The sequence below is a fragment of the Triturus cristatus genome, chromosome 5_1, assembly GCF_964204655.1.
Source record: "Triturus cristatus chromosome 5_1, aTriCri1.1, whole genome shotgun sequence".
Classification (NCBI taxonomy): Eukaryota; Metazoa; Chordata; class Amphibia; order Caudata; family Salamandridae; genus Triturus; species Triturus cristatus.
The window spans coordinates 761372700-761661057 of record NC_140587.1 but is presented as its reverse complement, the minus strand read 5'-3'; the positions used below and the strand labels follow the sequence as shown (position 1 = coordinate 761661057).

At 43.8% G+C, this 288358-nt stretch overlaps 1 protein-coding gene across 10 annotated transcripts; it reads left to right on the top strand.

Moving 5' to 3' along the window:
• Positions 1-92864: 92864 nt before the first annotated feature.
• LOC146831437 (histamine H3 receptor-like) lies at positions 92865-241792 on the top strand. Of its 10 annotated transcripts, none has more exons than XR_014961574.1 (9): positions 92865-92978; positions 147508-147591; positions 147784-147828; positions 172166-172332; positions 212574-212610; positions 220799-221387; positions 224761-224844; positions 239879-239938; positions 241041-241792. XR_014961574.1 is itself a non-coding variant. In XM_085605743.1 (6 exons), exons 1-6 carry the CDS (start codon positions 92909-92911, stop codon positions 241583-241585), a joined length of 924 nt encoding a protein of 307 aa, XP_085461869.1. In that variant the 5' UTR covers positions 92903-92908; the 3' UTR covers positions 241586-241792. The 10 variants fall into 10 exon arrangements, 4 of the variants coding, with proteins under 4 accessions (XP_085461868.1, XP_085461869.1, XP_085461870.1 ...); XR_014961575.1 differs by having other exon boundaries at positions 147784-147851; XR_014961576.1 differs by lacking the exon at positions 147508-147591 and having other exon boundaries at positions 92893-92978; positions 147784-147851.
• The last annotated feature ends 46566 nt before the right edge of the window (positions 241793-288358 follow it).

Here is a 288358-nt window from a genome sequence, read left to right as displayed (position 1 = left end):
CAACTAGGTTTGGTGCAGTTTGTGACTCGCCAGTGTGCCCTGCTCTCTGCCCGCTTCCCCCTGTGGTCCTCCCTCCCGCGCCCTCCCACCAAGTCTAGCCCAGCCCTACTTAGCTTGTGAGACTGGCAGTGTCAGACCCGTGCACCCTGCATTAGAACACCGGAGCAAGAGCAAGTGCAGCGCAGGGTGCAGGGTGCAGGGCCAGGGTCAGGGCTCGAAGAGGGTGACTTGAGGAGGCCTTGCTTCCCTCCCTTGGGCTTGTTCCCTCCACTGGTAAACCGCTCACAGTGAAAAGGAGCTCCAAAGCAACAGAAGGTAGATAGATAGCAAGGCCAGGTACAAGCACAGGCGGCGCCGTATTCCCCTGGCAACAGGGCGGGAAGAAGGATCTGGAATCAGGGATCTGGAATCAGAGTGGGGCCACCCGTTCACCTTAGTATGTTAGTATCAACACCAGCACTCGTACCTGCACCTGCAGTGGACTTGGAAACATTCCCACCAAGGGAGGAAAAAGGTCCAGCCCTCAGCACCAGCATGCAGAACCAAATGCAATGGGAACTCGAGGCCAAGCATCATAGATCTGGCAGCTCCCTCTGAGGACGTAGTAGGTCCCTCTGGCCCAGCGCAGCAGCCATCTGGGCTCCCCAAGGACGGGAGACCACCTGGGGGGGCCCATTACATCTCTGTCAACCAAAAATGTCTTCAGAATTTCACTTTTTAAAATATGCAGCATCATTCATATTCTCTTCCAGCGGTAAAATTCAACATCTACAAGATCCTCTTCTCCCCCTTCAACCAACTACTGTACCTGTTATGGTATAAGCCAGTGCAGAAACTTCAGCAGATCAACAAGTGGTCTCCCTACAAACAAAAGAAAAAACCTCTGAATCTATCAAACTTAGCCACACTGACTCACAAATAAGGGTGGAGGTGGAGGAAGCAGCAATGAAAGTGGAGCAGCATGCCAAAATTCAAACCTGGGCCGTCTGCACTTTTCCTCCCTCACTTCTTTGGCCACAGGAAATCATAACAAAAAACAAGTTTAACCAATGCAAGTGCCACTTGTAATCGACAGCAATGGTATAAGCCCAGTGCATGATGACAAAGGCAAACTCCAGCTGAATCAATCTCCTGTACGCTGTACGACAACTCCAAAAACACCTTCCAATATCTCCACTAGACCCGCCTTTACAGTCAAAGGCCATCAAGGTTGCAAGGGCTCTCCTGCCACCGGTAGTTGAAATGGGGGGCACGGCAGGGATCTCAAAAATGACCTCTGAATTTTCCCTGGAATCCAGTGGAGGCGGGCAGGACGCCCTTTCTTACCTAGGATCGCAGGAGTGGGCTGACTTAGTCGTTTCTTATACTTTGGACACTCCTGAAAACCCCCCATTGTCTATGGCCAGTAATGGCATTGATCAAGGCAGGGATCATGGAGCCGTAAAAAACACACCAACTATACACCATAGTCCCTCAAGCCCCACTCGGGACTCTACAACTCAAACCGGAAGACAAGCACAGAACACATGGGAGATTCTACTAAATACTATGCAATGGACTGTCGACGTGCTACACTATCAGTATGACAAAATGGATTTCCAATTGACATTACTTGACACCCTGGCTCTCTTTGTAGGTGGGATAGATGAAAAACTAGGGCAACTAAACCTGCTAATCAGTAGAGCCCAGCAGAAGGCCAAACTGAATTGCAGCTGCGGTCCTATTATTGACAAACTGTTGTTGCTTCCCTCAATGGTATCCACATTCATAGAGGGGCTGCCAAAGGGCCCAATTCAAGAAAAACCCATAGCGATTCAAAACAAAGCAGCGGCCAATGGATCATTCAAAAAGGATTCTGTTGTCAAAAACGCTGCTGCCCCAAACCATCTGAGCTGCCCAGGGGGCAGTCCGATCTCAGGGACACATTTGCTACATAAAGTACAAACTACAACTCAGAACGCAAAGCAACGTCGCCAACTTTGGAGAAAAGGCTGCAACAAAATAACACTCCAGAGTCAAACAAAAGTATATCCCCTCTTTGTCACTAAAAAACAACAGCAGATGACACACACACCCGATACTTCAGCACAAGTTACAATAGCTCATGAAAGAACCAGTTAGCCAAAGGATAATTACCCCACGGCGAACACGAATGTGGTACAAGTGTCAACGACTCCATTTGGGGCTGCTTTGGCTTCATCAAGCAGCCTAACTGGCACTCCATGTTTCAGAACAACTAAAGTCAAACAGAATCAAAAGCTGCTGACTCTCATTATCAACAGAGGAAAGGGGGTCTCCTAACACACCCGGACCAAATCAGGCGCTGGCACAAACTTCAAATCCACCTCAAACTTAACTACAGGGTCACAATCATAATACTGCAAGCTTCCACCTCACAGTACTACCTACGTTCCATCCCTAGTGCCAGGAGTAGAGAAACGAAAATACGTTAACACTAGTAATGCACACACGGGGGCAAGGAGCATCGCAGGGGTCAACAATACCAACAACAGGGTTCCAGAGTCTTTCTGTAACACAAAATCAAAATAAAAATACAGATCATGGCTCAGAAGCCTTCTCTGGTCCTAGGTGTCAAGAAACCCCAAATTCTGATAAATCAAGCAGGCTAACCCAGCAGCCCATCTGCACCTTTGGAGAAAAAGACCCTGGAGAGAACTCACTAAGAGCACGCCCAGGCAATTTAAACAACAAATTCCACCATTACACTTTTCACTCCAGAATATGACTCGAAGGGGCCTTTTGACACCCTGAGCAGAGGGAATATTCTCCAACTATTAGGAGCAATACCTAAATTAAAAGGCATTCACACAACCAATCTTTTATCAATAGAATTTATAAAGCCGGCAAGCTCAAGGCAAGGAATCCACCAAGGCAACCGGGGGTTCCATTCAAATTGCAAATAAGGTCCTGAAAGGAAGGGAATCTTTCAATGCTTGGGGCATATGAATTTCCGCGCATTACAACATTGGATATCCTCTCCCAATACTTGCCAGGACATGTGAAGGAACGATCAGTAACAGAGATGAAATATCCTCGGTACTTAGAGGAGCTCGAGGATGGTCAACCTATAGAGAACAGGTGCTGGACTTACAAACAGGCACCAATTACCATCATCCCTCTAATTCTGAACATACTCAGATCATTAGAACCATCAACACAGCTAGACCGGCACAATGACAAATTATCCCAAATAACAACCGGGGAAACCACAACAAAACTACCCCGAGGCTATGTTCATGGGCTGAACAGTAATCAAATTTCTAGATTATCTCAAAACCTTTGATATTGTCCTTTTGCAGGAAACCTGGTTAGCAGACCCCTTGCATCTAGACGGGTACACTTGATTCCATACCTCAGCTGTAAGGAAATCAAAATATGGTCACCTATCAGGGGGTCTAGCCACCTATATTAACATAACAAAATTCAACAGAGCACAGGAATCTCCTTCCTCTTTACCATCTGTAAATACTATTAAGTTTCACCTAAACCTTAGTGGCAAAAATGAGGAGGTGCTACCAATCAACACATACCTAAACCCGAAATGGAAAAACAGGAGTCAAAAACTTTAATCGAACACCTGCTTCAAATAATGAGTTTGCACAACACACTGAACCTCATCTTGTCTGGCTATCTAAATCAACAAATCTTAGGCACAACATCAAATGAAGATTTACAGGTCCAGTCCTTCTATTGGAACATACCAACTCAAACCAAAATCAGCCACGGAGGATCCCCTAAGAGCGGTTGAGAGGTGTTAGAAGTCGTGGAGCATATCGGCCGAAGGGTACCAAATGGAAGATTTGCCAACAACTCTCCCCTGGCCGCCTCATTTCACACAGAACTTGCAAATTCTACAATAAACTATACACTAGCTTCTCTTTCCTGTAACATGTAACAGGCTTCTGTCTTGGAGACCAAGGGGACAGTGATCATCGGCCCCAGAAAATCTTAATTCAAGCTCACTCACACAAACCGATACTTAAACCAGTCAGTAGGCATGCCTGCCACACCATACACCTAAAAAGAATCAAGTCATCCATAGCAAGCCCCAGGGAGGTGCTCTTGGCAGCGAAATTACAGTTAACTGAGCTTAATTATTCCATCGGAAACACATTATTTCACCAATCTACAAGGCAGGTGACAAAACTTTACCAAAAAATTATCGCCTGATTGCATTATTAGATGTAGAGGCTAACTATTTCACAAGCAATCTACTTGTAGAGCTACAGGATTGGGCAAAAGGGAACAACATAATCCCTCATTACCAAACAGGGTTCTGCAGTGATACTGGTACAACAAATAACCTACTAGCAATGTCACTACTCATCAACAAGGTATAAATATCTAAACAAACTCTTCACTTTTGCTTTGTGGAGTTTAAGGCAGCGTTCGATAATGTCAACTGATCAATACTGTGGAAGAAATTGGTTTGCTGGGGGATCCCCCTATCTCTACTGACCCTCCTGATACAACTACACTCCAACACTTGGATACAGGTCAAGCTCGACAATGGCTCCCATATCTTGAGGTGCATACCAACAGCTAAAGGCCTCAAACAGGGCTGTGTACTTGCACCAACTCTTTTTAACCTTTATACAGTAGACATGGCACCAGCCCTCACTCAGTGCTTTCAATGTGCACGCTCCTCGATTAGGTGGCAAAGCCATTTCCAGTATGTCATACGCGGATGACGTTATTTAGCAAGCCATAATCAAGTTGGTTCTACAATGGATACTCAATAAGTTGCATGAGTACGCAGCCGAACACAATCTAGAAGTTACTGTTAATAAAACCAAAACTCTGACAATTAAAATGGTCTAATTCCTGGTTTTTGGGAAAAATTTCAATTGAGTATTCCACCGAGTATAAATATCTAGGGGTAATAATTGACAAGGGTGGCCATTTCGTCAAACAACTCGAGGCTATCAAGAGGAAAGGGATGGCGATAACATCACTACTAAGGCAACTCAAAACAAAATTGACAGGACCAATTTTTTTCACCTTTGCGTCAGGTAACACAAGCAAAAATTCCTCTCGCGATCACTCATGGCAGCGAAGTCCTGAGGAGTAGTGATGTAATGCTGCTGGACACCACCCCGGCGAAAGCATACAGAGTCATGATAAACCTCCAGTCTTATACTTTCGCCTGCACAGATTCGACTCGAGTTTGGCCTAACCAAACAACTCCTTACAAGGCGAGGTTCTTACATCAAGTGATGGCACAAAACTAAGAACTCCCCCAGGAACACATTGAACCACCATCTCTGGCAAGAATTGTGCAGCACACCTACCTCACCGGCCAAAAAATACTTGGAGGAATCCTTGGCCATTACTGGATTAGCTGACCTGTGGGAAACTCCAACCACCCTCTTGCACTTTAAGCACTTAGTAAATAAGGCCATCAAGAAGCTCTCTCTCATAGAAGACAAAGCAGCCTTTGCGCGTAGGAGCCACGCATGGATGACGCTGAGTAGTTACAAATCCCTCGGGCCGCAGGCATATTTTAAACTAGGGTACTCAAGTAAAACCAAAGAAACCTTTTTAAAATATAGGTTAGGTATCCTCCCAGCTATTCCACATCTTCCACCCTGGCTAAGAGAGAATTATGGGAACTCATGCAGGCTATGTGGGGTGGGAACTGAGGACATAGAACATCTTATATGCTCTTGTACTAAGTTAAAAGAGGAGAGGGTAAGCCTATTAAAACCCCACTTCAACAAACGAGGTATACAAACCTGGAGACAGATGGTACTCGCTTGTTTCGATCCTAAGGACCTGCAATTAAATGGGAAGTTAGTGAAGTTCCTGTCATTAGCTTTGCCTTTAGTATTTTAAACTGTGTATAGACCCTGGACTGTTCTAAGCATAAAAGGCCACTCTTATACGGGAGATTCCTCAGCTTCAGAAATGTATTTTTACTTTTTTAATATACAAGATCTTTTTTAACAATGTGCATTTTTGCAATGGTTTTAATTATTCAAAAACTATAAAATGTTTACTACTTAAACCCATAGTGAGGCATGTAGGCATTTACTCACACCTGTGTAAGGAAACACAGATAAAAACCTGTACCTCTACTATAATTCACTTACACCATTGCAAGTCCCCTAGAAATTAGCTAGATAGAGAAGTAGTTATTCTCCCGAAGAGGGGTGCACTTGTGGTGCACTGCCAACCTCTGAGCACTGCTCTGTGGTCTCATTGCATTCAAACATGCATAAAACGCTCCAGTCTGATTCACAAATATAAACCTACACTTTTGTGCACATGTTCGATACTTTGTCGTTCACAAAGCTATTAAAAGAGTAGTATATCTAAGATTGTGGACTCTCTACAAATAAAAAAAATAGGACTGCCTAAGTTTACCTTTGTGAATCAGGCCCTCAGTGAGCTTGAATGATTTTTGGTGTAACTGGGGCAAAAATGAAAAATACAGAGACTGGATAGGAAGACAGATCATGACAGAGAAGTATGCTCTCTGGATCCAATTGAAGAGAAAGAAAGCACCAGACTGTTGTACCTACTATTTGATAGATTACTGACACAATATTGTCGTAAACAACACAGTTGACAAAAATATTGTGTCAAAATATAATTTACCACAGTATAGTGGAACCAATAATTCAGTAATGTAAAATTGAAATCAAAATTTTGGCCATTTCTACCTTCAAGCAACAATTTTCATTAATGAAATGGTGGTTGCTTATTTGGATAAATAAAAAAATAACAAATAGAAGACGAGATTACAAAAGAAATTTAAGCATAAAGGAAAGAGATGCATTAAGGAATCTGGCTGCAAAAAGTGATCAAACCATCAGACAAAGAAGGTAATACTGTGCTTATGAATACAGATGATTATATAAGAGAACTGGTGCGCCAACTGAACAACAAAGAGAACCATGTTAGATTAAATGCTAATCCTATGAATAAAATGAAGATTATATTGGACCAAAATTTAAAGACATGGCATAGTGATCTATTGATCAAAGATGATAAAAATCAATATATACTAACCTCTAGTCCAATGACACCTACAATCTCCTTTATGACAAAAATCTAGACGACTTTGAACAGCCCACCAGGGAGCTCAATAGTATATGCTTATGTGTCCCTATATGAAAAGATCTCTATCTATGTGTAGTACTATTTAGATCCAATAGTTTAGACTCTGAGGGGCACATGCATCAAGGTATGGTTTTACGAGTCCTTAATTGCGATTATTAAGGAATAGTAATTAAGATCTCGCAAAAAGCCTATGCATGTAGGAATCACAATAAAAATAGTGATTCCTAAACATTCCTTAATTGCTATTCACAAATTTCGAGTCGCAATTAAGGAATGGCTTCCCATTCATTCCTATGGGCCTACAGACACATAGGAATGAATGGGAAATTGCATGCGCAATTTGAGAGTACCAATTGGTACTTGCAAATTGTGCATGCAATTTCAAGGGTGCAAGGGTGTCAAAAGGACACCCTGTTGCACCTCTGAAATTGTGGTGCACACCCATGTTGCGCACACACATGCCCCAAGGGCATGGGTGTGTGTAACCTGATACTATGAAAAATACACTTTAGTGAATTTTTCAGAGTTTTTGCAAATTAACAACCAGTTTACTTGCTCAGTAATTTGCGGTCTCATTTAGCGAAATCGCTATTTCAAAGTGTTTCTTGCAGTGCATTTAGGGAATCGCAAAGAAATTGCGATTACCTAAATTGCACTTCCCCAACACTTAGATGCATCGCAAAATGGCTTTTTGCAATCGCAAACGGATGATTTTTGCGAATCGCTCCATTTGTGCTTGTAAAAACCTATGATGCATGTGCCCCTGAGTTCTTACCAAAAGGATATGGGTGATTTCCTCAGGATCTTAGAAAACACTACGCAGCACAAGGAATACCTTCTAGTAACAATTAATGGAGTTTCACTTTACACATCTAGCCAACAATAAATTGGTTTACAAGCTAGCACATACTTTCTCAGGTTCGGATAATGAAAAATATCTGAACAAATTCCTCTTATGGTCAAGAAGTATTGATGATCTATTTCTAATTTAGCATGGTAATGAAGATGAGTTTATGGAATACTTTAAGTATGATAACTAATATGGTCTAAAATTCACATGTAATAACAAAATTACTGTACACTTAAAACTCATGTTTTTCTAGTGTTTTTCTAGAACAACCATCTCGAAGACATCTTTTCCTTTTTCGCAGTGAGACCAGCGATCGTGGTGACATCATTAATCGCGATCCCCCAGACAGGTCGTGAAAGCAGAAAGCAAAAGGAGGAATTCAATAACCGCCACCTCATTAAAAATCTATAACTATATAATTAATTGTAACCATCACAGTAGATAACTCACTATATAAATAACTCTATAAAATCATTTATCACAATCTCAATATGGCACTTCCTTGAACTGACATCTACCTCTCTGCCAAATTTGATGTAAGTCCATTCAGCGGTTCGGGCTATAGGTGTGGCTAAAAGTTCCTATGGGAATTAACATTACAAAAGCACCCTTATTTCGTACCCCAAATTCTCAGTTCCCACTGCACAGATCATCCCTAAACTTTCCAAAACAATAGTACCCACCGTGACATTCTTTTGGGAAAATTTCATGCAGATTGGTCAAACAACGCCAAAGTTATGGCCAAGTCAAACAAATGCTTTTCCTATGGAAACTAGGTCCTAACTATAACTACCTACTGGTGATCGCTAGTAGGTTTTATATATATATATATATATATATATATATATATATATATATATATATATATATATATGTATGAGGTAAAGTCGTCCAGCAGACACAATCTCGCTCTGACCAAAAGACAAAGCGAACCCGTTGAATGGTGCAAAGTGATTTATTAGATGCCCGATACCATCACCACCATGACGCATTTCAGCCCACGTGGGGCCTTGATCACATGACACGAAAGAGGAAGTACAATGTTATTTAAAGTGCAAAGTGCATGACGCACTGCCTAAGATTCAATAGACATGGAAAACATCTTGATCTAATGCCAATGGAGGATCAGATTTTAAATACTCAGAATATATGTAAAATACAATGATTGGAAACAGTCACCTATAAATTTCTTATGTTGCATAATCTCACTAGACAAACAGTACAGAGATTAATTAGAATACATATCTGAAAATCTAAAATCGCATCAATATTTAAATTATTTAAATATATAAATATATTTATAAATATATAAATTCTTAAATACATAAATAGCTGCATTATAATACAGTACTGATGTAAACCCATTGTATGAAAGGTGACTGGTATTGTGGCATAAATTAATATTAGTCTTACTCACACCTTAATGGAGAGTTCTAAATAAAAGAATGTGTGTGAATACAATCATTCTATAAGGACATCTCTTAGCCATATCCTAGACATGTGCAGTTCACAGGATGCCATCTGACCTTTCCATGTTGATTTGAGGGGAAGACATTAAAGCTCATGTGGGCCTTCTAATGTTCGACCCCAGAATGAATTCAAATTTCTATGTGCAAATATACGCAGAAAGATAAAAAAGGTGCAAACCCAGTGCGAAAGTCGATCTGATTTTTATTACATAAATATAATTAAAACATGTTGAAAGGAGATAAGAGGCAGTCACAATATGTTGATGGTTCTGAATCATCTAGTGGAGATAGGTGTAAAAATCTTCACTAGCATTAAGTCCATTAGGGGCTTTGCAATCCAAAAGGATAATGTGCCTTGTCTCAAGTTTACACAATAGTGACTCACGATCCCCACCCCTTCTCTGCGGTGGGACTGAGTCAATTACAAAATATTTAAGGCCTGTGGGGTTTTTAGCATGTGTTTCCTCAAAATGTCTGGCCATAGGATACGTGGTGTCGCCGTTGGTAATGGCGCGTATGTGCTGGAGTATTCTCTTGTGGACCTGAAGCTTGGTACTTCCCACATACCGCAGGCCACAAGGACACACCAGCACATACACCACGTATTCAGTTTTACAAGTCAATTTGTTTGGTATGCGAGTAGGTGTGCTGCCAAGGGGAGTCGAATAGTCAGTTTTACTTACCCCATATCTACAAGCCTTGCACACTGAGCATTTGAGGAAACTCTTGCTACTATTCAGCCATGAGCTGTTGATTCTAACCTCTGGGCTGCTTGAGACTAAAAAGTTACTCATAGATTTGGCCTTCCTGTACGTAATACTGGGGGAATGGGCCAAGTGTTTACCCAACACAAGATCACTAGCAATCAGGGCTCAGTTCTTGTTTATATATATATATATATAATCACCTACCAATGGTATATATGAGCTCTGTCAATCCATCAGACCATCCCATTGTGTCCTCGATTAATAGCCTCCTGGAGAACACCTCAATCTATATTGATTCCTTTTTATCCCAATTCATGAGAAATCTTAGTTACTATGTTAATGATACCCAAGAAGTCATCAGAATTATTGAGGGATATAGTGCGAAGACAAAATGCTGTTAATAGCATTGGACATTACAAGTCTTTATACTTGTATCTCTCACGATAAAAGCTTACATGCAATAAGATTGTTTTTGAATGGTAGAGCCCTGAAATATCAAGAGCACAATCAGATGTTTTAAGAGCTGACATCTTTTTGTTTGAATAATAAAAGAAAAAATATTTGCATGGCAACTACATCAACAAGGCAGGGGACTACCATGGGCACTTGCTTCACCCCCAGCTCCATAAATGGATTTCTGGGCTCTTGGGAGAATCAAGTTGCCTGGGTGGAAGGGCATAAACACAGGGTGGATAGTGTGGCCTCTATAGGCTAGCTATATCAAAGTTTATTCATCATTTTAAGGGGGACACAAACAGCGGCTGAATAATACATTTCTGCATTGAGCTGTAATGACCTCAATCTGCAATTCACAGGGTGTATCAGTAACACCAGGGTAGCCTATTTGGACCTGATGGTATACATTGAAAATAAAAGATTGCAGGCTAAATTGTATAGTAAACCTACAGAGAGTAATTCTATATTAAGTGTGTGTAGCAATGACCCATGTATTCTTATAAGGAACATCACTTATGGAGAACTCTTGTGCATTGAATGCAATGGTTCAACCAAAGCAGAATATGATAAGGCCAAGAGATCAGATTTTGACAGGTTTGAAAATAGAGGCTTTACACATGGGGTACTTAATGAAACAGTTAGAAAGTCAGGTTAGATAATTAGACAGCATCTGCTCATTGTTAAAAATCAAAAGAGACGGGACAAAGGGGAACGGGATGGTCAACAGGCAAGAATGATTACTGAGTTCTCTGCAAGCTCCTTCAAAGTGTATCAGATATTGAAAAGAAATTTGGCACATCCTGAAACTGACAACGTAATTGGAACACAGTTGACATCATTTCCACAGATCACATACAGGAAATGTTCCTCAGTGAAAGACCATCTAGTACACAGGCACTTTAGGGCAGGAACAAGGGTGAAGGATCCCATACCAGGATTCTTCCAATGTCTGAAATGCAAGACCTGTAAAAATAGCAGTAAGCTGCGAGACTTTGAGGTTCCTGGGATGCACAGACATAGCAAAATCCTGAAGTTGCTTAGTTACTGTTATGACTTTGGTGATGTTGCCCTGGGTCTGTGCGACCGCTGCACCACCAAAGCCGTGCTTATTCTACCCAGCAGATTAGGAATTTACTCTTGTATGGTGGGCTTCGTTTTGGCATTCCCACAGCAGTGCCCCTAAAAATGGGCATTGCATTGGGACCACCAAAATCAGTTCCTGCATGGCAGGGACTGAAAAGTCCATGCTGTGCAGGAACTGGTGTGCATGCACACAGGGTGGCACATGTGGTGCCCTCCTGCTTGCATCCACAGGTTATAGGGATGTTATAGTTAGGCTCAGGTTTCAGTCATAGAAAAACAGTGATATTCAGCAGTTATAGTTACCTGGGCTAACTATTACTCATGCCCCCGTAATGCATTGATTATGATCTCACCTTTTATATCACTGATGACAAGGTCAGTGACATTCCTGATGACATCTTAAATTACATAATTGATGGCATCATTGATGACATCATCCAGTGACTGTGAGTGTTTTAAAAAAGATTTTGAGTGTTAAATATATATACCAAGGTGAACTGGTGAATCAGTGGGTGTATGAGCGCCTGTATGGATGATTTAGTTGGCGCGTGACTGACTGTGTAAGTGAGTGATTAGGTGTCTCAATGATTGTATGGGAGAGTTACTCATTTTGTGAATTTTGGAACCAGTCTGTCAGTTGGTGTCTAAGTGGCTGTATGAGTGTGTGAGTGGGTATGTGACTGGCATCATGGGTGAGTGATTAGCTGTATGAGTACCTGTATGGTTGACTGAGTGTCTGTGTGGGTAGATGAGGGGGCGTGTGACTGCCTGAATGGATGAGTGAGTGGGTGAGTCAGTGACTGTATGGGTGAGTGAGTATGTGTGTGAGGGGCCGTATGGGTAAGTGAGTGTGTGTATGGCTGTGCGATTGAGTGAGTGGAAGCATCAGTGGTATATGGGTGAGTAACTGGTATGTGAAAGGTAGTATAGTTGACTGATGGGGTATATGAGTGACTGTATGGGTAAGTGAGTGAAATTAAGAATGGCTGTATGGTAAGTGTGTGTTTGTGTCAGTTACTGTATAGGTGAGGGAGTATGTGTTAGTATCTTTATGAGTAAGTGTGTGTGTATGTATCTGTATGTGTAAGTTAATAGCTGTGTGATTGACTGTATGGGTGAATGACTAAGTATGTGAGTAGCTCTATAGGTGACTGACTCAGAGTGTGAGTGGCTGATAATCAATCATTGAAGGGTTTTCTGCAGAGCACACTACTCGCCCATGAGAGTCCCAAGGCGCTGAAATAGGAGGGTATGAGCCACTCTGTTGGGGTCTTTTGAAGAGCCAGGTCCCGAGGTCCTTTCTGAATTGATGCAGTGTCAGGCTTCGTCAGAGGTGAAGGGAGAGTTTGTTCCAGTTGTTGGCTGTGAGGTGGGAGAAGGTTCTTACACCTGCTCTGGTCCTGTAAAAACGAGGGACGGTGGCTAAGGGAAGGTCGGCTGAGCAGAGGTTTCTCTTGGGACTGTACAGGTGTATGAGTGGATATGTCAGTGGCTGTATTAGCGAGTGAGTGTATGTATGAGTGGCTATATGGGTAAGTGAATGAATGTGTGTGTAGATCTTTGAGTCTGTGAATGGGTGTATAAGTAATGGTATGTGTCTGTGAATGGTTGTGTGGGAGTGGGTGTATGAAAGGTTCTATGTAGTGCAAGTGGGTGTGTGAGTGATTCTGTGGATGATGTCATCAGTGATTTCATTTGAGATGTCATCGGTGATTTCATGAGTGATGTCATACAATGAGTGATGTAATATTTGAGGTCAGACGCAGTGCATTGCAGAGGCGTGAAATATAGTTAGCTCAGATCACTATGACTGCTGAATTTCACTGGTTTTGTACAAGGGAAACCTGACCCTAACTATAACGTCCCTGTAACCTTTGGTTTTTTCAATCAATTTCAAAGGTTTTTTTAATTGCATTTCCTAACTATAAAGTCCCTGTAACCTTTGCTTTTTTCAGTGAATTTCTAAGGTTTTTAAATGCAAATTCTTAACGATAACATCCCTGTAACCTATTGGTTTTTCAGTGAATTTCTATGTTTTTTAAATTGGTAGTCACGTTTGCAGAATAGTGGAGAAAGGGGGTGTGGCCTCCAAAGTGCTCTCAGCAATTCCACTGTGTGGTTTACTGGAGGTAACAGGAGAGGTAGTTGGAGTCAAGGGGACTTCATTCCCCAAATAGCAGTGCACCAGGAGTCGCAGAATATTGGAGAAAGGGGGCATGGCCTCAGAAGTCCTATCAGCCTCCAACCAGCTGTCAGCAATCCCACCGTCTGAAACTTACTGGAGGCAACAGAAGGGGATCCTAGCCCCCAAGGACCCTCAGCATCCAAGCGGACTTCATCCCCCAACCAGCAGTGTGCCAGGAGGCACATTTGCAAAGGGGTGGAGAAAGGGTGTGTGGCCTCCAACAACTCCTTAGCAATCCTGTTCTGTGGGACTTACTGGAGGTAACAGGAAGGGTAGTTGGCCCCAAAGGACCCTCAGCAGCCAAGGGGGCTTCACCCCCAACCAGCAGCATGCCAGGAGGCATATTTGCAAAGCGGTGGAGAAAGGGTGTGTGGCCTCCAAAGTGCTCTCAGCAATCCCACTGTGTGGTTTACTGGAGGTAACAGAAGAGGTAGTTGGAGTCAAGGGACTTCATTCCCCAACTAGCAGTGCACCAGGAGTCGCATTTGCAGAATAATCGAGAAAGGGGGCATGACCTCAGAAGTCCTATCAGCAATCCCGCTGTTTGAGACTTCATGGCGGTAACAGGAGGACTTGCTGGCCCCCACGGACCCTCAGCTTTAAAGGGCACTTCCTCCCCCACACTAGTAGTGTGCCTGAGGGTGAGTTTGTAGATTGGTAGTAAAAGGGGGCGCAGCCTCCATCCACCTCTTAGCAATCCCACCTTGTGGGGCTTACCGGAGGTAACATAAGTGGTTTCTGGCCTCCAAGGACCTTTAGGAGGCAAGGGGACTTCATCCACATCATAAACAAACAAAAAGTGTGCCAGGAGGTGTGTTTGCAGAGTGGTGGAGAAAGGGGTTGTGGCCTCCAAAGACCTCTCAGCAATCCCACTGGATTGGACTTACTGGAGGTAACAGGAGGTCTTGTTGGCCCCCAAGGACCCTCAGCAGTCAAGAGGTTTTCATTCCCCCAACAAACAGTGGGGGTGGGGCCTCTGGCGACCTGTCGGTCTTTTGTCATTTTTCCGGGTGCGGGCTGTGTGGCCTCACTTCCCTGGGCCATATATGGCCCTGTGGAACCCATCCCCCGGGCCTGGACTATTTTGAATAGGACAGGGGGCCACATGGCCCCCCTCCTGGGGCCAAATTCATCCCCCGGGATCCCAACCCCAGGACCAGCCTTTTTCATGAAAATGTTTTTAACTAAATGGTAGGAGGGCTGAGCGGCCCCCCTCTCAAGCCAATGTCAGCTCCCAGAGTCCCTTTGGCCCCTCTGTGTCAAAACAATTGAGCTACACTTGCTCAAAGCAGGTAAGCACAGCTTGCTATGGCTTGGTGGAGTGGTAAAGCTCCTACTTTGATTGTTTACATTGGCCCCGCGGAGGTGGTGGTCCCTGGGGCAGTGGGGGGGCTTGCCCTCCAGATTAATATTACATTTAGCCCTGGGGAGGTGGTGACCACTGGGGCTGTGGGGGGGGGGGCGCTTTCTCTCCGCATTTATATCTTCTTTTGCCCTGGGGAGGTGACAGTCCCCGGGCTGCAGGGGGGCCTAGCAGGCCCCTCCAAAACAATACATTTGCACTGGGCAGGTGGTGGTCCCCAGGACACAGGGGTTGCAGGCAACCCCTAAATAAATTATAAAGAATGCCCCTGGGAGGAGTGGTCCACGGGGCAGCGGGGGAGGACCATGTGGCCCCCCAAATCATTTTATTGTTTGTCCCAGGGAGGTGGCGGTCTGTGGAGCATTGGGGTGCCATGTGGGCACCCCAGCAGAATTAACCCCTTCGCTGCCAGGCATTCCAAGGTTTGTGGTTTTCCCTGGAAGGGACCGAGAAATTAGGCAAAATACAGCAACATTTTTGGTTTTTGGGGGAAGAATGGGAAAAAAGTGCTTCGGAATACAGTGTCTGTTTTTTTCCCTGAAAATTGTATCAACAAAGGGATTGTGGTGCTTAAAATCACCATCTTCCCACCTTTCAGGAACAGGCAGCCTATTGTCAGAAAACCTACATTTTCCACACAGTTTTGGCATTTTACTAGGACATAGCCTATTTTTCCTATTTTTGTGCTTTTAACCTCCTTGCAATTAGTGTTAGAAATGGGTATGCAACCAATAATGGATCCTGGACAGGTATACATTTCTGAAAATAAGACATTCAGAATTCAGCAAGGGGTCATTTTGGGGATCCTTCCTATGCAAAATAACAGTTGAAATAAAAAACATTGCAATTGAGTAAAAAAAACAGCCATTTGTGCCTACACTTTCACCTGCAACTTCTTCTAACTATGCTAGATTTTTTTGTTTGTTGTACTGTTCTGATTCAGGTGATATGCCAGGCTTTAAAGTTCACAAAGAACCTGAAGTACCCAGAGTCAATAACTGAGCTGCACCTTGCAATGATTTTTCATTGTGTACAGGGTATACAGTAATTATTTGGTAAAATATAAAGAGTGAAAAATAGATATCAAGGAAACCTATGTATTTCCAAAATGGGAACAAGATATGGAGTTTAGAAGCAGTGGTTATCCGCACATCTATGTGTATGTGGGTAGCCATACTAGCATGTGAATTAGGGGGCATTTTTCAAAATGTCTTCTTTTTTACACACTGTCTTACATTTGTAAAGCAGAAATGCGCGGAAAGAAAACTTCTACTATCCTGTGTTCCACAAAGTTTTCCAACAAAAAAGGTACCTCACTCGTGTGGGTAGGCCAAGTACCCGTGACAGGAAACGGATCAAAACGCAACATGGACACATCAAATTTTTCCAATGAAAACTGAACTTTTTGAAATGTGCCTAGCTGCGTATTTTGAGCCGTAGCTCAGCTGGCATCTAGGAAACCTAGCAAAACTGTACATTTTTACAAACTGGACACCCAAGGGCATCCAGGATGTGGTGACTTGTGTGGCGCTCACCAAGTTCTAAAACCTGGAATCACTTGCAAACCTTATACATTTTAGAAAAGTATACAAAATTCTGAATTCAGCAAGGGGTCATTTGTGTAGATCCTTCAAGGTTTCTTTATAGAAACTAACAGTTGAAAATAGGAAAAATTGCAAATGAGTTGAAAGAAGGAGCCCTTTGTGCCAACATTTTCAGCTGTAACGTCTTCGAATTATGACAGATGTTTGCAATATACCGTTACATCTGCTGGACCTTTCTGGTTGTGGGGATATATAAGACTTGTAGGTTCACCAAGAACCCAACGAACCCAGAGGCAATAACTGAGCAGCGTCTTGCAATGGTTTTTTAATATATACCAGGTATATAGCATTTCATTTGGGAAAATATATACAGTGAAAAATGGGGATGAAAGACACCTATGTATTTCTGAAATTGGAACAAAATATAGAGTATAGAAACAGTAGCTATTTGCACATTTCCGAAACTGTAAGTACCCATACTACCATGAGAATTATAGGACATTTTGCAAAGTGACTACTTTTTTACACATTGTCTTTCATTTGGAAGGCAGAAATGCATGGAAAGTCAATAGGTAATAACAGTTGCTCTAAAATTCTGTGTTACCCTAAGTCTTCCAATAAAAATGATACCTCACTTGTGTGTGTAGGCCAAGTGCCTGCAACAGGAAATGGCTCAAAACGCAATGTGGACACACTTCATTTTTACAGTGAAAAGTGACCCTTTTTTTGCAAAGTGCCTAGCTGTAGATTTTGAACCCTAGCTCTGCCGGCACCTAGGGAAACCTAGCAAACCTATACATTTTTTAAATCTTGACACCCAGGGGAATACAGGATGTGGTGACTTGTCTGGCTCTCACCAGGTTCTGTTACCCAGAATCCCTTGCAAATCTAAAACTTTGTCCAAAAAATAATTTTGCTCACATTTCTGTGATGGAAAGGTCTGGAATCTGCGTGGATCCACAAAATTCCAGCCACCCCCTCTCCCCAAAGTCTCCTGAGAAAAGTGATATCTCACTTGTGTGGGTAGGCCTTGTGCCCGCAACAGGAAATGGCCCAAAATGCAAGAAGAACACACCACATTTTCACAGTGAAGTATCATTTTACTCTGGAGACTGATGGGAATGCTGAGGGGTAAGACATTTATGCCTGCACAGTGATTCCACATATAAATATTTGTTTTTTTCAGCTACATTTGAGGTGTGCAGGGGATTCTGGGTAGGAAAACTTTAGGGGATCCATGCAAGCCATACCCGGCTGGACTTCCCCGGGTGTCTAGTTTTCAGAAATATGTGGGTTTGCTAGTTTCCCAAGATGGCCACCAAGCCCTGGGCAGAAAACCCAGGTGACCCCCCTTGCATAACCAGGTTTTGTTGTGATAGGTAATTTTGATGTCTCCTCAATACATTTTGGGCCATTGCCTGCCACGGGTACTTGACCCACCCACGCGAGTGAGGTACCATTTTTATCTGGAGACCTGGGGGAATGCTAGTTGGTATGACATTTGTGGATTCATGCAGATTCCAGAACTGTCCCACACAGAAATTTGAGAAAAATTAGATTTTTTTCAGCTAAATTTGAGGTTTGCAGGGAATTCTGGGTAGGAAAACGTTGGGGGATCCACGCACGCCATCCCTCGATGGACTCCCCCGGGTGTCTAGTTTTCAGAAATGTGTGGGTTTGCTAGTTTCCCAAGATGGCCACCAAGCCCTGGGCCGAAAACCCAGGTGACCCCCCTTGCAAAACCAGGTTGTGTTGTGATAGGTAATTCTGATGTCTCCTCAATACATTTTGGGCCATTGCCTGCCACGGGTACTTGACCCACCCACGCGAGTGAGGTACCATTTTTATCTGGAGACCTGGGGGAATGCTAGGTGGTATGACATTTGTGGATTCATGCAGATTCCAGAACTGTCCCACACAGACATTTGAGAAAAATTAGATTTTTTTCAGCTAAATTTGAGGTTTGCAGGGAATTCTGGGTAGGAAAACATTGGGGGATCCACGCACGCCATCCCTCGATGGACTCCCCCGGGTGTGTCGTTTTCAGAAATGTGTGGGTTTGGTAGTTAGCCAAGATCGCCGCCAAGCCGGGAGCCAAAAACCCAGCTGACACCATTTGCAAAACCAGGTTGTTTTGTGATAGATAATTTTGATATCTCCTCAATACGTTTTGGGCCCTTGTCGCGGGTACTTGACCCACCCACGTGAGTGAGGTACCATTTTTATCGGGAGACATGGGGAAACACTGGGTGGTACGAAATTTGTGGACCCATGCAGATTCCAGTACTTTCCCACACAGAAAGTTGAGAAAAATTTGAGGTTTGCAGAAGATTCTGGGTAGGGAAACGTTGGGGGATCCACAAAATCCATACCTCTCTGAACTCCCTCGGGTCTCTAGTTTTCAGAAATTTGTGGGTTTGGTAAATTTCCCTAGATGCCACCCAAGCCTGGGGTGAAAAACTCATGTGACCCCCCTTGCAAAAGCAAATCGTTTTGTGATAGATAATTTTGATGTCTCCACAATACGTTTCGGGCCCTTGCCTGGCGTGGGTACTTGACCCACCCACAGAGTGAGATACCATTTTTATCGGTATACCTGGGGGAATACTGGGTGGTAGGAAATTTGTGTCAGCCCGGTGATCCAACAACTTTCCCACACAAAAATGTGAGAAAAAGTTGTTTTTTTTCATCAAAAGTTGAGGGTTGCAGGGGATTCTGGGCAGGGAAAAGTTGGGTGATCCACGCAAGCCATACCTTCCCGGACTCCCCCGGGTCTCCAGACTTCATAAATGTGTGGGTTTGATAGGTTTCCCTAGATGGCTGCCAAGCCCTGGCCAAACTCATGTGACCCCCCTTGCAAAAGCAGATTGTTTTGTGATAGGTAATGTTGATGTCTCCACAATACGTTTTGGGCCCTTGCCTGTCGTGGGTACTAGACCCACCCACAGAGTGAGGTACCATTTATATCAAGAGACCTGGGGGAACGCTGGGTGGTAGGAAATTTGTGTCAGCCCGGTGATCTAACACTTTTCCCACACAGAAATGTGAGAAAAAGTTGATTTTTTCATCAAAATTGAAGGGTTGCAGGGGATTCTGGGTAGGACACCGTTGGGGGATCCACGAAAGCCATACTTCCCTGCACTCCCCCGGGTGTCTAGTTTCCAGAAATGTGTGGGTTTGGTAGGTTTCCCTAGATGGCTGCCAAGCCCCGGGCCAAAAACTGATGGGACCCACCTTGCAAAACCAGGTTGGTTTGTGATAGGTAATTTTGATGTCGCCTCAATAGGTTTTGGGCCCTTGCCTGCAGTTGGTACTTGACCCGCCCACGCAAGTGAGGTACCATTTTTATCAGGAGACCTGGGGAAATGCTGGGTGGGAGAAAATTTGTGGATCCACGCAGATTCCAGAACTTTCCCACACAGAAACTTGAGAAAAAAGTGATTTTTTCAATGAAATTTGAGGTTAGCAGGGGATTCTGGGTAGGAGAATGTTGGGGGACCCACACACGCTATAACTCGCTAGACTCTTCCGGGTGTCTAGTTTCCAGAAATGTGTGGGTTTGGTAGGTTTCCCTAGATGGCCGCAAAGCCCTGGACCAAAAACTCATGTGACCCTCCCTTGCAAAAGCAGATCATTTTGTGATAGGTAATTTTGATGTCTCAACAATACTTTTTGGGCCCTTGCCTGTCACAGGTTCTTTACCCACCCACAAGTGTGAGGTATCATTTTTATCAGGAGACCTGGGGAACGCTGGATAGTAGGACATTTGTATCAGCCCGGTGATCCTGCAACTTTCCCACATAGAAATTTAAGAAAATGGTTTCCCTAGGTGGCCGCCAAGCCTGGTGATCCAGCGAAAGGCCAGGATAAACTTTTTGCACATCAACGTATCATTCACAATGGGCCCATATACATATTCAGATTTTCTGACTGTTTCGCTGGGGTCAAGTTTTATTTTCTTTGATCTGAATTAGTAAATAACTAACTAATCTTCACAGATCAACACTCTTCCTTTGGTCAATGGACCATTAGTCGAGGAGTTGATGGTGATATTAACAAATTCATTAATTTATCTTATATCTTTCAATAAATGATCACAGACTCCAAGTAAGATTCAATAGATTTTATCCAATAATTCAATCAAAATGAATGCTCATTTATACAGATTTACAGTGCAAACTCCATCAACTTTCATGGGAGAGAAAATTCATTTATCAAATAACATACACAAATTCATTCAACAATCTCAACGCATTAGGAGTGATAGATGAAGAGACAAAAGGACATAATATCTCAGAGAAATATGCAAATTTAAGATGGAAATTTTAGTTACCTAATGGTGAATTGAGAAATCCGACTCCTGGCCAGAAGGGTTAGCAGAGGTCACCCGATAAAGTCAGGAGACAAAGACTGTAGGACAGGTGCAGGATAGATTTATACTTACTATACTTCTTCTAGAACCCGACTCACAGGAGCGCACCCCTCTCCTACACTCTCTCCCTCCTCGATATTCTTCTGCAAAATCTTCAATCTAATCAGGCTGTCTTAAGTAGTGAATCTTCTCAGTCTGTTCTTCCCAGCAGCATTTCTCGCCTGCTCCGCTCTCAGCATCAACGTCTCTTCGTAGCAGCAGCTCAATCCAGCTCTTAATCTTAAATTCCTCAAATTATACCCTTTAATTTTGCATGTCCCACCCTCAAAGGTTGCAAATGTCTGTGAATTCTGAGCTGTGATTGGGCCGGGGCAGGGGAGTTGTCATCACCTCATGCGGTCATCCCAAAATTCTTAACTAATTCTATGTTTAGTAAACCCTTCCCACTTAATGAATTCAGTTCTTATAACACTTCCTTTTCGCATACATCACACACAATAGATAGATTATATAATTTCTTCAGTTGAGGATCTTTTCCCAAGCACTCGTCCTTGGGACTTGGCAGCCGATCAATACCTGGTCAACAGGTCATTCTCAGGCCTTAGTGTGCAGATTCAACTTGCGTTACGTTTCACCAGCAATCTTTACCTTTGGCTTAGAACATCAGGCCCAAAATGCTCACTATTGATGAAAGAATCCTAAACAGATGTTAATTCCTCAAATATGTTATTATCACTGTTTACCTCCCCCTTCTACTCAATTCCATGTTATTTTCTTCTTTGTTAAGCAAAGCGTTAATAGCGAAAAACATCTTTTAAAATCCAGGCGAGCATATGCCAGGCATGCGGTACTATAAGACCTACAATTAGCAACTCCTTGCGCATGTGTGAGACTTTTCTTCTCACATGGGTTAAACACGTCGTTATATATGCGGGCATATGCGCAAGGCATTTTTCAGTTTCAAACAGGATTTCAGTTAAGTAGCACAGTATTTTTTTCTTATTTAAGCAAGCAGAAAGCCTTTTCCCCTTATATGAATGTCGTGTGTAAGTTAATTTTGTTTCAAGTCTCTATTCCTACTTGTTAATACTTGTTAACGAGAGGTTGATTTGAGCAAGTTTCTTTTCTTGGAATACTTGCTCCATCACTGGGACCAAAAACTCATGTGATCTCCCTTGCAAAACCAGGTCATTTTTGTATACATAGGGGGCATCTGCGTTTTTGGTCCTGGGGTCGGCAGCCATCTAGGGAAACCTACCAATCCCACACATTTCTGAAAACTAGAGACCCAGGGGAGTCCGGGAAGGTGTAGCTTGAGTGGATACCCCAACGTTTCCCTACCCAGAATCCCCTGCAAACCTCACATTTTGATGAAAAAATCAACTTTTTCTCAAATGTCTGTGTGGCAAAGATAAAGGATCACCGGGCTGACACAAATTTGCTACCACCCAGCGCTCCCCCAGGTATACTGATAAAAATGGTACCTCACTCTTGTGGGTGGATCAAGTACCCGCGACAGGCAAGGGCCCAAAACATATTGTGGAGACATCAAAATGATCTGCTTTTGCAAGGGGGGTCACATGAGTTTTTGGTCCAGGGCTTGGCGGCGATCTAGGGAAACCTACTAAACCCACACATTTATGAAAACTAGAGACCTGGGGAAGTCCAGGGAGGTATGGCTTGCGTGGGTCCCCCAACGTTTCATCACCCAGAATCCCCTGCAAACCTCAAATTTCGATGAAAAAATCAAATTTTTTTCGAATTTCTGTGTGGGAAAGTTGTAGGATCACTGGACTGACACAACTTTTCTACCATGCAGCGTTCGCCCAGGTCTCTCAATAAAAATGGTACCTCAGTCTTGTGGGTGGATCAAGTACCCGCGACAGGCAAGGGCCCAAAACATATTGTGGAGACATCAAAATTACCTATCACAAAACGATCTGCTTTTGCAAGGGGGGTCATATGAGTTTTTGGTCCCAGGCTTCACGGCCATCTAGGGAAACCTACCAATCCCACACATTTCATAAAACAAGAGACCCACGGGTACTTGATCCAGCCACGTGAGTGAGGTACTATTTTTTATCGAGAGACCAGAGGGAACGCTAGGTGGTAAGAAATGTATTGATCCAAGCAGATTCCAGAACTTTCCACCACAGAAATTTGAGGAAAATGTGTTTTTTTTTTTACAAAGTTGAAGGTTTGCACAGGATTCTGGGTAACAGAACCTGGTGGGAGCCAGACAAGTCACCCCATCCTGGGTTCCCCTGGGTGTCTAGTTTTCAAAAAAGTCTAGGTTTGCTAAGTTTCTCTAGGTGCCGGCAGAGCTAGGTTTCAAAATCTAAAGTTCGGCAATTTGCAAAAAAAGGGGTCAGTTTTAACTGTAAAAATGTGGTGTGTCCATGTTGCGTTTTTGGTCATTTTCTCTGAGGGCACTAGGCCTAACCACACAAGTGAGGTACCATTTTTCTCGGAGGACTTTGGGGAATGCGTGGTGGGTGGAATTTTGTGGATCCACGCAGATCCCGGAACTTTCCATAACAGAAATGTGAGGAACAGTTTTTTTTAACTGAGTTTGAGGTTTGCAAGGGATTCTGGGTAACGTAACCTAGATTGAGCCACACAAGTCACCCCATCCTGTATTCCCTTTAGTGTCTAGTTTTAAAAAATATACAGGTTTGCTATGTTTCTCTAGGTGCCAGCTGTGCTAGGACCCAAAATCCTCAAGTAGGCACTTTCCGAAAAAAGGTCAGTGCTCTGTGGACTTTCTGCCACCCTGGGGAGGGGGAAAATCGGGGACTATTGCCCTGATATGCCCCCAGGTATAAAGACTGTGGCTATTCTTTTGGGGGGGGGGGGGGTTGGGGCATTGGGACGCCCATTCTGGTCAGCCCCCACCCGTGGGTATAAAAAACCCAGCATAATCACTGGTGCATAGGGGCTGCTGCCCCATCTGCCTCCTGAGAGGACAGAACAACTGTGGCATCTTGTTGGGGGTGAATGGGGGCATTGGCCTGCCCATTGTGGGCAGCCCCCACCCCAAACTTTAGAAAGAAATACCTCGTGGTTGGTGGGCTTTCTGCCCCCCCCCCCGGGGAGAGCAGATAAGGTGCTATTGCCCCATCTTCATCCCAGGGGGCTGAAAGACTGTAGCATCTTCTTTTGGTGTGGGGACATGACATGCCTATTCTGGGCAGCTCCCACCCCTACCTATATATAAAAAAAACTCCCTGGCGCTTAGTGTGCTTCCTGTCCCCGGGGGCCAGATCAGGGGCTATTGCACCCATCTGCCTCCTGGGAGGGCAGAAAGTCTTTTGTTTTCTTTTGTGGGTAGGGTGGGGCATTTGCATGCCCATTCTTGGCAGCCCCCGCCCCTATAAAAAAAAATATTCCCTGGCATCTAGGGTGCTTTCTATTGGTTGCTACTGCCCCATCTGCCCCCGGGGGGACAGAAAGACTGGAATTTTATGGGGGTTAGTGGTGGGGGCATTTGCATGCCCATCTTGGGCAACCTCCACACCTAAATTCATCGGGGAAAAAAACCCTGGTGTCTAGTGGGCTTTCTGCCCCAGAGGAGACATATTGGGGGCTACTGCCCCATCTGCCCCCCAGGGGGGCATAAAGATTCTAATTCTGCGAGGTGGGGGGTATGAAAACCCTGGTTTCTAGTGGGCTTTCCGTCCCCCGGGGGGGCGGATTGGGGCTGCTGCCCCACCTGCCCCCCGGGGGGCAGAAAGACTGTAATTGGTGGGATGGTGGCATTGGCATGCCCATATTGGGCAGCCCCCACCCCTAATTCCAAGTAAAACAATAATCCCTGGTGTCTAGTGGGCTTTCTGTCCCCCAGAGGGCAGATTGGGGCTACTGCCCCATCTGCTCTCTAGGGGGGCAGAAAGACTTTGCTTTTGCAGTGAGGGTGTAGGGGAATTGGCATGCCCATATTGGGCAGCCCCACACCTAATTATAATAATACCAAAATCCCTTTTGAGGCGTGGTTGGGGGCATTGGCATGCCTATATTGGGCTACTGCCCCCATGTGCCCCCCAGGGGGTGCAGAAAGACTGAATGTGTCCAACATATATGGGGGAGCAAAGGCACTTGCACAAGGGGCTGCTACCCCCTCCCTGGTGCTAGTGGGTAGATCCCTGCTTGGGGATCGTCCACCTGGGGTGATCTCCAAGCAGGGATCCACTGGAGAGGGCTACCATTGAAGAGGGGAGATTCTCTCCTTTCTAATGATATCTCTCCCATCTTTCTATGTGCTCAGGGGGCTGTTATAGTCCCTTGAGCACGTAGAAATCGAAACTGAAATGAGCTCTTGGCTCATTTCAGTTTCAGTTTCACTGAAATGACGTCAGCTTGACATGCGCGCTGATCATCATTTCAGGGAAACCAGGGTAGCAGCCTCAGGGTCTGGGGAAGCTCTTCCCCGGCTCCCGAGGCTGTTGGGGGTAAAGGGGAGCCCTCTGGTGCCCGCAACAGAGGGATTCCCTGTGCCATGTGCAAGGACGGCTGGGAGCTGTCCGACGTATGTGAGCACTGGTGTGTCGGATGGCCCCTATACACATATTATCTACTGGCGGTCGCCAGTAGATAGTTATAGTTAGGACCTATTTTCCATAGGAAATCCGCAACATTCTATTTAGAATAACGTTGGCGCCGGTTGACGAATCCTAGCAAAATTTTCCAAACTTTTGGCCAGCTCCGCTCCTACCCTGAAAGTTTTGCGGTGATCCATCAAGCGGGGGCCGAGAAAAAAGGGGGGTCCCAAAACGCGTTTTCCCCATTCAATTTCCCATAGGATCTGTTGTCACAGCTACAGCCCGAACCGCTGAACGGAATGACACCAAATTTGGCAAAGAGGTAGTCCTCAGTTCGGACTCGTACCTTTTGCACATATGGTGTGAATCTGTTCAGTAGTTCCTGAGAAAATTAGGGTAAAAAAGTTAGTGATATCTATGGCCGCGGAGGATCCGCGGACCGTACCCGCACCGTAAGCGCACCCTCCGCGAACCGAGCGCGCACCCTCCCGATCGCGCGCTGAATGCTAATTGGCTGTCGAGTGTCTCTCTACATTCGAAACCAGGAACTGTTGGTGGCCATTTTCTGCCTTGGTAGAAGCGAGGCTGAAGATGCAAGGGGAATAAGTGTGTAAAACATATAAAGGGGGCAGAGTGGAAATACTCTGACCCTCTAGAGGTGCTTAGGGGGTCCCAGAAGGACCCCCTGGGGCCCCATTTAAAAAAAAAAAAAACACGGGGAAATGCACGCACGGTGTGCGCATCCTATCGCGTTGGATGCACGGGTTCTCTTGCGGTGGGTGCGCGGATCCACGGCAACGTTTTTTGAAAAATGACAAGAAATCATTGGTTATATGACAACTTTCTACACTGAAAGGTAGGGTGTATATTTCTGTTTTTTAAAGGTTTGATTGTTATTGGTTAACAAAAACAGATTGTGAGGAACATTATATATGATAAGCTGATATGTTGAAAAGTCAAGCACACTTCCTGTCTTGTGTAGGAACATTGTGTGCTGAACTTGTGACATGTGAGCTCAGTGTAGTGTTCCATGACCGGTTTCTATGGTAACAGGCAGAAGGCAGATTGGGGGAAGGGTTGAAATGTATTTCAGTTGGAAAGGGTTGAAATATTTAACCAATAGAAATGTGTGTTTGCTTTTGAGTTTATGTGCGAAGGATTGTGATTTGATGTTTACATGTATATGTGTGGAAAATGAAAAGGAAACTTTTTCATTCTTTGCTTTTGCTGAGAGGTGCACAGTGCAGAGATTCTGTAAAAGAAAATATGGTGAGTGATTGATATACTTCTTAATCTACAAAAGAACTTGAAAGATGAGTTATTTAATTGTGAGGGGATGTATGTAGACTATTTTGATTTTAATCAGACTAATGTATATTTCCTGCTAAAGTCTAGGGAGTACTTTTTTTCTCTACAATGTGTGTGCATGTAGAAACCATTCTGTGATAAGCATTTGTGTTTTTCATTTGTTTGTAGACAGATAACTGTGCTGTTTTTATATTTTGGTAGAATTAGAAACCTGTCATTGTTTATGAATTTGTGAAATGAGTTATGTTATGTTTCTATACTAAAATGTAGTACTACTTCTAGATAAAATGTGTTTTGGTATAGTGCAAGGGATAGTGTTGTTTGTCTAGAATCCCACAGTGAGTCTTTGTGCATTTGGGAACCACTGTGAGAGAAGCATTTGGTAACATCGTGTATTTGCTGACAGATAACTGTTTTAACTTGTCATGTTGTGAAGTTTTAGTAGCATTAGAAGACCGTTATGGCTTATGATTTGATTAAATGAGTCAGGCTTTGACAGAAAAGTGCAGTCCTGAAATATGTAGATTGTGTGCAGTTCCCTTACCAGTTGCACTGTTGTGAATGAGTTTTGGTAAACTCCTAGGGATAGTGGTGCATGTCTAGAATCACAGTGTGAGTTAGTGTGTATTTGGGATCAGTGTGAGAGAAGCATTTGGTGATATCATGTATTTGCTTAGAGATAACTTTTTTAAAACCTGTCATGTTGTGAAGTTTTAATAGCATTAGAATCCAGTCTTTGCCTTTGATGCGTTGATTAAATGAGTCATGCTTTGACACTGATGTGCTGTACTTAAATATGTAGATTGTGTTCAGTACCATTAACTCTTCCAGACTAGTGAATGAGTTTTGGTAAACTCCTAGGATAGTGTTGATTGTCTAAAATCACACTGTGAGTCTTTGTGCATTTGGGAACCACTGTGAGAGAAGCATTTGGTAACATCGTGTATTTGCTGACAGATAACTGTTTTAACTTGTCATGTTGTGAAGTTTTAGTAGCATTAGAAGACCGTTATGGCTTATGCTTTCATTAAATGAGTCAAGCATTGACAGTAAATTGCAGTCGTGAAATATGTAGATTGTGTGCAGTTCCCTTACCACTTGCACTGTAGTGAATGAGTTTTGGTAAACTCATAGGGATAGTGGTGCTTGTCTAGAATCACACTGTGAGTTAGTGTGTATTTGGGATCAGTGTGAGAGAATCATTTGGTAACATCATGTATTTGCTGACAGATAACTGTCATGTTGTGAAGTTTTATTAGCATTAGAATCCAGTCTTTGCTTATATGTTGATTAAATGAGTCATGCTTTGACACTGATATGCTCTACTTAAATATGTAGATTGTGTGCAGTCCCCTTGCCCCTTCCACAGTAGTGAATGAGTTCTGGTATAGTCCTAGGATAGTGTTGATTGTCTAAAATCACACTGTGAGTCTGTGTGTATTTGGGTAAGGATTGTGAGAGAAGCATTTGGTAACATTGTGTATTTACTGACAGATAACTGTTTTAAAACCTGTCATGTTGTCAAGTTTTAGTAGCATTAGAAGCCAGTCTTTGCTTATGCGTTGATTAAATTAGTCAGGCATTGACATTAAAGTGTAGATGTGAAATATGTAGATTGTGTGCAGTTCCTTTACCACTTCCACTGTAGTGAATGAGTTTTGGTAAACTCCTAGGGATAGTGTTGTTTGTCTAGAATCACACTGTGAGTCTGTGTGCATTTGGGAACCACTGTGAGAGAAGCATTTGGTAACATCATGTATTTGCTGACAGATAACTGTTTTAAAACCTGTCATATTGTGAAGTTTTAGTAGGATTAGAATCCTTCTTTGCTTATGCGTTTGGTAACATTGTGTATTTGCTGACAGATAAGTGTTGTAAAACATGTCATGTTGTCAAGTTTTAGTAGCATTAGAAGACAGTTATGGCTTATGCTTTCACTATATGAGTCAGGCATTGACAGTAAATTGCAGTTCTGAAATATGTAGATTGTGTGCAGTTCCCTTACCGCTTGCACTGTAGTGAATGAGTTTTGGTAAACTCATAGGGATAGTGGTGCTTGTCTAGAATCACACTGTGAGTTAGTGTGTATTTGGGATCACTGTGAGAGAAGCATTTGGTAATATCATGTATTTGCTCACAGATAACTGTTTTAAAACATGTCATGTTGTGAAGTTTTAGTAGGATTAGAATCCTTCTTTGCTTATGCGTTGATTAAATGAGTCATGCTTTGACACTGATGTGGTGTACTTAAATATGTAGATTGTGTGCAGTACCATTAACTCTTCCAGAGTAGTGAATGAGTTTTGGTAAACTCCTAGGATAGTGTTGCTAGTCTAAAATCACACTGTGAGTCTGTGTGCATTTGGGTAAGGATTGTGAGAGAAGCATTTGGTAACATCGTGTATTTGCTGACATATACCTGTTTTAAAACCGGTCATGTTGTGAAGTTTTAGTAGCATTAGAAGCCAGTCTTTGCTTATGCTTTGATTATATGAGTCAGGCTTTGACATAAAAGTGCAGTACTGAAATATGAAGATTGTGTGCAGTTCGCTTACCACTTCCACAGTAGTGAATGATTTTTGGTAAACTCCTAGGTATAGTGGTTGTTGTCTAGAATCACACTGTGAGTCTGTGCGCATTTGAGAACCACTGTGAGAGAAGCATTTGGTAACATCGTGGATTTGCTGACAGATAACTAATTTAAAACCTCTCATGTTGTCAAGTTTTAGTAGCTTCAGAAGCTAGTCTTTGGTTATGCATTGATAAAATGAGTCAGGGTTTGACACTAAGGTGCAGTACCATGTACTATTCTGTTCACTGTGGCAGAACTGAAAATGTAAAAGTTTTACCTAAGCACTGTCCTAGAAGTAGTCTGATTATTTAGTCAGTTTCTAAGTACCAAATAGACTGCTGCAAATGTCTATGCAGTATGCATGTAGTGTTCTAACATACTATACACTTGTCTTTCACACCTTCAATTCCCTAGTCAGTATCCATACACTTCCAGAAAACATCCTGTCACTTCCTTTGCAGTCCTCTAGAGACCCATTCAACAGCATGTACTAATCCATTCACTGTGCCAAAATCCAAACACTTATACATTCACCAAGACACTCTCTTTCCATTACTCTAATGATTCAGTCACTGCCTAAGTATTCATGCACTGAGCCAGGTCTTAGCACATGGACTTCTTCAAACCCCTATCCACTATGCATGCAGTCCTCTAAGCACCTACACACTTGTCTTTCACACCTTCAATTCCCCAGTCAGTATCCGTTCACTTCCAGCAAACACCCTGTCACTCCATTTGCACTCCTCTAGTGACCCATTCAGCATCATGTACTAATCCATTCACTGTGCCAAACCCTAATAAATTCACCCAGGCACTCTCCTTGCAGTACTCTAATCATTCAGTCAGTACCCAAGTACTCATCCAGTGACCCAGGCCTTAGTATATGGACTGCTTCAAACCCTTATCCACTATGCATGCAGTCCTCTAACCACCTACACAATTGTCTTTCTCACCTTCAATTCCCTAGTCAGTATCCATACACTTCCAGGAAATACCCTGTCACTCCCTTTGCACTCCTCTAGTGACCCATTCAGCACCATGTACTAATCCATTCACTGTGCTAAAACCCAAGCATTTATAAATTCACCAAGATACTATCTTTGCAGTACTCTAATCCTTCAGTCAGTGCCTAAGTATTCATACACTGAGCCAGGCCGTAGCACATGGACTGCTTCAAACCCCGATGGACTATGCATGCAGCCTTCTAACCACCTAGACACTTGTCTTTCACACTTTCAATTTCCTAGTCAGTATCCATACAGTCCAGCACTTGTGACTGCCTTTGCACTCCTCTAGTGACCTATTCAGTACCAAGTACTAATCCATTCCCTGTGCGAAAAGCCTAGCACTTATAAATTCACCTATGCACTCTCCTTGCTGTACTCTAATCATTCAGTCAGTACCCAAGTAGTCATGCAGTGAGCCAGGCCTTAGCACATGGGCTGCTTTAAATGCCTATGCAGTATGGATGCGGTCCTCTAATCACTTACACAGTTGTGTTTCACACCTTCAATTCCCTAGTTAGTATTCATACTCTTCTAGCAAACACCCTGTCACTCACCCAGCGTGTCTCCTTATAGTACTGTAATCATGTAGTCAGTTAGCATGTAGTCTTTTAGTGAGGTAGGCTTTAGGGCATGAACTGCTTCAAAGTAGTATGCACTATGCATGTAGTGTTTTAACGATCGTCACACTTGTGGTGCAGGGCTATAGTTTTTAAGTCAGTTTTTATGTAAAATGTGTTTGTACAGTAATGGAATAGTATAAATTTGAAAGTTATTAATATACATTTATTTGTGATTCTTTTTTACAGATACAGAACAGGAGTGTTTCTCATCTGTTTGCACTCTTCTCGTGCAAGATTGTTTGGATGAAGGGTCCTTAGGTGTTTCATCATAATTGCTGTGCCGCATGAGTATTTTTTGTTAGGATCCCCTCGTAACAGAACTCTTTGGCAAATCTTGCGAATGAAGAAGGTGGCATTGGTCTTTGTTTGCCCCTTGGAAAAAGTAAAACATTTCTTCACCACTGAAGAAACACTTTGTGGGCGTGGTGTCTTCTGCAAAAAGTTTTCCTCAGATTCGGTAAATATTTTAAAGTGGCAACATTTACAGTTTTTGTAAGTTAAACTTATAGAATTTTGTTAACTGTATGCATTTTATATATCTGTGATTTGTTTCTTGTGGTATTTTGTTGAGAATACCATGTTTTTTTTTTTTAACAATCTTTCTGATTTTCCAGGTCTGTCGTCGACATCCGTGATTCCCACAGGAGTGTTCTGCCTTGTTGTTTTGTGTTATTGTTGTTACATTTTGTTTATTAGTTTATTGTTTATATTTATGTTAATAAAAAACATAAAGCTTGAAAATAGTTTATTGTTTATATATTTATTATTATAAAAAATAAAGTTTTTGGTTGTTCTCTTCACTGCTGTGTGACTCTTCCTTGTTCTTATTACTGTTATTTGATGGAGTCCACCATGGTGTTAAATTTTGGGGCACTTATCGCTGGAATACTGGTGATATCTGCAGTTTGCACCAACTTCTGAATAGTGTGTTAGATTTATCTCAACTTTACTTCCGTTAAAGTGCTGATAATGAAATGGAGAGTAGCCGTTCCCGTGCAAAAAGACACGAGGTGCACCTTTGCGATTTATTCTAAATACTAAAATCCTGTATTGTATTGCACTGAGGTATTGGCTGCACTTACAGTGTACACAAAAAAACTATTAAGAAATCTCATTGTATTTATATTGATTGGGAATAGTGCGTCAGGTGCTGGATCTTGACGAGATACACTGCTCAGTTCGTATATTGTTGTGCACACGAAAAAAATCACTGATGACATATGTGTCTTTCTGAAAAAAAAATATTTGTAATATATGTATAGCTAAAGATTAATGGAAGAAGACATGGGTAAATAGGTGTCTAAATACAGTGATGTAATATCTGACGTCATCAGCAGAGGATTGCGGTCGCGTGAGATATAGTTGCCTGCAATAACTATAACGGGGGAATTTCAATGGTTTTTCACGAGTGAAATGTCCAGCTAACTATAACATGTGTGAAACCTATGGTTTTTTAAGTGAATTTGCAAGGTTTTTTAAATGCTAATTCCTAACTATAACGTGTGTGAAACCTATGGTTTTTTAAGTGAATATATATATATATATATCTATATATATATATATAACCTACTGGCGATCACCAGTAGGTAGTTATAGTTAGGACCTATTATCCATAGGAAAATCGTAACATTCTTTTCCCAATAACTTTGGCGTTGGTTGACGAATCTTCGCAAAATTTTCAAAACCCTTGGGGTGCTCCAGTCAGCTCCTATCTTAAAAGTTTCTCCATGCTAATTCCCATAGGAAACTTTAAAAACGGCTACAGCCCAAACTGCTGAACGGAATTACACCAGATTTGGCGAAAAGGTAGCCCTTGGTTCAGAAAGATCCCTTTTTGTTAACTGGTGTAAATCCGTTCAGTAGTTCATGAGAAATTAGAAAAAGAAAAAGTTTCAATATCTGGGTGGAGCCTAACGACACATGTCATTGTGAGATCTGATTGGCTGTCAGCACTTCATCCTGGAATTGCTGGCCGCCATCTTGGGACAAATATACAGAATAGTACCCCATTGAAATGCATTGTAGTGAATCGAAGATTTTGAGGGTTAGGAAAAGGAGAACTATAAAGGGTGATAACAGACTTTAGTTACATTAGAATTAATTTGTTGATGGCACCGTACTAATTTCAGGAATTGTGGTTTGTTCTAAAGTGATTTTACCCTGTGAAAAACCTTCTGCTGGGATATCATGTTTGAGAGAAAACTGAAGCTAAAATGAGAGCATATTTTCTGTAAATTCACATTATCTTTCTCAGTCATGTGAGAAGGTAGTCTGTCATTCTCAGTAAATCATGTACATCCAACAAGAGCAGAGACTGTCAGTTGATTCCTTTGTGTTCTACTGCAGCTTCCCAGAGTGTTCTAAAGAACAACTAGAGCGCTAACAGCCTTACTTATGACAAAAGTATGGCACACCTGAAGCCATCTTGATTAGAGTAAACTGGTAACAATTAAAACATTTAAGTTAAAAAGGAACAAAATGGTGGGGTTCATTTTGTCATAGAAATTATGGTTAGTGCTGTAGAAAGACAAATTAGGACATGTTTCAAGTGTGATCTCAAATATCTTCCTGTTATATTTCAACAAGAGCAGCCTGTCAGTTGATGCCTTTGTGTTCTACTGCAGCTTCCCAGAATGTTCTAAAGAACAACTAGAACGCTAACAGTCTTACTTATGACAAAATTATGGCACACCTGAAGCCATCTTGATTGGAATAAACTGGTAACTCTTAAAACATTTAATTTAAAAAGGAACACAATGAGGGGGTTCATTTTGTCATAGAAATTATGGTTAGTGCTGTAGAAAGAAAAATTAGGGCATGTTTCAAGTGTGATCTCAAATATCTTCCTGTTATATTTCAACAGGAGCAGCCTGTCAGTTGATGCCTTTGTGTTCTACTGCAGCTTCCCAGAGTGTTCTAAAGAACAACTAGAGCGCTAACAGTCTTACTTATGACAAAATTATGGCACACCTGAAGCCATCTTAATTGGAATAGACTGGTAACACTTCAAACGTTTAATTTAAAAAGGAACACAATGGGGGGTTTATTTTGCCATAGAAATTATGGTTAGTGCTGCAGAAAGAAAATTTAGGGCATGTTTTAAGTGAGATCTTAAATCCTCTTCTATTTCATTAGAAAATTCTGACATGCAGACTGAAACAATCACTTTCAATACCAGCAGTAGACTTCCAGTTAACTCCCTGGTGAGCAGTAGCTTTACTACAGTGATCGAATGAACAACTATAGTGCTAACCTTCTGAATTTATGGCAAATGTGTGACACATCTGAATGCCTTCTTGATGGAATCAAAGTAAAAAACTGAAAGCATTTCATACTGAGGAGACTGCAGTAAATGAGGAAATTAGGAAACTTCATAACAAATGAGTCTCCCAAGATGGCCACCAGAGAAAAAAGAGCCCAAATGTAGCACAAATATCACCCAGATGTAGCCCATATATAGCCCAATGACAGAAGTGTGCAAAACACTTTTTATTTTTCATTTTTCTGCAGTTTTATATGGTGCAGACTGGTCAGGTATTGGAGCGTTACATCTTACTTGGACCCCTTATTGCGTATTTTGCACGGAGTACATGAGATTTATCTTGCGACACATTGAACTTTACGATTCTGTTAACCTGATGTTGCTCTGAACCGGGCTTTGTAACACCCGTTTTTTCCTACTTGTTTTAATTAATTCTCACTGCACTGTATTAGGAAAGAGGATTTACTGTTTTTATGTACACTTTTATGATCTATGTTTCTAAATCAGATCTAATAAAGTTTAATGAATTCTATGGCAGGACAGAGGCGAGGATTATGCATATCTTTCCTCACTTTATTTGCATAGCATCTTAAAGAAAACGTAACACAACAATCATTAAACAAAAGACTACACAACCCATGAACCATTAGTGGGGTAGTGTACAAGGCAAATATAGTCCAATCATATCACAGTCCATCGTATATAATATCGTGACGTCCCTTCCGCTTCCTCTTTCTTCACTGCTCATCAGTTAAGTGCATTCCTTACATTCTTGGCTTAATCTGACGTAGTTGCTGTTTGTATAGCGGTTTCTTGTGCACGTTATTAGCATTATTGCCTTGGTATTGTTTCATATTCCCTGCACAGCAGGCTCTTGCCCGAGAGCGTTCTCCCCCTCGCAGTTTCTCCCGCTGTGCATTCTGCGCGCGGTGAGATCCTGTCAGGTGCGTCTGGTCTGAGCGAGGCAGCTCCGTTGAGCGCTCCCCCTGGTCTTTACACGCGTTTGGGAATCCGGTCACTCCTTTAGTGTCTGCTTGATTCCCGACCAACCCTCGCCTAATTTTGACACCGCTTCGCAGTGATTTCCCCACACGGCCACGTTAGGGACCAGCGCCACCTGGTAGCGGTAATTGGTATGGCGTCTCAGTCTATTCTTATAACAGCTTCGGGGGAAAGACCAGCTGTTGGAACACCGGCGAGCGGGCTGCCTTAAGGATTTTAAGGGCATTTGTTCTGTGCTCACACCCTCTGCTATCATATCTTCTCCAGAAGACACTTTTTACTCTTACCTACCAGGAAGTGGAGGAGGAATGGCCCCCCAACTTCTACCTCCAGCAATGGACCAAGCCCTCTCTCAGGCTATTTCTAGGGCGCTGGCTCCTCTTAGGGATCAGGTTGATAAGCTGGCAAAAAGCATCCCTGGGGTGTTCAGTGACCCAGATCTGGTGGTGGTGGATCCCACTAGCTCCCAGATGGGGAATAAAAGGGCCGTTAAGCATAACGCAGGGCACTTGGAAGGATTTGATAAACTTACAGAGACATTCCTCAAGAATGCGCGAATGCTAAAACAGGCACCCTGCCAGAAGGAGGAGGAGTCCGGAGAAAATTGCGACGCTGTCACCACTATTGTAGACCCTGACGGCGGGTTTCCATTAGAGGGAGAGGGTGTATCGGAGGACGATTTCTCCCCCGATGAGGATAAGGACTCGGGGCGTCCCTGGCATCCAGAGTCCCACTCCTCTCAGTCCCGAGTTGGGGACGGGGTCCACTCAGACATGTACGAGCCTACCCAAATTTACCATCCTAGGTCGGCGGAGTGGACCCTTGACACCAAAGTGGCAGAGTATGTGGTGGGGAAAATCCATCAACCCCTTGAAATAGAGGTCAGGAATAGGATGAGAGGAGAGTGCGCAAGGCCCTCACTGAAGGGGAATGTGGCACACATGCCTGAAATTGATGAGAAACTATGTACCTTTTTCTCCAAGTATATGAGGGATCCTAAGAAAGGAATTGATAGGCATTGGATGTGGTAGGGCCCTTGACCCAAATTATTCAAATGGTGGAGCTTTCAAAAGAGTCAGGATCCCCTTTGTACATGGATACTGTGGCTGGTTGGGCGCACTACCCTAAACCCTAAAAAACTACCCACCTCCACTACCCAAACACCACTGCACTACCCTAAACCCTAAAACACTACCCCCAGCACAACCCCTACACTACACAAACACCACTGCACTGCCCTAAACCCTAAAACACTACTCCCAGCATGACTCCCTACACTACCCAAACACCACTGCACTACCCTAAACCCTAAATCTACCCCAGCACGACCCCCTACACAACCCAAACACCACTGCACTGCCCTAAACCATAAAACACTACCCCAGCACGACTCTCTACACTACACAAACACCACTGCACTACCCTAAAACACTATCACCAGCATGACCCCCTACACTACTCAAACACCACTGCACTACTCTAAACCCTAAAACACTACCCCAGCATGACCCCCTACACTACCCACACACCACTGCACTACCCTAAACCCTAAAACACTACCCCCAGCATGACCCCCACACTACTGCACTACCTAAACTCTAAAACACTACCCCAGCACGACACCCTACACTACCCAAACACCACTGCACTACCCTAAACCCTAAAACACTACCCCCAGCACGACCCCCTACACTACCCATACACCACTGCACTACCCTAAACCCTAGACAAAAAACACCCCATGCCCAATCCCCTTTACCTCTCACTCCTCGTGGTTCCTCTCTCCTCGTGGTTCCTGCTTCACGTCGTCTCTGAGGGGCAGTGCACATCCTTGTGAGGAAACGGAACAGCCTCTGTTTCCTTACAACAACGTGAATTGTCTACATGTTTTTTAGAATGCATGTTCATTTACCATACATACCTTTACAACAAAATTTGTTGTAAAGGCATGTGTCGTAAATGACCATGTGTTCTAAAAAGATGTGTAGTAATGACTTCGCGATGTAAAACTCATGCGTGGCAATGCATGCGTTGTAATGGTATCGTGAAGTAAAAAAGTCTTTTTAACAGCTGTTTACCGATTGAAGCTGGCCCCTGTTCTTCAGTGAGATGTTTATTTGATGAATTAGGAGGAAGGAATGTGTTTTTTTTACCGAAAAGTGCATTCCCAGTTGTTGTATTGTGAAAGTGTCCGCGTGGCCTGGTTTCACTTCCGGTGAGAACGTGGAAGAGACTGTTTGGATCTAAAGGAGTTCTGTTGTTGGACGGGGCCGGCGGGACACGTCATCAGAAAACATAGCTAATGGAAAGTGTCCTCCCTGAAGTGTGGAGCAGTGCCATGAGAGGTCAAAGAGTGTGCGTCCCACCGCAGTATGACTGTACCACGTAACCCATGTGCCGCCTCCAGGGTACGGGAGGCAGAAGCGGCATCGCAGGTCCTCTTGAAGACCGTTGTAGCACTAATTCTACATTTTGTTACTAGGGCATTTTAACTTTGTTGTTCCTGCCAGACACAAAGAGTAATATTACAGTACTTCATAGATACATATGTTCTCAAGATGAGGACTTCTATTTGGATAGTATGTATCCAACATGTTTGTTTTGACTATATCTGTGTTTTCCAGTTCATTTAATGCTAAATATTCAATTTCCTGTATAGATTTAAGTACTCGATTTCACGTTGCAGCAAGACCTAGACTAACCCAAATAATTCCTCTTGACTTTGAATATAAACTTGCCGACGATAACCGATCAGAACATTCGTACAATCCAATTTCTCGATGTGACAGCATCTTCAAACTAAAGCTGTACAATTTCTTACTAAGAGTCTTCTCGTGGGAAATTTCTTCCCACATTTCTTCAACTCCGTCTTTTCTGATTTTATTTTGTATGATGTTACATACCGAGCCACAGCAATTGAATTATCCGCATCATACTGGATATCCATATTAGCATTCCACATTGACAGAATAACTGGATTATAATCATTTATATACTTCGATTCTTCACTTCTTCTCAAATTGTACGTATTTTTTGGAGATTTTCTAGTGATGGTATGTCTCACCGCTGGCATGAAACTGTTCACTCTTCCTTTGGATATTACTGGACGTGGAAATCCAAAACGACATTTGGTATAAAACTTTTCCTTCGACTTGTATTTCCGTCGACAGTATTTCGCACATCGATGACTTTGGAATCGTAACACTTGTTGCCTTAAGGTATTTTCTTCTATTCTTTTAGGTAAGGCACATGTAACATAATCTTCAATAAAAGATAAAACAGGGTCATCTGAATCAGTTCCAAATTTGAATGCATCCTTGATCCATAGAAGCATATGTATATGAGGAGCACCTCTAGCTTGATACTCCTTTCTCCAAAAGAATTCAATAACTTCTCCAAGAGAAGGATTCTTTTTGTTGCAGATAAAATACATCATAGCTTCAAACCTATGATTGAAATATCTGCATACATTTGCAGGATCCAAAGAACACAATTCTCCAGGAGTCTTGAATGTTTTTAATGTTTGAATTTGTTTCTCGAAGAAATTGAAGTAAATCATTCCATGCGTATTCAGCACAGCTTAGTGTGGAGTTCCTAAATTTCTTAGCATACGTTTAAGTTCTCCATGATGACAACACCAATACTCATTAGTACCATGCTGACATGCCATCAAATTAATCAGTTGAGATTCCAAATGATCATCTCTCTGATGTACTTTTTCTATAAATTCCTTTGCAGAAACATTTCAAAGATGTACTCCTGTTTTTAATATATGGTTGACTGCATATGAAAGTCCAGACAAGTCACTCTCAAACAAAAGATGAAATATATATGGGATACATTGTCGAAATCTAGGATCTTCTGCATACAATCTTGCTGTCCGATATTCTGATGCAGAAATCTGTATTGATCGTTCGTCATATCGTCCACCTTTTCCAGTTGGAAACAGCTGGAGAAAACAACGAGCTTCCAAACTCTTTTCCCAAACACTCAAGGGATTCCCCTTCGCTTTCTTCATTTGGAATAATTCAATAGTTTTCCCCAACACTTCTTTAGAATGTAAAGCATGTACACTATAATGTTCATACATTTCTTCACTTTTGGATATGTCCATTTTCTCAATTTGACCACTTGGCATTTCACTATCATCCCCTAAAAGTATTTCTTCTTCTTCCACATACACATTTTTGTAGTATTCATTATTCTTTATAAGATACAATGTTGCCTTTTGCACTTTCCTGACATCCACTAATTCCTCTTGGTAGGAACACCATTCACAAGAATATTTAAGGGTTCACTTTCTTCTTTATCTACACCAATAGTTTCAATATTTGTCTTTATATCTAGAAGTAAATATACAACTCTTCCTTTTAATCCTCTCTGTAAATCTGTGGGAGGCAATTTACCTGTTTTAGGCTCCATACGAACAATAGCCTGAAACGGGTGCACAGATTGAATTAGAATACATCATACGTGTTTAAATCCATCAGTTCTTGAGGAATAGGTACCAACTCCAGATCATTATGGACAGCTCTTCCTGGCATTTTATTATCCTCTAATTTATTATAAAAATATTTACAAATACGTTGATTAGTACCCAAATCAAAGCAATCCTCTACCAACAAATAAGTTGCAAATTTCTTCCACTTATCATTATTTTCTTTTTCACTTTTTAAATACAGATCAACAGTCCTAGTCTGATTCTTATAGTGAGTTCGTCGACAACAAATACAAGTATAATTTGGCCTTTCACACGAATTTACCTTAAACTTTGTATTACTTCTTCAAATTTCTCTGTACTTATCTTTTCCACGTTTTCTTCAATGTCTACTTCTATCAATGTCTCACTTTGTCTACTCTTTTCTTCAGGACAAAAGTAACAAAACTATTTCATCACAAACTTTTTTTACATCTGATACTGACCCTTGCACAAGCGCACTGTTTAATTCATTTAAAAATATTGCTGGACTGTTTGCGTAATACAGTCTTCTGACTAACTTCCACATTTGAGAATGATGTACTGTTAACATTCTAAAATGAGGAAAAACACTTTGACATACATTTCTAGAAAGACAAGCCGGAGAATGACCTTGCTAACCAGTATTTTTTCTCACTCTGCAAGGATCTAGTCCGTGCAACATCTTAATCTTTTGTTTAAGACTTTTTTTTACTATACTCTCGTAAGAAATTCCGAAAAATATCAATAGATTCCTGAAATATACTGCATATACTACTGCAATCCCAAGAATACACTGGGGCTTTAGTACGCCTCCCTAGAACTTCATCAGCTACCACTTCTTCAACATTTCTAGGAACCATTTTTAAATTTTTAATTGGGCAACCGTTTTTAACCTCATAAGCACGATCAGAGGTATCAAATGCATGCAATAAACTATTGGTTTGAAAAAGCTTTCTTCATTAAAGAAAGACTCTGAACTTGAACTGTGTTTCCATTCACCCAAAAAAATATCACAAAAGTTAGTTCTGTTAATTATACTCTTTTTTTAACTTTTAGCTTTTATAAAATGTATTGGTTTATCCAGTGTTCGAATCCTGTTTAATACTAAAATGAATAATTTCCTTTTTAACTCAAAAGCCTTTTGAACAATAGTTTCAATCTCTTTCTTTTTTTTATAAAATGCTGCTCTTCTTTCATATTTCTTCACATCTTTCAACAAATTAAAGATAACTCTATTGTAAAACATTCTCTATCTAATTTCTTCATACTGATTCTTTCTTCTTTTACCATACATTTTATTCTTGTTAGTTATTGAGGCATTCTTTCTACTTTTCACATTATGCACACTGTTTACAGCCTTTGAAAGTTTTGTAATAAATTCTTTGGTTCTCTTACCAGAAAACTTTTACTTTTTTTCAACATGTTGTAGTTCCTCTATTTTATTCTGTTGTGTTTCCTTCAAATAATATTCCTTTCTTAGTTGCTTCTTCTTTTGTGTTATTCTAGTCATAGTAAGTTTTTTTATTGAAGATGAGCAATATCTGTTTAAAAAAATATGTATAATTTTATTAAAATACATTTATAAAATATACTATTGTATTACTAAACAAAGACATTATATCTAAAAATCATGACAGTTTTTTTTTTAAATCACTATCAATTTATTACAAGCCACAGGTACTAACTGGGTAATTGCAGAACTGAATAACTAGTATTAGCGTGTTTAGAGGAGTGTAGCAACACTGTATAGATGATTGTAATACTACATGTATTAGTTTCTGGGTTATTATATGAGTGCATACGTACTGACTGGATCATTTGACTTCTGAAATGAAAGAGAATGGTGAATTTTTAAATATTTGTGTTTCTGCACAGTGATTAGTTAAGGTCATAATTCTGTGTGGATGATTGCAGGAGTGGACAAAGAGTAACAGTCTGATTGCAGCACTAAATAAATACTACCTGGCTTATTGTAAGGGTGAATCAGAAGTCTGCTGGGGGTTAGAGGCCTGCATACATTGTGCACATTTGACTGTACCACCCCTTGTCTTAATGCCAGAGTCATTCTACAAAATACATGGATAGTGACTGGATAGTTACACTGCTGGTAGTAGACAGCAGAGAGACTTTCTAAGTGCCTGTGTGTTGGCACAGAGATTAGATAAGGACATGCTTCTGTCAGGATAATTGCAGGAGTGGACAGAGACTGATAGGCTGATTGGGGCACTGCATGAATACTACCTGGCGTATTACAAGGGTGAATCAGTAGTCTGCTGGAGGTTACAGGCCTGCATATATTGCGCACATTTCACTGTATCATTATGTGTCTTAATGCCTGAGGCATTCTACAGGTGTATGGACAGTGACTGGATAGTTACACTGCTGGTAGTTGACAGCAGAGAGACTTTCTAAGTGCCTGTGTGTTGGCACAGCAATTAGATAAGGACATGCTTCTGTCAGGATAATTGCAGAAGTGGACAGAGACTGATAGGCTGATTGGGGCACTACATGAATACTACGTAGCTTATTGCAAGGGTGAATCAGTAGTCTGCTGGGGGTTACAGGTATGCATACATTGCACATATTTCACTGGACACTATGTGTCTTAATGCCTGAAGCATTCTATAGGTGTATGCACAGTGACTAGATAGTAAGAGTGGTGATAGTTGACAGGAGGGTGAGTTTTTAAGTGCTTGTGTGTTGGCACAGAAATTAGATAAGGTCATGCTTCTGTCAAGATGATTGCAGGTGTGGGCAGAGAGTGACAGTCTGATTGGGGCACAGCATGAATACTACCTGGCTTATTCCATGGGTGAATCAGTAGTCTGCTGGTGGTTAGAGGACTGCATATATTGTGCACATTTCACTGTACCACTGCTTGTCTTAATGCCTGAGTCGTTCTACAAGTGCATGAATATGGAGAGGATAGTTAAAGTGGTGGTAGTTGACAGAAGGGAGAGTGTATACGTGCTTGTATGTTGGCTCAGCGATTAGATAAGGACATGCTTCTGTCAGGATAATTGCAGGAGTGGACATAGTCTGATAGGCTGATTGGGGTACTGCATGAATACTACCTGGCTTATTGCAAGGATGAATCAGTAGTCTGCTGGGGATTACAGGCCTGCATACATTGTGCATATTTCACTGTACACTATGTGTCTTAATGCCTGAAGCATTCTACAGGTGTATGAACAGTGACTAGATAGTAAGAGTGGTGGTAGTTGACAGGAGGGTGAGTTTTTAAGTGCTTGTGTGTTGGCACAGAAATTAGATACGGACATGTTACTGTCAGCATTATTGCAGGAGTGGACAGAGAGTGACAATCTAATTGGGGCACTGCATGAATACTACCTGGCTTATACCAAGGGTGCATCAGTAGTCTGCTGGTGGTTTGAGACTAGGCCTGGGCTAAAATTCCGTTCCGCTTGCGGAAATTGCGATAATTTGACATTTTCGCGTTCCGCAGAGAGCGCGAAACTGTCAAAATTTCCGCAATCCGCATTTTACCGAAAACTTTTTGCTTGCTCGCGCTATAAAATAATACATTCTCGCGTGCGCGCGATTGCCTTAACTGAATCCCCGTGTTCGCTGACAAGTTTTCCCGGTCCGGTCGCGTTCTCCACAAGATGTTGGATTGTTGGTAGCCATTTGCGCTGTCTCGCGACAGTTCGTGCCCTCAGTAACGTCATTCGTCGCGTGATCACGTCTTTCTTCTCGCGATCATGCACCTCGAGACAAGAGAAAACAAGATGGCCGCGCCCGTGAGCAACCGCATGGGTAAGTTGGCGAGCTGCGACCACGCAGAAAATACCGCGAACGGCCGGGAAAAAAACTTCTGCATCTTTGCGATATTTCCGCGTGTTTGCGGAGATTTTTAACATTTTCGCGATAATTTGCGAAAGTGAATTTCGCAAATTCCACCCACCCCTATTTGAGACCTGCCTAGATTGCGCACATTTGACTGTAGCACTGCTTGTCTTAATGCCTGAGTCACTCTACAAGTGCATGGATAGTGACTGGAAAGTTACACTGCTTGTCATTCACTTCAGGAAGAGTTTATAAGTGCTTGTATGATGGACCAGACATTAGATAAGGATATGGTTCTGTCAGCATGATTGCAGGAGTGGACAAAGAGAGACAGCCTGATTGTGGTACTACATAAATACTACCTGGATTATTGCAAGGGTGAATCAGTAGTCTGCTGGCGGTTACAGGCCTGAATACATTGCGCACATTTCACAGTAGCACTATGTGTCCTAATGCCTGAAGCATTCTATAGGTGTATGCACGGTAACTAGTTAGTAAGAGTGGTGGTAGTTGACAGAAGGGTGAGTTTTTAAGTGCTTGTGTTTCAGCACAGAGTGTAGACACAGACATGGTGCTGTCAGGATGATAGGAGGATTGGACAGGGGATGACAATGTGATTTCTTATCTGCATGACTACTGTATGGATTTTTGCAGGAGTAAATCGGTAGTGTGCAGGGGATTAAAGCACCGCATAGATTGTGCACATTTACTTATATACTAACTATGAAATTACACATTATAGAACCACAAAATCACTTCTCATACACTTATAAAATCACATTTTCACCACCTTTGCAGTCCTCTAGTATATTAGATACCTATTGTTAATTCAGACAAATATAAATATAATGTAAACAAAAACCTGACTCATGACATACTAACTACTACATACCAGAAAGAATAAAATGTACTGACTTTCTTTTCAGCTACATATTGTCCTTTAAATCTACAAATATTCAACTTCATCCAACTGTACGATTTGTTCGGTGTGTCCGGGCGAGAGTATGAATTTTTGGTTGATTAGGATAAAATATCCAATTGATGCAAGTATATCAGATGATGATGGTGAGAAGTTTGTGCTTTTATTTGTCTGTAAGAAAAGAACAGGGATGGCACAGCCAACACGTGTTTCGCCCTCTAACTGGCCATCAGGCCTAGGGCTTCCTCAGGGCTGTACATAGGCAGTATTACAGCAAGAGTTCATAACACCGAGTCAAGTAGGTCATGTGTACAGTATATATAAGGGTGTGGTAGGTGGGAACAGAAGAGGAAGTGTGAGTCTTTGCAGCTACATATTGTCCTTTAAATCTACAAATATTCAACTTCATCCAACTGTACCTCTCAACAGACTTAATGAAGAGGAGTAATAAAGAACACTTTTTTAAAAGGATTTTTAAAACTGCAGGAACTGGACCAATTAATAGCAGATTCATAATTATTAACACCTTATATGATCATCTTGCAAACAGAACAATTTTACCTCATTTTACCACACTAACCCTGGGCGTAGCTTGCGAAGTAGCGCTACGCGAGGCTACGCGAAGTGCACTTCGTACTACGCGAGGTACCCGTAGCTTCGCAAACTGCGTAGTGCACTGTGCAAAATGCTGTTCGCACTGATTGCACAGTGCTGGATGCTTGTCCGCACTGTGCAATCAGTGCAAACTGCATCTTGCACAGTGCAAGCGGTCATTTTCTGCCACTCGAGTAGATTTCTACTCGAGTGGCAGATTTCTCAACGCGGACTGGTAGTTTCTCATCGCAAGCGGTCGCGAGCATAGGCGACCACCCGCAATAAGAAACCTGACCTCCCCGCGTTGAGAAGCTCGCCGAGAGGTTTATTTTCAATGCTCGCGATTGGCAACTTGATGTTACTGATCGCGAACGAGGAAAAAGTCTCGCCGGGATGTCATTTTGCTTGCTTGCGGTCGCCAACTTGACATTGAGGACCGCGAGCAAGCAAAAAATGACCGCTGCACTACGCTACGCGTGTTTGCACTGTGCTACGTGCAATTCACGTAGTGCGAAGTAGCGCAAACTTCACAAACTACGCAAGCATTGCATAGTGCTTTGCCCAGGCTTACACACTATCTATAATAATGCAATATTTTTAAACTATACCTTTTTACACAGAAGAAATAATCATGCCTAATAAACTACACCTTATCTGAAAATTTCAGAAAATACACCTTCTTAGTACATATTTAACCAATTATTAGTAAATAAAAGCCTTCATTCAACTATATCTTCCAACACACTTAAATAAATATATTACTGTACATACTGCTTTTTAAGCAAACTTCAACTACAATAAAAAATAATCCCAATATACATCTGTGCATTTTATAATATATTTCAAACAACACAGTTTCATAAAAATGTCAAATCTTTTTTAAATTAACCTCAAAAATATGTAACTCACCTTTAAATAAATCTGTTGAATGAAAAATATCACACACTTACTCAGGATTTTCATTTTCACATAGAGAATGTAGATCAACACACTTTGCAAGGGTGAACCAGTATTGGCAAATTTTCCCTCTATTTTTCCATACATATAGACATAAACAACAAATGGCATTGCTTCCCAGTGTTTTTCAAATTGAAAAACGAATTTCCATTGCTCATAGTGAATAATGCTTTTGAACTGACATCTTGACCCCTTATCCTTAATGTCAGTTTCCATAGTAACAGCTCATGCAACATTCAACTTAGCTGCCAGGTTCACCACACAATGTTACAAATGACAACAGCAGGTGTGGTTGGCTTTGCAATGCTTGCCCTTATCCTCTCTGCTGTACTTTCCCAACATTTGTTAATAACCAATAAGAAACATGCTTTCTAAACCAAGTGAAATGCACCCTATTTTGGAATGTAGAGTGTTGTTAAACAGCCAATCAAATCTCTACTTTCTTAAAAACAGCATCTTGTCCACCATTTTAGATAGATTTTATTCTTCCACCTGACTACCTCAGCTGCAGACATTTTCTGATTAATTGCAGAAATCCCTTCAAGATGCTTTCTGTGTGGATTATTGGACACAGCTATACTTTCTGGTGCAAAAGGTATGCTGAAAGCAGAGGTATTGACAAAGACCTAGCTTTGCAAAATGTAGACATTAAATGGATTGGACAGAGAGGATTAAAGTGGCACCAATTGATGCCATTGGTTAAATCTTTTTTGCATCTCCAACCACCTGACTTCATGACTGTGCACTGTGGTGGCAATGACCTAGGCACATTGACTGGGTTAGCTCTGGAATTGCTAATGAAGGACACCTTTGCAGAATTGATGTTGCTTTTTCCCCAAACTGCCTTTGTGTACTCTAACATATGCCAAAGACAGAAATGGAACAGGTCCAATCAATTTTGTCCACAGATTGAGAAAGCTAGAAAAAATGTCAATAAAGCTGTTTCTGTTTATCTCAGAGACCATAGTATGGGGTCCATATACAACAACAATCTGCGTTTTAATATGGATGACACCTACGGGACTGATGGTGTACATTTCACAGATAAGGGAAACAGAGTCCTTCTCAACAACAGACTCTGCATTGGCACTTACATGTAGCTACAAAAATCTCCCAATAAACACAAGGGCTCTTTTTAGAGCCACCCAATATCCTAACATATAACCTATGTTTTTATTAAAAAAATATAAATATTTTTGCTTGGAGTCGCGCACCCAGTGCGAATTGGAGTCACGTACCCCTTGCGTGCACACTAGGGGGCCGCGCTGAGCGCCGCGCTAGGTACGCGACTCCTTATTTTTCCGTAAAAAACCCGTCTCCTACCATTAATTTCTATTCGCCTCGGGAACCCCATCCCCCGGGGCCTATCTGATATGTTGGGGACTGTGGGGGGAGCCCCAATGCCCCCATGGTCCCATCGGCTCCCCGTGACCTTTGGGAGCCGGCATAGCTTTTCACGCTAGGAGTCGAGTACCCCTCGAGTGCACACTAGGGTCCGCGTTGAGTGCCGCGCTAGGTACGTGACTCCTTATTTTTCCGTAAAAAAAATTTGCTCCTAATATTAAATTCTATTCACCCCGGGGACCCCATCCCGTGGGGCCTATCTGATACTTTGGGGACCGTGGGGGAGCCCCAATGCCCACACGGTCCCACCGGCCCCCTGCGACTTTCGAGAGCCGGCATAGCTTTTCTCGATATGAGTCGCGTATCCCTCACGTTCACACTAAGGGCCGTGCTGAGCACCGCGCTAGGTACGCGACTTCTTATTTTTCTGTAAAAAAAAATGGCTCCTACCATTAATTACTATTTGCCCCTTGGACCCCATCCCCCAGGGCCTATCTGATACGTTGGGAACCGTGGGGGGAGCCCCAATGCCCCCACGGTCCCGCCGGCTCCCCGCGACCTTCGGGAGCCGGCATAGCTTTTCACGCTATGAATCGCGTACCCCTTGCGTGCACACTAAGAGCCACGCTGAGCTGCACGCTAGGTACGCGACTCCTTATTTTTCCGTAAAAAAATGGCTTCTACCATTAATTACTATTCGCCCCGGGGACCCCATCCCCCGGGGCCTATCTGATACATTGGGGACCGTGAGGGGAGCCCCAATGCCCCCACGGTCCCTGGCCCACCATAAGGGCTAATTAATAACAAAGCGCGGGAGCCCGCGCTTCGTTTAAAAAAATTTTTTTGCCGGATCCACAGATCCTCCACGCATCCCTCGATTTTTTTAAAGCAGGTCTCGGGGGTCAGGGTGTTTCTACCCTGCCCCCTTTTCCTGTTTTGCACATTTGTTTTTCTGTTTTCTTGTGCCTTGGTTCTACTGAGGCACAAGATGGCTGGCAACACTTCCTGGTTTAGCATGAAGCTTGTGATCGGGAGGGTGCGCGGATCCTCCGCATCCATTGATATCACTATCTTTATTTCTTCATTACTCAAAAACTACTGAACAGATTTACACCATGTTTTAAAAGGTCGCTTTCTGAGCCAACCAGTTCCTTTTTGCCAAATATGGTGTAATTCCGTTCAGCAGTTTTTGCCTTAATCGTGTCTAAACTTTCCAATGGGAAATTGATTTTTTTACCTCTATTTTTTGATTTTCTCAGGAACTACTGAACGGATTTACACCATTTAAAAAAAAAGGTCTCTTTCTGAGCCAGGAGCTACCTTTTTGCAAACATTTGTATAATTCCGTTCAGCAGTTCGGGCTGTAGCCTGTTCCAAAATTTCCTATGGGAAATAACATGGAAAAAACACGTTTTGGAACCCCCCTTTTGCCTCGACTCCCGCTTGACGAATCACCCCCAAACTTTCAGGATAGGAGCTGACCCAGCTGTTTTGAAAATTTTGCGAAGATTCATCATCCGGCGCCATTGAGAAAAGAATGTTACGAAGTTCCTATGGATAATATTTCGACCAAAACCAAAACTATGCAAGAAACCCCCCTCGGTTTATAAAACACACATTCACCGCCTGATGTATAATACTTTTTATTTTACTCTCTGGAAAGGAGACAAACCTCACTTGAAAGTCACAGCATGCTCCTGGCTGAGCCCAATGCTGTGTTGCACCCACCAGTGCCCACCGAGTGCTACACACCTCTGTTTTGTATTCCACTAGCTAGTGCGTATGCTATGACACTCTCTAGCCCATGTGCACTGTAACACCACCCCGTGAATATGTCATGCCACACTTGCCTTCGCACGGGTTATATTGCCCCATCTAACGTGCCTTCCTCGATGCCTATGTTATAACGCACAGCACTATGCCATACATATTACAATCTGGGATCCATATCTTTGTCACAGTGCATATGCAACGTTACACTCCCCAGCACATATTTTATATTACAACTTTAGAGACTAGTTAGGTTACACAACACTGCCCTGTGCATATTACACTCCAAGGCGCATGTCGCATAGCACGCGCTAGTGCCTGTGCTATTTCGCGCTCTCCAATGAATCTGTAATTGTGAAAATGTATTGCATAATATATTTCATGCCCCAGTTCATCTTATGTCACACTTTTTGGTGCATAGTTTATAATATACACTATATCTAGTTTTTATTTTCAATCGTGCTCTCATGACTATGTTCTATATAACACTGCGTTCACCGATCCTTTTCACGGGCATTACATTTTGCGATGAGGGGTGGAAGGTCAGGGGGTGTTTCTGTCAAGTGAGCCCGGAGTCACAGTCACAAACGTCCTCTTCTTCCTGAATAAAAGTGAGATTATGCTGCATACTTGTTCATATTTGAAGTAGTTTGCACAGACACACATTTTAAAAACAATAAAGTTCCTAATACCCACCTTCTCTGAACAGTTAGCTTGCAGCCCCATCCACCACCTCCCTATACTCTGTTGTCTGAATCCATGGACTAGCCTCCTCCCTCCTGCCATGCATGGTCTGATGTGCTGCCACTGCCCTCCATTTAGCATGATGTACCAGTCCACTCCTCCTGCCCTCCATTGCCCAATTCTGTGCCCCATCATTGACCTCCTGCTTAGCCTCTGTGCTTAGCTTGCTGCCCCTATTCTCCTTCCCCCTGCCCTCCGATGTCTTTGTGCATGCCCCTGCTCCATCTTTTTTGCCCACTATGTTCCATGGACCTGCCACTCCTATCTACTCTGAGTGTTCTGTTGAGCTGCCACTCCCCTCCCACCTGCCTAGCATTGTCAGATGACTGCAACCTGTCCCTGCCACCTCCACCCTGCCTGTCCACATGCCATACCCCTATCCCCTTCCTCCTGTCCTCCATGGTCCATTTTACTGCCACACCCTTCTGCCCTCCCTGGTCTGTTGTGCTGCAACTGCTTCTCCTGCCTGCCCCGCGTGGTCTGTTGTGAGGCCCCTTCCCCTGAACTCTCTTGTCTGTGCCCAGGTCCTGACCCTCCCTTCTATCCTCCATGGTCCATTGTGCATGCCCCAGCACCCTCCTTCTTGCCCATCATAGCCATTGTGCTGCCACTAACCCTCCCGCTTGCCATGCATGGTCTTCTGTGCTGCCACGGCCCCTCCCACCTTACCTGTGTAGTCAGCTAGCTGCCCCTGACCCCCTCCCACCTTCCCTGTATGGTCTGTGTGTATGCCATCATAGTCTCACTGTTGCTGTCCATGGTGTGTCTTGTTTCTAGTGCCCATCCTGCCTGACCTCCATGGCCATCTTGCTGCTCCTGCCCTGCCCCCTTGCCCCCAGCCCTCTGTTTCCATGTGCAGACCCCTATTCCCTCCCTCTTGGCTTGTCTGTTCCATTGTAATGCCCCTGATCCGTCCCTCCTGCCCTTTATGGTGTGTTATGCTGCAGCTTTCTCTCCTGTCTGTCCATTATGGTCAGCTAGCTACCATTGCCTCTTTCCCCTCTGTTCTCTGTTGTCCATGTGCATGGTCCTGTCCCCTCCCTATTGCTTTCTATGGATTGTTGTGCTGCACTCCCGTCCTGCATGCCCTGTGTGGTGTATTGTGCTGCTGCAAACCCTGATGCCTGCCCTGTAGGGTCAGTTTTGTGCACCTCTCCATGTCCCTCCTGTCCTCTGTTATCCGAGTCCATGTCCCTACCCCAATTCCTCCTGCCTTCTATGATCCAATGTACCATACTTGCGAACATTTTGAACTTGGTAAGAGGGAGATTTTGAAAAAAAACTGGGGTATTGGTTTTCCCCTTTGAGTTACATTGAAAAAGAGGAGATTGTAGACAGGAGACAGATCAAATAAAGCCCTTTTTAGCCTAAAACCATTGGACGTTTCCTGGCTGAATCGGGTCTGTTGGCATGTATGGTTGTACTACCACTGCCTCTTCCTTCTACCCACAATGGTCTATTATATTGCCACAGCCTCTCTGGCCAGTCCTGTATTGTTGGTTTGTTGCCCCTGCCCCCCTTTCCACTGCCCTCCATAGTCTGTTGTGTTGCCACTGCCTTTCCTGCCTGCCCAGTGTGGTCAAATTGTTGCCTCTGCACCCTTCTACCTGCGTTCAATTTTCAGAGTCCGTTCCCCTGGCCTCTGCCTCCCAACAGTATCCTAATGAACAACTAGATTGCTAACATTCTGTATTTATTACAAAAGTGTGGAACGCCTGACGTCATCTTGATGTAATCAAAACTGTAATACCTAGAGCATTTCCTTTAGAAATTACGTATATGAGAGGGTCTTATTTGCATCTAAAGTATGGTTAGTGCTCTAAAATACTAAAATGAGGACATATTTTCTGAGTTTTCAAATAGCGACAAAGCACTTTTAAATTATTTGTTATCTTTATGTTTTTTTTATCCAGTTGACCACTTGATTAAATGTTGCACTTAGGGGAGAGGATGTGGTGTTACTTCCAGAGCTGCAGACTTTGCAACTGGGGAACAAAGTTGGAGCTTCTGCTTCAGCTCGACATTCTGTGATTCTGGTCAAATCACTTAATCTCCCCATGTCTACAACCAAAATGAATTTGTTCTTGTGTGATGTAACCAATGCTCATGTAAAGCACTCCAATACCTGACAAGTCTGCACTATATAAAACTGCAAAAACACAAAAAATAAAAAGTGTTTTGCACACTTCTGTCATTGGGCTATATGTGGGCTACATCTGGGTGATATTTGTGCTGCATTTGGGCTTTTTTGTCTCTGGTGGCCATCTTGGGAGATTTATTTGTTATGAAGTTTCCTAATTTCCTCATTTACTGCAGTCTCCTCAGTAGGAAATGCTTTCAGTTTTTTACTTTGATTCCATCAAGAAGGTATTCAGATATGTCACACATTTGCCATAAATTCTGAATGTTAGCACTCTAGTTGCTCATTAGATCACTGTAGTAAAGCTACTGCTCACCACAGCAGTCTGCTGCTGGTATTAAAAGTGCATGTTTTAGTCTGCATGTCAGAATTTTTTAATGAAATAGAAGAGGATTTGAGAAGTCACTCAAAATGTGCCCTAATTTTTCTTTCTTCAGCACTAATCATAATTTCTATGGCAAAATGAACCCCCTCAATGTGTTCCTTTTTAAATTAAATGTTTCAAGTGTTACCAGTTTATTCCAATCAAGATGGCTTCAGGTGTGCCATACTTTTGTCATAAGTAAGACAGTAAGTGCTCTAGTTGTTCGTAAGAACACTCTGGGACATTCTGTCATTGGGCTGTACTTGGGCTACATCTGGGTGATATTTGTGCTACATTTGGGCTCTTTTGTCTCTGGTGGCCATCTTGGGAGACTTATTTGTTATGAAGTTTCCTAATTTCCTCATTTACTGCGGTCTCCTCAGTAGGAAATACGTTCAGTTTTTTACTTTGGTTCCATCAAGAAGGCATTCAGATTAGGCCTGGGTGAAAATTCCGTTCGGCTCACGGAAACTGCGATAATTTGACATTTTCGCGTTCCACGGAGAGCGCGAAAATGTCAAAATTTCCGCAATCCACATCTTACTGGAAATTTTTTGCTTGCTCGCACTGTAAAAAAATACATTCTCGCGTGCGCGTGATCGCCTTACCTGAATCCCCGCGTTCGCCGACAAGTTTTCCCGATCCGGTCGCGTTCTCCACGAGATGTTGGATTGTTGGTAGCCATTTGCGCTGTCTCGCGACAGTTCACGCCTGCAGTAACGTCATTTGTCTCGCGATCACGTCTTTCTTCTCGCGATCAAGCACCGCGAGACAAGTGAAAACAAGATGGCCACGCCCGTGAGCAACCGCATGAGTAAGTTGGTGAGCCGCGACCATGCAGAAAATACCGGGAACGGGCGGAAATTTTAAACATTTTCGTGATTGTTTGCGAAAGTGAATTTCGCAAATTCCACCCACCCCTATTTCAGTTGTGTCACACATTTGTCATAAATGCTGAATGTTAGCACTCTAGTTGCTCATTAGATCACTATAGTAAAGCTACTGCTCACCAGGGAAGTCTGCTGCTGGTATTCAAAGTGCATGTTTCAGTCTGCATGTCAGAATTTTTTAATGAAATAGAAGAGGATTTGAGAATTCAAAATGTACCCTAATGTTTCTTTCAGCAGCACTAATCATAATTTCTATGGCAAAATGAACCCCCTCATTTTGTTCCTTTGCAAATTAAATGTTTTAAGTGTTACCACGTTATTCCAATCAAGATGGCTTCAGGTGTGCCATACTTTTGTCATAAGTAAGACTGTTAGCGCTCTAGTTGTTATTTAGAACACTCTGGGACATTCTGTCATTCGGCTATACTTGGGCTATATCTGGGTGATATTTGGGCTACATTTGGGCTCTTTTGTCTCTAGTGGCCATCTTGGGAGACTTATTTGTTATGAAGTTTCCTAATTTCCCCATTTACTACAGTCTCCTCAGTTGGAAATACTTTCAGTTTTTTACTTTGATTCCATCAAGAAGGCATTCAGATGTGTCACACATTTGCCATAAATTCAGAATGTTAGCACTCTAGTTGCTCATTAGATCACTGTAGTAAAGCTGCTGCTCACCATGGAAGTCTGCTGCTGGTATTGAAAGTGCATGTTTCAATCTGCATGTCAGAATTTTTTAATGAAATAGAAGAGGATTTGAGAAGTTACTCAAAATGTGCCCTAATTTTTCTTTCTGCAGCGCTAATCATACTTTCTATGGCAAAATTAACCCCCTCATTTTGTTCCTTTTTAAATTAAATATTTTAAGAGTTACCACTTTATTCCATCAAGATGGCTTCAGGTGTGCAATACGTTTTTCATAAGTAGGACTGTTAGCGGTGAGCGCTCTAGTTGTTCTTTAGAACACTCTGGGAGGCTGCAGTAGAACACAAAGGAATCAACTGACAGTCTCTGCCCTTGTTGGATGTACATGTTTTACTGAGAATGTCAGACTTCATTCTCACATAACTGAGAAAGATAATGTGAATTTTCAGAAAATATGCTCTCAGTTTAACTTATAGATCACCTTCCAAACCTCTGTGGGAAAAGCATGAGAAAATAGTTTTCTCTCAAACATGATTCATGATATCCCAGCAGAAGGCTTTTTCACATGGTAAAATCACCTTAGAGCACTCCACAATTCCTAAAATGCGTATGGTACCATCAACAAATGATTTATAATGTAACTAAAGTCTTAAAACCTCCTATTAACTGCAATGCTTTGAAGTACTCCATAAAAATCCCAAGGGCCACACTTACCAGTGGCCCGCAATATATTTCAAATAATAGTCAGTCGGCAACGGAGAAGGTTCAGAAGCTTTATCGGCCAAAGCAAAACTCTATATAGAGGAGCCTCATCGATCCTCACCCATCAGGTGCGCTGAGGAAGACTGCTGGCCCCTTGACAAAACCACACTTATATACATAACAGATTCAGCATACAAAGCCTTACAAGTGGAAATATACCAGTTAGTCCATGGGCTCCTGGATGAGCTCATACAGTGTTCAGTTTCAGTCTCACATAAAACGGTGCTATCTATACAGAGGAGGTCGGCAGGGTGACTCCCTTTTCGTCCCAGGGCCTGAAGGAATTTGCTTAATACTCCCTACAGCAGATGTGACCTTGGGCCTTGGCCATAAATACAATTAACCTGTCTCCGGGCTGGTACGAACTAAATCATGAAGATGGGAGGCAAAGGAAAGCAAGTGATCTGACACGTGGTCTATCACAAACCAAGATGGCTACAGCATGATTTTCGGCCCTTTTTGTTGTGCAGTAAGAAACAAGAAGAAATGCTTCTTCTAGAACATATCAATAGGTGTTTATGTGATCAGAATACCGTCATAGATACATTGTGCTAACTTTACATGGTGCGAATAAACAGAACAAATGATTTTTATCCTTCAGATCGGCCCTTTTAGCATAATGTAGCTAACATACCAACTTAATCTTCAAAGATGCCTTCATCTATCTGCATCATGTCGTATATCTCCTTCTGTACTAACTGAGTGCCTATCTTAGCTGGGCCTGGTTTAGATTCAGGAAGGGCAAGAAGGAGTCGATTAGTGCAATAAGAACAGCAAGCAGGTCCACATTGTATGCAGACACAACAGGTGAAAAGGAAACCTGCTATACCCAAAAGGATCATGAGTAATTTCCATCCCCAAGTGGCAAAGAGGCCCCAGAACCAGCTAGAAAGAGACCAGGTACCGGTATCTGTATGAATTTCAGATGCTAAACGGTGCAGTTTTTGGATGGTTAAATGCACAGAGGGGGCGGTGTCAGGTATATACACACAGCGAGATCTGCCAATCACTCTGTATGCTCCTCCACGATCAGCTAAGATAACGTCTAAAACCATATGATTTTGAAGCGTTACAAGCCTGGTCGCCTGAAGCTCAACAGTTATGTTAGTTAGTATTCCGGCAGTGATATTCACTACTCCCTCTACCACTCTAGATAACCTTCTGATTTCTTTACTGGTCAAAATGGGTCCCCATATGGGCAGGACTCCTTTCATTATGTCCACAAAGTGTTGTGCAGGAGTATCGGTCTGATCAGTGGCATCCCCCGTAGTAGCTCGTTTTCCTAAACTCCGCCGGTTCAGTGAATGGGTCTTATGATAGTCAGAAGGGGCAATATAGACTGGTCGGTATAGGAAAGACAAATACCATCTACCTGACCATCCTCTGGGGAGCCATGTGTATGCATTTTCCCCACATACAAAATACACATTCGGAGGAGTAAGCATTGGTGGGCTGCTGAATGTTCGTAATCTGTACGTATAATTGCATTTACTAAATCCAACTGCTAAGTGACCAGTGCCATGTACACAAAAGGAAGATGACGCATTCAATACCGGGACCGGAATAACCTTATCATCTGATACATTTCGTTCCTGAAAATATTTGAAATACTCAGTGAAATTGAAAGACATAAAATCCAATACTTCATCCCTTAACCAAGTGTCATTTGCATATTCAGTATACTCATTCATGCAAGCAGTTGGGTCTAGTGTACCATCTGTACCATCTTCATTCGGAGTGAATCCCTGATGTACTTCTATATAAGCTAGAATCATTTCGTAGTCTTTTTCAGAAAATCGGTGTTCATCGACAGTATAGTGCGTATATATCATTGACAGCAATTTAAACCATGCTCCACAACTGCCTAGATATGACAAGGGCATCGAAATAAAAAGGTCATGTTTGTGCATAACCGAGGGGAGGAGGCCACAGACCCAGCACTCTGTAGCATTAGTCAAACTATGGGTCTGATGCAGTATTTCGATAAAAGCATTCTTTACGTATGTCTGACGATGTCTTTCCTTATGCTGGGCGAAAGTATGGAAATTATGCTCTTCAGGGACAGGAGTAGAGGGTACCAGGGTGTGCACAGGGGTGTGCACAGGGTGACGACATTCTAAATAAATGAATACACCTAAACATGTTACTAGTGATATAGTTATTATAGCTATGAATACTATCTTAATACGCATGCTCCAAGTAGAAAACATAGGCATATATGGGTGCAGAGGACGTGGGGCTATAGGTCGCTCCTCTTCGGGAACAAAGCGAGCAAAGGGATGCATTCTTGCTAAAAGTCCAGATATAATCTAATGGGAATGAGCCTACTTGCAGTCCAACCTGCCAGAGGGTGCTTCTTTCCTGTGTCCGTTCTGAGCCTCACAGGCAGACTCCTATACCTAACCCACAATGGTCTATTATATTGCCACAGCCTCTCTGGCCAGTCCTGTATTGTTGGTTTGTTGCCCCTGCCCCCCTTTCCACTGCCCTCCATAGTCTGTTGTGTTGCCACTGCCCTTCCTGCCTGCCCAGTGTGGTCAAATTGTTGCCTCTGCACCCTTCTACCTGCGTTCAATTTTCAGAGTCCGTTCCCCTGGCCTCTGCCTCCCAACAGTATCCTAATGAACAACTAGATTGCTAACATTCTGTATTTATTACAAAAGTGTGGAACGCCTGACGTCATCTTGATGTAATCAAAACTGTAATACCTAGAGCATTTCCTTTAGAAATTACGTATATGAGAGGGTCTTATTTGCATCTAAAGTATGGTTAGTGCTCTAAAATACTAAAATGAGGACATATTTTCTGAGTTTTCAAATAGCGACAAAGCACTTTTAAATTATTTGTTATCTTTATGTTTTTTTTATCCAGTTGACCACTTGATTAAATGTTGCACTTAGGGGAGAGGATGTGGTGTTACTTCCAGAGCTGCAGACTTTGCAACTGGGGAACAAGGTTGGAGCTTCTGCTTCAGCTCGACATTCTGTGATTCTGGTAAAATCACTTAATCTCCCCATGTCTACAACCAAAATGAATTTGTTCTTGTGTGATGTAACCAATGCTCATGTAAAGCACTCCAATACCTGACAAGTCTGCACTATATAAAACTGCAAAAACACAAAAAATAAAAAGTGTTTTGCACACTTCTGTCATTGGGCTATATGTGGGCTACATCTGGGTGATATTTGTGCTGCATTTGGGCTTTTTTGTCTCTGGTGGCCATCTTGGGAGATTTATTTGTTATGAAGTTTCCTAATTTCCTCATTTACTGCAGTCTCCTCAGTAGGAAATGCTTTCAGTTTTTTACTTTGATTCCATCAAGAAGGTATTCAGATATGTCACACATTTGCCATAAATTCTGAATGTTAGCACTCTAGTTGCTCATTAGATCAATGTAGTAAAGCTACTGCTCACCACAGCAGTCTGCTGCTGGTATTAAAAGTGCATGTTTTAGTCTGCATGTCAGAATTTTTTAATGAAATAGAAGAGGATTTGAGAAGTCACTCAAAATGTGCCCTAATTTTTCTTTCTTCAGCACTAATCATAATTTCTATGGCAAAATGAACCCCCTCAATGTGTTCCTTTTTAAATTAAATGTTTCAAGTGTTACCAGTTTATTCCAATCAAGATGGCTTCAGGTATGCCATACTTTTGTCATAAGTAAGACAGTAAGTGCTCTAGTTGTTCGTAAGAACACTCTGGGACATTCTGTCATTGGGCTGTACTTGGGCTACATCTGGGTGATATTTGTGCTACATTTGGGCTCTTTTGTCTCTGGTGGCCATCTTGGGAGACTTATTTGTTATGAAGTTTCCTAATTTCCTCATTTACTGCGGTCTCCTCAGTAGGAAATACGTTCAGTTTTTTACTTTGGTTCCATCAAGAAGGCATTCAGATTAGGCCTGGGTGAAAATTCCGTTCGGCTCACGGAAACTGCGATAATTTGACATTTTCGCGTTCCACGGAGAGCGCGAAAATGTCAAAATTTCCGCAATCCACATCTTACTGGAAATTTTTTGCTTGCTCGCACTGTAAAAAAATACATTCTCGCGTGCGCGTGATCGCCTTACCTGAATCCCCGCGTTCGCCGACAAGTTTTCCCGATCCGGTCGCGTTCTCCACGAGATGTTGGATTGTTGGTAGCCATTTGCGCTGTCTCGCGACAGTTCACGCCTGCAGTAACGTCATTTATCGCGCGATCACGTCTTTCTTCTCGCGATCAAGCACCACGAGACAAGTGAAAACAAGATGGCCAAGCCCGTGAGCAACCGCATGAGTAAGTTGGTGAGCCGCGACCACGCAGAAAATACCGGGAACGGGCGGAAATTTTATACATTTTCGTGATTGTTTGCGAAAGTGAATTTCGCAAATTCCACCCACCCCTATTTCAGTTGTGTCACACATTTGTCATAAATGCTGAATGTTAGCACTCTAGTTGCTCATTAGATCACTATAGTAAAGCTACTGCTCACCAGGGAAGTCTGCTGCTGGTATTCAAAGTGCATGTTTCAGTCTGCATGTCAGAATTTTTTAATGAAATAGAAGAGGATTTGAGAATTCAAAATGTACCCTAATGTTTCCTTCAGCAGCACTAATCATAATTTCTATGGCAAAATGAACCCCCTCATTTTGTTCCTTTGCAAATTAAATGTTTTAAGTGTTACCACGTTATTCCAATCAAGATGGCTTCAGGTGTGCCATACCTTTGTCATAAGTAAGACTGTTAGCGCTCTAGTTGTTCTTTAGAACACTCTGGGACATTCTGTCATTCGGCTATACTTGGGCTATATCTGGGTGATATTTGGGCTACATTTGGGCTCTTTTGTCTCTAGTGGCCATCTTGGGAGACTTATTTGTTATGAAGTTTCCTAATTTCCCCATTTACTACAGTCTCCTCAGTTGGAAATACTTTCAGTTTTTTACTTTGATTCCATCAAGAAGGCATTCAGATGTGTCACACATTTGCCATAAATTCAGAATGTTAGCACTCTAGTTGCTCATTAGATCACTGTAGTAAAGCTGCTGCTCACCATGGAAGTCTGCTGCTGGTATTGAAAGTGCATGTTTCAATCTGCATGTCAGAATTTTTTAATGAAATAGAAGAGGATTTGAGAAGTTACTCAAAATGTGCCCTAATTTTTCTTTCTGCAGCGCTAATCATACTTTCTATGGCAAAATTAACCCCCTCATTTTGTTCCTTTTTAAATTAAATATTTTAAGAGTTACCACTTTATTCCATCAAGATGGCTTCAGGTGTGCAATACGTTTTTCATAAGTAGGACTGTTAGCGGTGAGCGCTCTAGTTGTTCTTTAGAACACTCTGGGAGGCTGCAGTAGAACACAAAGGAATCAACTGACAGTCTCTGCCCTTGTTGGATGTACATGTTTTACTGAGAATGTCAGACTTCATTCTCACATAACTGAGAAAGATAATGTGAATTTTCAGAAAATATGCTCTCAGTTTAACTTATAGATCACCTTCCAAACCTCTGTGGGAAAAGCATGAGAAAATAGTTTTCTCTCAAACATGATTCATGATATCCCAGCAGAAGGCTTTTTCACATGGTAAAATCACCTTAGAGCACTCCACAATTCCTAAAATGAGTATGGTACCATCAACAAATGATTTATAATGTAACTAAAGTCTTAAAACCTCCTATTAACTGCAATGCTTTGAAGTACTCCATAAAAATCCCAAGGGCCACACTTACCAGTGGCCCGCAATATATTTCAAATAATAGTCAGTCGGCAACGGAGAAGGTTCAGAAGCTTTATCGGCCAAAGCAAAACTCTATATAGAGGAGCCTCATCGATCCTCACCCATCAGGTGCGCTGAGGAAGACTGCTGGCCCCTTGACAAAACCACACTTATATACATAACAGATTCAGCATACAAAGCCTTACAAGTGGAAATATACCAGTTAGTCCATGGGCTCCTGGATGAGCTCATACAGTGTTCAGTTTCAGTCTCACATAAAACGGTGCTATCTATACAGAGGAGGTCGGCAGGGTGACTCTCTTTTCGTCCCAGGGCCTGAAGGAATTTGCTTAATACTCCCTACAGCAGATGTGACCTTGGGCCTTGGCCATAAATACAATTAACCTGTCTCTGGGCTGGTACGAACTAAATCATGAAGATGGGAGGCAAAGGAAAGCAAGTGATCTGACACGTGGTCTATCACAAACCAAGATGGCTACAGCATGATTTTCGGCCCTTTTTGTTGTGCAGTAAGAAACAAGAAGAAATGCTTCTTCTAGAACATATCAATAGGTGTTTATGTGATCAGAATACCGTCATAGATACATTGTGCTAACTTTACATGGTGCGAATAAACAGAACAAATGATTTTTATCCTTCAGATCGGCCCTTTTAGCATAATGTAGCTAACATACCAACTTAATCTTCAAAGATGCCTTCATCTATCTGCATCATGTCGTATATCTCCTTCTGTACTAACTGAGTGCCTATCTTAGCTGGGCCTGGTTTAGATTCAGGAAGGGCAAGAAGGAGTCGATTAGTGCAATAAGAACAGCAAGCAGGTCCACATTGTATGCAGACACAACAGGTGAAAAGGAAACCTGCTATACCCAAAAGGATCATGAGTAATTTCCATCCCCAAGTGGCAAAGAGGCCCCAGAACCAGCTAGAAAGAGACCAGGTACCGGTATCTGTATGAATTTCAGATGCTAAACGGTGCAGTTTTTGGATGGCTAAATGCACAGAGGGGGCGGTGTCAGGTATATACACACAGCAAGAACTGCCAATCACTCTGCATGCTCCTCCACGATCAGCTAAGATAACGTCTAAAACCATATGATTTTGAAGCGTTACAAGCCTGGTCGCCTGAAGCTCAACAGTTATGTTAGTTAGTATTCCGGCAGTGATATTCACTACTCCCTCTACCACTCTAGATAACCTTCTGATTTCTTTACTGGTCAAAATGGGTCCCCATATGGGCAGGACTCCTTTCATTATGTCCACAAAGTGTTGTGCAGGAGTATCGGTCTGATCAGTGGCATCCCCCGTAGTAGCTCGTTTTCCTAAACTCCGCCGGTTCAGTGAATGGGTCTTATGATAGTCAGAAGGGGCAATATAGACTGGTCGGTATAGGAAAGACAAATAACATCTACCTGACCATCCTCTGGGGAGCCATGTGTATGCATTTTCCCCACATACAAAATACACATTCGGAGGAGTAAGCATTGGTGGGCTGCTGAATGTTCGTAATCTGTACGTATAATTGCATTTACTAAATCCAACTGCTAAGTGACCAGTGCCATGTACACAAAAGGAAGATGACGCATTCAATACCGGGACCGGAATAACCTTATCATCTGATACATTTCGTTCCTGAAAATATTTGAAATACTCAGTGAAATTGAAAGACATAAAATCCAATACTTCATCCCTTAACCAAGTGTCATTTGCATATTCAGTATACTCATTCATGCAAGCAGTTGGGTCTAGTGTACCATCTGTACCATCTTCATTCGGAGTGAATCCCTGATGTACTTCTATATAAGCTAGAATCATTTCGTAGTCTTTTTCAGAAAATCGGTGTTCATCGACAGTATAGTGCGTATATATCATTGACAGCAATTTAAACCATGCTCCACAACTGCCTAGATATGACAAGGGCATCGAAATAAAAAGGTCATGTTTGTGCATAACCGAGGGGAGGAGGCCACAGACCCAGCACTCTGTAGCATTAGTCGAACTATGGGTCTGGTGCAGTATTTCGATAAAAGCATTCTTTACGTATGTCTGACGATGTCTTTCCTTATGCGGGGCGAAAGTATGGAAATTATGCTCTTCAGGGACAGGAGTAGAGGGTACCAGGGTGTGCACAGGGTGACGACATTCTAAATAAATGAATACACCTAAACATGTTACTAGTGATATAGTTATTATAGCTATGAATACTATCTTAATACGCATGCTCCAAGTAGAAAACATAGGCATATATGGGTGCAGAGGACGTGGGGCTATAGGTCGCTCCTCTTCGGGAACAAAGCGAGCAAAGGGATGCATTCTTGCTAAAAGTCCAGATATAATCTAATGGGAATGAGCCTACTTGCAGTCCAACCTGCCAGAGGGTGCTTCTTTCCTGTGTCCGTTCTGAGCCTCACAGGCAGACTCCTATTGTTCGTCAAAAAAAAGAAAATATCAAAACAGAAAAATTGCAAAAACTTCTCGCGTTGGGGCTGCACTTGACGCAGCTGTTACTGAAAAAACTCCACCTGGCCCCACTAATCAATCAATATCTCTATTTTCTTTCTGAACAGAGCTTTACTGAAGGTTCCGAGCTCTCAACTGGTTCAGTCCAGTGTTCTTTGATTATACCAGGATCTACTCAAGTCTCTCTTCTCTTTCTCTAGACTGAACCTGGTATCTTTGCTTTTTGTCGGGCCGCAGGTTATAGCGAACATGACCAGGTGTTCGGGGATCAGGAAAAAGAATGGGCACAGTTGGATCAAATGAAGTACTGGAGGTGTGATCTTTCGGATCAGATGCAGCATTACCGGGAGCAGAGCTGCTAGTTGAGCCAGCTGCTGTAGGCGTTTCTGAACTCACAGCGCCTCCCTCTCGCCCGTTCACATCTCCTCGGGCTTCAGAGAGAGATGAATCTTCAACGAGCTGCTCATCGTCATGCACCAACCCTTCACTCTGATCCTGCAGGTCACCCGGCAACGGGAGAGAAACTCTTTTTAAATGTGACAAGTGAATCCAGTGCCGCTTCCCTTCAACCTTAACAGCCGTTCTTGTAGAAAGGAGTATCTGATGGGGTTTGGTCCATCGTGGATCCAAACTCTATTTTCGCTGGTAGTTCCGGATCAAAACCCACTGTCCAGGTTCAAGACGATGTCCAGGACCCTCCGGCAGGGGCTGCAATACCGCTGATATCTGTTGATGAATGGAACGAAGATCTTTAGTTAATGCGTAAAGATAATCTGTCAACATCGGATACTCAATGTCCCTAAAGGATTTCGGTCTCGGTACACCCCAGATATTAGCAGGCCTACCAAATATCACCTTATCTGATATTCCAGAACGAGAGTGAGGAGTGGTTCTCACAGACAACAAGGCTAAGGGTAAGAGGTCAGGCCATTTCAACCCTGTGGTGTCTTGCAGTTTAGCCAATTTCAACTTTAGAATCCCATTATATTTTTCTACCATCCCCGCTGATTGAGGGTGACGGGCAGCGTGAAATTTCTGCCTAATGGATAAACCGCTACAAATGTGCTCGATAAGGTTGGCATTAAAATGTTTTCCATTGTCACTCCAAATTATACGTGGCAAAACATACCGAGGGAAAAACTCCTTTACTAAAGCTTTGGCTGTGGCTAGAGCGGTATTTTCCTTGTTGGGGTATGCCTCCACCCATTTACTGAATGCGCAAACCCCTACTAGAACATACTTGAGATTATTTACCCGCTCTAATTGAATAAAGTCCATTTGTAACACCTCAAAGGGTAAGGTAGGGGGCACAAAATTACCTTTCAGTACGGGGACACTACCTCCTGGATTATGCTGTAAACAGATCATACAGTTCTGGACCAAATGTGTTGCAGTTTTATTAATATTGATGTTATACCACACGGAATCTAATACTGCACAAATACCTTTAACATCTATATGCGCAGGGCCGTGTGCCATGGATACTATCACATTCACAAATGCATTTGGCAGTAACCACCTGCATTTGTCTGACAGGTCGATCCAACATCCATTTTCGTCTAGTTTCCCTATCTGCTCTTGCCAATGCACTAGTTCTTCAGGGGTCGCTTCTTGTTGTATTTCTCTAACACTATCCATAGTGCTATTGAATATTTCTGTTTCTACCATTCCTCTCGGTGAACTGGCTACAAACATAGAGGTGGTGTTTGACTGTGCAGTTACTTTAGCGATTCTCTCAGCAAATTAATTTCCTTTGCCTACATCATCGATCACAGCTTTATGGGTGCTACATTTGACAACAGCAATTTCCTTTGGTAAAGTCAGGGCAGTCAACAGTCTCAAGACCAACGGGCCATTCCTTATCTTCTGGCCATGCGAAGTAAGGAAACCCCTTTCTGCCCATAACCTACCAAAGTTATGCGCTACACCGAAAGCGTATTGGCTATCGGTGTAGACATTCACTCTCAAACCTTCACTTAACTCACAAGCTCGAAGCAAGGCTACTAATTCGGCAGCCTGGGCAGATTGATAAGACACTTTAGCCGTTTCAACTACAGTTTGGAGAGTGGTAATCGCATAGGCGGATGTGGTACTGTCATTCGGTAACTTAAAACATGAGCCATCGACATATAACTCCCCTTGTGGGTCAGATAAGGGAGTGTCTGTCAGGTCTATCCGTCCCTTCGTTTCTTCTTCTGTCTGAAATAGACAGTCATGTATGTCCTGATCTTGTTCTTCCGAAGGGAGGGGTAGTAACGTGGCAGGGTTCAGAGTGGCACATCTTTTGATAGTGATGTGGGCTGCAAACAGGGTCAATTCATACCCTGTAAGAAGCGCACTAGTTAAGTGCTGCGTCTTGGTCCTGTGTAATAATACATCCACAGCGGGAGGCACCATCACCGTGAGGTCAGTATTCAGGATGAGCCCTTCTGATTGTCGAATTGCCACCGCAACAACCGCCGTGGCCCTTAGACAACTGGTAAGTGCTCTGGTGACATTATCCAATTCCGCCGAAAAATATGCACAAGGTTTTTGCTTACCACCAAAACCCTGTGTTAACACAGAAAGCGAGCAACCGTCCACCAGATCGGATCAGATCCTGAATAATGGACAACAAGTCTCGTTCACCTGCAGGGGCAATGTTATATTGCGGTATTTTCGGTAACCGAGCATTTTGCTTCAAGGTAATTGAAATTGGGGGTATCCTCAACAAACCCACATCAGTGTCTCCGGTAGCCCAAAGGGTTTTTGGAATCTTTGCGAATTCAGGGGGCAAGGTGTCCGTCTTAGAGAAGTACTGCACCGAAGGGGCTTGGACAGTCAAATAGACACCGTCTGGGGAACAATATATACGAGCATATAACCTTTCCAGTAAGTCTATGCCTAATAAATTCTCCCCACATTGCGATGTTAGAAGGAATGGCGAATCAATAGAAATAGGGCCCAGAGCGAAAGAAAGAGGTCGGGAAATGGGGCTCACCACCTGAGTTCCAGAGAAACCTACGGACACATTATCCTGGCCAGACAGAGCAGCCCCAGGGACAAGGGCATGTGAAACAGAACTGTTCATAGCTCCTGTGTCAACTAGAAACTTACCCGATGCGCCCATTGAATGTGCATTAACATACGGTCCGTTCTGATCTATAGGAATTGACACACGTCCCCCACTCTGCCTTTGGCTGTCCTATGCACGAGGATAGCCTGCCAATGCATCACTGCCACATTCTTCATTGAAGTACTGCTTTCCCTGACCATGATCAAAATAGTTCTGACTATTCCCACCTTGTCCAGACTCCTCCTGTCGTGTATGTCCAACTCGACTACCACCACCGCGTCCTCTCCCTTGGCCTCGTGTATTGTTGTTTTGTGCATATAACAACGGACACTGGGAACGCCAATGCCCTTCCTGTTTACAAAATGCGCATTGGTTTATTCCTAAATCAGTTCGTCCTCCACCCGGTACTTGGCCCACCCCTCGTGGAGCAGAGGTCGGCCCTCCCCGACCCCTTCCACGGCCTCTCTCAACCTGCTGCAATAGGACCCGTGTTTTTAAATCCTTTGCTTTCTTTTCGGTCTTATCCTTACTTTTATTCTCTCGGTGCTCATAATATTGAGCCATGCTTAATATAATCGAGGGAGTAGACGTCGTCCAAGTACTTTCTGCGGCCTGGAGTCGGGCCGAGATTTCGGGCAGTAAATTTGTTACAAACCTATTGACAAACAAGTGTATACCACCCTCCTTGGATAAGTCCTGGCCACTGAAGTCAATAAAAACACCTTCAAATCTAGTGAAAAAATCCGACACACTCGCATCTTTCTTTTGTCGGCACGCTGTCAATTTATCCCAATCCACTTTTCTAGGCGGGATTAACGAATGCATGTATGTAATTATTTTGTCAGGTAGCGTTAATATTTCAGCCCTGGGCTTATCTCCGGGTTTTCGATCTTCATCCCAATCTTTCAATTGATCCCATGTTCCCCCAAATTCAGTCACATGGTCTTGGTCATGTACCTGACGCCATATATCCACTGGTACTAATAGAGCAAAGAATAATTCTATATCGGCCAATGTCATTACCGCCGATGAGGCGGCTTCAGTAAGTTCTTTATAATATGCTGTAGCATTTTTCCTAGGGTCGGGCAAATGAGCTTTTAATGCTTAATGACAGCACTTCACTGCGTTTCCATGGGGTGTATACCCACTGCTCCTGAAAACGGGCATCTGCTCGCGGGCGGGTAACCGTCCCTGTTGCATCTATTATTTCAATGATTTCTGGATGATAAATAGGGTGGACCTCACGTATTGGGAAATGCACGGAACCCGCAGGACCGGTAGATTGAATTCGGGTTCTATAACCAATCAACGTTCCAACATTTTTGTACACCTCCTCCGGGGTTAATTGAAATTTATGCGCATGGTCATGAATAGTATACAATATTATCGGAGCCTTCCCCCCTGTATGAACCTGTTCTCATAATGATATCAGGCATGCAGCTATATGGTCTAACGCATGCTGTTGCATCACGGGCTCATAGTCTTTCATAGTGCTCCATATGTCGGACAAAGTGTAAATAGGCTGTTGCATCCATTGTGATGCTTGTAGCGCAATAACCTCCCTTTCCTCCAATTTTAAGGCTGACCGGGTAAACAGTTTCTTGCCTTCAAGAGAACCGGGCGAATGTACCGGAGTGGAAACAGCTGGTAAGGGAGTTGCGCTCGCCGAGGAAGAGGTCATCACATGGGGAGAATGGGCTGACCCGGGTGACAGCTGAAGATTCCCAGCTGTCGCAGATGACAATAAATTGGGCAATAGAGTCATAATCTCTGTAACAGACGAGGACAACCGGGACAAATTGGTTTGAGGCGCAAGGAGGGGAGGGGCTAAAGGTGCTGACGCAGCAGGAGCTTCCGTCATCACAGCTGAAACTTGCGCAGGGGCGACTGGACCTGCAACGGCTAATACCGGGGCATCTGGTACCGCCGGGTATAACCGTTTCGGGACATATGGGGGTGGTGGACGCAGGTCCAATAAATCTCCAATTTCATCTTCGGCGTCGGGCCGAGTCACATAACTTTTATCGACCTGTAATCGGCACTCACGATTCACACATTCAATCCCTTCTTCTGTTCGGGCTCTGTCGTAGGCAACAGCCTTCTGAGTAACTGTTTGCCCTGCTTTAACTCTAGCTAATTTCTCTTCTCTCATTCGCCTCCGCTTAGATTCCTTCTGCCAGGTGTTTAATGCATCAAACATAGACTGCCTACTGCGTCTAGAAAATAACTGATCCTGCAAAAAGGCAATTTTCTTCTCATCGAAGGAACCCGTTTGAGGCCATTGCAATTCTTCATTACCTCTGGTATACTTATGCCACAAAGTATTAAACAATAGAGGAGTTAATCCGTGTTTTATGTACATGAAATGGTTGGGACTGCCCTCCGGTGGGGCAGGCTGGCTTTCGGCCAGACGAGAGCCACCAGTCCGACAACAACAACCAAAACAATTCAATTTACTGAAGCACGGCATTGTTAGTTAACAGACAAACACCAATAACGTACAAACAAATTCTTGTATCACATATAACACATATTGATTTTCTATATGACGTTTTCTGCAGTTCAGCCTCAACCTACTTATTCAAACTTGATGCATCCAAACAAACGAACCGAGCCCGTCAACTCCTGTTCGTGGAGAATTATTCAAAACACCGGGCCGACAGAATCACAACGAGCAGTCTTTCCAAAAAGGACTGGCAAGAGGCAGTCAGACAGGTACGACCACGGACTGGACTACAGACCATCCTATGACCTCCTTGGTTTACCACTGAGACCGTTCTGATGTGGTGCAAGCATCACCTCAGGTATGTCTCACGGCTACCCAATTACAGTCACAGGCTTTTCCGAATATAATCCGGCCATGTGTTACACACAGGTAACAACTAGGCATCTGAGCAGTGTCTCCAAATCCCAAAAGATCCGTGGAGTCTCTACAGTCAGTCCCTACCGGACCACCCTGCAAGACCTCCGTAATTCTCCTAGGGTACTCATGACCCCCAAATCAAAATACAGTTAACTGTTCCAAATACACCGCTCAAAAGCGAGCGTCAAACAAACAAATTACTCACCGGGTGCACCCAGGTACGGACGTTCGTTCTCCGCTGCCAACTTCTTGGGACCAACACGGTCAGCTCCTGGGTTAAGCCCGTAGGACCCCGGTGAAGGGCTACTAGCAGCAGAGGACACCCTGATCGGGAGTGCGGAGTGGACGTGCCCAAAGAAAAATATCGATCAGGGAGAAGGAAAAAATAAAATCCCTCTCCCCCGCCTGCCCGACCAGAACGCCCTCAATCCTACCACCCGAATACGGGGGAGGAAAAGACCCTATCACGGGGTCCCACCAGAGTCGCCAACTGAAGTACTCAATAAAAATCCCAAGGGCCACACTTACCAGTGGCCCGCAATATATTTCAAATAATAGTCAGTCGGCAACGGAGAAGGTTCAGAAGCTTTATTGGCCAAAGCAAAACTCTATATAGAGGAGCCTCATCGATCCTCACCCATCAGGTGCGCCGAGGAAGACTGCTGGCCCCTTGACAAAACCACACTTAAATACATAACAGATTCAGCATACACAGCCTTACAAGTGGAAACATACCAGTTAGTCCATGGGCTCCTGGATGAGCTCATACAGTGTTCAGTTTCAGTCTCACATAAAAGGGTGCTATCTATACAGAGGAGGTCGGCAGGGTGACTCCCTTTTCGTCCCAGGGCCTGAAGGAATTTGCTTAATACTCCCTACAGCAGATGTGACCTTGGGCCTTGGCCATAAATACAATTAACCTGTCTCTGGGCTGGTATGAACTAAATCATGAAGATGGGAGGCAAAGGAAAGCACGTGATCAGACACATGGTCTATCACAAACCAAGATGGCTACAGCATGGTTTTCGGCCCTTTTTGTCGTGCAGTAAGAAACGAGAAGAAATGCTTCTTCTAGAACATATCAATAGGTGTTTATGTGATCAGAATACCATCATAGATACATTGAGCTAACTTTACATGGTGCGAATAAACAGAACGAATAATTTTTATCCTTCAGCTTTTTAATGAGGTGCCATCATGTATATTGGTCCCAAGATGGGTGCCAACACTTCTTGGATGAAGTGCTGACAGCCAATCAGATCTCATGATGATGTGGTTAGGCTCCGCCCAGATATATATGTGATTTTACTTTTGATCTTCTCAGGATCTACTGAACGGATTTACACCATTTAGTCATGACTCGGAACCAAGGTCTACCTTTCTGCCAAATGTGGTGTAATTCCGTTCAGCAGTTCGGGCTGTAGCTGCGACTAAAGGTCCCTATGGAAAATTGCATGGGGAAAACATGTTTTGAGACCCCCCTTTTTTCACAGCCCCCGCTTGACGAATCATCCGAGACATTCAGGGTAGGAGCGGACCGGAGCGGGCCACGAGTTTTGAAAATTTCACGAAGATTCGGCAACTGGCGCCAAAGTTATTCCAAATAGAATGTTGCAGATTTCCTACCGCCAGTAGGTAATATATATCTAAATCTGTATATATCTATATATATCTATATATATATATATATATATATATTCACTGAAAAAACCATAGGTTTCAGGGGCGTTGTAGTTAGGAATTGGCATTTAAAAAACCTTAGAAATTCACTGAAAAAACCATAGGTTTCAGGGGAGTTATAGTTAGCTGGACATTTTCCTTGTACAAAACCCTAGAAATTCCCCTGTTATAGTTAGTTCAGCTAACTATAACTCGCGCCCCCGCAATGCACTGCTGATGACGTCACATATTACATCACTTATGACATGGTCAGTGACATCACTGATGACATCACTGATGACATCTCAAATGACATCACTGATGACATCACTGATGACGTCATCCAAGTGATAAATTACCGCATCTTCTCACACCCTAATATGACCTTTGATACATCATCGACTCAAAATTGCAGACTTCCATTCTCAAAACCATAGATACTCCAATACCAATATCTACATACCCACTCATTAACTCTTAGGTCTACATACACCTCCACTCATTCACCTGTACAGTCACTCATACTTACAGTCACTCCATACAAGACTATCATATGCATTTATACACCTATATAGACACTCACATAGAGTCAGTTACGCACCTAGAAAATCATCCATTCACACACTTGTACACCCACTTATTCTTCAACAGGCCTTTCCCTATATATATTAAACATATTAAAATTGTTCAGAAACACATACTCAAATGGATGACGTCATCAGTGATGTCATCAGTGATGTCATTTGAGATGTCATCAGTGATGTCATCAGTGATGTCATCAGTGATGTCACTGACCATGTCATGAGTGAAGTAATATGTGACGACGTCATCAGCGATGCATTGCGGGGGCGCGAGTTATAGTTAGCTGAACTAACTATAACAGGGGAATTTCTAGGGTTTTGTACGAGGGAAATGTCCAGCTAACTATAACACCCCTGAAACCTATGGTTTTTTCAGTGAATATATATATATATATATATAAATACAAATAATCTTTCAGGCATAGAGTGACGAATAAATTATGCAAAAAAGAAGCGGAGAACTCTGGGTAGTTCTCAAGTTTAGGTGGAAAGCAGCTCCTGTATAGAGCACTCTCAACACCAGCGACACCCTAGATCTGCTCACCTCAAATGTCTGTTTTTCTATCAAAGTCTTTAAGCATAGGATTAGCACAGTGCCATCCACGTCGAGATTGAAAAGGACAAAGTATTTTGCCATTTCTACAGCAAAGTCTTTAAGCATAGGACTAGCACAGTACTGTCCTTGCTGAGCTGTAAAATGACAACAGCCATTTACCACTCCAGGCACAGTATTACAGCTTTGAATTGGTAAAATACCAACCAAGCCAACCTGAAATGAGCAAAAGCAACCCCATACACAGTGTTTTGCTCTAATTAGAGCTCTTCAGAGAGGTATAGCTTTGTTCAGACACAAGGGAGCACCCAGTATAAGTCAAAAAAATACCCTTTCAGGCATAGAGTGACAAATAAATTATGCAAAAAAGAAGCAGAGACCTCTGGGTAGTTCTCAAGTTTAGGTGGAAAGCTTATATATTCCAGCTCCAACTTGTGCATCTCCTCTGTGCACTCGCAACGGGTGCTCTTGCGCAGATGGTGCACCCGCTAAACATCAGATTCCAAACTCGCACTGCTTCAAACGCAAGAACAGAGCACTCATGGGGGTGAGTCCAAAGTAATTTATTAACGGACTCTCGCTGCAACCAAACTCGTTTCGGCAGTCGCCTTTTTCGATGGTAATCAGGCGCACCGGAAATGGCTACAGTTTGTATCATTCACTTTCCAACTGCAATCATTAGAGAGAAGGGACTAAGGGGCATATGTATCAACATCACCATTTGCGATTCTCAAATAGCGATTTTTAAAGAATCGCTATTTGAGAATTGCAAAACGGGATGTATTTAAAAAATCGCAAACTTTTTGCGATTTCTTAAAATTCCTTAATTGCGATTAGCAAATTGCGAAATCGCAATTAAGGAATACCTGCCCATTCATTTCTATGGGCCAGGAGACCCATAGGAATGAATGGGAAGTAATTCTCAAATAGCGAATTCGCAATTTGCTAATCGCTATTTGAGAATAATTTCAAAGGTGCAAGGGTGTCATGATGACACCCTGATGCACCCCTGAAATGAGCATGTGTGTGCATATGGCGCACATACATGCCCTAAGGGCATGTATGAGCGTCACGTGGCACTTTGCAAAATTAAAAATAGTGCATTTTGAAAGGAAATCGCAAATTACCACCAACTGGAAGTTGGTGGTAATTTGCGATTTCTTAAGGATAATTCGCACAACTTGGGTGCTTTTTACATATCATTTAAGAAATCGCAATTTGCGATTTCTTAAATGCTTACGCAAAATTAAGAAATCGCTAAATTAGCAATTCCTTAATTTTGCGATGGGATTTTGCCTTATACATCCCGTTTTGCGAATTTTTAATCGCAAACGCTGTATTTTGTGAATCGCAGCGTTTGCGATTAAAAATTTGCTTGATACATATGCCCCCATTTTACATAAAATGGCATTGCCATCTTCAAACATGCAAAATGCAGTCCATGCAGTTGAAAAATGTGAATAGTAATCATTATACATACAGTCATACAAGTGTAAATACACAGTATCTATTTTATATTGTGGTGTCACGTTTATACGTAAATACAACCCTTTTCCAAATATATTATGCCCACAGATGCGCTCGCAGTGCACTGTGTTACACGTAAGATAACATTGATGAAAAAGTGGAAATACACAGAGCCAATATTGTATGGTGTCATTGTGCTCCTAGGGAGATTTGTTGTATCAATAAACACATAATGCTCACAGATGGGCTCAAAGTGCACATGCAAATCTCTGCGTGTACCAACCATTAAAATCAAAGTTAAAGAATGATCCTCAATTCAATTAGTCCAACGAACATTGCATTGTTCTGTCTCCGGTCTATATAGTCGATTACGGAGGCAATGTCCAAAGATCTCGCCCTGTATTGGCTCTAAAACTTCGAGATAAAAGCATGAGAAAAATATATTTCACAGTACCTCTAGTCCCTTCCCACCATGATCCTTCAAACAAAATATATATAAGGTTGCAAAATGATATGGGTGACAATCCTGCCATATCCAAAATTTCATGAAAGACATTAGACAACAATAACAATTATACAGTGAAGCAATTATGCGAAGAAAATAATTAATTACACAGAGAAACATTTGCACCATTATATAGAAAGTAATCAGCCTCGTCATATCCATTTAAGGCAACAACTTTTCTAATCCCCTAGATGTGTTGCAAGCTCCTCATTAATGTTCAAGCCATATATATATATTATCTACTGGCGGTCGCCAGTAGATAGTTATAGTTAGGGCCGTGTTTCCATAGGAAATCCGCAACATTCTATTTGGAATAACTTTGGCGCCGGTTGACGAATCCTCGCAAAATTTTTAAAATAGGTGGGGCGCTCCGCTCCGCTCCTACCCTGAAAGTCTCGGGGTGATCCGTCAAGCGGGGGCCGAGAAAAAGGGGGGTCCCAAAACGTGTTTTCCCCATGCATTTTTCCATAGGACCTTTAGTCGAAGGTACAGCCCGAACAGCTGAACAGAATTACTTGAAATTTGGCAGAGAGGTAGTCCTCAGGTCAGGGAAGTGCCTTTTGCAGGTCTGGTGTCAATCTGTTCAGTAGTTCCTGAGAAAATCAAAAGTAAAATCATATACATATGTGGGCGGAGCCTAACCACACATCTCATCCTGAGATCTGATTGGCTGTCAGTACTTCATCCAAGAAGTGTTGGCAGCCATCTTGGGACCAATATACATGATAGCACCTCATTAAAAAGCATTGCAGTTAATAGAAGGTTTTAATACTTTACTTACATTATAAATCATTTGTTGATGGTACCATACTCATTTTAGGAACTGTGGTATGTTCTAAGGTGATTTCACCATGTGAAAAAGCCTTCTGCTGGGATATCATGATTGAGAGAAAAATATTTTCTCATGCTTTTCCCACAGAGGTTTGGAAGGTGATCTATACGCTAAACTGAGAGCTTATTTTCTGTAAATTCACATTATCTTTCTCAGTCATGTGAGAATGAAGTCTGACATTTTCAGTAAAACATGTACATCCAACAATGGCAGAGACTGTCAGTTGATTCCTTTGTGTTCTACTGCAGCTTCCCAGAGTGTTCCAAAGAACAACTAGAGCGCTAACAGTCCTACTTATGATAAACGTATGGCACACCTGAAGCCATCTTGCTTGGATTAAAGTGGTAACTCTTAAAACATTTAATTTAAAAGGGAACAAAATGAGGGGGTTCATTTTTCCAAAAAAAGTATGATTAGTGCTGCAGAAAGAAAAATTAGGGCACATTTTGAGTGACTTCTCAAATCCTCTTCTATTTCATTAAAAAATTCTGACATGCAGACTGAAACATGCACTTTCAATACCAGCAGCAGTTTTCCCTGGTGAGCAGTAGCTTTACTACAGTGATCTAATGAGCAAAACGATTGCTAACATTCTGAATTTATGGCAAATGTGTGACACATCTGAATGCCTTCTTGATGGAATCAAAGTAAAAAACTGAAAGTATATCCTACTGAGGAGACTGCAGTAAATGAGGAAATTAGGAAACTTCATAACAAATAAGTCTCCCAAGATGGCCACCAGAGACAAAAGAGCCCAAATGTAGCCCAAATATCACCCAGATGTAGCCCAAGTATAGCCCAATGACAGAATGTCCCAGAATGTTCTTAAAAACAACTAGAGCGCTTACTGTCTTCATTATGACAAAAGTATGGCACACCTGAAGCCATCTTGATTGGAATAAACTGGTAACACTCAAAACATTTAAATTAAAAAGGAACACAATGAGGGGGTTCATTTTGCCAAAGAAATTATGATTAATGCTGAAGAAAGAAAATGAGGGCACATTTTGAGTGACTTCTCAAATCCTCTTCTATTTCATTAAAAAATTCTGACATGCAGACTGAAACATGCACTTTTAATACCAGGAGCAGACTTCCATGGTGAACAGTAGTTTTACTACAGTGATCTAATGAGCAACTAGAGTGCCAACATTCAGAATTTATGGCAAATGTGTGACATATCTGAATACCTTCATGATGGAATCAAGGTAAAAAACTGAAAGCATTTCCTACTGAGGAGACTGCAGTACATGAGGGAATTAGGAAACTTCATAACAAATAAATCTCCCAAGATGGCCACAGGAGACAAAAGAGCCCAAATGTAGCCCAAAATCACCCAGATGTAGCCCAAATATAGCCCAATGACAGAAGTGTGCAAAACACTTAGTATTTTGTATTTTTGCAGTGTTATATAGTGCAGACTTGTCAGGTATTGGAGTGCTTTACATGAGCATTGGTTACATCACACAAGAACAAATTCATTTTGGTTGTAGACATGGGGAGACTAAGTGATTTGACCAGAATCACAGAATGTCGAGCTGAAGCAGAAACTCCAACCTGGTTCACCAGTTGCAAAGTCTGCAGTTCTGGAAGTAACACCACATCCTCTCCCCTAAGTGCAACATTTAATCAAGTGGTCAACTGGATAAAAAAACATAAAGATAACAAATAATTTAAAAGTGCTTTGCCGCTATTTGAAAACTCAGAAAAGATGTCCTTATTTTAGTCTTTTAGAGCACTAACCATAATTTTGATGCCAATAAGACCCTCTCATATATTTAATTTCTAAAGGAAATGCTCTAGGTATTACAGTTTTGATTACATCAAGATGACGTCAGGCGTTCCACACTTTTGTAATAAATATAGAATGTTAGCAATCTAGTTGTTCATTAGGATACTGTTGAGAGGCAGAGGCCAGGGGCACGGACTCTGAAAATTGAAGGCAGGTAGGAGGGTTCAAAGGCCACAATTTAACCACACTGAGCAGGCAGGAAGGGCTGTGGCAGCACAACAGACTATGGAGGGCAGTGGAAAGGGGGGCAGGGGCAACACACCAACAATACAGGACTTGCAAGAGAGGCTGTGGCAATGTAATAGACCATTGTGGGCAGAAGGAAGAGGCAATGGTAGTACAACCATACATGCCAACAGACCCGATTCAGCCAGGAAACGTCCAATGTTTTTAAGCTCAAATGGGCTTTATTTGATCTGTCTCCTGTCTACAATCTCCTCTTTTTCAATGTAGCTCAAAGGGGAAAATCAATACCCCAGTTTTTTTTCAAAATCTCCCTCTTACCAAGTTCAAAATGTTCGCAAGTATGGTACATTGGATCATGGAAGGAAATGGGGTAGGGACATGGACTTGGATAACAGAGGACAGGAGGGACATGGAGAGGTGCACCAAACTGACCCTGCAGGGCAGGCATCAGGGTTTGCAGCAGCACAATACACCACACAGGGCATGCGGGACGGGAGTGCAGCACAACAATCCATAGAAAGCAAGAGGGAGGGGAAAGGACCATGCACATGGACAACAGAGAACAGAGGGGCAAGTGGCAATGGTAGCTAGCTGACCATAATGGATAGACAGGAGAGAAAGATGCAGCATAACAGACCATAAAGGGCAGGAGGGACGGATCAGGGGCATTACAATGGAACAGACAAGCCAGGAGGGAGGGAGTAGGGGTCTGCACATGTAAACAGAGGGCTGGGGGCAAGGGGGCAGGGCAGGAGCAGCAAGATAGCCATGGAGGTCAGGCAGGATGGGCACTAGAAGCAAGACACACCATGAGGAGCAACAGTGAGACTGTGATGGCATACACACAGACCATGGAGGGAAGGTGGGAGGGGGTCATGGGCAGCTAACTGACCACACAGGGAAGGTGGGAGGGGCCATGGCAGCACAGAAGACCATGCATGGCAAGTGGGAGGGTTAGTGGCAGCACAATGGCTATGATGGGCCAGAAGGAGGGTGCAGGGGCATGCACAAAGGACGATGGAGGATAGAAGGGAGGGTCAGGACCTGTGCACAGACAAGAAAGTTCAGGGGAAGGGGCCTCACAACAGACCGCACGGGACAGGCAGGAGATGCAGTTGCAGCACAACAGACCAGGGAGGGCAGTAGGGTGTGGCAGTACAATGGACCATGTAGGACAGGAGGAAGAGGATAGGGGCATGGCATGTGGACAGGCAGGGTGGAGGTGGCAGGGGCAGGTTACAGTCATCTGACTATGCTAGGCAGGTGGGAGGGGAGTGGCAGCTCAACAGAACACTCAGAGTAGATAGGAGTGGCAGGTCCATGGAACATGGTGGGCAAAAAGGATGGAGCAGGGGCATGCACAAAGACATCGGAGGGCAGGGGGAAGGAGAATAGGGGCAGCAAGCTAAGCACAGAGTTTAAGCAGGAGGTCAATGATGGGGCATAGAATTGGGCAATGGAGGGCAGGAGGAGTGGACTGGTACATCATACTAAATTGAGGGCAGTGGCTGCACATCAGACCATGCATGGCAGGAGGGAGGAGGCTAGTCCATGGATTCACACAACAGAGGATAGGGAGGAGGGGGATGGGGCAGCAAGCTAACTGTTCAGAGAAGGCGGGTATTAGGAACTTTATTGTTTTTAAAACGTGTGTCTGTGCGAACTACTTCAAATATGAACAAGTATGCAGCATAATCTCACTTTTATTCAGGAAGAAGAGGACGTTTGTGACTGTGACTCCGGGCTCACTTAGAACTTAGAACAGCCACAGGGCGCGTTTACACAGTGGTGAAGGGAGGGGACGGGGCCTGAGGTGACGTGTGCAAACACGCACTATGGCACGTTTTAAATTGGGGATATAATTTCCCTTCAATACTGAGGGCCCCTGGGGGCTAACTAGCCCACCAAGTGGTTCCAGTAAGCGCCACTGAGCTGCATTGCAGAGAGGTGGTCCAGGCCATGCCACTTTTTACACCTCTCTGCAACGCAGCTCTGTGGCACTTACTGGAGGTACCTAGTGGGCTAGTTGGACCCTAGGGACCCTTAGGATTCAAATGAACTTAATCTCCCAACTAAAAACGGACACAGGGCGTGGTGAAGGGAGGGGACGGGGCCTGAGTTAACGTGTGCAAAAACGCCCTGTGGCCTGTTTTAAGAGGTAGTTTTAACCCCCCTGCCCTATTATATACTAGGGGCTTACAGAGGAGGTCATGCTAATCACAGGGAGACCCCAACGCATAATGTTCTCTAGTGTATGTAGGTGTTTTCACTGTATTCTAAGTGTCTGTTAACATAGCACTGGCTCTAGGACTGGTTAGTCAGACTCAGTTACCACCAGTATCTGTCTGAAAAAGTTGAGGGTACAGGATGATTTTGCAACAAGGCTTCTTTCTGCTCTTCTTTTTGTTCTTTCTGCACGTTATCCTTCTTCCTGCACTTTTCTTTGTCTTTGAGGACTTTTGTTGCTTCTTTCTGCACTTCTTTTTTTTCTTTCTGTGCATTTTTTCTTCTTTCTTCACATGTCCTATCTCTGTAGGCATAGTTAGAAATTAGCATTTAAAAAACCTTCGAAATTCACAGAAAAAACCATAGGTTTCAGGCACGTTATAGTTAGGAATTAGCATTTAAAAAACCTCAGAAATTCACTGAAAAAACCATAGGTTTCAGGGGTGTTATAGTTAGCTGGACTTTTCACTTGTACAAAACCATTGAAATTCCCCCGTTATAGTTAGTTCAGCTAACTATAACTCGCGCGCGCGCAATGCACTGCTGATGACGTCACATATTACATCACTCATGACATGGTCAGTGACATCACTCATGACATCACTGATGACATCTCAAATGACATCACTGATGTCAGTAACCTCTACACGTCCATCCATCACTCAGACGGAATACAAGCTTTGGAACATTTCTTAGGAAAAAGATCTATAGAGTACCACACCCATAACAAAATGTTAGTGGACCTGACAAAGTTTTGTTTAAATAACAATTACTTTCTATTCCAGCAACAGGTCTATCATCAAGTGAGAGGCGTGGCAATGAGTGCAAGTTTTTCACCCAGCTACGCCTGTCTACACATGGGTAGATGGGAAGAAGTAATAGTAAGAACAGAACATCCGGAAATTTGGTCCAAAAATATAATCAAGTGGATCAGATTTATAGATGACTTGTTTGTGATATGGCAGGGTGATATAGAAAGCGCTGAGGAGTTTATAAGATGTCTAAATTCCAACAATGTCAATATCCAGCTCACCTACACCATGAGCAAGAGTACCATCTGCTTTTTGGATGTAGAAGTGTATGTCTCCAACAACATTTTGGAGACTCGCCTACATCGAAAACCAACAGCAGGAAATACCATACTGCATTCAAATAGTTTCCATCCTAAGCATACAATTCTCAGCACCCCCTACGGGGAGATGCTAAGAATTCGTAGAATATGCAGTAATGAAACTGATCTACAAAAAGCACAGGAAGAGTGTAAAATCCGTTTCCTTGAGAGAGGATACAAAGAGAAGGTAATTGATGATGCCATAAAACAAACTAGGGCCAAAACAAGGGAAGATTTACTCTTCAAACCATCAGCTGGCAAGATTAAAAGAATGAAAATTTCTGCCACAGAGAGTAGCCCCCGCCTAATACTCACGTACAATAAACAAAAAGACAGCCTAAGAAAAATAATTAAGGACAACTGGCATTTAGTGCAAAGTGATCCAGTCATAGGGAGTCAAATGCCAGCACTACCCATGATAACATACAGAAAGGCACAAAGCACAGGGGACCATCTAGTCAGCAGTAGTCCAGAGGTTACCACGAGCAGCAATTGGTTGACCAATCGAAAAGGATTTGTCCGGTGTTTGGTATGCAAAGCATGCAAACACGGTGAAAATAAAACATCCTTTTCAACAGCTTTCAAAGGCAAGCCCTCTGTAATCAACAAATTTTTAACCTGTAAATCAGACTTTGCTGTGTATGTGCTGGAGTGCTCTTGTGGACTGCGATATGTGGGAAGCACAAAGTTGCAGGTCCACAAGAGAATACTCCAGCACATGCGGCCCATCACAAACAAAGATATCACTTATCCGGTGGCCCGCCACTTTGAGGAGGTCCATTCCAGTAATATGGACCACTTAAAGTACTATGTAATCGACAGCGTGCCGCCTCCAAGAAGAGGAGGAAACAGGGAAGCCATGTTGAGGCGTCTAGAAACCAAATATATCTTAGAACTAGACAGCAAAAGCCCACATGGTTTAAACACAATAGAGGATTTACATACGTGGTTATAACATCATTGATTGTGATACAAGGTTGGCATCTCAATTAAGAACCAAAATGCCCCTCCCCCCTCCCAGAGTCGTTTTCCTCAGTCTAGGAGTTTATGGTAAGCACATGGGCTCATGTGCACTGAATAATATATCTCCAGACAAAATTAATTACAGGCACAGTTAAAATGTAAGCACTAGCACTTTTTTTGCCAATTTGCACAAACATTAGAGTTTACATATCAGTATGACAATGGGGTTGTTTACAACAAGTTGGGAATGTTTACATTTACAAGCGTATTTTGCACAGTTATTATGTTATGTTGTACTTAGAATTTGTATTTATATTGTTATAAAAATTAATAGGTATATTAGATAACAATATACTGTGTTTTGAACGCATTTTTGCATTATGCATCTAGAGAAAATGTCATCCCAGGGATGTTCACAATAACGTCCAAAAGAAATGTTACTGAGTAACTGACAACAGGTATCAAAATGTAAATAACATTTCTACTTTCCAAGAATGTTGGGCATTTATGCAAACACAAAGTAAACACAATTGTCATGAATTTATCACTGTTGTGTGCAACATGGCAGAAACTGCACGAATAGTATGTTTTCTAGTTCCATTATTTTTGTGAAAAGGCAACAAAGAAAAAAACTATGCACTTGTCACTTTAAAAGCCGGGGGAATTGACGTGGTGTGTCATGTGATCAAGAACCCTTGGAGGTTCGAAACGCGTCATGGCGGCCATGCACCGAAAGAAATAACAATAAAAATTATACCTGCACTGCAAAAAGTGGAGTTTGCGCCTTTCTTGGTTCTGAGGACTGGATCGATGAGAGACTGTTGTCAGAAAGGATTATGAAATATATATATATATATATATATCACTTCAAAAACCATAGGTTTCACACATGTTCTAGTTAGGTGGACATTTCACTCGTAAAAAACCAATGAAATTCCACCGTTATAGTTAGTTCAGATAACTATAACTCGCGCGCCCGCAATCCAGTGCTCATGACGTCACATATTTCATCACTCATGACATGGTCAGTGGCATCACTCATGACATCACTGATGACATCATCCTTGTGATAGAGTGGCGGTCCCACGAGTTATAGTTATCTGAACTAACTATAACGGTGGAATTTCATTGGTTTTTTACGAGTGAAATGTCTACCTAACTATAACATGTGTGAAACCTATGGTTTTTTAAGTGAATTTGCAAGGTTTTTTAAATGCTAATTCCTAACTATAACGTGTGTGAAACCTATGGTTTTTTAAGTGAATTTGTACGGTTTTTTAACTGCTAGTTTTTTGTAATTTTTTTTTTTTTTATGGTTTATCACCGTGCGCGCACGGTGCGCGCACCGTGCGTGCACCCCGCGATTTTTTCCCCCCAAAAAATAAAATGTTTTTTCACCCTTCGGGGTCCTTTAGGGACCCCCTGACAAAGGCTAGGGGTCAGGAACTCTTTACCCTGCCCCCTTTTCACGTTCGCCACCTCTCTTTTTCCCTCTCGCACCCACAACAAACAAAATGGCGGCCGACACTTCCGGATTTCGACCGATTCGAATGTTGACTGACCACCAATCAGAATTACGCTTGCGCACGTTAGGGTGCGCGCACCGTGCGTGCAAGGTGCGCACACGGTGCGCGGCTATAGATATTTATGTGCTTTAACTGCAATTTTCTCAGGAACTACTGAACAGATTGACTCCATATATGCAAAAGGCACTTCCCTGACCTGAGGACTACCTCTCTGTCTAAAGGTCCTATGGGAAAATGCGTTTTGGGGCCCCCCTTTTTTTTATCGGCCCCCGCTTGACAAATCACCCCGAGACTTTCAGGGTAGGAGCTGAACGGAGCGCCCCATTAGTTTTGAAAATTTCGCGAGGATGTGTCAACCGGCGCCAAAGTTATTCAAAATAGAATTTTCAGATTTCCTATGGAAACACGGTCCTAACTATAACTATCTACTGGCGACCGCCAGTAGATTATATATATATATATTACCTACTGGCGGTCGCCAGTAGGTAGTTATAGTTAGGACCACGTTTCCATAGGAAATCCGCAACATTCTATTTTGAATAACTTTGGCGCCGGTCGACGAATCCTCGCGAATTTTTCAAAATAGGTGGGGTGCTACGCTCCGCTCCTACCCTGAAAGTCTCGGGGGGATTCGTCAAGCGGGGGCTGAGATAAAAGGGGGGTCCCAAACCGCGTTTTTCCCATGCATTTTTCCATAGGACCTTTAGACAGGGCTACAGCCCGAACGGCTGAACAGAATTACTAGAAATTTGGCAGAGAGGTAGTCCACCGTGCGTGCATGGCACTAACTGGGCGCGCACGCCACGAATGGCGTAAAGTAACTTAGCATTTAAAAAACCGTACAAATTCACTGAAAAAACCATAGGTTTCACACACGTTATAGTTAGGAATTAGCATTTAAAAAACCTTGCAAATTCACTGAAAAAACCATAGGTTTCACACATGTTATAGTTAGCGGAAATTTTACTGATAAAAAACCAATGAAATTCCCCCGTTATAGTTAGTGCAGGCAACTATAACTCACGCGACCGCAATCTTCTGCTGATAACATATGTGTCTTTATGAAAAAAAAATATTTGTAATATATGTATAGCTAAAAATTTATGGAAGAAGACATGGGTAAATAAGTGTCTAAATACAGTATTAGCATCAGCAGAGGATTGCGGTCGCGTGAGTTATAGTTGCCTGCACTAACTATAACGGGGGAATTTCATTGGTTTTTTATCAGTAAAATTTCCGCTAACTATAACATGTGTGAAACCTATGGTTTTTTCAGTGAATATATATATATATAGACATATTACCGCTCCTTATCCTCTCTCACTCCCAGAAAAGACACAGCACTCGTGGGGGAGAGTCTCCAGCTTTATTGAGACTCTTCAACACACCAGACGTGTTTTGGCAGTCGCCTTTCTTGATGGTACGAGGGCGTGCCAGAAACAGCCATTTTTTATACTTTATTTACAAACCACATTTCCTGTTCCCATACAGCAACAACATGGAAGAGGGACCAACATTCATGTTACAATGTGAGCGCCATCTTAACCTAGCGTGATATTATACAGCTTATGGCACACTCAGAAGAACATTGCTGATATCGCCACATTAATCGCTCCCAGTTCACTAAATCACATTCAATAATGAACTGTCAAGAGCAAATCAGCAGAATCTAGCCCTGAATGTGCCAATGCATTGCCATTTCTATAACATCATAGATAAGACGATCCTTTCTGTGCCACACTTTCATAATCAAGCCCTGAATGGGCAAGCTCAGACATAATGATTTTAATCAACCGCCCTCACATTCCTAGTGATCCCTCCCATATAATTTCCCCCCCACGTCACCCAATGACATTTCCAATTCAATCTACGTATTCAGGATGATTACCATGATAATCACAATTCTAACGTAAGCAGAAAACTCAATTAATCCATTATCTAAAATATTAAATTATACATTTCTTCAAACAATTCATTTTCCAGAGTACTTCACATATCCATTAATTAATTGATTATTCAATTTTCATTCGTAATTCTAATCAAATTGAAAATAGAACAACTCCTAGGAAGAGATCCCTCTATCCTAGGTGTACTGCAAGCTCCTCACTACTGTTCAGTCCCCCGTGGGCCTTTGTATCTAGATCTATATTGTACCTTGACTCCAGCCTTCTTAATTTCATCACTCTATCTCCTCTTCGCAGATTGGCTGGAACATGGTGTAGTACAAAGTAGGTGAGTAAATCTCTATTGCAATTATGTGCAGCTTGGTAATGTCTCGCTACCGGGTATGTTATATCTCGATTTTTTCTTGCCGGCAGATGTTCTAAGATTCTCACCTTAGTTTGGTGGATCGTACTGCCCACATATCTTAACCCGCAGGGGCATGTCAAACAATATACAGTGTAGGGGGTACTACAATTTAAAAACGTCCTGAGCCAGCGTGGTTTCACACTACCATTCACTAAGTATGACAACACCTTTTTGCTTGTACTACAGGCTTTGCATCTTCCACAGGGGAAAAACCCAAGTGGAGCCTCGGCAAATGGTTTTGGCACTGCTCGTACAAAGTAACTCCTCGTAAGCGAGTCCCTAAGTGCCCTCGCACTTTTAAAGGTAAGTATTGGACGCACTGGGATGTCATTACCAATCTGATCTCAACAGATTCCAGTTTTTTCTCAATATGGTTCTCAACTCTACCACCCCACTGGAGAAAGTCGTAATCATTCTAAAGTGTCCCTTTTCCTTGGTGATATTCTTAAGTTTCAATAAATACTGCCTCGATTTGGCTTGTACTCTGGTAAGTGAGTCTCTTAATGACTGCTCTCCATAGCCTCTAGATTTGAATTTTTTTATACTTGCTTCTGCATGTTTCTGAAAGTCTTCATTAGTAGTACAATTTATTTTTATCCTTAGTAACTCCCCGTAGGGGATACTTGAGATCAATCTGGGAGGATGATTGCTATCAAAGTGTAAAATAGAGTTCCCAGCCTTCGGTTTATGGTACAACTGAGTGCACATTTTTCCCTTTGTAATAAACACTTCCAAATCAAGAAAAGTCACCTCTGTCATGCTCATCTCTGCTGTAAACCGTAAATTGTTAACGTTTTGATTTAAGATCTTAACAAACATGGATGCCGTTTCCATTGATCCCCTCCATATCAGGAAGAGATCTTCTATGTACCGGTACCAGGCCACTATTCTCTCCGTCCATTCCACTTTAGCAGACGACCAGGCCACCTGCTCCTCCCACCAGCCCATGAAAAGGTTTACGTAGCTGGGGGTGAAGCAGGTGCCCATGGCCATGCACGTTAGCTATTTATCGTGCTGGTCCTGGTACAGGAAGATGTTATTCTGTAAACAAAACGTTAGAAGTTCTAACAACATAGGATTATGGTCCACAAATTTCACAGATTGTGTATCCGAAAATCATATAATATATATATATATATATATATATATATATATATATATATATATATATATATATCCAAGAAAGAAGTGACACAAACAGATAGATTCACCAGTGTTTTTTGTTTTGCTAATAACTTTAGCGCCGTTGGATGAATCATCATGAAATTTTCAAAATTTGTGTGATGCTCAGTTCAGCTGCTGTGTTGAAAGTTCTGCGGTGATTTGTCAAGCATGGGCTGAGAGAAAGGGAGGTCCCAAAACAAATTTTCCCCATGCAATTTTCCATAGGGATTTTAGACATGACTACAGCCCGAACCACTGAATGGAATTACAGCAAATTTGGCAGAAACCTAGCTCCTGGTACATAAAGCGTGCTTTTTGTGCTTTGGACTAAATCTGTTCAGTAGTTTTAGAGATGGATCCTCGGCAGATCATCCAAGGATCCTCTGAGGATCTGCAAGGTGGGTTTACGGATCCACATGCCAAATGCAATGCTGTGAATGACTGGCCACAACCTGACTGGGAAGTTGCAGTTGCTACTTTATGTACCGGGACCTGTCCCCAGGCTGTAACCTTCTGTGAACAATGAATAAAAGGGTCAAGGTAGAGCTACCTTGACCCTACAGGTGAGTTAGAGGGGTCCCAAAAGGACACATTAAGGTCAATAAATTGTCTTATAATGTTTTCTTCTCAATGTGTGTGGCTATAGGGATCCTCTGTGGTGCTTATGACCCCTGTGGTACGAAGACCTGCTACAGCTCATCAGAGGCCCATTCCCATTTCTCAACCACTCTGCAAATGTACCCCCTGCCACACAGCTGTTTGGGGGTTGAAGTCCCCTTGGATGCCGAGTGTTGTTGGGGGCAAAGGACCCTTCCGGTCCCACAAAGCATGATTGATGAGAGCTCATCAGAGGCCCCATCACATTTCTCAGCCACTCTGCAAATGTACCCCCTGAGTCATAACTTATTGGGGGTTGAAGTCCCCTAGGAGTTCAGTGTTGTTGGGGGCTAAGAACCTCTCCTGTTACCACCAGTATGTCCCACAAAGAGGGGATTGCCAAGAGATCATTATAGGCCCATCCCCTATCTCATTCCCTTTGCAAAAGCAACTCATGGTGCACTACTCACTGGGGGATGAAATCCCCTTGGATTCTGAGGTTTGTTGGGGGCCAAGAGCCCCTCCTGTTGCCACCTGTAAGTCCCACACGGCAGGACTGCTGAGAGCTCATCGTAGGTCCCGCCCCCTTTCTCCACCACTCTGAAAACATGCCTCCTGAAACACTACTGGTTGGGGTATGAAGTCCTCTTGACAGCTAGGGGTCACTGGGTGCCAAGAACCCCTCCTGTTACCACAAGTAAATCCCATATAGCCTGATTGCTTCAAATTCTTGGGAGTCCCTGCCCATTCTCCACTACTCTGCAAACACATCACCTGGTGCACTACTGGTTGGGGAGTAAAGTCCCCTTGGCTGAGAGTCATTGGGGGCTAGGAACCTGTCCTGTTACCACCAGTAAGTTACAATCATCTGGATTGATGAGAGCTCATCGGAAGTCTCACCCCCTTTCTCCACCACTCTGCAACCATGGCTCCTGGTGCACCACTGGTTAGTGGATGAAGTCCTCTTGGCTACAGAGGGTCTTTGGGGGCTGACAACCCATCCTGTTACCATTAGTAAGTCCAACCAGCAGGATTGCTGAGGGCTCATTGGAGGGGCACCCCCTTTCTCTACCTCTCTGCAAATGTGCCTCCTGGTGCACTACTGATTAGGGGATGAAGTACCCTTGGCTACTGAGAGTCATTGCGGGTCAAGAACCCCTCCTGTTACTACAAGTCCCACACAGCGGGATTGCTGAGAGCTTTTTGGGGGGCAGCCCCCTTTCTCCACCAATCTGCAAATGCAGCTTCTGACACCACCAGAAAGTACCACACACAGTATTTCAGAGAGCCTGTCAGAGGCCTGCCCCTTTTCCCCCACAGTACAGACCCATACAGCCACTCACACACCTACTCACATACCCATACAGCCACTCACAAACCCACTCACACACCCAGACAGTTACTCACAAACTCACTCACAAACCCATATATCCATCTACATACCCATACACTCAAAGACCCATACAGCCACTCACAAATCCACTCATCAACCTTTCCTGCCACTCACACAACCACTCTGATAGGAAATAAAATGTAAAAAACTCCTTAAAATTCACTAAAAAACAAAGGTTACAGGGACGTTATAGTTAGGAAATAGAATTTAAAAAACTACAAATTCACTGAAAAGAAAATAAAGGTGACATGGATGCTATAGTTTGAAACAGTATTAAAAAACCTTACAAATTCACAGAGAAAAACAAAGGTTACAGGGACATTATAGTTAGGGTTGGATTATACACACACAGAATCATAGAAATTCAACAGTTATAGTTATCTGAGCTAACTGCAACGTATGTTCCTGCAATGTACTGCTTATTACCTCACATTTTACATCAGTTATGACATGGTCAGTGACATCACTGATGACATCTCAAATTACATCACTGATGACATCATCCACAGAACCACTCACAAATGCATTCACAAACCCACACAACCACTCATAAAACTACTCACACACCCATACAACCACTCATATATCCACTCACTCATTAATAGAGCCACTCACACACCCACATACTCACCCATATAGCCACTCACACAGCTACTTGCTTTCCCCATATACCGACTCAAGCAGCCACTTTCTCACCCACACAGTCAATCACACTGCCACTCACTCATCCATACAGCTACTCACACACCTATTCACTCATCCCTCTAGCCTCTCAACAGAACCACTCACACACCCACACAGTGACTTACATACACATTCACACATCCATACAAGCACTCACATGTCTACTCACTCACCCATTCAGTCATTGACACAGATACTCACTCTCAAATACAGGTATTCACACACACAGTAATGTACCCAGACAGCCACACACATCCACTCATACAGCCACTCACCAATATAGCCACTCATACTGCCACCCACTCATCCATCCAGCTACTCACACACCCATGTATTCAACCACACAGCTACTCACTCACACACCCACTCACACATCCATGCAAACACTCAGACACCCACTCATGCACAGATATGCACAGTCCCACAGCCTCTCAAATAATATATGTTAGAAATGGTATCGCTCATTAGTGGTACACAAAGTATAATAATTTTACTTTTGTAGTACTTTAGTATATATGTTTAACAGTCAAAAACTTTTAGAAACCACTCAAATCACTGGATGATGTCATCATTGATGTAATTTGAGATCTCAACAGTGTTGGATGCCTGTCTTGTTGGGTGAAACTGATAATAGGTGAAAGAAATTCTTTTCGGGTGGGTTGAAATATGATGGTTGACAGAGTGAATGGATGAAGGGATGCGTGGGTGGGTAAATGGATGTTTTGGGGAAAGGATGGTTGAGAGCAGTGAATATGTGAATGAATGGATGGATGATGTTTTTCAATAGTTAAAGACTGGATAAGAGAATGTAAAGATTAAATGGTGGGTACCAAAGGGTGACGAATACTTGAACAATGAAATGATGAATGGATAATTGCATGGATAAAGAAACAAGGGAGTTCTTCTGGAGAAGTGCATGCACATCTACTTTGCACATTTGGAATGGATTTATCTAAGCTTTGGTTCAAAGTGGGAGGTTTTTTCTGTCTACTTCCTTGACTCACTGTATTTGTTAAGCGAGGCATATACGTATCTCACCCATCATATCCCATTTTGCCTGTGCCACCCATAACCTAACTGCTGCACGGTTCAATTTGTTTAGAAAAACAATGGATCTGATGTAGCCAAAAGGTCCAAACTGAAGTGACCCTGTTGGGGGGCACTAGGATTAAGAGTAGAAACTTAATTCTTAGAAGAGAGCAGCAAGTAATATAAGCAGGGACATGTAAGTCAGTGTATGACAGATATTTATTCCACAACAATAGTATTCAGGTAATCACACATTAAGTGACAATAAGCGTGACGTGAAAAGTGAGGGTGAAATTAAAATAAAGACATCGCATTGACAATAATAATAGAACCTCCTTTAGAAGATTTTCACCGAGTAAAAGGCGTTCATGTTGTAAACGTGCCTCCTGGTGCACTACTGATTAAGGGATAAAGTACCCTTGGCTACTGAGAGTCATTGCGGGCCAAGAACCCCTCCTGTTACTACAAGTCCCACACAGTGGGATTGCTGAGAGCTCATTGGGGGGCAGCCCCCTTTCTCCACCAATCTGCAAATGCAGTTTCTGACAGCACCAGAAAGTACCACACACAGTATTGCAGAGAGCCTGTCAGAGGCCTGCCCCTTTTCCCCCACAAAAGTGTTTGTTTGCGGTATAGTCTGCTATGAATAAGGTTGTCCCTGATGTAAAATTGGACATCTAAGAAGGGGATCTCAATCTTGCTATGTTGGAAAGTAAAGGCAATATTGTAACTGTTACAGTTTAGATGCTGTAAGAAAGCAGTCAGTTTCTCAGAGGAGCCTGTCCAGATCATAAGGCAATCGTCTATGTACCTCCCCCAGAATAGTATGGAGTCGTTCCACTCAGATCCCACATGCTCCAGATCCTCATCTCTTCGAACCAACCCATGAAAAGGTTGGCATACGAAGGAGAGAATCTGGAGCCCATGGCAACTCCCTGCTTTTGTCTGTACCACCTGTCTTTGAATAGAAAAACATTATTATCTAGGATAAGCTCTATCATCTCGATAAGCATCTCCGTATGGTCCCAAGCACTTGCTGATCTAGTGTTTAGTATCTTTCTAATGGCCATAAGGCCGTCATCCCTCCTGATGCTGGTATACAAAGAGGTCACGTCCAAAGTCACCTGGTCATGTTATCATCCCAATTGAGATCCGACATTATCCCTAGGATGTGTTTTGTGTCACGAATGTAAGAGGGTAATTGAACTACTATAGGTTTCAAGAAATTATCTACATATTCTGAAATCCTTTCTGTGGGTCCATCATTGCCTGAAATAATATGTCGTCCTGGTGGAAAAGGGAGTTTTTGGGGAATTTTAGACCCACAGAAAGGATTTCTGAATATGTAGATAATTTCTTGAAACCTATGGTAGTTCAATTACCCTCTTACATTCGTGACACAAAACACATCCTAGAGATAATGTCGGGTCTCAATTGGGATGATAACATGACAATAGTGACTTTGAACATGACCTCTTTGTATACCAGCATCAGGAGGGATGACGGTCTTATGGCCATTAGAAAGATACTAAACACTAGATCAGCAAGTGCTTGGGACCATACGGAGATGCTTATCGAGATGATAGAGCTTATCCTAGATAATAATGTTTTTCTATTCAAAGACAAGTGATTTAGACAAAAGCAGGGAGTTGCCATGTGCTCCAGATTCTCTCCTTCGTATGCCAACCTTTTCATGGGTTGGTTCGAAGAGATGAGGATCTGGAGCCATGTGGGATCTGAGTGGAACGACTCCATACTATTCTGGGGGAGGTACATAGACGATTGCCTTATGATCTGGACAGGCTCCTCTGAGAAACTGACTGCTTTCTTACAGCATCTAAACTGTAACAGTTACAATATTGCCTTTACTTTCCAACATAGCAAGATTGAGATCCCCTTCTTAGATGTCCAATTTTACATCAGGGACATCCTTATTCATAGCAGACTATACCGCAAACAAACAGCGTGCAATGCACTTTTGCATGCCTCCAGTGCACATCCCACACACGAGATTAAATCGATTCCTTTTGGTGTACTGGTCAGGATAAGGCGGAATTGCAGCTTTGATCCGGAATATGAGGAATGCAAACAAGGGGTCATGACCAGATTTCAAAATAAGTGTTATGATATTCACACCCTTAGGAAAGCAGACCAACAAATAAGCAGATTGAAGAGAACTGACACCCTGAGAGAACGCACAAAGTTTACCGACACAGACACTAAAGTAAGGATTGTCACAGGTTATAACAACTGGTCCAGCGTATTATTGCGGAGTCTTTATAGACACTGGCATTTATTAAGAGCTGATAAATCCATAAGCAACTACATAACTGAGAAACCCAATATCACATACAGACGTGGGAAATCCCTTAGGAACATACTAAGTCCCAGTTATCCGAGGGAGTCTCAGAAGGAAAAATGGCTCACTCAACGCACTAGAGGCTTTTATGGGTGCGGACATTGCTCAGCCTGTAAATGGGCGTGCAAGAAGAAGACCCACTTTGATGGACCTGGCAACAGGACTTATGATATTAAAACTAATATCAACTGCCTGACTAAATATGTTGTGTACATCATACAATGTAAATGTAAGAGAAAATATGTAGGCAGCACTATAAGAACACTGAGAGAGAGGATAAATGAACACATTTGAGCTGTCAAACATGAGCATGTGAGATATCCTATTTCAGCACATATTGCGAAATGTCCTGCACAACACACCCATAAATCCTTTCAGTACTTTGGCATTGAACAAAATTCACGTAACCCTAGAGGTGGGAACAGGGAAGTAGCTCTGCGTAAGAGAGTCGCACTATGGATACTTAGACTTCGTAGCACTGACATAGGGCTCAACATTGACCAGGAGTTACATTACGTCTTGGGTAAATAGCTGCGTTGGACTAGCCACACTCCATACGAGCTCTCATGCATGACATCTATGACTGAAATGTGTGCAAATATGTCTGGCATTGTCTTATTCCAGCTATCTGTTTTCTATTCCATCAGACATATTGTGCCTTTTATGTTCTCGGCCTTTGCAGATGCTTACTACATAGTACTGTCTGTTTTGTGTGAAGATAAGACTATTGCTTCTGTACCTGTTTGAATTGATTTTTCTATGTACTGTATTTAGAATTTTCTAAAAACTCAGGAGAGAAGGAGCGCATTTATAGACTATTACTTATTTGATCCGTTACACTTCAATTTTGATGCATGCCCCACTATTTCACTCATAGCCATGCACTGGCGAATGGAATAGACATTTTCTACCCTACTTTACTCTTTACACACACAAGATGGCTGCCAACGTTCTCATTTACCAGGTAGTCCTTCTTCTAATCATGTGATCCGGCAATTTTGCCGTGACGTCTTAGAAAGAGGCGTGTAGTCTATTTTAAGCGCCGGTGAGTCAGCATGACTTGTTGCGGACTCGTACACATACTGATGCCGCCTGGGATCCGTCACTCTGGATTTCGTCACTCAGGTAAGCGAGACCTCCGATTAATTGTTGCTCGCTGTTAATATTTTAAGATGGGACATTTCCATCATTTATGAACGTTATTTCGGACCTGGGCACGTTTTTCAATACTGGTAGCAAGTTCTTTGCTTGGTGTCGTAGTAGTTTAGAACAGTTTGGGCTACACACATGATATGGACCGTTATTTTTACCCTTCCCTCATGTTTATATTAGTCTCACCGGTAGGCGAATTATACACTTTGACGAGTTATTACCATCCAGGAAGCGGATTGTATTTTCGGTCTCTTCCCTAATTGAATACATGCTTTGCATATTTGATACATTTTGGGGCCTTTTTATGTTCTGAACCTGCATAATTTGTGTAGAGGTTTTACGCACGGTATGACTGCCATTGTCAGTGATAAGTCTTTGTACGAGCACACAGGGAGCAGGTTTTTTATCGTTCTTTTCACTTCACTTTACAATAGGGGCTTATGTTTATTTGGCCCACTCTTAGGATTTAGGATGTAATTGTGACTTGGTTTGTGATATGGATATCATTTGTCCTAGATTTTACTTGAATTAGGACTGGCTAGTTTGGACCTGCTTACCATTACTATTGGTTATGAACATTTAGAATCCCTCGTGGGATGGAATTACAACCACAAATTATGTAGGTATTGGAGCCTTATCTTGGTTGGGATCTTCTTAATTTGAATTGACTACTTCTCTCCTGCCATTACTTATTATTTTCTTGTCGGTTATATTGTTTGTTTCAGCTACTTTATACGTAAAAGGATTGAGGTTTTTATCAGACACCCTCAACACCTGTCTTTGACTCTTTGGGACATATTTGGTGCTCTCTCATATTTAGATCACTTTGAATGTCCTATGAAGACACTTAGCATGTTTGAGTTTGTAGCTCTCACTGTTTTCTCTGCTCAGGGTTTGTTTGCAAACACCTTTTCCCCTCACAGGTGTCGTTTTTCCTCTTTACATCACCTGGACTGTTTTTCAAGTCAGATTGCAAATTCACTCTCTTAATTCGTGATGTTCACAAGCATTTTTGCGGATCTCACTTTCACCGAGTCTCCTTCTCTACTCTTTGGTTTTTTACACTTATGATACTCCTTTTATTATTTTGTGTCTCTCCGGGATTGGCATCTTGTGCATGCTGGCCTCTCTTTTGGAATTATTTGTTCAGCTTAACCAATTGTAAATCTACTCTCCTGTGTTTGTAAAGAAATACATTGTTTTGTTTTGTATGTTACTGCCTTGAAAAAGTCACGGGTAATTGTCCCTAGGCGACGAAACACGTGTCGGCTGTATCTGTCTGGAGAAGTCTTCCAGTCCGAAGACATACAAGAATAAATAACAAGATAAAACCTACATATGTCTTGAAGATATTTGATGCTAAAAATTTACGTAGATATGATTTTCTGTTAATTACTGTTGGACGTGTGCTGGGGATTTGTTTAATGACAATCAACATGCATATGACAAATACATTTATACACCTAGTTATTTTTCCCGCTAAACAAATGAAAAAATGAAATGCAAATGTAATGGGTGCACCAGGCACCCATGTTGTAGACAGAACAGCAAAAGAGTCAATGAAAGATGACAAGAGAGAAAAACCATGAGTGAGCAATCATGCAAACATGGTGTAAGAAAGTGGACTAGTATTTTAGAAGTATTTAGAGAACAAAACAGTGCATTTCAATGTCACCAGAGAATAGAAAGGATGAAAAAATTTGTAAGAACATTGACGTTGACTTAGCACACGAAGAACAGGAAGCCACAGGAAGACACAAAGGAATGCCATCAGGCAGGAAGAGGTACTGAAGGGGAATCTCCAGCCGCCGCCACAGGGGAAATATTTCCTTGTCTTGCAGCCTGGAAAGTCTGTAGGCACAGCCTTAGTGATCGACAGCTTTTGTAGGGTATTTTTTTAGGGTGCACTACACCAGATTAATTTGAGCAGGGGTTGCTCTATCTAAAATAAGGAAACACACGTGTGAGATGCAGGAACTGAGTCAGAGTGGCACTTTATTCGAACAATTTGAACAATGAATGTCAAAGGCACATTGTTAATCAAAAATAGCATTGTGTAATCTAGAAGATAACAAGTTTCAGAGACACCTCCCTAGATGGAAAAGTAAATCATGCAATTTTGTAAGTTAAAAAATCACGGCAATGCAGAGGAGAGAGAAAGAGACAATCTAAAAAAATAATAAGCATTATAGCCAAAGCCAAAGATGCTAGAGAAGATGGATGAGGGGGCACACACACATGTCATGACCAAAGGGATTAATTGTGCGAGTTAGTCCGTTGAATGAACTGAAGAGCAGATCATTTATACTCTTTTAATGAGGAACCATTGATCACAGAATCACAACATTAGCAGGTACTTTGACCGCAGAACATGATGCACTTGGTCACTTCTCGGAAATATTAGGAACACAGAAGTGACACTTACATTACAAAAGTTTACCAAAAGGTCACTTGACATGTGACCGTAAATCATAATGAAATTGAAATTGAAAGCAGAAGAATACAAAAGGTTTGAGGTCACTTGTGATTTCTAAAGCTGTGGAAAGTCCCAGTTGGCCCAGTTGGCCCCCACTCCTACTCTTGGACAATTTTGTTCTTCTAAATGACAGACACATCCTATTATTGCTACATCTTGACGTTCAGAAAGATTTACATCTGAGTATACTGGAGGGCAAGGGGCCTACTGCCACCTAGACGCTCAATGCAGTATGGACAATTTTAACACAACCATTTCTGAAGGCTGGCAGGGATAATTGAGACTCTTATGCTTTAGATGTGGACAGAATAGGCCTGGGGCACTATATGGGAAAAACTAGATCCTGCTTCAAAGTGCATATCTTTATGAATTCACCCTCAGTGCATTCTTAAGACCATTTAGTAATGAGAAATCTACATGTTTCATTGCCTAATATGTAATTTCTTTAGGACAACGAGACAGTTCAGAAAGGAAGTGTCTCTACTAGTCAATGCGCCTGGACTGAAACGACATCATGCATGGAAGTTCTACCTAAAGTTTGAAGATCTGCTTCTGATAAAGCATGCGTGGATGCTTTATTCCTTTTTGGGCATGTCTGTCCTTTTTATGGGCTCTTCCAGGACAATATGAACCTTTGCCTTCTTCCTTTATGGATCAGACAGATTAGATTCCTCTCCATGACACTATTTTGACTGGAAGTAGATATTATTAGGCTTTCTGCTGTTTCATTAGTTGGTGCCCCTTTCCAAGCTTTGAGTAGGCCCAGTATGCATGACGTCCTTCACTAGTGGAAACACTTTCTAAAATGTCATCCTGTCCGAAATAAATAGTTCACCCCTATTAGATGTGTGATTAGCCAATAGTCAGTGTATAAAACCAACACCAACTGGTCCCAGACCCAGTCAGTGTACTGGGCTAAGGGGCCCCTGGAGCACCGCGGAGTCTAATGTTACAACACTGCCCGAGGCTTTTAGTACTAAAAACTCAGTGGAGTGCGCGTCGCAACAAGCTTTACTTGAGTGTTATTGCTGTCTGTAGAGCCAAGCTTGTAATCCAGTTTGAAGAACTGGCTCTTTCCATTAAGTAACGAATTATAGGCTCTCGTGTACAGTAAAGCATGCTTTCTAAAATACATTCAGAATCTCTTTTCATAAGCGACAGACCTTGACTCTGCCTCTGTCCGGGAGAGAGGCAGGAAGTCAGATGGAGCCACCGCCTCTGATGCCTCACCCTGCCCGCTGGTTGGAGAGTCAGGAGTGTAATGTGGTGGGGTCCTAGGCCCCCATGCATTAGGAATCACGACACGGTAATGTAGTTGGTAGAACTGGCCCTGGGTATGTGCGCCTGGCCCCCTTTATTATCAGGGTCACATGTCCAGTGACGCCTGTGTTAGATGGGTGTGGGGTGGAGTGTAAGCTAGCCCTCGGCGAGTGGCTGGTTTAAGGAAAGACTAGAACAGTGACCAGCAGGTCACTACAAGGAGGAGGCAGCCCTACCATAGCTGACCTTGTGGCATACAAGATGTTCCGCTCCAGAAGACTGCCTCACACTCCACTCAATCCATTCTGGAGCCAATGACTGACTGGAGTGAGACACCTCAATGGCCTCCTGTTAAACAACACAAAAGCATGCGGGGGAAGGCGACCCAGGCCCCTAAAAAGCCCTGCATCTCTACAAGGCTTGCAGAAGGCTATAAAGCATTCAGTAAAAAATGAAGAAATGTGTATTTCTAATAAAGAAGCCCAGCTTGATAAGAACCAACTAGCAGAAAAAAGAATTTGTAGCTAGAACTGTGAACCTGGCTGAAGCGCTTGTCAGCAGGGATACACGATAATCGGGGCATGCTTGGAGACTTCCCCTCCCGTTATGGCTCCAATCCGGAAGTCGGGCTGTGGGAAGAGGGACACAAGAGAGGGAGGAGGGTCCGTTTTTAAAAAAAACCTAGGTCACTTGGTGCCTGAGAGCGAGTTGGAATTGTCCCATGGTTGAAGGCATTGGGGTGAGAGGAGGGTTGAATAACCCACCAAGAATCACTAGAAATCCTAGTATACGGTTCACCCACCTCACGCATCTGCCTGTGATGATAAACAGTGTAAATCGTTGACTCTGGTTTCTATTATGTAATGCCTACTGGCAGAAACCAACAAATTGTATGAAACGTTTCACTGATTTTCCTTGTTTGCGCTAATATTTACTTTCTACAGAAGGGTGATTGTTCTGGGCTGTCTGGGAATAATTTAGTTAAATTATTTACTTCGGAAAACCAACCTATAATGAGGATGGGAAACGATGAAGCGGAAATGTAGGCTGATTGTAATTAAAATATACAGGCAATAGCATCACTGACGGATGAGGGAGTTGAGAATTTATAAAAGCAGAGTAAACATTGAAAGGAGCAATTTCAAATTGACAGACAAACCCGACCACATCAACGATTGTGACATGTGACATGTGACTCATTTCCCTGAGAGTTGCTTTTGCCTCGTACCAACAGCTACGGGGCACGCGTTTTTTTTAGTTCAGCCTTGCCATGAGACTGTTCGCAAACACATCTCTTTCCGACCAAAATGGAACTCTCGCGGCCACCACTAATCAGTTTTTATTTCCCTTCAGCTATGTTATAGTGTTCGGTGTATTGATGTCATTACTGAGTTTAACCACAGTGCTTGGAAATACCCTGGTCATCGTGGCTTTCATCGTAGACAAAAGGCTGAGAAATCACAGCTGTTATTTTCTTGTTAATTTAGCAGTGTGCGACTTTTTTGTTGGTAAGTTGTGGCTGAGCTTTCTTTTTTGCCCGCAAAACCGTCATACCCATATTAAGGTGTTTACTTGTGCTTTGGGGAGTGTTTTGTTTTCTTAATTGCTTTATTTGTAAAACCGTCAGTTACTACAACAATGTTATTATTTTTGTTCACGCTCAACATTGCAACCATAAATAAAAAACAAGAATTTGCAGTGCAATAGGTCTCGCATTTACGCGAGTTTGAGCTATTGACATTGCAAATAACAATGCCTTTTTTTCCGTTGTTGAAACATAAATAAAAGGCATTGTCATTTACAATGCCAATTGCTTAAACTCGCGTAAATGCGAGACCTATTGCATTGCAAATGCTTGTCATTTCTGATTCTTGATGTACTGTGTCTCCTGTGGAGCTTAGTGGACGGGTTGTGCGGTTTTAGCTTTTGTATTTGGGGCACAGCATTCCAGGCACGCTTAAATGATGCACAAGGCCTCGGTTCCCCTTGATGGAACAGGTGTGCAGGTCACCCCAATATCCACCCCATTCCGCTTCAACCCGTAGAACTCCAAAGGAGAGAACCCTAACATCTCTAGTTCTGCAAAGGTGATGCGAGCGACTCCCCATAGATCAGATGTGGAGGAGGCTCGTGATAGCAGCTAGACGGTCAGCAGCCGTGCTCAAAGCCCGTTAGCAGTTTGAGGTATCTAGCCCCCCTCCTCCCGCGTCTGCATTGTCACACTTTATGGGCACAGAAAAACTTCAAGTCCTAGAATTCACAGTGCCACTGGCTAAAGATGTAAACGCCTGGCCGAAGTCGTCTGTGAATGGCATCTATAGGTTTGCCCAGCTGTCAAAAAAGTTTCAACCCCCAAACAACTGGAGGCCTTGAGCTGATTAAGTAGATGTTATGAGATGATGACGAACGAACAGGTGGAGACGTGCACTCGGTCATTTAAACGCCCAAAGTGGGGCAGGGGTAACAAGCTAGCGTGCATGCCCCCATGGCGGAACAGGTGCACTGGTCACCCCAATATCCACCCCACCCCCCTTCAACCCGGAGCAGGGCTGGCTCCAGGGCGGTGCGATCGGTGTGACCACACCGGGCTTTGACTTGGGGTGGGGGCATCATTTTTGAAAATGTATACTATCATTTTAAAAGAACCTGTTGCCGTGATCCTGGCCTCCTGTAATTTTCAGACATTAATTAAAACGTCAAGAAAACTCCAGTAATTTATTGTCTTCCTGGAAAGAGACCGGAGGTTTGTCTAGTGGAAGTTTTGACTCATCCTAAGGTAGTGCAGAGGGTTAAGATGCCTTCTGCTAAGAACGTGTACCAGGCAGATAACAAAGTGCATTTAATGTAAATAAGTCAGTAGGTTACTGCTTCTGTAAGAGAGCTCCTTTTGTTACTTGTCATTTCTATGTCAAAATTGTAATAAAGAACATTGAACTATTAACTGTCATCCTAGAGCTGCATGCAAACTGCAAGGTATATGTTAGAGCTAAAGGTTGTTTGCCCAGTCTTTAGTAAACCTAATCTTCTGAAAAGGGTTCGTTTGGGTAGAAAACAATTCTTATTATGAAAGAGAACCCCTAACAATGATGTTCTGTTTTAAATTCAGAATTTGTGTTTTTCCAGAATAAGCACTCAAACTATGTTGCCTACCAGTATCTATGACATGTCACTCCTACACTACGCCTTGTAGTCCTATATGATGTAACATTTCCCTTACACTCATTTACACACATATGATTGTCTCTGTGCAATGTGTGTGTGGTGTAAATTTCTCTGACACCTTACACTGGTATGAGTGGTGTTATAAAACTAAATGGCACTGTTAAAGGGTGTTAGTGAGGGAAAACATGGCAGAGGTGGTCATGGGGGGGGCGCCAAACGATATTGTCGCACAGGGCGCCACCAGAGCTAAAGCTGGCGCTGACCCGTAGAACAACAAAAGGAAGAGCCCTAACATCTCTAGTACTGCAAAGTGCGATCGCTTCACCAGAGGTGATGCGAGCGACTCCCCATAGACAGATGTGGAGGAGGCTCGTGATAGAAGCCAGACGGTCAGCATCCGCGCTCACAGCCCGCTAGCGGTTTGAGATATCTAGACCTCCCTCCTCCCACATCTGCATCATCGCACTTTATGGGCACAGCAAATGATCAACCACGGCCAAAACCTACATTTAAGTTTCATCAGAACAACACATTTCCCTTAAAAATCGCTTTGTTTGTAATCCGTAGTGACCTCGGTGAACAACGGACTGCAGGGGGGGTGAGAAGGCACAAACTGCAGGAGGGCGGGGAGGCACGGGAAAAAAATAGTGCTCACAATCTTCATAAAACATACTGTGCAACACCCGAAGTTAAGGGGCCAGTAGCCATGGAAGGATACAAATGACGGCATGGCCACCGTAAAGAGGGACTAACAAGCCTAAAACCAATTGGAAGGCAGCATTTAGGAATGACAAAGACACACGCGATTGAAAAAGATGGGCAGAGAGTCGGCGGAGAGTGGGCGGAGCTTTCACAGATCTTCCAGTCCATATTGAACACTGCATGCCTCGCAAAGCTGCCGCTATAGGCTCGACCTAATTAAGGTTGCACACATTTTAAAATCAGTTTATTTTAGTTGAATCAGATTGTTCTCCATATCAAATTACCAATCAAAGATCTGCCTGTCTTTTTTCAGAGTTTATATAAATATTCAATATAATATATGGAATTTATATATAGAATACATAGTGGTGGTCTTTGGGTCAGTCCCCTTCAATCATTTGATGTTTGGGGTGTCAGTCACATAGAAGGACAACAATTTACCTTTTACAGCAGTTTACATTTGATTAGGTACTATTAGTATGAGATTGCCTAGGGAGTGGCAATCTCTTTTTAAGTCTTGCATTAGCCACTACCTTTTGGTTTACTAAAGTTATATTCATAAAATACTTACTTATAGAGGCTTTCATTCCGCCCTCCTCGTCCATTGGCCTGCTGCTGTGCCATTCACATTTTCCTTCCATGCACTACAGCATACTGCATAGAGCAGTGTTTCATACCACTTCAGACACTCTTAACCTCACAGTAAGCACATCTGTACCAAAAGTAGTTCCAAAATTGTTTTGCTTTTAGAACATGTTTTGTTTGAATGGGTGAGGTCCTCAAAGTTTCCACAACAATCATGTTTTACTAAAACCACTGACAAAGCCAAAATGCTGACAGCAATGTCAAACCTCTTGCTGTTGCCAACGTTTGTTTCATCATTTGTCATGGAAAGTATATGGTGCTCTCTAGAGGCCAGTTTTTGTCTCAGAAGGATCTCTATATTCAAGCTTACTATAAATAAGCTCTCATAATAAACAGTTAAAACACAAGGAATATTTGCCACAGGAGGATGGCATCTTCACAGACTGCTTGCTCACTGAGCTATGATACAGTAGAGAGCGGCACCACTTTAAACAACTCACAAACCAAGGAGTGGTGGACACAGGTGTCTTTAACATTAAATGATTGTACGTGGCATTTGATTTGTGATTCCTATTAGTATCGCATTACAGTGGAGACTTAGGGGCATATGTATCAACATCACCATTTGCGATTCTCAAATAGCGATTTTTAAGGAATCGCTATTTGAGAATTGCAAAACGGGATGTATTAAAAAAATTGCAAACTTTTAGCGATTTCTTAAAATTCCTTAATTGCGATTAGCAAATTGCGAAATCGCAATTAAGGAATACCTGCCCATTCATTCCTATGGGCCAGGAGACCCATGGGAATGTATGGGAAGTAATTCTCAGATTGCGAATCGCAATTTGCTAATCGCAATTTGAGAATAATTTCAAAGGTGCAAGGGTGTCAAGATGACACCCTGATACACCCCTGAAATTAGCATGTGTGGTCATATGGCGCACATACATGCCCTAAGGGCATGTATGTGCGTCACGTGGCACTTTGTAAAATTACAAAACGTGCATTTTTAAAAGAAATCGCAAATTAACACCAACTAGTAGTTGGTGGTAATTTGCGATTTCTTAAGGATTAATCGCAATCCTTTGGTGAGTGTTACATTTCATTTAAGAAATCGCAATTTGCGATTTCTTAAATGCTTACGCAAACTTAAGAAATCGCTAAATTAGCGATTCCTTCAATTTGCATTGGGAATTTGCCTAATACATCCCGTTTTGCGAATTTTTAATCGCAAACGCTGTATTTTGCGAATCGCAGCGTTTGCGACTAAAAATTCGCTTGATACATATGCCCCTTAAACAACAAGTACTTCATCATGTTCCCCCGCAACTCCAGGGTAGGTATCATTACAGAGCGCTCATAAATTACCCAATCCTTTTCTCACACGCAAGTCATATATTGCTACACCTTTTACTTTTAATCAATACAGCAAGTAACATAAAACATTTAGACCATCCTCTAGAATGCGTATGACAGGTAACAGCCAGTTTAGTGCAGCTCTGACTGCCCTTTGTCCCATTGAAGGTAAACGTTCATGTCTGCTTTCTCCTGTCCTCATTTTTCATATACACATACATGTATACTGTACTTAATTTAAGCAGTGGTTGCTGGTGAGCCCATCAGCACTCATTATTGGAGACCGAATAGCACTTTTCCCCCCTCATCAAACTTTCTCCTAAAGCAAGAGAGAAAAATACCAAAGGATGATAGAAAGAGAACCTTGGGCTGTTTCAAGCTGCGCTTTTCCTACCGCCTCTGATTTCCTGGGACTTGGTAACTTTTTCACCTTTAAGAACATCATAGGACTGGGACAAAGCTGCCACGCTGATCCAACCGAGGTGCATTGCCATGGCCCAAAGATTCAGTGGGAAATCTCTGAGAAGGTATTTGACATTGTGGAGCCTTTTTTGGCACCATATTTATTTCAAAGTGTTCAAATTCATGTCTCTTGTTCCTCTTATTTCATTTTCGTCATGTTGGTGTCATTTTATTTACTAAGATGTTATCTTTTTTCCTAATTCGGTTTGGAATTTGTATCATGTTGTGTTTTGGATTTATTACTGTTTTGGTACTGCATTAATACTTTGCACAATGCATATTTAGCCCTTCTGCTCTGTGCTATAGTTACCAGAGTGTTGACCTCAGGGTAATTTTGTGACTTTGAGTGTCCACCCTGACAAGGAAGGAGAATATAATTCTAGGTCCGTAGTCACCCTTCTTGTTTAATTACCAACTTCTTACCCTTGGTATCCAGCAACCGGACGTTTGTTAGCACCAGACATGGAATTCTGAGCAAAACATTTGGCCCAACCACTTACTCTTTAGAAAATTAAGCAGTCCACAGATATATATTAGCAGTCCACAGATATATATTGAATTCCCTGTCATCATTTAACATAAGGAAAGGGTTAACACTCAGGATACCTATTCAAACTCATGTTATTTCTTGAGAAAGGCTCCATGCTTTACAGAAACCTGTTGACCTCATAAGCTGTTAATGAAGAGGGTCATGAAATAACAGAACACAACACATCACCATTTAGTGGCAAAGGGAGAGAGACATAAATATTTGTTCCATGTATGAAATGTATCTTGTGTTGGCAGGAAACCTGTGTTCAATTCGCAGTATACCCACTTCATCAAATCGACTGATCCTATAGAAATCACTTAATTTTACTGAGCCTCATATTGATCTAATATCAAATCAGAGAGAAAAGCTAGACGGTCAGCATTCAGTTTAAGATGTGTGCTATACAAAAACCTATAATGTTCATGGTTTGATAAACAAAAAGTTTGCTCCACATGCAGTAACCATAACCATATTGGCACTTAAATCTACATTGCATATGGCAAGCTGACAACTCTTAGTTTACTTGTGACAGAGTGGAAGCAGGAAAAGTTTACATTTAGAAAGGTGCAGAGACAGAATATCAATGTAAAAATAGTGATTGTGTACAAATATCATGGTAAAAATATTGTTGGTCACGAATATAGAAAGAAAAAATATCGTGGTGCAGAATATCGATTTTGGGTAATTAACGTAGATGTTAAAAATATTGAATTGTTTAATATTGTTTGCAAAAATATAGATGTAAAAAACAACAAAGTGTTTAATATAATTTGCAAAAAAAATATAGATGTTAAAAATATCAAATTTTTATTAATGTTATGTATTTTAGTATATTTTATATGTTTGTGATGCATGTATTTTTTGTATAAGAATTGTTTGTATTTTTATTGTCTGTGTTAAAATTTTAGTAGTTATTTGATTTGTTTTGTTTGAATTTGGCATTTTTTGTTCTGTAGCGGGTTGTGCATTTTTAGGGGAATAGGGTGGGAAGTAATTTAATTATATAAGATTGATTGATTATTTTTAATAGTCATTATTTTTTGTGTACTGTAGCGGGTTGTGGGTTTGTAGGGGAATAGGATGGAAAGTAATTTATAGTAAATGTATTGATTAATTGTTATTTATTAATATTTGTTGAATTGAGATGTGTTAAATGTGTAATTTTTTTATTTTATTAATTATTTAATAATTCCTTCTTAATTAATTTTATTAATTAATTGGCAATTAATTATGTTAATTGTGTAATTATTTTTAGGTGTGTGTAGTGGTGTTTATTGGTGAAAATGGTGAGAAGGGTGGGAAGTAGTTTATTTTTAATTGATAAATTAATAATTAGATGTTAAATATTTTGAATTAATGAATAAGTATTCAATGATGGTAATTGTGCAATTTATTTTAGGTGTGTGTTGTGGTGTTTATAGGTGTATATGATGGGAAGGGTGGGAAGTAATTTATTTTTAATTAATGAATTAATAATTAGTCATTAATTTTGGTAATTGTGTAATTTATTTTAAGTGTGTGATGTGCATATTATAGTGTTAAAGAATGCATGTTAAATGAATGTGTATACATCTTTGTTATAAATTATCATTTGTAAAATCCTTATTAATTATGTTAATTACGAAAATAAATAGAAATAAAAAAGTTGAATTTTTTATGATTTGGTGTTATAGGGTAGGAAATAAAATAAAGACATTTATTTTTAAATGTTTTTTTGTTTGTTAATATTTGCTTATTTTAAATACATAGGGCATCATTATGAAAGTCCGCCCTCCATCCTGACGTAAAAAGCGACCGCCCGCCATAAGTGCGGCGGTCCCGTGGGGGTGATTAGGATGCACCCGCCACATTGGCGGGGGCACCCTCCATTTTTAACAAGGCAGCGGGCAGTGCCTTCAGCATCACCCGCCGCAATGCCAAAAATGCATGTTGTGTATATTCATGCACAACATGGCAGGCACCGTGCAGTGCCTGCCATGTTGTGCATGCACATGCAGGGGGAAACCATAGGTACCTCCCATGTGCCCCCCCACCCAACAACATCCTGGGGGCCTGCAACAGGCCCCCAACTTCAAAATCTGCATGCCTTTCCGTGGTGCAACGCCGCCATAGAAATGCTGCCCCCGCCTGCATCCTGATATGGATGGCGATGTCTAGCAGACACCGCCACCATATTAAACCCTTTTCCGCCCGGTCGACTCGTCAACCAGGCGGAACAGCGGTGGACGTTCTTCCCGTCTGCCGCGGTACCCCCCGCCATGCTAATATGGCAGGGGGAAATGGGTGGCGGGCGGGGAAGGATGTAGGGCGGATCACCAATGCCATGCGGGCGGTGACGATGCGCCCTACATCCTAATGGACCCCATATTGTTTATAAATGTATTTCTTAATTTATTTTACATAATAGTTGTACCTTTTTGTTATATCTAATTAATATATTTAATGTTAATGTTTAATATATTTTATCTTATGTTTTAAAAATATTGTTTATTTCTTTTTATGAGTGATTACATTTTTCAATTGTTTAAATGTTATTATCAATTTTTGTTTATCTGCTATCTAACACTTTCCTTACTGTTGCACTCACTGGAGTGGTAATAGGAATTTTTACCCCTCCGCTATCCAGCACTTTCTTTACTGTTGCACTCACTGGAGTGGGAATAGTAACTTTTACTCCACCACTATCAAACATTTTCCCTACTGTTGCACTCACTGGAGTGGGAATAGTAACTTTTACTCCACCACTATCGAACACTTTCCCTACTGTTGCACTCACTGGAGTGGGAATCATAATTTTTACCCCTCCACTATCCAACATTTTCCCACTGTTGCACTCTTTGGAGTTGTAATAGTAATTTTTATTCCTCCGCTATCCAATACTTTCCCTACTGTTGCACTCACTGGAGTGGGAATAGTACGTTTTACCCCTCCGCTATCAAACACTTTCCCTACTGTTGCACTCACTGGAGTGGGAATAGTAACTTTTACCCCTCCGCTATCAAACACTTTCCCTACTGTTGCGCTTTTTGGAGTTCGAATAGTAATTTTTACCCCTTGGCTATCCAAAATTTCCCCTACTGTTGTATTTACTGTACTGTGAAATGTACGTTGTAATTTCTTTCTTTATTTATTTATTTTTAATTTTTTTTTATTGAGATCAGGACAAGAGGTCAGAACAACAAAATATTTGAAATAACAAGGCATATTATAAATTAGGATAACAAATAAATCGAGCAGAGCAAAGGTATATAAATCAGAATTAGAGATCGAAGATATATTACTTATAAAAGAGCAGGTATGAAGAGCATTAATCCAAATAATAGAAAAAAAAAAAAAGGGGGGGGAAACAGAGTGGAGGAGAATTTCATGCCTTCACATATCTCCCTGATCTGCCACCTCTCAAACGATTATAGGTTCCCCAATCCAAGCCCTCTGCCAATCTACGAGGCCTTCATATAAATGAGGAGCCCCAGATTCTATCTATCTTTTGAAGGGATTTAACACCTCTGATCTTAGCAAGAGAAGATTCCATAATGTAAATTTCTTTAACAAGAAGCCACCACTCCATCACGTGTGGTGGGTTTCTTGAGATCCATGACCGTGCAATGATCAATCTAGCACATCCAATCAAAATATTAATGAGATCCATTTGTGGGACTACTGATGGATTATTTAACAACGGGGTGCCAAGAAGTACATTCGTTAGACTAAGTGTTATTGGTTGTGACAGGATCTGAGCCATACCCTGGCTGGTTTTAAGCCAAAATTCCGTAAGTCGAGGGCACGTGAACATCATATGTTCTAAGCTAGCGGCTAAAAGATCACATTTGGGACACCTTGTCCGCTCGCTATTAGGGCTGTTGCTGGACCATTTTGAGATTTTTTCTGGAGTGTAATATAGCTGGCATATCGTTTTATATTGCTGTAATCTCAGACTAGAAGACTGAACCGATCGGTTTATACTGCAGAGCGTAGAGGTGATCTGATTAGCAGTGATATTTAAACCCAATCGAGAGCTCCATTTTTCTGCAATTTTCCCACAGTCGTCTAGTTTGAGCGAGGTTAAGGCTCTATACCTGAGACTGATAAGTGATCTAACCTTATTAGAATAAAAACATTTCCAAATGTATGAATCTGAAATGTTTAGTAGCTTCATTTTACGAATTAAATAGTCATGTATTTGAATGTATTTAAACTGTGAAGTTATAGGTAGTTTATAAAGTGTTCTTAGTGTCTCGAAGGCCAAAAGGCCGTCATTGCCGTATAAGTCACCAAGGGTTTCTATTCCAGCAGCTTTCCACATTAAACATGTCCCATCATGAAATATCCCTGGAAGACCGGGATTGGCCCATAGGGATAATTGAGGATGAAAAAAAGACGTGTTGCACTTAGTCAGAATGAGTTGCCAGATTTTAGCGCTGTCTCTGATGGTCTTAAATTTTACCCGTTTGAAGTAGTTTGGGTCGTTGACTTTTGCTAAGAACATATTAGATTCCTCTCCCAAGGCGAATTGGTAACAGTAATACAATTTCTTGTCGGTTATATTGTTTGTTTCAGCTACTTTATACGTAAAAGGATTGAGGTATTTATCAGACACCCTCAACACCTGTCTTTGACTCTTTAGGGACATATTTGGTGCTCTCTCGTATTTAGATCACTTTGAATGTCCTATGAAGACACTTAGCATGTTTGAGTTTGTAGCTCTCACTGTTTGCTCTGCTCAGGGTTTGTTTGCAAACACCTTTTCCCCTCACAGGTGTCGTTTTTCCTCTTTACATCACCTGGACTGTTTTTCAAGTCAGATTGCAAATTCACTCTCTTAATTCGTGATGTTCACACGCATTTTTGCGGATCTCACTTTCACCGAGTCTCCTTCTCTACTCTTTGGTTTTTTACACTTATGGTACTCCTTTTATTATTTTGTGTCTCTCCGGGATTGGCATCTTGTGCATGCTGGCCTCTCTTTTGGAATTATTTGTTCAGCTTAACCAATTGTAAATCTACTCTCCTGTGTTTGTAAAGAAATACATTGGTTTGTTTTGTATGTTACTGCCTTGAAAAAGTCACGGGTAATTGTCCCTAGGCGACGAAACACGTGTCGGCTGTATCTGTCCGGAGAAGTCTTCCAGTCCGAAGACATACAAGAATAAATAACAAGAGAAAACCTACATATGTCTTGAAGATATTTGATGCTAAACATTTACGTATATATGATTTTCTGTAAATTACTGTTGGACGTGTGCTGGGGATTTGTTTAATGACAATCAACATGCATATGACAAATACATTTATACACCTAGGTATTTTTCCCGCTAAACAAATGAAAAAATGAAATGCAATTGTAATGGGTGCACCAGGCACCCATGTTGTAGACAGAACAGCAAAAGAGTCAATGAAAGATGACAAGAGAGAAAAACCATGAGTGAGCAATCATGCAAACATGGTGTAAGAAAGTGGACTAGTATTTTAGAAGTATTTAGAGAACAAAACAGTGCATTTCAATGTCACCAGAGAATAGAAAGGATGAAAGAATTAGTAAGAACATTGATGTTGACTTCGCACACGAAGAACAGGAAGCCACAGGAAGACACAAAGGAATGCCGTCAGGCAGGAAGAGGTACTGAAGGGGAATCTCCAGCCGCCGCCACAGGGGAAATATTTCCTTGTCTTGCAGCCTGGAAAGTCTGTAGGCACAGCCTTAGTGATCGACAGCTTTTGTAGGGTGTTTTTTTAGGGTGCACTACACCAGATTAATTTGAGCAGGGGTTGCTCTATCTAAAATAAGGAAACACACATGTGAGATGCAGGAACTGAGTCAGAGTGGCACTTTATTCGAACAATTTGAACAATGAACGTCAAAGGCACATTGTGAATCAAAAATAGCATTGTGTAATCTAGAAGATAACAAGTTTCAGAGACACCTCCCTAGATGGAAAAGTAAATCATGCAATTTTGTAAGTTAAAAAATCACGGCAATGCAGAGGAGAGAGAAAGATACAATCTAAAAAAATAATAAGCATTATAGCCAAAGCCAAAGAAGCTAGAGAAGATGGATGAGGGGGCACACACACATGTCATGACCAAAGGGATTAATTGTGCGAGTTAGTCCGTTGAATGAACTGAAGAGCAGATCATTTATACTCTTTTAATGAAGAACCATTGATCACAGAATCACAACATTAGCAGGTACTTTGACCGCAGAACATGATTCACTTGGTCACTTCTCGGAAATATTAGGAACACAGAAGTGACACTTACATTACAAAAGTTTACCAAAAGGTCACTTGACATGTGACAGTAAATCATAATGAAATTGAAATTGAAAGAAGAAGAATACAAAAGGTGTAAGGTCACTTGTAATTTCTAAAGCTGTGGAAAGTCCCAATTGGCCCAGTTGGCCCCCACTCCTACTCTTGGCCAATTTGTTCTTCTAAATGACAGACACATCCTATTATTGCTACATCTTGACGTTCAGAAAGATTTACATCTGAGTATACTGGAGGGCAAGGGGCCTACTGCCACCTAGACGCTCAATGCAGTGTGGACAATTTTAACACAACCATGTCTGAAGGCTGGCAGGGATAATTGAGACGCTTATGCTTTAGATGTGGACAGAATGGGCCTGGGGCACTATATGGGAAAAACTAGATCCTACTTCAAAGTGCATATCTTTATGAATTCACCCTCAGTGCATTCTTAAGACCATTTAGTAATGAGAAGTCTACATGTTTCATTGCCTAATATGTAATTTCTTTAGGACAAGGAGACAGTTCAGAAAGGAAGTGTCTCTACTAGTCAATGCGCCTGGACTGAAACGACATCCTGCATGGAAGGTCTACCTAAAGTTTGAAGATCTGCTTCTGATAAAGCATGCATGGATGCTTTATTCCTTTTTGGGCATGTCTGTCCTTTTTATGGGCTCTTCCAGGACAATATGAACCTTTGCCTTCTTCCTTTATGGATCAGACAGATTAGATTCCTCTCCATGACACTATTTTGACTGGAAGTAGATATTATTAGGCTTTCTGCTGTTTCATTAGTTGGTGCCCCTTTCCAAGCTTTGAGTAGGCCCAGTATGCATGACGTCCTTCACTAGTGGAAACACTTTCTAAAATGTCATCCTGTCCGAAATAAATAGTTCACCCCTATTAGATGTGTGATTAGCCAATAGTCAGTGTATAAAACCAACACCAACTGGTCCCAGACCCAGTCAGTGTACTGGGCTAAGGGGCCCCTGGAGCACCGCGGAGTCTAATGTTACAACACTGCCCGAGGCTTTTAGTACTAAAAACTCAGTGGAGTGCGCGTCGCAACAAGTAAGTAACAAATTATAGGCTCTCGTGTACAGTAAAGCATGCTTTCTAAAATACATTCAGAATCTCTTTTCATAAGCGACAGACCTTGACTCTGCCTCTGTCCGGGAGAGAGGCAGGAAGTCAGATGGAGCACCCGCCTCTGATGCCTCACCCTGCCCGCTGGTTGGAGAGTCAGGAGTGTAATGTGGTGGGGCCCTAGGCCCCCATGCATTAGGAATCACGACACGGTAATGTAGTTGGTAGAACTGGCCCTGGGTATGTGCGCCTGGCCCCCTTTATTATCAGGGTCACATGTCCAGTGACGCCTGTGCTAGATGGGTGTGGGGTGGAGTGTAAGCTAGCCCTCGGCGAGTGGCTGGTTTAAGGAAAGACTAGAACAGTGACCAGCAGGTCACAACAAGGAGGAGGCAGCCCTACCATAGCTGACCTTGTGGCATACAAGATGTTCCGCTCCAGAAGACTGCCTCACACTCCACTCAATCCATTCTGGAGCCAATGACTGACTGGAGTGAGACACCTCAATGGCCTCCTGTTAAACAACACAAAAGCATGCGGGGGAAGGCGACCCAGGCCCCTAAAAAGCCCTGCATCTCTACAAGGCTTGCAGAAGGCTATAAAGCATTCAGTAAAAAAGGAAGAAATGTGTATTTCTAATAAAGAAGCCCAGCTTGATAAGAACCAACTAGCAGAAAAAAGAATTTGTAGCTAGAACTGTGAACCTGGCTGAAGCGCTTGTTAGCAGGGATACACGATAATCGGGGCATGCTTGGAGACTTCCCCTCCCGTTATGGCTCCAATCCGGAAGTCGGGCTGTGGGAAGAGGGACACAAGAGAGGGAGGAGGGTCCGTTTTTAAAAAAAACCTAGGTCACTTGGTGCCTGAGAGCGAGTTGGAATTGCCCCATGGTTGAAGGTATTGGGGTGAGAGGAGGGTTGAATAACCCACCAAGAATCACTAGAAATCCTACTATACGGTTCACCCACCTCACGCATCTGCCTGTGATGATAAACAGTGTAAATCGTTGACTCTGGTTTCTATTATGTAAGGCCTACTGGCAGAAACCAACAAATTGTATGAAACGTTTCACTGATTTTCCTTGTTTGCACTAATATTTACTTTCTAATGAAGGGTGATTGTTCTGGGCTGTCTGGGAATAATTTAGTTAAATTATTCACTTCGGAAAACCAACCTATAATGAGGATGGGAAACGATAAAGCTGAAATGTAGGCTGATTGTAATTAAAGTATACAGGCAATAGCATCACTGACGGATGAGGGAGTTGAGAGTTTATAAAAGCAGAGCAAACATTGAAAGGAGCAATTTCAAATTGACAGACAAACCCGACCACATCAACGATTGTGACATGTGACTCATTTCCCTGAGAGTTGCTTTTGCCTCGTACCAACAGCTACGGGGCACGCGTTTTTTTGAGTTCAGCCTTGCCATGAGACCGTTCGCAAACACATCTCTTTCCGACCAAAATGGAACTCTCGCGGCCACCACTAATCAGTTTTTATTTCCCTTCAGCTATGTTATAGTGCTCGCTGTATTGATGTCATTACTGAGTTTAACCACAGTGCTTGGAAATACTTTGGTCATCGTGGCTTTCGTCGTAGACAAAAGGCTGAGAAATCACAGCTGTTATTTTCTTGTTAATTTAGCAGTGTGCGACTTTTTTGTTGGTAAGTTGTGGCTGAGCTTTCTTTTTTGCCCGCAAAACTGTCATACCCATATTACGGTGTTTACTTGTGCTTTGGGGAGTGTTTTGTTTTCTTAATTGCTTTATTTGTAAAAATGTCAGTTACTACAACAATGTTATTACTTTCGTTCACGCTCAACATTGCAACCATAATTAAAAAACAAGAATTTGCAGTGCAATAGGTCTCGCATTTACGCGAGTTTGAGCTATTGACATTGCAAATAACAATGCCTTTTTTCCGTTGTTGAAACATAAATAAAAGGCATTGTCATTTACAATGCCAATTGCTTAAACTCGCGTAAATGCGAGACCTATTGCATTGCAAATGCTTGTCATTTCTGATTCTTGATGTACTGTGTCTCCTGTGGAGCTTAGTGGACGGGTTGTGCGGTTTTAGCTTTTGTATTTGGGGCACAGCATTCCAGGCACGCTTAAATGATGCACAAGGCCTCGGTTCCCCTTGATGGAACAGGTGTGCAGGTCACCCCAATATCCACCCCGTTCCGCTTCAACCCGTAGAACTACAAAGGAGAGAACCCTAACATCTCTAGTTCTGCGAAGTGCGACCGCTTCACCCAAGGTGATGCGAGCGACTCCCCATAGATCAGATGTGGAGAAGGCTCGTGATAGCAGCTAGACGGTCAGCAGCCGTGCTCACAGCCCGTTAGCAGTTTGAGGTATCTAGCCCCCCTCCTCCCGCATCTGCATTGTCACACTTTATGGGCACAGAAAAACTTCAAGTCCTAGAATTCACAGTGCCACTGGCTAAAGATGTAAAGCCTGGCCGAAGTCGTCTGTGAATGGCATCTATAGGTTTGCCCAGCTGTCAAAAAAGTTTCAACCCCCAAACAACTGGAGGCCTCGAGCTGATTAAGTAGATGTTATGAGATGATGGCGAACGAACAGGTGGAGACGTGCACTCGGTCATTTAAGCGCCCAAAGTGGGGCAGGGGTAACAAGCTTGCGTGCATGCCCCCATGACGGAACAGGTGCACTGGTCACCCCAATATCCACCCCACCCCCCTTCAACCCGGAGCAGGGCTGGCTCCAGGGCGGAGCGATCGGTGTGACCACACCGGGCTTTGACTTGGGGTGGGGGCATCATTTTTGAAAATGTATACTATCATTTTAAAAGAACCTGTTGCCGTGATCCTGGCCTCCTGTAATTTTCAGACATTAATTAAAACGTCAAGAAAACTCCAGTAATTTATTGTCTTCCTGGAAAGAGACCGGAGGTTTGTCTAGTGGAAGTTTTGACTCATCCTAAGGTAGTGCAGAGGGTTAAGATGCCTTCTGCTAAGAACGTGTACCAGGCAGATAACAAAGTGCATTTAATGTAAATAAGTCAGTAGGTTACTGCTTCTGTAAGAGAGCTCCTTTTGTTACTTGTCATTTCTAAGTCAAAATTGTAATACAGAACATTGAACTATTAACTGTCATCCTAGAGCTGCATGCAAACTGCAAGGTATTTGTTAGAGCTAAAGGTTGTTTGCCCAGTCTTTAGTAATCCTAATCTTCTGAAAAGGGTTCATATGGGTAGAAAACAATTCTTATTATGAAAGAGAACCCCTAACAATGATGTTCTGTTTTAAATTCAGAATTTGTGTTTTTCCAGAATCAGGACTCAAACTATGTTGCCTATCAGTATCTATGACATGTCAGTCCTACACTACGCCTTGTAGTCCTATATGATGTAACATTTCCCTTACACTGATTTACACACATATGATTGTCTCTGTGCAATGTGTGTGTGGTGTAAAGTTCTCTGACACCTTACACTGGTATGAGTGGTGTTATAAAACTAAATGGCACTGTTAAAGGGTGTTAGTGAGGGAAAACATGGCAGAGGTGGTCATGGGGGGGGGGCGCCAAAAGATATTGTCGCACAGGGCGCCACCAGAGCTAAAGCTGGCCCTGACCCGTAGAACAACAAAAGGAAGAGCCCTAACATCTCTAGTACTGCAAAGTGCGATCGCTTCACCAGAGGTGATGCGAGCGACTCCCCATAGACCGATGTGGAGGAGGCTCGTGATAGAAGCCAGACGGTCAGCATCCGCGCTCACAGCCCGCTAGCGGTTTGAGATATCTAGACCTCCCTCCTCCCACATCTGCATCATCGCACTTTATGGGCACAGCAAATGATCAACCACGGCCAAAACCTACATTTAAGTTTCATCAGAACAACACATTTCCCTTAAAAATCGCTTTGTTTGTAATCCGCAGTGACCTCGGTGAACAACGGACTGCAGGGGGGGTGAGAAGGCACAAACTGCAGGAGGGCGGGGAGGCACGGGAAAAAAATAGTGCTCACAATCTTCATAAAACCTACTGTGCAACACCCGAAGTCGAGGGGCCAGTAGCCATGGAAGGATACAAATGACGGCATGGCCACCGTAAAGAGGGACTAACAAGCCTAAAACCAATTGGAAGGCAGCATTTAGGAATGACAAAGACACACGCGATTGAAAAAGATGGGCAGAGAGTGGGCGGAGAGTGGGCGGAGCTTTCACAGATCTTCCAGTCCATATTGAACACTGCATGCCTCGCAAAGCTGCCGCTATAGGCTCGACCTATTTAAGGTTGCACACATTTTAAAATCAGTTTATTTTAGTTGAATCAGATTGTTCTCCTTATCAAATTACCAATCAAAGATCTGCCTGTCTTTTTTTCAGAGTTTATATAAATATTCAATATAATATATGGAATTTATATATAGAATACATAGTGGTGGTCTTTGGGTCAGTCCCCTTCAATCATTTGATGTTTGGGGTGTCAGTCATATAGAAGGACAACAATTTACCTTTTACAGCAGTTTATATTTGATTAGGTACTATTAGTATGAGATTGCCTAGGGAGTGGCAATCTCTTTTTAAGTCTTGCATTAGCCACAACCTTTTGGTTTACTAAAGTTATATTCATAAAATACTTACTTATAAAGGCTTTCATTCCGCCCTCCTCGTACATTGGCCTGCTGCTGTGCCATTCACATTTTCCTTCCATGCACTACAGCATACTGCAAAGAGCAGTGTTTCATACCACTTCAGACACTCTTAACCTCACAGTAAGCACATCTGTACCAAAAGTAGTTCCAAAATTGTTTTGCTTTTAGAACATGTTTTGTTTGAATGGGTGAGGTCCTCAAAGTTTCCCCAACAATCATGTTTTACTAAAACCACTGACAAAGCCAAAATGCTGACAGCAATGTCAAACCTCTTGCTGTTGCCAACGTTTGTTTCATCATTTGGCATGGAAAGTATATGGTGCTCTCTAGAGGCCAGTTTTTGTCTCAGAAGGATCTCTATATTCAAGCTTACTATAAATAAGCTCTCATAATAAACAGTTAAAACACAAGGAATATTTGCCACAGGAGGATGGCATCTTCACAGACTGCTTGCTCACTGAGCTATGATACAGTAGAGAGCGGCACCACTTTAAACAACTCACAAACCAAGGAGTGGTGGACACAGGTGTCTTTAACATTAAATGATTGTACGTGGCATTTGATTTGTGATTCCTATTAGTATCGCATTACAGTGGAGACTTAGGGGCATATGTATCAACATCACCATTTGCGATTCTCAAATAACGATTTTTAAGGAATCGCTATTTGAGAATTGCAAAACGGGATGTATTAAAAAAATTGCAAACTTTTAGCGATTTCTTAAAATTCCTTAATTGCGATTGGCAAATTGCGAAATCGCAATTAAGGAATACCTGCCCATTCATTCCTATGGGCCAGGAGACCCATAGGAATGTATGGGAAGTAATTCTCAGCTTGCGAATCGCAATTTGCTAATCGCAATTTGAGAATAATTTCAAAGGTGCAAGGGTGTCAAGATGACACCCTGATACACCCCTGAAATTAGCATGTGTGGTCATATGGCGCACATACATGCCCTAAGGGCATGTACGTGCGTCACGTGGCACTTTGTAAAATTACAAAACGTGCATTTTTAAAAGAAATCGCAAATTAACACCAACTAGTAGTTGGTGGTAATTTGCGATTTCTTAAGGATTAATCGCAATCCTTTGGTGAGTGTTACATTTCATTTAAGAAATCGCAATTTGCGATTTCTTAAATGCTTACGCAAACTTAAGAAATCGCTAAATTAGCGATTCCTTCAATTTGCATTGGGAATTTGCCTAATACATCCCGTTTTGCGAATTTTTAATCGCAAACGCTGTATTTTGCGAATCGCAGCGTTTGCGACTAAAAATTCGCTTGATACATATGCCCCTTAAACAACAAGTACTTCATCATGTTCCCCCGCAACTCCAGGGTAGGTATCATTACAGAGCGCTCATAAATTACCCAATCCTTTTCTCACACGCAAGTCATATATTGCTACACCTTTTACTTTTAATCAATACAGCAAGTAACATAAAACATTTAGACCATCCTCTAGATTGCGTATGACAGGTAACAGCCAGTTTAGTGCAGCTCTGAGTGCCCTTTGTCCCATTGAAGGTAAACGTTCATGTCTGCTTTCTCCTGTCCTCATTTTTCATATACACATACATGTATACTGTACTTAATTTAAGCAGTGGTTGCTGGTGAGCCCACCAGCACTCATTATTGGAGACCGAATAGCACTTTTTCCCCCCTCATCAAACTTTCTCCTAAAGCAAGATAGAGAAATACCAAAGGATGATAGAAAGAGAACCTTGGGCTGTTTCAAGCTTCGCTTTTCCTACCGCCTCTGATTTCCTGGGACTTGGTAACTTTTTCACCTTTAAGAACATCATAGGACTGGGACAAAGCTGCCACGCTGATCCAACTGAGGTGCATTGCCATGGCCCAAAGATTCAGTGGGAAATCTCTGAGAAGGTATTTGACATTGTGGAGCCTTTTTTGGCACCATATTTATTTCAAAGTGTTCAAATTCATGTCTCTTGTTCCTCTTATTTCATTTTCGTCATGTTGGTGTCATTTTATTTACTAAGATGTTATCTTTTTTCCTAATTCGGTTTGGAATTTGTATCATGTTGTGTTTTGGATGTATTACTGTTTTGGTACTGCATAAATACTTTGCACAATGCATATTTAGCCCTTCTGCTCTGTGCTATAGTTACCAGAGTGTTGACCTCAGGGTAATTTTGTGACTTTGAGTGTCCACCCTGACAAGGAAGGAGAATATAATTCTAGGTCCGTAGTCACCCTTCTTGATTAATTACCAACTTCTTACCCTTGGTATCCAGCACCCGGACGTTTGTTAGCACCAGACATGGAATTCATTTGGCCCAACCACTTACTCTTTAGCAAATTAAGCAGTCCACAGATATATATTAGCAGTCCACAGATATATATTGCATTGAATTCCCTGTCATCATTTAACATAAGGAAAGGGTTAACACTCAGGATACCAATTCACACTCATGTTATTTCTTGAGAAAGGCTCCATGCTTTACAGAAACCTGTTGACCTCAGAAGCTGTTAATGAAGAGGGTCATGAAATAACAGAACACAACACATCACCCTTTAGTGGCAAAGGGAGAGAGCCATAAATATTTGTTCCATGTATGAAATGTATCTTGTGTTGGCAGGAAACCTGTGTTCAATTCGCAGTATCCCCACTTCATCAAATCGACTGATCCTATAGAAATCACTTAATTTTACTGAGCCTCATATTGATCTAATATCAAATCAGAGAGAACAGAGCATTCAGTTTAAGATGTGTGCTATACAAAAACCTATAATGTTCATGGTTTGATAAACAAAAATGTTGCTCCACATGCAGTAACCATAACCATATTGGCACTTAAATCTACATTGCATATGGCAAGCTGACAACTCTTAGTTTACTTGTGACAGAGTGGAAGCAGGAAAAGTTTACATTTAGAAAGGTGCAGAGACAGAATATCAATGTAAAAATAGTGATTGTGTACAAATATCATGGTAAAAATATTGTTGGTCACGAATATCGAAAGAAAAAATATCGTGGTGCAGAATATCGATTTTGGGTAATTAATGTAGATGTTAAAAATATTGAATTGTTTAATATTGTTTGCAAAAATATAGATGTAAAAAACATCGAAGTGTTTAATATAATTTGCACAAAAAAATATAGATGTTAAAAATATCGAATTTTTATTAATGTTATGTATTTTAGTATATTTTATATGTTTGTGATGCATGTATTTTTTGTATAAGAATTGTTTGTATTTTTATTGTATGTGTTAAAATTTTATTAGTTATTTGATTTGTTTTGTTTGAATTTGGCATTTTTTGTTCTGTAGCGGGTTGTGCATTTTTAGGGGAATAGGGTGGGAAGTAATTTACTTATATAAGATTGATTGATTATTTTTAATAGTCATTATTTTTTGTGTATTGTAGCGGGTTGTGGGTTTGTAGGGGAATAGGATGGAAAGTAATTTATAGTAAATGCATTGATTAATTGTTATTTATTAATATTTGTTGAATTGAGATGTGTTAAATGTGTAAATTATTTTTTTTAATAATTATTTAATAATTCCTTCCTAATTAATTTTATTAATTAATTGGCAATTAATTATGTTAATTGTGTAATTATTTTTAGGTGTGTGTAGTGGTGTTTATTGGTGAAAATGGTGAGAAGGGTGGAAAGTAGTTTATTTTTAATTGATAAATTAATAATTAGATGTTAAATATTTTGAATTAATGAATAAGTATTCAATGATGGTAATTGTGCAATTTATTTTAGGTGTGTGTTGTGGTGTTTATAGGTGTATATGAGGGGAAAGGTGGGAAGTAATTTATTTTTAATTAATGAATTAATAATTAGTCATTAATTTTGGTAATTGTGTAATTTATTTTAAGTGTGTGATGTGCATATTATAGTGTTAAAGAATGCATGTTCAATGAATGTGTATAAATCTTTGTTATTAATTATCATTTGTAAAATCCTTATTAATTATGTTAATTACGAAAATAAATAGAAATAAAAAAGTTGAATTTTTTATGATTTGGTGTTATAGGGTAGGAAATAAAATAAAGACATTTATTTTTAAATGTTTTTTTGTTTGTTAATATTTGCTTATTTTAAATACATAGGGCATCATTATGAAAGTCCGCCCGCCATCCTGACGTAAAAAGCGACCGCCCGCCATAAGTGCCGCGGTCCCGTGGGGGTGATTAGGATTCACCCGCCACATTGGCGGGGGCATCCTCCATTTTTAACAAGGCAGCGGGCAGTGCCTTCAGCATCACCCGCTGCAATGCCAAAAATGCATGTTGTGTATATTCATGCACAACATGGCAGGCACCGTGCAGTGCCTGCCATGTTGTGCATGCACATGCAGGGGGAATCCATAGGTACCTCCCATGTGCCCCCCACCCCACAACATCCTGGGGGCCTGCAACAGGCCCCCAACTTCAAAATCTGCATGCCTTTCCGTGGTGCAACGCCACCATGGAAATGCTGCCCCTGCCTGCATCCTGATATGGATGGCGATGTCTAGCAGACACCGCCACCATATTAAACCCTTTTCCGCCCGGTCGACTCGTCAACCAGGCGGAACAGCGGTGGACGTTCTTCCCGTCTGCCGCGGTACCCCCGCCATGCTAATATGGCGGGGGGAAATGGGTGGCGGGCGGGGAAGGATGTAGGGCGGATCACCAATGCCATGCGGGCGGTGGCGATGCGCCCTACATCCTAATGGACCCCATATTGTTTATAAATGTATTTCTTAATTTATTTTACATAATAGTTGTACCTTTTTGTTATATCTAATTAATATATTTAATGTTAATGTTTAATATATTTTATCTTATGTTTTAAAAATATTGTTTATTTCTTTTTATGAGTGATTACATTTTTCAATTGTTTAAATGTTATTATCAATTTTTGTTTATCTGCTATCTAACACTTTCCTTACTGTTGCACTCACTGGAGTGGTAATAGGAATTTTTACCCCTCCGCTATCCAGCACTTTCTTTACTGTTGCACTCACTGGAGTGGGAATAGTAACTTTTACTCCACCACTATCAAACATTTTCCCTACTGGTGCACTCACTGGAGTGGGAATAGTAACTTTTACTCCACCACTATCGAACACTTTCCCTACTGTTGCACTCACTGGAGTGGGAATCATAATTTTTACCCCTCCACTATCCAACATTTTCCCACTGTTGCACTCTTTGGAGTTGTAATAGTAATTTTTATTCCTCCGCTATCCAATACTTTCCCTACTGTTGCACTCACTGTAGTGGGAATAGTACGTTTTACCCCTCCGCTATCAAACACTTTCCCTATTGTTGCACTCACTGGAGTGGGAATAGTAACTTTTACCCCTCCGCTATCAAACACTTTCCCTACTGTTGCGCTTTTTGGAGTTCGAATAGTAATTTTTACCCCTTGGCTATCCAAAATTTCCCCTACTGTTGTATTTATTGTACTGTGAAATGTACGTTGTAATTTCTTTATTTCTTTATTTATTTTTTAATCTTTCTTTATTGAGATCAGGACAAGAGGTCAGAACAACAAAATATTTGAAATAACAAGGCATATTATAAATTAGGATAACAAATAAATCGAGCAGAGCAAAGGTATATAAATCAGAATTAGAGATCGAAGATATATTACTTATAAAAGAGCAGGTATGAAGAGCATTCGTCCAAAAAATAGAAGAAAAAAAAATGGGGGGGGGGGGACAGAGTGGAGGAGAATTTCATGCCTTCACATATCTCCCTGATCTGCCACCTCTCAAACGATTATAGGTTCCCCAATCCAAGCCCTCTGCCAATCTACGAGGCCTTCATATAAATGAGGAGCCCCAGATTCTATCTATCTTTTGAAGGGATTTAACACCTCTGATCTTAGCAAGAGAAGATTCCATAATGTAAATTTCTTTAACAAGAAGCCACCACTCCATCATGTGTGGTGGGTTTCTTGAGATCCATGACCGTGCAATGATCAATCTAGCACATCCAATCAAAATATTAATGAGATCCATTTGTGGGGCTACTGATGGATTATTTAACAACGGGGTGCCAAGAAGTACATTCGTTAGACTAAGTGTTACTGGTTGTGACAGGATCTGAGCCATACCCTGGCTGGTTTTAAGCCAAAATTCCGTAAGTCGCGGGCACGTGAATATCATATGTTCTAAGCTAGCGGCTAAAAGATCACATTTGGGACACCTTGTCCGCTCGCTATTAGGGCTGTTGCTGGACCATTTTGGGATTTTTTCTGGAGTGTAATATAGCTGGCATATCGTTTTATATTGCTGTAGTCTCAGACTAGAAGACTGAACCGATCGGTTTATACTGCAGAGCGTAGAGGTGATCTGATTAGCAGTGATATTTAAACCCAATCGAGAGCTCCATTTTTTCGCAATTTTCCCACAGTCGTCTAGTTTGAGCGAGGTTAAGGCTCTATACCTGAGACTGATAAGTGATCTAACCTTATTAGAATAAAAACATTTCCAAATGTCTGAATCTGAAATGTTTAGTAGCTTCATTTTACGTATTAAATAGTCATGTATTTGAATGTATTTAAACTGTGAAGTTATAGGTAGTTTATAAAGTGTTCTTAGTGTCTCGAAGGCCAAAAGGCCGTCATTGCCGTATAAGTCACCAAGTGTTTCTATTCCAGCAGCTTTCCACATTAAACATGTCCCATCATGAAATATCCCTGGAAGACCGGGATTGGCCCATAGGGATAATTGAGGATGAAAAAAAGACGTGTTGCACTTAGTCAGAATGAGTTGCCAGATTTTAGCGCTGTCTCTGATGGGCTAAAATTTTACCCGTTTGAAGTAGTTTGGGTCGTTGACTTTTGCTAAGAACATATTAGATTCCTCTCCCAAGGCGAATTGGTAACAGTAATACAATTGTTTGTCACAAATGAACAGGCTGCGGAGACGGCTGAGAAAAGCTGAAAAAAAATATAGTCTAAAATCGGGGAAGTTCAAACTGCCTTGATTGAGAGGTAATTTAAGCAGAGTGATTGATCTGCGAGCCTTCTTGTAACCCCATATATAGCTACTAAAAATCCCATCTAACCGTTTAAAGTACATGTTATTGACGAGAAGAGGTATGGACCTAAATAAGTATGAGAATTTAGGTAATATACTCATTTTAATTAAATTGATCCTACCGATAATACTAAGAGGGACCTTATGCCACTTTTTTAAAGTTGTAACAGATTCTTTAATAAGAGCCTCATAGTTGAGTTTAATTATCTCATTAATATCAGAAGAGATTTTGATTCCAAGATAAATGGCTGTTTTACAAATACCTGCAATCGGAACCGGCGGCTTGTGGTTCAAAAAAATTTGTATTTTATGTGAGTTAAGTTTGTAGCCGGAAACAGACCCAAATTTGTTAGCCTCCTCAGTAATACCCAATATAGCTTCCGGTATGTTAGTAGAATAGACCGCAATATCGTCGGCATAAGCCGTGATTTTTAACGAGTTCTGACCGTGTTCAAACGGAATGATATTAGGGTTGGCTTGTAAAGCAACAAGAAAAGGTTCCAGTGATAACGCAAATAACAAGGGTGATAATGGACACCCTTGCCGTGTGCCTCGGTGAATTGAGAAGCTAGTCGAAGTTAGCCCAGCATAGCAGAGCTTAGCCAGTGGGTGATCATAGAGAGCCTGTAGCCATTTAAGGAATTGGCCATGAAAGCCCATAGTGGTCATTGTTGACCAAAGATATTCCCACCCCGCTCGGTCAAACGCCTTTTCGGCGTCCAGAAGTATCATACCGAGTGGGGTGGGTCCAGACCTGGCCACATCGAATGAAGTGATAGCCATATTGATATGGGCAGTAGTATCTCTCCCCATAACAAAGCCATGCTGCTGAGGGGACACTAAGTGGGGTATGAGTGGAGCTAATCGGATAGCCAGTACCTTGGCAAAAATTTTAGCATCTACGTTGATAAGCGAAATGGGTCTGTATGACCCACATTGATCTCCAGGTTTGCCTTTTTTTAAGAAAAAACCAATCCTGGTAATATTCCAAGATTCAGGTGCCCTTCCGATAGTTCCGATGTTGCTAATCACATTAGATAATAATGGCAGCAGTTCCTCCGAGCATAGTTTATAAATATCTAATGGGATAGTGTCCTCTCCAGCAGCTTTACCTAGGGGTAGCATAGCAACAGCCTTTCTGATCTCTGATTCAGTGATATTTTCAGAAAGCAGCGCGATGTTTTCAGTCTGCTTTCCCTTGGTTAAATTAGTGTCCAGATATTCTTGAATATTGTTCAGAACGGGCTGTTCGTCTGGAGTATATAATGCCCTATAGAATGCCACAAATTGCTCAAAGATCTGCTCTGATTGAGTATAAACCGTGTTGTTTGGACCCTTAATTTCTTTTATAAGTGTTTTAGATTTGTCGTCAGCGATTTTATATGCTAGAATTTTGCCAATCTTCTTCCCACCCTCGAATTGAGATAAATGATATTTATGTAAGCTATTCATATTTTTCTCCATAAGCCTAGTTTTAATATTGAGCTTAGAGCTAGCTAGCTTTTGACATATATCAGCTACATTTGATGTACCCTGTATCAATGCCTGTGACAGTTGTTTTTCTTGCATACTTACAGTGTTACACATCGCAACCCAGCCAAGTTTGTATAGTAAGTTCTGATTAAGGACAAACTGGTGTGTAGACCCCCGTATACTCGCTTTTACAGTATCCCAGACTATACTGGGTGGAGCTGAGTTTATATTTATTGTAATAAATTCCACTAAGTGTGCTTTTAATTGTGAGATATAGTCCTTGTTAGACAATAGGTGTCGGGGAAATGTGAATATCCTAGGTTTCTGGCAGGTCTGTGGCATAGTAAACAATAGTATAATTGGATTAAGATCCGAAGCCACTCTTGGACATAGCTCCATAGAACTATTCACTAATATATTGTCTGAGGCCCAGGCCATATCAATTCTTGAGCAGAGTTGATGAGGTGCTGAATAATATGTAAAGCCAGCTATAGAGGGGTATAGAGTACGCCAGGCATCTTTTAAATTATGGATGCGACCGAGTTCGATAACAGCAGCTCGGGATCGACGCATCCTCTGAAATGCCCGATGTCTGGTAGTGTCGATATCATAATCCATAATGAGGTTGAAATCCCCCATTATGATGACTTCTCCTCTGCTATCCAATAATTCTATGTTTAACCTATCTATAATAGAAGGGTCGTCAGTATTTGAGCCATAGAGTACACAGAAAGTAAAAGTATTACCATGCCAGAAAATTTGAGCAATAGCCCATCGGCCGGCTTTGTCCACCTTAGTTTTAGTTATTGCTATATTCAGTCTTTTCTGTCTTAAGATGGCCACACCTGTAGTAGGGATACTACATTCTGAGTGGACCATCACGTCGTATCCTAATTGGCCAAGGAGTTTACGATCTTTATAGGTGATATGCGTCTCGGAGAGTAAAGCTATCTGAGGTTTATACAGATTTAGCTCTTCAGTGACAAGCCGTCTCTTGTTCCTGCTGTTGAGTCCTGCAACATTCCATGCCAGACATCTAATTCTGTGAATCATTTAAACATATTTCGCCGCTCCGCCCAATTTTGAGTTTCCATACCACATTTCAACAGAAAATTATAATAACAAAGTGCCTTCCCCCTCGCCCTGATCGTTTTAACATTTTTACCTCCCTCCAACCCACCCCTGCAGAACCTCCCAGGGGGGTTCAGAACGAACCCCCTCCCCCAATGCCTAAGAGGAGAAAAACCTCTTATACCCTGCTGCCGGTGGCTGGGCAGCCCTAAGAGTGGCAGCAGAGGTGGTCAACCTGCTAGAAAACATACATTCATTCATTTATATAGATTTGGAAGAGTGCAGTAAAGTCTAGATATTGTAGTGCTCTGATCCTCTTTTATTTTTTTTATTTTTTTTCCTTTTCTTCCCCCTTCCTCCCCAAGCCAGTTAGATTTAGCACTGGCCTTAATATTCAACTTAAACTATCCCTACCCTCATTAAACCCTGGTGAGGTGTGTAATTGTGTAAACTAAACCATAGCGTACCGTAACGTAACGTTAGGCATTGATCGAAGTTAGCACTTAGAATTTTCCCATTTTCCTGTTGTGTTTTTTTTTATTTTTTATTTTTATATATGTAGCCCCGCCCTTCTCTAAGATGTTAGTTTGGAAAGAACTTGTTCTGCCTCCTTCTCATCTGTAAATATATATGTCCGTCCCCCGTTGATCACCTTTAAACGAGCTGGTTCCTGCAAAAAAGCCTGTCCTCCCCGAGCCTTAAATGGATCAATAAGCTGGCGGAGCCTCCAACGTCTATCCATAGTGATCTTACTGAGATCAGATCTTACAAAGAAGGAGATGGAATCAATCGTAACCGGGGAGTTAGGCCTAGCTTTGAGGGAGACAGCCTGTCTGAGGAGAAAATTGCCAAAGTAGATCAGAAAGGGGCGAGGGAATTTACTCCCCCTATTCACTGCATACAATGGAAGTCTATGGACTCTCTGAAGCTGAGAGTCCCAATCCCAGTCAGAAAGGTCAGGGAAGGCTTTCTGAAAAAGTGACACAATGTATGCCCTTGGATCGGCCCCTTCAGACCCTTCAGGTATTCCAAATAATCTAAAATTGAGACGTCTTTGTCTATTTTCCATGTCCTCCAGCTTGTCCTGTAGCTTCCCGATTTGCACCTGGTGTCTGTTGACCACGCTTTGATTGGAAGCAACCGTTTCCTCAGCGTTCGAGACCCTTTGCTGTAAAGATTCTATATCCTGAACGACTCCTCCAACTTTATTGTTCAAGTCCTGCATAAAATGCTGAATCTTGATATTGTCTTCCCTTAGTTGAAGAAATTGCTGCTGCGTTTCTTTATGTTGATGAGACAAAGTCTGCAAAATGATGTTAAAAGGGAGATTTTGTTTTTCAAATCTATCAGAATCAAGGTCAGTGGCAGATGGAGGAGTTAAAGAAGCCAAATGAAGGGCATCCAACGCATTAGGAGCTAAAGTTTGCCTGGAGGTGGAGATATTACCTATAGGTGTTGGCTCCTCAATAGGTAACGCGGTCGCGGAGTCAGGGCCCCTTGATGAATTGGAGGGCAGCGACAGAGAGTCAGTGAGTACATGGGGAGGGGAAAATGAACAGGTTGTTGGTATATCCACTTGCGTTTGAGATTGAGTTGGAGACATTTCTTTTGTCTGATCTCCCAATAGGGAGCTGGCCCCGGAGAGGCGTAGAGCCATTTTCTTGACTCTCCCGTTCGCCTGGATCCATTTGCGAAGTGGACTATTATCAACTATTGACCTCCCTTGTGGTTCTAGAGTAAAAGTACCAGCTTTAAGGGCGTCCGTGGTTTTGCCCTTTTTTAGCTTATTTTTAGCCTTAGAATTCCCTTTTTTGCGTATGTTTTTTCTTGCAGAGTCCACCGGTGAGCTGAGGAGAGTCTCAGGCTCCTCGTTAGATTCTTCCTCATTATTGCAGCTTAAACCAGTGTCTCCCATCCGACCCCCGAACCTTCTCAGCGGACACAGGCAGAGCAAGCTCCACCAGATCAATCCTCTCAGGCGAGTCGACCAAAGTGAGGCTAGAGGCTGTTTCATGGAGGGTGCCAGCCGAGCCCCCTTTAACATGGCTAAATTTCCCATCCTCAGGTGGGGGCCCCCTCCGATCGCCCGCAGACACCGCGGCCAGCTCCACGCCATCGGCACTCCCAGACAAGCCAGCTGCTGAGGAGCGTGCATCAGTCAAGGGAGTCGATAGAGGCAAGACCTCAAGCTCAGCAGAGCACAGTCCCGGAGTAGGGTCCCCCCCTGGGTCTGCGTTTTTCCTTAGAGAGCCCTTGTTGTAGGTGGGTGGACGCCCTTCCCCTTCTTCGCCACGCCGAAGGTTAGTAGGAGCAGCCAGAAGGGAAGGGCGGATCAGCAGCTTACCCGAGTTTGTTGAGTGTCCGTCCGTCGGGGGCTGGCCCTGGGTGTCTCCTGCGCTGATCCCAGTCCCGTCTGTAGTAGAGGCATAGCTCGCCCGAGAGATCGTCATCGAGGCAGGTACTCTCACTGCTTGGTTCAGCACAGTCCGTCCAGTACGTCCACCCCGTGCCATTAGTTTGGGGGCCATGGGGAAAAAGTTCAGGTATTTGTCCGTGTCAGGAAGTTTCGAATCCGGAGCCAAAAACGCCGGGGAAGCAAGGACAGCAAGTCTCGAGCCAATGGATAGGCAAGATTCCGACAACCCAAACGCCGTCGGCAGAACGAGACGCGCCGCCCCCAACAGCCGCCGGAGAATCCTGTAGAGTAGATACATCAATCCTCGGTTGCTACAAAGAAACCATCCATCGTGTTACCTTTCGCTTTAGTTTTAGCTGGGTAGGTACTCGGAGCACTAATTCTTTTAACAGTATTTAATCTTTTCTGTATGAATGAGCATGTAGATCAGATCCGATAGCAGAGACCTCCTACTGCCGCAGCTCCGTGGCGAGTCAGCCCGCCATCTTGACTCCTCCCCCGACGTTGTAATTTCTTTATAATAGTTAAATGTTTAAATTACTTATGAAATGTATTTTTAAATTTAAAATTATTGATATAAATCTTAAGTTTATTTTTATGTAATTTAAAAGTTTACAAAGTAAATGAAGATAATTGTTAATAAATTATTTTTAGGTAAATATATGTATATTTATAAATTATTATGTTTGTGTGTTTATATTTTTTAAATGAAGTTTATTTTTAAAATGTATTTAAAATGTAAATTACATTTAATTAGTCTTGTTCAAAATAATATTAATATTTTTATATTTAATACATTGTATTTTTTATAAATAAATATTTAAAAATCTATATTTTGTACATCTATATTTTTTACATCTATATTTTTGATTCAATATTTTTGTACTTGGCTGTTTAAGTATAGGGAGTCTATATTTTTGTATTCTATATTTTTCCTGCAATAATTTTGTTATCAATATTTTTTACAGCAATATTTTCTCAGTGAACCATTTTTAACTTGACAAAGTATTTTTACTTGATGTTGGCAAATACATTATTGGCTTGGCTCATGTTTGAGTTTTACAGACAACCAGAGCCTTCTCTTGAATTTGGCTCATTTCTCTCTAACCCCACAGTGTAGCACCAGAAGTGTTTTGATGACAACAAAATTTGAACCACACTGTTTCATTTATCTCGGAGTATTGTAATGCGCTGTGTGTAAGCTTGTGATTACTTCGTATGTAATTCACAACAAGAGCACCCATATAAGGTCGACTAGGGACCATGGGAATTAAGTACTTATAAACAACAGGAGTCCCTAGGCATGAGTTGAGTAAAAAGGGGAGTAAATAAGGACCCAATCAGTTCTTATTTTCAGAGACTTGTCCAGCCGGACAGTGGTCATAAATTTTTACTAATAAGGTAATGTAAACAACAAAATACAAAAGAATTCTCAAAGTAGGACACAAGCCTGTGTACCGTACAACAGATAAGGAAGAAAGCTTTTTACAGAAGAAGTTGTTCAGGCGAAAAAATGTTTGTAGCAATGAGAAAAAGGTTAATAGGAACATATAGGGTATATGCAATTGCATATACCCTATATGTTCCTATTGACATCATACTATGTACATAAGGGTTTCTATGTAATGTTTGTTAATTTTATTCTCCAACCTTTTTCTCATTGCTACAAACATTTTTTCGCATGAACAACTTTTTTTACTCCCCTTTTTACTCAACTCATGCCTAGGGACTCCTGTTGTTTGTAATTACTTCGAGCACAGAAAGGGAATTAAAACATTGTCCACTCGGAGGATAAAGCTACGTAGGCGAAGAAACACAATATCAAGCAGTGCTTCATTTGTGAAAATATAAGTACCAGGGCCGTCGTCAGGAGTCCTCTTCCGCTTGTATCGCCCATTGCCACTGTCAGTGCTGCCAATTGCAGTGACAACACAACTAATAACCATCACACTCCTAAAAGTGTGACGGTTCTGACTATTGCAAGCCCCCAAATCAATAAGAATAGCTGTGGAGGCAGTTATGGTCTTTTTAATTAATATTGTTTGTGCTCACTCTAAATTAGACCAACAGCGCCACCATGCCCCCACACTGTCAAGTGTAGTGTTGACAAATAAGTGGAGTGCAGAGCACCGGGAACCACTTGCTCTAATTAAGTACAGATATCAGGTAGGGTAGATTCGCTTAGCTGATCATCTGGAGTCATGTGAGGGACATGGAAGTGCCATAGAAAACGAGTCTGAATAGTTCAATTTTCAGGATTTTCCTGAAATGCAAGTATTTGGGTTTGGATCTCAAGGACAGATTAGGTATTCCTCAATTTTGTACCTCATACTCCCTGGAATCTGCATGTCTCATGTATCCAGTGGCGGTAGGGCCAGGAGTAAAGTAAAATACTTACTTTACTCCTTCCCGTCGAATGTTTCACTCCACTACCCCCTCCCCTGCCCCTCCCCCACCCCGCCACACCACCCTGCAGCACCCCCACTGCAGCCTGTACCTGCACCACTCAAAGTGCAGCACACAGTGTTATTAAAAGACCCATTAAGCAGCACTCTAGTGTTCCTATAAGTGGCTATTGAATGGGAACCCATCTGGCCCAAGCAGCAACTATCGAGCGATACTATCAATATGTTATTAGCAATAACCACTGAGTAGCAGTCATTGAGCTGTGGGACGGTGTTACACAGCACCTTATGTTATATGAAGCAAAGGACACACAATTGAGGGACTAAATGCAGAATAAATCAAAACCTTTGCCCCCAGCCAAGAGATCTGCTTTAAATCCATCATTCATTTGCTCACCATGCCACCCCAGTTTAGACCTGGCTATATATAAACCGGTCTTGACCCTGTGCCTCATGGCAACAGTCCAGCCCAGCCAGTTCCTCCCTGGATCAGAAACAAGCATCCTAGAACCGGTATCGGGGTTTCACCCCTCATCAGCCAGGATAGATTTAATCCAGTGGCACTTTGAGTCCTGGACCCATGTCTGGGCATACTGGGCGCACTAAGGGCGAGAAAGCAAAAGACACACAATTGATTGACGGAATGCAGAACAAAGCAACATACTTGCCCCCAGTCAAGAGATGTGGGTTATGGGAGCTAGAGTTATGCCTGTAAACCGGCCATAACACAAGCTCCTATGGGAAAATTGGGAGTTGTGTGTAAAACCCTGCACTCTGTCGCAGGCACCCCATGGTGTCTACAACAAAAATGACAGAGCTGTTCCTGTAAGTGGAAAGGTAAGGGAAGGGAAGAGGGAAGAAATTGTGTTCACGGACAATTGCAATATTGGATATTGAGGCCCTCACACAACCTAAATGGTATCGTGGTTCACGTACCCCTTCGGATGTATCGCGTCATCATCGGGCTGCTCCTGCGTCGAGTCGGCTGGTGCAATACCCGACGGGCTCTTGTTTAAGGAGCACTTTAGTGGAGGTCTTTTTATCCAATGAAGCCGGTAGTTGCATGGGTGTGTGGGGCCCTAGGGTGATGTAGATGAAGTGTGTTGATTAAAAATAGGGGTCGAAGTGCTTACTCAACCAATTTATTAGGAAGCCTTCTCCCCTAATTAAAAAAACTATGAGGTTGAGTGTTACTAACTTAGGGTTATAGACTAGGTTATATACACTGCCTCAATAAGGTCGACATGTTTCTCGCTCCATTAGAGAAATACTCTGGCGATTCCTCAGGACCAAAAGATATTCTCTATCTACATCTAAAATTCATCATAATATCTTAATAAACAGTGAGCATTCTAAGTCACAGTTGTAGTGTTACCTGCAGCTCGGTCTACCCTAAGAATTCCTAAGGATAGTCCACTGCAGTTCCTGGTAGATAAACGCAAGGAGTTCCTCGCGTTTGACACGCCGAGTTCGTGTCTCGTTTACACCTACCCCATTCTACCAGGACTGCCAGTGCAGAGCTTTACAGTGGCTACCTCAGGTACCCCCTCGGCCACCAATTGTAGGCCACAGGGCAAGGAAGACCTTCTAGCAGCCCCTAAAGTCACTATCCAACAGCCGTTCCATGTCGGAAAGGCTGGCAAGGAAAGGCACTCAGGATCTGGCATCGTAATCCTGACGGTGGAAACACCGTCCATAAGGGGTTAGGGTGCAATTACGGAAGAGGTGGTTGGAACCAAGTTGGAATGACCGGGCAGCTTACATTCTGTCCGCGGACATCGTAATCGGGCAGTCGGACCGCAAACCGACCGTGTCAGTTGGAAGGTATCCAACACGGTCAGAAAGCTTCTGACTGTCGGTCAGAGGCTTCACAACCACCATGCAACCGGCCCCTAAGTATGTATTACATAGAATCTTTGACCTGCTGGAAAACGTTTTGACAGAACCAAAAACATTAGTGTGGAACATAATGAATACAAATCATGATCTGTGACCTACTCACAGAGTTACTCTTCAATACAAAGATTTGTAACATGTTCAATGCCTCTGCACGCCTACGATGCATTAGAAGCACATGCATTTTGTAAACAGATACAACTATTGGCTGCCCACAGGCTGCATACATTTTAGTAGAAATGTAATATGGTGCTTACCTGCCACTATGTAAACTATGAAACAAACTAGCACACTCAGAAGATGTCATCAATAATGTAATTTGAGATGCCATCAGTGATGTCATAGAACCTGTTATGAGTGATGTCATATGTGAAGTAATTATGAGTGCATGGTGGGAATGCAGGTTATAGTTAGCTCTGCTGTCTATAACTGGTGAATATCTGTGTTTTTTTTAGTTATAAAGGTTAATGATATCACTTACAGTTCCTCCTAACTATAACTTTACTTTATTGTTTGCTTCCTACAGGGAATTTTGTAGTTAAAAGTAAATCTTTTTATCACACCTAACTATAACATTACTTTAACCTTTATTATATATATATATATATATATATATATATATATAAACGAACCTCCTTCTTGCGAATGAGTAGAGACCACACCGGGAAACATCACGAAAGCAGCTTTATTCCTTGGTAAGGCGAATGCATTTCGGCTGCACATCAGCCTTCGTCAGCGCCATAATGTCCAGGAGGCTTTCACTTCACGATCCTAAGTCCTGCTGCCCTCTTATTGGCTGAGAGCCCGCTCCGCCCCCTGTAGTCATCTGCTCACCTGTTGTCAGTTCAAATGGTGTTGAAGAACTGCAACACCCAGAAGGCAATGTGGAAAATCCAGGTAGGTAATGCATACGGGGTGTAACGCCTGGTGGATGAGCGGAATGGCAGAACTGTTTGTTTAGAAACCAATTTCCTGCTTGCAAAGGAACATCACGCCTCCATGGGTCTCCCGACCGCCACAGCCTCAGAAATCAGGGATTGTATCTAGCGGGGGCAATGATGACAATGCATGTCGCCCAACATGGGGTTGGGTAACCTCATGACCGCCTTCTTTCCTCCCCTAAATCCATGGCGGGTCCCGATATTCCAATAACTTGGATGCACAGACTGCCACCGCAACGGCGACGGAACCAGTAATCACCGGGCCAACTAAAGGGGTGGGGGTCTCTAAACCGTGTTTCTGGCACACACGGAAACTATATAAACGAACCTCCTTCTTGCGAATGAGTAGAGACCACACCGGGAAACATCACGAAAGCAGCTTTATTCCTTGGTAAGGCGAATGCATTTCGGCTGCACATCAGCCTTCGTCAGCACCATAATGTCCAGGAGGCTTTCACTTCACGATCCTAAGTCCTGCTGCCCTCTTATTGGCTGAGAGCCCGCTCCGCCCCCTGTAGTCATCTGCTCACCTGTTGTCAGTTCAAATGGTGTTGAAGAACTGCAACACCCAGAAGGCAATGTGGAAAATCCAGCTAGGTAATGCATACGGGGTGTAACGCCTGGTGGATGAGCGGAATGGCAGAACTGTTTGTTTAGAAACCAATTTCCTGCTTGCAAAGGAACATCACGCCTCCATGGGTCTCCCGACCGCCACAGCCTCAGAAATCAGGGATTGTATCTGGCGGGGGCAACGATGACAATGCATGTCGCCCAACATGGGGTTGGGTAACCTCATGACCGCCTTCTTTCCTCCCCAAAATCCATGGCGGGTCCCGATATTCCAATAACTTGGATGCACAGACTGCCACCGCAACGGCAACGGAGCCAGTAATCACCGGGCCAACTAGCGGGGCGGGGGTCTCTAAACCGTGTTCCTGGCACACACGGAAACTATATAAACGAACCATCTTCTTGCGAATGAGTAGAGACCACACCGGGAAACATCACGAATGCAGCTTTATTCCTTGGTAAGGCGAATGCATTTTGGCTGCACATCAGCCTTCATCAGCGCCATAATGTCCAGGAGGCTTTCACTTCACGATCCTAAGTCCTGCTGCCCTCTTATTGGCTGAGAGCCCGCTCCGCCCCCTGTAGTCATCTGCTCACCTGTTGTCAGTTCAAATGGTGTTGAAGAACTGCAACACCCAGAAGGCAATGTGGAAAATCCAGATAGGTAATGCATACGGGGTGTAACGCCTGGTGGATGAGCGGAATGGCAGAACTGTTTGTTTAGAAACCAATTTCCTGCTTGCAAAGGAACATCACGCCTCCATGGGTCTCCCGACCGCCACAGCCTCAGAAATCAGGGATTGTATCTGGCGGGGGCAACGATGACAATGCATGTCGCCCAACATGGGGATGGGTAACCTCATGACCGCCTTCTTTCCTCCCCAAAATCCATGTCGGGTCCCGATATTCCAATAACTTGGATGCACAGACTGCCACCGCAACGGCGACGGAGCCAGTAATCACCGGGCCAACTAGCGGGGCGGGGGTCTCTAAACCGTGTTTCTGGCACACACGGAAACTATATAAACGAACCTCCTTCTTGCGAATGAGTAGAGACCACACCGGGAAACATCACGAAAGCAGCTTTATTCCTTGGTGAGGCGAATGCATTTCGGCTGCACATCAGCCTTCATCAGCGCCATAATGTCCAGGAGGCTTTCACTTCACGATCCTAAGTCCTGCTGCCCTCTTATTGGCTGAGAGCCCGCTCTGCCCCCTGTAGTCATCTGCTCACCTGTTGTCAGTTCAAATGGTGTTGAAGAACTGCAACACCCAGAAGGCAATGTGGAAAATCCAGGTAGGTAATGCATACGGGGTGTAACGCCTGGTGGATGAGCGGAATGGCAGAACTGTTCGTTTAGAAACCAATTTCCTGCTTGCAAAGGAACATCACGCCTCCATGGGTCTCCCGACCGCCACAGCCTCAGAAATCAGGGATTGTATCTGGCGGGGGCAACGATGACAATGCATGTCGCCCAACATGGGGTTGGGTAACCTCATGACCGCCTTCTTTCCTCCCCAAAATCCATGGCGGGTCCCGATATTCCAATAACTTGGATGCACAGACTGCCACCGCAACGGCGACGGAGCCAGTAATCACCGGGCCAACTAGCGGGGCGCGGGTCTCTAAACCGTGTTTCTGGTACACACAGAAACTATATAAACGAACCTCCTTCTTGCGAATGAGTAGAGACCACACCGGGAAACATCACGAAAGCACCTTTATTCCTTGGTAAGGCGAATGCATTTCGGCTGCACATCAGCCTTCGTCAGCGCCATAATGTCCAGGAGGCTTTCACTTCACGATCCTAAGTCCTGCTGCCCTCTTATTGGCTGAGAGCCCGCTCCGCCCCCTGTAGTCATCTGCTCACCTGTTGTCAGTTCAAATGGTGTTGAAGAACTGCAACACCCAGAAGGCAATGTGGAAAATCCAGCTAGGTAATGCATACGGGGTGTAACGCCTGGTGGATGAGCGGAATGGCAGAACTGTTTGTTTAGAAACCAATTTCCTGCTTGCAAAGGAACATCACGCCTCCATGGGTCTCCCGACCGCCACAGCCTCAGAAATCAGGGATTGTATCTGGCGGGGGCAACGATGACAATGCATGTCGCCCAACATGGGGATGGGTAACCTCATGACCGCCTTCTTTCCTCCCCTAAATCCATGGCGGGTCCCGATATTCCAGTAACTTGGATGCACAGACTGCCACCGCAACGGCGACGAAGCCAGTAATCACCGGGCCAACTACAAGGGTGGGGGTCTCTAAACCGTGTTTCTGGCACACACGGAAACTATATAAGCAAACCTCCTTCTTGCGAATGAGTAGAGACCACACCGGGAAACATCACAAAAGCAGCTTTATTCCTTGGTAAGGCGAATGCATTTCGGCTGCACATCAGCCTTCGTCAGCGCCATAATGTCCAGGAGGCTTTCACTTCACGATCCTAAGTCCTGCTGCCCTCTTATTGGCTGAGAGCCCGCTCCGCCCCCTGTAGTCATCTGCTCACCTGTTGTCAGTTCAAATGGTGTTGAAGAACTGCAACACCCAGAAGGCAATGTGGAAAATCCAGCTAGGTAATGCATACGGGGTGTAACGCCTGGTGGATGAGCGGAATGGCAGAACTGTTCGTTTAGAAACCAATTTCCTGCTTGCAAAGGAACATCACGCCTCCATGGGTCTCCCGACCGCCACAGCCTCAGAAATCAGGGATTGTATCTGGCGGGGGCAACGATGACAATGCATGTCGCCCAACATGGGGTTGGGTAACCTCATGACCGCCTTCTTTCCTCCCCAAAATCCATGGCGGGTCCCGATATTCCAATAACTTGGATGCACAGACTGCCACCCCAACGGCGACGGAGCCAGTAATCACCGGGCCAACTAGCGGGGCGGGGGTCTCTAAACCGTGTTCCTGGCACACACGGAAACTATATAAACTAACCATCTTCTTGCGAATGAGTAGAGACCACCCCGGGAAACATCACGAATGCAGCTTTATTCCTTGGTAAGGCGAATGCATTTTGGCTGCACATCAGCCTTCATCAGCGCCATAATGTCCAGGAGGCTTTCACTTCACGATCCTAAGTCCTGCTGCCCTCTTATTGGCTGAGAGCCCGCTCCGCCCCCTGTAGTCATCTGCTCACCTGTTGTCAGTTCAAATGGTGTTGAAGAACTGCAACACCCAGAAGGCAATGTGGAAAATCCAGATAGGTAATGCATACGGGGTGTAACGCCTGGTGGATGAGCGGAATGGCAGAACTGTTTGTTTAGAAACCAATTTCCTGCTTGCAAAGGTACATCACGCCTCCATGGGTCTCCCGACCGCCACAGCCTCAGAAATCAGGGATTGTATCTGGCGGGGGCAACGATGACAATGCATGTCGCCCAACATGGGGATGGGTAACCTCATGACCGCCTTCTTTCCTCCCCAAAATCCATGGCGGGTCCCGATATTCCAATAACTTGGATGCACAGACTGCCACCGCAACGGCGACGGAGCCAGTAATCACCGGGCCAACTAGCGGGGCGGGGGTCTCTAAACCGTTTTTCTGGCATATATATATTATCTACTGGCGTTCGGCAGTAGATAGTTATAGTTACAATCTAGTTTCCATAGGAAATCTCAAAATTCTATTTTAAATAACTTTGGCGCCGGTCGATGAATCCTCGCGAAATTTTCAAAACTAATGGGGCGCTCCGTTCAGCTCCTACCCTGAAAGTCTTGGGGTGATTCGTCAAGCGGGGGCCGAGAAAAAGGGGGGGTCCCAAAACGCGTTTTCCCCATGCATTTTTCCATAGGACCTTTAGTCGCAGCTACAGCCCGAACGGCTGAACAGAATTACGTGAAATTTGGCAGAGAGGTAGCAATAAGGTCAAGGAAGTGCCTTTTGCCGGTAAATCTGTTCAGTATTTCCTGAGAAAATAGCATTTAAAAGCATATCAATATCTATACGCGCGCACCGTGCGCGCACGGTGCGCGCACCCTGCCGTGCGCGAGCGCAATTCTGATTGGTTGTTAGATGTCGGTAAACATTCGAATCGGTCGAAACCAGGAAGTGTCGGCCGCCATTTTGTCTCTCGCAGTCTGAGGAGGTAAAAAAAAAAGATGGAGAATGTGAAAAGGGGGCAGAGTGGACAGTTCCTGACCCCCTAGCCTTGGTCAGGGGGTCAAAGAAGGACCCCCAAGGGAGAAAAAAACAATTTTTGTTTTTTTCAAAAATCGCGAGGTGCGCGCACGGTGCGCGCACGGTGAAAAACCTGAAAAAAAAATACATTTATAAATACATAACTTAGCATTTAAAAAACCGTACAGATTCACTGAAAAAACCATAGGTTTCACACAAGTTATAGTTACAAATTAGCATTTAAAAAAGCTTGCAAATTCACTTAAAAAACATAGGTTTCACACATGTTATAGTTAGCTGGACATTTCACTCGTAAAAAAACAATGAAATTCCCCCTTTATAGTTAGTGCAGGCAACTATAACTCACGCGACCGCAATCCTCTGCTGATGACGTCAGATATTACATCACTGATGACATATGTGTCTTTATGAAAAATAAATATTTGTAATATATGTATATCTAAAGAATAATGGAAGAAGACATGGGTAAATAAGTGTCTAAATACAGTGATGTAATATCTGACGTCATCAGCAGAGGATTGCGGTCGCGTGAGTTATAGTTGCCTGCACTAACTATAACGGGGGAATTTCATTGGTTTTTAACGAGTGAAATGTCCAGCTAACTATAACATGTGTGAAACCTATGGTTTTTTAAGTGAATATATATATATATATATCTCAACAGGAAAAAAACAAAGGTTACAGATATGCTATAGTTAGGCTGACATTTCATTCCTACCAAATCAGAGAAATTCAGCCGTTATAGTTAGTGAGCTAATTATAACTCGCGTCCCCGCAATGCGCTGCTTACAGCAGTGCATCTCATATTACAGCAGTCATGACATGTTCAGTGACATCACTGATGACATCTCAGATGACATCACTAGTGACATCACCCGGTGACTGTGAGTCTTTTTAAAATGTTTATGAGTGTATGTGTATGGGTGAATCAGTAGGTGTAAGAGTATCTATATGGATAATTCAGCAGGCATGTGACTGACTGTATAAGTAAGTGATTAGTTGTCTCAGTGATTGTATGATTGAGTAACTGGTTGAGTGAATGTCTGTATCTATCTGTCAGTTGGTGTCTAAGTGGATGTATGGGTGTGTGAGTGGGTTTGCGAGATTCTGTATGGGTGAGTGATTACCTGTCTGAGTACCTCTATGGGTGTCTTAGTGTCTGTATGGGTGGGTAAATGGGTGTGTGACTGCCTGTATGGATGAGTGACTGGGTGAGACAGTGGCAGTATGTGTTAGTGAGTGTCTGTGTGAGGGGCTGTATGGGTAAGTGTTTGTGGGTTTGGCTGTGTCGGTGAATGAGTGCATGGGTCAATGGTATATGGGTGAGTAAGTGGGTATGTGAAAGGCAGTACAGGTGAGTGATGGGGTATGTGAGTGACTATATGGGTGAATGAGTGAATGTGAGAGTGATGTATGGGTGAGTGAGTATGTGTTTGTATCTGTATGATTAAGCACATGAGTGTGTGTAATTGTATGGGTGGGTAAGTAGATTTCTTATTGACTATACAGGTGAGTGAGTAGGTGTGGGAGTAGCTCCATGGATGACTGACTCAGTGTATGAGTTGCTGTACGGGTTATAAGTGGATATGTCTAGTGGCTATATTAGTGAGAGAGTGTGTGTATGAGTGGCTGTATGGGTGAGTGAGTGGACGTGTGTGTTGATCTATGAATTAGTAAGTGGCTGTGTAAGTACTGGCATGAGTGCGTGAATGGATTTGAGAATGGTAGTGCGGAATGTTGGAGTGGAAGGATTAAAGGTTATATGGACGTGTGAGTCGGTATTAGAGAGTCTGTGGATGATGTCAACACTGATGTCATCAATAATGTCATTTGAGATGTAATTAGTGATGTCACTGACCATGTCATGTGAGGTCATGAGCATTGCATTTTGGAGGCGTGAGTTATAGTTAGATCACTAACTATCATGGCTTAATTTCTCTGATTTTATATGAGTGAAAATTCAGCTTAACTATAACGTCCCTTTAAACTTTCAGTTGTTTGCAGCGAATTTTCAAGTTTTAAAAAAAATTCTATTTCCTAACTTTAACATCCCTGTAACCTTGCATTTTTTTCAGTGAATATCTATGTTTTTTTAAGTAGTACTTGGGTTTACAGAGTGGTGGAAAAAGGGTCCGGGCCTGTCACTAGCTCTCAGGAATCCCATTATATAGGATTTACAGGAGGTACCAGGAGGGATTCTTGGCCCCCAAGGTCCCTCCGGAGTAAAGTGGACTTTCTTATCAAATCATTATTGCTCCAGGAGCCATATTTGCAAAGTGGTGGAGAAAGGGGGCATGGCTTCCGAATACCTCTTAGCAATCCCACTGTGTGGGACCTAATGGAGATAACAGGAGGGATAGTTGGCCCCCACGGATGTCCTTGGGGGGAAACTACCCCTCCTGTTACCTCCAGTAAGTCCCACACCGCAGGATTTCTGAGAGCTGGTAGGAGGCCATGGCCCGTTTTGCCACCACTCTGCAAACACGCCTCAGGGTGCACTACTAATAGGGTAATGAAGTCCTTTTGGCTATTGAGGGTCCTTGTGAGCCAACTACCTCTTCTTCCGCAAGTCCCACACAGAGGGTTTGCCGAGAGCTTTTTGGTGGCCATGCCCCCTTTTTTTACCAACCTGTAAACGCACCTCCTGGCATACTACTAATTGGGGGATAAAGTCCCCTTGACTCTTGAGGGTCCTGGGGGCCAACTAGCCATCCTGTTATCTCCAGTAAGACCCACACAGCTGGATTGCTGAGATGTCAAATGAGGCCATGTCCCCTTTCTCCAACACTGTGCAAACTCGCCCCCTGGCGCACTGTTGCTTAGGGAAAGAATCCCACTTTGTCCTCAGGCTGTCAGGAGGCAAAGGGAACTAATTTCTCCACCAGCAGTGCGCTGAGAGGTTAGTTTGCAGAGTGGTGGAGAAAGGGAGCATGGCTTTCGACCACCTCTCAGCAATCCCACTGGGTGGGGCTTACTGGAGGTAACAGGAAGTCTATTTGGCCCCTAAAGACCCTCAGCTGCCAAGGGAACTTCTTCCCCCAACCATCAGTGCACCAGGAGGTGTATTTGCAGAGTGGTAGAGAAAGGGGGTGGGTCTACCGGCAAATTGCTGGCTTTTGCAAAATGTATCTTAATTTTTTAGGAATGGGGCATCGCGTGCCCCCCTTCCCTAGACTGTTTTGGAGCCAATGGACACCATCCCCGGGGCTTGCCACTTTTTCAATTTTTTTATACAGAAAAAGGTAGGGGAGTTGCATGGCCCCCCCACCCATCCCATTTTTGGCTCTGGAGACTCCATTCCCCGGTGCCTCCTCCTTTTAAAAATAAATATTTCAACATTTCATCCCTGGGGATCCCATTTTCCTGGGCCCGGCCTGTCGTGCGGGCACCCTGGTCCCACCTAGGGTACTCACGTTTAAAATGTTGGGGACCGCACGGGGAGCCTCAATGCCCCAGCAGTAACTGCCAGCTCCCTCAAGGGAGACAGCATTGCTATGAATTCCAGTGAGCTGCTAACAGACACCCTAGGGATCCCAAAGGCAATGTGCCTGTTTCTCTGCTTGCTTTACATCTTGCAGGGAAACAGACACCTTCTCGGATTTCAGCAAGCAAGAGCATTTTGTGATCTTGCTTCATGAAAGCAGAGTACTTGTTTGCTATGTCTTAGCGGGAGTGGTGCTTTTACACACAGAGAGCTGCATGTCAGCAGCTCCCTGTGTGTAAAAGCAATGACGGCCCCCGCAGAAGCCAGAAAGCTTAGAGGAAACTTGGAAAACCTGAAGGTTCCTGCTCGGTCTCCAATGAAGTGCCCTGGCCCCAGGGGATGGGGGCCCCGGGGTTGAAATCAACCTAGGAGGGGGGTCCTTCCTACATAATAAAAAACCAAAAGCCGGCAACTCAACGGAGGTCCCTTCCCCTTTCACCACTACTCTGCAAATTCACCTCCTGGCATGCTCCTGGTTGGGAGATGAGGACCCATTTGCTGCTAAGGGTCCTTAGTGCCCATGAAGACCTCCTGTTACCTACAGTAAGCCCCACAGAATAGGATGCCCACTTTTCCTATCACTCTGCAAATGTCCCTTTTAGCTCACTGCTGGTGGGAGGGTGAGGTCACCTTGCCTTCTGAGGGCCTCAGGTCTAAAGTGGACTTCTTCCCCAATGAGTAGTATGCCAGGAGACGTGCTTGCAGAGCAGTGGAGAACGAGGGCGTGGCCTCTGATGACCTCTCAGCAATCTTCCTGTGTGGATCTTACTGGAGGTAACAGGAAGGCTGGTGGGCCCCTTGGGGCCCTCAAGAGCCAAAGGGACATTACCCCTGAACAAGTAGTGTGCCAGGATGTGCATTTGCAGAGTGGTGGAGAAAGGGGGCATGGCCACCAAAAACCCTCTGTGTGGGACTTACTGGAGGTAACAGGAGGGGTAGTTGGTCCCCAAGCACCCTCGATAGCCAAGGGGATTTATCCCCTACTAGTAGTGAGCCAGGAGGTGCATTTGCAGAGTGGTGGAGAAAGAGTTGTCATGAAACATCAATTTACCTAGACTGCATTGGGCATCAAAGGCCTTAAACTGGGATGGGCATCAGCGATCCCAATAGTAATAAGCATCAGTGATCCAAAATAGCAATCATTAGCAACAGGCAGCCCCCACACCTGGACCCCCAGGAAGGCCAATGCCCCCCACCACAGATGGTAAAACCAGCTGGGCAAACGGCCTCAACACCTCCAACCCTGCTATCACCACCAACCTCGAACAGGGAGTGAAAAAATTCAACGTCTCAATTATTAATTGTACAGACAGCATTGTCCCCATAAAGAAAAACATCTAGATAAAATACTCCAGAAAGGCCAGCTGGTACACCCAAAAACTCAGCACAGTGAGGCGGTACAGCAAACAGTTGGAGAGGAGATGGCATGCTAGCAAGGACACCTCTGATAGGGCAGCCTTTAAGACCTGAGAGCAACTAACAGCTCTTTCAGCACACATCTAAACCAGCGCCAACAACATCAAGGAACTTTTCAACATTGTTAAGGAATTCTCCAACCCAACTGCCAATGAAAACAATATCATCCTTGACAGGAGCTGTGTGACATCCTCGCAAACGTCTTCCACAACATGACAGATACGCCACCACCGTAACTAACATTAAACGCACACTGACCTCCAGGGACATCCTCCCCACCCAGGACATCACTGCCACCTTGAAATACTTCCACTTGGGATCTCCCACAGACCCATGCCCTCACCTCTTCTTCAACTTCAGAAATCAAAGGATCAGCCAGGATCTCACCACCCTGCTCAACACGACTATCATCATCGCAACATTTTCTGATGCGTGGAAACATGCCGAAGTCAGACCACAGCTCAAATAACCCTCCGCTGATCCCAGTGAACTGAACAACTATTGGCCAATCTCCCTGCTCTTATTCACAGTAAAGGTACTGGAAAAAATCATCAGCAATCAACTCTTGACAAACTTGGAGCTGAACCAGCAACTCAACACCTCCCAATCTAGCTTCCACAGCAATCACAGCACCAAAACTGCCCTGATTGCAGCGATCTTTGACATCTGAACCCTCTTCAACAGAAGAGAAGCGGCAGGTTTGATCTTACTTCACTTTTCGGTAGCCTTCAACACCGTATCCCACTACACACTGATTGAAAGACTCTACCACTTCAGCATGTGCATCGGATGAATCATCTCCTTCCTCACTGGAAGAACCTAGACGATCCATCTCCCATCTTTCACCTTTGAGCCCCAGGCCTCATACCTCATCCCCATGCTCTTTAACGCATATATGACCCCACTGGCCAACATCGTCAGTGCTCACGGTCTCAAATTAATTCCTGATGCAGGTGACACCCAACTTGTCTTCTCACTCACTGATAAACCACCACCGGAACCAACTTCGGCAGATGTATGACAAACATCACCGACTGGATGAAGAACAACTGCCTGCAGATGAACACAGACACAAGGGATGTATTGATCTTTGGCAACAGCGCATGGAATGACTCCTAGTGGTCCTGATTGATTGATTGAGTACTTAGCTGGAAAACTAATAGATTGTAACATGCAGCATATCTCCGTTGTCTAGGGCCAATGCCTTTTGCCTGTCTTTCTTAAAGACAGCCTGCTTTCAATGGTCTCAGACTGTCGAGTCTGGGTTGTTTCCATTATAGCATCCATCTATGTTAGCATGTGGACCAGTAACTGTTACCTGGCTGTGCCCATACCTGATTATATGTTGTATGATTGCCTGTCTACTTGTATGAATATTGTCTAACTGTAAGTGTGTTTAAAGGTAAGTTGTGTATCTGTCTATGGGCACATGGATGCATGTTATCTGCATATGCATTCACACACCACACAATTTAAACCCCTTACAACAAAGAATCATTGCTAAGCTTTGGCTTGATAAATTTGCTATATTTTTCTTGTCCTTTCAAGGGAGTCCAAGAACCCTGGCTACAGTTTGAATCCCTAATATGTAGGGGGGGGAAAGAGGCAAATTTGTCCTAAATACAATTTGTAGTAAAAGAAGTTCTGTATTCTTAAGCAACGAAAAGAAGGGCTCAGCCCCGTGGTAGGAAAAGCCTCAGCAGCTAATGGCGTGACCATATAGAAGAAATCAAATTTTGCAGTATTGAACACTATTGTGAAACACAGGTCTACCTAAGCTAAAAATGGAAACGGAACTAGTTTATTTTTTTGTATTGTTTAAGTTTTCTAATGCAATTTATTCCTTAACCAGGAAGGAGTGTAGCAGAAGAGAATGATAAGGGGTAGGGCAATGGACTCTTGCTTTGTGTTCTGCCACACTAAACTCATCAGATAATGCCCTGACCCTGCAAAAATAGTGTGGAAGCTTTTTTACCCTAAAGATTTGAAGGAACTCTACAGGGAGAGGGTCTGGGTTGCCATGGCTTTTACATTTATGATGGGTGGGATATACTTTTAGAAAGTTGGGCAAGTTATGTTGTGCACTTTTGACACTATTGGCAACCTCCCATGTGGTGTATACGTTCAGGAAAAGAAAATGTGAGTTTCACTAGAAAGAAACTAAAGATATTAATGGTCGGTGTATGCAAATGGTCATAGTTTAGATACTTATGGGCAGAGAGTGTGGTGAATACAAGCAAAATATCTCTTGTTGATCAACATGTCTTATTTGGAGGTTTGTTGTCACAGTATTTTTGGGCCCATTCCCCAACAGGGGCTGGGAATGGAAGAGAATAAACTTCAAAGCAGAATTTTAAAGTGAAAAGGTTTATATTCATTTGAATGTCCTCAGTTGGTAAGCCAGTTCACCTTCAATGGGGAACCTTACAGTATGTGGAGGGAAATCTTCTGAAGATGCACACACTTAATCATGATACTAGGTCTGGAAGAGACATCCTGATGCACTGTATGATAAGAATGTTTGTCTGGTATGTGAGAACTTGCAGAAAGGTTTACAGGAGATTTATGATGAGTTGTGTACATGGTTACATTTCTTTGGGTCAAGGTCTTTCAGAAATGTATTTATATACATGCCAATAATGTGAGTTCTGTGGGCACTGAGGATTGTGGATATTGTAGTTCATATGTAAGTCTATCAAAAGGACATCTAGAAATATGGTACCTGTGTGGGAAAAATGAAGCTATGTGAGACAGACTTCAATCTGGTGGGAAATCAACTGAGTTAGTTTATGAGAAGTGTATGGAAACAGGAAGTAAGTCAAATGTTGTAATGTTCGGAGATAAAATTCGAACCATTGTTCAATGTGTTAAGTTTTAAAATAAGTGTTGCCTTTTTATTAAATAGCTGGGTTCATTATACCTTCTTCTTGATCCTTTCTATGTCACATTCACAATAGTCCATCCACGTTTTCAATGTCAATTGCCTGGGCAATTTATTTTACTTCTGATCTCAGAAAAGTACACTTTTTATTTCTATTTTTCATAACACCATTTTGTTATTAGTAAACATGAGTCGGTTGTCACCTGTCAAGTAGAACAGTGGAACCTTCACATAAAAGATAGGTATGTATTATGTGTTAACCTCATGACAATTTAGTATCACAATCAAAAGAGTAACCATTTTTAACTGTGCAAACATACAAAAATGTTTCCATCCTTATCGTAGAACGCTGCTGACCTACTACTCTACAGTAGCCAAATGTACAGATGCAAAGCAAAATTCCACACAGGAATTCTTCATTTGCTGCAATTGATAAGATATGATCTTGGAAATACTGTAGTCAATTAACCCTATAACCATCTATATTGAAGTACCATTGCCACGAAAACCAAGCAAAAGTCATCCACTTAAACTGGTAATTCTCAAACAGAGGTATAAATTCAATAGCTAGCCTGAACTCACATTGTAACAATGTTTGATCTTAGACAGAGGATACATCAAAGTATTAAAAATAAAATGTGTTTTCCTTCTTCCTCTTCTTCTACATTCTCCCATCCACACCTCAGCTTCCTCTCATATTACATGTTGACTTTAACCCCTTGCATGCCTAGGACATAATGGTTATGCCCGCAGCTGCGGTGCTGTTACACCAAGGATGTAACCATTACTTCCTGGTAGCTACCCATGGGGGAAGCGCTGGCACTCCCTCCATGGGCCACCCATTTACACCCCCTGGGGATGGCAGCGGAAGTGCTTCAGCAGCTACCCCAACCCCATCTTTGGCGATTTGATGAAATCAGTGTGCTCAGGGTGCACAGACGTCATCCGGTGCAGCCAGGGACGTGTTGGAAGCCATTTTCTTTCAGTGCGTCCAGGGAGACAATGTTATTTTGGTTAGTCCATCTACCTGGGCGGTGGGGGTATATAAAAATACAGATGCAGCAGGAAAGGATTTTCCCTCTGTTTCTGTAAAAGGTGGATTCCTGCTCCATGATCACGGTGGGGCCGCAATTGTGGTACATGAATCCACCCAGCAGACCACTAGGCTTTGTACATGGGCAATTTTGAGTGGAGCGACTCTTAGGCAAGGGTCGCTCCCCAGGGAACATATTTGTTCCATGTTTCTACCTCCCTTGGTGGCTGATTGAGCTCTTTTTTAGGCCATATAGCACCTGGGAGTCTAAGCCCACTCGAAACTAGGGCCATTTCCTGTTCACCTGCATACAAGGAGCAACCCCTTGGAAAAGGATCGCTCCCCTTGGAGTACAATATTATTTTAGGAATTCTGCCCCCCTGAGGACAGATCAGCCATTTTTAGGCCGATCTGCCATCTGTTGTTGCCAGAAGCTCACTAGACACCAGGGATATCATGTTGTATTCGTTGAAGAGCATCCTCTTCGCCAAGGGTCACTACCCTTTATTGGGAAAATGTTTTGTTCATTCTCTGTCCCCCCTGGTGGAGATCAAAAATATTATTAGGCCCATCTGCCCCCACGGGGGTCAGAACACCACTAGACCACCTCTACTTTATTGTATATGGTGCCAAATGCTTTGGGAAAGGGCCCCTTGTGCAACAGTATGGCTGTTTATGTCTCCCTTGGGGTAGATTGGACATATATTTGTAGGCCCATCTGGAAGTGACTAGACCTCTAGGGATTTTCCTATGTATGGCACATAGTGTTTTGGGGAGTGGCCCCTTGGGCAAGGGTCGCTCACCTTTTTGGAGTGAATATTTTAGCTGTTTCTGTCCCCCCTTGCGGGTAGATTGGCCTTATAGTTTTAGGCCCACTTGCCCTCAAGGAGGGCAGATGCCACTAGACCCCAGGGATTTTACTCTATGTGGTGCCTCTTGTGTAAGGGAGTGGCTCCTTGGGCAAGGGTCACTCTGCTTTTGGGGGTGACTGTTTTAGCCATTTGTGGCTCCTCTACGGTGGCAATGCAGCCATATATCTGTAAGCCCATTTGCCCCCAAGGGGGGCAGAAGCCACCAGATGGCAGGGAAAGTTTGTATGTGAACTGTAGTGTGGCTGATTATCTGCATGATGTGGCGTTTGGCTGACTGTGTGTGGATTGGCGCTTGGCTAGCATGGGAAGACTTCATAGTGTTTTATAATGTTAACTATTTTATTTCTTGTCATCATTAGCGATCATAATATTTTTTTCTCCTTTTTATTCTAGTGCAAAACTTTTGTTGTGCTTTGAGTTTTGTGCTTGCGGTTTCATTACGGGTTGATCTGCAGTTTGTATAGTTGCATCTGTTTGGTAAGAACATTCTTTTTGTGCTTTTTACTCCAAATGAGTATCATTGCCCTGCATAAATGCTTTTTTTTGTAAATGGTGTAATAGCAGAATATTTTAGCTTCTGTTTTATTGTGTGTGAAATTCTCCTTATATTGGTGCACAATGTGAATTGTACTGTCTTGTGTGTAATTTTCTTTTGTTTTTCCTTTCTAGTGGGATATCGTTGGTGCTTGCTGTGTCTGTGCAGAGTAGGTGCTGGTGAGTCTGGCTTTCTGTGGAAAGTGAGTGGTATTTACAGTGTATAGGTCTTTGTGTGCCTTGATTTGATTCACTTTACCTTGCAATTGCTAATTTTCCAGTAGTTTTACTTTTTCTTCGATCAAGCCGCACTTTGTTTATTACTTATTTTACACAGTGTTGGGTATTGTTGACTTGTTTGCCAAGTTACTTGTTTTAGTAAGGATTGTGACTAGCCACAGGATGACCGCTCAGCAGGTTGTTGGTATGCTTTTAGAGTCTTCCTCTGACCATGATTATGAGACTGACTCTACATATGAGGCTGAGGAAGAAGGCCAGGATTTTGGCATTGAATTTTGTGTCCTATAGGAATCATCTGATGATGAAGCCACTCTCAGTGTGGATGAAATGCGGCATTTAGAGGAAGACACTGATGTACCAATAGTGCAGCAAGAGGCCTCTGGATTGTAGCCTGGGGCTGAAAGGCTTCACATTGAAAGTGCTGAACTTTGGGTTGCCCGAAACATGGTGCAGTCGGTGTTTCCTGCCTTTGATGGTGTTTCAGGGTGTGTAGTGAATACAGAAAATCTTTGGCTTATAACTTTTTTCAGTTTTCCATGGACAATTTATTTTTGGATGAGATTGTTGAGCAGACTAAATTGTATGCTGAACAGCATTTGACAGCCAACGGTGCCAGACTCTAGAGCTAACTGGTGGACTTCCACAAATCTGGATGAGTTTAAGATGTTCTTGGGTATACCTTTTTTGATGGGCTTGATAAGGAGCTCTAAGCGCTATTTTGTTTTATATACATTTTAAGTGTGACTCTGCATTGGACAGCCACACTAGTGAGGTATCATTTTTATCCGGAGACCAAGGGGAACACTGGATGGTTGGAAATATGTGCTGATGCGGTGATGTCAGAGAGAAATTTAAGGAAAAGTGATTTATTTTAGCAAAATTTGAGGGTTTCCAGGGGATTTTGGGTAGGAACATTTTGGGGGGATCCATGCATGCCACACAAACTCAGACTCCCTTTGGTGTCTAGATATAAAAAAAATCTGGTTTTGGTAGGTCTCCCTAAATGGCAGCCAGGCCAAGGACCAAAATGCAGATGGTTCCCTTGCAAAATAAGGGGGCACTAAGGAACGTTTTTGGCTTAATGCTGCCTGGTAAATATTGCTCCCTGTCATGCAGTTTTTTGTGTTAAAGGGGTTTGCAATGGGTGTTGCTAGGCCATTCCCTGCATCCTCCCTGGCTTTTTGACACTGCCCTAGGTTTACGAGAAATCGTAACACTGATGTAGGGGCAAAAACATATGCCTTCCCAGGGGAGGGGTAAGAGAGGCACAGAAAGGAGACAAATCTTTATTCCCTCTTATTTTTCCTTTTACTATGTGTGCGCTACTCTTCAGCACCCATAGAAAGAGGTAAAAGCCTCTTGGGATTGTTTTTGTGCAGGAAGGTTTCCCTTCCTGCACAAAAATAATCATCACCGCAATCCAGGTTCCCTTGCACCATGATGCAAAGGTGCCTGCTTTGGCACACAGTAGTCCATTGTGTGCCTGCACATGAGGGAAAGGACAATATTGTGCCATATCGGAAAGATACGGCACATTCCTGCCCTTTTGTTTTGCCGTCGGGCAGAGCAGCAAGAAGGCCTGCAATGCTGGCGTATGACAGAACCTCATAAATGAGGCTCTCAGTCTTATTGTGATCAATCATTTTCAGGTCTCCACAGTACGTTGTGGGTCATTTCCTGTTGAGGGCACTAGGCTTACCCACATAAATGAGGTACCATTTTTATTGGAAGACTTAAGGGAATGCTGAGTAGGTGGAGGTTTGTGGCTCCCCGCAGATTCCAGAATTTTTCATCACAGAAATATGAGGAAAACTAGTTTTTTTACAAAGTTTGAGGTTAGCAGGAGATTCGAGGTAACGGAACCAGGTGAGAGCCACACATGTCACCCCATCCTGGATTTCCCTGGGTGTCTAGTTTTCAAAAATGTACATGTTTGCTAGGTATCCCTAAGTGTCAGCTGAGCTAGGGCCCAAACTCCACAGCTAGGCACATTGCAAAAAAAGGGTCTGTTTTCTGTGAAAAAATGTGATGTGTCCACATTGCATTTTGTGTTGTTACCTGTTGCGGACACTAGGCTTACCCATTCAAGTGAGGTACCATTTTTATCAGGAGACTTTGGGGAATGCTGGGTTGGTGGAAGTTAGTAGATCCCCACATATTCCAGAAGTTTCCATCACAGAAATGTGAGGAAAAAGTGTTTTCAGACAGATTGTGAGGTTTGCAAGGGATTCTGGGCAACGGAACCTGGTGAAAGACGCACAAGTCACCTCATCCTGGATTCCCCTGGGTGCCTTGTTTTTTGAAAAATGTACAGGTGTGCTGGGTTTTCCTAGGGCCCACAATCCACAGCTAGGAACATTGCAAAAAAAGGTTAATTTTTCTGCGTTTTTGGCCATATCCTGTCGTGGGCACTAGGCCTACCCACACAAGTGAGGTACCATTTTTTTCAGGAGACTTAAAGGAACACACAATAGTAGTACAAGTGTTATTACCAATTGACTTTCTATGCATTTCTGCCTTCCAAATGTAAGACAATGTGTAAAAAAAGAAATCAGTTGGAAAAATGCCCTCTAATTCACATGCTAGTATGGATTCCCACAAATTCAGAGATGTGCGAATAGCCACTCCTTATATACTCCATATCTTGTTCCCATTTCCAAAATTCATAGGCTTCCTCGATACCCATTTTTTACTCTTCATATTTTACCAAATGTATTGCTGTATACCCAGTACAAAATGAAAAACCATAGCAAGCTGAAGCTGTTATTGGCCCTGGTACCTCGAGTTCTTGGTGAACCTACAAGACCTATATATCTCCACAATCAGAATGGTCCAGTGGATGTAACAGTGTATTGCTTTAAAAAAACTGCCATAGATGAATGAAGTAACAGGTGAAAATGTAGACACAAATAGCTTTTATGTTCAACTCAATTTCATTTTTTTTTCAACTGTGGCTTGAAGGATCTACACAAAGGCCCCCTCTCTGAATTCCAAATGTTCTCTACATTTCAGAAATGTATAGCATTCTGGGATCCATTACTGGTTTTTACACCCATTTCTACCAGTAAGTGGAAGGAGGTTAAAAGCACAAAAAATGCCAAAACTGTGTAGACAATTTAGATTTTCTGACAAAAGTCTGCCTGTTCTTGAAAGCTGAGAAGATTATGAGTTTAGCACTGCAAACTCATCATTGATAGCATTTGAAAGGGAAAAAACGTATGCATGCTTCTGCTACACTTTCTTTCCCATTTTTCACCAAAAACCCCATCAGACAAACTCTATTCGATCTAATCAAATAAGATCATAAAAGTACAAAGAAATAACAGATAAAATCTAAAAATTACACCGGTAGCCAGCGTACTATAACATTACAGAGGTTCCAGGAATACCAAAGCATTAGTAAAAGGATAATAAATTCATTATGGAGTTTTATGTGTACATTCACAGATGACAGGTTAAAATACAAGTTAAAATGAATTATAGTAAAACAGTGGCAGTACCTTATTACATTTTGGGTTAAGGATACTGTGTCACTGTGCCAGAAGGTATGCCACAGCAAGATAGTCTGTGATATAGGATAAGCCCAACTCCATATGTAATATATAATCGGTACAGGATTGTGGAAGAGACACCAAAATTGTTTTTGATAGATTGGAGACAGTCCAAATGGGCCATACCCCAAACACCAGCCCCATAAGTGGCCGGGGACTTGGTTTTAGTGTAGTAAATCTGTTTAATGGTGGATAATGGTTTTGTACCTATCCTGGATATGAATGCTTTCATTGCTGCTAGGCTCCTTTCCATTCCCAGGGCCCTCCCCTTAACTAGCCGAGACCATGTTTATTTATTATCAAATAATACCCCTAGGTAAGGGAAGGAGTCAACCACCTCTATTTTCCCTGATTCCGTGTGAAGATAAGGCAATTTATCACAAGCCTCCCCCGGCTATAATTGCAAATGACTTTTTCTGGTTGACTTTTACGTCCAAAGTACTCATGAAGGTCACATAGGCAGTGATAATGTGTTGGAGCTCTATTCCTGTTCTGGCGATCAAAACCGCATCGTCAGCATAAGCCAAAATTGGCAGCTGCATAGAGCCAGATACGGGGAGGTCTGGGGTTGCACCGAGCAGTGCCTTCTCCACACCGCTCGTGTAGATGGAAAAAAGAAATGGTGCGAGAACACAGCCCTGTCTGACCCCCTCAAGATTTTAAATGGTTGGGTGCATTCCCCAATTTCCCCATATCTGACAGATGCAGAGGCATCGGTAAAAAGCTTGGCAGATGAAGTCTATTATGGGCTGATCAATTCCCATCCATTCCATAGTATGCCAAAGCTTAGGATGGGAAATGCAGTCAAATGCTAATGAGAGAGCCATAAACATAAAATTTCCCACCCTTAGCCATGGCATACTTGTCCATAATCAGTGAGAGGTTAAGACACTGATCCACGGTACCTTTACATTGCCGGAACCCATATTAGGGCTGCAGACGTATTTCCTTATTCAGTGCCCATGCCTCCAGCCTGGATAGGAGGAGCCTGCCCATGAGTTTAGCTGTTGTATCTAAAAGAGATATGGGTCTATAATTTTTGGGGATTCCTCTATTTCCTTTTTTATGAATTGGAATGATAACACTAGTTTTCCATGAAGTGGGGTCTGACTACAGCTATATTATTAAAAGCATTGGTCAGTAAGGGGATCCACAGATTATTATAATTGTCCTGGAAGAAGTCTATTGGGACCCCATCAGTTCCAGCAGCCTTCCCTGCACTGCATGAGAGTAACCCATTTTTCACTTCAATAAGTGAAAATGAAAAGGTATCCTGCATGCTTAGGGGTGCTAAAATAGGTGGTTGATCAGTAGCGGTAACGGGCAAAAAAATATTAACAAAATGTTCCACCCATTCCTCTTCACCTACGTTTGTATCTAGAGCGGGGTCCTCCTGGGTTTTAAAAAACAGTGAAATAATTATACCCCAGAACTCTCAACTACTTCCTGAGGAGGATGCGTGACCAAGCTTATCCTAGATCTCCTCCCTCAAAGTCCTCTCCCTGTCCTTTCTTGCCAATTTGTATTGGGTACGGAGTAACGCTATCTGGGTTGGATTTCTTGGTTGGGATTTAATGGCAATGTTAAGGGCCTTCCTGGTCCTTGTACAGTTGGAGTCAAACCAGCCTTTGCCTTTAGTGTTTTATCTGTTTTCTTTTGAGTGCCATCCTAATGTGTTTCAATAGATCCATAAAGGAAGGAATTGAGTTGGTTCCTACGTCTAGACAAGTACTAATGCTAGCCTGTGCAGATTTTATTACTTCCGGGACCACCTTATGTTTGTCTATTTGAGCCCATTTGAGTTGGTAGCCATTTTTCCTTGCCAGTATTGGAAGGTCTGTAGTCTGGTGTCTGCTCTTTACCCTACTGGTTGGGGTAAGTTCACCAGTGAAAATTGCATGGTCACTAAAACACGTGAATTTAGCATCTGTGGTTCTAAAATTAACATAAAAAGGCTTAGAAACCATTATGAAGTCAATTGTTGATTCCTGGGCTTCTCAGCAAAATGTTTTTTTAGGGAGGTCCTCCAAATTGTTCCAAAGGTTGACTATGGCCATATTCCTACTGGTCATAGTCTTGTTAATACTATTTCCATAATTACTGTGATGAAAATGGAGGACGGGGTTTCCCATCAGATCAGCCAATCCACAGACAGTATCATGGTTATGTTTACATGGGTGGAGGTTAAAATCCCCCAACCATATTATTGTTGGTGCCTCAGCTTTCTTTTTAAGAGCTATTGCCTCATCAATCTCCAAATTCACCTCATGTATGACCATATGCATATTTGGACCAAAGTTAATATTATAGAAATGTATTAAGACCCAAGTGCCTTTGTTTGGATACTCAAGAATAAGGAGGTGAAAGAAGGGGCTCCTATCATCAAACATCCTCACGTTTAATTTCAGTGTGTTTGGGATTAACATTAGGAGACCCCCCTTAGATCTCCATGCAACTGATGGGATTGCCATAGTCTGGAAGGACTGGAAACCATTGATGAAGATAGGTTCCACAGCCCATGTCTCCTGAAAACAGGAGAGGTCATTTTCCTGCCATAGTTTTCACCATTGAGCATTATCCAGTTTGGTGGTTATACCTGCCACATTCCCGGATGTTATTTTAAAAAGGCTGGTTTTCCCTTATACGGTTCTGTTAAAATTAGTGATAACTGGAGTGACAGGGGATACAGGATTTTCTATAGCAATCCTCTTGGTTAATTGAGAGGATAGCCAGTCGCATTGGTCCAGGTCACAGAGTGGTGCAAATGTATTCTTAGTAGGAACCCCCTCCCTCACATCTTCAAGCCCATCCTCCAGCATGGCCCTCAATGTTCTACCTGTTGAGTTCTCCCGTGGTACCTGTGGGAAGGTCTTTGATGGTCTATAAAAATAAACAAGGGGGAGTCCAACAATCTGTATGCCTTTTGGGGATTTTCTGTGCAGATGGGCAAGGACGGTTTGTAAAATTAGGTGATTATTAAAGTTTATCTCTATGCAATCACCATCCATTGTTTTCCTCAATGGGCCCACCCAACCTACCCTTCTGGCCATAATAGTTTGTGTCGCCAGTGAGGGACCTCCTCTAACCACGGTGGATGTATGGCATGAAAGCCAATGTAATGATTTGTCCATCAGTTGGGGAGTAGATTCACGCTGGCCCGCCCTAAGAGATGGGACATTACCCAAAACCAGAACAAGGGGGGAAGATGCCGGAGGGAGCTGCAACGTCTGCTACAGGAAGAACCTGATAAACCTTGGTGTCATTGTGGGATAGGTTTTCGCCTGACCCCTAAAGGGTTTGATTCTGCGTTATTTTTGCATCTAGGAGGAATACTTCTATATTTTGACAACAACGATGTTTCTCCCCTTGTAAAATTGGAGGAGGTAGTGGAATTAGTATGATGATTATTAGTTAGTGAGGAAGAGGCTTGTTGTGGGGTAAAATCAGGATAGAAGTCTCCCACGCATACATCATTACATAAGTGGTTACCCATGCGGGTTAAACCCTCTTTAGTGCCCAACCTTGCCCCTAATCTTGCCCCTCAGGTGTAACATTTTCCCGTTCAGCCCCTGAAGGAGAGTTAGATGTATGAAGACCCTCAATGTTCTTTAATCTCTCCTCAATTCATGTTAGTTTGAGTAATAGGGGGTTCAGGAGAAGAAACACCAAAGTCTCAAGTCTTTTTCATGCATCGTCGTCAGTCACACTTGGCACCAGTGTTGATGTTAGATCAGTGGATACGGTTAAGGTGAAACCTTGTCCCAGCCCAGCTTCTCTATTTCCTCTAAGTCTACAAGGAGGAGCTTTTTTCAGAGGTTTTTGTGTTTGTGGACCTCCCGCTCTTCTCTTTTCGTTTGGTGGCTCACGATTGTTGTCACCCTGGGATTTTTCTGTCTGGCTCCTGGTAATTATCTTAAGGGGTGTCACTTCCCAGACAAAAGAGGGAGAAGAGGGGGACAAATCAAGTGTGGGGTCTGGATGGACCGGAGGGGCCGTAGGCGGTGTTTCCACAAGTTGAGGTGTGTTTGGTGTAATGCCATCCATGGGATTGCCACCCAAGGAAGATCCCTTCTGCGAAATCTAAGACCCCAGGGAAAGCCGTTGTTCCATTAACTGTATCTACAGTCTCAGCCCTCATTAAGAAAGCATCCAGGGTCCCTGCTATGTCACTCCCTGATTTTTCACTCTGGCCTTTACATTTACCCATTGTTTATATTACATCAGGTTAATAAAACAGAATTGTGTTAGTTACACAGTACCGTATTTCCTTTGGTATGTTATGTGGAGAAACAGTTATGGGGGTTTAGGTGCCAACACCCCAAATAGCCAAATAAAAGGCTTGGCACGGGGGTGGGGAGGGTCTAGCAACTAAGGGGTTAAGCTTACCTTTGCATAGCGCGGAGCTGCAGTTTGTGAAAGTTTGACTGGTAGATATACCATGAATATATATACATACATACATTTAAACATAACTACATTTGCAATCTTAATGTTTTGGAGGAGATCGAAAGTGATGCATCGTATGTTATAAATTGTTTGGGGTTTAGTAACAATGTAATCATCAGAGGGATATTTTGTGGAAGGTATTCCACATTTGAATTATTTATGTGTATTAACATAGAGCTATTGCAATGGGAACTAAATTGTTATGTGTTTTGATGTGTTTTTCTATATTAGTCAAAACGAGGCCTCCTTTAGGCTTTGACTCCATCTTTTGAAAAGTGTGTTTTTTTTCATAATTTTCATAATGCGTTTATGTTTCTTGCTTGACAACACCTGTAGCAAGATGTGCATTATTGATTTTATGTGATATGCTATTCTTGAAAAAACCCTGTAGGTAGCCTTTTGCTACTTTTCAAGGCTATTCCTGCTATCACACTGTATGAAATGTATTATTACATTTTTTCTCTCCATCATGTAACTACTTTGTTCTGCAACCTCCGATGTCTTAAGGTCAAATGGGGCGAATTAATATTCATGTAGAGGGCTAGAATTAAGATAGTAGGTTTATAGTATGTTTTAGCTAGACTTTTGGGTTTCCACCAGGGATGCAGTCTGATTCTCTATTGATTTGCTGCATATTTGGAATGTAGTCTATTTTTCAGATTTAGCTTAATGCTGTATTTTACCTAACTCTGGGTGTCTTCATGGCAATTGCTTTCCTTGTCCTTTGACCGATTCAATGAAATTACTGCTGCATTTGCATTCTTCTCTATTTTACGAGTTGCATTTTATATTTCAACAAACTTTTTTTAAGTGACTAATCTTGAACACCTTTTTAAGTCCTTTCTTATTGACTGTATTTTGAAATGTTGATTTGAATCATGTCGCAAGGGACACATTACCTCATAGATCTTGATGTCATTGCCATTACTGATCCCATAAATTGAGCACCACTGTTATGCAGATTCTCTAAGAAATAGAGTGACCACATACATACTGCAAGGAAATGGGTTCTGTCCATCAAATCTGCCAAGATATTTTGCTTTTCCACCAGCTGGTTTTAGATCTTTTTACTATGTCTCACAACCTGTGACTCACCCACAGTAAAACTCATCGTAAATGGACTGTGTTTGCTTTACTACCAGTGTCCATTTTTTCAGACAAAGCTGCTGCGACACAGCATGTGTAAAGGACACTTGCCAGGTTACACATGGATACATGTGCACACATGTGTATCCTCAAGTGAGGGCTATGCGTGGGAGACTTATATCATTCTCAGCCCTGTAAGTATGCACAGGTAGTCTGGCGCAGAAGGGACTCTGTAAGATTGATTATTGACCTGGGTTAGGCCTCATAATGTTAGTGCACACTCACAGGGAAAGTCAGTGTGGTTTACTCCCTTATCCTCAGTGACACTCCATTATACAACTATGGGGAAGACTGTCTTAGAATGCAGCTTTGTTTCTCTTTGGCCTAAAGAGACCAGTAACAAATCGAATTTAGGGATAAACTGTTCGGGAAAATCAATTCTTCAAGTTTCAAGAACATATTTGTACAGCTTATGGGTCATCCAGGAATGTCATATTTTTGGGGCTCAGCTCAGGATCAGAGCCCAGGCCTTTTGTCATCCTGCTGTGGTAAGTCAATTATATTTCTCTGCAGCGGCAGGACCAAAGGCCTCCCCACACAAAGTGAGCAATTTTCCTGAGGAGAAGAGTGGTGTTGATGAAGGATCAGCATCAATCACTCAGCTGTCATACTCTGCCAGGGATGGTTCTGCCCAAGCCCACTAAACAAAGGAATGAGTCCAAACATCTGGAGACAACACAGGATGATTTGATATGAAAGGCCCTGGCAGTGATGTCTGCGGGGCCGACCTGAAGCCCCCAGAGCAGATGTGAGTAGGAACTCCTGGGTGACCACTTTTTGAAATGTCCCAGCAAACACAACAAGATGATGGAGGAACTGCGAAATCTTTTCAACCACTCATCCCCAGTCAAAAGATATCGGTTGAATCCATCATTCTTTTGCTCACCATGTCATCCCAGTTTGGACCCAGCCATATGTAAATCAGTCTTGACCCTGATCCTTATGGAACAGTCCAGTGAACTTGCAGGTCAGGTCCTCCCTGGACCAAAACAAGCATCATGGAACCGGTTTCGGGGTATTACCCCTCAGGTGATTAGGGCTTGCCACAAGGAGCAAAACAAGCAAAAGCACATGTAAAATGGTCTCACGGACTCGAAATATGAGCAGGAGAAGGATTTGATCTTAGAACCCCCGGCACGAACTTGGATGACATGAGCTCTGCTGCTAAGTGGTTCTGTATCCCCAGGGTGGGCTGGGCCTGGGGTTGCAGCATAAAGTCCTTGCTTTTTTTCCTGTGGGGAGGAGGGATGGATGGGACACCTTTCCCAGCAGCAATAAGGCCCTGGAAACCCATCCCACAGGCTGGTTTATTCATTGGGGTGCCCAGGACCCCAACTCTGGGCCTACTATGGCAGCTGTGAGTGGAGTCCAGTTTCCCCAGAGTTCCATCAAGGAGGGCTCTGAGCCAGCACATAGATGGAAGAAGACTGCCACAGAACAGCCCCGATCAGTTGTGGGCCTGCCCCACTGCCCATGTCCATGTCTGGGTGGGAGCACGCAGCCACTACCTGCACTAGCACCTTTCCCGCAGGAGTGGGAAGGACAAAAGAGGCTTGCGGGCACAAACAGCAACACAGAAGATTGCTGTGCATGTGGGGAGCCAGCAGGGGCAGCCAGGTATGGGCTCCCTGGGGTTCCCCCAGCCTGAACAGCTGCAGGGTACCCGAGGGGGGACTGGGCCCCCCATAATCAAAGGAAAGGCGCACTGCACTGGCCATTCAGGGAAAGAAACAGAAACAAAGGAAAACAAAGGCAGTGGCTCTCCCCTAAGGAGCAGGAGAGATGCTGATAAAATATTCACAAGCTCCTGAGGAGCACTCCATATATGGCCTGCAAAGCTGCAATTCATTAACACCTTTCTACTGTTTGTGGAGGTTCACCAGATGGCGGGGCACCACCAAGACCCTAACAAAGAGTGTGTAGAAGCTGAAGAGGTACCATAGCTTCCCCCAGTCCCCAAGGAACTACTTCTTAAAGCTGAACCTAGGTTGAAAGGGTCAAGGTGAAGTGGACCACCCTAAACTATGTTCATGTTTGCAAGCACTCCCTTGGCTTGAGCATGTGCTATATAGCTGGGAGGGCAATTTCCTCTTGGGTTAAGTCTATGGCTGCAGTTTCAGTGGCCTGAGGGTGTTGAATGAAATATATCCATTGTACAACATCCTCTAGAGGTGAAGTCTCTAGCTTCAAATACTGTGGCCTAAAGGTGTCCAAAAAGAGTACATGGGGAAATTTATGGTTACACATTTGTGATCAAAATGTGATGCTCTCTAGCAGTTAAGTGTGGTCACCATCAATGTGGCCTGAAGGTGTCTAAAATAATTAACAAGTTGTACAATACCCTCTAGGGTGACGTCTATAGTTACATATTTCTCATCCCAATGTGATGCCCTCTAGGGGCAATTTCTATAATTGCAATTTGAATGCTGCAAGAATTTAAAAAGCACACAGACCCATGAAAAATGCAGATTTAATTTCTGTAAATGTTTAATTGAAATAATGATGCTGACAGCAATTTGAGATCAACATACATATGCTTTATTATTAATAGATGCATACACAAATGGTTACATTAATTATTGCATATACTTTTAAAATTATGATTTTTGACATGTGGTTTGCTGCTCTTGGTCCTTTGACCAAGTCATTGTACTTACTGACGTGTTTGTATCACCCCTTTAGGTGGTTAGAGGTGATCACTGAAGATTTCCATCAGCCTTATGTATATTTGTAAATTTCTGCATAGTATCCAGTAGTGAGTGTGTAATAAATGTACTTTTCCTTTTGCTAAAGAAAAGGCACAAACTGGACAGTCATTTATTGAGTGTTCTTATTGTGTGCCAGAGAATGGTGATTACTAGAACACACCACCTCCCTTGAACAGGCCATTGACTGCTCCGCTCCGCTACCCTGATAATCAAGCGCTATAATTTGGTGTTCGGTTCCCAGGGGAGGGCAAATGTGGACCTATTACTTGTGCAAGCCACACAACTAATGGCCTGTTTCCTTAAACAAACATACATATATCATTAGTGTCGGCATCTCACCTATTTCTGAAAATGGAAGCCCATCCACCCTGATATTCTTGATTAGTAGTCTGGTGTCTACACACAAAAATAAAGTTGCTAACCCTATTTGGAGCCACCAGAAATTCCAACCAGAAGCAAGACACTACTAACGCCATTGTTCTGTGTATTATAGCCTACTAAGGGGCATATCAGCAAGGCGAGGCGATAGAATTATCGCAGCTTTTGCGGCCGTTTTCGGCCGAAAAGCGGCGATAATTTTATCGCCTAATTAGCAAGCTCACGCTAACGCGTGAAAACATGCGTTAGCGTAGGAATTCCTAACGCCCAGCTTTGCATCTCTAATGAGATGCAAAGTGGGCGTTCCTGACCTGACATGACAGGAGAAATGTCGCTAAGCGACATTTCTCCTACCATCAAGCCCCACTCTATGAAGCATAGCAGCAAGAAAAGTAGTGATAACCCCTGTTATCGCTACTTTCCTTACGCCTGCTTCAGGACTGACTTAGCCATGATATCCTATGGAAGGTGGATATCATGGCTAAGTTTGTGAGGCCCTATCATCAAGCTAACACCACATTGCATGGGATTATCGCTGGGTTTCCGGCGATAATCTCCCGTTAGGCAGTTAGAGCTAGGATTTTTATCGCTTTTGAGATAAGCGTTGCTAATAGCACGCTATCTCAGCGATAAAAATCCAAGTTAGCCGGCGATAATGATCCTAGCGCCCGTTGTTGCTGATATGCCCTCAAGTAATTTTCCTCTTCTGGCCTCAGCTTTAACAAATCAATCATTCCGTACCTTACTCTGTCTACCCTAAGTAATACCAGATGAACTAAACTCTTATAATTTTCCAACTCCATAACTAAAAACATTGGGGAACTCTTTCGGTAAATAAATAAATATCGTAGTTATTACCTTCCTCTCCCACTGACAACTCAGTAGTCCTGGCAGGAACATTCAAAGATCTAAAACAGCTGATTCTCTATACAGAAGGTTATTATAAATAAAGCAGCATTACAATCAGTAAAGGTTAACATAAGATAATTGGTAAGGGGCCCTGATTAAAAAAAGCAAGAGCCAGTTTATCTGAACAGAGAATTAGGATAAGTACCTTTACCTACATGGGAACCTTGGGTTTCTGCAAACCCTGCACAGAGAGGACCTCTTGGAAAAATACAGGATCACAAGGGGGAAGCTACACTTCACATGATGTATGAACATGGTATACCATCCTGCGTTCAAACCATTGCCTGATTCAGTTTCTACCAATAGAGCAGACACATTGTCAGCCTTGGACATAGTTTTGAATCTGGGTAGCACACAAAGTAAACTTTGGAAACCCTGCTTTAGCTCGCACACTCAGTACCAAGAGTAGCTCTCCAAGTTTCCTCCTAATATATACAAGTAGAGGTATAAAGTTTGAAAAGAGGGATAAGCTGCATGAGAAAACACGGTCAAACATGCCCAACCCACATCATTGATAAATACTGAGAAGAACCTGTCATCAGCAACAATAAAATCTCCAAGAAAGATCAATTGGCACAATTAGTCTGGAAATTGATTCACCATCCAGAAATGTTTTCTGCCAGCTGCAGAAAACCTACAAAGCTATTCTTAAAATGCAATATCTGAACTTAATAGGAGAGAATGGCAAGACAAAACAGAGAAAGTCAAGAGCATGACATGGATGGAGGTATATGAACTACATCCTCAACCACAATCATACCTCACTATTCTGCAAGACAGAGAGGAACACAGAATCTTCCCCCTTGCTAGACTAAAACTGGTGGACTTGTATGAACGGAGTCACTGATGGAACAAATCTTTGTAGCCAGAATGCCTCTGTAATGGTTCATATCCTCTTAGACTACCTTCCTAGAGAAACTGCTGGGTCATTTTAAATCAGAAAACCACACAAGCACTCTGGGGTGACTTGCACCCTGAAATCACAAAGAAATTTGCAACCTTTCCGAAGGTAGCCAGGAAGATCAGAAAATCTAAAGGATGCACACTCTCTATTTTATATCATGACAAACTCTGCAACCAACCTTATAAGCAGAGTATTCCTTCAGGGAATCATGGACATGATTCAGTCTAAACTAATTGAGCAGCATTGGTACTGCTTTCCACATTTTAAGTCAGTCCCTTATGGCCCCATTGACTATAGACATGAAGGGTCTGATTCACAGAAGTAATCTGAGACGAAAGTCTAACTTTACGACTGTCAGTATTCACAAAGGGCATTTACAAGAAGTAAAGTTGGATTTTTAGTCTAAGTTTAGATCAAAGCTCTAGCTTAGACCAAAAGTCTAACTTTACTACTACAAAATTGGTCTAAGTTTAGACCAAAGGTCTATCTTTAGTAGTAGTAAAGTTAGACTTTTGGTCTAAACTTAGACCAAAAGTCGAACTTTACTACTCGTAAATGCCCTTTGTGAATACCGAAAGTTGTAAAGTTAGACTTTCGTCTCAGATTACTTCTGTGAATCGGGCCCGGAGTTTTGAAACAAATTGTGGCTAATAAATTACGTTTAACAGGTAATGTTTAGGGAAGACAGCAGGAAGATGAGATTATGGACAGTAAAACATGTGCCTTAACTAAAAGTCCATGGGGTCCTCCACACTCACAATGACCCTGAGCACACACACACATACACACCTCCTTTATGACCACAGCATGATTACAAAAAAGTGAAATTGAAGCAAGGTCATGGAATGGACCTATCAACAGTCCAGTGTTTGTCCTTTCACATTCTTTTCACTTTTGGGGTTCCTGGATATGGATTTATATATACTAAGTAAAACTCCCATTCCCACACTTCTCTTTCCATCAAAAAGTGTAGAGATGCTTTTAACCTTTGTATGCCACGGTCTAAATGACTGAATGCAAAAATAAAGCAACACTGGGCTTAACTTGGCATATTAGCAGAAAACTATTTGTAAATGTTGATTTTTGTGTGGATTTTGTTAAAGGGTGATTGGTTTATATTGTCCCTTTAACCATGTTCCTCACCACCTTAGCAGAGCAGGACAATACCTGACATACCAACAGAAAACGAAACATGTAAATGTCTGTTGAATTTTTTTTCTATTTGTCAAAGGGTGCCAGTTACTAGCAAATGATAAAATTTCAGCCCCTCCCTTAAAGTGCAACGTGATCAAGGTCAAAGCTAGCAGTATCGATCCATATACCAGACCATAGTTCACCACGTAATTGTGGATTTCAAGCTTCACTTCTAATGTATCCCTATGTAAAAGGAACATATATGAGAGTTGCCTAATGACATATTTTCAGTAAGGCAACAGATATGCCCCCTGATTAGTAAATAAAACATGTGAGGGGAATCGTACTTACTATATAAACAGTTTACTCGTGCAATAAATCAAGAGTTTGTCCTTTCACATCCTTTTCACGTATGTGGTCCTGGATAAGGCTTTCAATATACTAAGCCAAACTCCCATTCCCATAGTTCTATTTCCATCAAAAAGTGTACATATGTGTTTAACCTTTGTATGCCACGGTCTAAATGACCAAATGCAAAAATAAAGCAACACTGGGCTTAACTTGACATATTAGCAGAAAACTACATGTAAACGTTGATTGTTGTGTGTATTTATTTTATTTTATTTTTTATTGAAAACCAATATCAAATAGCTTTAAATACAAATATACATCCTTTACACTCCATCAGTAACATCCGAAGGGGGAAAAAGTGACACCAATAGATCATAAAACATACATCTAATTATGTTAAATAAACATTCCATGTTAAAAAAAGCCAAATTCTATATTTCACAAAACGAAAAACCCCATTAAAAAGATACAACCAATTAAATACTGACTTAAGAATCACAGTCAAAATACACTTGCCAGATCTTCTCAAATTGCTTCAGTCCTCCTATCCGTGAAGCATAGGTTCGTTCACTTCTTTTAACCTGACCCATTTTCCGAACCCAATCGATCTTAGTCAGAATTAGATCAGTCCGCCATCTTTGAAGAAGGAGTGACCTCGTGACTGCCATACAGATATATAAAAATTTAATCACCTTCATGGGAAGCCCTAGATCTGAATCATAGCTCCACACTATTAGTCGATCATTAAATCCAATAGATATCGAACACTCTGTTGCCAGATATTCAAAAATGTCGTTCCAGAACTTCTGGATCCTGGGACACTGTAATATTATGTGAGTCCAATTGGCCGCAGGGTGAGTATGGCACCGAAAGCACTGTCCCGATTGATTGGGGTAGACTTTAGCTACAAAACAAGGGGTTCTATATAGTTCCCACTTGCTGAAATATAGCATCCTACTTCAGTTGGCCCCTCTGACTGAACTAAAATTTAGCTTATTAATTGTGACCCATGTATTTACTGAGATTTCCCAAGTCCTCATGTTTACCCCATTTTTTTGAGGCCTTATCCGCCAAGTCTGCCCCTTTGATTACGGCTAGACGTTTTTTCCAATCCACCGGCTTTTTCACTACCCTCTCTTCCAGCAGGTCTAATACTAGCTGTTTCTGACCAATAATCTGAGGAAGATCAAGCTTACTAAAAAATGTAATAACAATATTATAAGAGCCGAGGAGAAGGAAGTTGCCGGGGACTAGTTGAGACATCTCCCTTACGGTCAACCATCTACCATTCCGAAGAAAATCATAACGTTTTTGAAACCCAGCCTTGGTCCAATTTTGTATAGATAAAAGCGAATCTCTAATACCTGCTGAAACAAAAAGATCTGCAATTGGGGTTATGTCATTGATAACAGGAATGGAATACCGTCTAAAAAATGCCTGGCGCGTGTGAAAAAAACAGTCTACACACTTGTATCTAACTAATTTCGGAGATCTAAATATTGATAGTGGGCACTGAATCTGATTTTTCTTACAAATTAAATTCATAAAGAAGTTGATAAAAAGACCCAACTGTAAACCCTGCTTAAATCTAGACATATTGTGCAAAGTACGCAAAATAGTATTCCTTCAGATTGGGGAGGGCAAGGCCACCATCTTCCAACTATTCATATAAAGTGCTAAGTGCAATGCGGGGGATTTTCTTATCCCAAAGGAATGATGTAAACGTTTACTCTATTTTCATAAAGAAAGAATTAACTAACACACAAGGAATTGTAGAGAAAAGAAAATTAAACAATGGAAGCACCGACATTTTGATCAAGGCAACCCGACCAAGAATGGTTAAAGGGAGAGAGCTCCATCGGGCGAATAATTCCTGGATTTTTTGTAACAATGGAACAAAATTAAAATCATATAATTCTGAAATAAATGGCGAAAAATAGATCCCCAGATATCTCTTGCGATTAGAATTAAGGCACAAAGAGATATTGGGATGAACAACCCTAGATGCACAGCCACATAAAATTATCTGTTTTTCTTTTATTCATTTTATGGCCGCCAAATGACTCATAAAGATCAAAAATCTGGAAGGCTTTAACCTGCACCTCCTCTTCTGGTTTTAAAATGAGCATGATGTTGTCTGCTTATAATTTGATTACTCATATTTAAAAGTGGAGGACAAATGTCTCCGTTGTTCCGAATTGCAATCGCAAGAGGCTCAATAAAAAAGGCAAATAACACCGGGGATAGTGGGCATCTCTGCCGGGTTCCCCTTTTAACTTTTACTTGACCAACCTGAGCGGCATTGATAATAATATTGGCCTCTGCATTCATCTATTGCTTCTCAATCAGCCCAGTAATTTTGGAGGGTATACCAAATTTCAATAAAATATAAAATAAAGTTTCCCAAACAACCAAATCAAATGCCTTTTCGGCGTCTAAGAAAAGTACTAAAGCTGGGATCTTCCAGGTCTCAAAATAGTCTAGTGCGTCCACTAAAAAATGTGTTTTGGTTCCTAGCTGCCTCCCGGCGATAAAACCATTCTGATCAGAATGTATTAAATGTGAAGCTATCCCATTAAAGCGATTGGCTAAAAGTTTGGTAATTAATTTGTAGTCAGAATTTAAAAGCGTTATCGGACGGTATGAATTAGGATCTTCACTATTTTTACCTTTTTTTTTAAAACAGACTACATTCCCCTTTCTGAAAGAGAGAGGTATAGATCCTCAATTACACTCATAAATGTTTTAAAAACTCAGCGGGGAGGCCATCTGGCCCACAGGCTTTCCCAGTTGGAAGATTTTTAATAACCTCCCCTAACTCTTTTGTAAATGGTCTCGCCATACTCCTTTTTTCTAAATCTGTTAATACAGGTAATTCATTTACCTGAAGGAACTCCCCCAAAGATGGCCTATCGATGGAATGAAGTTGGCCATTTATCCTCTCATAATGTTGAACCATGATATTTCCAACAGCGTCCATGTCCTCCAAACGAGAACCTGAGATGGGGCATTTCAATGCGAGTATTTGATTGCTTGCAGCCCGCTCTCTTGCCTGCCATGCCAAAAATCTGCCGGTATTATTACTTTCCTCATAGATTTTTTGCCTAGATGCTGACATAGGGAATCACTCTTAGCATAGTAATTGTTAGCCAGGTCCCATTTGGCCTGATCGAGCTGTCGACGTTTTGCCACAGAGGGGCTAGAGAGGAATCTTTCAAGGAACCTTTGCACTTTTTGCTCCAGTAGATGTTTTTCCTCCTTCCTAGCCCTTGAATTCCTCGCGCCTTTAGCAATGGCAAGCCCTCGAAAAAACGCTTTAAATGAATCCCAAACAACATCTAGTGGGGCTGAGCCATAGTTTCGCTCAAAGAACTCGCTGATCTCTGTTTTGATAGTAGATACCCAGTTTTCGATTCAACTGCCATTTTTTGGAGGATTTCTTACAATTGCCCAATTCCAGTTCTAAAACTATCAGTGCGTGATCCGAAAGCCCGTTCTACAGAGTTTTTTGTGAGTTAAAAACCGAGCTTCTAGAAATACAAAAAAAATCAATACGTGAAAAAGTGTGAAATCTCCCAGAAAAACAGGTATAAGAAGTTTTCGTGGGGAATGCCACCCGCCAAGGATCAACTATATCCAACATTGAGCTATAGCTTTGAACCAATTTAAAAGATTTTTGCTTTAATTGTTTTATTGCCTTGGATGAAGAGTCTAATTACGGATTCATTAACAAATTGAAATCCACTCCCACTATTAGGTCCCCTGAAACCTGTATTAAGGATTAGAAGAATTCCTCATATGGAGTGGGATTATCCTCTACCGGGGCGTATAAACTGGCAAGAGTCAATGATCAATTTCCTAAATTACAGGTGACCCAGCACCATCTACCACTTTGATCACTCTCTGAGTTGACTACCTCGGCCTGAAATTTCTTACTAAGAAAAATCGCTGTTCCTCTGTGGGCTGCAGAGGATGAAGAAAATCCTCTATAAGCAGCCCAGGATTTAAACATTGAGAAGTCTGCTATTTTCCCCGCTGGTATATGGGTCTCCTATAACAGGATAACTGACGGGTTCTCAGTCTTAATCCACGCTTCGATGGCTCTCATTTTCCTCTTATTATTTAGGCCATTTACATTAAAAGAAACCACCTTTAGAACTTCCTTATTTTCCATTTATCATATTCCCGATTTGCCATTTACGCTATAGGAGATATACTAATAATAATAGAGTTCCCACTTTAACACACAGTGTGCACCTAACGCCCAACAGAGTGACTGCCCCCTTCTACCTCCCTTCTTCCTTTCTAAGTAGTGATGAACAGATGTATAAAAATAAAAAATGTTTTTCATTTTTTTCCCAATGCTCCCTTTCCACCCCCGTGTCTCCTTCCTTGATCCATTGTTGCCCGAGCAGATGGACGCCCTTGCTCAGAGTCCAACAACCTGTCCCACCCTCCCACCATCCTACAGACCCAATGACTTGTTGCCTAGTGCAGCTGATTGGCCCCACCCCTGCCCTCACCCCACCTTTTCCTGAGTAACACAAGCAGCAATTTGACAGCTTTTTACCTGCAGTGAACATCTCTATAAACAAAAAACTCAAAAAAAAAAGTATAACTCATTACATAACCATTAGGATTTAGCCATCAAAATCAGTTGCAATAATTCCTGTGCCTCTGCAACATTACAGAAGATATGAAATTTGCCTTTGACTAGCACCTTCAGCTTGCTCTGCTGGGCTATCATAGCTTGCACCCCTTGTGCCTTAAATAGATGTAGCATTTTAACAAATTCTTTCTGCCTCTTTGCTGCGAAAGCTGAAATATCTGAAAAAATACGACATAATGGCACTTCTGCCGAAGAAAACTGTCTTTGTTTAATGGCTGTTGACAAGATCTGTTCTTTGACCATAAAGTCTCCAAAGGTAACCAGAATTGTCCGTGGAAACTTAGCATTAGGAGGAAGGTATGCTGGAACACGAGGGGCTATCATTATTGTCAGTTCCCCATTAAATTCTGGGATGGCATTTTTCTTTATAAAGGAATCAATCCAATGTAATATCTGCTGGCCCTCAATGCCCTCTGGAATGCCCAAAATTCGGAGATTTGAGCGTCTAGAATGATTCTCTAACTCCTCCAATTTAAGATCCAGTGCAGTTCTCTGAGACTGGAAAGTGGTGACTTTAAGATTCAGAGATGACATTTGTTCTTCCAATTGGGAAATCCTGGTTTCAGCCTCTAAGAGCCGTGCCGGGATCTGAGCCATGGTTTCCTCTATCTTCGTCAAACGAGCATTTATTGCTGCAATTTCAACAGATTGAGAAGTTTTTAGATTGCAAATTTCTTCCAGAATCAGATTGAGAAGACTCTTTGCATCCCATTGCATAGAGAAAGAGCCGCTGCGTGCAGGGCAGGCACTTCTAGTGAAGTTGACATAGAGGCTTCTGAGACCGCCAGCATAGAATGCTGCGTGAGTCCTCCTCCAATTGGTGGATTTAATAAACATGAGCATGGAAGGGAGGGAAGGGAGGGAAAGGAAGGATAACTGCCAGTCTCTAAGCCTAAAGTTTCTGGGCCTGAGTCCAAAAGGTTTTCAGCTATTAAGAGGTTGTTGCCTTCCATCTCCTGCTCTGGCTCCGCCTGAGTGAAGGGAGTGAAGGGCCCACCCTGTTTAGTTTTAATGAAGATAGGGTACTTTCTCCCCTCTGAAGATTCCCTCACTGCCCCTCCAGGAGTTAAAGTCTCTTTGGCTGTAGCAGCGGAGATTGGTGAGTCTACCCTTAAAGAAGCCATCTCACTAGGACAAATGGAGGAGTCCGAGTCCGCCAGTTTTACCTCGTAATGGTCGTGTTTAGCTGCATCAGCACTCGCCATCTCCACAATATCTGATGGAAGAGGAAGGTCTTTCCTAAATGCAGCTGCGTGGTTTGACCATGCCGCGGCCTGGACAGCACGTTTTTTAACTTTTTGACCTAGAGTCGGAGACTCAGCCTGAGCGATACCCTTTGCTCCTTTAATAGGCTTTCTCATAATGTCTTATTTAGAGAATCCTTCGCCAGTAGCAGCTCAAAAAAAAAAAAAAAAATTCCCTGTCAGATCTACTTAAGGGGCCTTATGGGACCTTCCCAGCGACCCTCAACCAAGATGGGCAAGGAAGAGTTTTCACTTACCCCTTCTTGGAGAGAAACCTGGAGTCCCTGAAGATGAAGATCCCCAAATCCACATATCCGGAGGGCCACAGCAGACAACCACGAAATCAAGCCAGTTATTTTGTTAAAAAAGTGCACTTCCACTTGGCAAGCTCGCAGCGCCCAGTGAAACCAGCAGAAAGCATTCGTCTTTGTATCCTTTGATGGGCGAAGGAAACATAGGCTACCGGTTACAAAAAGACAGCCTGCCGGTTTCAAGATCAAAAGGAGCCGACTTCCAAGGCTCCCGGTAAACCTCAGGTTCGCGGCCGATCAGCATCCGGCCGACAGTAGCAGGTTCGCGGCTCCTCGCTGCCGAAACTGGCGTCTGACGTCAGGGGGAGGTGAGGGGGTGTGGACAAGGCCGCTTCCTCAGCCGATCAGCATCTCGTGCTCCTGTTGTGTGTATTTTTGAAAGGGTGCTAGGTCCATATTGTCCCTTTAACCATGCTTCTCATCACCTTAGCAGAGCAGGACAATACATGACATAACAACAGAAAACTAAACATGTAAATTTCTGTTGAATTTTGTTTTGATTTGTCAAAGGGTGCCAGCTATTAACAAACAATAACATTGTAGCCCCGCCCTTAATCAGGCCAAACTTCAAGGAGCGGCAGAATCTTGGCACTTTTAACCGAAATCTAAACCACTAAATTTAATGTGGATTCCTAAGACAGTGACAAAGTTATCAGCAAACATTTGGAACCCCCATTAGCCACGTGTCTTGTAAGGGACCTGTATGATTTAAAAAAAATCCAAAAGTAGACTAAAAATGCTAAGTATCTGTCAAATGAAGTACATATACGCCTGACAGTGATTAAGTTATAATCCAATCATAAATTCCTTTTCAAATGTCGAGGTAACCAGAAAAAGTATCATTTCTAATCTTGCCCAAAACCTTTAGCAACTGCTTGTATATCGCAGAAACTGAATGTACAAAACAACAAAAAGCCCACCTTCTGTACATTTCAGTTTTAAACAAAGTTAATCCATTCCAGTTTTTGCTATGATGGTCAGCAGAATTTCCTATAGGAGCTAAAATGAAAAACTCTACTTTAATGATTTTCACTTAACGTTTTCTGCTGAACAGATTAGAACAAATCTTGGCATGTCAAAATTAAGCCTAATACATTGAGTGTGAGTAGGTTCATCAAATGGTGCCAATGTTTTTGACATAATAAAAAATACCTATTGAATATAACATGAATCAGTACCATAGCTACAAAGTCAGTATCAATGACTCGGGAAAATTCTCTGAAAAAAATAGAATGAGTTATGGTTTCTTTTATTCTTAAGGCTTTAACATATTCGCGAAAAAAATACAATGAAAGTGATGAAGAAAAGAAATCATAAAAAACATTACTAGTTAGTTTTGATTTGTTGGGAATAACATACCTCAAAGTCACGTCAATGGCTTCAAACATCATGTTACTGAGATTATCCAAAATGGCTTCCTTGACGATTTATCTGGTGAAATCACATATCACCTCACCCCTGAAATATGATTGAATACATTGAAAAGACACTTGTATCTCTGTTAATCATTTTTGCTCCATTTGATCCAAATTACTACTGCAGGCCAGACCCTGTTACCAACCACACATGCCAGCAGGCTCTATGAGTGGGTGCAGAGCTTGTCCACAGGCCAGACTCTATGGCCAGCTATACAAATGACTAAAGGACGTGCAAATAGGTTATTTGGAAAATGTAAGGATGGCGCAGGTCTGACATTATGCAGGACTCTGGTCTTGGCCGCATGAAAGGTTGTGTGGAGTGCTGGATGGAGGCAAGGCCCTGCTTTCAAACACTGCTGCACAAGGGTCAAGGCTCTGTGTAGCAGGGTTGCCCAAACATGAAGTTGGTAAGAGGCCTGCAGGCAATATCCAGTGTGCATGGCCAAAGTCTTCATGCAGCGAGGTGCCTGCAGCTTGGGGAGGACAGTGACTAGCTACAGGCCAGGCACTGCACACAATTCTTGATGCACACAGCCAAATGTTTTGCACAGTGAGAGATTTACCAGCTCTGCACAATAGAGGCTTGATTGACCAGATGTTGGGTGCAGGGCCAGCCAAAAGTCAAATACTACATCTAGCTTTGACTGAACATTCCTGAAGTTTGTGCATACAGGTAACGTAGTATTAGGATTATAGAACAAACCTTAAAAATACTGTGCAATTCATTACGTGCCCCAAATGCACTGCTCATGACTTCACACATGATGTCACAGATGACAGAAAAAATGGCGTAATCGATTGCATCACATGCAACGTCACATAATACCTCAACATTGACAACATAGAGTTGCTGACATCATAAAAAGCATATTTATTATGCCTTGGGGGAAGCACTTTGTAAATTTTGCATAAAGTACTGATGTGAAGGTTTGCTTTTGCAGGCATGTGACTGCTATGTACTTTGAATACGCTTTGTGCATTGCATACTTAATGTTTATGTATATTTGTTTTCTAAAACAAACGATAGAAACAATAATACATCCATACTGATAAACGGTATTTGTTAAAAAATAACATCAAATTCTGATAACAAATTCATTTTCTTTAGGTTCTTTCTCCATTCCATGGTATATATTTCCTGCACTTACAGGAAGATGGCCACATGGAAGGATTCCTTGTAAACTGTGGCTAGCTGTGGATTCTACTGTTTGTTTATCGTCAGTGTTCAGCATTCTGCTTATCAGCTACGACCGTTTTCTCTCTGTTACCAAAGCAGTGAGTACTATGCACCTTACAGATTGGAATACATAGTTTACCAATAGAAATTTGGAAAGTGAGTGAAAATATATATACCTGTAAATATGAATACTTTTTTATATAAATATGTAAACATATATTTAGGTACTTTGTGGTTATTATTAGGACTTCTTTTTCATTATGAGAAGTTTTTTTAGTTTGCTTATGACTTGGTCCTGTTTGACAAATCTTTTCAAAAGTAAAATAGTGTAAATGACATAGGGCCACATGTACTAACATTTTAAATTGTGAATCTCAATTATGAAATTGCAATTCCAAATGCACAAAACTACACTGAGATTCATCTGCGATTCTCGGTGGGTCGCAAATGACTTGCCTCATTAATATTCATGAGTTAGGTTGCAATTTCCAACCCATTGAGAATCACTAAAAAGCAAGGGGATGGGGCCTGCTGGGGACAGCAGACTAACATGTCTGCGTTTGCTTTTAAATATAGCAACGTTTTTTTTTTTTTTAAATGCACCTCATTTTTGTTCAAGGAAAATGGGATGCGTTTTAAAAATTAAAAATATTTCATACATTTTTAAGAGTAGGCAGTGGTCCATGGGGCCACTGCCTGCTGCTCTTAAAAAATGTTTTTGCCTGCATATACAAAGGGGACGGTGTCCCTTGGGGACCCCTTACCGTTTGCGCATTGTATTAGCACCAAAGTGAAAATGGTTTTAAAAAGCTCATGTTTTGCAACAGCATTTTGGTCACAAAACATTCGTACATAGCACTGCAAATCGCTATTAGGAAGGGACACCTTTCTTACTTTTTGTCACAAACAACCTGCTTCGGTGAATCAGGCTATTTGCTACCAAAAAGAATCTACATACATGTGGCCCTAAGTTTCAAGTAGATCTGTCTGGGGTAAGAATAAAAAGGGTGGGGTCAAAAAGGCTGTTCCTCACTATAGCAAAATCAGAGGAACAGAATTAAACCAAACTTGTGGTGAAACTAGAGCTTTACTCAACGGAGTGCCTTTGATTGGTTTGCTGGTTTAGGATGGTTTAAGAAATTGTGAGCAATTTGCATTAAGAAAAAGTCTCAAGCTGGCTTTAAAGGGTTAATGCGATAGGGAGAATTGTATATCCTGACGATTAATTAATTAATCCTTTGAAGATCTGGAGTCTCAAATTCTCTGAGGATAATATATTTGAAAAAAATAACAAAATATTTTGGAAGAAGAAGCAATTTTTTCTTTTTGTGCAATGTGGAATATGCAGACCCTCAAAGGTTTGAGGAGGAATTCAATCTGATTAGCTAACACCAATTGAACATTTTAGGAGGGGGTGACCATTATATAATGTCAGGCATAGCAGCCTATGGCCTAAAGAAAATGACAGAGGGGGATTAAGGAGGCGGGGAAGCAATAACTGACAGTGGCGGTGGTAGGGGGAGGAGAATTTGGTAAAGTCCAAATGTAGCTACTATTGGTCAAAATGTGAAAAAGCCTAATTTTCCGGTATTTCTTGAACTCCTGAAAAACAAATAACAAACAAACAATTACATTGCTACTGTGCACATTGTAGACCATGCTCAATGAGCACCATGGACTCCAGTGCCTCCAGACCACAGTACAGTGCAGCAGAAGAATAGGCTCCCGGCATGCCTATGGGATAGGTTCTGAGGCAACTCTAATGCCCAAGTCCCTTTGCAGATAGGGTTTGGGGTATGAGACAATGGGCATTTGACCTGGCTAAATTTCATGGAATATTGGGATTTGGTGCCTAGAAGGTAAAGTGGGGTTGGGTATAGCATGATGGACATAGGCAAAGCAGACTACATTTGCCCACACACAAAGTGAAAAACACACTGCATGACAGAGCCTTTTTTCAAATTCAGCCACACATCTGACTATACTTGAGCCATATAGTCACTGCCCTGTTATTCATTTTTGAAGAAAGGGCTTCTGCCAGGTTGGCAGGAGCAATGCCAATCAAAATAGGCTTCATTAGGCAGATGATGAGGATCAATAAGAAAGCTGTGTGCTGCATTTGTGGGGAGACACATGCAAGGGACTTCCCTGACCAAGCAACCAGTAATACCATCCACTAAGGTCTACTGGTAGATCCACTAGGGTCTACTTGATCCAGCAAGTGTATGCATCAAGCCACATTACAAAAGGACAGAGGCAAGGTGCAGTAATGCCATAGAAGGAAAAACAGAAAATAATGTTATACATCTCAAAGAGAACAATAGCATAATTGGAAATGTATGTTCTCGATAAACAACTGACTTTCTGTCATAGCACAACTTTCAATTAAGTGACCAGATGCATAGACCTCCAAGAATAAATATGTAAAGTTAAACTGTATAAATAATTTAAAAATAATCTGAAGAAGACTCAGGAAAAGAAATATATAATGACCTAGACCACCCTAATCAGCTCTGAGAACAAACATCTTGAGTACCTAATGGAACGTGAGCAGGAAAGCAGTATCCAAACAGAGGAAAAATAATGAAGACAAATAGCTTATATTAAATAAACAAATGCAAAGAAGTGGAGTGCAATACAACTTGAAATTCCATTAAATATTACTGGCAGAGCATCTGCTAGACATTTATATTTGTTATTTATTTTTTAATCTAAGAATTTCTGTACCAGTAGCACACCCAAGAGTTTCGAATGCCCTTTTAAAAGAATATATAACATAAATTAACTGGGAACCTGTACAAGGCATACAATATAGTTAAGGTTGAAATGGGATTTTATCCCCTTCACTGCTAGGCCTTTTCCCCCCCTGTGCTAAGCCTTTTTTTGGCTATTTGGGGTAGTGCACGCTTGGGCCCCTGTAACTTTGTGATCACATAAGGTATCCACGGCAAATTTGCGTCCTTTTCTTCCAACATCATGGGGACTGTAAAGGTCCCCCGGGTTTGTGGATTCCCTTGGAGGGGTCTCAGAAATTAGCCAAAATACAGCTAAATTTCGTTTTTTGGGGGAAAAATGGGAAAAAAGGGCTGCAAATGAAAGCGTCTGGGTTTTTCCCTGCAAATGGTATCAAAAAAGGGTTTGTGGGGCTGAAATCACCATTTTCCCAGCTTTTAGGGAATGACAGGCTTTTGTCAGGAAACCATCATTTTTACACAGTTTTGGCATTTTTCTGGGACATAGCCTATTTCTGCTATTTTTTGTGCTTTCAACCTCCTTCCAGTTAATGGTAGAATTGGGTATGAAAGCAATAATGGATCCTGGAAAGCTATACATTTTAGAAAACTAGACATAATAACAGATAAATATAGGAAAAATTGAAATTTAGTTGCAAAAAACAGCCTTTTGTGTCAACGTTTTCACCAGTAACATCTTCTAATTATGACAGCTCTTTGAAAGCAATATACAGTTACATCCGCTGGACCTTTCTGGTTGTGGGGATATATAGGACTTGTAGGTTCACCAAGAACCCGACAAACCCAGAGTCAAAAACTGAGCAGCAATTTGCAATGGCTTTTTATTATGTACCGGGTATATAGCAATTATTGTGGGAAAATGTATACATAGAAAAATCGGTATGAAAGACACCTATGTATTTCTGAAATGGGAACAAATTATAGAGTTTAGAAACAGTACATATTTGAAGATTTTCGCAATTGGGAATACTCATACTAGCATGAGGTAATAACAGTTGCTTTACAAATCTGCATTACCCTAAGGCTCCCGATAAAAATGGTACCTCACTTGTGTGGGTAGGCATAGTGCCCACGACAGGAAATGGCTCAAAACCCAACGTGAATACACCACATTTTCAGAAGGAAAATGTACCCTTTTTTTGCAAAGTGTCAAGCTGTAGTTTTTTAACACTAGCTCTGCCGGCACCTAGGGAAATCTAGCAAACCTATACATTTTTAAAACTAGACACCCAGGGGAATCCAGGATGGGGTGACTTGACTGCCTCCCACCAGGGTCTGTTACCCAGAATCCCTTGCAAACCTAAAAAAGTGTAAAAAAAACCAAATTTTCCCCACAATTCTGTGGTGGAAAGTTCTGGAATCTGCGTGGATCCACAAATTCCCATCCCCCTCCAGCGTTCCCCAAAGTCTTCCGAGAAAAATGGTACCTCACTTGTGTGGGTCGGCCTAATGTCTGCGAGAGGAAACGGCGCAAAACATAACGTGGTCACATGTCAATTTTGCAGTGAAAAATGATCCTTTTTTGGCAAAGTGCCAACCTGTAGTTTTTTAACCCTAGCTCTGCCGGCACCTAGGGAAACCGAGCAAACCTATACATTTTTTTAAACTAGACACCCAGGGGAATCCAGGATGGGGGTGACTTGACTGCCTCCCACCAGGTTCTGTTCCCGAGAATCCCTTGCAAACCTAAAAAATTGTTTAAAAAAAACCACATTTTCCCCACATTTCTGTGGTGGAAAGTTCTGGAATCTGCGTGGATCCCAAAATTTCCACCCACCCTGCGTCCCCCAAAGTCTTCCCAGAAAAATGGTACCTCATTTGTGTGGGTCGGCCTAGTGTCCGCGACAGGAAACGGTGCAAAACACAACGTGGTCACACGTCAATTTTGCAGCGAAAAATGACCCTTTTTTGGCAAAGTGCCTAGCTGTAGTTTTTGAACCCTAGCTCTGCCGGCACCTAGGGAAACCTAGCAAACCTATACATTTTTTAAAACTAGACACCAAGGGGAATCCAGGATGGGGTGACTTGACTGCCTCTCACCAGGTTCTTTTACCCAGAATCCCTTGCAAACCTAAGGAATTGTAAAAAACAAATCACATTTTCCCCACATTTCTGTGGTGGAAAGTTCTGGAATCTGCTTGGATCCACAAATGTCCACCACCCCATGTTCCCCAAAGTCTTCTGAGAAAAATGGTACCCCACTTGTGTGGGTCGGCCTAGAGTCCGTGACAGGAAATGGCGCAAAACGCAACGTGGTCACACCTCAATTTTGCAGTGAAAAATGACCCTTTTTTGGCAAAGTGCCTAGCTTTAGTTTTTGAACCCTAGCTCTGCCGGCACCTTGGGAAACCTAGCAAACCTATACATTTTTGAAAACTAGACAACCAGGGAAATCCAGGATGGGGTGACTTGACTGCCTCCCACCAGGTTCTGTTACCCAGAATCCCTTGCAAACCTAAAAAATTGTCCAAAAAAACACATTTTCCCCACATTTCTGTGGTGGAAAGTTCTGGAATCTGCGTGAATCCAAAAATTTCCACCCACCCCGCGTTCCCCAAAGTCTTCCCGGAAAAATGGTACCTCACTTGTGTGGGTCAGCCTAATGCCCATGACAGGAAACGGCGCAAAACGCAATGTGGTCACAGCTCAATTTCGCAGTGAAAAATGACCCTTTTATGGCAAAGTGCCTAGCTTTAGTTTTTGAACCCTAGGTCTGCCGGCACCTAGGGAAACCCAGCAAACCTATACATTTTTTAAAACTAGACACCCAGGGGAATCCAGGATGGGGTGACTTGACTGCCTCCCACCAGGTTCTGTTACCCAGAATCCCTTTCAAACCTAAAAAATTGTCCAAAAAAACACATTTTTCCCACATTTCTTTAGTGGAAAGTTCTGGAATCTGCGTGGACAAATTCCCACCCCCCCGCGTTCCACAAAGTCTTCCGAGAAAAATGGTACCTCACTTGTGTGAGTCGGCCTAGTGCCCACGACAGGAAACGGCGCAAAACTCAACGTGGTCACACCTCAATTTCACAGTGAAAAATTACCCTTTTTTGGCAAAGTGCCTAGCTTTAGTTTTTTAACCCTAGCTCTGCCGGCACCTAGGGAAACCTACCAAACGCACACATTTATGAAAAGTAGACACCCGGGGGCTTCCAGGGAGGTTTGACTTCGGTCGATCCCCCAACATTTCCTTACCCAGAATCCCCTGCAAACCTCAGTTTTAGTAGAAACAAACTCACTTTTTTCACACATTTTTGTGTTGGAAAGTGTGGCATCACCGGGCTAACACAAATTTCCTACCACCCAGCATTCCCCCAGGTCTCCCGATAAAAATAGTGCCTCATTTGTGTGGAAGGCCCAAGTACCCGCGACAGGCAAGGGCCCAAAATGTAGTGAGGCGACATCAAAATTGCCTATCTGAAAACCACCTGTTTTTCCAAGGGGGGTCACCTGGGTTTTTGGCCCCGTGCTCGGTGGACATCTAGGGAATCGAGGGCTGATTGGGGGCTAATGCCCCCATCTGCCCTCCAGGGGGGCAGAAAGGCTGTAATATTTGTGGGGGAGAGGGTGGGGGCATGGGCACACCTGTTTTGGGCAGCCCCCACCCTAATTCAAATTTGCCTAAAAAAATCCCTTTCGACTAGTTGGCTTTTCGCCACCTCGGGGGTGCAGATTGGGGGCTAATAGGTTTTTTAAAAGAAATTTTAATTAGGGTGGGGTTGCCAAAAACGGGCATGCCAATGCCCCCACCCTAATAAAAATGTGCCCAAAAAAATCCCTGGTGTCTAATGGGCTTTTTGCCCCCCCGGGGGCAGATTGGGGGTTACTGCCCCATCTGCCCCACGGGGGGGCAGGAAGGCTGTAATTTTTGCTAGAGAGGGGTCATGGGAATGCCCGTTTTGGGCTGCCCCACTCTAGTTCTAATTTGCCCCCCAAAAAACCTGGCATCTAGAGGGCTTTTTGCCCCCCCGGTGGGTTAGATTGGGGGTTAATGCCCCCATCTTCCCCCCAGGGGGGCTAAAAGTCCACTAGGCGCCAGGCAGTTTTTTGGCAAATTTTAATTAGGGTGGGGGCTGCCCAAAACGGGCATTGGCTTTTTGCCCCCCGGGGGGACATATTGGGGGCTAATGCCCCCATCTGCCCCCCAGGGGGAGTAGAAAGCCTACTAGACACCAGGGATTTTGTTGGGCAAATTTTAATTAGGGTGAGGGTTCCCAAAAACAGGCATGCCAATGCCCCCACCCTAATAAAAATTTGCCCACAAAAATACCTGGCATCTTGTGGGCTTTTTGCCCCCCACCGGGGGCAGATTGGGGGCTACTGCCCATCTGCCCCCCGGGGGGGCAGGAAGGCTGTAATTTTTGCGGGGAGGGGGTAGGGGCATGGGCATGCCCATTTTGGCAGCCCACACCCTAATTTAAATTTGCCCCAAACTAACCCTAGCGTCTAGTGGAATTTTTACCCCACCGGGGGCAGAAAGGCAGTAATGGTGATGGGGGGGTGGGGGCATTGGCATGCCCGTTTCGGGCAGCCCCACCCCAAAAAAATTGCGAGAAAAAAATCCCTGAGGTCTAGTGGGGTTTCTATCCCCCGGGGGACAGATTGGGGGCTACTGCCCCCATCTACCCCAGGGGGGGCAGAAAAGCTGTAATGGTGGTGGGGGTGGGGACATTGGCATGCCCTTTTCGGGCAGACCCCACCCTAAAAAAAATGGGGCAAAAACAAAATCCCTGGGGTTTAGTGGGCTTTCTGCCCCCCCGGAGGACAGATTTGGGGCTACTGCCCCATATGCCCCCCGGGGGGGCAGAAAGACTGTAATTTTGTGGCCGGGGGGTGGGGGCATCGGTATGCCTATTTCGGGCAGCTGACGCCCCTAATAATACCCCAGAAGAAAATCCCTGGTGTCTAGTGGGCTTTCTAACCCCCCGGGAGGGCAGATTGGGGGGTACTGACCCATCTACCCCCAGGGGGGGCAGAAAGGCTGTAATGGTGGTGGGGGCATTGGCGTGCCCGTTTCGGGCAGCCCCACCCTAAAAAAAATGGAGGAAAAACAAAATTTGTGGTGTTTAGTGGGCTTTCTGCCCCCCGGGGGGGGGACAGATTGGGGTCTACTGCCCCATCTGCCCCCCAGGGGGGGAATAAATACTGTAACTTTGTGCCCAGGGGTGTGGGGGCATCGGCATGCCCTTTTCGGGCAGCCCCCACCCCTAAAAAATACTCCATGAGAAAATCCCTGGTGTCTAATGGGCTTTCTACCCCCCGGGGGGGCAGATTGGGGGCTACTGCCTCCATCTAGCCCGGGGGGGGCAGAAAGACTAATCATGCCAACAAAAATTATTGGGTCAGCAAAGGCCCTTGCCCAAGGGGCCGCTCTCCCCTCCCTGGTGCCTAGTGTGTGGATCCCTGCTTGGGGATCGCCCTCCTGTGGCAATCCCCAAGCAGGGATCCACTGGGGAGAGTCTCCCCTTCCAACGATACATCTCCCGCCTTTCTACGTGCTCAGGGGGCTGAGATAGCCCCCTGAGCACGTAGAAAGGGAAACTGAAATGAGCCTCGTGGCTCATTTCAGTTTCGGTTTCACTGAAATGACGTCAGCGCGACGTGCGCGCCGATCGTCATTTCAGGGAAACCAGGGTGGGGGGCCTCGGGAGCTGGGGAAGCTCTTCCCCAGCTCCCGAGACTCTTTTAGCAAAAAGGGAATCCCTCTAGTGCCTGCACCAGAGGGATTTCCAATGCGATGTTTCATGACGAGCTGGATTCGTCATGAGCACACGAGCACTGTGTGCCATGACGAGTCCAGCTCGTCATGAGCACGCAAGGGGTTAAAGATTTTCTGAAAGAAAGAATAGGTGGTGATCACATGCTGTTTGCAAGTGCTTTCCATAGGTTTATTGCTGCGCCATAAATGACTGATTTTGTACTTGTGCAGTTGAAATATGTTTGCTTCCAGTAAGGAAATAGTTCTTACTTCTGAGGCTACATTGGCCGTTAAAAATATTTAGTAGATTGCCTAAGTTATTTGACTGTTTTAGGTCAATTCTTTTATATGCGATGCAGGTTATTTTGAATTTGATCCTTGCCTCAAAGAGGAGCAAACGTAGCTGATTAAGTATACAGGAGAGAATATATGCTTCCCCATGGTTTACAGAATTAGTTGCTGAGGATCTGAAACAAATGAAAGCACAAAAAGGAAGACAATATGAATTCCATAAAATCATTACAATAGGATGCACACATAGCAAAGTGACATTTTCTGTGTGGATCAACAGATGTTTAATATTTTGTGAGCCCTTTTTGCTGGAATTAAGACTCTGTGGCTTGTGATACTGCCCTGTAGTGCCACAGTGTGTGTTTCACCCAATTGGTTTATGTAACTGATGTCAGTCCATGTACATTGCAACAGTGGCATGGGAGTTAATACCACATGTGAGCTGCAGTGTATATTTACACCACCCATGCATATAATGCATAATTGGCAAAATGTATATGACAAAATCTTTGGCTGGCAGGCACACCATCAATTCAAGTTTAAAAACACTACAGTGAAACATGACACGGAAAAGGGCCTTTCCATGTATGAAAACGTATTTTATATATAAGATAAATCAGCTCTAAAGTATGCCTTTAACATCTCCATGGCTGGTTGCTTTATATATAAAAAGTTGGTGTAATACATATTGATTGGAGTATGCTACTATCCCACTTTATATCTTCCCTGGGGAATACTAGAGAAATGGTTCAAAGATAATTTTTTCACTTTCAAAATGTAATTTAAGTACATTTTTGATAACTATAGTTTGAAAGTAACTTTAAGCAAGTGCACTTTTTGCGGCCTTAGAGAAGACTGGTTTATAACCACTTTGTCTCTCAGCTCCACTCCTGATGATCAATACAGATACCTGGCTAAGAGATAATGAACATTAACTCAGAGGACAATGGCTTAGAGCTGGGCCCGGAAAGACATGGGTATTGTTTATGATTGGACACTTAACAGGTATTAGCAATTGGAGTAGCCGGTAGGTGAACTGAAACAGTTGGCAGAAAAAAGGGCACCTCTTGGGTTTCCTTAATATGTTTATTTCCAAGAGGAGACCTATGCCTGGCAGTGCCAGGCCTCTTCTCAGGCCCTGAAAGCTTTCTCATAGTTAGCCTTCCTGTCATTCAGGCTGTGGAAAACTATAATTTTGTTGCAGTACTCCCCCACTTTCTGAAACTTTGACTCAGGTGTACTCTATCCCTGATAACCAGGTTTCCAGTACCAGTGTTCTCTCACTAAAACTGTACCATGATCGGTACAACTTCAGCAACCCCTTTAAGTCCCTAGTAAATGGTACCCCGGTTACGTAGGGCATTGGAACTGTAGAGGACCCACTAGGGCTGCAGCACAAATTTTGCCACCCTAGGGACCCCTCACCAAGATCATGCAAACTGCCATTGCAGGCTGCATGTCTTGGTGCAGAGAAAACTGAAGAGTCAACATGGCACACTTTGCTTTGTGCCATGACTACAGACACTGCATGAGGTTTAGGTAAGTCACCCCTACTGCATGCCTTACAGACCTAAGGTAGTGTGCACTATATCACATATGTGGCCATATCTGCCTGAGCAGATATGATTCTACAATGTCCATTCTTGGATATTGTAAGTGTGCAAGGAAGCCATAGATTGCACATGGGCTGGACACCCGTCATTACGAGTTCCCCAGCACTATGATGTCTTCACTGTCCCCAGGCATGTTTGGTGCCAATCATCTTGTCTTAATAAATCCACACTAATGCCAGTATTCGCTTTATTATTTAATGCACACAGATGGCACCTTAGAGGTGCCCCCTGAAAAACTACCAAACACTGTTGTGGTCTCTGACTAATCTTAGCCAGCCTGCCACCACCTGACATGTTTCAGACCTCATGGGGTGAGAGCCTTCACTCTCAGAGGCCAGAAACAATGCCTACTCTGGGCAGAGGTGCTTTCCACCTCCTCCAGGCTGGAATAGCATTCCAAGGTAGGAAGCTTCAAAGGCAAAGCCAACTTTGAAATGCAAACCAGGCGTCTCCAGCTAGTGAAGGATGTCAACACCCCTGTCCAGCTCCACTTTTGGTGGAAGAACAGGCAGGAAAATGAGTTAGTCTGCCTGTTGTCTCCAACTCTTGCACTAAAGTCGAATCGTCCTGTAGCTGTTCTCCAGAAACCTTGGAGGCCTGCCTGCCTTTGACAAAGAACTAGGAACTCTCTTGTATCAGTGGAACCAGTCCCCTGCATGTTGCAGCCCAAATCAAAAGAAGCACCAAGTGCTTGAGGCTGGGTCCGTCAAGGTTGTGACCCACATCGAAGTGGCAAGAGCACTCCACATGTGGTATCTGGCTCTCATCTATGTTTTGAGCCCCTACAGCACTCCTGGCAACCTCCAGTCTTTGAGGTCTCTTTCAGCTTTACTTGCCACAGCCAAAGATTGTTGGTGGTTAGTCTGGCCAACGACTCCTTCAGTCTTCACTCCAACAAGAGGGCACACCACAGCACCTACGACTGATGATGAAAATGTCCCCATTCCTGTGGTTTTGCATCTCATGTTTGGTAGGCGTCGACTGAGCGGCAGAAACAGTCTTGGCATGACCGTCGTTCATTGACGGACAAACCGAGGTGCATCTTTGGCATCCACGGTGATAGACATTTCCACGTAACCCTGCAAGGTAACTGAGAACTGCATGTTCCGCTCAGTTCCTGGGACTCCAAAGACATCTGCTCTGAAAGAGTATAAACCAAATCTGACCTCAAGTGCACTTTGGCACATGACTTTCTGAAGCCTGTGTGCTTTTAATCCTGACTGCAATGGTCTTTGATTGACAGTTCTGCCTGTCTCCCTATTTTTCCCTTTTCCTGCAATCCTAAATTGTTTGACATTGATGCAGGTTACCGCTGTGTATACTACAGTGACCATCATGGTAAATACTTGACGATGTTTAAGTACTTTCTTCAGCAACTGTTTTACTACATTTCCGAAAAGCACTTACCTAATCCCACGGATTTTGATGCCTAAAATAAATATAGAAAAATAAATGTTATTTTTGCAAATTGGTCTCGGATTTATTCTTGAATGTGTCTCATGTGCCTCTGAGAGAACAAAAAATGCTTAGCATTACACTATGATAAACCTAACTGCTAGCCCACAGTACAAAAAATAGAGCGTTAGTGTCATCTACTTTTGCCTCTGTATACCAATAAGAGACTCACTGTACTCTCTGTACAGCGTACTTCATTTTAGTACACTATATAGAGAGCCAGCTTCCTGCATTGGTGGATCAGCGTGGGGTCAACGACTTTGCATTTGCTGATAAGTGACCACACAAATAAAGCCAGCGTCCTACAAGGTCCATCTTCAGCTTCCTTACATTTCACAGGACCTTCATCTCTACCACAGTAAAACTTGCCAGGGTGTCCAGATCCACCTCCATCTTCCCTCTATATTTAAGGTTCAAAAAATGGAATAAAAAAATAATATGTAAAAATCCAAAAGTGACCAATCAAGATCTTAGGCTAGTCAAACAATCAAACGACAATTTGTTGTTATCTGTTAACTTTATGGTTTTTCATTTTTAACTTTTAAACTGATTGGTACTGCTAAAGTTGTGAATGCCACCGCTGAACATCAATGTAACAAGTTTGTGACTATAGAAATTGTGATGGACTCCAATCTACTTCACCCAATAATTCACTTTCTTACCCAAGCTAGATCCGCTGATCGTTGCGATCATCCAGTGAGATTATGCCATCAAAACTCAAAGGAGGAAATGAAGGACGTCTAAAATGCCTTAGTCCTGTGACCTAAGACCCTTTAAGGATTATGTTGTTTTCTTCTTGTTTGACTATGCATACGCATTAATGTCAATGTTGGCAATTTTGCCCTCTTATCAAGTTTGGCAGTAGATCCCCAAGCAGAGTGGGAGTGGGGAGAGAGCACCCCCAAATCTGATGAGGCACACAGGAATTATTTTCTTTATGGAAATCAAATATTTTGCCAGTGCACACAAAAATCAAAGTTTAAGTGCATTTCTGTACAACATTTATATAAATGAGAAGTTACTAAATGTACACATTCATAAATAACTACCACTACTCCTGAGAAACTGTAATTGCTGCATATTCTTGAGATGAATCCTTGGATCCTTTGTGAGTTCTTAGATGGTCAGACATTCACTCTAATCACAGGCATAAGGATTTTTGGAATTACATTTCTGATTAACGTTTGTGAAAAATTCTATTGTCATTTATCAATAGGTAATATAGAAAATAAAACCACAGAGCAAAGGAAGGCATTACACATGTTTTAATTTACACTTGTTATTCTTAAATTAACCCAAATTGTTCTCATGTGCACCCTTTACCCTCTTTCTTTATTGTTGTTGAATTCAGAATTGAGTGATTATACACAAAGGATTACTTTAGTATCCCCCTCAGGGCCTAATTTACAAAACATCTTTGCAGTTGTATGATTCACAAAATCACAGCATTTGCAACAACGCAGGATGCATAGAACCCCTTTTGTGAGTCTGAAGTCTTTCCACCTTACAAACTTACAAAAGGGCTCTACAACTCATTTAGAATTATGCTTAAGAGAGGGCAAGAAAGGGATCTTTATTGAGATTGGCAATGATATGTGTCAATGGTTTGTGACAACAATTGTAGTTGCAAACCATTGATCAATACTGACACCGAGTTGGGGGTGGTATCAGATTCACAATGTTTGACAGCTTCCATTTTTGAATAATGTTAGTCATTCTTGATATGAACTATGCATGCCTCACCCAATGTATTGCTATATGGAAAAGGTTTTAAGGCAGCAATTGTCCCTTTAATGGATATAAGCTGTTTTTTTCAGGCCTTCGGTAAAGTAACACAGGAAGGATGTCTGCTGTTCCTTGTTGTTTAACATCTCTGTGCTCATTGCAAAGTAAAGTGTTCAGAAATAATGACTTGCCAAAATAATATTCTTCGAGCAGGTCATTTGTGAGCCTCTGTGATGAAACTGATTAGTGCAAATATCATTGAGTCACAGCCCATCATTAAGGGCAGAGGGCCCCATTACGCCACCTTTTTCTGAAGCAGGAAGAGTGTTTGGCAGACTGAGCAGAGGTCAACCTAACAGGAACTCTTCAAAGCCTTGTCAGGCAGTCAGGCTCTGTTAATGTGCTAAATATGCAGGCACCTGGCAGCCTGAGCTGAAATTTGCCAAGCTGAAGATTTCACAGCCCAGTGGGTGTAACCTCCTCACCCCTGCAAAGTATTTCATCATGAGGGGAAGCCTCACTTGTAGACTCAGACCTGGACGCTTCACTTTTAAGCCCTGAAATTTCCAGGGCTGAGTCTCCATCAGTGATGCTTGTCACAGAGTGGGGTGAGGTTAGCAACTCTCACTCTACTCATTCTACTCTGTGAAAAGATAAGAAAGGTCCTCCTCTTATTGGCTGATGTTTAGCAAGGTCAGCCAATGAGAAGATGGGATGGGATCTTCATTCTATTATGAAACAACAGAGGCTTCTCTCCGGCCACCCAAAATCACTGCTGTGGCCCAGTAGTTTTTATTTTTTTTAAGTTGGGTGTGTGCATACTTGTGTGTTTGCATGAATGTTTGAGTAAATGTGCATGCGTAAATGGTGTGCGAATGAGTTTGTGCATGTGTATGTTCAGAGTGTGAGTATGTGTGCACGCAAATAAAAGAGAGTGTGCATGTGTCTGTGTGTGTGTGTCTGCCTCACCACTGCTTCACATTACAGGTTGTCGCTGATCACATTTAATATGACACACTGGTTGCAAAATATCAGTGCACTATTTGAACCCACTAATTGCCACCTGTCTGTATGTCCTTCAAGCCCTTAAATCTATAGCACAGAGGGTTGAAGCAGCTTCTACACATTACAGACACTGCCTATTTTCCCTCACTCTTTCTTTACTATTCCCAGCCCCACGCCATGAAATTTCACTTCAGTGAGCCCTTTACTGTTTGAAGCAAAGATACAACTTCCAGAATCCAAAATGTTATTCAGTAAAAAACATATCACTGTCTTAAAGTAATCATCACAACCACTGGCCCAAGTGTAAGAGTGGACCACCCCTTAAAAAAGTCTTGGATAAAAGGCCATTTCCATTGGTTACTTGGTGTGTTACATTGCAGGATATAACAGGGCTCTATTCTCAAAGAGAGAAATATGAGCAAGATGTATACTGTGTAGAATCATCCCTACTAAACCTTTCCCAATTTTTGGTATTCATAAATAATAAAATTATAATGCTTTGTGTGCTTGCCTATGCAAATTAGGACTTGATTGGTGGAATACTGCACCATGGATACATGTAGACAATGACACCAAAAAGGAAGTAAAACCACACTGAGGACAAGGCTGACATTTTATTAAACTGTGTGGTGGGTCACAGTGAAGAACACTATCAGTTGAGCAAAGAAACAAGCCATGTGACAGGAGGTCACCGGTCAGTTGAGTACAATGGGTTTCTAAATAAGCACCATGGGGAGATTAAAAAGGAGAATATAGATGAGAAAAGGTGTATAGGAGGAATATAAAGTACTGGTTTTCCAGGAAACAGCTGGCATCTGTGCTCTCTGCTGGGAGGCCTGGAGAGAGCCTCAGGCTCCAGTGAATAGTCCACACCCTTTACTTACACCAGCTGCATGACCTCAAACGGTGAACTTGAAAAAAGGTGCAGCTGCCTGAAAATTGCCGCGCACGCTGTTGCTTGCTTTTTAAAATTGAAATATTGTTTGCTGTGAGCACCATTTGAACTTCTGTTCTTTCAAAACTGTCACAATTTAATTTGAATCGCCACATTCAAACTTCCACATTGTTGGCCCGACTCACTTCCTGGTAGACACGCCACCGCAGAGCGCCAATCAGGGAAGAGGGGGGAGGAGCCAAGGCTGACTACTGCTAATAATGCCGGTAGCAGCGCAGGAGCGCAGCGGACGCATGCTGCGGGCGCACCGACGGCGCGCCGGAAGCGCGCCAAAGGCAAGCCCGTCTGCACCCGTCCGTGGCCGGCAGGGGCAAGGGGCAAGTCATTATGCCCAAATCACAACTTACTCCGCGGCTGAGTTAAACAAACGTCATTCCCATGAGCTAGTAGTCAACAACCTCACACGAGCCAGATTAAGCAGAAATGGGATCTGGAAACTTAGATCTTCCTTCCCCGAACTTAACCATCACTCGTTCACTCCAGAATATACTGACCCCCTGGCTATGAATGAGGAAAAGGCTCTCTCAATCATTTATTTAAACACCCTCTCCCTGCCCAAACATCAGCTCGATATACTTAACCTGCTGATGTCAGAGAAACCAGACATTCTATTATTAACTGAGACCTGGCTAACACAGGACACCGCCCCCGACATTTTAGCAGCACTACCTGACGAGTTTTATATCATTCAAGCAAACCGCCCACAGGGGAAAAAGGGAGGGGGAGTAGCAGCCATAGTGCATCAAAACCTTAAATTTACGGCACTCACCCCCCTAGACATACCTCAAACAGACAACCTAGTATTTAAATTTGAATCTGACCTCACTCCCCTGGTCTGCGTACTACTCTACAGACCACAAAATGCGAAGTGGGTCGCACGAGCGGTGTGCGACCCACTTCGCATTTTACTCTACAGACCACCACAGAACATGCCACTGTTTCCAAAATCCCTGAGTGAACAAATGACACAACTTGCAACTAATCATGCTAAAATACTGATGGTCGGTGACTTCAACTACTGGGCCAATGACCCAGCAGGGGGACCTCATTCAATCGAATTAACAGACCTACTTGCAGGGCTTAACCTAAGTCAGTTTATCTCCACTACGACACATATCAAAGGGCACATATTAGATCAGGTCTGGTCCAGCAATCTGTCTGTTACCAATCTAGAAGTCACTCCGTGCATATGGTCCGACCACCATTTTATTAAACTTACTATAAATATCCCTATCGACTCTAAAACAAGACATCACGATCCTGGATCACGCAGGAGCTGGAATACTATCAATAAAGAGCAATTTCTAGAGTCGCTGACCAACACTATTCCCACTGGCCAGCCATCTATTGATCAAAGCGAGAAAGACCTTTTGGACTGGCTGACAACAGCCAGCAATAAACATGCCCCCGTCAAGAAATTAGGCCACGCTCGTCACCACGAAGCCCAAAGATGGTTTTCCCCTGAGTTAAAGATATTGAAACTTGACTTACGACAAGCAGATAGGAAGTGGAGAAATAAATATTCACCTGACAATAAAAGTACTTACCTAGAAGTACGTGGTACTTATAAAAAGGCTAAAATGGCTACCAAGGCCAAATACTTCTCGTCCAAAATCATCAACTTTACAAACCGCTCCAAAGACATTTTCTCAATCATTAACGAACTATCCAACCCTGATAGAGTAACAGTGAAACCCATCCCATCTCAATCCCTATGTGATTCCTTAAATCATTTTTTAATTGAAAACATTTATATCATTAAAAATAGAATCCCAAGCTGTCCGAGTCCGGCATGTTCAACGAAACCTAAGCACCTACAAAGGCTGGAACAATTCCCATTAATAAGCCAAGAAACATTCACAGAACTATTAGCTAAAGTCAAATCTGGATCTTCAAGGGTCTGCTGTCCCCCTTGGAAATTAAAGAAAGCATTTACTGCCTGCCCAAGTCCAGCTGTGACCCTCTTAAATGAGTCATTGCTCCAAGGTCAGGCACCGGAGTCTTTTAAAGAGGTCATAATCACCCCCTGCTAAAAAAGCCAGGAGCTGACCCAAAAATCTTAACTAATTACCGACCGATCTCACTGCTCCCCTACCTAGCTAAATTGCTCGAAGCCCATGTAGCTAAAAGCCTATCCGCCTTTCTGGAGCAATTGGAATACCTGGATGCACACCAAGCAGGTTTCTGCCCAGCCCACTCCACAGAATCAGTGATTCTATCAGTATTGGATATTCTGAGAGAAAAGGCGGACAAAGGCCTCCCTCAAGCCTTGGTGCTATTGGATCTCTCCGCCGCCTTTGACATGGTCGACCATAACATCCTGATCGACCGTGTCAGAGATGCGGGCATTGAGGGATCAGCCCTTGAATGGATTAGACCATTCCTTACAAACCGATATCGGTCAGTCCAGTTTGGCGGTTTCACGACCCCCATGATCAAAACTACCTGTGGAGTCCCTCAGGGATCCTCACTTTCACCTCACTTATTTAACCTTTACCTTCTCCCCCTGATCCATGCATTAAAAGAAAGGAATATTCAAACTTTTAACTATGTGGATGATTTCCAATTAATATTCCCCATCAATAACTCCCTGGCCTCCACTCACGAATGCCAGTCGACAATGCTGTTCATCCGTGACTGGATGAACAGTAACCAACTGAAATTGAACCGGGATAAAACAGAATTGATCCTTGCGGGAGGTTCACTTAACCCCTTGAGCTCCCAGTTCTGGCCCAAAGAACTGGGACAACCCCCGATCCCATCCAATCACGCCAAAACACTGGGAGTTATGGTCAATAGTGACCTCACCATGAAATCCCAGATTGGATCTGTCATTTCCACCTGCTTCTTTCAACTAAGGAAAATAAAGAAAATCAGCAGGCTCCTTACTCAGGAAGTAAAACTACAGGCAGTCCTCGCCATGGTGATCTCACATATTGACTATCCCAACTCCCTATACCATGGCATTCCAGCATACCTTACCCACCGTCTCTAACTGATACAGAACCAGGCGGCCAGATTGATTCTGCAGGAAAACAATCACCAACATGTCTCTCCCCTTTTGAAAAAGCTACACTGACTCCCCATATCACAGAGATGCGCCTTCAAGATGGGATATATCATCTTTAAATCCCTGAATAGCAGAAACCCCAAATTCATTAACAGTATGATCAATAGATATAATCCAACCCGCAACCTAAGATCCGCCCACCTACACCTGTTGACAATACCTTCCTTCAGACAGAAACGTTTTGGAGGATCCAGGTTCTCCATATTGGGCCCAAGATACTGAAATTCCATCCCCCTAGAGATCAGATCTTGCAAAGACCTCATGACCTTCTGCAAACGACAAAAAACATGGCTCTTCAGACAGGCATTTGAGTAATCACGAGAATCAATTTCCATCTTTCACCTTCCCAAGCAGCGCCAAGAACCCAACCTGGTGTATGTGCGCTATACAAATTAGTTATAACATAACATACCATTAATGTTTCAGAGACAATTTTAATCAGTTTAGGCAAGGTTCATTAATAAGTGACAACATAACTTCTGTTCATGCCATATTTTCAGCTGATAGCATGTAATCTATGTATGATTATTGGTAGTTTTTGAGCACACTATCTGGGTGCAAGTTTGATTCTGATTTATAAAAAAGGAACCTTAGAAGCCCCTGTTTCTTCCTGAAGGACCTCCATCCTGGAAACCAAATAAGATGTATGCCAAAATGCATTCTAAGGTGGGGTTTTGTGGTGAATGTCATTTCAGGGATGCATGGGTGTTTTAGGGGGAAAACACATTCTATCCACAAACAAAAATTTTATGTTTACCCACCTGGATAACAGAGATTAAACCATAAATGTGAGCTCTTTATTTGTAACATTCACTGACCTGTCAATTTCTTTTTTAGAGAGTTATTGGAGCAACTGCAAGTGAAAAATGTGATTACAAATCTCAATGGGCAGAAAGACAATACGTTTGTTACAACATTTTGACTGTTGAGTAATATTTGAGCTGGAGGCACAATATCTGTAGAATTGCCTGAGTATTCATAACATACTTCACAAGGAATATGTTTTGGCTCCCAAATCGTTTCAATATATTTGTTACAGATCTTCTTGCGAATGAAAATAAGGGGGGCATTTTAACACTGAATTTGGTGAACAGTAGCTTTACTCCTGATATATGTAGGTAATTTTGCTTTGGAAGCACATAAACCAGGTGGGCTTCAAACACATTCAGAAAGTCTGTGTGACTACACATCCAACATCTAGTATCACGTGTTAACCGATACATTTAAAACACAACTTATACTGGCTATTGTATTACGAGAAAACTCTGGTTGAGAGATTTAATTCATTTAAATATTTTTGCTACTACTTTAGGCGAAGTATGAGGTAGGAACAGCATGCTTACCTTAGGTGCTGTTAAGCTGTTCATATCATGATGCATTTGGCAAAATTAGACTAGCTTTTTGATGGGTTTACAATATGTAGATAGTGAAACCATGAATATACCAGAGAGGGGAAAGGGGAATTGAATGAGGAAGAAGAATTAGAAAAGTTCTGTGCTTCAGAATCTTTTATGGCTCAGGATTAAGGACTCCGGCAGTATGGGTCCCATAACATTGTCAGTGACACAACTATTGACATGGCTGATGACATCTCATATTACATCACTGATGACACCATCCGGTGAGTGTAAGTATTTTCCTAAGAGTTTATGACTGTTAAACATGCACACTAAGCTACTCAAATGTTAAATTAATATACTAGTTTTACTACTAATGAGTGATACCACTTTTAATATATATTATGTGTGTGATTGTGTGATTGTGTCTAAATACATGTGGGAGTGGGTGTCTGAGTAGCTGTATGGGTTTGTGATTGGAATTGTGAGTGTCTGTATGGGTATATAAATGGGTGTGTGAGCAGCTGTGTGGGTGAGTGAGTGGCTGTGTGAGTGGCTGCTTTGATAAGTGAGAAGCTGTGTGGAAAGGTTGTATGGTTGAGTGGGTGTGTGAGGTGCTGCATAGGTGAATAGGAGGTTGTGTGAGTAGCTGTATGGGTGAGTGACTGGTTGTATAAGGAGCTGTATAGGTGAGTGAGTGTTTGTGTGAGTGGCTGTATGAGTGGATAGGTGTATGAATGGCTCTATGGATGAGTGAGTAGTTGAGTGGTACATCTATGGGTCTGGGAACGGGTATGTGAGTGGTTGAGTGTGAGTGTGAGTAGATGTATGAGAGTTTGTATAGGAGTGTGAGTGATTGTGTGAGTGGTTCGGTGGATGATGTAATGAATGATGTCCTTTTATATGTCATCAGTGATGTAATCAGTGACATCACTGACCATGTTATGAGTTATGTACTATGTGAGGTCATAAGCAGTTCATTGTGGGGGAGTTTGTTGTAGTTTGCTCAGGTAACTATAACTGCTGAATTTCAATAGTTTTGTATGAGTGAAATCCAAGCCTAACTATAAACGTTCCTGCAACTTTTGTTTATTCAGTCAATTTCTAAGTAAAAAAAAAAATCCTAACTATAACATCTCTGTAACATTTGATTTTTCATTGAATTTCTGTTTTTATAACTTTTTAATCCAAACTGTAACCTGTCACCTTTGACAGTGGCTGCGTGAGTGCATATGTACATCTGTGAATGGTTGGTGAGTGTCTGAGTGAGTGTGGGTGTGGGTGTGTGAGTGTCTTTATTGGTTTGTGATTAGGTATGTAAGTGCCTATGTGTGAATGGGTGTGAGTACCTGTGTGTGTCTGTGAGTAGGACATTGTGTGCCTGTGTGAGTGTCTGACTGGGTGTGTAAGTGCATGTGTTAGTCCGTGAGTGCCTGTGTATGTCTGTGAGTGGGTGCATGAGTGATACTAGGCATTTTGGGCATTTTATACTTACTTTATTTAAAAAGGAGGACCATGGACTCTGCTCTCACCAGAAGACAACAAGAAAGAAACCACTCATCACAGGCTCAACACATCATATTGTGCTTCAATACATCACTGGTAAATTCACCTCTATTAAGGATTTCATAGTGTTTTTCAACATGAAATACATGAGAAAACACACTTGCTGTGCCTTCGCCAAGCCCAAGAAGTTAGGATTGCTTGTGCTTTCCTGAAGTGTAGCTTAAACCGGGCACCTTTTATGTTTAAATTTATGAATGGTTCCCATTGAGGTTTAATTTCTGTGAAATCAGCACCTGGGCCAGAATCAACCGTCATTTTGAAAAAAGTCTACCCAACTGGAGTACTTTCATTTGGTTAATTAGTAAGTGCTACCTCGTTGGATATATGTCTGTGCATATTCTACACTACAGCTGCGTATAGGACCATGAGGTAATGTTTCTAGTGACCTCATGTTCATGTAATTTCAGTAATGTGATTGTTCCTTAAGCGTCTTCATCCACAAATCTGTGATAATGTGAATCTGCGGCAAGAGTAGACGACAAGACTACAAAGAGGTGAATCTCCAACAAACATGGGTACTTCCTCTTAACTAAATGATGTAGGTGCTTCTTTGGTAGGTGGAGATGTCCTCGTATTTTTCTGCACCAAACACTTGTCACCAAAGTCAGCTGGAAACGGGCTTGAGGGCTTTTTGTTAGTTTGTAGATCAATGTGGAAAAGGGGGAAGACATTTTCATTCTAATAAGAAAAACAGGTAGGGGGCGTGCGGCCACCGTCCCCTTGCCAAGTTCAACTCCTGAAACCCAATCCCCCAAGGCCCAGCTGAAAGTTAGTGAGGGAAGGGACCACACCACCCCATCCCTGAGCCAATATCATCCCAGGAGACACATCTCCCAGTGCCCAGCCAAGTCTTAGTGGGTGCCCTGGCCCCACCCAGCACATCCAGTGTGAATGTTGGGGATTGCTGGGGGAGCCTCTAGGCCCCCGTGGTCCCAGCTGGCTGCCCACTTCCCGCTGCAGCCGCAATTAGTCGCGCACACAGGGGGATGCTGGAAATGCAGCTTCCTGCATGTGGGGGCAATACTTTCATCTATTTCCTTGCCGAGCCATTATTGAAAAAGAACATAATGATATGTAAATAGTTCATCTTTAAAATTACAGAAACATAACAAATCACATTGGTTATACTGTAACACTGTATCATAATATAGTACAAATATTATTTTCCCTTTTTTACAGATTCTCAGCTTTCATACTTCTTCACCATAAACCATGGTCTGTGTGAAGCACCATCCTTCAACAGTGAGGAAAAATCAGTCAATGGATTGTAAAAAAAAAAAACAAAGCTGCACAGTACATCACTATAAATAAGTGACAATGTGTACTGCCCTCACTACAATTCATTAATCATTTGTTTTTTCTGGAATTACTACAGTAACCTAAACAATACTATGTTAAAATTGATTCTTAAATTATTATATCTGTACAATACTAGAAAGAATTATAAAGCACTGTTGAATTTTGGAAAACCTTTTGAGAGCATCACCCCTGGTAGGCCTAATGATGTTTAAAATGCTGATGATCCATATAGACATAATCCCATACTGTAGATTTTTTTTTTACAAATAGTACGTAGACGTTCGATTGATGAAACAAAAGAGGTAATTTTTTAGTTTCAAAGGCAGTTTTTGCTTTCAACTTAAGGTTGCTATAATTGGATTGTATCCGTCCAGTTTCAGACTTTTATTAAGGAGTATAGTATTTAGATGTAGCATTAACTACTTTCTGGAAGATAAAAGAACGCTTGCATTTTGAAGAACTTTTTAAAGACATTACCCCCAATAGGCCGAATAATGTCTACAAAACCGATGAACCATGTAGAACAAACACTGTACACCATTTTTTTTTCCAGTATTCCTTCTTAGAACTTTGGTTGAAGAAAGAAAAGATAAAAATTTATCAGTTTGAATAGAGGTTTTGGTTTGTATTTAAGGTTGATGTCATTGCATTCTGTCTGTCTAGTTTTGCTCTTTAAAAGAGACAGTGTAGTTTCTAGAGGTTGTATAGTTCCTTTGTGAAAGATGATTGCTCAAGTAGTTAAAGTTCTTTTCGAAATTGATATTTGTCTAGCTTTAAACTTATAAATTGAGTTTCCAAATTAGAATCATCTGCTTGCTATCATTGGAGCATTACTAAAAGGGACTTTTTAGTTGTTGCTAGAATCAACATAGACATAACATCTGATCTGCAGCTTGGGCAAGTCATATTTTGGTTAGCCTTCTTCAACAATTTATCAAAAGTCGCAGTTTTGGAATATTGTAATGGTAAATAAAGAAAACGCTCAGAAATTATTTTAGTGGTAGATGAATAATCTCAATCTTCACAGTCATGGTTCGATGTGTAACGCAGTCCGAATAAATCATCAATATTTACTTTTTCTTGTTCTAAAACTCCAAACATAACCATAAAAGTGTTGAGAGTAAATATTACTAATCCGCTACATATATCTAAAAGATACTGAATACCTGAAGCAGAATGTATCACAGTTCTGTCAGTCATTAAACGTTCGAGCAAATGATCCAGTGCAGAACCCAATCTTTTATCTCTTTTTTGTTGAATTTGGTTTACTAGATGTGGTAAATGAAATAGTACATTGAGAACAACAATTGCATAGAAGTTGACACCTGAACTGTTTTCCAACTAGTAACATACAATATCTCAATTTTTTCCAGTGTTCTCTTCTGAGAAGCTTCTAGGTTGTCCTTGTTTCCTTTCTTTTCTTCAGCATCTGTACACTGTTTTGTAACCATTGTTTTGGACAGATGATCCATTTCTCCTAAACAGGGTATTGGCCTAAATGAAGAGCATATACACTTCTTAACCGACTGTAGTCTCTTACACAGCTTGCACCAGCACAACCTTTCTATTCATCAAAATCAATCAAAAACAAACCAGACAATATTCTAACCCACAACAATGCTATATATGACATTCCTTCTTTAAAGACAGTACTACTAATATTAACAAACGCTGCATCCACACTTAAACCTTGTGATTTATGGACAGTTACAGCATACACTAGAGAGAGGTGGAACTGCTGGTGCCACTCATATAAGTCCCACTAAGCAAAAAATGTACAATACAGCAGCCAATCTGCTTCACTCCATCAATCTGATAAAAAGTTATGGCCACGTATTCAACCTCATCTCTATTTGGAAAGCGAATGAAATCACTAACTTTACCGATTGCATCATTTATTAAGCCTTCTTCAACATTTAAATTATGGTGCAAAATTAATCAAAAATGTTTGCTCATGGATAAACGGTTTTCTAATCCTTCTGTTTTGGATAAAGACTTCTCCAAAGAATCCAATTGTGCTTGAATTTTATCTCTTAGTAGTATTGTGACTCCTCGATGTTCCATTTTATCAATAGCTATAATTTTCAAATTGTCTTTTATCCAGTTATAGTAATGGAGCACTTTTCAAGTGTAGGCATTAAACTAACTATAGAGTTCTGTACTTCAATTAATTTCTACATTAGTTCTGGTGCTGTAATGTTATACAGAAATATTTAATTGATAAGGTACTTTCCAAAGCACGTTTTCCCTCTTTTGTCAAAACTCCTACTCTAATGTCCTCCATATTCCACATCAGATGTTTCATGCATATTTTTCACTAGTCCTTGTATTCGAAGGTTAGCCAAATATTTACATTGCCAATATTCCCCACTGAATTTCTTGTTTCATTATGGACAAGCGTTTTGAAAACAGGTTTTCCTTTTACGGGAGTAAGTTGCAGTAGGTCAGCAAAACAAAATTAAATGCTTTCCTCCAAAGAGGACATCGCAGTTTGTTCTTAAAATCTGCTGCATTCATAAGTGTATGAAGGCTAGCATTAAGTTGGATACCATGCTTATAAATGATTAGAAGTTTGAGGGGCATATTCACAAGGAGCAATCGCCGAACCAACGGCACTTTATCGCAGCCAAAGTTGTGATAAAAATACCTCCCCATTCACAAGCTGGTGTAAACAGCCCACAGCACCAGTTTACCCGTGATAGCAGCCACTAAAAACATCGCCACAGAGGACCCGCGCAACTATCGCTAATGAGATGCAGAGTGGGCGTTCCCGTGCCAAAATCAGCGACAACATCACACCACAACATTCTCAACGACCAACACAAAACAGGTGATAAAGCGCGTTAGCACCAGGAAATCTATATCTGCGCTGACCTGGTGTAAAGTCGGACGGCAGCCTGCACCACAAAAGGGAGACCAGCCCAGGGCCACACCGGAAGGGCAACAGAAGCCATGGAGCCACCCATCATGCGGCCTGGACACCCAAGAGGTCCACAACACCCTCTGACACCAGACGCAGGCCTGCAACACCCCCCTCTGGGACCACCCCCAACCCCGGACTAAGAAACTGCACACCAACACCACGAATCCCAATACAAACATTTTGCCTGATGTCGCACAAGCAGGAAAACCAACAGACATGCGTGGCCAGGAAATGGAGACTCAGTCAAACAGCAATGCAATCACCAACACAAAACACCACACAAACAAAAGCCGAGACAACCCTTTGGATGAGTCCTAGCAGCTCCTCACTGGACAATCCATAGCACACAGCCTGGAAGACCAAATCCAAGAGAAGAAGGTGTGCCATGCGCCCAACAAAGGAAAGAGAGGGAGAGAGCGAGGGAGAGAGACGGAGTGAGATTGCACAAGCAGCACAAGGCCTCTCGGGCACCTGGCTCCACATGCCAACATGTGTGTGTGTATCACCATCCGTACACCATGAGCCCAAGGCCATGCCCCAATCTCAGTGCCAAAGCCACATTACATTCCAAAAGCGCAAGTAGTAGTCAGACAAACATCAGGGATGAAAGCTCCAATGCAGAAGGCGGGAGGACACCTGCACCTCTGACCTTGGTCCAGAACGCGCCTGAAACTCCCTGAGAGAGATGCCATGGCAGACAGGGATGACTCCCACACCACACATTCTGCAAATGAACTATCTGACTCATCCACACCCCACGCACAGTAGCCCCTGCCTGTGGTACCCCCACATGGGATGCCCTTGACACTCAAAGAAACAGCAACCCACTCTCCCCAACGTTTCCCACACATTCGAATCATTGATAAGAGCTGTGGCATATCCTCCACACAACTGCCGTAATTCAGAAGAGTGCCAGATCCATGAGACGCACCCATGCAATAGCAGGCCATACCGGGCACATGCACTACCCCCGTCATGTGGAACATAACCGTGCACGTATGCTGCATTTACTGGGTGCAGTGCCACTGCCAGTGCTGTGGATCAGTTACCGGCTCAGCTTCTGCATTGCCTACGTCACCTGTGTCAAACCCTGGTTCCACTGCCGAACATGCACATTCAAGTGTCCAATGGATCTCTGCCTATCCAACACAACTGTTGATGAATTGGACTTTGACTTGTGTCTGAGTCCCCTGTTGGATCACGAACTTGGTCGCTTGGCAATGTTGTCAATTCGGACACAGTGCTGGGGAGAGCACACACATGGCAATGTAGCATGACATGTGAACCTGTCGGACCCTCATACCTGATCACTGTCAGCAGAGCAGACAATCGGCGCACTCCGGAGGCAAAGCACTATGCAGATCCCATGGGCAGTGAGTCGTGCCCCCTCACACGGGGCAATGGGCAGACACCAAACAACACATGACTCATCCAGCAAGGCAAGGTGGGCTGAGAGCATTGTCATCTGTGATGAATGTTGCCCATTTCAGCCCCAACATTTTCTGAACCTCTACATGTGCCCATGCTGCGTGTAAGTGTCTTAAGCATGTCCCTGCCTGTTGTGGCTGTTGCCTCGTCTGTACTGACACGCACATGAAATTAAATGAAATGAAATTAAAGAAATTTGTTAAGCGCGAACAGCTGCCCTGAGCCGTCCAGGCGCTAGGGAATAGAATGAACCTTCTACTGAAGTTGATCACAGGGAGTAAGTTTGTTTTTAGTTATAGAGGAAGATTTTTAATTGTTTACGAAAGGTTAGAAGGTTGGAGTTGGACCTTAGATGTAGGGGGAGAGAGTTCCACAGTTTGGATGCATTGTAGGAGAAAGATCGACCTCCTGCTCTAGATCTTCGTATCTGCGGGACAACGGCTAGGAAGGCTTGAGAGGAGCGAAGCTCTTTCTTGGTGTGGTAGGGAGGGACCAGGGAGTGGTTGATTACAGGGCCGGATTTCCAAAAGGCTTGGTGGGTGATGCACATGGCCTTGAACTTAATTCTTTCCCTGACAGGGATCCAGTGCAGAGTTTTTAATCCCGGCCTTATCGGGGTTCTGCGGGGGATTCCAAGACGTGTACGGGCTGCACATGCCAATAAAGTCTATGCAACTCCATTGGTGTCTAACTGTGAGGTGTATTGGTTGGATTGTCCACTCGTGTGCCGCAATGAGCATCGTCCCTACACAGGGAGGAACTGACTGATGCATGTGCAATGGGGCTGTGTCCCTTTGGCAAGCTCCACCTCTGTGAGCCAGACATTGTTTCTGGATTGGTGCTGGACACCATGTGCACTTATGTGACTTCAGCAATGTGAGTATGGTGTCCAACCTCTGACCATGTGTAGCAATGTCATATATCACAACAGAATGTGTCCACACAGATGTGTGTGAGTAGGTATGCGACGTGAACTTCTGGTGTCACATATGCTGTAGGACACCACTCCTGGACAGCTTTCATTTGGGTCAGTCCTACACACAGCCCTATTCAATACATGGATGTGTGCCTATGTTGGGAGTTGTGAGATTGTTGTTGATGTGCAATGGGGACACAGCTAGTACTCACCTTCACAGTCATCCATTTGGCCATGTGTCTCAGGGATACACATGTGCATAGATGTCAGTTATAGGCCTGGGCGGCAAATTCCGTTCCGCTCGCGGAATTTGCGTAATTTCGGTAATTTCGCGTTCCGCGGAGAACGCGAAATTGCCCAAAATTCTGCTTTCTGCGACTTCGCGAAATTTTTTCTTGTTCGCGTTCTCAAAATGCGTGTTCGCAAGATATTTCTCCCCGAGCACGCAAACAGCAACTGTGAACAGGAAAAAAGCATCGCGAACACGCAATTCCGCGTGTTCGCGGAATTTCTGCATGTTCGCGGAGATTTTTTACCGTTTCGCGGAGATTTGCGTAACGCGATTACGCAAATTCCGCCCACCCCTAGTCAGTTACCAGGGTGTACCTTCATGTGCAATCATTGTACCTACATCCAGCCATACCTCCATACGTGAGTGAACATAGTGATGACACATCTGTGGATTTAGAATGTTTTATTCACATTCAGGTGATTGGTGGAGCTGGGGCTGTACAGAGCCATCCAAGCACACATCACATGGAAGCCCAGTTGTGTCCCAACCAGAGTCCTTTGGTGATTGCACAGTGATTGGTAAGAGGGAGAATGCAGTCTGCAGCAGGATAGCTGTGTAATAGGCCAGCAGTGAAGAAATGGCAGTATGTGTCGGGGTCCGGGTGAAAGCCGCAGACTGTTCCGGGGGTCACTATGAGGTGTTTCCCAGGCCATGATGCATAGGTCAGAACCAGGCAGGGACATGCCATACGGTGGTAATGGCTGCTACTGCCTCCTTCCTTACACAGTATTTCACTTCCCCGTCTTACTCCCCTGATACGGGTTCTGTGTCTAGTGTGTCCGGTGTGTGTGGCGGAGTGATGGCTGCATCACTGTGTGCCACTGAGACATCAGACTGTGAAGGTGATCGGGCAGCATCACTGTGTGCCACGGACACATCAGGAGTCTGAGCTGTGTGTGTCGATGTTCCCACTGCACTCATCTGGGAACGGCTCAGTGGCAGCAATGGCATGATGAAGTACTGCAGGGCATTGAAGTCCCCAGCTACTACTCACTGGTGTCCATCCGTGTCAGACATCCTTCCAGCCTGCATCTGCTCCATGGTCTCCATTGACCTCCGCATCTGTCCCAACTCTGTGCTGTCATGGCTGGTGCCTGTCTGCCCACACAGTTCTTGTGTACGATTCATGGCACCAGTGAGGTGAGCTAAGGTCTGTGGCGGAGCATGGTGCGGATAGGGGGTATCCGTAAGGGACTGCACCTGGTCCCTGATGGGACTCAGACACCCACATATGGCATTGAGTTTGGCAGCCATGAGCTCGAAACCCACCCGCAGCTGTTCAGCCAACTCCACCTGGGAAGACCACACACATTGTATGTGCTCCATGTATAGGTCGGGGGGGTCCTGGGAGACAGCCGTGGTGGTGTGTGTTTCCCGCTGTGTGGTCTGTGCAGGTGGTGGGGTCACCTCGAGGCAGCTGGCCTGCCCTGCTCCTGGGGACGGGATGCAGAGGCTGTCCAACATTCGTTGGAGGGTGTCTTGACATATGTGCAAGTTGTCCTCTTCATCATCGATGATGGGAAGTGTTGAGTGCTCTGCAAGAGGTGTTGTTTGTCCCTTTGCAATGTAAAGGGGGAATGCAGGTTAACAGAGTTGCTCATGTATGTTGTAGATTTGCAGATGTTTACATTCAGACTGCATGTCAAGGCCATGCCCCAATCTCAGCGCCAAAGCCACATCACATTCCGAAAACGCAAGTAGTAGTCAGACAAACATCAGGGATGAAAGCTCCAATGCAGAAGGGGGGAGGGCACCTGCACCTCTGACCTTGGTCCAGAACGCACCTGAAACTCCCTGAGAGAGAAGCCATGGCAGACAGGGATGACTCCCACACCACGCATTCTGCAAATGAACAATCTGACTCATCCACACCCCACACACAGAAGCCCCTGCCTGTGGTACCCCCGCATGGGATGCCCTTGACACGCACAGAAACAGCAACCCACTCTCCCCAATGTTTCCCACACATTCGAATCATTGATAAGAGCTGTGGCATATCCTCCACACAACTGCCGTAATTCAGAAGAGTGCCAGTTCCATGAGACGCACCAATGCAATAGCAGGCCATACCGGGCACATGCACTACCCCCGTCATGTGGAACAGAACCGGGCACGTATTCTGCATTTACTGGGTGCAGTGCCACTGCCAGTGCTGTGGATCAGTTACCGGCTCAGCTTCTGCATTGCCTACGTCACCTGTGTCAAACCCTGGTTCCACTGCCGAACATGCACATTCGAGTGTCCCATGGATGTCTGCCTATCCAACACAACTGTTGCTGAATTGGACTTTGACTTGTGTCTGAATCCCCTGTTGGATCACGAACTTGGTCGCTTGGCAATGTTGTCAATTCAGACACAGTGCTGGGGAGAGCACACACATGGCAATGTAGCATGACATGTGAACCTGTCGGACCCTCATACCTGATCACTGTCAGCAGAACAGACAATCGGCGCACTCCGGAGGCAAAGCACTATGCAGATCCCATGGGCAGTGAGTCGTGCCCCCTCACACGGGGCAATGGGCAGACACAAAACAACACATGACTCATCCAGCAAGGCAAGGTTGGCTGAGAGCATTGTCATCTGTGATGAATTTTGCCCCTTTTAGCCCCACCATTGCTCTACATGTTCCCATGCTGTGTGTAAGTGTCTTAAGCATGTCCCTGCCTGCTGTGGCTGTTGCCTCGTCTGTACTGATACGCATATGAAATTAAATGAAATGAAATGAAAGAAATTTGTTAAGCGCGAACAGCTGCCCTGAGGCGTCCAGGCGCTAGGGAATAGAATGAACCTTCTACTGAAGTTGATCACAGGGAGTAAGTTTGTTTTTAGTTATAGAGGAAGGTTTTTAATTGTTTACGAAAGGTTAGAAGGTTGGAGTTGGACCTTAGATGTAGGGGGAGAGAGTTCCACAGTTTGGATGCATTGTAGGAGAAAGATCGACCTCCTGCTCTAGATCTTCGTATCTGCGGGACAACGGCTAGGAAGGCTTGAGAGGAGCGAAGCTCTTTCCTGGCGTGGTAGGGAGAGACCAGGCAGTGGTTGATTACAGGGCCGGATTTCCAAAAGGCTTGGTGGGTGATGCACATGGCCTTGAACTTAATTCTTTCCCTGACAGGGATCCAGTGCAGAGTTTTTAATCCCGGCCTTATCGGGGTTCTGCGGGGGATTCCAAGACGTGTACGGGCTGCACATGCCAATAAAGTCTATGCAACTCCATTGGTGTCTAACTGTGAGGTGTATTGGTTGGATTGTCCACTCGTGTGCCGCAATGAGCATCGTCCCTACACAGGGAGGAACTGACTGATGCATGTGCAATGGGGCTGTGTCCCTTTGGCAAGCTCCACCTCTGTGAGCCAGACATTGTTTCTGGATTGGTGCTGGACACCATGTGCACTTATGTGACTTCAGCAATGTGAGTATGGTGTCCAACCTCTGACCATGTGTAGCAATGTCATATATCACAACAGAATGTGTCCACACAGATGTGTGTGAGTAGGTATGCGACGTGAACTTCTGGTGTCACATGTGCTGTAGGACACCACTCTTGGACTGCTTTCATTTGGGTCAGTCCTACACACAGCCTTATTCAATACATGGATGTGTGCCTACGTTGGGAGTTGTGAGATTGTTGTTGATGTGCAATGGGGACACAGCTATTACTCACCTTCATAGTCATCTATTTGGCCATGTGTCTCAGGGATACACATGTGCATAGATGTCAGTTACCAGGGTGTACCTTCATGTGCAATCATTGTACCTACATCCAGCCATACCTCCATACGTGAGTGAACATAGTGATGACACATCTGTGGATTTAGAATGTTTTATTCACATTCAGGTGATTGGTGGAGCTGGGGCTGTACAGAGCCATCCAAGCACACATCACATGGAAGCCCAGTTGTGTGCCAACCAGAGTCCTTTGGTGATTACACAGTGATTGGTAAGAGGGAGAATGCAGTCTGCAGCAGGATAGCTGTGTAATAGGCCAGCAGTGAAGAAATGGCAGTGTGTGTCGGGTCCGGGTGAAAGTCGCAGTCTGTTCCGGGGGTCACTATGAGGTGTTTCACAGGCCATGATGCATAGGTCAGAACCAGGCAGGGACATGCCATACGGCGGTGATGGCTGCTACTGCCTCCTTCCTCACACAGTATTTCACTTCCCCGTCTTACTCCCCTGATACGGGTTCTGTGTCTAGTGTGTCCGGTGTGTGTGGCGGAGTGATGGCTGCATCACTGTGTGCCACTGAGACATCAGACTGTGAAGGTGATCGGGCAGCATCACTGTGTGCCACGGACACATCAGGAGTCTGAGCTGTGTGTGTCGATGTTCCCACTGCACTCATCTGGGAACGTCTCAGTGGCAGCAATGGCATGATGAAGTACTGCAGGGCATTGAAGTCCCCAGCTACAACTCACGGGTGTCCATCCGTGTCAGACATCCTTCCAGCCTGCATCTGCTCCATGGTCTCCATTGACCTCCGCATCTGTCCCAACTCTGTGCTGTCATGGCTGGTGCCTGTCTGCCCACACAGTTCTTGTGTACGATTCATGGCACCAGCGAGGTGAGCTAAGGTCTGTGGCGGAGCATGGTGCGGATAGGGGGTGTCCGTAAGGGACTGCACCTGGTCCCTGATGGGACTCAGACACCCACGTATGGCATTGAGTTTGGCAGCCATGAGCTCGAAACCCACCCACAGCTGTTCAGCCAACTCCACCTGGGAAGACCACACACATTGTATGTGCTCCATGTATTGGTCGGGGGGGTCCTGGGAGACAGCCGTGGTGGTGTGTGTTTCCTGCTGTGTGGTCTGTGCAGGTGGTGGGGTCACCTCGAGGCAGCTGGCCTGCCCTGCTCCTGGGGATGGGATGCAGAGGCTGTCCAACATTCGTTGGAGGGTGTCTTGACATATGTGCAAGTTGTCCTCTTCATCATCGATGATGGGAAGTGTTGTGTGCTCTGCAAGAGGTATTGCTTGTCCCTTTGCAATGTAAAGGGGGAATGCAGGTTAACAGAATTTCACATGTATGTTATAGATTTGCAGATGTTTACATTCAGACTGCATGTCAATGTACATTGTGACTGTTTTGGGGGAGCTGGCTATTTGATGACAGTCAGTGTGTTTTCCGAGTACATGACGGATGTGTGGTAGTACCCATTCATTATCATCACACTGTGTCAGGCAATGCCAGATGTGAGTGGACAGTTACTACACACGAGCGGAACCTGTTGTGAGCCCTGTCCTGTGGTGTTGCACATTGTACCATATTGCCGTCGTTCCTGATGTCCTTTGATTGCTACGTGTTTGTTCTGCATTGTGGGGGAGTTGCCCCTGCAGCTCTGATTTCGTGTGGCCTTCTCCCTTTATGGTGGAGTGCCTGTGAATTGTGTGCTTTTCGGGACCTGATTTGCTTTTGACTTGGGTCATATGTGCTCTCGGACAGATTTTGTGGCCTGGTGCATTATTCGTCTGCTGCGTGCATTGTACGGCATGGGTTGTGGGTGCACGTGGACATGTCAGAGTGTGACCTGCTCCTTTACGGATGTGATCCGCACTGCGCTACCTCCATGTCGATTCGTGGCCCATGTCATTTTTTTAGCTGCTGCCATGCTATCAGACATGCAGTGTTACTTGCATAGTTTAGCGTGGCTCACAGAGCAGCTGCTTTGCTGGATTCAGCACATGTGCACAGTTTGGTTGCGATATTGGTGATAGGGGGGTTCCTCTGTGCACATTGTGGATGGGGGCCTACTAGGCGTTTCTATGTGTGCTGCAGTGTGCCAAGGCAATGAGGGACATGTTCCACGGTCATTGTGGGTGTGCAGTGTGCTTCGCATACTTGTGCATGTGTGCCATTGTACCCATCTCCCCCCGTCCCCCCGTCCCCGGTCATTTGAATTTTTGAATTTGAATTGGGATTTATAAAGCGCATAGCTACCCTAGGGCGTCCCAGCGCTGACATGACCTAAAGTTCCAGAGGGTGAAGTAGCAGAAGTGACAGTTTATTGAAAGAGCCAAGTTTTTAGTTGCCTACGAAAAGCCAAAAGATTGTGTTCTCTCCGCATGGCAAGTGGAAGAGCGTTCCACAGTTTAGGGGCGTTGTAGGAGAACAAGCGCCCCCCGGATCGGGACTTTTTTATTCTGGGAACGGTGGCAAGGGAGAGGGAGTCTGATCTGTGTTGTTTGTTAGAGTTATGGGGTTTGACGCAGGATCTCAGAATCGGGGGGCCTCTGCCTTGCCTTATTTTGTGGGAGATGCATAAGGTCTAAAAAGTAATCCGTTCTTTAACTGGAAGCCAGTGCAGGCTTTCGAGTGCTGGTTTTGCGGAGCATCTCGATTTGGTTCCGGTTAGGATTCTGGCCACAGCATTCTGAGCGCATTGCAATCTATGAATAACTGATGCCGGTGCCCCCAGGTACAGAACGTTGCAATAGTCCAGTCTGGAATTGACCAACCCCTGGAGCAGCAAATTCCTAGATTGGAAGGGGATCAGATGGAGGATCGTTCGCGCCATTCGAATGAGGCCAAAGCAAGTGCCCGAGGTTTTTGTGGCCTGAGTTTTGAAGTTGAGGTCTTGATCCAACCAGATGCCAAGGCTTTTGACTTCGGGTTTGGGGGTAGGAGGCGTTCCCATACATGGCGGCCAAGAGAGGGATAGAGGGAATTTGTATGGGTTTCCTAGGAGAAGAATCCGTTTAATTTTAATCGAGATTCAAACATCCAGTGGAAAACACTCTCGAGGCACCTTGCCAGATTGTCTAGGCTTTTACTCATCTGGTAGATCGAGACCACCAGCTGGGTGTCATCGGCATACATGACTGTTTTTATGCCAAATGGGGCAATAATTTCCTCTAAAGGGGACATGTAGACGTTAAAAATTGTGGGGCTCAGGGAGGAGCCCTGGGGGACCCCACACTGTAGTGGCAGGGCTGTGGACACTGCTGTGCCATCCGACACTTGGAAGGTTCTTTCTTCCAGAAAGGAGTTGATCCAGGATAGGGCGGAGCCAGAGACTCCTATCAAACTTAGCCGGTGGATGAGGATGGCATGATCCACCGTGTCGAAGGCGGCACTCAGGTCGAGGAGGATCACTGCCACTGATCCTCCTGCGTCTATGATGGTTCTTGCCTCTTCGACCACGGCTAGCAGAGCGGTGTCAGTTCCCTGTCCAGGTCTAAACCCTGTCTGAGATTGGCGCAGGAGATTATTGGTTTCTAGAAAATTGGAGAGTTGGTGGTTGACGATTCGTTCGGCCACTTTGCTGATAGCAGGAAGAAGAGAGATGGGTCTGAAATTGGTGGGGTCCGTAGGATCAAGGTGGGGTTTCTTTAGAAGAGCCCTAACAGTGGCTTTCTTCCAGTTGGCTGGAACAGAGCCAAGTGTGAAAGAGGCATTAATGAGGTGGGTTAGAGGAGGGGCAACAGTGGAGGCGACCAGTTTTAGTTTACTCATGGGAGCTGGGTCTGATGGCGCACCACTTTTTATGGTTTGTAGAGTGGACAGAAATAGCTCTGTGGTAATCTGGGTAAAAGTTCGGAGCCGTGGAGCCTCGGGGCAGGGGGGGGGATGTATGGGATTTGAAAGGAATTGGGGGCTGGAAGTGAAGTAAGAATTTTGTCAATTTTTGATGAGAAGAACTCAGCTAGCTGGTTGCATCTAATGCCCGATTGGTCGGGTGTGGGTAAGGGGTCTGGAATTTTGGTGAGTGAGCGTACAATGCGATAGGTTTCTTTCGCAGAGTTTGCTGCTGCTGCTATTTTTTCCTCGAAGTAGGTTGCCTGTGTGTTTTTTATACAGTTTTTGTAGAACTTGATGGCGTCCCTATACTCAATTTTTGCTTTCCGTCAACCAGTTCTTTCTCCAGAGGCGCTCAAGTTTTTTGCATTTCTTCCTGAGATTGCGTAGTTCTTGGGTGAACCACGGGGATTTAGCTGTTCTCTTTTTACTGGGGAGGGGTTTAACTGGCAGGGTAATGTCGAGGGATTGGTTAATCCACTCGTGTAGTTGGACATCTGCTCTGGAGGGGTCTGGGTCCAGTACTGGTATGGTAAAAGTGAGTACTTGTGCCCAAGAGTTTGTGTCCAGATTTTTCCACGGGCGGGAGGGTACTTGGGGGGGAGGTCCTTACTCACCCTGTTGCTGTTGGGTCAGGTCGGATTGTGCTGTGTCCAGGCCCCCCAATCCTGCCACCGTCTCCTCACTGCTGACTGTGGCCACCATTTGCTCCAGCTCATCCAGCTCCTCCTGTCTCGCAGAAGGCCCACCTCCAGTCGCCGTTGCTGCCTCCCTGTTGATGGTGAGCTTATGTTTGGTCTGCCTTTTCAGATCATGCCAGCACATCTTGACCTCCTCCAGTGCCCTCCTCGACACTCCAACTGCATTGACGTTGGTAACGATGGCCTGCCATATTTCGGTTTGGGTTGCCAGTGCCGCAGTGGAAGTGCCGAACAGTTGTTGTTGGTGTTCGGTCACCTCTGTGATGAAGATCCGGTCTTCCTGAAAACTGAACTCCGTCTTCCTCTTCCTCTTGTCCTTGCCCTTCCATGAACGCAGGATTCCTGGCTGGTCTTCCGTGGGGCTTGTGGTTTTCGGCTTGTCTTCTGCACTCGGTCTGGGTGCATCCATGTTGCTACGTAGTTTGAATTGTTTTTTGGCTTTTTTTCTTGCTTTTTTGGTGCTTTTTCCAGCCAGACACTTGGGATTTGCAGGTCTGTGGCTGGTCTTCGCTGATTTGTGCACCGCGATTGGCCTCATTGCATGATTTTTCTCATTCGCGTTTCGCAGTTTTGCGTCGTGGCGTTGATTTTGATGCTGACATTTGATGCATTATCTGGTGGCTATTGCATGGTACCGCCGTGTTGTGAATTCCACATTGACACGGGGTTATTTGGGCTGCGATATTGAAAGTTGCGTTACGCTACTCTTGCAGTAGTTATCACGGGTTCTTGTGAATATACCCCTTAGTTTTTTTTTAAACTATTGATCCTCATGACAAGCATTACCAGATAATTTCTGGTATTCCAGTTTATTGTCATGTTCAACAGGCAGCATTCATAGCCGATGTAGAGTATTCCTTTAATCTTATATGCAGCTAATCCTGTTGGTGCTGTTACTATACATGACAAATTTGATTCTATAGTCTTATGCAAATAACCTGTGAAAACTTTAATTAGAAAGCTTTTTCCAGTGCCAGCTTGACCACTAATCTATACTAATATCGGTGTATACGAAGAGCATTCACATTGTTTCTTCTCGTGTAGAAATCCATACTCTGCTATATCTTTAACTTCATTGTAAATGTATTTCTGTTCATTGTTCAGTTGTTCTTGTAACAGTTCAAAATACATAGGGCCCGATTCACAGAACTAACTTAAGACAAAATCCTAAACTTACTACCATTTTGGTATTCACAGAAGGCACTTACTCATTTTGGTATTCACAGAAGGCACTTACTCATTTCGGTATTCACAGAAGTTAGGAGTCCTAACTTTAGGACTCCTAAATGCCTTCTGTGAATACCGAAAGTCTTAAAAATAGGATTTTTCTCAGTTGAGTAGTAGTATAGTTAGGACTCCTAACTTTAGGACTCCTAAATGCCTTCTGTGAATACCGAAAGTCTTAAAATTAGGATTTTTCTCAATTTAGTAGTCCTAAGTTTAGACTTAGGACTACTAAATTGAGAAAAATTCTAATTTTAAGACTTTCGGTATTCACAGAAGGCATTTATGAGTCCTAAAGTTAGGACTCCTAACTTCTGTGAATACCGAAATGAGTAAGTGCCTTCTGTGAATACCAAAATGAGTAAGTGCCTTCTGTGAATACCAAAATGGTAGTAAGTTTAGGATTTTGTCTTAAGTTAGTTCTGTGAATCGGGCCCATAGTTCCATCTCATGCTTGGTGCATTGCATTCGCCACTTCATTCATTGCTATAGCTGCCTCACTTTGAATTATTCGTTCTCCAAGAGGATCTTGACTTGGTGGTGTATAACTTTGCTGCTTTGTGAACTCACCTTGCCTACCTCAACAGCAATGGTTTCTTCCTGATGATTCTCATCTTTGAACATTTGCATATAGGTTGAAAAAACTGAACACTCAATACTGTCTTTCACAGTTTTGAAACAGTCTTCATAACAATCATAGTGTTCAAGTAAATCTGATTCAGAACGCCATGGCTTGAACAACTACAAAAGTGGCAAGTAAAAGAACTCTCTTTTCCTGAGTTTAGCAACTAAGTTGTTGGCCGTTAATTTGATTTCCTTTGTAGTATGCATCCAACATATTCGTTTTCAGAATGTCTCTACTTTCTGGTTAAAATTCTGGAAGATACTGTATTTCTCGGAAATACTTTAATACTTTATTTCAATTGGTTGTAAGTTAAAGACTTAACCATACCATTCCCCTTGACTTTGAGAACAAACTTAACAAGCTCAAGCAGTCCGAGCACTAATAGGATCCTATTTATCTGAGGGAAAGCATTTTCAAGCTAAAACTATGAAATTGCTTGGTAAGACTATTTTCTGCATAACTCTCCTCCCATATCTCTTTCATTTTTTTTTCTATGATTTTGTTATGTATGAAGTCACTTATGTGCTTATTATGAGTTTGGCAGTGTGGGAGCAGAACTGCCCCTCTCCCCCACCCCCCCACCCCCAAACCTATATTTGAACCCCCCACCAGATTTGGAGATTTCTCCTGTCCGGCGGGAGGGTCTTTGGCGTTCCCAGGGCAGTGCCCATTAAATAGGCACCACCATGGGAATGTCAAAGGTAGTACCTGCATGACATTGACTGCTGCAGTCCATGCCATGCAGGTACTGGTGTGCATTCACACAGGGGGTCACGTGTTGGGACAATAAATCTGACATTACTCTATTCATTTTCATGTTTATATCTCTGTGTCGTTTCTGTGTCAGTGTGTGTATTAGTCTCCAACTGGGTACACTATCATATCCATTACTGTGTATCTGTTTATCAACCTATGTTGAAAGGACTATTTGGCTGGTTAGAAGACTAGGATGTGTCAGTACTTGGCTAGATATGTGAGTGAGTGTACAATTCCAACTGCAGAAGTGATATGAGATGTTTAAGTAAGTGTGCCAATATACAACTCTCTGATTTCGTAAATGTGTATGTGAGAGACTGAATGAATTTCTCACTGACGGTGATAGGGATTAGAGGGGTATGTAGGTATGACTGCTGCATATATAAGTAGTTTCTGAGTATCTGAGTGTATTTATACATCCCTCTGATGTTCTGACTGGGTAGGAGATACATGTTATGCTTTGGAAATATGTTTGTCAGTTGCATAATGGGCAGTGTTCTCTATGTAGTTCTTGGCATAGTGGTCAGCAAGTCCATGCGTAACCTACTAAAACTCAAAAGGACATCTCTTAATCTTTTAAGCAGACAGCACTGTGCTTAATGGCATACCTACAGCGTATCTCAGAGGTGAATAATATGTACTACAATGTAGATGTAAGACTTGACAAGCAGCTTTTACATGCCAAGTGAGAGTGCGCAGACAGGGTCTGCACTTATAGGCCTGACCTATGTTTAAAGGACGATTTATCTGGATGGATGATGAAGTTGTTTCACTACTTACCTACATATCTCAGTGAATGTCGGAGTCCATATAAAGCAGTGTCATAAGATATTTAAGTAACTGTCCCAGTATATGACTGTCTGTTTTAGTAACACTATGGCTCTTAAAATGTGTATGAAACTGACTGAATGAATACCTCAGTGCCTGTGTGAGGGAATAGAGAAGTATGTAAGTGTGTCTGCAACTGCTTTTGATACTGCTGCACACATAAGTAATGTCTAAGCATGTGAGCGAATGTTTAAATCCTTCTGTCACTGTCTGACTATGTAAGAGAGATCCTCTATGCTATGGAAAGATGTATGCCAGTTGCATTGTGGGTGGTGTACTCTAAGTAGTACTTGACATAAGCATCTGTAAGTTCACAAGTAACTTACTGAAACTGAAAATGATCTCTTTTCTTTTAACAGAAAGACCGTGCCCTATGGCATAATTACCATCTTAGAGGTGAGTTATGTATTCTAAAACATGGGCTTAACACTGACAAAGGGCTTGTACATGCCAATTTTGAGCTGGCTGTGAGAGCACACAGACAGAGCCTGCACTAGTAGGCCTGATCCATGTTTAAAGAATTAGTTGTCTGGAGGGATGACTAGGTTATGTTGATACTTGCCAACATATCTGAGTGAGTGAAGGAGTCCAGCTGTAGGAGATTCATAAGATATTTAAGTAAGTATGCCAGCATATGTCTGTCTGCTTTAGTATCACTATTGCTCTGAAAATGTGTATATAAGTGGCTGAACGAATACCTCAGTACCTGTGTTAGAGATAACAGGGGTATGTAGGTGTGTCTGCAACTGCCTTTCATACTGCTGCATACATAAGTACTTTCTAAGTATGTGAGTGAATATATAAGTCCCTCTGTTGTACTGTGACTGAGTAAGAGAGAGGCTCTATGGTTTGGAAACATGTAGGTTAGTTGCATTATGAGTGGTATAATCTATGAGGTGCTTGGCATATGTGTCTGCAAGTGTATGAGTGACCTACTAAATCGCAAAAGAACATCTCTCAATCTTTTAAGCAGAAGGCACCATGCTTTATGGCATACCTACAGCATATCCCAGAGGTCAATTATCTGTCCTAATATGTGGATTCAGGACTTGATAAATAGCTTTTACATGCCAAATGAAGGTGGCAGTGAGAGTGCATAGACAGGGTCTACACTAGTAGCTCTGACCATGTTTAACCCCTTTACGCGGCGGCACCTTTGATCAGTGGGCAGGGTCGCGTTGGACAACAGACGTGCGCAGCACTATGGAGGTAGTGATCGCGATGGCCGTTGGCCGACAGAAGAACGCAACGGGTTAAAGGACTATTTGTCTTGATGAATGACAAGGTTCTGTCTCTATTTGCCTACATATCTCAATGAGTGTAGGAGTCCGGCTATAGCAGTGCCATGAGATGTTGAGTTAAATGTGGGTTGGGTTCACCCTCCCATAGCTTTGACAGAGCAATTTTTCCTGTCCTCTCTTGGTCTATATATCGAGTCATGTGTACCTTTGCTTTACTGCCCAATGGTCCAAGCAAATATAACATTGCTCACTTCTTTCAGACACTGTCAGTGTTAAGAAACTAACAGTCCCTAAGAAAACTCTTTTAACTAAAAAATAGGATCTGGGTTGTGGCCCTATGTAACGCACCAAGGGACTACAGTGCACCAGTTGTGTAATGATCAACGGTTCAAGCTGAATAAATAAGTGTCCCTATATAACACACCAAGGGTCCAGGGTGTACCACATTGTGCAACAATCAACAGTTCAAGCTGAAAAAAGGGGTATCCCTATAACACACCAAGGGTGTACTAGTTGTCTAATGCTTCACAGTTCAAGCAAAAAAACATTCAAACTACCTTTACTTTTTCTAGCGTGCCTACTACGGAAAAAGTGATCTACACGCTTGTCCTAGTTTGCCATATGCCACATTCTGGGACTAAGGATCATATATAGTCTTTTACCCTTGTAACAACGGTCTCCTAATGGACCTAAGCCCCGTTGATTCAGCAGAACTTTTAATCAATTATGACATCTGCTCACCTTTCTCGGTGTGCAGATGTGAATCTGTTCGGGCAGGGGTTCTTGTCCTTTGGCAGCCGTCGGGATTGATAAACCAATCTCTCCTGACTGGCTCGCCAAAATGTTGCTCAGATTTGAATTTACCTTGAAAAAATTAAAAGACAAGAGTCTTTTGGCACAACAGGAACAAGTTGGTTTAATTAAACACAGCAGCTGGGAGAGCATCAACAGAGTGACACCTGAAGACAGTCTCAATATTCAAAGGTTTTGAATGACATTTTATATCCTTTCTTTGAGTACAATAAATCGATCACACATTTTTGTAGAGCATGTAGGTCCGGGCCTGGTCATAAATTTTAAGTGCAACCATCTGATAATGGGGACACAGTTGGCTCTTGACCTTTGGGAGAGCTAGTGTGGGCCAGTGTGTATTTGTCCATATGTCCCACATGAGGAGCACATGATCACTATGTGTGGTGTGCATACTGTTTCCTTATTGGCTAAGTGTTCCAAAATACATGTGGCATCTAACTTTGTGGTATTTTGGGACTGTGAGGTTTTGGCCAAACTTATGTTTTTTGGGGCCAATTTCCTCAGACCTGTTTGTGGTGTAGCTGCCTATCTGTGGGATCAATCAGCGGTTTCCCTAGTTGTGCATTTGTCTTCGGGCTGAATGTAACCCCACCAGTGAACTATCGGTAGGCCTGGATGAGGGTCACAGGGCCATTCTAACCATGTATCTCTGACTCAGGGTTGATGGGGAGGTCTTCTTGAGTGAATTTGTCAGCAATGATATGCGATTGCTGCTGTGTGTGCATAAAATATGGAGGTCATTGATATAATTTTTACTGACATTCTCATTATTGTGCATATAGTTCTCATAGCGTACCTCGCCATTGCTTTTACTTAATGGGGTAACGTCCAGATCTTTTCAGCTGGTAAGAGGTACCAGACAGGGCTGTCCTCTATCCCCACTGCTATTTGTCCTCACACTGGAGCCACTGGCACACTGGGTCCGAAGAGATCAGATGATTTGGGGGGTAGTGGCACCGGGAGGGTGGAAGGAGCATATTTTGCTCGATGCGGATGAGATCCTCCTATACCTGGCAAGGCCATATTACATGATGGCGAGAGTGCTCCACATTTTTGAGCTCTTGGGAAGCTACTCCGGCTACAACATTAATTGGTCTAAATCGGTGGTGTTTCTGCTGTTGCCCCCCCTCCAGGATACCGGTGGGTCGTGCAGCCCCAGTGGTGAGAGAGGGGTTTAAATACCTAGACATACCTATTGCATGGAATTGCGAATCTGCGGAGTAACCTTGAGCCCCAGATGGAACCCCTCTGTGCTGATGAACGGCATTTGCGCACCCTCCCGTTGTCTTTAATGGGCAGGCGGCCCTGTTCGAAATTATGGCCCTGCTGCGTCTCCTCTACATTCTGCAGAACGCCCCCTATCGAGTGTCCCCAACAATCTTTAAAAGAATATCTCACGAGGTCTGAATACTGTTGTGGCAGGGAGGCACCCCCAGGATAGCGCTATACAAACCGCAACAAGGTGTGTATGATGGGTGATTAGTGGTCTCAGATATTAGGCTGTACTATTGGGCCTAGCAGCTGCTGGTCATAAATGATTGGGTGTACGCTGACCACAATGAACCTGCGTATAGAGTGAATAGAGCTGCGATGCCCAAGGGCTAATTGGCACAACTCCTGTACTCCCGAAGGAGGCATCTGGTTTTCCCACCGCACACAGGAGTGGTGGTGGAGTGCTGGAGGGAGGGAGATCTCCTGAGAGATGTAGCAGCCTTGGAAGGCTTCAGAAACTGGAAATTGATAGGCATTGAACATCTGGGTGATGTCTGGAGATGGAAGGCTCCACTTGCATTGAAGGCTTGCAACAAGAATATGCTTTACACCATAAGCAAAGATATCACCACCTTAGACTGACGCATGCCCTGAGGGGCTACATCCAACAGGGCACCCCCTTACCGGACTATTCACCTCTAGAGGACAGGCTGCTTCTCGACCCTATTCCTGAAAAACCATCCTCCACAATATACCGTAAGCTAATGAATGACATTCCACACCCTCTGGTGACATTGAGATTGCTATGGACAGACGACCTAGGAAACATGGATGACGCTGACTGGCAAGAGGCAATACAGAGCCCTAGAGATATTGCTGTTTGGACGAGGTTCCGATTGGTACAACTTAAGATACTACACCATACATACAACCTGCGCACGCTCTTAAATACCTTGGGCAGGGTGCACACAGCGCTTTATATTAGAGGATGCCAGCAGGAGGGTACCTTTTTTCACATTCTATGGGAATGTCAGGTGATAGCAAGATATTGGCAAGGCGTCATGGACGTAATGTCTAGGGTCTCTGGAGTGACGGTCCCTATGAGTGCCAAATGGCTTCTATTGATGTTTAAGGGCGATATGGATTGGCCCAGGTATATGGGAATATGGCTTGCTCTTGCGGCAGGTATTGCTAAAAGGAACATAGCAAGGAGATGGGGAGCACCCTCGCCTCCGTCCCTGCGAGAGTGGGACCGAGACCTTGATTGATGCCAACGAGCCGAAGAAACAGTATATAAAAGCAGGGAGTGTGTTAAAAAATGGGAGAAAATTTGGTCACCATGGAAATCGAGGTGCTCACACAGAATGGATCTGATCAAGGTGGGGCAGATCCCAAACATGTTACAATGTTGTATATACCCACTGTATGTATGTTCTGCTACATGTTGGGAGATCTTTTGAACTGGGCAGGACCCGAGTCCTCACACCTCACTGGGTTAAAAATGTTGGAATTTTGAAAAGTCAACTTTGTACAGATTATAGTAATTGCTGGTTTGTATGGTCATATGAGCAAAAGTTAATAAAAATAATTTTTTTAAAACATTGTTTTTACTGTTTTTTTCATTGTTATGTGTGCATAGTTTATGCCTTACATCGATATTCCGTTTACTGGTATTGCTGCTGTTGGGTCTGCACATGTTATGGTGCACAGTGACATCGTATTCACTGATATTAACAGCTGATACCCATGGCGTCGGACTAGTGAAATGCTCAATGATGCTGTACTTTAATAGTGTCTCAAATTCTTGCTCAATAGCCTCTTGTAAATGAATGCAATTCAACAATGTCGTTGAGCAACAGAACGGATGTCCTCATCTATTTGAAGTTGCTGTGTTATTGTCTTAAGTCTTCCTGGTCCATTAAACAAGGATGGAAACGGATTCACTATCACTTGATAGGCATTGGCAATGTAATTTACAGAAATCAACCCCATGTCATCAGCAGTGCTGAAACTGAGCAAACAAACTCTCGATGAAATGCCTGGCAGTACATGAATTGGTGCTGGGCTTTCGTCTTTTTATGCATCACAATTGCTATAAATGACCCTTGACTTTGCAGTGGCAAAGTAAGCACTTTGGTTTTCGAATGGGTTCAACGGGTCACTGTCTATGATAAAATGTATGGAGTACCCATACAGTTTCTGTGTCATCTTCGGACAGTGTCCAAATGAATTTTGCAACTTTACTTGTCGACCTACTTTTAACCGACATTCTTCCTTGCAAGAAGCTAATCCTACATATGCAAGTTGCCTCCCAACACATTAACATTGAACACCAATCTTCCTCTCTGTCACTTGACAATGACACTGTCACTTGACAACGATGGTGACAAACTTTTAGGTGAAGAGTTTGACGACAATCAACATAATTCAGTTTCTACTTGCCTCAACTGATGGTGCCGCATGGCATTGTGGGTTTGATTGGAATGTCTCGGGAACTTTCTTCCATCGGTTTTGTTTACTCAAGGTGACCCACTTGATCTCGCCTCCATTTTGTTTTCTCAACATGATACACTTGATCTTTCCCTCCTTTTGCAGATCGTTACACAATACTAGTGCTATTTCACACATCTGTTGCATATATGTCCAATGGCGGGACATTTACCTTGATGTGGAGAGGAAAATCCACATCGAAAACACAAGTTTTTTCTTCTTTGGAGACTCCTTTTGGAGTGCTCCAACCTCCAGGTTAGGTGCTTGCCTGTCAGCTCTTTCTTCCGCTCTGTTAGCCATGAGGACTCACTCCAAGCTGAGTGTCTCTTTCAGCATTTAACATCTAAAGGAATCAGAGAGACAGTTGTTTAATACTCTGAGATGCATGGCCACATCATCATTGAACTAGTTGAACTTGCAATGCTTGATGAGTGAATCAAGCGTTTCTACAAACTCATCCATCATTTCGCCAGTTTTCCACCTTTCCTGACTGAAAATGGACCTTGCATTGTATACATTCTACACTGGATTGAACTTGGTGTTTAACACCTCTTTGATTTGATGGTATGTCACTCCATCATCCTGTGGTATTTTATTTATCACTTCTTTTATTTCATCACCTGCCAAATCCATTACATATTTAATGATCTTTTTGTCATTTGCTTCTTCCAGCACATTGATTAAATCTTCTAAGGTTTTGATCCAGGCAGTCCATCTGTCGCCAATATTTTGCTTTTTGGTGGTATCGAAGGGAGGCTCTGGTTTTAGGAATGTGGCAGCATCATAACCTGTGGAACTTTCTCCTGTTGGGACCAGAGATCGCTCTGGCAACATCTGCTGCCCACTAGTACCAGCACCTTTGTCAAGCACTAGTGAGATGCTGACACTTGGTTTGTCGCGCCTGCTCTCCGGCTGTGAGGTGCTATCTTCTTCCTTAGCGGGGAGTAGCAGCTTTGTTTCTCACATGGGTTCTTCACCCTACTCACCTCTTTGCATTATACCTGCCTTTAGTCTTTCTTTGCATCAGAAATGTTTCTGATCTTAGCACTTTCTTGCACTTGACTATCACACTCCTTAGAGATTCTTTGTACCTGGTTGTTGCTGCCTTTAGCATTGTCATTATATATGAATGACAGCTCTGCTTTGGACTTTGGTGTGGTATCTCGTGTCTTGAGTTTACCAGCAACTTTCTAGCCAGCGACAAACAAACGTTCAGTAAGGTCTTCACTTTCTTCACAGGCCTTGCACTAGCTGGAGTGGCACTTTAAATTTCACATACTCCAACTGTCGATTTTTCCACTTCAAGTGAGGCACATGTGGCATGCTGTCTGAGAGAGCACTCTCGTTCTTCAGGTTAAGGGGTTTACGTAATCCCCTATCTCGTCACCAGTTGTAGTGTTCTCCTATTAGGTTTAAAAACCCCATTCTTAATATATCCTTATTCCCTGCCATAGTAGGTTAGCAGTGTGCGGCTAAATGATGTTCCATTTGCATTCATGTTAAGTAACCCACTGAGATATCCTTGTAATGTGCAAACCACAGTTAGCAAGTGTGACTCCATTTTGTATTTCGCAATCCCCACTAGGCTGTGTCTGAACTAGGCCTCATTATTCGCATTGCTTGCCTCAGCAGAACACTGTATTCAGCTATTATTTCCTTCCCTGCTCATGGTTGGATTCTGACTTTCTAATGAATAGGCCATTCTACCCTTGCATTCCTATCCTTGTGTGTAACTTTGCACATAATGAGACGCTGAGACCCAGCACGGCAACCTTGAGACTGTGATAGTGTATACCCATCTAGCAGGTGGTAGCCCATCCTTCTGTGCCTTCTTTGTACATGTTCGGCCCAGGCCGGTAACTTTCCACTGTGGGCGTGGTTGGGGGTTCTTGGAGGAATGATCATGCATTGCAGGCCGTTGGGGATCCAGTCCCTCATCAGACATCTTAGGGTGCAGGTCAGATTAGACTCCTCTGCAGAGTATTGCTAATAAAAGCCTGTTTGCATTCTCTACTGTTTGACCGACGCTTCATTACTTGGGAAGGCATAGCAGGTGGTTGTAAACAACCCCTGGTGGCACCTGGGGGCCACTTCCTTCACTCCCCAGCCCGGGTTCATGCAACTGATCACGTCACACATGGAGCTTGATGTTACACATCTCCTCAATGTGTAACTGTTAACTCAACATCCTACATCATGAATTCTATCACCCACAAACCATGCTTTTACATCACTGTTCTACTGAGTCCATCAGGAGCCAAAAGGGTCTCAGCAACTCTAACACACAAGATACTACAGGCTTGATTCACAAAGTTAAACTTACACTTCTCTGTAAATTCACTTCTTTTTGCTTAATGTACTTAGTAGCATCTTTATGATTGTGGAGTCTTGGTACATAAAAAGATAGGACAGTCTTATCTTTTTACGTGTGGAGACTCCATAGTCTTAAAGATACCACTGATGAAATACCAAACAATCATAAACATACACAAAAGTGTGAGTTTACCTTTGTAAACTAGGTCCTATAGCTTTGCTAATACATTTGCGTTCTGTTTTGTTAATGGTCACACTTCTCCAAAAATGAGCTTTTGCTACGGCCTGTACCAAATTTTATTATGCTGCATTAGACAAAATGCTATTCCCCACGCAGCATGCCTTTTCTAATCCCCTTTTGCAACAAATATTATCAGCGAGTAAACTTCATTGAATGTTTTCTGTTTGCAGAACAGGTTTGCTTTTGTGGTGCCATTAGTTTTCAATTTATACCAACGTATTAGCATGTCTTTGCATTTGATATGTTCAGTTAATTGTTTGTCTTCTACATATAGGTGTCCTACAGAGTCCTCCAAAGAACAGATGAAGTGAGCAAGAAAGCAGTGTTGCAGATATGCACAACATGGATACTTGCATTTCTTCTATCTGCTCCAGCAATTTTCTCCTGGGACATTTTAGCTGGATATAGTGATGTGCCAGAGGGAATCTGCGTTTATGAATACAGCAATGCTTGGCATTACTTAATCAGCACTACAGTACTGGATTTTTGTGTGCCGTTCCTTAGTATTGCCTATTTTAATTTGAGCATCTATTGGAACATCAGAAAACGTAGTATAAAACGAAGGAAAACTTTATTAATGGATGTAAGCAATAAAATGGCCGTTGTTTCCTTCACACAAGAAAGTGATTGGTCGCCGCAGGATAAGACACTACCAAATATGGCTGCACAACAGTCCAGCCATTCGAACGTTCACAACAAATCGTTTCTTATCAGGAAATTAAAACTTTTTAACAAAACAGTCTCCAAACAAAACAATGCTTCAGAAATGACTCCAGGAACCAGTGACAATCATTCAGCCCTTGCGCAGCAACTGAAGCTGAAAAAAGATAAGCAGGTGGCAAAGTCTCTCGCAGTCATTGTGGGTGTGTATTTTCTGTGTTGGCTTCCGTTCATTCTGACTTTTCTCATACAGGCGAGCTGTTCATTACCTTGCGTTCCAACGGTTGTGATTGACATGTCATGGTGGCTCCCGTGGGTGAATTCCTTTCTTAATCCCATTTTGTATCCTCTTTGTCACAAGAAGTTCAGGACAGCTTTCAAGAAACTTCTATGTCGTGTAGTCTGAGTCTTAAAACATCAACAGTGCCACCTAGTGCCACAGTAACCGGCTGTACCAGAAATGTGTTCATTTATGTATTGATTGATAAGGACATTTTATAGGATGCTGCATGTTGACTGTTGTATTCTTATGATCTCTGTAGACGTGAAGAGCCTGTGCATTGCGATACGACAGAAGGAACGTTTTGAGTCTGCTTGAAAATGACTGGTCTCAACTCTGAGACTCTTCCATCGCAACTCCCAGTCTTAATTGTTCAAATGTGGGTCAAATGTGTTGTCTGTGGTTGAAGAGCAAGGATTGATCCATCCCAGGGTTAATACAGACATTGTGCTCCACCCTGTGAGACTTCTAAATATGACGCCACATTCCTTGGTATCACAGGCTGCCAAGACTTGGAAGAGTAGAGAATATAGTTCTTGTTTTCATCCAAGGACACAAGTAATTCTTAGAGGAGAGTGGCCAGGTTGGTTAGGGTGTCTGTTGAGGGCCTAAACATGGACTAATAATCATGAAGATTTCGGTTTACCTCCACATCCTCTTGAAGCTGCGTTGAGGCTTTTTTGTGATGATCCTGCTGTGATAGGGTAAGTTGGAGATCAGCTGATATGAGCACAGTATCTTCAAGTCGACTGCTTTCTTAATGAGAGTTGTTATGTTTGCATTTGCAATGTGGCTGGCTGTAACTTCAAGTTGAAATGAGGAGTTCCTCAAGGAAGTCTGACCCCTTTCAAGCAGTGGGAGAAATGGTTCCACACATGTGGCTTAACAGCTGTACATAGACACATTGGGCACTTTCGTACACACTTGATCTGTTTGGTTATTCATGACGACTTATTTCATGGAAGATGGTAAAAAATGCCACATGTGGGAGTGGGATGATAGGTTGGAAGGTTTAAAGTGTTCAATTGTTGGGGATGCTGGAAATGTTGGAATTCTTTATCTTGAAGATGTTTTATGTAAAGAGGGGAGGTCCTGTCAGTGCCGACAGGATGACCATGTGGTGTTTTTAGGTCTTCATCGTTTGTCAACTACTTGACCCCACTTGGTGATTGAACGCTTTGGTCATAAGCATTTCTATGCTTTTTGTCTTGAAATTTGTGTAATTGAAGGATCGTAGAATGCATGCCAATAATATAGGGCCATATGTAGGTGGGCTAATACCGGTCGGTAACGGCCAAAAATCGGTAAATTTTCCGTTACCGACCGGTATTTAGCCCTTTGAGATGTAGGAGGTTGGATTGAAGGATTCGGTAATTTACCGATTCGGTATTTTAAGAAATCGGTAAAATACCGAATCGGTAAATTACCGAATCCTTAAATCCTATGTAGGGAGCACTCAAGTGAGTGCATTTTTGGTTTAAGGATTCGTTATTTACCACCAACTACAAGTTGATGGTAAATACCGAATACCTTTTCAAAAGCAATTTTGTGCTTTTTTAAAAGTGCCATGTGGCAGACATACATGCCCTTAGGGCATGTATGTGTGCCACATGTGCACACATGCACGATTCAGGGGTGCAACAGGGTGTCAATGTGACACCCTGCCACCCTTGAATATGCTCCCCCTATTACCGATTCGGTATTTACCGAATCAGTAATAGTAAATGGCGGTAATAACGAATATTACCGAATCGGTAAAATTTACAGATTTTTTACCTACATTCTATTTACCGATTCTTAAATACCGAATCCGTAAAATTCGGTATTTAGGAATCGGTAAATAGAAATTACCTACATATGGCCCATAGTGTCTAATTTATATTGCTTTATTTGACATGATTATTCCCCATTAGGCTGCAACATATAAATGAGCTTGTTTATTTGTAAGCAGAGGTCTTGCACGTTTCTTTTTTCATTCGGTTTCATGATGTCATTTTGATTTAGTTACAAACCACGGTCTCCACTTGCATGCAATAAATAATGCTTTATAAACTTCTCCTGGAGAAAATGTTCAAATGTTGTAATTCTTGCCAGGCCTCTCTCCTGAGCCTTCATTAACAAGTCGATCTTATTTATATGCTAAAGCAGTTTATTTTTTTCTCTATTGTTTTCATTATTAACAAATTATTTGCGCTCTTAACCAATGCCAGTATGTGTTACCTAAAAATAATAATGTGAATGATGCTGTGCTAGTAACATTCAGTACTGCACACTTATATAATGTCAGACTATGAAAAATCGTTTGCTTAACATGTCTCAAATGTAAAAGGTTTGCATTTTGGGAGACAGATTGACGTTAGTGTCATTCTGCTGCTGCTTAGAGAAGGTTAGGTGCTCGTGGTCCTTTCTGTATTTAGGGCCTATTTACTTTTATTTGATTAACATTAGTTTTACTTTTATCTACAGAGCAGTGAGGGCTGCAGCTTTGATGCATTGGGTTTTTGTTTTAGACTTTGAATGAGACTGACTTTACGTCAGTCTGCTTGACACTTAGGTCCTGATTCACAAAGGTAAACTTACACTTTTGTATGAGTTACATTTTTTTAGGTATTCACAAACTTTGAAGTAAATGTCATTAATAGTAATTTTATGACTGTGGAGAGTCCACAATCAGGGCGTAGAACTCCTTTTATGAAAAGATTGGACAGGACTATTTTTTCATGTGCAGAATCTACACAGTCAAAAAATTTGTATTGGTAACATTAGAAGTGTAGTTTGTGAATATGAGAAAATTGTTAACTTACACAAAAGTCTACGTTTACCTTTGCGAATCAAGGGCCAGATCTATCGAAAGGATTTACCTATTCTGTGTCTATGGGAAAATGTGTTCATACATATGGCCCCAAGCTTTTAGAGAGGGTGAGCTTTTGTTTTGATTATTATCTGATTATGCTAATTCCCTTAATAATTAATTTAGGATTATTTGGATATTTGAATAAATTAACATAATGAAAATAGTATGTCAAGCCTTTTCTTAATGTTACTGACTGAATAGATGATTCCACACTTTCTCCTTTTTCAGTGACTTGATCCCCATAACATTAGATGCATTTGGGCATCAAAAGATTTTGGTGGAGAATTAATGTGCAAATAAAGTAGTGGCTAATTAATTAATTAGTTGCTAAGTAAGCTAATTAGTAAACATTCTGTTAGAGAATGCTAAAGGCGTGGCAAATTGAGCTCATAGTACATATTTGGTACTTAGTGAGGCTAATTAGTTATACACTCAATTGCAGAATTTAGTTTGAGGCGTCCCATGATGAAGTATTGCAGTGGTATTGGAGTCTGAAGGTGGCACTGCAGTTCAGAGGATTTGGTTGGTGAGTATTTATAGGGTCTTGCATGATGTGTTTTGCGATGTGTTTTGTGTTTTTGTGATTGAGCCCATGTTGTGCTTTGGATATTGTGTCCTGGGCAGTATGTGATGTGTTATATTGTGATCTGTTAACCCCTTCCATGCGCACGACGGCCGGGAGCCGTCCTGCGCAACGGTGCTCTTGTGCGCACGATGGCCCCGGCCCCCTGTAGCCTCAGGAGCTGGGGAAGAGCTTACCCAGGTCCCGAGGCCCCCCCCCCGTTTCAGTAAAATGCCGATCAGCGTGCATGTCGCACTGACGTCATTTCACAGAAACCGAAACTGAAATGAGCCTTTAGGCTCATTTCAATTTCACTTTCTACGTGCTCGGGGGCTATCTCAGCCCCCTGAGCACGTAGGAAGACGGGAGGGGTATCATTGGAAAGGGGAGAATCTCCGGAGGGGCAGAAAGCCCACTTGACGCCAGGGATTTTTTGTTGCTATATATTATTAGGGTGGGGGCCGCCCAAAACAGGCATGCCAATGCCCCCAACCCCATTACAGCCTTTCTGCCTCCCCTGGGGGGCAGATGGGGGCAGTTGCCCCCAATCTGCCCCCCCGGGGGGGCAGAGAGCCCACTAAATGCCAGAGATATTTTTTTGCATTTGTTTTTAGGGTGGGGGCTGTCCGAAACGGGCACGCCAATGCCCCAACCCCCACAACCATTACAGCCTTTCAGCCCCCGGGGGGGCAGGAAGCCCACTTGACGTCAGGGATTTTTCATTGCCTTATGTAATTAGGGTGGGGGCTGCCCAAAATGGGTATGCCCATGCCCCCACCACCTGCCACCATTACAGCCTTTCTGCCCCCATTAGGGGGCAGATGGGGCAGTAGTCCCCAATCTGCCCCCGGGGGGCAGAAAGCCCACTTGACGCCAGGGATTTTTTTTTTGCCATATGTAAATAGGGTGTGGCTTCCCAAAATGGGCATGCCAATGCCCCTACCACAATTACAGCCTTTCTGCCCCCACTGGAAGGCATATGGGGGCAGTAGCCCCCAATCTGCACCCCCGGGAGTAAGTGCACTTACTCATGTTGGTATTCACAGAAGGCACTTACTCATCAATGAGTAAGTGCCTTCTGTGAATACCAAAATGGGTAAATGGTAGTAAGTTTAGGATTTTGTCTTAAGTTAGTTCTGTGAATCGGGCCCTTTGTTCACAAAATCACAAATACATCCTAGTGTTAGATTGGACAGAACAAGTAGGAAGTGTGTGTATAGTGAAAACTAAGTATTGTAAGAATGATACACCGAGTTGCATAATGCAAAATGATGGGCCCCATGTAGAATGTGATATGGGGCCTTAGAGTCTCCCAGACAGACAGATATTTATTGCTTGTGGTCTCAATGGGGCCACCTTCAAGGTTGAGGGCCCCATAAAGTGTTGGCGGACCATCTGTGTTACACCACTGACATACACCTTCACTGGGCCTCTGTCCACCATCAACAGATACTTAACAGTTTCTGCTTGGGAAAGCAGATTGGCTTTCCTGAGCATTTAACAGTTTCACATTCCATGCCATTGCACGCAGTCTGCCGGCATGCAATGGATGGCATGAAGGCTGATGGAACCTCCTCCAAAAGAAGTAATCATGGGGGGTCCCTGTTGCGTGGGAGCTGCGGAGGCCTCTGTTATGCTCCTGGATAGAACAACTATAGCTGCAAATAGTGTGTTGTTACAGTTATATTTTTGACAGATTTTATATGTGGTTAATATTGAAATTATGTCTGAAGGCATTCATCATATTCATAACAAAGGAACTTATTTTACTTTTCTACAAGGTTGGAAAGGTTCTTGTTACTCGTATTCCACTCCTCTCAGCTGCGAAGTGTAATTAGCACACACTCATTTAATACGCTGTTTGAGTTTGATACATGCTCATTTGTTTGATACTTGATTTATTCTTACATTCTAGTTCTTAATATTGACTTTACCAATAAATCTCTCTAACAGGAGCGTGACGTAGGCCCCTGCAGCCACTGTGGCATATGAGAGTCCACACACTTCATTCTCCCTCACTCACTCTCTTAAGATGTAGGAGTCACAGGGGCCCCTAAGATGTAGGAGTTACAGGGAGGCTAATAATTTTTGGTAATCCCACTGCGCTCTTATCCCTATCATTGCATAACTAAGCAAATATAATGCTGAAAACCCCAAACTGGTTGGGGCCACTCAAGTTTTTATGTTCGCACGTATTCACTTTCCAGGAGATTTTTCTCTAGATGTTAAATGATGGGCTTTGGCAATCCAGACTTTGGTTCCATGATGCATCAGAAAATTTCACACATCCCTATTTCAGTCTTGATGCAAAAAACTGATAATTCCACTTAAAATATCCATTTTTGATTTAATTAAAAGCCCAAACAATTCTTAAGATCTGTATAAAACCTTCCCCAGAAAAACAGAAAAATAAATGGAGGGAATGTTTGTTGAGAGAGAACTACAACAGCACCTACTATAAAATGATAAGCTCCTTATCATGTCTCAAGTCAACTATCCACATTTGTTAGCATGCAGCCAGAACATGTTGGAATGAGGGTGTATTAGTTGATAAAGACTCCTGTCATCCACTTTCCTCCTGGTTAACAAAGAAAGTGCCTTTCTCTTGGTATTCCCATTAGACGCTAAATTGCCTAACCTTCAAAACATTAAAAGTGTGAAAAAACAAAGAACATTGCCCCTTACTATAAGTCTACCCCTAGATCAACCTAAACCTATTTTACTCCGCAATGGACATGACCCTAAAAGTAACTCAAAAGAAAAGAAAGTAAGGGCCAGATGTACAAAAAGATATTTCTGTCACAAACCCTTCGATTCTCGAAAGCATGGTTTTGTGACTTCAAAATACTCTTTTGTCATATACTAAACCCAATCCTGTAAGTCAGAAAACCTTTCTTTTCTGCCTCACGAAACCATTTCTGCATCCCATACCAAGTACAAATTTGTAAAAGTTATCAAAGAGACATTCCTTCAAATTTGTCATTTTAATGATTGGAAACATAATTCTGGGCATAAACAATTGAATATTTACCAGGACGTAGGTACTGATCAGCAAATTGGATGGGACTTCCTTGTGACCCATTCCTCTTTTAGATGGCAGCCTTTTTTTTTATTCCTCGCTGGTTTCTTTAAGGAACACTTTCTGCTTTAAATAAAAAGGTTTTCCATTTTGGAATGCAATTACAGGAATGGTGGTCTGCTGTATCGTGCAGACCGGCATGCCTGTGACTGCAAATGATGACTTGCTTAATAAACATTAATTAGCTAGTTTGTTTCTAGTCCCACCTGTGATTCAATATTCATGAAGCAGTCTTTTAGTACATGGGGGCATATCAACAAGGTGGCGATAATTTTTTATCGCCGGTTTAGCGACGATAAAGCGGCGATAATATTATCGCCTTATCAACAAGGTGTCGCTAACCCCTGTTAGCGTTACTTTTTTCGCGATAGCGACCCGATTTTTATCGCCGTTCAAACCAGCGATAATTATCGCTAATAACATGAAAGGTAGGCGTTCCTGACTGAAATCTCACGAAAAAAGTCGCTAACACAGCTGTTCCATATTAACAAGGTAATCTCCAAAACGCTTAGCTACAAAAAAATGCACGCTAACTCCCGCTAACTCCAGTTTTTAACACCTGATAAAAACCTAACTTAAACTGGAGATAAGTGGGTGTATATAAGGGAGAGTTGGCCCGAGCCTTCCCAGAACAGCCACAGAACCCATGGAGATAGTCATCATGCAGCTTGGAGTCCAACCAATGCAGCAGCAACAACAACAACCACCGCCAATGCCACCACCTCCAGGACCACCATCACCCATGCAGCGACGAAGAAGACCGTGCTCACTGCGCAGACGTGTCTACCTCACAGACTTACGGCCAGAGGAAGTCATAGCCACTACAGGCTCAAAAGGACATCCATCCAGCACATCCTGACCCTCATTGCCCACAGGCTGACGCCACCAACACAACGGATGACCAATATCCCTCCGCAGACAAAACTGCTTGCTGTGCTGCACTTCTTGGCCTCTGGGACATTCCAACCAACAACAGCCAGAGTCGGTGGCGTATCACAGGCATCCTTCTCAACCTTCCTCCTCACTGTCTTGGATACCATACACAGCCTGATTCCTCAGCACCTATACTTCCCCAACACTGTGCAGGAGCAGATTGCCATCAAGCAAGGATTCCATGCCATTGCTGGCATCCCACAGGTGATCGGTGCATTGACTGCACAAATGTACCATTTGTGCCCCCTGTGGACAGCGAACACATCGACCGCAACAGGAAGCACACCCATTCAATGAATGTGCAGGCAATAGTGGGCCACCGCGGACTGTTCACAAATGTCGTAGCCAAATTTCCAGGGAGTGTGCATGATGCATTCATCTTCCGACAATGCATCATAAACCAGCACTTTCAGGATGGCATATATGGGAATGCATTGCTTGTCGGTAAGTACCAACTGAACACACCACATGAACAAAAAACACAATCATGTTGACCCATCTAGAGGGAGGGTGTAAATACATTGCCCAGGTACAGATTGGGGGGGGCACAAAATGCATGGGCACATGTTGATGTATTGTGTACAAGGATGAGGTATACAGGCTCCACTGTGTAGAGCACGGCTACTCATAGTATGGCCCACGTGCTGCCAGCGGCCTGGCAAGACTTTCTTGTAGGGCCGTGGACCTTGCAGACATTGTACCTGTGTGCCATATCTGCCGATTTCATAAGAGTGCCACCAAACACTGCTGCAACAGCGCGGACTCAGAGAGACTCTGCACCATGGGGGATGTGCGAGTCCAGCAATAGTCAGAGTGGAGATGCATGTGCACCAAGAGGTGAAACATAACAAAAACTAGTTAACAAGTAAATGGTCCATGAAAGACCTGTGAAGTACTGAGGTGTGGCTGTGTGTGTGTGCCCAGGAAGCTGTCCCAGCCCAGGCTGCCAGGGGGGGAGGTGACAGAGGGTGACAGAGGGAGAGAGAGGCAAAGAGACACAGGGAGGGAGACAGAGGGATGGAGACAGAGGGATGAGGGCGACAGAGGGAGGGAGACCGAGGGCGACCGAGGGCGACCGAGGGAGGGAGACAGGGGAAGGGAGAGATAGAGCAAGGGAGGGAGAGACATAGCGGGGAGGGAGGCAGAGAGAGGGAGGCAGAGAGAGAGAGAGAGAGAGAAAGAGAGAGAGATGTGTGTATGCCAGGTCTGGTGGCTTAGTGACCGACGGTGTCCGCACCAGGGGCCTGTGTCCAACCACATGGTCAGTTCCCTTACTCACTAGCCCTGCCCCCTTCCCCACTGACACCACCCCCACCCGTGTGGCACAGTGTCACAAACCACGCAGGAAATTTGGGACCAGAGAGAAAGAATGTGAGTACCCATGGTGCATAGTAACCCCCAGTACATGGATATCCATTTACCTTATTAAAGTCATCCGGACTGGTATCCCAGTCCAGTGTGTGGTCGCATGGTTGATGAAGATGATCATGTTGCAGTTCTTGTTGCCGGTGACCTATTAGGGTGTCCCAACATTTCAAAAGTACTCACACATGTACAATCAGTGTGTCAAGTCTGCGGTCTGTCATGACCAAGGTTGTAACAATGCACTTTGATTGTAGGAAGTGCAGAGTGTGGCAAATATGCATGCATAGGCCGGAAAATGTGTCATGAAAACACCATACTGCGCCATTGGTGTTGACTGCAGTGTTATTGGTGCTGCTGTTGATGGTGTCTAGTAGCATCTCCTCTCTCACTCTGCCACACATATTTCTCAGTCTCAACCCTGTCACATGGTGTGTCATGTGGTTGCGCGATGAGTAAGTGGATGTGTATTCGGTCACTACTTGTGTGTTGTAATTGAACTTTCAAAAGCTAATCCATTACAAATGCTAAGAAGTGTGCAAAGGTGAGCCATGCCATGTGTATCAGCGTGGGGAAGTGTGTGGACAGTCTGATCTTGCCGAATAAACCACATAGTGAAAATGATTGTGAGAAGTTGTATCATGTGAGTCTAATGCTCTGCTAGTGACAGATGACGCAGGCCAGTAAGTTTATGTTGTGTCACAAGTTATTGTTGATGGTGTGTGCCAACTTTCACTGTCCCCTGTGGGCCCTGCAGGTGAGGTGGCTGTGGTCTGTTCCTCCGTTTTGGCTCTGGACATACAATTGCATGGCTTGTGTGGTGTCACAGGTCTGTCATCAGCATGAGATGCATGTCTGAATGTCAGCTGTGCCATGTGTGGCTGAAGTCATTTGAACATTCACATGGCGGTGACTGCAAGGAGTGTGGATCAGTGCAATGGCTAGATGTTAGGAGAGCCAGATTGCCTGTCGGTGTTTGTGGTATTTGTGCAGGTATCATTCCCATTTTGGACACTTGTAGTGACACTTATGCAACCGTGCAGCAAACACCAGCAAAAAGGATGGTTGGAGGATCAACACTGAGCCAATATACTCAACATTGATGCCGCGAAATAGCCAGAAGCAACACATGTCTAACCTAAGTAAAAAAATAGCAAACAGACCAATCGCAAAATATGTCAACACTGCCAACATAGTATGCCTAAGAATTATGTACACATCTCCCTATTACATCTCATAGGTGATCAAGGATATGCTCTCTGCCTGTGGATGATGACACCAATTAGAAACCCCACCACCCAGGCACAGAGGCAGTACAATGCTGCACATCGACACACACGTGGGATCGTGGAGCGTACATTTGGCGTGCTCAAGTCACGTTTCCGTTGCCTGGACATTACAGGTGGCAAACTGCTGTACAGCCCAGAAATGGTCAACAAAATAATAATCGCATGTTGTGTATTGCACAACATTTGTGTCCGCACAAATGCTCCCTGGATCGAAGTGCCTGCAGCACCGGCCGATGACCAAGATGATGACGAAGATCAACGAGGTGGCCCACACACCACTGCCAATGCTGCTGGAATTGCCCGAAGGGACAGGATAATAAACAATGATTTCACTTGAGCACATCACATTGTGACTGACAAAAACAAAGACATGTATATGGAAAATTACCTCAAGAACTGTTTGTGACAATAAACAAACTCAACACACATACCCTGTCTGCAAGTTACTTTCCTGCCTCAGTATATCACATTGAAATGTTACCATAGTACAATAATTGCAAGTAAGAGTCCCAAAAAAAATGCTGGTGTGTATGTTTCAGCATCACAGAGAGTTGATAGGGTGTCAATCGTGCACAACTTGACTTTACAAGGAGTAAAACTTAGCACACAATTCATCAATGGTCGTGTCAAATAGCATGCAAATCATGATTCACAGGGTGTACTTATCATTACAAATTGAAATGTATGGGTTTGTAAGTGCCAAATAATGAATTTCATGGTGTTAAATTTTCAGGACAAATCTGAAAATTGGTCTTGGAATGTTTCTCAAATATGAGTAGTGGGTGTAGAATGGGGCTCAATTTGGAAATATGGGTCCTAAATTGGGTGCAAATGTCAAATGTGGGTGTGAAATGGTAACAATCCTGAAAATATATCTATGCATGCATCCAAGAAATTGAATGAGCCACCAGCAGAGCTCATATGCACACCATCTCTGGACACCTTCAGGAAGACCGTCAAGACCGGTCTCTACTTTGAACAAATCAGCTCATTGGCAGTATGACCCAACAGACAAGACAAACTATCTGACCATCTCCCTACACCCGTCGTGGACAGTCACTGAGAGACACATAAACACCCAGCTGACTGGCTACATTAAAGAGAACTCCATCATGGACCAGCTCCCAGTCTTGTTTTGGTATCAAGCACAGCACCAAGAACATACACCATGCTGACAATGCTTAAATATGCATGCCACCTGACCTCTGTCACATTGCGGACAACACATCCTACTACACCTCCATGCAGCCACAAACACCCTCTCACACACCACACACCACATGCCAGACACCACCACAAGGGGGCACGAGGAAAGCCCTCTTCTGGAGTACAACATGGAGCGTCACTAAGACACACGTTTTGCCATATGCACATGTTCCCACTCACTGCCATTGCTAGACAGCACGGGGTAAGCATATAATCACACACAGATAACACACAGCTCATCCTCCCCCTCACGAACAACGCAGAAGACACAAAAGCCAGCTCCCAGGAATGAACGTCGGAACTAGCAGATTGGATGACACACCTCGGTATAAAGATCAACTGTGAGAAGACTGACCTCCTCATCTCCGCTCCATCCACATCTGCATGGGGTAACCTCTGGTGGTTGTCTGCCCTTTTGAGCCCGCCCTCACTGACAGAGCATGCACGCAAGTTTGGCATCATCCCAAGTACACCATCATCCTGCACAAACAGATCTACTCCATTGCATGCTACAGCTGTCTACAGACCGAACCTAATCCATCACAACGGATAACCCTAGGGTACATTAAAATTGGCAAAAAAGCACTCATCCCCATTAGACTGGACTGCTGCAACAAAATCTACGCAGGGAGATACAAAATGCCACTACACAATTTTTAACACAGCCTGAAAGCTGCAGACACCCCTGTGCTCAGAAACCCACATCCCAAACACAAGAGGCAACACATACAGAACATCCAAAGTAGCACCAACAAGGAGAAAGTAAGCCGCTAACTACTCACACACACATTCAATTCACTACACATCATCAGCCACAAAGACATCCACGAAAGAGTCAACCTCAACATCCCCAAGAGGAACTTCTGCTCTGACAACCTTGCCCTTGCAGACTTGACTGGGATCGGTAAATCACAAGGCAGAGGGAGAGCTGCCACCTACGCCGCAAGCACAGCCATGGACGAGATGAAAGTCAACTTCCAACAATATCACACCCAGCATGCTTACATGCGGAACAACATGACATGTCTATTTGGCTGAGGTGAGGCTGCACTCCTACTCTCCCACAGCGCTTTGGGAGCCGCACGTGTGAGTAGGGCACATCATGCTCACCTTTATTGTCGGATTGATATGCACACATACTCATCACCTACAGACCACCCCAGGGAAGTAGTACCCTTACAATTCATATCTCTTTTTTGAATTAATGTCTGTGAAATTACACAAAGATGTGGGGATGACTAATGTCACATGCCATTTTGGGTGTCGACTGTCTTGGAACATAACAGTTAGTCTGTGTATACCCCTGAGGAAGTGTTGGCTATGGAACAACAATTCCCATTCTGTTGGGTGCAGGGGGATACACTGTACCTGGGCCTACAACGTGCTCCGTCTCTTGCCTGTACAGCAAAGCTTAACTATCCAACACTGTTGGAAGAGACGCATAAGGCGCTGGACGCCTGCTCAAAACTGAGCCTTACATGGTTTCGAGGCATAGCGGGAGTGAAAATGTAGAGTCTTCCACGCATTTCCGAAGTATGTCAATTTGGACACATGGTGCACTCACACAATTGTAAGCCATCATAACTAAGTCTGTCAGGGAGGGAAAGCGGACTTGCCTCCCACATGTGCAGCTTACACGTCCGAAAATTCAAGGTGTCCTGGGATTGCCCCTCATTGATGGCTACTAACAAGCCACATGCCTCTGATATATAGTTGAATGGAATAGGCTGCTATGGGAGAAGCAATGGAACTTCTTGGACCAGTCTGTGGCGGGCAAAAACATCTGGATATAACTGTGGCTAGCCCATCAGCACTGGCCCTGGGGCTTGTACTCTTTGCCGGTTAGGGCGCCCACCCACAAGGTCTTGGACAGGGTGGCAGTATGGAAGGGGTGGGCCGTCATCCCCTCACCGATAAACTACAGCGTGGATAGCCTGGACTTGCCCCCGGATCAGGAATCAGCGAAATTCCATCGCTGTCAAAAACAGGGCTGCAAAAGCATAGGGTCTATCTTTGATCTAGAAGGGCATGTGCCATATCTGTGGCCCATACAGAATTATGAATTTCCCGCTGCTGTTGTGTATTCATAATGCCAACTAACACACTGGGTCACTGGGCTCTACGTTGGTTATGTCATATGCAAAGTGGTTAGCGCGTAAGGAGGACAAACATTCCCTCATATATGAGCTGTACGAAATGCTCCTCACCAGTCTGAGTGGTCAGTGCACAAAAGTGCCGGTTTTGTAGGAAATGTAGCTGTGGAGGCCAATTTAAGCCAAGAATGGGAACGTAGCCTGTATTGCGCACACCACACTGCGCACATTGTAGCGGGGGCTGGAACCCCCTACAAGGTTTGCTCATATTGTTGTTACACACCTGTGCAACTACATGTCTGGTATAAACGCCAGCCAGATCGCTGCTGTCGGGGATGCTGGATGACTGGTACCCTTGTGCACTTACTCTGTCATTGTCCAAAATTGTAGAGATATTGATGTGAGTTCTTAGATAACATAGATACAGTGTGCGACATTGCAATGCCCGGCACACCGGAGTACACTCTCCTTGGCCTCTCACATCCGAAGGCCTTCTCACTAACATCACTCAGGGGTAGACAAATAGTCCCAGCCTTGGTGGTGGACAGGCCAGTTATCCGAGCACAGTGGGGTACAGTGGCAGTTCCAGGGTTCCTGTCCTGGTTACAACGTCTAAGGAACCTATTAGCTTGGGAGCGCCTGTCTCGGGCTGCAGAGGGAAGGGTGAGAGATTTTGCCACTCCGTGTTGCCCCTTTGTGATTTCCGTGTCGAGAGATATGAGGGAAGTCACATGCCCAAAGTACTTGCAGGTCTGACGCATTCCACCGATGGGGCAATCATCCTCCGCTGTTCACCCAGTGGAGTGACGAGGGGGCTCCCTTCCACACATATTGTGTATGCTTACTATCATCTAGGTAGGCTGCAACTAGTGTGGAAGGTGGGGTTGTGGGAGGGTTATTGGGGGAGGGGTGTCTTTTCGCCCTTGTTCATGATTGTTTCACTTCTCTGTTTTACATGCTTATTCTTTTGAAAATAGTATACATAGTTTGCTCTTCCGGTATGCGTCCAGCCTCCGGGTGGCAGCTTAAACGCTGTGTAAATGCCCACAATGCTTGCACGTCCGACATCCGGATGTAGCCAGCAAGCTGGGTTGGCCACATTAGCCTGCCTTCCTAAAAAAATAGGTAACCCTCAAATGGAGTCGGCTTTCATTGTGCAAACCTATCTTCACATTGTATTATTGTGCTGTGATCAGAGTTTTGGCCTGAATGTCCATCATTGCCATATAAATTCCGTGCCGTGAGATTATCATCGCAAACACGATGATATATCCCACGTGCATTTAAAAGGACATGGCTGGACACACTCCCCAATACGGTAGCAGCAACAGGCCAGTAGCAGCCTCTTAGCGTGAAGAAACCCATTGTAAACTATGAAACATGCCGCATACACATGACAGTAAGCATATGGACATTAGCGTGCCCTTAGCGTGTAGATTCTGGTTGCATGTATGCTGCATGATTACATTAGCTGCCCCTTAGCGTGCAGATTCTGATTGCATTTCATTAAACTGTATGCATACACATTAAAGTAAGCATATTGACATTAGCGGGCCCTTAGCGTGCAGATTCTGGTAGCATATATGCTGCATGATTACATTAGCTGCCCCTTAACGTGCAGATTCTGGTTGCATGTATGCTGCATGATTACATTAGCTGCCCCTTAGCGTGCAGATTCTGATTGCATTTCATTGAACTGTATGCATACACATTACAGTAAGCATATTGACATTAGCGGGCCCTTAGCGTGCAGATTCTGGTCGCATGTATGCTGCATGATTACATTAGCTTCCCCTTAGCGTGCAGATTCTGATTGCATTTCTTTGAACTGTATGCATACACATTACAGTAAGCATATTGACATTAGCGGGCCCTTAGCGTGCAGATTCTGATCGCAGGTATCCAGCCTCATGACATCAGCGGCCCCTTAGCGTTCAGATTATGATCGCTTTTCATGAAAACGGGCCACATACACATTACAGTATCAGCCAGAGTACAGTAGCGGCCTCTTAGCGTGCAGTTTCTTGTCGCTTTGTACAAAAAATGCCTCTAACACACAGGAAGTTATGTATGCCTGCTTCCTGTCTCCATGTGTGTGGCATTCACTTTCACTTTCTCTTTTGAGCACATTGAGTTGGATTTGGCTGAGTGAGGAGGTGTTTTGGGGATTGTGCTGGTGGAGAGTGTGGTTTGGAGTGTTGCTGTGTTGCTGTGTCCTGTTTTTTTTATTATTTCACATTTTAATTACTTTCTACTCTCTACTGTCCTCAGTCTTGTTGTGTTTGTTGTGGGTTTTTTTCCTATTGGCATCATTGGTTTTCTTTTTGTAGTCTGGGGTTGAGAACTGGGGTGTGTGGAGATGCCGGCAGTGGGTAGGTCAGGGCAGATGTCAGAGGGGGCATTGGGGGGCTTCCTGTGGCTGGTGCAGTGCTACCTGCCTCTGATGCTGGAGAGGGAAGGACGTATCCTCCAGGGGTATGGTGTGGCGGTGCGCAAGTTGCGGTGGGAGCATGTGCGGGTGCAGATGCTCCGCTGCTTTAAGGTGAACCGTACCGTGCGCCAGTGGAAGCACCGCTGGCAGGACATGCTGGTGCGGGAGGCCGACCTGCTAGATTACACCGGAGTCATGCCTGGCATCCAGGGTGATAAGTACCAATTCCCTTGTTGTCAACAACTAATGTTACGTACATATATGAGTGACATGTGTGAGAAGAAGATAAGATGTTTTAATTAGGGGTGGGCGGAATTTGCGGAATTAACCTTCGCAAATTATCGCGAGAATGTTTAAAATTATCGCAAACAAGCAGAAATATCGCGAAGATGCGGAAGTTTTTTTCCGGCATGTTCGCGAGATTTTCTGCATGGTTGCGGGTCGCCAACTTACCCATGTGGTTGCTTGCGGGCGCGGCCATCTTGTTTTGAGTTGTTCTCGCGGTGCATGATCGCGAGAAGAAAGACGTGATCGCGCGACGCATGACGTCACTGCGGGCGCGAACTGTCGCGAGACAGCGCAAATGGCTAAAAACAATACAACAGCTCATGGAGAACGCGACCGGATCAAGAAAACTTGTCGGCGAACGCAGGGATTCAGGTAAGGCGATCGCGCGCGCGCGAGAATGTATCATTTTACAGCGCGAGCAAGAAACAAATTATCGCCAAGCTGCGGAAACCGGAATTTTGGACATTTTCGCGCTCTCCGCGGAACGCAAAAATGTCAAATTATCGCAATTTCCGCGAACGGAACGAAATTTTTGCCCAGGCCTAGTTTTAATGCTGTCCCAAGACTGTGACACTGTAACAACATGGTTAATGCAATGTGACTTGCGAAAAATACTTGTGCATGATGGCCTTGAGCTTGGATTTGCATGACACACTCTTCCCACTACAGTGTGTGCAACAGCACAGAAGGTGTTGGGATAGTCAATCCAAAAACACATTATTGAGGTGCGCCATGCACTGCAAGGTGGATTGACGATTGGCGTTGCAATGACCGCGTAGATTACGTTTTCCACTGGAAATACCACATAGGAATGGAGATCCCCAGTGTACAACATCCCAAAATACACATGCTTAATGTGAGCGAATACTCAGCAGGAAGGGTTGCAGGGGCATGGCGGTGTTTGCATGTTGAAGTATACCAAGGGGTGTGTCTGTCGAAGAGCAATGTTCAGAGTTAGTGCTTGGAGATGGGGAGCAACGTTGCCTGTCAGAGGTGTAGTGGAAGTGTGCCACAGGCCATATCTGCAAGGTAGGAAAAGGAGCAGACTCACAATCAGGTCCCTCTGGGGCGGGGGAACACGGCATAGGCCAGCTGGTTGGATCGTCGGGTCCTTTGATGTGCCATGGAAATAGAGTTGGATGTTAAGGTTTGTTTGCCTAGTGTTGTGGATGGCTGTGTGAGCCTGGGTGCACATCTTGAATGTGACTAGCTTTGATTTGGAGACAGTGGAGTGTGCACAGGTGGTGGGAGGTGTCACAGGGTCCTGGCAGTGTGAGGATCAGTCCTGTGGTTGCATCTGAGATGTCCTGTAGCTTGCGGATGTGGTTCATGTAAAATCAGTCATGGACTGTGGTGCCGTAGTAGGGTGAGCTATTGCACAGGGCATGAGTGAGTGTCTATGTGTGTCTGAGTAGGAGTCATTTGGGTGTCTGACATAGGAGGCAGAGTGTGTGGAAGCACGATGATGAGACCGGATAGATCTTGCAATTATCTTGGACATCGGAGTCCATGATGGATTACATGTTGCGTGCTTTGGCCGTGTTGGGGTGTGGGTCCCCCATGCCGTGTGAGGAGCCTGTGTAATTACATGCGTGAATGTTTTGGCGCATGATGGGTACTTTTCGTTTGTTTCTGCTCACTTGTATGCAGCTCTTTGACATTCATCTAGCAAGCTCTGCCATGGATACGCAATACTTGTGTTTGCTGGAGTAGTGTTGGCTGGATGTGTCGAGGAGGAGTTGCCAGTCTTATGCCTATGATACAATGTTGAGTCCATAGCTAATCACGATTGTGGCATGCGGAGACATGTAGATGTGAAAGATTGTAGGTCTGAATGAGGATCTCTGGGGGACTCCACGGCTGGTTGTTGGTGGCTCCAAGACAACAGAGGGGTGTCTGACCCACACGTATGTACGTTGAGGAAGGAGCAGATCCAGTTGAGGGCCTTGTCTTGGATCCCTTTGTTGTGGAGTCTGCATATGGGTGGGCTTTGTGAGACAGTGCTGAATGCCGCTGCGATTGGTCAAGGATGATGACTAAAAAGGTTTTATTTGCGCTCCGTGTGGATGAGTTGCCTTGATATTGCGTGAAACAACTCAGATGTGCAGCTCGGCCAGCAGTGATGTTTTGGCTGTGCAGCCTATGCTTCCACATGTTCGTGTGTGGATGCCATTCAAAGTAGGCACAGTCATGTGCCAACATGAAATCAACACCACAGGGATGTAGCATTGTTTGTCACTGTAACAATTCACATTGTGAATATGCCACGTTTGCTGGGGTTTCCTAACAACGCCTATTTGCGTTTGTTCTCTCACAGATGGATGCCAACCGATCACCCAGGGGGACATTGACCGTTTCCGGGACCCACACGCCACTGGTGAGTAGTGACAAGAAAAATTGGCATGTTGCGTGGTCATGAGTGTCTGTGCCAAATGCAGCACGTTGTTGATTAGCAGTATGGGTGTGTATCGCATGTCAATTGCCTATGATGTGCAGAGGTATTAAGCCTTTCCGTACTGTCTCTAATATGGTAGCGTAAAGGAGTACAATGCATCTCATTCAGAGTTGTGAGTTTGTCATTGATACACTTGTCAATGTATGTGCCTTTTTCTGAGCAAATTATGCTGCCAACTAGGCATTTACACTGCAGTTGTGATGGCAATAGGCCACTAGCATTTACTCCCATGTTCATTTGCACAGCCTAGTCATGATGGAACACTTACATGCGGTAGACATCGTCCAAGGGGCGTACAGTGGGTGTAGCATTGTGCACAATGAGGCAGTGGAATTATGTCCGTACAAGGTCAGACATCTCTACTATGGAGTGAGATTGGGGGTTACAACATATGCATGACTGGCAGTTGTGGGTCAATGATGTATCCCCCTCGCAGTGGATGACTATCACCAATTGCATAGTAATGGTGGAGTGAGTAAGTGCCTAAGTCCGCATTCATACCTTAAACATGTTTCCATGTGTGCGGCATGATGCAGCATCATTACAAGTGTGAGAAGGGCAGTCCCAGGCCTGTTATTGTGCATGTAGTGTGAGACTACAATAGGTAGTTATTCACACCTGTACACATACACCCTTGACTGTCTTGGCACTGACTTGATGTACTGCACACAGTTCCTGGGGGACACACATGGCTGCACATGTGCATTGTACTTTTGATGCAGCTGTCTGTCACAGGATGGGAGAGGGTTGTGCTGTGCACGTAGGGGTTATGCCTCCCGAATGAAGTCAATTGTACAGGTCATCCACAGCTCGGTTGTCCAATGGTGCCATGTTTGTAGCGTATCCTTAGCTTTCAGTTGTGTCAGTGCATGTACCATGCCATGCACCGTCATGTCAGTCTCAACAGCACTTAGTTATTTAATCCTGCGTAGACATTGTGTTTAACAGGTCAGTCCTTGACTTAACATGTTGTTTTTCACTTGTGATAGGGGACAGAAAACTGACATTGATTTTTTTTTTCCAGACAACATGACACCTGAGGAACCGCACCGATTCCAAGTCGCCAAGGACCGGTACCTCCATGTGCGGAAGGTATGCAAGGGCTACAGATTGATGGCAAGGAGGTACCGGGCCGAGAGGAGGGCAATGACCTGGCCATCGATGCCAGAATGCATCACCACTGGCAGCGGCTCTACACCATCCACCTCAGGTGTCGTCGTGGGAGCCCGGGCTGTCAATCTCCCTGCTGCCACACTGGCGCCAGGCCAGCATGCTCCACCACCTGCACCAGCCCCGGCACCAGCCCCCGCATCAGCACCAGCACCGGCACCAGCACCAGCACCAACACCAGCCCCCATGGATCCTGGACTTGCACAAATCAATTTGTCCAGGGCCATAATACCCTCCTCCAGGACATCCACCGGGAGTTCCTGTATAGGAACCAGCAGATCCACGAGATCAGGGCCCACCTCAGACTGCCCTGAACAGTGCCCCTGTTCTCACACCCCCCCACCTCTTCTCCCTTCCCACACTGTCCCCCTTTTATTATTATGTTGTGTGATGTCCTAGTTGTGTGTGTGTTGTTTAGCATAGTTTTAGTGTAGGCTTAGTTAGTTTTAGACTGTTTTTACTTCTTGAAAGTTACAGGATTTGGGGCTAGGTTTCATTTATCTTTGGGTGGGGGGTTGATGTATTTATTCATGTTCTGTGTTTGTAAATAGTTAGTTAAGATAGTTTTAGGTAGAATTAATAATTGTAGTTAGTTTAGGGCTAGAGTTAGGGACATAGATTAGTGTAGTTTTTTTTTACATATATGTATTATTCTATAATAAATCTTGTTAATCATAGATTTCTGCTTGCACTTATATCATGGCTGATGCGGGGGAGTGGGGCTTGCCCCATCGTGTGCAACTTATACCATCACTGGAGTAATCATTGTATGTGTAACTATGGTCGTGACCTGTCACTCTGCAGGATGGATTGAGGCCAGATACCTTAGATGTGAGCACAATGACCTTGCATGTCTGATAGATTAGCAATTAAGGTTTACGGCCTACTCTGGTGACAGTTCATTGTGACCTCCAACATCTCACATGTTCCTGGGCATGGCCAATCGATCTCCATTCCATGCATGCTGTTGGTCATTTGTGGGTCCATTGTGAACGTCACATGGCACAACAGTGTTAGTGAGTAACATGAGTTATATGAGACTGAGTAATGAGTTTGGAATAGAGGTCACTCACAGATGTCTTGGAGTATTAGCACTGTCCGGAATACAGACTTAACTTCGAGTTTCTTGCTTTTATGACACACTTAATCATTACAGTTATGCCTTGGGACCTGATGATGTTGGTTTGAAGATACACAGTTGTGCTGCACACAAGTGGTGACATGCAGCATTGCTCCCTGTACCAACAGTGCCATAGCCACTCATCCCAGCTGTTACTTTCACATTGTCTCATAGTGATGACACCCTTGTAATCTTGCCACTGATCCAGACTATATGCTAAGTGCAGTTCAACTGACATCCGTGGGCACATTGGCCAATATGTGTGCACTTCATGGCAGTGCTCAGAAGTTGCTTTTGCATTGTTTGTGCACATGTAGGGGCTGACTGACGCAATGCACTTTGGCTTCAGTAAGTATTGTGGACTCAACTTCAGTGTAGCTTACTTTGTAGTTCCATGTATGTATGTTAGACCTGTGCCCTTGGGTCTCCTCAGCAATATGAATCTGTTGTGAACACCTAGAGATGTGACATGCAATGTGCTACATCACAACAATCTTTGACCGACACGTCCTGTGTTTGGCAATATGCCAGGAGATCATGCTTTTCTATCATTCTTTGCGACACTACTGGTGTCCTGCAACAGACTTGTACATGTTGTCACACATGCATATTGGTAGAAAGTGGCTAGGTATATACTGTTCCCAATAGGTACGGTGTGCACGGAGTCCACAGTCACCACAGTTTGGGCAGAGGTTAAAGTTACATATAACCTTACTCTATGAAGTGTTAGCTTGGTCAAGCAGTAAGGCAGTATCAGAGGACAGTGCAAAGCATTTGTTGTACACACTCAGTCAGCATATGGTCTCACACACTCAATAACTGAACTCTAGGCCAATGGTTTTGATATAAAAATATGTGTTTGTTTTATTTTATAACCAACAATAGGTATCAAAATATACTTTGTCAGATTACAAGGCTTTAGTTACATACTTTGGCAATATGCAATTGACTTTAGTAGGTAATAGGTACAAGTTGGTGCAATAGGCAACACAATTTCAAACACAATAATACATTGAGCTCAATATGAGTTTGAAGTGATTTGCAATAGATTACTTCCAGGATAACTTTTCTAAGTCATGGCCTGGATCCTATATTCAGTCCTGTGCAAGGTCTTGGAAACATGTGAGTATATCCGTTGTAGTTGCTGTTGTGATTTTCAGGCAATATTTTGCTATTTCTTAAGTTTACACTAAGAAGAAATTTTACAGTGAAACTGGCAATGATTTCCTATGGCTGAAAATTGTGTTATTGGTAAGTACCGTTGTGAGTGCTTTTCAGGGTCAGTGCTGGGCACCAATATCCATCATTGGGAGTTCTCCTAATAGCAGTTTAGTTTTCCCATTTTTGTTAGTTGGATGATTTTCAGCAAATATTTTAACTTTTAGAATCTCCACACTTAGAAGAAATTTCTGATGAAACCAATCAATGTTACCCTATGGAATACAATTGGGTTATCGGCTTTTTGGTAAGTACTCCACTGGCAGAGTTAAGTTTCTAGCCACAGACTCAGGGTTCCCCCAGGCTCAGGTTTATACAGTTGTTACAACCTCTGTGGGACTGTGGCGGACGGGGACAGAGTGAGTTTGGCACGATGTTATCCTATGGGAGGCAGGGGGGCCTTGGTTGCTGGCTGCTGACTAGCAGGCCACATGGCTGTGGGAGCTGGGCTCCTGGTCACTTGCTCAGGGCAAATGGGGAAGTAGGTAGGAGTAGAAGTTACATTGCCAAGGCCACTCGGGCAGGTGGGTGCAGGGTGCCTTTGACCCTTTGTGCGCTCAATGGATTGCAATGGGAAAGCTTCTGGACAAAGGTTGCAAGCTCGGGTCGCAGTTTCTTCATGTGCCCCCACCACTTTGGGAGTTAAATTGGGTAGTTGGAGGGTGGGTATGTACCCAGGAGTCGGACACAGGGGGCCGCAGTGCGCCGGCTGCTGGGGTGACTTTTGGTCTTGGTAAATCTTACCCTCTGTTGATATTGGTCGGGGGGGTCCCTGGTTCTGAGGCTGCAGGCGTTGTCATGAGCATCGAGGTAAGAGCTTGTTGGCCAGATTCGGGGTCACAGTCGCTGAGGGGGACATCATCGGTGTCTTTGTCCACTCCGACACAGGCCAGGCTTGTCCAGTGCAGAGTGTGCAGGCTTTGCGGTTCCGGGATGATGCCAGGGGTTAGAAACTTGCTTTGAGCAGAGCTACTGCTCATGGGCCTCCCAGATGATCAGAGTCACAAGGTAGGCAGGTCCGCCGTGGTTTGTGAGGTTGCTGGCCACGGGTGGGTCTAGGCTGTGGCAGGAACAGGTTCAAGGGTCGACAGGCCGGTAGGGTTGGGGCCAAAGCAGTTGGTGTCTTCCTCTTCTTAGCAGCTGCACAGCAGTTTGTTTCTTCTTGCTCTGCCTTGCATTTTTGAAATCAGGCACAGGAAGGTTCAGGGTGCCTCTAAATACTAGGTTTAGTTGCGTTACAGGTAGGTACAGGGCAGGGACCAATGGGTCCATGCCCTGGGGTGGATACACACACTATCCTGCCACTCACCTGTGGGAGTGGGCCAGTAGCCTAGTCCTGATTGTGCAGGGCTTCACATCTTCAAGATGGAGAGCGCCTGGAGATGGGCTTCACCTCGCCTCCCCCACCTGAGGGTTGGTGTGGGCAGGCTGGAACATACCCTGTCCTTATTTTGTGTTTCCGGCCAGTCTTCCTGCCAGAGTGGGTGTCAGAACGGGTTGTTGGGGGCAGTTTCCTGGGTACAGCAAGTGGCCTGGAGCAGCTCACAGAGTCTGCATGCCTTTGAATCTTCCCCCTGGCCATCCTGGGGGAGGAGACCTAGCACCTCGCCCAGCATGTGCATTGTTGCAGGCCCAAGAGAGTGGGGTTCTACACCCTGGGGTCCAGCAACATGTCTGATGTGTGGCAGCCTAGGCAGCCTCCCAACCAGACGTGGATTGTAGGTTAGTTGTCCAGGGTTAGCCAATTTTGAATGTTAGTGTTTCGGCAAGGAACATAGGCCCTGGGCACCTGATTGGCAGGAGTCCAGGGCACACTCACTCAAAGTCCATTCAGCAGTTCCTCAAAAAGTAGGGGAATACCATGCATGAAAGATGGTACTTTCTCACACATATGTCATACATGTCGTGGGCTCAGACTTGGGATATTGCTAGATTGTGCTATTGGATCAATGTTGTCAGTGCAATTTGGACCGTGTAATGTTGTGGGGCCCCCTGTGCCCCTTGTTCACTATCTGACTCTGGTTGTCTCATCTGTGCCGTCATTGCAAGTGTTATTTCGTTTGCAACACTGTGCCCCCTTCTGATGGGTTTAGTTGTATTGCTCATTTACATTTCTTACCCTGTATTCGGACACGTGTTTTTCAAACCGCCTCCGCTCTCCCTTCCTGCCACAGTATCCCCTGGTGAGCCGCACAGCAACACGTACATTTGTACCACCGTCATGCCAGGCTGATCCGCCCACCTCCCCTTCCACTTGCGTACATCCACGCCGGGTCCGCGCAAAGTGCTGGAACATCCTGGGTCCTCAAAAGCAGCTACACACGTTGCCACTGCGATGCTAGCACACTCAATGCACTCAACATAGGACGATCACACACCTGCTTCCTGCCCGGAACAGAACGGACACAAGGACACCTCTTGAGCCGGAACTGCATTGTCACCAGCATCAAATCTGCAAATCCACCCACTGTGTTGGAAGCCAACTACCTCAGATGCATTGTCCCCAACACCTGCCACAGATGCCAACACACAAGTGAACTCTGGGACCTACTCAACTCAACCTCCCCAGACATGGTCTCCATGACAGTGACCTAATTGTACCCCTCCTCAAAACACTACCTCGCCATAGCCATCCATTGCAGCTACAAGATCAACCACAGGGACCGCAACAACGGAGTAGGACTAGGAATTGCCATCGTCAACAGGAACACTTGCAGAGTCTCAAACAACAACGACAACATCCTCATCAACGCCGAACACATGCACGTCCAGATCCACAACAATCCCAAAACCACCCTCAGAGTAATCCGAGTCTACATAGCCTCCAGACCCTTAACACAGTTCTGCAACTCCATCACCAACTTTGTCAGTACACACGCCCTCACATCCACAGACTACATCCTTCACGTAGAGCTGAACTTCCACCTCATGTACATTAACGGCACCGTATCCACCACCCTGACCGACAGCCTGGCCAACCTCGGCCTCAAACAACTTGTCACAACACCCACCCACCACAACAGCCACACGCTTGACCACATATTATCCGCAAACTCCCACCAACTTCGCATTCCATGAAGACACCACGTGCCACCACACCCAACAGATCCACGGGCACTGCTGGAGCAAAGTCACAGAAGCACAGCTAACCAGCAACCTTGCCTGGAGCACAACCACTGACACTGACTCCACCGCCCAGAACCTCAGACAAGGGATCAGCAACTGCGCAAACACACTCGCCCAGATTAAGACACATTCCAAGAGACACACCAGCAAGTAAGCCAGCTGGTTCAATGCAGAACACCATGCCTCAATGCCGACCTGTCATGAGCTAGTGAAGAAATTGCTGCGTGAACAGACACTGGACAGCTACGCAACCCACAAATACGCCACACGCAGAAACCATCACCTCATCAGATACGCAATTGGGCCTCCTTCAAAGACCGCATTGCCAACAACACACACACCAGCTAAGTGCTCTTCAACCTAGTGAAATAACTCTCCAACACCAGCTCCAACACCAACACCATCCCACCTTTGCAAGACCTGTGCAACTCCTTTGTTACTTTCGGCCATCGCAAGTGTGCAACCATCCGCGACAGCTACAACGCCATGACTGCCACGAATAGCACTGAGACCTCCATCCCCACAGATCTCATACGCACCAACCCCCTGCTCTCCTGGACCAATGTAAACAACACAAACCCAATGGTACAACATCCACTCCGGATCAATGTCAGGCACATGCCCACACCACATCTGCTCCAAAGCCAGACCCACCATTGCACCCCATTTCCAGTGGAGCATCAACATCTCCCTCGTAAATTCAACATTGACGTAGAGCTGGAAGCATGCCGAAATCAACCCCTCACTCCACAAACAAAAGACTGACCCCAAGGACCACCTGAACTTACGTCCCATCTCCCTGCTACCATTCCTGTGAGGTGTCATTTCAAAGACCATCAACAGACAACTGACCCACTAACTCTATAGGAACAGTATCCAGGATCCGTCCCATTGCCGCTTCAGCAGCAACTCCTGCAGCAAACTGGACACATCTCCGCCACCAATGACATAATGCTATGGATGGACAACAGTGAACGAGCAGCACTCATTGACCAGTACCTGTGATTTGCCTTCAACACTGTCTTGCACTGCACACTATGCACACGCATACACGACAACGAAATCCGAGACAAGGCTCGTGACTGGACAAACTCCTTCCTCTACAGCAAAACCCAGTTCACCCTCCTCCACCCTTCCTGCTCAGAGTCCACAGTAATCTTCTGCGGATTACCCCAGGTCTCATCCCTCACACAACATTGTTCCACATGTACACGTCACCCCTCGCACATGTTACCCGACTGCACAACCTCAACATCATCTCCTACGAGAACGACAGCCAGCTGATCTTCTCCCTCACCATGGCCACCCTCACTTACACAACCATACACCATGTAGGACTGTAAGATGTTGCTGAGTGGACGAATAACTGCCAACAGTTGATGAACATCAGACAAGACAGAAATGCTCATCCTCGAATCCACCCCCTATGCATGAGACACCTCCTGGTGTGCGGCCGCCCTGGGAACAGATCCAGCACCAACCAACCACGCATGCAACATGGGGTTCAACATCAACTCTACTCTCTCCATGCCAAAGCAGGTACACGCCGTCTTGTCCTCCTGCTTCATCACCCTCCAGATGCTTGTCAAGTTCAACAGGTGGCTTACCACCAAAACATGGGGAACAGTCACACAGGCACTCAGCAGCAGCAAGTTGGAATACGGTAACATCCTCTATGCAGGAGCCTCGGCCAAACTCTAATAACAGCTTAAAAGCATTAAAAACGCCTCTGCACACTTGGTCCTCAACATCCCTTGCCGACAGCACATCACACCCCACGTGTGAGACCTGCACTGGCTCACCGCCAACAAGTGTATCACCTCCACATGCAATAACCAAGCCACTCCATAATACCAGACATGCATACCTCAACAGACTACTCAGCTTCTGCACCCCAATCCAGCAGGTCCGCTACGCTGACATTGCAATCACCACAGTCCACCACATCTGGACAGCTAAGTCCTGCAGAAGATCATTATGCCACCTCAACGCAAAGAACTGGAACACTCTCCCCACCCTCCTGCAGCAGGCACAGCACATGCTGACATTAATGTGACTCCACAAGAACGGGTTTTCCAAGCAGTGGCAGACTCCCACCCACCCCCGCTCCTTGAGACACTCAGGGGTTAGTGGTGCACTTTAAAGATGTTGTGATAGGAAAATTGTCTAGATTGCTTTTGCACATACACGGCCATCTCACTGCCTATCCGTGTCAGGTGACACATGTACATTGATTGAATTAGCCTTGCTGGACCCTTGTGAATTCACAGCCCCTTACTTATTGCCTAAGTTAAATACTTGATTGTTCATGGAAACACGCACCTGTGTGATTTAAGTGGATTTATTTACAAAAAACAGGTTGTGCATTGACCAAACTGGACCATAGGACATGGGATTGGCAGTCCATTGCGAGCGACAGAGCCAGGGGAGGAGGCGGATTTGGCAGTGCCATTGTCAATGTACAAGAGGAGATTTGCTGTTGGTCAATGTGTGGGTCCTCACTGGGTGTTGATGGAAGTCAGCAGACAGTGGGAGAGGAAGGGCAGTGAAATGATGTTATGTACAAACCGACAGGCCTTTGTACATCACTGCTAGCTAAACATGCGCATCACCATGGTGGCAGTTTCATCCTCAGATTCGTCCGATGATGTGTTGTGTGTCTCACATGTGGGTGGTGGTATGGTGGGAGCAGCACTGTGAGGCACAGACACATCAGGGTGCCGAGCTGACGATGTGGATGCGCAAGCAGCAGATGTCACAAGACCGTGGGGAGGTAAAGCTGTCATGTGGGTGAGGTGAGTGAGGTGTGGATGTCTGGCATCCTCGTGATGTTGTTATGGAGGTGATTCAGACACCCACTGAGCTCCTCAAACTTGGCTGCCAGGCTCTCCAAGCCCACCCGCTCCAAGTCCTGTGTCTCCTGTTGGACCTCCAGCACCATGGTGTGAAAGGCCACATATGTGTTGGCTGGGTCCTGGGAGGCAGCTGTGGTTGGAGGTGCTTGCTGCTGGGTGGTTTGTGCAGGGGGTGGGCTGGGCGCAATGATGGTGGGTAGCCCTGCTACTGGAGTTTGTGTTGCGAAGGACTCGAGGAGATGCTGAAACTCGTCCACATTGATGGTTGGTGTTTGGGATGAGTCATCGTGGTGGAGTGGGTTGTCCAGCTGTCCAGGAGGTGTTGTCGCTCCCTCTGAAATGTTCATGGGAGATACAGTTTAACAGTGGTATCCATGTATGGGCATGCATTATTTGACTTCACAATCAGACTGAGGGAGACTGTATATTATAGATATTTTGGACAATATGCATGCTAATTTCTGAATGGTGATTATTTCAGAGACATCACGGATGTGTGGGTGTACTTGTACGTTGTAATATCACAAGTTGCCTAGGTGGGAAATGTGTCTTGACAGTGTCTACACACAAATGCTACCTGTTGTGTCCTGGTTTGTGTTATGTGACTGATTCAGTCCTCAACACCTATTAGGCAATGTTGTTGTACTCCAATTAGTATGTGTGTACACTGCATTGTGTGATGGTGGCACCTGCTGCCTTTGTTTAGCTGCCCCTTGTCCCTTTCATGAAATGGGCCTGTGACTTCTGTGTATGGACAATGCAGACATGTGAAAACCCGTGTATCCTTGTCAGAGTTGTGACACTTGTGCACATTAGGTCATCAAGTGTCTTGTTCACATCAGGGGTTGTGTGTACATAAGTTTGTGCCAGGGTGTGACATGCTTCCTTGAGGATGAGTTCCGCACTCTGCAACATCAGTGAGGTGTCCTGCACCATGTGAATCTGTTTGTCCTGCAGGCATGCTACCAATCATGCCCTATCACATGCATTATCAGTGTGGCTCAAGGAGTTGCAGCTTTGCAGGGGCTTGCACATGTGCATGTGTTTTGTGTGCTATTAGTGATGTGTGGTGAGTGCTCACTGTTGGCACATTGGCAATGGGAGCCTACTTGGGGGCATGTTATCATGGACGTCCATGGTGTTATCGGCGTTTTAGCAGCAGGAGACTTCCGCTACAAGCGGCAAAGATGTTCTTGGAAATATGCCGCCTAGATTTCCAGGAGAAGCACATGTTCTGGTGTGAACATGGGCTTTGATTTGAATTCTCTGCTGCGTGTTATCAAGCACATTATCACCGCTTTGGTGGCAGTTTCATGCTGCTGAAGTGGCGATAATTTTAAGAACGTCCTTGATTATATACGCCGTGTTTTTTCTACAAAGCTGCACTGTGTAGGACACATGTGCCTCTAAGTCACTTTGTCTCCTTGCGATTTGTGTTGTGTGCATTGCGTCTGTCATGTTTAATCTTGCTTCCTGCACTTCTTTTGGATTACCCTTTCAGAGTATGGTGCAGCATGTATGGAAAATGTTGTTGCTGTATGAGCAGACAGTGTCCATAACCATTACCCACAGATTTGGTCCCACATGTGGAGTGTGTGTGGCAGTGGTGGGCCGTTTTGTGCATCATACCAGGCGCTAACCTTCTAGACTCTGCATGAGCGGTTTGATTTTAGAAGGAGGGACTACATACTCCATGCAGCGATCACAGCGGATATTCGTGCGCATTGTAAAGGGGACCAAGCAGGACCTGAGCTTTCTTTAGGGTGCCAATACATATTGACAGCAGCTGTAAAGTTGAAGGCAGTCACATGCCTGTGCATGCGCATGGATCTCGTGGAGCTGCCCCCTTTGGACATACTTAATTTAAATGGGAGGTAGATGTAGGGAGAGAGATACCGGAAAGGGCTTGTGCTGAGATTGTCGAGTAAGCATGGAGGTGCACCAGGCATCCCCGCTTCCAAAGGCTTCTTTTTAATGTTTTACATCGCCTTACCTCACACCGGCAAAAAGTCAATGCATGTTTCTACACTGACTCATAGGAATGCACAAGGGTTCAGGGAGAGGGGGCAAACTTCCCTCACATGATTTGGGACTGACCACTTTGTGCTACTTATTGGACTGTAGTGATGACACTATTGAAGGTGTTGACGGACAGGGAGGTAGATCTGGCGTTGGGGGCTTGTATTCTACATTGCTTCCCACACACAGCTCAAAGTGGGCTTGCCACAAGTTTATGGCTAGGGGAATATTAGTGGCCATGAGGGGATATTACGATGCACTGGAAGGCAAGTGGGGACACGAGTTTAGATCAATGGGAGTGCAAGTTCACCAAATGGGCAGAGTGTGATGGGATAATTAGGCTACTACTGGTCAAGGGTACAGTGAGAAAGGGATCACTTGAGGCAGCTAGGGCATGGGACCATTTCTTTGGACCATTGATGGACAAAGACAGCGAGAGCGATGTCAACACTGAGCCAGGTGAGCTGGTACCAGGCTGGGGCCTTTATAGCCCGTAGATGTGACCATTCGACACCATTGTAGACATGCATGATGGGTGAATCTAAAGCGGCAGCCTGTATATTGTGTTTTTAGTGTTTACCTTCTGGATACCATAGATTATGCACTGCTAACGCTATCAAGGAGTACAGGGCAACATGGGTAGTGACTTGCCTTGAGGGATTGTGAAATGGACTTTCGTATGGATTTGTGCTGGTGATGTTTGTTTATATGGCCTGTGTTGCAAATTGGTTGTTATACCCCTTTGTACATGGTTGTTAATATTAAAGGTAGTAGAGGAGACATGTCATAGTAACAAGCCAAGGATCCTATGCTCAGAAAATTGAACACCACACTGAGGGGAGATGGACTAGGGGCCATATTATCAGGGTCAGCGTTAAAATGATCGCTGCTTTAGCGGCAGGTAACTGCCATTAAAGCGTCTGTGTTGGGCTTGATGATAGGCCCTGGTGAATTTCCATAGGGGTCCATGTTCTGGTGTGAACATGGGCTTCTATGAGAATTCACAGGGGCATATAATCAAGCCATAGTTTCCTGCCGCTAAGGCAGCGATAATTTCAATGCTGATCTTGGTAATATGTCCCTAGGTTGGCGCAATTGTTAGATTTGAAGATCTAGCTTTCGCAGACATGAAGAGTTTTTAAATTTGTAAGAGAAAATAGTACATGCCATGCGTTGATGTGGGGCGGGAGAGGGTGGTGGGTATTATGGACAGGGATATGTGTGAATGCAGGTAAGTTTCCTTTGGATGATTGAATGGATTTCATGGTGCACCCTGCATCGCATTTTGCAATGTGGGGCACACGACTAAGGGGCAAATTACCAGGGACGACATTACAAATGATCGGCACTTGAGCGGCAGAGAACTGCCGCGTAAGCGGTGATAATGGTCTTGATAATATGCCCTGGGGAATTCCAATAGAAGTCCATGTTCTGGTGTGACCATGGGCTTCTATTGGAATTCTCAAGGGCATATTTTCAGGGCCATTATTGCAGCTTTAGTGGCAGTCCAAGCGGCTATTATTTTAACGCCGTCCTTGGTAATATGCCCCATAATCCGTATTTTTGTTGTGACATTGTATGTGTTGTCTGTATGCACTCATTACTTTCTCATCTTGCTGTACACAGTGCTGCATAGCATGTACAGGCAAGGGGGCATTTTTGTATTACAGGCATGAGGTTGTCACAATGTCCCCCTTGCCTCATCACCACACTTATCCAACTCTTCTTCAGAAGTCCGCAACTCTCATGTTCCAAAATGAGTATGCGGTGTGAATGTGACTGGTCACGTGCACGAGTAAGCATGCCAGCGACAGGCTCAGCACACCTGCAACATTGCACATGTGTCTGGCTCGTATGCAAGGTTGTGTGTGGCCCTCCAAGTAACACTTATTGGCCACGCACATCCTTGCACACAAGTCAGCCACATGTGCTATTTTGCAGGTGTGCTGGTCTTGCTGTTGGCATGCTTACACGTGCGCGTGATCAGTCACATTCACACTGCATACTCATTTTGGCACATGTGAGTTGCGGCCTTGAGGAGATGATTTGGATATGGTTTGTGATGGTGCAAGGGGTGCATTTTGGCAGCATGCTGCGTCTCTATGTGATGTGGCATTTTGGTATGTGATGTGGCACTTATTTTGTGGTCTGATGATGTAGCTAGACTGTGTTTTTCTGACGTTTCAGTACACATTTCAATGTCAGTGTGTCCGTCAAAGTGTGTCTAGCAATGTTTATGTGTGTCCATGCCACCATGCACAGGGTTACCTGGGACCTGGACCACAGTAATTGTGGCTATGCAATGCTATTTATTATACATGTGTGCCATTGTGGCCAAACACCCCCGTCCACCCACTCCATAGTTTGTACTCACCCTGTGGTTGTGTCTGTTGACCTGCAGCAGTGTCCCGACCCGGCACTCCAACCACCATCTCCTCAGTGATGACTTGCGCCACCATTTCCTCCTGCTCATCCAGCTCCAGCTGCGGCACGGGGCTACCACCTCCGGTGGCCATGGCTGCCCTTCGGTTGGCGGCCATCTTCTCCTTGGTGTTCTTCTTGCTGTCATTCCAGCGCTTTTTTACCTCCTCCACGGTCCTCCTCTTCCTCTCTCCCACAGCCTTGACCTTAGCTGTGATCTCCTCCCAGATGTGTTTCATTTGGGACAATGGCACTATCCTCCATATGAACAGCTCCTGCTGGTGTTCAGCCACCAGGCTATACAGGACCTGATTCTCCTTGTGGCTGAACCTTGGGTTCCTCCTCCGCTTTTCCTTCCCCTGGCTCTCTCCCTGCTCCTCCTGGCTGGCTGCGGGGTTCGCTGTGGTCTCTGTGCTTGGCCCGCTTCCTCCATGTCTCTGGTCTGGTCTGGTCTCTGGTCACTGGAATCCATTTTTTTTTTTGCCTGCTTGGGGGCCTTTTATAGTGCATTTTCCCGCTTGCTGCGTGCAAAATGCAGGCCTGTTGTCAATTGTCAGGCTGATTTTGGAGTAATTTGCTTATCTCTACTTTTCGCTGCTTAGCGTGCGTTTTTTTATCGCCGGCGCTAAGATTTTATCACCATCCATAAGCGCCGGAAATAATTGTTATCGCTGGCTAGCGGCGCCTTGTTAATACGTCTCTACGGCTGCGATAAAAAAATGACTTTGCCGTCGATAAGGTTTTTAGCGCTAACAGCGCTTAGCAATAATTATCTCTATTTGTTGTTGATATGCCCCATAGTTCTGTTTGCAAAATCTGATTCCAACCCCAAAAGGTTGGTGTGCGATTTGCTAACACTTTTTTGATTGGAGGAATAGTAGGGGCCAGATTTACCAAAGGATTGTGTTGCCCTTGCGTCAGATTTACCAAGCCATGCAAAGTAACCTTGTATGGACCTACATGGCGTGGTAAATCTGGAGTAATGCAAGACAGCGCCAGTCACTGAATTGCGTTAGTCTGCACTCAGAAGGTGTTACATGGGTGTAGTGAGGGTAATCCCATATTTACCAAGACAAGTACACCTGGAAATGCATCAAAATTGTACTCCTTCCAAATAGAGGAGCAACAGGGAGAAATATCTTTCTTTCTGCTCATGTTTCCTGTTTCCAATTGTGCTATATCAAAAGATCTAATCTAAGGATTGTTTTTTTGTGCAGGAAGGTGTACCTGCACAAGATCATACTGCCTGCAATGCAGGCACCTTTGCACTTGCCGCAAGGGTGCTTGCATTGGCGCAATGCGGTGCACAGCGCACCAGTGCAGAGAGAGAGCAGGAATGTGCCACATGTTAGTAAACATGGAGAATTTCTGTCCTCACTGTTTGACGCAGCGCAACGCAGCAAGTTCCCTTGCTGTATTGCGCTATGTCAAATCATGACAAATCTGGGTCTTGATTTGACCCTTGGCTTCACAGCAGCCGACCTATCCTTTCTCATCTCTGGCACTAAACGGACTGAAGAATCAGATGCAAAGACAACAACATAATTAAAGATATCAACAAAAACCAAAACAAAGAAAGACTCTTTTTCCATTGAACCGATGTTACTTCCGTTGAAAACATTAAAACATTATGTAAATGTTCCAAATATACTGTAATGTTGCAATTTATTTTCAAATATTATTTAAACATTGTTAGATATATAATTTAAACATTGTAAAAAATGTCAAAACATGTTTTATACTTCTTTAAAATCCAAATCATTTATTTATTACTGACATCCATTTTATCTACATTTATGATATTATTAAACAAATCATATTTGAAAATACTACTACGGAGCAGGGAAAAGAAGGAAAGGAAAGAGTGGACGGATTAGGCAAGTCTTACAAAGAGAAGAAGAAGAATTTATTAAAAAATAAGAACCCAATATTTTGAATACTACAATAGTTCAATATTAACAATTATTAGTTCCTAAGTGCAAATATTTCCAACAGGTGGGGAAAAGGAAAGTATACCAATGATCCTCGAGCCTCAAAGATAGTATCATCTACCAAGATCCCAGCCTGATGTCTAGATAGGAAGTAGGATAGTGGCAACCATAGCAAATATTTTTTAATCTTCTACTGTGGATATGTTGCATTTGCTATATCTAGGCCTATGGTTATGACACAACGGGCCCGATTCACAGAACTAACTTAAGACAAAATCCTAAACTTACTACCATTTTGGTATTCACAGAAGGCACTTATTCATTTTGGTATTCACAGAAGGCACTTACTCATTTCGGTATTCACAGAAGTTAGGAGTCCTAACTTTAGGACTCCTAAATGCCTTCTGTGAATACCGAAAGCCTTAAAATTAGGATTTTTCTCAGTTTAGTAGTAGTATAGTTAGGACTCCTAACTTTAGGACTCCTAAATGCCTTCTGTGAATACTGAAATTTTTTAAAATTAGGATTTTTCTCAATTTAGTAGTCCTAAATTTAGGACTCCTAACTTTAGGACTCCTAAATGCCTTCTGTGAATACCGAAAGTCTTAAAATTAGGATTTTTCTCAATTTAGTAGTCCTAAGTCTAAACTTAGGAGTCCTAAAGTTTGAATACCAAAATGAGTAAGTGCCTTCTGTGAATACCAAAATGGTAGTAAGTTTAGGATTTTGTCTTAAGTTAGTTCTGTGAATCGGGCCCAACATGTTCCACCACTTGGCAAAAATAATATTAGCAGTATCCTTTTATATGAAAGCATAAACTATGATGATACATACTATATATATTATATAGTGGGCTCGATTCACAAAGTTTAAATCAGATGAAAGTCTAACTTTACGACATTCGATATTCACAAAAGGCATTTACTACTCGTAAATGCCCTTTGTGAATAGCAAAAGTCTTAACGTTCAACTTTTGGTATTCACAAACTTTGCCTTATGGGGAAGCATTAAACAATCACCTGGTTCCATGGAGCCAAAGGGTTATTTAAGTGTTGTATATGCCACTTTAGATTTTTTGCATTATTAGACTTTCATGACATTTATGTTTATTGGAGATTCTAACACTATCAAGGTTATATGTTCTCAATAATTTGTGCTTCAGTACCCTAATGCTCTTTGTTTTACTCTCAATGTATGATTTAATATATAAATGCAATGGGAATGCCAGAAACAACCACTATGACTATATACTAATATAGGTGAATGTTTCTAAATACATACGTTACTATAATTTTTACAGCACATTGAACATCTGTATCTAGTTCTATATTCCATGCTTCCAAAGATTGTAGAACAATCATCTTTAGATCTTTAGTAGGGATATAATATAATTGGGAATTCCATGCAACCACCTCAGATGCATACTACTGAATGACCGATCTGCAAGCAAACACGCCGTCGAACTCTGGGACTTGCTCGACACATCCTTCCCCGATGTCGCCTTCCTGACAGAGACCTGGATGAATGCCTCCTTGGCACCCGACATCGCCATAGCCATCTCGGTAGGCTACAAGATCTCCTGCAGGGACCACACCAACGGAATAGTAGGTGGAATTGCCATCATCCAGAAAAACACCCTCAGGGTCTCGACCAACACCGACGACACCATCTGCACCGCCGAACACCTGCAGTTCCAGATCCACACCGATCCCAATAACACCCTCAGAGGAACTCTCGTCTACAGACCCCCGGCCTCAAGTCAGCGACTCACACGCTTGACCCCATCTTCTCCGCAATCCCCATGTCACCTTCAGCCACACCACCGAGCTCCACTGGACCGACCATCGCTGCATCCACTTCACCTACCGGAAACCCACCATGCACCAACGCACTTGACAGATCCCCCCGCAGCTGGAGCAAAATCACCGAAGACCAGCTAAACACCACCCTCGCCCGAAGCCCACCCGCCGACCCCACCGACGCTGACACAGCTGCCCGCAACCTCAGGCGTTGGATCGACAACTGCACCAACACTCTCGCCCTAATCAAGAAACCCTCCAACAGCCACACCAACAAGAAAGCCAGATGGTTCACCGCAGACCTCCAGGCCTCCAAGCAAACCTGCCTTACACTAGACAAGAAATGGCACCGCGAACAGACACCAGACAGCTACGCAGCCCACAAGAATGCCATCCATAGATACCATCACCTCATCAGATCCACCAAAAGGACCTCCTTCAAGGACCGACTTGACAACAATGCGCACAACAGCAAAGAGCTCTTCAACATCATGAAGGAAATCTCCAACCGCAGCTGCAACAGCAACGACATCCCACCATCGCAAGACCTGTGCGACTCCCTTGCCACCTTCTTCCATCGCAAGATCACAGACATCCATGACAGCTTCAACAACCTGACCGCCCCGACACCCACCGACACCTCAGACCCCACGGCCACCACCCAAATCAATCCCCTGCTTGCTTGGACCTACATAATCGACGACGACACCTTTAAAATCATGAACACCAACCACTCTGGCTCTCCGTCAGACCCATGCCCGAACCACATCTTCAACAAAGCCAACGCCACCATCGCACCCCATCTCCGCAAGGCCATCAACATCTCCTTCAAGACCGCGACCTTCCTGGAGAGCTGGAAGCACACTGAGATCAACGCCTTACTCAAGAAAACCAAGGTGGACCAGAGGGACCTCAAGAACTTCCAGCCCATCTCCCTGCTTCGTTCCCGGCAAAGGTCATCGAGAAGACCGTCAACAGACAGCTGACTCGCTACCTCGAGGAGAACAACATCCTGGTCCTGCCCTCATCACCGCCACCGATGACATCAGGGCCCTGCTGGACAATGGCGAAACTGCGGTCCTCATCCTCCTGGACCTATCAGTCGCCTTCGACACTGTCTGCCACCGCACCCTACACATATGCCTCCACAACGCAGGGATGCAAGACAAGGCTCTGGAATGGACCACCTCCTTCCTCTCTGGCAGAACCCAGAGCGTCCGGCTCCCCCCTTTCCGTTTCGAAGCCTCCGAGATCATCTGCGAAGTACCACAAGGATCATCACTCAGCCCAAAATTGTTCAACGTCTACATGGCACCGCTCGCCCAAGTCGCCCGACTACACTACCTCAACATCATATCCTACACCCAGCTGATCCTCTCCCTCACCAAGGACCACCTCACCACCAAAACCAACATCCAAAAGGAATGAAAGCCGTCGTCGAGTGGATGAAGAACAGCCATCTGAAACCGAACTCGGACAAGACAGAGGTCCTCATCCTCAGCTCCACCCCCTCAGCCTGGGATGACTCCTGGTGGCGTTCCGCTCTGGGAGCAGCACCAACACCCACTGACCACGCACGCAACCTGGGATTTATCCTCGATTCAACATTCTCCATGACCAAGCAAGTCAAAGCCGTCTCATCCTCCTGCTTCAACACCCTCTACATGCTCCGCAAGATCTACAGGTGGATCCCCACCGAAACAAGGAGAATGGTCACCCAGGCCATTGTCAGCAGCAGGCTGGACTACGGAAACGCCCTCTACGCAGGAGCCTCGGCCAAACTCCTGAAACAACTACAATGTATGCAGAACGCCTCTGCACGCCTGATCCTCGACATCCCTTGCCACAGTCACATCACACCACACCTGACAGACCTACACTGGCTTCCTGTCAACAAGAGGATCACCTTCAAGCTCCTCACCCACGCACACATGGTGCTCCACAACACCAGACCGGCATACCTCAACAGACGACTCACCTTCTACACCCTGAACCGACAGCTCCGCCGACCTCGCCCTCACCACCGTCCCCCACATCCGAAGAGCAACCACCGGCAGCAGATCGTTCTCCTGTGGTAAATAATTTAATTACCGGAACTTAATTTGATGCGGAAAATCTATAATAATAGCTCAGTAAAATAAGAGGCAGAATCCGTGGTATTAGAGGTTCAGAACGGGCTTTATTCCAAGATCAATTCGAATTGAGGAGCTCCATATTCCATCACCACGAAGGTTCAGGAAGTGAAGACCCTACTTTATTGACAAGTAATCATTTTTATACAATAGGCATTACAGTGAAGCAAATGCAGGAGGCGTAACAATTGATAGCAAAGATAAAACATACATGCGTAGCAAAAGTGGGTGTAACTGGGTGTAACTAAAGAACGTCATCAGGTATGATGTCATAATAGGGTGGTTCCATGAAAGAATTTCGCAATGTCAGCAGAAATACTTGGCAGAAATGCGCGCGCAGCAGCATGACGTGTGATTGACGTGCAACTAGGGGGTGAAGGGGACTTGACATTTAGCTCTACATGTGGAGACAGAAGTCTGGGGGGTCAAGTCAACCTAATCCCAAATCATATCTAACATCCTATGTTTAAAGAACTATGTTATCCAAAAAGAGAGGTCTCTTAGAGTAGAATCTTATTCTATACTGACTATACTGACTATTAGTGCGTGTACAAGCGTCTAAGTGTCTACACTAGATGCGAGGGCAGAAATCTTCCATAGTAACAGGGCTATGAATTACTTGTATAAAGACAGAGAGGCCGGGCCCTTTGCTCGGTAGCTGGAAGAATGTTTACTTAAACTACTAGACAGGAATGCATTGGATAGGGAGCGGAGCAGATAATTTCGAAGGTGAAATACAGTTTTTGGCAGGCAACAGGCTGATGTCAGGCACCGTTAGCCGCGCAGGGAGTAGGACAAAGTTCATGGATACAGATGCGAGCTCAGACTGGAGCTTTCAGAGGCAGAAGGCAAGAAAAGCTTGATGGCAGAATCAGGGCCTACTCGCCTGGACTGTAAAATAGCATAAGTGAACCATATAAAGCCGGTGGCCTTTCATACTTAGGAATGGAATATCCGGCCCATTCATGGCGGATCTAAAAGAGGACATGTTGACGGTGGACGCACACGTGTTTGCGTCTTCATAACTGGAACTGGAGGGAACATACATGTACTTGTGATTTATACATGAAACCGTTGGGGTCCAAGATAGGGGACATAACTGATCATAAAAATCCATATTTCCACATTCCCTCCTTGTCCCCTACTTGCCCGTTAAGAGATATCAATCTTCATCAATCCGTTGATCTGTTCACATAGCATCATTTGCTCTTCCTTTTTCTTCTGGGATGAACGAAATCTTGGTGGTGGAATACACGATGTGGCACACAGACCACAGATCGCTGGTCCACATTGTAGGCATAGACAGCAACTGAATAATATGAGAAAGCCAATACCTAGGAAGGATAGGACCCTCCATCCAAAGGTAGACAATATACTCCAAAACCAACCGGACCAAGTCCAGGTGCCTGGATTCTGGTGTATCTGGCTTACAATCTTATGAAGACGAGTTATGGCTTTATATACAGATGGCGAATTTTCTGGTATGAAAATGCAACAGCTTGATCCGATGACCCTACAAGCTCCGCCCCTATCGGCCAGGATGACGTCAAGGACAAGACGATTTTGAAGCACAACACTCCGCATAGCAGACTGCTCTTCTGTTAAATTGCCTAAGGCCGAAATAGTTTCGTTCACTACTGCTTCAAGGGTTCTGGTTAATCTACGTATCAGCTTACTATTGGTAACTGTACCTATATAGGGAAAGAGACCTTTATTGAAATCTGTGTATTTTTCCCATGCTGTCTCAGTGTAATCGACTATTGGGAGATCTCTCCTTTCTCTATTGTGTACTAAATGAGTATTTCTGTGATAATCAGGAGGAGCTAGAAAAACAGGTGGCAAAAGGAATCCAATGTAGCAGGTACCATCCCAATCTAGAGGCAAACTTATGTATGCCGTCTGACCACATATGAAGTAGGAATGGCGGGAAGCTCTAAATGTAGACTTGCCTTGATCACTAAATTCTATTACAGTGGTGCATCTACTATGGCCCATATGTATGGAACCATTCTTTCTTACACATAATTCACCTTTAACTGGAAATACTGACATGGCGGGCAGAATTGGTGTAGCTTCGGATTCGACATTCAGGATCATGAGATTAAGCGTAAAATTACCTAATCCATATACTTCATTTTCTAGATCAGTTCCTGTTCTTTTGGGAAGTCCCTCCTTGTTAGGGTAACAGACTTTGAGTAAAACTAAGTTCAGATTTCCCCATACCCAGTTGTCTTGATAAACTGCAGAATTCGAATCTAGGGAATTAATTAAACTAAACCATGCTCCACAGGAGCCATTGTGTGTGAACGGGTATGGAAAGAGAGGCAGAATTCCTTTATAGTTCTGAAAGGGAGGGAGTCGGCCACATATCCAACAATTTGTAGCATTGCTAACCTGATGGGAATGATGTAACATACTAATAAAAGTGTTATTGCGCAGCGCAAATCTATAGGACAACTCATGCGGAGGTAATTCACTAAAAGAATGTTCAGCAGTAACATTGTAAACATGTCTAGAAATAGGATAATATATGTGCAACAATATACTTGCAGTAATTATTAAAAGACTTAAGAAAAACAAAATTAATAACGTCACTGTGCAATGACTACGCAGTGATTTACAGTACGCATGTTGTTTCAACTTTATCCTTCTGTTTCTTTCTCTATACAGGTCTAAGGGATACATGTCAGAGACAAATTCGACCGATTCACCTTGGAGAGGACTTAAACAATCAAATTGCCTGACTTGTTAGACCGAAGTTTTAGTTTATATTGTTCATTGTTATTCAGTTCAACCAAAGGAAGTTTTGAGTCAATCGGTGAAGACACGCGAGGTGTGTCATTTACGTCGGACGGTAGTCCATGAAATTTCTTGATATGACTTGAATGTATCCAGCCTTTTCGACCTTCGATCTTCACGGCTGTCCTCGTCGTTAACAGGACGAGTTGAGGCAATTTCCACCTAGGATCCAGCTGAGACTTCCGGTCAAAGTTCCTCACTAATACCAAGTCCCCTGGAATTACGTCATGGGGTTTCACCTCCGTGTTATCGGGAAAAGCTGCAGCTACCTGTGAACGACAAGATTGTAGTGCAGACATCAAGGAAGCCAAGTAATCTGTCAGCATATTACAGTCAATATCAGTTATTTTGCGTGGTATAGGCGTCCCCCACATATTTGGTGGTCTACCGAAGATCACTTCATAAGGGGATAGCCCTGTTCGAGAGTGTGCTACCATTCTCATGTAAAAGAGTGCAACTGGTAAGGCTACTACCCAGTCGACACCTTTCTCTCTACATATTTTGGCCAATCTAATTTTCAGAGTTTGATTATGTCGTTCCACGAGACCTGCAGCCTCGGGGTGTCGGACACAGTGAAATTTCCACTGATAGCCTAACAAAAGTGAAACGTGTTTCATTAGTTCGGATGAGAACGGCTGGCCGTTATCTGAGTAGACAACACGTGGTAAACCGTACCGTGGGAAGAATTCTCGAACCAACTGTTTGGCAGTAGTCGGGGCAGTGTAATCTGAAACCGGGTATGCCTCTGTCCAACGGGAAAGAGCACAGACAACTACGAGAACATATTTGAATCCTCGACATCGTTCCATCTGGATATAATCCATCTGGAGGACTTCAAAAGGGTGATCAGGAGGCTGAAATCCACCCTGTTCTACGGGAATGCTTTTACCTGGGTTAAACTGACAACAGATCATACAGGTACGAACTTTTTGTTTAGCTGCTGCTCGTAAATGTTTGTTAAACCAAATGTGTTGGATGCTGTCTAGCATAGCTTTTTCTCCTAGATGTGCTGGACTATGTACAGTGTTAATAACGACTTGGACCATTGAATCAGGAAGGAACCACACAGATTTTTCCTTCGTCATCCATCCTTGATCCGTTTGGATCCCTCCTAATTCAGTCCATTTCCTTATTTCGTCTGGTGTAGCAAGTGTCTGTATGTCGATTACGTCAAGAGCGGGATCCTTAACAGTCATGCAATATGTTGGTGTCGGGACTATTGTCTTTGTCATGTCGGATGTTTGAGTTTGAGCAGTCTGTTTAGCTGTTCTGTCAGCTAGATCATTGCCTTGAGAAATGATATCAGTAACTTTCGTATGAGCTTTACATTTCATAATTGATATTGCAGCGGGTAGATGTATTGCATCTAATAAGGCGTGAATGAGGGGTCCGTGCTGAATGTGGGTACCGTGAGAAGTTAAATAACCTCTCTCTCGCCACAGCACGCCGAAGTCATGTACAACTCCGAATGCATAACGTGAATCAGTGTATATGTTGACTTTTTTATTTGTGGCTTGAATACAGGCTTGTGTCAGAGCGATGAGCTCTGCTGCTTGAGCGGACAAGGTATTTATGCTGTTTGTTTCAATGACTTCAGTGTCTGTTGTGACTGCGTAAGCGGCCACTAACTCTCCTGTACTTGTTCTCATACATGAACCATCTACATACAACGTCAGGTCTGGGTCTGACAATGGGACGTCTGTCAAATCTTGTCTGGGTTTCGTCGTGATAGTGATAACTTCAATACAATCATGTGCAAGTGGGTCTGTTCCATTTACAGGTAACAGTGTGGCAGGATTCAATGTACTACAACGTCTGATTTCTATATGTGGCTGAAACAATGTTAATTCGTAACCAGTGAGTCGTGCTATAGTCAAGTGTTGTGTTTGTGTGCGGTTCAAGAGAACCTCTAATGCATGTGGTACTTGTACTGTCAATGGATGTCCTAGTACTATGGCATCGCTTTGTCTGATTGCTAAAGCTGTTGCTGCCACTGATTTCAGGCACGCAGGCAAAGCCTGAGCTACGGGATCTAATGTACTAGAAAAATAAGCACATGGTTTGTGTGATCCTGCTTGTTCCTGTGTGAGTACTGACAAGGCAGTACCTTCGCGTTCTGTAACGAAGAGTGTAAACTGTTTATTGTAACATGGTGTTGCTAAAACAGGTGCTTGACATAAAGCTTTCTGTAGGCTTTCAAAAGCTTGTGTGTGTTCCTGAGTCCAAGGGAGAACAGTCGATGTGGCTGCCTCCTGTGTTGTCAATTGAATGAGTGGTTTTGCTAGAAATGCATACTGAGGGATCCACTGCCTACAATATGAAGTGAGGCCTGTGAAAGCCCGCACCTCCTTTTGTGTCTTGGGTATTGGCATATTAGCAATTAACTGGATGCGATCTGATGTAAGCTGCCTTCCCTCCTTGGACAGCGAGTGACCAAGGTAAACAACTCGCTGGACACAGAATTGCAGCTTAGAAGGGGACACCTTGTGCCCCTTTTCGGCCAAAAATTGTAAAACCGTCAGTGAGGCTTTTTCACATTCAGGTTCGCTTCTAGCGGTGATCAGCAGATCATCGACATATTGAAGCAGGGCAGTGTTGACTGGCATGTGGATACTGTCGAGTTCTCGTTTCAGTGCTTGGCTATATATGCTGGGGCTTTCTGTGAATCCTTGAGGTGCGCGTGTGAATTTAAAGCTTCGTCCATTTAAACTAAATCCGAACAAGTATTGGCTTTCCGGATCTATCGGGACGCTGAAGAAGGCATTCTTGAGATCAATTACAGTAAAGAATGTTGCTTCGGAATCAATAGCTGTCAGTAATGAAGAAATGTCTGGGACTACGGGGTATTGTGGTACAATACATTTATTTAATTCGCGCAGATCAATAACCAATCGATATACTGGCGGGGCTGTTGGATCAGATCGTTTAAGAATCGGAATTATCGGAGGGAGGAGCCTAGCGCGCAACCAAGATGGCCGCGTAGGTGCGAGGCTCCCGAGGACCTCCGCGACCTCCTGAATTAATCCTGGCGATATCCTGTCCTTGTTGAGGGGACTGTGTCGGGGAACCCGAGCTGAGGCGCCACCCGTTTTTTGGGCTCGAATCGGACCCCGAACACCGGTGGGAGCATCGATCGAGGGTTGCGGCCTTCTCCTCGCCGGCCCCCCGGATTGGAGTAGTGGGGCGATCCGGGGACGAAGTGAATAACAGCGGCGGGCAGGGCTGGGCGACTCGCGTACCCCGCACTTTCACTTTCGCTTTTGCGCCCTCCTTGCTCTCGAGCGGGGTCGGGTTGTGGAGCGGGGTGCGGCGGTGTGGTCTTGTCCAGGAGCCCGACTGACCTGCCGGCGGTGGGTTGACCTGCGGTTCGGTGGTCGCCCCCGCCCCCCCCCTGGCACCAGCGACTTGGTATAGCGGCCCGTTCGGGGAGCTTGGCACGACGGTGGAAGAGCCAGCATGTCCACCAAACAAGATGGCGACCGGGCGAAGGTGAAGACAACCCGCCGTGGCACGGCGCACCAGGCTAACAGTATGGACCGCTACACGCTCCAGAAGGGTTCTCCGGAGACATCGCGTGCATCCCCGGTGGGCCCGACGGAGGCATCTGCTCATCCGGTTGATCTGACCCTCCGGGACGTCATGGGCGCCATCGCGGAGATGAAGGCCTCGGTGGACCAGCGTTTCGACACCTTAGCGCAGAAAATAGACTCGGTCCTGGTGGATGTGAGCCTTGTGAGGGCAGACTTGTCCAAAACGAACGACCGAGTCGACTCCCTGGCCCACACCACAACGAGCCTCACGACAGACGTGGTCGCCCTCCAGAAGGAGGTGCGCCGGCTTGGCCAGGTGAGCGCCCTGATGGACCGGCGACTGGAGGACTCCGAGGGTCGGGCCCGGAGGAATAATGTCCGTATTGTGGGGGTGCCGGAGGGACGAGAGGCGGAGGCGGCGGATCTTTTCGTGGAAGACTTGATCCTGACCCATCTCCAGCCCCGGGGGCTGAGTACGCTTTTTGCGGTGGAGCGTGCTCACCGGGTCCCCGGGGGCAGACCTAAGACCGGTGCCCCGCCGCGGCCTCTCATTGCCCGGATTTTTAATTTTCGGGACAGAGATGCTATCCTCCAGACCTCCAGGCAACAGGGACCGGTCAAGATTGACAACATGGAGGTACATTTCTACCCAGACTTTACTCCGGCGGTCCAGAAGCAGAGACAGAGCTTTCTTGGTGTTAAACGTCGCCTAAGGGACCTGAACCTCAAGTACTCAATGCTCTTTCCAGCTAAGCTGAGGGTAGAGGTGGATGGTCGCACGCACTTCTTCGACCGGCCCGAGGCGGCTGGGGACTGGTTGGACACTCTGCCTGGAGATCGGGGCCGGGGGGGTGGGGGGGGGGCGCGGCTGGCAAGGAGGGCCCGCCGGATCAGAATTGAGGGGTGACTGAATAGGCCTTGCTCTGGACGTTGTTCCTTCACCATTTATTGATTGCGTATGTTCCCCTCCTATGGAGGTCGTGTGGGGTCTGTTGGGGGCTTCCCTCCTCCTCTGGGGGACTAGTTAGTATTTAGCTATGGGGCGACAGGCACACTGCACTTTGGGGGGGCTGTCTGGGCTCATGCAGGGGTGCAGGGAGGGGGGAGTTCTGTTGGGACCGGGGGGTGGGGGGGGTGTGTTGTTTGTTCGTACCGCAAGGCAAACCCGCTACTGTGTTGTTGTTTTTCAGATGCTCGGTGGGGGACGACCGATTGTTTCGACGTATGATGGGGGGTAGGGACTTGACTGTGTTGTCATGGAATGTTAACGGCCTGGGGGATAGGATTAAGCGTGGTGTGATCCTGCAGTACTTAAAACGTATTTCTCCAGATGTTGTCTTCCTGCAGGAGACGCACCTTATAGGTAACTCCTTCCATGCAATGAATCGGCGGGGGTATCGTTTGGCGGCCCATTCCGGCTTCACATCGGGCTCGCGGGGGGTGGGTATTATGATCAAGAACTCGCTCCCGTTGGAGATTGACGAGTTGCGCCATGATGAGAGGTGACGCTACACTGTTCTGGTGGGAAGAATGGAGGGTAGAGTGTTTATCTTTATTTCAGTGTACGTCCCGCCTGGGTTACAAGCCACCACATTTGCGGACCTGGGGCGCCTCCTTCTGGACCTTCCGAGTGGCCTGCTGGTGGTTGGAGGGGACTTTAATGCGGTAGCCTCTGGGTCTATGGATCGCCATCCCCCTAGGGACCTCCCCCGGGCACAGGCGTGGCTGCCCGGCCTTTTGGACACGCTGGGCCTGGTGGATTGCTGGCGATTAAAGCATCCCGCATTGCGACAGTACACCTTCCACTCGGGTGCCCATGGTAGCCTCTCGCGGCTTGATTACATCCTTGTCCCGGCGGCCCATGCAGGGAGGGTGGGGGAGGTGCGCCATCTGGCGCGGGGTATCTCAGACCACTCCCCATTGTTGTTGCATTTCGATGTCTTCCCGAGGGGGGATGGCAGGGTGGCCCCAATCAATGCATGGTATTTGCGCGACCCCACCATTCGTGCCGATTTGATCAAATCCTTACAGCGATATTTCGACGAGAATGTGGGGTCGGTTCCTTCGGCCATCTCCCTATGGGAGGCTTTTAAGGTAGTTCTTAGAGGGGAGGCCCTTTCCTTTATCTCCCATGCCCGGCGGCGCGAGCGGGAGGAGGTGACCCGGGTAGAGGCCGAGATTGCAGAACTGGAGGGTGACCTGGGGAGCGGGGTAACAGACGCCAAGTTGCATGTTCTACACCTAAAGCAGGCGGCCTATCGGGCCCTCGTTACGGAGGCGGCCAGGGGCCTCAGTAGAGAGCAGCAGGGGCGATTGTATGATGTGGGGGATAAGGCTGGCAAATTGATAGCGTGGTTGGATAAGAGGGAGAGAGCGAGCCGCGTGGTGCCTTTGATTGAGAGTGTGGATGGTGCGTGTGTCACCGAGCCGGAAGCCATTGTCTCCTGCTTCGCGGATTTTTTCCGCGACGTCTACTCCCCGGTTTCCCCCTGCTCGGAGGAAGATTCCCATGCCCTGCTTCGGGACATCGCACTGCCCTCCCTTACGGTGGAGGACAGGGATTCGCTGGACGCCCCTCCCACCTCGGACGAAATTGCCTTGGCTATTCGCTCGGTCGCATCCGGCAAGGCCATGGGCCCTAACGGTATTCCTATCGAGCTATACAAGCTACGCCCGGATGTGTTGGCGCCCCACCTGCGCGCGATGTTCCTGGCGGCCCACTCGCAGGGCTCCCTCCCGCCGGACCAGCGTCTGGCCACAATTGTGGTGATCCACAAGGAGGGGAAGCCCCGTGAACGGGTCACATCCTATAGACCGATTTCGCTCTTGAACGCGGAGCCCAAAATCCTCGCCAAGGTGTTGGCCAACCGGTTGGTTGGCGTGGTGGCCGATTTGGTCCACCAGGACCAATCTGGCTTTATACCACACGGCAACACGGCGCTCAATTTGCGGCGCTTGCACGGGGTGCTCGCACGTGTCCCATTTGTGCGGGAGCCGGCCATCTTGGCGTCTTTGGACGCCACCATGGCGTTCGATACGCTTGAATGGCCATACATCTGGGCGATGCTGGCGAAATTTGGGTTTGGCCCGGGTTTCATTAGCTGGGTCAAATTGCTATATTCGGGCCCGTTGGCGCAGGTGGTGGTGAATGGGCGAGTCTCGGCCCCATTCGCGCTGGGGCGGGGCACGCGACAAGGTTGCCCCCTGTCGCCTCTCCTGTTTGCCCTGGCCCTGGAGCCCCTGGCGGAGTGGCTGCGGTGGCACCCTTCTATCCGTGGTCTCCGCTGGACCCCCGAGCATGAGGACCGCGTGTCCCTCTATGCGGACGATATCCTTCTGTATCTCGCCTCCCCGCGTAAATCACTGATCGTCCTGGTTGATGTTTTGCGCTCATTCGGTCGCAACTCAGGCCTGGTCATCAACTGGGCGAAATCCTGTGTCTATGTGCTTTCCGGGGAGGCTCCGGTCCTACCACGGGACTGTCCGATCCAGATTGCCTCCCAGGGTTTTCGGTACCTGGGTATATATATCACTCTCGACCCGGAGGCCCGCTATGAGCGGAATTTGCTACCCCCCCTCCAGCGCTTGAAGGAGGACGTGGTGCGCTGGCGGCGTCTGCCGCTTTCGCCGCTCGGCCGAGCGGCCTTGTTTAAAATGATGTCCCTGCCGCGCTTCCTGTATGCCCTCCAGAATACTATGGACTTGGTCCCGGCACGCTACTTCCGTGAGGTGGAGGGCCTCCAGCGGCGCCTGTTCTGGGACGGGAGGCCGCGCATTGCTCTGGCTAAATTGACGCTCCCGTGGTACGATGGAGGGGTCGCCCTCCCGGACATTAAACGGTATTACTGGGCCTCCCAACTAGCTGCAATTAATCATGGCCTCTACGGGCCCGCCCTGAACCCGGCGTTTGAGATGGACAAGATGCTCCTGCCCGGAGGCGATTACAATCGAGCGCTCTACTCTGGCGCGCCCGACTCCCGTTTGACGGGACCGACGCGTGTCATGGTGCGTGTCTGGCACGCGGCCAATGCAGCTATGGGGTGGAAGGACCGTTTGACCCGGGCGTCACCGCTGTATGCGTCTGAGAGGTTGGGCTCTCTGTGGACGTCGAAGGGCTTCGAGAAGTGGAACACGATCGGCATCAGCACGGTGGGAGATCTCTGGACGAGGGGGGGATTCAAAACTTTTGAGATGCTGCAGGCGGAGTTTCAGCTGCAGGGCAAGGAGTACTTTCGGTACCTACAAGTCCGCCATGCGCTGGGCTCCGTCTTCCCGGATGTTGCATCCATTCCGGAGTCTTCCCCCCTAGAGGACAGAGTGCTAGATGGCCATGTCCCGGACAGCACGATCTCCCTCATATACAAAAAACTGATCAACGATAGATCGTGCCTGCTGACTAGTCTCCGCGAGGCTTGGGTTGCCGATGGGCTGGAGCTGGACGACGAGGATTGGATTTCCGCGGTGGCCTCTCCGAAAGAGGTGGCCATCCCGGCTCGCCTTCGTTTCGTCCAGCTCAAGATCCTTCACCGGGTTTACGTGACTGGGCCAAGGCTTCTACGTATGGGTTTTGCTGGTGACGGAATGTGTAAGCGTGGCTGTGGTGCGTTGGCGACTTTCATGCATATACTGTGGGAGTGCCCGAAGGTGGAGCGATTCTGGCGTGGTGTGCATGAGGTCCTGCGTGTGGTTACGCGTGTCGCGCTGCTGCCTGAAGCGAGGAGATGCTTGCTGAATGTATGGGAACCAAATGACTACTCGGTCCCGCAGACGCGGTGGGTGACTCTGGGATATATGATAGCTAAGCGTGATATTGCTCAATTGTGGGGATCCCAGAGGCCCCCTGCGGTGTCGGCCTGGAAAGAGCATATGGATTGGTGTATGTTTCGTGAAAAGGTGGTGTATGTGGCGAGGGGTAAGCCTGGGGCGTGGGTGAAACTCTGGGGCCCCTGGAACGCCTACCGCGGGGGTATTTGTGAGCCGCCACTACTACCGGCTGCCTCGCCTGCTCCGTCTCCCTAGACGGCCCCCCTCCCTCGGCCGCGGGCGCGCGGTCCCCTAGTCCCTGATCTACTCCCATTCCCCTCTTCAGAGTTCTGCTGCTGGTTTGGATCCCCCACTTATGGAGCACGTGCTGTCACTTTGGATCGCGGGTTGCCTTGCGGGTGTGGTTTTTTAGTGTTGTTTTGTTTTAAGAAAAGGGAACCGTACTGTGGGCATGGAGCTGTGTGGCCTGCACCATTGATTACTCCTGTTTCATTACTCTGCACTGCCGAGAGACTTACTACTGTATATATGCAATATGCTTTTGTCACTCTAGCGGCCGGCCTGGTGGTTGTAGGCCCATACCTGTAACTTTTACAAACTGCAATAAACGGTTTCAAAAAAAAAAAAAAAAAGATTCGGAATTATCGGTGAATTACATACATTGGAGTCAGTTTCCACAACCACTCCTTGGGTAATAAGCTCGTCAATGATTTGCAGTAAAGCCACTACAGCATCTGGGGGTAACTTGTATTGTCGCATTCGTGGTAGTACCACTCCTGCCTTTAGCGTGACTCGATATGGTGTAATGTTCATGCAACCAACATCTGTAGGGCCTTGTGCCCATAAATGTGTGGGTAAAGTCTGCAGTCGGTGATCCATGTCTCGGGACACGTAGTGCCCTTTGAAATCACGTAAAAACAATCTTACTCCTTCCGGAGAACAACATATTATAGCTCCTAGAGCTTTCAAAGTTTTTATGCCTAACAGGTTTTCTGGACATGATTTAGTAAGTAATAAGTCTGTAGTTCGTGTCAAGGGACCAATCGTAAGTGGAAGAGGCTGTGATACTTCGTTAATGATAGGTTTTCCTGAAAAGCCAAGGGAAATATTCTGTGTGCCTGAGAGGGGTGCCCCTGGTACTTCACTACGTTTTATTGTTGTTCGGCTTGCCCCTGTATCAAGTAAGAATTTTCTATCTTGGCCTAATAGTTCACTGTGTACATAAGGTCCTTCTTGATCTACAGGGACCTCAATAAGGGGTAAGCCAACTTCCCTCTCTAGGCTGTTTCATGAGTATCGTTGATAATCAGGGTAGTCATACTGTGCGGTCTGATACATCTGTCGGGTCGTTGTTTGTGTGGCAGCAATAGGCTGCGGTGGCGGAGCTGGCATAGACTGTTGCGGAGCTGGCATGGACTGTGCATGCTGCGGGGCTCCTTGTTGGTTCTGATCCTGTCTAAGTGGTCGTGGTCTTTCTTTTGTGTTACCTATAGCGATATTATGTTTTAAAACGGGACAATCGTGTACATAATGACCTGGCTGTTTACAATAGTTGCATGTCCCTTTTACAGGACCTGTTGAAACACTGGACTGTGTTATACCCTTCTTATGACCGTCAGCTGGCACTGTCTGGGAAACTAGCATTTTCATTTTCGTGTCTTTCATGCGTCTATGTTCATGTTCTTGTTCTTCTCTAATTCTATTGTGATGGTACTGTAGCATTTGTAACATTTGTGACGGAGTGTTACCTTGCCAGGTACTCTCGAATTTTAATACTCTATTCTTAACTTGGGGCAAGGCATTTTCAACCAACTTTGTCACAAACAGATGTGGATACGACTCGCTACTTGCTTTTATTCCACTATTTATACCAAAACATTTTTCAAATCGGGAATAGAAATCACTAGTGTCTTCATCTGATTTCTGTTTACAGGCTGAGATTGCACCCCAGTCTTCCTTTTTCGTAGTTAACAAACGTGGCAGTACCTGTACTAGTAAACCTGGTAATGCTTTGGTCTTGTCCCCGAGCCCTGAACCTGGACCTCGAGCTTTTTCTTCGTTTTCTAATGCTGTCCAATCTATATTTTGGTCTCCCACCTCCCAATCCTTTTCCTTGAGTTTTTCGTAAATGCCCGCAGGCATTAATACCTTCAATATTGTCATAATGTCGGGGTAGGTATATTCTCCCATGAGTAACATATCTTTAATTTCACGGTGGAAACCCGCTGGGTCTTTGTCATGACTGGGTACCACTTTCTTCATTTCTAATAGTTCTATTTTGGATATGGGTGTGTATACAAACACACGTTTTTAAACTCATTGTCATCACCTTTTATCGGGTGAACTTCGCGTAAGGGATTCTGTCTATCCATGTAATACGTCGTTCTTTCCTTGATGGGCAGTGAGACATGTTCAGGACATACAAAAAGAATGTACTGCTTTCTGGATTCTAGTATTTCTCTAATTAACTTAGTACCGGAACCCCTCCATTTATTCGTGAGTAATTCAGTCAATATATCAGGTAAGGGGCCAGGATCGGAGTGTTGGCTTTTATATAATATAAGGAGTTGTTGAATCATATAGATACCAGCTAAACGCTGTTCATCTGGGGCGAGGTTCAAAAACGTATGCGCTAGTGTATCATCACCATATTTTCCAGGACTATCAACCCAGTGAACGGCTGACCTGGCTAATTCTTGTTCGTCCATAGAATCGAGTATATGATAACCCCTTCGCTCTCGGAGTAATTTGTCAGCGGCTTGGAATGAATGTTCGGGGGACCTTATATTTATTATAGGAGTTTGGAATTTTCTGTTATTATCTGGACGCATCGGACGTATCGGATCAGTAAAGCATCTAGTATCATTGCAAGATCTTCCTCTACCTACATAGGCCATGGTTTCTAACTGTCCTGTGGGCAGTTCTAATTCTTCCTCGTCCTCGGTTTGTTCAGGTTCGTCTACTGCTAATCTTTCTTCGTGTATTCGTTCTATTTCTTTGCGGATCTTTCGTCTCATAGCTACTATACATGATCGTTTATCGTGTCTCCCCTCTGATATATTCTTACCCCATGTGGTAAGAATTTGCATTTCTTCCGGATTTACCCCTGGTTGATCTTGATTTCTGATCACACAGTTTATGAGGAAACGTAACAGTTCCCCCTGGATTTCCACTTTTTGGTACTCCATGGCTCTGTTAATACTCTCAGGGTCTCGCCCTGACTGAACAAAGTGATATATATTTTCTAAATGTGCAGTCATTCCTGGTAGCTTCCCTAAATATATTGCAGCTCGTCGGATACGTAATGATGCCAGCATCATTTCGTCCCCTTTTCCGGGCACAGGGTCATATCTACAATCTATTAGAAGTTCCTTGAGCGTGTTGGGAGTTACTAGTTTGGGCGTACGTTGGTGGGCTAATTCTTGAAAGGAAAGTTTATTTGTTCTAGGCGGCGTGGAAAAAATGCTTGATGTACCTCCGGTAGCACCACCTGGGGTGCTGGATGTGAAAGGATTCGTTGAACGGGATATAGCAACCATAGGTGTGGATGCAGATGTAGAAACAGATGTGCTTGCCGGAACTTGTGTCGGAGTTTGCTGTTGCAGAGGTACAGACGGAGGAGGGTCTTGGCGTTGAACCCCCTCAGCAGGCGGTCTATGTGGCGCAGCATTAGCATACTCGGGAGCTGTGTCGTCTAAATAAGAGGAAAGAAAAACATCTTCTGCGGTTCTGGGATGCCCTTTGGGATGTACTTTTATCGGGAACAATGGGGGTGGCAAGTCTTTTGGTATCTCCGGAGTAGCCTTAGGTAATCCTTCGGCCAGAAGAGGATACATACCATTCACAAGGGCATTTCTTTGTCTGTCTGTTTGTTCTGACTTTACTCGAGTACCTTCTTCAATTAATACATTTTCTCGAACTTTATTTGAATTTTCCTTACTTTTCTCTTCCTGTCTGAGCACTTTTTCTGTACGTCTATATGATTCTTTACGCCATAATTCAATGGCATCTTTCTGTGACTGTCTAGCCTTCTTTTTCCGTAATTCTTCCTCTACTTTCATGATGCAATCTGCATCCCAGGTCCCCGCTGCGGGCCACCTCTGATTTTCTGGTAATTCCTTGGTGTAGTCCACCCATAAATCAAGAAATAATATGGCGTCTAGGCCATGTTTATGATACATGAAGTACCCTGGAGTGTCCCTAGGAGGAATGGGAACAGCTTCTTCGAGCACCCCTTTTCTAGTTTTGATCTGTCTTAATTTAGAAAAGAGCGGCATATTGAGAACTGATCTGATACCTAATTTTGAACACGTTTAATACCATAAAACACAATAATGAACTGTCATTCACACCACAATATACAGAACGTATTTAAAACATTTTAACATTTAACATTTAATGAAATAGACAATGATGGCCATTTAGGGAACTAGTCACTAAGCATAATACTCGGTACTAACTAGATAATTCTGAATTATATACTAGACATACTTGATATACTGCTAAACAGTACAGATACACTGCTGAAACAGTGCAGACCGGATTTGTGTACCCAAACCCGTCTTGACCGGCACAAACTATGTGCACGTCAGAACGCCTCCCCGATAATGGTACTCACCGGGTAGCTCGGAACGGAAGGCCTCGGAACTGAACTGAACTTGAACCGGACTGGACTCGACTCGGAACTTCGGAAACTTCGGAAACTGGTGGGCCTCGGTATACCTCGGATCTTGCTCTCACAGCTAGGCTCTGGTCGGGATACTTCGCACTTCTCACCGCCTCGTCTGGGTGTTGATCGCAGCCTCAGTTACCCCCGCTCGGCAGGAGGGAGATACAGGAAATCCTGTGGGTACGCGTTGTTGTCCGTCCAGCTGTGACAGGAGACCGGGCCTGCAACGCACCGCCGGCGCGTGAGATGAGAAAGTGTCCCTGTTCGGGCGCCATTTATGTGGTAAATAATTTAATTACCGGAACTTAATTTGATGCGGAAAATCTATAATAATAGCTCAGTAAAATAAGAGGCAGAATCCGTGGTATTAGAGGTTCAGAACGGGCTTTATTCCAAGATCAATTCGAATTGAGGAGCTCCATATTCCATCACCACGAAGGTTCAGGAAGTGAAGACCCTACTTTATTGACAAGTAATCATTTTTATACAATAGGCATTACAGTGAAGCAAATGCAGGAGGCGTAACAATTGATAGCAAAGATAAAACATACATGCGTAGCAAAAGTGGGTGTAACTGGGTGTAACTAAAGAACGTCATCAGGTATGATGTCATAATAGGGTGGTTCCATGAAAGAATTTCGCAATGTCAGCAGAAATACTTGGCAGAAATGCGCGCGCAGCAGCATGACGTGTGATTGACGTGCAACTAGGGGGTGAAGGGGACTTGACATTTAGCTCTACATGTGGAGACAGAAGTCTGGGGGGTCAAGTCAACCTAATCCCAAATCATATCTAACATCCTATGTTTAAAGAACTATGTTATCCAAAAAGAGAGGTCTCTTAGAGTAGAATCTTATTCTATACTGACTATACTGACTATTAGTGCGTGTACAAGCGTCTAAGTGTCTACACTAGATGCGAGGGCAGAAATCTTCCATAGTAACAGGGCTATGAATTACTTGTATAAAGACAGAGAGGCCGGGCCCTTTGCTCGGTAGCTGGAAGAATGTTTACTTAAACTACTAGACAGGAATGCATTGGATAGGGAGCGGAGCAGATAATTTCGAAGGTGAAATACAGTTTTTGGCAGGCAACAGGCTGATGTCAGGCACCGTTAGCCGCGCAGGGAGTAGGACAAAGTTCATGGATACAGATGCGAGCTCAGACTGGAGCTTTCAGAGGCAGAAGGCAAGAAAAGCTTGATGGCAGAATCAGGGCCTACTCGCCTGGACTGTAAAATAGCATAAGTGAACCATATAAAGCCGGTGGCCTTTCATACTTAGGAATGGAATATCCGGCCCATTCATGGCGGATCTAAAAGAGGACATGTTGACGGTGGACGCACACGTGTTTGCGTCTTCATAACTGGAACTGGAGGGAACATACATGTACTTGTGATTTATACATGAAACCGTTGGGGTCCAAGATAGGGGACATAACTGATCATAAAAATCCATATTTCCACACTCCCACCTTGCCGCCAACACCTGGAACACCCTCCCCATCCTCCTATGGCAGACCCAGGAACTACTAACCTTCAGGAGGCTTCTCAAGACCTGGCTATTCAAGCAGTAGCAGCACCCTTCCCCCCCAGCACCTTGAGACCCTCACGGGTGAGTAGTGCGCTCTACAAATGTTTTGATTGATTGATTGATGGATGATTGTGTAAATGCAGACTCTCTTTAGTGAACTAATGATTGCACACTAATCTGCTGCTTGTTCCACTATAGCAATGGTATGCCCAATGCATCACGTAAGACACACACAACGTGATCAGACTGTGGACACATGCCAACAAGACAAGTAAAGGGGCATGTTCGCCATCTTTTTTTCATGATTCCTTTATCCCTGTTCATGTGTCACTCGCCCTTGATACTTTGTTGTGATACCCATAATTGAGGGAGGAAGTGTAAGTTCCACGTCACTCCTACAGGACCACAATGGCAACACACATGTTATTGTAGGTCCTCCTCTGATACAGGAATGCCCCCTGTGGAACAAATATACTTCACAATGCAATTCATAATTCACTTTCATGGTAAAACATTGTGCACTGGTTATGGGACTGGGATTGGCCTCAATGAAACAGGTTGCATGCCATTTATTACGATATGGATGGTGGCTCCAATGCTAATATCTTGAACACCGTGAAACAGATTTAGATATGATCAAAGGTTTCTGAATCTGTGCACAGGCCCCTTAATACATCTCTGATGAACGCTGACCATGGGGGAGCCAAAGTAGTCCTTCAGGGTCCAAGGAGGTAACTGAAGGGTTTACTAAAAGACACTTGCAGGTGACAATTCTCCCAGGGGCACTCAGGTGATTCAGGCATTTGCATGTTGACAATGTAGTCAAATAGATAGTTAGAGAGGCATTTCCAGAGTTCAAACCACTTAAGACTTCTAATTTTTCTCCAATTCAACAGTTTATGGTGCCCTGGCAAACAAGTACCAATCATCGCACAGCCTCTTCTCTCCACAGACTGCAATTTTCTTGGCACAGTGTAGCACAGCCACTCTTCCATCTAGGTTCAGGGTACAACCTGATTGCCATCTTGATGAAAGAGGACATTAATCGACAAGTTGTTGCCTCTGAAATTCAAGTCTCTATTTCACACTGGTATGCAGTTTCACCTTTCATTAAAAATAAATCCTGGGAAAGCTTACTATTTAAGGTGATCAATAATTGTAGTCAGAGCTGACCACAGAAGTGAAAAACATACGTTAATGGAGACTGGCAGAAATTTTTACCCTAGGGAGGTAAGTGTGTGAAGCTTTTTCTAGAATCCATCTCTTGGAGCAGACTGCTAATGTAGGGATTCTGTTTCACGTTTTGGCCCTGACTGCTCGTGGTAGCGGGTGTGTCAGGAAGGCGCCGAACTGCTCGCTGCTCCCAGCTCCTGGCCCTCGGCTCGTTGACGACTTCTGCTTTGTCTCTGGGGAACCAATGAAAACGCCACCCAGCACAGCCGGGCTGTATCCAGGCGGGAATCACACTTCACCTCAGGAGCCCGGGAGAGACAGCTGAGAGCCCGGATTAAACCGGGACTGAGAAGCAGAAGGCAGGAAGGCTGCCGCAAGCTGCTCCCTACCTGCTACCTGCTGCACCCGGAGCGATCATGCCGCCGACAGCCAAAACAGCAGCGGGGGGCGGGGTCAGCAGCAGCCAAATCAAGGCAGCCTTTGGTCGGGCATAACAACAAGGGCATAACCTTAACGAACATTAAGGAACCACAACAGAATTGCAGAGAATACTGTCAGCTGCACCAGCAGCCTCTCAGCTTCATAGCAGCTTCTACCCCCCTGAAGATCAGCAGCGGGATGCTTCTCCAGCTGCTTTCAGCACCTGTACCTGCACCTGCACTTGCTCCAAGACTAGCTGGAGGCAATGCCAGGTGCACTAGGACAGCCTGAAGTCTCCTGAAGACACCTGAAAACAGTTACAGGGTGGTAAGCGGAGCTAGTGCGAGCGTGTATGCAGAGAGCGTGACCGCTTTTAGTAGCAGCCACAGAGTGTGAGCCTGGTGGGCGCGGAAGCAGCCCAACTAGGTTGGGTGCAGTTTGTGACTCGCCAGTGTGCCCTGCTCTCTGCCCGCTGCCCCCTGCGGTCCTCCCTCCCTCGCCCTCCCGCCAAGTCTAGCCCAGCCCTACTTAGCTTGTGAGACTGGCAGTGTCAGACCCATGCACCCTGCATTAGAACACCGGAGCAAGAGCCAGTGCAGCGCAGGGTGCAGGGCTACAAGATCCTCTTCTCCCCCTTCAACCAACTACTGTACCTGTTATGGTACAAGCCAGTGCAGAAACTTCAGCAGATCAACAAGTGGTCTCCCTACAAACAACAGAAAAAACCTCTGAATCTAACAAACTTAGCCACACTGACTCACAAATAAGGGTGGAGGTGGAGGAAGCAGCAATGAAAGTGGAGCAGCATGCCAAAATTCAAACCTGGGCCGTCTGCACTTTTCCTCCCTCACTTCTTTGGCCACAGGAAATCATAACAAGAAACAAGTTCAACCAATGCAAGTGCCACTTGTAACCGATAGCAATGGTATAAGCCCAGTGCATGATGGCAAAGGTAAACTCCAACTGAATCAATCTCCTGTTCGCTGTACGACAACTCCAAAAACACCTTCCAATATCTCCACTAGACCCGCCTTTACAGTCAAAGGCCATGAAGGTTGCAAGGGCTCTCCTGCCACCGGTAGTTGAAATGGGGGGCACGGCAGGGATCTCAAAAATGACCTCTGATATTTCCCTGGAATCCAGTGGAGGCGGGCAGGACGCCCTTTCTTACCTAGGATCGCAGGAGTGGGCTGACTTAGTCGCTTCTTATACTTTGTACACTCCTGAAAACCCCCCATTGTCTATGGCCAGTAATGGCATTGATCAAGGCAGGGATCATGGAGCAGTAAAAAACACACCAACTATACACCATAGTCCCTCAAGCTCCACTCGGGACTCTACAACTCAAACCGGTAGACAAGCACAGAACACATGGGAGATTCTACTAAATACTATGCAATGGACTGTCGACGTGCTACACTATCAGTATGACAAAATGGATTTCCAATTGACATTACTTGACACCCTGGCTCTCTTTGTAGGTGGGATAGATGAAAAACTAGGGCAACTAAACCTGCTAATCAGTAGAGCCCAGCAGAAGGCCAAACTGAATTGCAGCTGCGGTCCTATTATTGACAAACTGTTGTTGCTTCCCTCAATGGTATCCACATTCATAGAGGGGCTGCCAAAGGGCCCAATTCAAGAAAAACCCATAGCGATTCAAAACAAAGCAGCGGCCAATGGATCATTCAAAAAGGATTCTGTTGTCAAAAACGCTGCTGCCCCAAACCATCTGAGCTGCCCAGGGGGCAGTCCGATCTCAGGGACACATTTGCTACATAAGGTACAAACTACAACTCAGAACGCAAAGCAACGTCGCCAACTTCGGAGAAAAGGCCGCAACAAAATAACACTCCAGAGTCAAACAAAAGTATATCCCCTCTTTGTCACTAAAAAACAACAGCAGATGACGCACACACCCGATACTTCAGCACAAGTTCCAATAGCTCATGAAAGAACCAGTCAGCCAAAGGATAATTACCCCACGGCGAACAAGAATGTGGTACAAGTGTCAACGACTCCATTTGGGGCTGCTTTGGCTTTATCAAGCAGCCTAACTGGCACTCCATGTTTCAGAACAACTAAAGTCAAACAGAATCAAAAGCTGCAGACTCTAATTATCAACAGAGGAAAGGGGGTCTCCTAACACACACAGACCAAATCAGGCGCTGGCACAAACTTCAAATCCACCTCAAACTTAACTACAGGGTCACAATCATAATACTACAAGCTTCCAGCTCACAGTACTACCTATGTTCCATCCCTAGTGCCAGGAGTAGAGAAACGAAAATACGTTAATATTAGTAATGCACACACGGGGGAGCAAGGAGCATCGCAGGGGTCAACAATACCAACAACAGGGTTCCAGAATCTTTCTGTAACACAAAATCAAAATAAAAATACAGATTATGGCTCAGAAGCCTTCTCTGGTCCTAAATCAAGCAGGCTAACCCAGCAGCCCATCTGCACCTTTGGAGAAAAAGACCCGGGAGAGAACTCACTAAGAGCACGCCCAGGCATTCAAACAACAAATTGTACCATTACACTTTTCCCTCCAGAATATGATTCGAAGCAGAGGGAATATTCTCCAACTATTAGGAGCAATATCTACATTAAAAGGCATTCACACAACCAATCTTTTATCAATAGAATTTATAAAGCCGGACTTAGCTCAAGGCAAGGAAACCACCAAGGCAACCGGGGGTTCCATTCAAATTGCAAATAAGGTCCTGAAAGGAAGGGAAACTTTCAATGCTTGGGGCATACGAATTTCCGCGCATTACAACATTGGATATCCTCTCCCAATACTTGCCAGGACATGTGAAGGAACGATCAGTAACAGAGATGAAATATCCTCGGTACTTAGGAGAGCTCGAGGATGGTCACCCTATAGAGAACAGGTGCTGGACATACAAACAGGCACCAATTACCATCATCCCTCTAATTCTGAACATACTCAGATCATTAGAACCATCAACACAGCTAGACCGGCACAATGACAAATTATCCCAAATAACAACCGGGGAAACCACAACAAAACCACCCCGAGGCTATGTTCATGGAACATTAATGGGCTGAACAGTAATCAAGCAGACGCCGAATTTCTAGATTATCTCAAAACCTTTGATATTGTCCTCTTGCAGGAAACCTGGTTAGCGGACCCCTTGCATCTAGAGGGGGACACTTGATTCCATACCCCAGCTGTCAGGAAATCAAAATATGGTCACCTATCAGGGGGTCTAGCCACCTATATTAACATAACATAACAAAATTCAACAGCGCACAGGAATCTCCTTCCTCTTTACCATCTGTAAATACTATTAAGATTCACCCAAACCTTAGTGGCAAAAATGAAGAGGTGCTACTAATCAACACATACCTAAACCCGAAATGGAAAAACAGGAGTCAAAAACTTTAATAGAACACCTGCTTCAAATAATGAGTTTGCACAACACACTGAACATCGTCTTGTCTGGCTATCTAAATCAACAAATCTTAGGCACAACATCAAATGAAGATTTACAGGTCCAGTCCTTCTTTTGGAACATACCAACTCAAACTAAAAGTAGCCACGGAAGATCCCCTAAAAGCGGTTGAGAGGTGTTAGAAGTCGTGGAGCATATCGTCCGAAGGGTACCAAATGGAAGATTTGCCAACAACTCTCCCCTGGCCGCCTCATTTCACACAGAACTTGAAAATTCTACAATAAACTCTACATTAGCTTCTCTTTCCATCTTTCAACATGTAACAGGCTTCTGTCTTGGAGACCAAGGGGACAGTGACCATCGGCCCCAGAAAGTCTTAATTCAAGCTCACTCACACAAACCGATACTTAAACCAGTCAGTAGGCATGTCTGCCACACCATAAACCTAAAAAGAATCAAGTCATCCATTGCAAGCCCCAGGGAGGTGCTCTTGGCAGCGAAATTACAGTTAACTGAGCTTAATTATTCCATCGGAAACACATTATTTCACCAATCTACAAGGCAGGTGACAAAACTTTACCAAAAAATTATCGCCTGATTGCATTATTAGATGTAGAGGCTAACTATTTCACAAGCAATCTACTTGTAGAGCTACAGGATTGGGCAAAAGAGAACAACATAATCCCTCATTACCAAACAGGGTTCTGCAGTGATACTGGTACAACAAATAACCTACTAGCAATGTCACTACTCATCAACAAGGCAAAACTATCTAAACAAACTCTTCACTTTTGCTTTGTGGAGTTTAAGGCAGCGTTCAATAATGTCAACTGATCAATACTGTGGAAGAAATTGGCTTGCTGGGAGATCCCCCTATCTCTACTGACCCTCCTGATACAACTACACTCCAACACTTGGATACAGGTCAAGCTCGACAATGGCTCCCATATCTCGAGGTGCATACCAACAGCTAAAGGCCTCAAACAGGGCTGTGTACTTGCACCAACTCTTTTTAACCTTTATACAGTAGACATGACACCAGCCCTCAGTACTTTCAATGCGCACGCTCCTCGATTAGGTGGCAAAGCCATTTCCAGTATGTCATACGCGGATGACGTTATTTAGCAAGCCATACTCAAGCTGGTTCTACAACGGATACTCAATAAGTTGCATGAGTACGCAGCCGAACACAATCTAGAAGTTAATGTTAATAAAACCAAAACCCTGACAATTAATTGGAATCAAGGGTCTCATTCCTGGTTTTTGGGAAAAATTTCAATTGAGTATTCCACTGAGTTTAAATATCTAGGGGTAATAACTGACAAGGGTGGCCATTTCGTCAAACAACTCGAGGCGATCAAGAGGAAAGGGATGGCGATAGCATCACTACTAAGGCAACTCAAAACAAAATTGACAGGACCAATTTTTTTCACCTTTGCGTCAGGTAGCACAAGCAAAAATTCCTCTCTCGATCACTCAAGGCAGCGAAGTCCTGAGGAGTAGTGATGCAATGCTGCTGGACACTACCCTGGCGAAAGCATACAGAGTCATGCTAAACCTCCCGTCTTATACTTTCACCTGCACAGATTCGACTTGAGTTTGGCCTAACCAAACAACTCCTTACAAGGCGAGGTTCTTACATCAAGTGCTGGAACAAAACTAAGAACTCCCCCAGGAACACATTGGACCACCATCTTTGGCAAGAATTGTGCAGCACACCTACCTCACCGGCCAAAAAATACTTGGAGAAATCCTTGGCCATTACTGGATTAGCTGACCTGTGGGAAACTCCAACCACCCTCTTGCACTTTAAGCACTTAGTAAATAAGGCCATCAAGAAGCTCTCTCTCATAGAAGACAAAGCAGCCTTTGCGCGTAGGAGCCGCGCATGGATGACGCTGAGTAGTTACAAATCCCTCGGGCCGCAGGCATATTTTAAACTAGGGTACTCAAGTAAAACAAAAGAAACCTTTTTAAAATACAGGTTAGGTATCCTCCCAGCTATTCCACATCTTCCACCCTGGCTGAGAGAGAATTATGGGAACTCATGCAGGCTATGTGGGGTCGGAACTGAGGACATAGAACATCGTATATGCTCTTGTACTAAGTTAAAAGAGGAGAGGGTAAGCCTATTAAAACCCCACTTCAACAAACGAGGTATACACACCTGGAGACAGATGGTACTCGCTTGTTTCGATCCTAAGGACCTGCAATTAAATGGGAAGTTAGTGAAGTTCCTGTCATTAGCTTTGCCTTTAGTATTTTAAACTGTGTATAGACCCTGGACTGTTCTAAGCATAAAAGGCCACTCTTATACGGGTGATTCCTCAGCTTCAGAAATTTATTTTTACTTTTTTAATATACAAGATCTTTTTAACAATGTGCATTTTTGCAATGGTTTTAATTATTCAAAAACTATAAAATGTTTACAACTTAAACCCCTAGGGGCCGATTCACAGAACAAACTTAAGACAAAATCCTAAACTTAGTACCATTTTGGTATTCACAGAATGCACTTACTACTTCTGGTATTCACAGAATGAACTTACTACTTTTGCGATTCACAGAATAAACGTACTACTTTTGCTATTCACAGAATGAACTTACTACTTTTTTGATTCACAGAATAAACGTACTACTTTTGCTATTCACAGAATGGATTTACGACTACTAAACTTACATCCGCACTCGGGCCGGAAATTCCGGCCCAGAGGCGGAGCTTCCGGGCCGGAGGCGGAGCTTCTGGGCCGGAGGCGGGGTTTCCGGGCCGGAGGCGGAGCATCCGGCCCGGAGGCGGAGATTTTTGACATGGCTAAATCTCCGCCACTGGCCGGAATCCCCACCTTCGGGCCGGAAGTTCCGCCTCCAGCCCGGAAGCCCCGCCTCCGGCCCGGAAGCTCCGCCTCCGGGCCGGAATTTCCGGCCCGAGTGCGGACGTAAGTTTAGTAGTCGTAAATCCATTCTGTGAATAGCAAAAGTAGTAAGTTTATTCTGTGAATCAAAAAAGTAGTAAGTTCATTCTGTGAATACCAGAAGTAGTAAGTGCATTCTGTGAATACCAAAATGGTATTAAGTTTAGGATTTTGTCTTAAGTTTGTTCTGTGAATCGGGCCCCTAGTGAGGCATGTAGGCATTTACTCACACCTGTGTAAGGAAACACAGATAAAAACCTGTACCTCTACTATAATTCACGTACACCATTGCAAGTCCCCTAGAAATTAGCTAGATAGAGAAGTAGTTATTCTCCCGAAGAGGGGTGCACTTGTGGTGCACTGCCAACCTCTGAGCTCTGCTCTGTGGTCTCATTGCATTCAAACATGCATAAAACGCTCCAGTCTGATTCACAAATATAAACCTACACTTTTGTGCAAGTGTTCGATACTTTGTCGTTCACAATGCTATTAAAAGAGTAGTATATCTAAGATTGTGGACTCTCTACAAATAAAAAAATAGGACTGCCTAAGTTTACCTTTGTGAATCAGGCCCTCAGTGAGCTTGAATGATTTTTGGTGTAACTGGGGCAAAAATGAAAAACACAGAAACTGGATAGGAAGACAGATCATGACAGAGAAGCATGCTCTCTGGATCCAATTGAAGAGAAAGAAAGCACCAGGCTGCTGTACCTACTATTTGATAGATTACTGACACAATATTGTGGTAAACAACACAGTTGACAAAAATATTGTGTCAAAATATAATTTACCACAGTATAGTGGAACCAATAATTCAGTAATGTAAAATTGAAATCAAACTTTTGGCCATTTCTACCTTCAAGCAACAATTTTCATTAATGAAATGGTGGTTGCTTATTTGGATAAATAAAAAAATAACAAATAGAAGAGATTACAAAAGAAATTTAAGCATAAAGGAAAGAGATGCATTAAGGAATCTGGCTGCAAAAAGTCATCAAACCATCAGACAAAGAAGGTAATTCTGTGCTTATGAATACAGATGATTATATAAGAGAACTGGTGCGCCAACTGAACAACAAAGAGAACCATGTTAGATGAAATGCTAATCCTATGAATAAAATGAAGATTATATTGGACCAAAACTTAAAGACATGGCATAGTGATCTATTGATCAAAGATGATAAATATCAATATATACTAACCTCTAGTCCGATGACACCTACAATCTCCTTTATGACAAAATCCAGATGACTTTGAACAGCCCACCAGGGAGCTCAATAGTATATGCTTATGTGTACCAATATGAAAAGATCTCTATCTATGTGTAGTACTATTTAGATCCAATAGTTTAGACTCTGAGGGGCACATGCATCAAGGTATGGTTTCACGAGTCCTTAATTACGATTATTAAGGAATAGTAATTAAGGACTCGCAAAAAGCCTATGCATGTAGGAATCACTATAAAAATAGTGATTTCTAAACATTCCTTAATTGCTATTCACAAATTTCGAGTCGCAATTAAGGAATGGCTTCCCATTCATTCCTATGGGCCTACAGACACATAGGAATGAATGGGAAATTGCATGCGCAATTTGAGAGTACCAATTGGTACTTGCAAATTTCGCATGCAATTTCAAGGGTGCAAGGGTGTCAAAAGGACACCCTGTTGCACCTCTGAAATTGTGGTGCACACCCATGTTGCGCACACACATGCCCCAAGGGCATGGGTGTGTGTAACCTGATACTTTGAAAAATACACTTTAGTGAATTTTTCAGAGTTTTTGCAAATTAACGACCAGTTTACTTGCTCAGTAATTTGCGGTCTCATTTAGCGAAATCGCTATTTCAAAGTGCTTATTGCAGTGCATTTAGGCAATCGCAAATAGCGATTCCTTAAATGCAACCACAATTTAGGAAATCACAAGAAATTGCAATTACCTAAATTGCACGTCCCCAACACTTAGATGCATCGCAAAATGGCCTTTTGCAATCGCAAACGGATGATTTTTGCGAATCGCTCCGTTTGCGCTCGTAAAAACCTATGATGCATGTGCCCCTGAGTTCTTACAAAAAGGATATGGGTGATTTCCTCACGTTCTTAGAAAACACTACGCAGCACAAGGAATACCTTCTAGTAACAATTAATGGAGTTTCACTTTACACATCTAGCCACCAATAAATTGGTTTACAAGCTAGCACATACTTTCTCGGGTTCGGATAATGAAAAATATCTGGACAAAATCCTCTTATGGTCAAGAAGTATTGATGATCTATTTCTAATTTAGCATGGTAATGAAGATGAGTTTATGGAATACTTTTAGTATGATAACAAATATGGTCTAAAATTCACATGTAATACCAAAATTACTGTACACTTCAAACTCATGTTTTTCTAGTGTTTTTCTAGAACAACCATCTCTAAGACATCTTTTCCTTTTTCGCAGTGAGACCAGCGATCGTGGTGACATCATTAATCGTGATCCCCCAAACAGGTCGTGAAAGCAGAAAGCAAAAGGAGGAATTCAATAACCGCCACCTCATACAAAAACTATAACTATATAATTAATTGTAACCATCACAGTAGATAACTCACTATATAAATAACTCTATAAAAACATTTTATCACAATCTCAATATGGCACTTCCTTGAACTGACATCTACCTCTCTGCCAAATTTGATGTAAGTTCATTTAGCGGTTCGGGCTATAGGTGTGGCTAAATGTTCCTATGTGAATTAACATTACAAAAGCACCCTTATTTCGCACCCCAAATTCTCAGTTCCCACTGCACAGATCACCCCTAAATTTTCCAAAACAATAGTACACACCGTGACATTCTTTTGGGAAAATTTCATGCAGATTGGTAAACAACGCCAAAGCTATAGCCAAGTCAAACAAATGCTTTTCCTATGGATAAATACATATATAAATTCTTAAATACATAAATAGCTGCGTTATAATACAGTACTGATGTAAACTTGTTGTATGAAAGGTGACTGGTATTGTGGCATAAATTAATATTGATCTTATTCACACCTTAATGGAGAGTTCTAAATAAAAGAATGTGTGTGAATACAATCATTCTATAAGGACATCTCTTAGCCATATCCTAGATATGTGCAGTTCACAGGATGCCATCTGACCTTTCCATGTTGATTTGAGGGGAAGACATTAAAGCCCATGTGGGCCTTCTAATGTTCGACCCCAGAATGAATTCAAATTTCTATGTGCAAATATAGGCAGAAAGATAAAAAAGGTGCAAACCCAGTGTGAAAGTCGATCTGATTTTCATTACATAAATATAATTAAAACATGTTGAAAGGAGATA

Bases quoted from the DNA above. Each gene is read 5' to 3' on its own strand.
- LOC146831437 (XM_085605740.1), top strand. From the start codon at position 92,909: ATGACTTGTTGCGGACTCGTACACATACTGATGCCGCCTGGGATCCGT. The intron at 92,979-147,783 runs GTAAGCGAGACC...TTTCCTTTCTAG, and splicing joins CTCTGGATTTCGTCACTCAG to TGGGATATCGTTGGTGCTTG. The intron at 147,829-172,165 runs GTGAGTCTGGCT...CATTTTCTTTAG, and splicing joins TCTGTGCAGAGTAGGTGCTG to GTTCTTTCTCCATTCCATGG.